Source organism: Pezoporus wallicus, unplaced genomic scaffold (genome assembly GCF_028554395.1).
Source record: "Pezoporus wallicus isolate ANWC-B61680 ecotype Strahan unplaced genomic scaffold, APGP_CSIRO_Pwel_v1 contig_5261, whole genome shotgun sequence".
NCBI lineage: Eukaryota > Metazoa > Chordata > Aves > Psittaciformes > Psittacidae > Pezoporus > Pezoporus wallicus.
This window is the reverse complement of record NW_026642423.1, coordinates 8,860,190-9,148,547: the sequence shown is the minus strand read 5'-3', so window position 1 is coordinate 9,148,547 and position 288,358 is coordinate 8,860,190. Positions and strand designations below refer to the sequence as shown.

At 39.6% G+C, this 288,358-nt stretch overlaps 1 protein-coding gene across 3 annotated transcripts; it reads left to right on the top strand.

Moving 5' to 3' along the window:
* The first annotated feature begins 22,076 nt into the window (after positions 1 to 22,076).
* INSIG2 (insulin induced gene 2) lies at positions 22,077 to 38,886 on the top strand. Of its 3 annotated transcripts, none has more exons than XM_057430170.1 (6): positions 22,077 to 22,140; positions 26,187 to 26,523; positions 31,668 to 31,792; positions 34,044 to 34,210; positions 34,635 to 34,734; positions 35,960 to 38,886. In XM_057430170.1, exons 2-6 carry the CDS (start codon positions 26,280 to 26,282, stop codon positions 35,999 to 36,001), a joined length of 678 nt encoding a protein of 225 aa, XP_057286153.1. In that variant the 5' UTR covers positions 22,077 to 22,140; positions 26,187 to 26,279; the 3' UTR covers positions 36,002 to 38,886. The 3 variants fall into 3 exon arrangements, with proteins under 3 accessions (XP_057286153.1, XP_057286154.1, XP_057286155.1); XM_057430171.1 differs by lacking the exon at positions 22,077 to 22,140 and adding an exon at positions 22,500 to 22,633; XM_057430172.1 differs by lacking the exon at positions 22,077 to 22,140 and having other exon boundaries at positions 26,226 to 26,363.
* The last annotated feature ends 249,472 nt before the right edge of the window (positions 38,887 to 288,358 follow it).

The window sequence follows — 288,358 nt, the reverse complement described above, 5'->3', positions numbered from 1 at the left end:
AAACAGAAGCATGTTTAATGAGGGGTATGGAGATTATTTCAATAACGACTGATATTGGAACAGTGGGCAGAACTAATCAATAATAATTAAGCCCTTAGCTTGGTTAAGATATGGTTCTATAAAGCAGGTTATAGACTTATTAGTGACATACTGGCTCAGGCCATGTTACACATAATGCCTTCATGGACTGCTGTTACTTCTTTATTTTTTTCCTACTGCAGAAGTATTGCATAGTTTCTAGATTTTAAGAAACCCAGTAATGTAGTTACAGCTCCCACCAGCTCTAAAAAAGAAGAAACTGATGTTGCCAACAGTTCTTTGGAAGTCCAAATGGAAACTCCTGTGATAATTATGCTCTGGGAAATTTCTTTATGAAAATGTTCTACCAAAAAAAAAAGCAAACCCAAACCATCCAACACAAATGAACTCCAACAACTCTAGAAGCATCATCTGCTAAGCAGAACGCTCTCTGATCTCTTGAAATATTATCTTTTTACTTTAAATGATTTTTTTTAATGAACTTGTAAAACATTTAAGAAAAAGCTACTAGTCTTTCATTTTAATAGCTGATATACATTTTAGGTAAGATTGTTATTTAATAATGTATCTTTTAATGAATTAAAAATTATGCAAAAATACAGATATGTTGAAGATTTAAAAGTTTGGGTTTGGGTTTTTAAGTATTAATTCTGTCTCCCCATGACAGCTTTTTTAAGACTAATTGCTCACTAAAACTCCAAGAATCCCTGTCAGAATGAAAAACCCAGTTTTGTACCTAGGCATTAATAAGGCACAACCAACAAGCTGGATGAACAAAGTAATATTACTGTAAATTAATAATTTTCCTGAAAAGTTGCTGTGTCTGAAGACAAGTTATGTGTGAAAAGGAAACCTAATTGCTAATATAAAACTGAAGGCAATTATGAAGTTAACACAGGGTGTGAACCTGTTATTCGCACTGCTAAACTGGGACAAGCCGTGTGAAATACTGCATGGTTTTGGCTGTAGAGGCGTACAGCCTGTATTCAGTGAATATTCTGATGGCAAGGAGAGATGAAGAAAGGCTCCCTGAGCTACCTTCCAGCTAACCAGCCACTGCAGGCACAATTCAGGGTTTCCTACTGACCAAAGTGGTATGATTCTTATATAAAGGAAAACAATTTTGACACAGAGAATCAGAATCCAAGAAATTGCCTTCTACCTGATGGCTGCTTGGTGACTGGATTTTAAGAGAGCCAACCCCTTCTCAGTATGCTACTTCTTAGCATTGAGGACACCTATTCCTTTGAAACTGGAATTGCTTATTTCACATAGGTTACACCAGGATTATGTTTTAAATGTGAATTTGAGCCCTTTCTTGAGCTTACATGCTCCTTAACATACCCACAAGTGTTCCTGTGTAGGCAGCTTGAAAGACTGGCCTGGATGAAAATTTGAGCAACCGCTACTGACTATATAGCCAGTTGAATGCCAGCCCACCACAGAGATGGACTGAACACAACAGATGGTGTGCTGCAAGTTTGTCAGTGCTTTGTAGGGACACTGCAGACTGGCATCGAGCAGAGAGACCAGACTACACTCTAGAAATGCTCAGCATTGCACACGGCTTAAAGTTCAGGTACTGGGAGAAAAAGAACTGAAATACCAGAGCCCAGCCACCCCAGCACTGGTCGTCTCAGCACGTGGATGACAGATCAGGGGCTGCTTTCTATCTGCCAGTATAGATGCAGACTCTCAAAACATATTTGAATCACTAGCTTGGGAAGTAAATATTCTAACTTCATGATAATGGCCCTTTTTGGCCTCCAGTCCCATGAGGGACTTTTTTTTTTTTTTTTTTATTTAACATTTGTCTTCAGTTCTTCAAAAGAAATTAAAGTCCTACTTAAATGAAAAAGAAAATATGAACCTTATGTGAAATAAAAATTCAAACATTTCTTTCTCTACATTCCGAGTTATTTCAGGGCTAATTGCCTTTGAATTTGTAAATGCAGATAATGAGAAGAATCACATGTATATGGAATTGAGAATAGATGCAGAATGAGTCAAATACTTAATATCCAATTAAACTTGGAGCTGGATATCAACTTTAAATAAGCAAAAAAGTCCTAAGTTTTTTTTCCATCATTATCCTTAGGGATTACACATCTGCTATCAACCTAATCAACTACAATACATCACTGATCCTCTCTGCCAGTGCTGACAAATGAACATTTATGTGGCAGAACAGAGACGGATCATCAGCACTGCAGGTCTTATGTGGCAACCAGATACTGCCTTACACATTTCTATCAATATTCAGTGGATACAAAAGTTTACATGTAAAATGCATTTCAGGTCTTTGGGATCATGAGACAGAAGCAATCATCAGTATAAATACATTATAATGGAAGTATAAAAGAAGTTTCTCATGTAAAATTACATTTCTGAGCAATTTTATATGTACTGCATGCAAACCTTCACCTACCAATGCTAACAGTATCTCACAAGTAGGTGAGCTAGACTGTGTCTGCACTGAAGTGGTGCACCAGTGGGCTGCACCAAAGCAATCATGTAACAGCCACAGCAGATTAGGCTGTACTGCAGTTTTCAGAAACACCCTTTCCAGCACAGCAAGTAGCAGTTCCCACCAGTACAATAGTCCCATTCAACACTGTGGCCCTGCTGCAAGTAGGATTATGTAGCTGCTCTGCTCTGGTGGTTGGAGTACATTGCAGCTCAACAGAAGCTACTATTGATTTTTTTTTCATGCTTTTTCTTTTTTTTTCTTTCCTTCTTTCTTCAAATAAAGAAATCTAGGCATGAAAATAGCTACCTGTCTTTCTAGAGCATATAGGAGTTAATGGACCAATTTCAAGGGAAATGCCAATGTGTAAGGCAATGGCACTCTTTGCTTAGGAAACGAAGTGAACTGAAAAGAATGTACCTCTAGTTAGAGAGAAGGCATGCAGTCATTTATCACATCTTCTTTATCAGAAACTTAGCATGGACATTTGGCAGTGGTAGTATCTAAATCCAGCCTTCTGGGAATGGCTAAAGTGGTCTATATTGACTAGCGCTACTTTGGCTAGCTGCTTGAGGTAGGAATTAGGAACACATGGTAGCCCTCATTGCTATCACTTAAAGCTATAGTTGATGGACCAAATTTTGTTCATACTGACACAAGAAAGAAAATATACCACCCTTAATAGAATTCCTCTGGTTTAACAGGCCCAAAGAGAATCAGATGCCAAGAATAGGTAGCGTTCTTGCCCTAGATCTCTTTTGCACAATGAATTAATCTTACCTCAAGCATCTGTTGCCCCCTCCACTTGAGTAAGAAGTGGGGTTATGTACTGCCATCTGACTTCCCCAGCAATAACACTCTATTCCATTGATCAGGTTCTGCAAACAATGCAATTATTTCAGAGGAAAGTGCAGTGAGCCCTACTTTTGCTACTTCCACTTATTACTGAGGAACATCAAATACCCAGTCATTTTCCTGCAGCCATCTTTAAAAAAGGAAATGATCTCAATGTGCTGCTAACTTAATGAGGGCTGTGTGTGACAGAGTCCTAGATACATTTTCTCAGTAGCCTAATGAGGAAAGTGACAGGCAGTGAAATAGTTCACACTTGAGTAGTTTTCTAGTCATCAGCAACTGCAGCATTCATGGTAGCAGAAGGCAGAGAAGGGGCAGAGAGATGCACAATAAATGCACTCTGGCTCCATTGGCCAGAATAAGTTATCACCGGGATAGAGATCTTGGGGCAAAGTCCCTTAGGAAATTCAAACAAAAAGAGTCAATTTATGGCAACTCTAGCAGTGCATTCAATTAAAATTAATTTTAAAAAACAGGATCAGCTGTTGGGCTGTTAGGCCACCTGCCCTAAGGAAGAAAAAAAATTAGAGATGTAACGAACCTTTACTCCCGATGTTTGCAAGCTGCTGGCATACGACTGAATAGCACTGGCTTGCCACAACCATCCGTTCACTACAAAGTCCAGTTATCCTTCTTTGCCTCCCACTTGAGCAAGAAGGAAACTAGCACCATATAGCTCATTATCTATATTGACCTCAAGTGTTTGCATGAAAAATGCTGTCCTTTTTACACTTTTAAGATACTGGCAACTTTTTCCAGTGAAATCATTATTCCACAAGGGAATGTTACTATGAGCCAAGCTGTGGAACATCCACTGACACAGCCTCCAGGATTCATACCCTGAGGAAATAGCAAAAGCTGTACAGTGCTATTCAGTTCTCCAGGCAGTACGTCTGTGTACCCAGCACCTACCACTGCCCTGACAGTCAAGTTTAGGAATGGAGAAGAGACACAGCCCCAGGTGCAATGGAAGGAGCCTGTCCCAAAGATGGGAAAACCAACTGGTCCAAGAAGTGTTTCACCTGCCAGTGCTGTGGTCCAGGTCTTGAAAGGAAGAAATGCACATCAGACCTTCTTATCCTTTCTTATTCCCTCTCACTGGGTATCGCAGTTTTTACCAGTGACAAAATATTGTGCCTGCTTCCCTTCCTTCTCTCAGACAGAGAAGATATGTGATGCTGCCGCACACAGCCCACTCACCTCACCCCAGAGCTTTTATCCCTGTGAACTGGCCTGACTCTGTAAGCAGAAAGGATATTAGGAAATTAATAGTCTTGTTGTTCCTCAACTGGATCCTTCTGCTGTGGTCCTTTCTGCTGTGTGTGGGAACCAACACATGGGCAGAAAGACAAGCCTTTTTAATTTTCTATACATGATCGAATCACTTTAAGCTGTGGACATGCTTCAGAGGTGCAGCAATTAGGTATGGCAGAGCTCATGCTGCCCTTTCAGATCTGGTGCTGCTCTATAGGCTGCTTCAGCACAGCTCCACATAGCTCCTTCTTTGAGCTGCTCTGTGAGAGCCAGATTCCCAGAATGCCTCTTGTTGCATATGGGGCTGCTGGGGCAAGTACACATGCTAGAGAGTGGATCAAAACACCTTCCAGTGATCACGGCAGCAACAGATGAGCCCTTGTGCCATTAAATCCTACCCTGCATGAGCAGTCTATAACATCTGGACAAATCACACATCACAGTCTCTTCCACTGAGGGAAGAGCAGCTCTCTTGGCAGAGGTTTTGCATAATGTTAATTAGCTAATTCTCACAGTCACTCCTTCAGTCATTTCTGCCCTGGCTTTGGAGGCTGGTGGGGAAATAAAGGACTTGCCAGGAGTCACCAGAGGCACAAAGGTAGTTAGCCAGGAACCAGACTCAAAACTTCCAGGGTCTGGTCCTCAGGTTTGGCTGCTCAACCAAAACCTGTTTATCAAACCTCACTATGAGCTTAGATGAACTGTTGTTTTCTCTGACGTTTCTCCTTGCATGTGTGAAAGGATTCCCTTTGGCCTGTAACAGCAGGCCTGTGGTTCAGGAGGTAACTGCACTCTGAGTCAGGCACCTCTCTTTCTACGTCTAGTACTCCTCTCTGTGACCTAAGGCAAGGCATTAAAACTCATTGCACCACATGTGTCGTGTTGAAAGAACTCAAAATTGCTTCTAAAATGTTGTGCCAGTGCAGCATATCATAGTGCAAGGCAGTACAGTTCGGGGCTGTGCTCATTTGTTCCTGTCCTTCTCCAGATCTGGATCACCTGGTCTGGGCTTTGTGCTCCACTGAGCTTTGTTCTACCTCTGGCCAGAGGTGGGCATCCCTTGACCACATCCCACATACGAAGCAGCCATGTACAACCTCCACATACTCTATTTTCTTCTTTTCAAATCCAGAAAAGTGTTCAGGCAGTATAAATCTGAACAACCCAGCATGCATCTTCCTTTGTGACACTTACTAGTGAGGGCTGCAGACTGCTGCTGTGGCACAACTGGTGCAGCATTTGGGCTTGAATTACAGCTGAGGGGAAGACAGTAAACATTGGAATTTTCTAAAAGACATAAGGGAAGTAGGTGCCTATTGCTCCCAGTGAAAACTTTCACTGGGGCTCGACATTCAGTTTCTTTAGGCTATTTTAAAGATCTCTGTCTAGAAAAAGAAACTGGCTTATATGGACACAGCACAAACATTAAACTACTTTGAACAACTCTCCATGTGTAACTTGTTCATGTGCAATAAAAATGGCAGCGTTTTCCTGTATATATAATCAATCATTTCTTGAAATCATAAATCACTCACTTCTTGAATTATTTGTGTGTCGGGGGACAAACCATTAAATCTATATTTAGTATCTAACTCAAAGTCCTGCCTCAGTTTCAGAAACACTGCATGCTCATCAGCTGGGAGATCTTGTGAATCAGATCCCTCAGATAAAAGTGCTTAAATTTAAACCTACATGCTTACATTTAAAAACTCCACCCAACAACTAAGGGTACTCTGCAAAGGGTACTGGAAATCAGTTAAAACTGTTCTGAGCATTTTCAAAAATTACTCAGTGGAAGCCATTCCAACTGGAAATACGTTTTAACTAATTCTTCATAAATGTCTTTCTTCTTGTAAAATTCTGTCTTGCTCATCACAGATATCCTGGAACACTACAGCTCTGGCCACAAGAGCCATGCGCTGGATCACCCAACAGAGCAAAGGGAGTGAAGAACCAGTCATGTGGGGGAAACCAGTTGGTTGTGTCAGGCAAACGGGGCATCAGGATAGGAGAGAGCCCATGGTGCAGTGATGTGAAGGAGAGATGTACTGTGGTGGGAGATGACAGCACACTCTGTGATCATCACCAGCAACATACGGGACTTGACAAGTCTGTATACCAGTAACTGCAGCTGAGGTGACTTTAATGCCTTGAACCACTCTGAGCATTTGTATAAAAGTCTGTCCCAGTCTAGGTATGGTGCCACACTTTTAGATGGATCTTAGTGAAACAGTTCCACTCCCTGTGTGGAGATGGACACAAAGAATCTGCCAAAAAAATGTTCAGACAACCAGGAAGCGTCAAGAGGACTTTATACAGGAAAAAAGATTTGAAGAAACTCAGTAGTTAAGTCTTCACTTTACTTTGTAGTTCACCTTAACCGATCCTGCATGTGAGCCAGAACCGCTGAGACAAGAAGTGTACGCAAAAGATATAAAACTGTGAAAATGATGGGACCAATAGTTTCTTCCCCTCTAGTAAAATGAAACAGCAGCTACTTGTGTAAAGAATCCACGTGCCAAATCTGTAAATACGCTCTACATCCTTTTGTGCTGCTGCTATAATTAATGTAAGAAACTTTAAAATTCCTATCTGATACTTACACTTGTTATAGCAACATATTTAATTCCAGAGCTACATCTTTTAGCAGATTCTTTCGCTTCATTCAAATTACTAATCGTTTAGATTCTCTCAGAAAGTCTTTCCTCCCTCGCTCCCCATGCATGCTTAACCTAATTAACTATAAATGAGAAAAAATGCTATTCACATAAAAAGAAAATGTTAACCTATAAATTATCCGGTGCTCCCTCCTGAGGCTGGCAATGCCTCTCACAGAAAAGCTCAAATATTGGTGCAGTATTTTTGGCTTCCTATCCAGTTTCTGCCACCCAAAATCATTTTATACAACACATTACTCTGCCATTTTGTACATCTGGCAACATTTACTGATGCTAAGTCCTCTCCCGTGTTTTCAAGATTACACGAAGGAGGATTTCTAGGATGATTAATTGGAGAGAGAAAATCATTCCTTTACATTTCAAGGAACATTTACAGAAGACTAATGGTCATTTGTGGAAATATGGCCTCTTTATACCCATTACTGTCTTTCAGCACTCCCTGTGGGTCACACAATTAACCACATTTGTGTTTCTTTGCTGCTGTCATCCCAAGTCTTCTCAGGTGTTATCATCAGTTGACAATCTTCTGCTTTGCCATAGCCAGATCAAAAGCCCACTCAGGTCTGTGGGACTGAGCTGTCTCAGGGGTAGGGTTCTTGCTCTATATGTTTCTCCTCAAAATCCACGTTTTTTTCCAGAGGTTCTCAACTCCATTTTGCCAAATCCTGCCCTGACAACCTTTTCCAAGTGTATTTGTAAATACAAATAAAAAGCAGAGATAGTATCCCTCATTTTCCCATTCTATTTCCACATTTTTGTGACTTTATTCATCTCACTCTCCAGTGGTGATGGAAAGAGCTTTAGTGTGCCCAGCACAATATTGTTATGATCCATAGCCAGAACTCCAGAGTACTCCAGTGTCTTACATTTGTACACTCTTTCTTGGAACTGGCATCTAACCAGCTCTTAGTTTAACTTACCACCAATCCCATCACAATGCTCATCCCATGCACTGTCTGTGAGCTCCAAAACAACTGTATGTTAAATTGCGAAGGTCTAGGTGCTTACAAATGAGCTAGGAAGTATGGGTTATCACATGTGAATAGAAATCTTTTCTTACCCTATCATTATCCTTTCTCATTTTGATTTAAGATAAAAAAATGTTAAATGAAAAGCATCGTGTTATCAAACTATGCACACATAAGTTGTATTACATTTGATAATACCATCTATGTAACAAGCCTGGGGTCAGGAAATGAGTTCTCAGCTGTTCCACATCCATATGACATGAAAATTTCTCTGTGGTGTCCTGAAAATGAGGAGGATGGTTCTACAAACTGAAGCAGACACCAACACTGTCATCTCTGCTCCCCACGAAAGGGCCGCAGCCACATCCCTTGATAACCCCATATCCAGAGTTCAGACACCACAAGGAAGCTGTTGTTTCAGAAGATGTTCAAGTCATTCACAGGACACCAGTCTTGAGCACATGTGATGGTGTCACCTTCTACTGGATATGGCTGATGCCTAGAACAACCTTTCTTTCTAGAGAGGTAGAAGAGTTATGGAAGTCAGCCAGCACCAGGGATGGGGATCTATTGATCTCTGGGGTTTATTGGGCTTGTTGCAGTTTCCTTTGCTAACCATGTAACTTGTTCCAAGTATTTTATGAAGTGCAAAATGTCAACAATAGGGGATTTTGCCCTTGATATCAAATTAGACATACCCAAGCATAAAAAAAAAATGAAAAGAGAAAAAGGAGAAATGAGGGCAACACTGACAAAACCAGGGAAGAATGCTATATCAAACCACAGTAAGTTAAAGAAGAGACAAACTGCTTATCTGTCCATTCCCAAATCCCTGAAGTTTTCCTCATTTCAATGGTGCTTGATCACAAGCTGAGGAGAGATGGGCCCTCCAGCTGTGAGGAGACAGCCTCATGCTGGAACAGGAAACAGAAGTATAACCTACTTGCCATTCCTAAAGACACTAGAAAGAAACTGAGAGAGAAAAACTCAGGAACTAACTGCTGGCATTATGCCTCAGCTTTCTACATAGCAAAATCATCAAGACATGGATATAACAGGTGTGTGTGCATTATATGGCTCAGGAAACACTGTACCCATTATATAAGTTAGTTGAAATTTTTATAAGAACACAAGTCTGCTAAAATACCCTTATTAAAGGTATCTATAAAGTTGAGAAGAGAACGTCATCCAGTCTTTTCTTATTTTAACATTGCTTCAGAATGGTTTACAGCATAGTAGAAAATGCAAAAGCCATGCCATGTACTTTTAGTCAGATTTGTACATTAATTTTCCTGTAGGAAGCCCCGTGCTCATTTCTGTGGTCACTCAAAACACTGAATGAGAACCACAGCACCTTGCAGATAGACCCCCCATCAAACCTATCTGCCCCATTCTCTCCTCACAAACTCCATCACAGTCAATGCATGCCTTTAATGCTCCCCAATTTCATCCACTGCCATACCCATTTTCTCTCACCTCCTTGTAGAGACTGAGCCCATTCCTCCAATCCCTCAACAGGGAAGCACCACCCAGACCTGCAATTTTCCATGAACCCCCCACTTCCGATGCCCACATAAATCCTAACTACTTACTTTCCTGTTTGCTGCTGTTAGCCCCTTTCATCAATGGGTTTTCAGGAATACAACTGCTAAGAATGTTAGTTAATTGCTACTAATTACAGTTAATGGTAATTAGGTACATTCACAGGGGGGAGGCAGGGCTGAAAGAGGAGAAATATAATTCACTATGCTTTCAACTCTGTACACACACTTAGCTGAGCAGGGTTAATAAGAGCATCAGCCTGGTTCCCAAGAACACAAGAAGTAAATAGAAGCCATTTTTCATGTTTTATTCTGCAGAGTATAGTTTTACCATGGCCCATTTTACAAGTGAGGTAAAGGAATCATAGAAAAAGCAAGCAATTTACCAAGGCTTTGCAGTAAGACATCAACAGCATGGAGCACCGGACTAGCTACTTTCAAGCCCACTTGATCCTCATGAGAACAAAATCTTGCATTATTTTTATTATTATTACTGTGAGATAGCTACCCTCATCTCCAGCACCAAAAATTTTAGGCACAGTTTCATAACTGAATTTGAATTAACCAGTCCCCTGTCCCTGATTATGGGAACACAGCAAGAAGAAAAAATCTGAGAGAAAATAAAACTTCCATCAGAAACAAAAATATTATTTGTGAGTCTAACATCCTGCATCAATTTACAATTGATAAGATTCAGCAAGCAGCAGTGGAAAATATTAGAAAGTCTATTAAGAGACACTTAAGTGAATATTGTGTTCCAACCTTTGAAATCCAAGCTGTGGCTTAAGATTGCAACTATCTTTTTACTCCAGAACAAAAAAACTGAAAGGCACGACTATTAAGCAAGGATAAAGGTTGAGTCATAAGCAAATGTCATGTTATAGATTTACCTACCAACAAGAAGCCAGTGGGGTTCAGGTCAGAGGTTAATGAAAGACATCCAAAGGTCATTCAGTGATTATGTGAGAGCATGAGTTTAATAGGGCACGGGGACGACAGACATTGACAGAAGATTTATACCAGAGGTGATGACACCGCCACGAATAGTGCTGATAAAAAGAGCCCCAATATCGGACTGAACAGAATGATGAATGGCGCACATGTCTACTCACACTTCTCATTATAAGCTCCTTCACTCATGGTGGCACTTAGCAGCATTTATTTACTATGGTTTGATGGTACTGAGCAGAAGCACAGTATATCTAATACTTTAAATGTAGACTTGCCATATAAAAATGAAACAAGAGATAAGATTAGACCATTGAATAATTGCCCAGCTTTCCTGCAGAGATTATATTCACTAGTGCTAACATTATTTTTTTCCTAATGTTCTAGTGCATGAACAGCTCAAGTGAATTAATTTTCTAAGGCAGAAGGTCAAAGGAAAATAACTGATAAGCATTGTGCCTGCTATAGAATATCACTTTACAATATTCTCACCTCCTATTTGTCAGATAGAGAATAAGAGATAATATAATAAAGGTACATAAACATATTTTTCATCATGCCATATTTAGTTTTAGTTGTTCCAAGTGCTATTTTTCCTTGTGGCTATTGGGTTGAAGAGGATCAGAGAAGTTAGCCAAAAATGTCAAATAAAAAAAAACCCAAACAAAACCCACGACCAAAAACCAATAAACCTTAGGACCAAAACCAAGGAAAACTGCGACCTGATGAATAACATACGCTCTACCAAGAAACTCCTTTAAAGACTGTTATATATTTATCAAACCACTGGAGTGTGAATTTATGAATAAGTCTTACCATGTTTCAGGCAGCAGGCACAATGAAAATTAGACCGACAGAAAATTGTGGGTATTACGAAAGGTTATTTATCAATGCATATGTATCTGTAGATGAGAATGTCACAGCAGAAAGTTCTGTATGTCTTTCCACTTGTACCTTCACCCAGAGATGGAACAGTACTGCATGACGTCATATTTAACACTCAGTTAGAGATGAAGCAATGTAAATAAATCCCTACTCAGTCAAGAGGTGTTGTAAATAGTATATCATTTAAAGAGGTGGAGAGATCTAATACCCTGGGCATACAGTATCATTACTTTCCAAGATCATTTAGTTACCTCATGTGTGCTGCCATTATTGCTACTTCCAAATACATCTACATTTTATACCGTATCCATCTTATAGTAACTGAATCTCTACCATCAAATGGAAAAGGAATGCAGCCACAGAAATGCATTGTTATTATTATTCCTGTCATTATTGTTTATTGTGGTCCATATTGAAAGCACCTGTTTCATAGAGGTCCTTTGGGTGAGGAAAGGTTTATTACCACATAGATTCACAGTCTGGTCCTAGAAATGTAGCAGTGGCTTCTAGATGTCACAATTATGCTACATCTTGCACTCAAATGTAATGAAAAGATGCTGCCTTTCCCAAAGCAGTTGCTGTTCCATAGATCTTACCACCACAGGGTAAAGGCTGGGGTCTGCATGGCTGCACACAAGGTAGGACATCACTTACTGCGTGCTTGCTGAAGCACTGTTTCTGTAATAATGCTGTATTAGGTCTTCCATCTTAAACACACTCATGGATACCCTCATAGCTGACTGCTTGTGACCAAGTTCTCAAATACCAGTTCTTGAAAGAAGGTCATTGCATCCAAGCTACGGCCTCTAGACACTGTCTAATTAAGCAACAAAATATAAGTATTCAAAACCAGGAGGAATGTTCCTTCCCCATAGAAGAAAAATATAACAAATGGGAAAAAAAAAAAAAAAATCCCAGACACCTACTTGCGTTTCAGAAAGAAATAAGTATTTCCTGGGTTACCTTGAAAATCATATATTGATATCAAATAGCCGAAGGTCCAGTTGATACCTTAGGATAAAGGACTTCTGATGGGCTCCATAAAACCAGAAGCATGTCAGGCAGAAGTTGAAGTGTCACATCTAGTTATTAGCGAGAAGAATCACAGTCATAGACACTTCTGCCTGACTAGGAGGACTTTAAAAAAAAAAGGTTACTATAACTGTAACTGTAAATGCAAACACCTCATCCCTGAGTAGCACATGAGACCTGCGAACAGTGTAAGCCAATCCGAATATACATAGTGCTGACTTTGTATCAGGCTTCTGCAACAGGGTAAACTCCAACCTGAGTGAAATAAATGTCTTTTGTTACCATACCAGATATTCTACCAATTCATACCCCTAATGAGTCATGAGCCATTTTTTGTATTGATTCTCAGCCACCTCTTCCATCCATGCCCAGAGCAAATGGGTATATGCATACTTTTGTTAAAGGTCCTCACCCAGTTTTCCAATGTTTTTCAAGCACTGCAGAATAATTTACCAAAAATAAAATTAACCAACATTTCCCAACAGCAGGGTGCTTACTAATCTTTGACATCTTGGTACTCACTTTCCCCTTTGGAAAAAATCATGTAATCAGTTTTATCCACCAAGGCTTTACACTGGGCTAATCACTAAAAATTAACAGAAATATATCAACAAGGCCATGCCTCCATTAAAATACAGTGAGGGAGGTACACTCAGATACAGGAAAACTGATGAAAAGGCAGGAGTCAGAATGGGTTTTCTTTAAAGCTCTATAGTCATCAGTGACACGCTGTCATTCAGCATGTTTTATTGTCCACTTGAATCAAATGAATAGAATGGTCTAATGGAAGCCACAGTGTTTCTGGATAGGCAGCATATTTGTTACTGAGGCAGACAATGAAGTGTTAGTAAAGCATTTGAAGAGTCTCTACACCAAATGAGATTTCTTATTTATGAATAGGAAAAATAAAACTCCTTATTTATTATGCAGCAAAAGAGAAAGCCAGGGCAACTGAAATTCTGCTTATAGAGCAAATAGAAAATGCATTGCTTTTCTAGCAATGAGACCAAGTTTCCTCTGAAGATGTAAGATGTGAGATCACTGCTGGTTATGAAGGTAAGTTCACTTTTTCTGAAGCAGCAGAAATTCACTGATGACAAAACATTACTCATTTTGGCCCATGTTCTGGTTACAAACATGTCAAACTACTTCTAAAGTCTCGAATAACACATAGCTAAAATTTCATAAATAGACTAAAACTACACAAGTGTTGGAAAATATTGAGCTTATAGGAGTCAAGAAACTGTATAAGCAGATTACTCTCAAAGACTGGTGCATGAAAACCCCTTATTTTTTTTTTAATATATTTGGCACCTGACACATGGCTTTGGATTTATTTGGAATGCAAGATCTTCATTTGACTCTCAGGAAGCACATTCGAGAAAATGACAGTGAACTGCTCAAAAACTGGTGTCCTTTCAGAAACTAATTACGGTATTTGGAGTCCAGTATCTACCCTGAAGATCCAGACTCAAAACAAAATAATTATCATCAGATGATCTAATCTGCTGGACTGCTAATTACAGGTATATGCAGGTATATACGTGTGTATTCGTATGGACAGTATTTTTACTTTAACACTCTCTCTGAATGTAATTAATTTAGTTATGAAAAAGCTTTCTTCTGAGAAAAAACAGAGAAGTACTGTGACAACAGCCATAAATCCACAGCAGAAGGTCTGCTGGGTAAGTAGCACAGGACACAAGTTATAATGTTTTTCTGTATTGAAAGCATTTGTGTTCACTTTGGGTACATGTGTTTATCTTTATGCAAGTCTTAGCCTGCTCAGAGTACTTCAATTCCTGGGTAATGGAAATACCATCAGAAGCCTGAATCTCATCATCTTTTTTCATAAATGAACCACTGGAGCAAAAAGAAGAGAGAGTTAAAAAACACCCAAACCTACAAAACCCCACTAGCAACAACCCAAACACAAACCAATACTGAGATTTTATTTGTTTCTCTGCAGTGGTAAAGGCCAAATTCTTCACTAGGGTAGATTTACAATGCCAGCAGAAATATGGGTCCAAAATGTGTAGCCTGGGAGTAAAGGGACAAGAAAAAATCCAGGAGATAGTTTAGGCTGGTCATAGTTCAGTGATCCACAACAGCAATGCAGCTGGGTACATATTTTTCAGTACATGTAAAGTCCTCTGTACTTTGGTTCAGCTCGTGTGCAATAATACTCTAAAAGAGACAAGAATTAAAAAAATGTTCCTCATTGAACTTCTTAAACCTTCCTCATTACACCTGAAAAAAAAAACATGTAGGAGATAACTAATTCTGTCAACAGATCCATTTGTTGTTGTATTAAAATGTAAGTTCAGAAGGCTCATATCCCATGTTCTGGTTGTAACACTGAATTTTACACAACATGGCTAAACCCCTGCTTTCATCAGAAAAGGACAAGTTGAGACAGTACCCCAGAAATCCAGGACTCTGCTGACACTATCTGGTAGGTCACTATAGGAGAGAATATTATTTATATATTTTTATATATAATCACAAAGATTACAGCCAAAACTGTAACATAATTATGAAGGAGGAAAAGGGTTTCCATTTCTGGGACCTGATAACTGAACAATAAAAATTCTATTAACAGTATTTTATATTACAATCTTCTGTCTTCTCTCCTTCTCCAGCACATGGCTCTCTACCGTTGCTCGTCATACTGAGACTGAAAAAAACCCACCAAACCCAAATCCAAACAAGCTGACTCAAGACAATTATTAATCCTTCTTGTCTTTTTATAGCTTCAGGGAGACTTAGGTGGAGTTGGTTGCTAGCTATCACTCATTTATCCCTGTGTTCCTTGCACATTCAGGTTGCCAAACACCAGGCTTCTTTCTCACCAAGCTTGCTGGGGCTGCATGCCATGTGCTAGGAGGGTTCCCAGGAACTTGGGAACTTCCCAGGTTCTTGTTGTGAGTACCTGGATTTGCAACCTGCCTCTTGCTCTAGGCCTCTTGACATTGCAGGTGGTGGGTGAGCCACCTACCCAGTGCTCAGCACTTGCTGGAGGTTACAGCATGAAGCTGCTATCACATGAATTTTTGGCTACTCTGATGTAAAACAGCCAGGAGGGGCCAAAAGAGTGGCATGAATATACAGTGAGACTCAAGAGCACTATGCTGCTGACCTTCCTCCTTTATCGGGCAGTGACAGCCCATTAATAACATCAGATGGGATGTTCTCTTGTCTGAAATTGTAGAGATTCAGAGACTAATTGCCTAGCCGAGAGTGTGCAATGCTATTCTAGATGCCCCAGGGCATCCCTCCCCAGCCTCAGCTGCAGCCTCTGGAAGGTAAGGGTCTCACAGGTGGCTGTCACATCCCCAGCTTCATGCAGGTGTCCTGGATGCCTGAAAGTGTTTCTAAGATAGACTATGAATCCTATGTTTGGGCACCTGAATCACTTACTGACTGTCAAAAGCAACTAAGGCTGATGGAATATATGTCATTAAAACTGCTTTTAATGGAAAATTGTGTTTCTAAGCAAGCTCTTGGTTCCTTTATTTTTGCATTTTGCACTGTGTGCTTTCTGAGGGAAAGGTCAAATTTGAGTAAGTTGAATGCCACAAAATGTAAATATTTGTTGGAAACAAGAACTTCTGGTATTTGAGTTGTCACTGTAAATTTTCAGATTTCCGTTGCTAAGAGAAACAGACATTTTCCAAACTGCTCTATAACACGTCCTTCCCAGTAATGTCAATGCCAGCTCTGACTGCTGGCCGACACAGCCATGCCTGAGTCTCACTGCAACATGCTCCTCAATGCTGACCCAGATAACCTGTGCTGTTGAATAAATTACACAGGATAACATCATTATCTCCTTATTTGAGGTCTAAAACTCAGATGTATATGAAGGTTGGCATCTTTTCATCTGCCACAGGTGAAGGAAAGAAGCAGCCTTCTCCAGAAGACAATTTTAAACAACTTAAAATAGATACATCAAATGAGCAGAAGGTTCACTCTCTGCTATTTCTCTCTACCACCTGCAGAGGAATCTGCTGCTCTCTCTAAACTCAGCAGGAACATACTGGTTTACACTCTGCATTTGTACAGTGAACAGCAAAACAAGGGGTGGGCTACTGCCCTATCTCAAAATATGCTAAAATGAGTTGCTGACATTTTTTTAGGCATAAATATAAGGTCTGTATCTCTATAAAAATAATGCCAATTGAAATAAGTTCAGTCAACAGTATTGCCAAATGCAGCTGGCAGCACAACTGCTTGCTAATGACTATACAGCAGGCCTTGTGATAATGGGTAGGAGTCTATCAAATACAGTTGCTAGAATCTGTTGCTTCCGTTTGGACCTGAGATGCCATAAATGGAATGAAGTAGAAAGTGGAGGAAAGGGAGATAGAGAGGTAGAGAGGAGAAAGAGAGAAAGGAGGGAAGGGAGAAAGGAGGGGAAATGGAGGAAGGGAGGGAGAGAGGAAGACAAAAAGGGAGGGAGGGAAGGAAGGGAGGCAGGCAGGCAGGCAGGAAGGCCTGAAATTTGAATTTCCTTTACATGTATTTAAAATATTTTCAGTCAAGTTCAGAAAATATTTTAACTTCTTGTGCAAGGCTCCTTTCCTTCTCACACACTGCAGGTTTTCTTCTCATTCATTCAGCCACCTGTTTTTAGCTTGATTTGACATGCATTTCCTTCCTGGCCTTTTCGCATATACTTATTCATCTGCACTGACCTTATTTTGACACTTAGCAAGTGACACACTTATGACACATGCACACACACCTAGGACTGAAATGGATTCATATACAACCTCTGTGTATCTTCAGGCTCCATACTGTCCTTGCTTCCTACCAGAATTTATCACAGCAAAAAATATGCCCCAATGAAGCTCTTTCGCCTGTTCATTGAATCTAGATGTTTTAGTAACATAAATATGTTAAATATTAAACTATAAAAATATGGAAGGAAGTCTTTAATTCCTAAATCCCATATTTGGCTGTATTCTAACATGATGATGATTACTTTGCATTTTCAGTATTTTACCTTTTATATTTCAGTATCTTATTTAAATATCATAGTCCTTCAGTACTACAGCTATTTGTGGCTCTTTGGCATGTGATGCAATGAGGTTATCTTGGCAAACTCTGACTGGGCTGGACTCCATATCTCAGAAACCACGGCTGCGACTGGCACTGTTTACTCCCTAGATAACTATTTGAGCAAGTATTGAATGAGTATGGAACCTAGATCAGGGCTGAGCCATACTGGCAGAGTGATAGAGGGAAACTCGTGCTGCATTTGTCCATGCAGCACCTTTCAGTAAATAAATCAAGGACTTTAGCCTCTGGAGCTGACAATCCAGCGTCTTTTGCAAGTGGCTAAATAAATAAATAAAAATGTCTTTATATCAGCCCTAGAACTGTGTATCCTGTTGCTAACCTGAGAGAAGCACAAGCCCTTTTCATATCTAAGAATGCATGTGATCCGATGGTTTCACACTTCTACTGTCTCTTTTTCCTTTTCTCTGTAAAATGCCAACCTACTGCAAAATCAGTATTATAGAACATACCCACTGCATGCCATGCTCTTGCCAAGACCCCACACTCATTCACAGGACACTGCCTCTTTGTGCCTAACAAGCAACCCCACCCCATAAGTTGCAGGACTTGACAGCCATGCTGATCTTTGCCTGTGACCCAGATGTGTGCTAACTAGGATGGCTACTATGCCTTCTGCAGATAATAAAAGAGTCAGGACTGTAGCCTCAGCTGATAAAAGGCATTTGTGGAAAACGTGCCCAGTTCTATAATTCTTCATTTCTGGCGGCCTTCCAGAAGCCTTCTGTATGCATGGAGAACTTCTAAGAAGGCTTTGAAAGAGCTTTGTATTTCTGAAGAATATTTTAATGAAGAAAAATCTATAATTTACTTTTTTTTTTTTTTTTTTTTTTTTACAATACTAGCTATAGGCCCCAAATAACAGCACAGCTGTTTGGAAAATGGAATGAGGAAGTGACAGGCATTCCTTGTTGTGAAACTCCTATTATTCATTGGCTGTCCTTCAGCAGAGTGCACAAACAGGCTTCTTCAGAACTCCTGCTAAAGAGATGCTATAGATATTCAGGATCTGTAGACTGTGCTTGGAGAGCTCTACTGATATTTAATCATACAAATAATAGAAAGCAAACTTTGCGAAATTCCTGAAAACGAGACTCCTACCCAGATGGTCGTTTTATACAGAATGCACTCTGTGGTTGTCCCACTACTCCACACGCTAAAAGCATGCTTAGGAAAAGAACAGTAATGTTGGGCCTGATGTTGTCCTTATCTATATAAACTCTGGAAGCCCTACCAGGAATCAGCTCCAGACTTCTACAGACAGCTTTCTCTTGTCATACATATAGGCTTTTCCCAAGTTACACATGCACATAATTCCAGAAGCACTTGGTCATTTTATCATGGAACACGACAGAAAGACAGGTTAGGTTTTCCTACCTGCTCTCTTACTGTGTTTTTCTCCTATCCATCCATCCACCACTCCCTCCCTCCTTCTCTCCCTCTTCTTCCCTCTCTCCAGCTATCCATCATCTTCTCACCCTTCCTTTACTGTCCTGCTATGGAAAAACCTTCAGCTAACCTGACTGGCCTTGGCTCATTGAATCAATGTATCAGGAAGCTTTTAAGACCTTAACAAAATACTTTAGAAAAGGAACTGTTATGGACACATGAAGAATTTCACTTTTTCTGTATGCATGCAGCTGCTCTAGGCTCCTCTGCTTTGTATGAACTTTGCTGAGTTTTTCATTGCCAGATTTACCATATCCAACAAATATTTATGTCCCAAAACTAAACCCAGAACATTCTGTATTGTCCTGTTCTGCAGTCAGTGCAATGGAACGACTCCACGTTGCTTTCCAAAAAAGATGCTTCTCCCATGATGTTTCATAGCAATTCCAGTCAGTTGGAGCAACTGACATTTCTCTGCAAGTCATATGTCTGTCTCCTTTGTCTGCAAAACTATTTGCTGATGTATTTATTTTGCAATTTCCAATTCAGATATGTTTTCAAATGCTTTTCCCTCATGCTTCTCCCATTTTTGTGCAACAGGTCATTGTACCCTGTAGGATAACCAGATGGGTGCAAGGACTGAGACTTCAGCCAGTGTAAATTGGCAGTGCCAATAAAGTCCTGGATTTGCACTTACACCAACACCTGTTATTTATTTTCTCACATATTAGCCTTAATACCCCTCTACTAATACAGCTAATATTTCTCCTATGGTCATTTTACTTTTTGTAGGAATTAAGCTCTTGTAATTTTATAGTACCAAACACAGCAGCAGACCCGACTGTAACTAATCCAAACGTATTTGTAGGCAAATACTTACTTCACCATATACACTCATGTCTAAAGAAAGACAGATCCAGCAATCATTTTCAGTCTCCATCTACTTATGTCACATTTTCTCTCATGCACACACTTTATGTTCACAAAATTTCTACTTTCAGACTGACTGTCCTGGTCTTGAAGGCATAAAGAGATAGGGCACTTTGCTCTGCCTTGGGCATGTGGCTGACCAAAGGCATTTATCTGACATTAGGGAAAGCTATTTTAATTTATTTGAAAAAACTCTTTTGTTCTTCTTGACCCAAAATTTGAGCTCAAGTACAGCAAAGTACCTATCTAAACCACAGACAAAGCAAGCAGCTCAGTAAGAATAAAAAGACTTTGCTCCTGTGTGATACAAAACAGTTGAATGATTATAAAATTTACTGCTCATCTAAACCACAATGGGTCTCTGCTGCTGTCTCTTCCTTTTACATTTTTGTCTATTACAGACCCATATACTCTCCTCTGAGAGTATACTTGTTTGGTGACACTGTTGTTCACAACATACCAGCACAAAGAAATCACAGTTATCACTAAAGACGCCACTGTAGTAAATACAGTTACACATTCCATACTATCCAATCATTATTCTGGGAACTATAATAGGACCTGCACTGAATCACTTCAGACTTTGTAATACGGAAAGCTCTATCAAAGTCTTTGCAATAAAATACTAAGCTTGGGGAAGTGCAGTGTGCAAATGTTTTTAATAAATTGTCTTCATTATTTCATTCAAAGGATTCATTATTCATTTTTATTATTCATTATTCATGCAAAGGAAAAAGTTCAGTAATAGAATAATAATATGTTGTAATTAATATATATGGTTTATAAAGGAAAATAACAGCACTATTCTCCTAAACCCCACCATATATACAATAAATGGTGTATTTTTATTGTGCTGCTTTACTACTCACTAAGACAAGCTAAAGCAAATTGTTTTCTGCTTCATATTGTATGTTCTCTGAGAGGCCACAGGGTGGTGAAGAAAATGTAGTTTCTGGAGTTTCTTTTTTGCCTCAATTGATAAAGCCAAGGACATGCAAAAGTCCTCAGAGCATCAGGTGCTTGGGAGGAGCCAGGTTAGCAGCTTAACTGGGAAACATTTTATAGATCATAGAATCACAGAATGGTTTGGGTTGGAATGGATCTTAAAGCTCATCCAGTTCCAACCCCTGCCATGGGCAGGTACACCTTCCACTAGGCCAGGTTGCTCAAAGCCCTGTCCAACCTGGCCTTGAACACTACCAGGGATGGGGCATCCACAACTTCTCTGGGCAACCTGTTCCAGTGCCTCACCACCCTCACAATGAAGAACTTGCTTCCTTATATCTACCCTAAATCCACCCTCTTCCGATTTAAAGCCATTCCCCCTTGTCCTACCCCTACATGCCCTTGTAAAAAGTCATTGTCCAGATTTCTTGCAGGCCTCTTTAGGCACTGGAAGCTGCTCTAAGATCTCCCTGGAGCCTTCTCTTCTCCGGGCTGAACCCCAGTTCTGCCAGCCTGTCTCCATAGGACAGTTGCTCCAGTCCTCTGATAATCTTTGTGGCCCTCCTCTGGACTTGTTCCAACAGGTCCATGTCCTTATCATGGGGGCCTCAGAGCTTGACTGCACAGTACTGCACATGAGGTTTGGCGTGGAGGTGGGCAATCACCTTCCTAGACCATGCTCTTTTCATCCGTTTCTGTGATCAAAACGTGTAGCAGGGATATTGCAAAACCCTACACAGCTAAACCATGCCCCGGTGGAAGCACAAGCCATGTACAAAACCTATCGCCATATACCTTTTTTCATGCCGGTAACAGCCCCTTTCCAAAGGATGCGCAGCGCTGCTCAGACTGAACAGGCGCACAACGAAGTTGCTGCCAGACTCTCCACCTACCCCTCGCCACGGTGCTCCTGACCAGCGCCTTCCGGCGCTACTCGCCCCACCGCGCGTTCCCGGTGAGCTCACGGAGCCACACCCGGCACTGGGGACGCAGCCGTCAGCACAAGAGCCCGAAGGGCCAGGCCTGGCCCCACACCCCCCGGCTGCCCCGTCAGCTGCTCGGCGGGGCCTGCGGAGGCTGCGCGGGGCGGGGATTGGCGCGGGGAGGGAGAAGATGGCGGAGGCCGAGTGAGTCTCTGGGTTGTGGTGGGTTCCGCGCGAAGGGAAAGGGTGGTTCGGCACCAGGGCCCCAGGGCTGGGTTGAGGTAAAGGGGATGAGCCGGGTCGGCAGCGGCTTCCCCCGGCCTCGTCCTCCCTGCGGGCGGCCGAGCCCCCGGCAGTGCCACAGCCGGAGACTTCTTCGGGGTGGGGATAACGCCGGGCCCCGCCGCGCCTGAGCTGCAGCGGGTGGTCCGGCTGCCGGTGCTGCAGAGGTGGCGGCGGCTGCCGCCCGTTGTGCGCAGCAGGAGGGAACGGTGGGAGACGTTTCCCCCGGGCAGTGGTTAAACCCCGGGCAGGCGGAGCCGGGACGGGTGCCCGCGGTCCCGCGCCGGGGTTGCTTAATGGGCCTGGCCTGGAGGTGCTAGCGCTGGCTTGAAGCTATCGGCTTGATGGCCGGACGGGTCGGACTTCTCAGACCGGGGGATCCGGAGCAGGCCGGCCGGGAGAACCGCAGTTTCTGGTACCTGGAGAAGGGGGGTATTTTGCTTTTGGCCTTTACTCGCTGAAGGCAGATGGTTTCTCGTAATTTTACCGTTTTGCCGTTTCCTGCGTGGTGTTGCTTGAATAAATCTTCTCTTTCTTGGCTCTCACTGCACTTTGTTATTCCTAATGTGTCTGTATTGTGTCAGAAGTTGTGAATCGCGCACAACAGACGGCTGTTCATGAGCATGGGGAGTGCTTGCAGGACGGATCTTTTAATTAGAAGACAGTTAAGTGACTAAGTGTTTTGAAAGTGTCTAGGGTCATAATTTAGTTGTTAACGTTTTGCGTAATGCCAGACATCGTGTGGTTGCCTTGTGAATGCTCTTGGTGGTATGTTAAAAAGCTTGGGTTGAAGCTGTGGGCCAGCGTGCAGGGGAAGTGCAGCTGAGGCTTTGTGACAGTGCCAACCATGTAGCTTTCAATGTGGTGTTACAGTTTTGAATATGCATTCCCAAGAGATGAAGGCTCAGAAGTAGTGTTGGTTCAATATGTGAACTATTCCCATCTGAGTGGAAACCCTCAATAAAATATAAGCTTAAAAACAGAGAGGGATATGGTCTCCATTGCCTGCAGGCATGCTAACCTTCCAGTCCGGAAGAAGGGTGTGATGTGATGCCTTTAAACTGAAAGACCCTTTACTGTAAGGATGGTGAGGCACTGGAACAGGTTGCCCAGAGAAGTGGCTGACCCATTCCTGGCTGTGTTCAAGGCCAGGTTGGACAGAGCCTTGAGCAACCTGGTCTAGTGGAAGGTATTCCTGTCCATTGCAGGGAGGATGGAACTACGTGATCTCTGAGGTCCATTCCAACCCAAACCATTTTATGTCTTCTTTAGAGATGTTAATTTCTGTTTTCAGGGGAGGTGACAGTAGTAAGTACCTTTGTTGTGTTGGGCATCATGAACACTGGCAGTCTGAGGCACTGAAGAATCTATGTGAGTGTCAGTCATCTTGCTCTGTTCCCCCATTGCTCTGTTCATGGTATGTGAGAAGGTCTCAGAGTGAATGAGTGAAGTAAATTTGGAAATTGTGATAAAACAGATAGGAACAATATGTCTAGGGTGAAAAACCAGGACAGAAACTATTGCATCATGCTAATTTGGGACCTTGCATTACTTGTTGGTGATTATTGTGTTTGAAGAATTACGAGAAGCAAAGTCTTGTTAGAGAGATCAAGAGATGCTGTAAAATGGTGAAATAATGGCTGTGTGGAAATTATTAATAGACTTCATCAGAGAGAGGGATTTTGGCTGATATCACTCAGTATTGTAATTGATGACCTTCATGCACAAAACAGGATGCAGTAGTGATGTTTGCTGATGACCCAAACTTGGGAACTGTTTGCAGGGCCAAAGAGGACTGAGATATCCTACAGGAAAAATGGAGTGATGTTGAGTGTCAAAATAAATAATACCTATGGGCTGAAATTTGGTGTGTGGGGCTGGGGCTGCTACCAAGGAGCAAGGAGTTTGGTAATAGGGAAGAAAAGAGATTTGAATGTAGTAATGGATCACAGGATGTGAGCCACTACTTTATGACAGTGGAAACATAAATTGCCCTTGGTACGCAACAGAAAAGCTTATTTAAAGAGGGACACAAAAATGTGAACTTCGTTGTACGAGTCAGAGCCAAACCTGGGATTGTATACAACAGCTCCTGTCATGCCTTAAAAAAAAAAAAAGGGGGGGGGGGGGGGGGGGGGGTGGTGTGCAGACTTCAGCAAGTGCCAAGAGCTGTTGGGATAGTTAATAAGTGAAGAGGTCAAGAGTTAGCATGTTTCCATAGGTGAGATAAAGCTAAGAACAGGTGTAACAGTAGCATTTTAAACCCCCATTATGTACGTTGTCCTGTAGATTTTGTAATTGGGACCTACAGTCTGCAATGCACCCAGTTGGAAAAAACTACTGTAAATTCTGGGAATTCCTGTGATCATCTGGTGGGAAAAGCTCCCAGGGACAGGGGAGTCTCTCAGCTGCAGTAGTGATGTATTTGTGACTCTGCTTTCTTTCCTGGAGGCTAAATGTATTATCCAAGCTCTGCTGCCATGCCATCCGGAGGAGGAAAAAAAAAAAAGACAAATCTGGAGCAGCACCTTTTTTGCTTGAGGGAAGTGTGGTGCAGTGCCAGCCTTGATGCAGACATCTGTTTGGGATGAGTCAGGAAGCTGACTAAGAACCCAGATACTGTGGTTGCTCTCATTCCCCTCAATACATGTTCATGATTACAAATAACACAGAGAATTGGCTGTGTAGAAGAGATCCTGTATTCTTAGAAGGACTCTGCTGACCCCGAACTGCTTGTGGAAAGTTATGTGTAATCAGAACTTATTTTTTGGTTTGTTTTGCCTCTTGAAACTTTTTCTGAATGATGAATGGCATCTTCTGTGCAGTTACCTGCAGTATCTTAACTAGCTTGCATGTATTTAACTTCCGTTTTGGTTTTCAATCAGCAGAAGTGAATGCTGCATCCTCTGCACTGCTGTTGCCCCTTCAGAGTGCTTCCTTGGGATCTGCTGAAGCCAGGGAGGAAGGGAGATGGATGTGCTGTTTTGGCTCCCCTTGTGCCTGTAGGGCCATAAATAAGAGTTAACAAAAGCCTCCACCAGTTGGCAGTTTCAAATTTGAAAACAATGTCAGGGCTTTTTTTCTTAAGTTCCAGGTGGCTAAGCTGTCGATCAGAACCGTTGTTATATACATGAGTATGGCACTGAATCCATGTATAACAAGGCTCAATGGACAGGTTTTCTTAGAAAGGAGTGATTGGGATGTGAACTCTTCCATTCCTGTGGTGCCGGCAGAGTTACTCATGTAGGATGCTACCTAGTGCACGGGCAGAGAGAGCTCCTTTTCCCTTCACTCTCAGGTTCTTTTGTCCCTGATTACAATTAGGGTTTGTGATAACATGTGGCAGTTTTCACCAAAAGTGTTTGGTAAACATTTTTCTGTATTGGGATAACTTCCCTGGCTTGCTGAGTTGTTTACTCTTATCTGGGCTTATGAAAATGGGTGTGCTGTGGGATTGCTGAAATTCTGACTTCATCCTGAAAAATATTTCTTGGATTTCACTTACCAGTTGAGAAGTACTTTGTGGCATCTCTTCAGGGGGAGATCTGTGAACCTCTGTGGCTGACTTGAAACTAAAGGCTTTGTTTACTTGCTTCTGAATTATATAATTTCCAGTTCTTCCTTAAAGAAGGGGAGAAAAACTGTTGTTACTGCAAGCTAGCATTTCCTCCATCTGATACTGGTTTCATTTCTTCCCCTCTTCTCTGCGGTTTCACATTCCTAACTGTCCCATCCCGTATGTTTCCTCCTCATCTGCCTGTCTCATACACAAAGCTATTCGTAAAACCTGTTCTCTTTGTAAGGCAGTTTAGCAGCTATGGTTGGTTCTGCTCTCAAAATGACTAATTGCCTCCTGAGAAAAATTCAGGAAAATATAATAGTAATTTTTTTAACCAAATCTCCAGTTTATTCAAGAGAAATACATTTAATGTTTCTTTTCTGCATTTTCACCTTTTATTATTTTTCAGGGTTTGGGTGTCTCCTAACTGACAAGAGTCAAAATACTGTTTGCAAGTGAACCCTCCTCAGCCTGTTGGATGTCTCTGAGAACATAAGAAGTCATGGCAGAAAATGGTGCAATGCCAGCCTTACCAAAAAAGTGTGGCCCATACATTTCATCTGTAACCAGTCGTGGCATGAATTTGGTAATTCGTGGTATAGTGCTGTTTTTTATTGGCGTATTTCTTGCATTAGTATTAAACTTGCTTCAGATCCAGAGAAATGTTACTCTCTTCCCTCCTGATGTGATCACAAGCATCTTCTCCTCAGCTTGGTGGGTACCACCTTGCTGTGGCACAGCATCAGGTAAGTTCAGTTGTCTGTGTATACCTGGCATGGAGAGGAAAGGGTGGAGAGCTAGTTATATAGTTAGAAAAAGCTATATGAAAGGTGTGGAAGATAAAAATTTCCATCATCGCTGCCCTTTTCAAGCTATTACTATCATAGAATCATAGAATTGTTAGGGTCGGAAAGGACCTTAAGATCATCTAGTTCCAACCCACCTGATGTGGACAGGGGTACCTCACACTAAACCTTGTCACCCAAGGCTTTGTCCAACCTGGCCTTGAATACCATCAGTGATGGAACATTCACAACTTTCTTGGGCAACCCATTCCAGTGCCTCACCACCCTTACAGTAACTTCTTCCTTATATCCAGTCTAAACTTTCCCTGTTTAAGTTTTAACCCGTTACCCCTTGTCCTATCACTACTGTCCCTAATGAAGAGTTCTTCTTCAGCATCCTTATAGCCCCCCTTCAGATACTGGAAGGCTGCTATGAGTTCTCTACACAGCCTTCTCTTCTCCAGGCTGAACAGCCCCAGCTTTCTCAGCCTGTCTTTATATGAGAGGTGCTCCAGTCCCCTGATCATCCTCGTGGCCCTTCTCTACACTTGTTCCAACAGTTCCATGTCCTTTTTATGTTGAGGACACCAGAACTGCACACAACACTCCAAGTGAGGTCTCACAAGAGTAGAGGAACAGGATCACCTCCTTTGACCTGCTGGTCACGTTATCCTTCTGATCTCCCCATGTATACACAAGTATGTATGCATGTGTCCAGAAATTGTTCTGCCAACTTGTTTTACTGTAGTAGTAGTATTAACAGAGTATAAACTTTGTTATTTCTGCCAGGCTAGAGTACAAGTTTAGCAGACTTTAGAAGGTGGTGCCATTTGTAACCTTGAGACTGGATTACAGGAGTGTGCTCTACATGCAGCCCTTGAAAATACCCTGGATGTCTCAGTTTGTGTGGCGTACTACCCTATTTTGAGTACAGCAAACCACTATGAGCAGTGTTCCCTTTTGTGGTTCAGCTTTCCTTTTGTTGCTTATTCCAGTTTGAAGTGTAGCTTTAGCTCAATAAAGCTGGAATACCTGACTGTGTCTCAGGGAGTTGAGGCCAGGTGCACAGTTTTTGGTTGTAGGGGCACGTTGCAGACCAGAACTCCTCATTTACATTCATGTACCAAGTCAGATGATGTGAACATGCTCCATTTTTCCCATGACCATGTGGGAAATTGAGGCCTTTCTGTGTTTAGCTAGTTTAAGTGAGATGTCTATAGTAGGTAGTAAGAAATACCTCTTCTTTCATCTTCAAGTATCAAGTATTCCATGTTGTAAGCCTGAGGGAATTTGGATTTCTACTTGGTCCTGAAGATCACTGATCCCATGGGAACAGTTTATCGCTTTACTAAGGGAGTATTCTTAGCAGGCAGTACTGGAGGACTCTGCTTTAGCAAACTTTTACAGTGAAGGTGGTATCTTTGTAGAGGTCAGTTTCAGTAAGATTGAGCAGCTCAGGTTTCTGGGTCAATATGAGTCAATAAACTAGCTTTGAGTGGCATCACTGTTTTGGTAATGATAATACTTAAGCCTATTTTTTTTCCTAGTCATCTGACAGCTTTCCTTCTGATATTTTGTTGAAACACTACACCCCAGATGTCACAGAGGAGCTTAACTTGAAAAGAAACCCTCCAAATACCTCTCTGAATATGTCAGTTTTGTTCTGTGTGTTTGGCATATTATGGTGGAAATTACATACCTGCTTTATCTACTAGTTGTCTTTGTCCTCTTTTGGTTGTCTTGCTGAGATTGTTGGTTAGGTTTTGGTCTGCACCCTGCATTTGCTGCATTTTTCTTTTATACTTTTAAACTGATTGCCTTGACAAACATGTCTGGTGAATATTTGATCTTTTATGTACAGAGTAACAGGGGTTGAAATGACAGAATTCTAAGTTGCAGGAGCAACACATAAGGTTTACAAAGTGCACTGTATTGTTTGCACTGTCAGCTCTTTGCAGCAGACTGCACCTTACTCTCTCTTGGGCTGAGAACACTCTGCAGCTGTGGTGTGGGGTAGTCCTGTTGGCCAGATCTTGCCATTGCCTCAGAAGAAACCTGTGGGCCTTTCTGGTTCTGATGGGTTGGTGGTTTTGGTAGAAGGAGTAGATATGGCCTATAGTTAGTCACCTGCTTAGGCATTTGCACTACTTGATTTTAAGCCACCTAATTAAAGATATTACTGCCTTAACTGGCTTTTCCCAGCAGGTGTGATCCCATCGAGGTCTTCAAGCTCGTTCTTTTTCATTATCAGTCTTTTCTTCTCTGTTTTCTGATCTTCTCTGCTAGCATACATACAGGGAACCTCTTTTTCTTGCCATTTTCTTACTGTTCACACCTGCATAGCCTTCCTGGAATTGACATGAACATATGGTTAATTATTATGAACAGAATAAAGGTATTTTTCTTATTTATAATCAGTGGTGACCAAGGCTATTTTTAGAGAAGTCCTTTCATCTGTCACTTAGTCATCAATTTGGTGCAATGCCCTTGGCAAGAAAGTTGCTCAGGGAGCTTTTTTCCTCCAGCTTTACTGGTGATTTATTTCTCAAATCCTGGAGATTAGTTTCCTCTCTAGCAGAATAAAGAGCATTTGCATTAACAAATTTCCAAAAGGATGCCAGGCTGAGGGTGCTGGAGTACATGTCAATAACTCAGTTTTTGCCCCACTCCTGCAGCACCAGTTTAACATTAAGTACCAGTGTTATTTCTTAGTGGTGTTGGTAACGGTTTTTTTAGCTGCAGTTGCAGTAGAGAACACATTTATGAAGAAATGCTTAAAGAGCATAGCAGTTCCCTGGGGTTGAAAGTCCTGTTTGCTGTCTGTATTCAACAGCTACTGTAGGCTCTGGGCTTTCTCTCTTCTTTGTGAGCCTTTGTAGTAGCACTGAAGAACAGAAAAACATTATGCAAACAAAACCTGCTAGTAATAACAGAAGAGACAAAATATTAATGTTATAAACCATATTCTGCCCTTATTGTGGTGTGTTTGTTTTGCAGTTATTTAAGTGGATGGGGCCTTCTAGACAGATAGGAGCAGGCTCACACTCACAGGCCCTGGTCCTCTTGGGGGACTTCAGCCACCCTGATGTTTGTGTGAGGGACAACACAGCAGAGCATAAGTAATCCAGGAGCTTTCTGGAATGTGTCGATAACTTTCTTCTCTAAGTGACAGAGGAGCCAAGGAGGAGATGTGTTATGTTGGACCTTGTTCTCACCAACAGGGAGAGGCAGGTAGGGAATGTGAATTCTGTGTGAAGCTCAAGAGCTGCCTTGGCTGCAGTGACCGTGACATTGTAGAGTTCAAGATCCTTAGGTCAGTGAGGAGGGCACACAGCAAGCTCACTACCCTGGGCTCAGGAAAGCAGACTTTGGCATCAGAGATATGCTTGGTAGAGTACCATGGGATAAAGTCCTGGAGGGAAGAAAAGCACAAGGAAGCTGGTTAATATTCAAGGATCACCTCCTCCAAGCTCTGACAAAAAGGAAGTTAAGCAAAAATACCAGGAGGCCTGTGTGGATGAACAAGGAGCTCCTGGATAAACTCCAGCACAAAAGGAAGCCTGCAGAGGGAGGCAGCAAGGACAAGTCACCTGGGAGGAACACACAGAAATTCTGAGTAGCCAGGGATCAAGTTAGGAAGGCTAATGCCCTGATAAAATTTAGTCTGGCCAGGGATGTCAAGGGCAGCAAGAAAAGCTTCTCTAGGTACACGAGATGAAAAGAAGACTAGGGAAAATGTGAGCCCTCTCTGGAGTGAAACAGGAGCCTTGTTTACCTGGGATATGGAGAGGCTGAGGTACTCCATAAGCATTTTGCCTCAGTCTTCATCGACAGTTGCTGCAGCCACGCTGCTGAAGTTGCAGAAGGTAAAGTCAGGGACTGGGAGAGTGAAGAACAACCACCCACTGTAGGGGAATTGCAGGTTTTGAGACCATGTAAGGACTCCATGTAAGGACCCTGAAAGTATACAATTCTATGGGACCTGATGAGTTGCATCCATGGGTCCTGAGGGAGCTGGTGGATGAAGTGACTAAGCCACTATCAATATTAGAGAAGTTGTGGGAGTCTACTGAAGTTCCCACTGACTGGAAAAGGAGAAAAATGACAGGGTTATGTTACAGGTGGTTAAGGGAAGAGCAGCTGACGTCATCCATCATCATGGACTTGTGCAAAATGTTTGGCATTGTCCCACACGACATCCTTGTCTCTAAGCTGCTCTTGTGGGGCCCCACCTTCAGTACTGTGTTCAGCTCTGGGGCCCCCAACATAAGGAGGACATGACCTTCTTTGAGCAAGTCCAGAGGATGGCTACAAAGATGATCAGAGGGCAGGAGTACCTGTCCTGTGGAGGCAGGCTGAGAGAGCTGGGTTTGTTCAGCCTGGAGAAGAGAAGGCTCCAGGGAGACCTTAGAGCAGCTTCCAGTACCTAAAGGGGCTTGGAAGAAATCTGGAGAATGACTTTTTACAAGGGCATGTAGGGGTAGGGCAAGGGGGGAAAAAAAGTGAAAGAGGGTGAATTTAGGGTAGATATAAGGAATCAAGTTCTTCACTGTGAGGGTGGTGAGGCACTGGAACAGGTTGCCCAGAGAAGTTGTGGATGCCCCATCCCTGGCAGTGTTAAAGACCAGGTTGGATGGGCCTTTGAGCAACCTGCTCTAGTGGAAGGTGTCCTTGCCCCATGGCAGGGGGGTTGGAAGTTGGAGCTGGATGAGCTTTAAGGTTGCTTCCAAACATAACCACTGTATGTTTGTTATGTGCCAGCCTGCAAGCTATTACTGCTGTTTTTGAACTACAGTGTGAGACAGCAGATTTTGGTAGGTTGCAGAGTTCTTTCATCCTCTGCCCCTAGTTCGAATTTTCTCTGTTTTGCTCCTTTTACCAGGTCACTGCTGCAGTGGTTAAAGATGCTGCTGAAGTTTTACAGGTCTTTTTCAAACAGTTAAATTGTAAAAGAAGGAAATTCAAACGATGTATGTTTTGTGCTGTGTATCCTTAAAAGATCTGTTTTGGTAGTGACAATATTTGTCAGTCTAAATAAAGATTATGTTAGTTAAATATTGCTAGTGCTTTAACTTCTGTCCCTTTTTTCTTTCCTGTCTCCACAGCTGTGATTGGGTTATTGTACCCCTGCATGGACAGACATCTGGGAGAGCCACATAAATTTAAGAGAGAATGGTCCAGTGTAATGCGATGTGTAGCAGTCTTTGTGGGAATAAATCATGCCAGTGCTGTATCCTATATTCTGGTGAAATCTGTGTTAACAAATGGGTTTCCACTAAAACAAAGCTCACATAGTCAGTCATGGTGAATTTTGTTAAGGGTATAATGTGCAGCATTTTTGCAAGGGAAATGCAGAATATATGTTAGTGTTAAACTGTCATAGCAGTGTTGTAGGTGGTTTCATGTTTTTTCATTCTGAAAAATCTTTTAATTAGAAATGTCTCAATATTTGGCTTTGTCTTACTTACAGTCTTTATTTATTATGGCAGGGGGGTTGGAACTAGGTAATCTTTAAGGTCCTTTCCAACCCAAACCATTCTATGAAATATTTATGTGGTAGGTATTACAGAAAAGTACTTCAAGAGATTCTAACGGTTGATGTCCTTTTAACGCCGAAGTAAAAGGTCGAAGCCCAGTATCGAGGTCATCAGTGAAGCATATGCACTTTGAAAGCATGAGGAAAACTCAGGATCAGGTGGTACTCAGGACTACACAAAGCAGCTAGGCTTTGTTACCCCATTCTACAAGTATTGCTTTGGTGCTGGGAGAGTAGTTACCATTCCTGTGGTCATTCAGGAAGAGCAATTAGAAGTCAGTCAGTGTGTTGCAGCACATTATACTCCTCCTACTTGTGTAGATATTCAGATACTTCTTGCAAAAATGTGTTCAAAACTGGCATCCCTTCTCTCTGAAGCAGCTAGGGGCATGTTGGGTGATGGGGTGCTTTTCATGTGGGCTGGCACACCGTACATGTGTGAGTCTTAGTGGTTTTGTGTAGTCATTCGTGCTGCCTCCTCTGTCAGGTAATACCAGGATCTATCTGAGAAAATTGGGTTCTTGTAAACTAATTAGAAGGAAAGTTAATCATCTCTGGAACAATAATCTCCTTCAGTGTCAGCTCCAGCATAGTTTGCAAAAATCATGCTAAGAAGTTCTTACTGCATGCTACTGAATTTTCTTATTTTCAGGAAGAGGGCAAGTGAAAGATATGGGAGCTGGCTGAATTCTTACAGAGGTGACTTGGCCCTTGAGATGGGTTTTGTTGTTTGGTTTTGTTCCCACCAGCCATCCTGTCCAGTTTGGTTGGGTGAGCTGAAGCTGCCAAGGTTCAGAGTCATACCCACTATCCCTCACTAAGCTTGGTCTCCTTTCCAAAGATACATTAATCTGGTCCTGTGGTCTCCCTGACCTGAACTGTACATGTTGCGTAAGACATGCGGTTTCACCACTTTTAAGAAATAAATGAGAATTGACACCATCTTGCTGCATGGGTCATATTATTAACAGCAAACCTTCTTGGAGGCTTCTAACAGCTGTTACGCATATTCCAGGACGTCATTTATATACAGTCTGTATTTACTATTTGACAGCTCTCCAGACTGCTTTCTTTTCATATTACCAGTTCTGTACATAGCTGTATTTGGTGTGGTTTTGGTTTTGTTTGACATTTTTTTCTGATGCTATTGATTTTTATCCCGCAATTATTGTTTCAGTTAGTTGAACTTTTCTCATTTCCTCTGGGTCTCTCTCCAGGTCTTTGTGAGAAATTTGGCCAGTGTTTTTATGTTGTCATCCCATAACTTTGCTTTTAGGCTTATGAAACTTGACAGCATACTTTTTAATAATCTGTTATTGACAGGAGAAGTGAGGATGAGTTAGTATTTCAAGAATACTTTGAAGAATGTGAAACACCACAGAGATACCTGGTGTGACTTGACACTTTTATCACAGGGTTGACAAAACTGATTTTCAGTGTTGTTATACTTGAATTTTGTTTTACATTTTGTTTTATAGAAAACATCAGTGTGTTTAGTGTTTAGCTGAATGTAAACTACCATATAGATTAAACAAAACTGCAATTAAGTAGGAGTCACACAAAGATTTCATGCTTTAAGATTTCATGCTTAGAGTAATAAAGGACCAGGTAAGGATGAGATGTCCTTACTCTGAACAGTAGCGTGCATTGTATGTCTGTGTAAAACATCTGCTTTGTCTGTAGGTGAGTAGTCATTTCTCTCTTGTACAGAGCTGAGACCCTAAAATGTGAAGAATTTTCATGAGTTTTTGGTTTCCTGATATATTGGCAACACTTACAAGGCTTATTTCCGTATATAGCTGTGAGGTAGCCAATAGAGCTAATGCTGTATTTTTTTAAATGGTATGTTTTTTTCTGTTGAGCCAAAATATGATAAGCAGAATAGACAAAACTGCTTTACAGTTGTATATGATATTTCTAAGCTTATCCTTAACAATCAACACAGAAAGTGGATTTTGCCAACAATATCCAGTTGTCTCTCACACTAGCAGCCCTGTCAATTGGACTGTGGTGGACGTTTGATAGATCACGAAGTGGCTTTGGTCTTGGAGTAGGAATTGCTTTCTTGGCCACATTGGTGTCCCAGTTTCTGGTCTACAATGGAGTTTATCAGTAAGTATTTACTCATTTAAGGTTAAATGATTATTTCCTGAAGTTATAATGTAAAATTAGAATAACTGAAGGGGGTAGAATTTGACATGATTTCCAAAGCTGCCAGTGGTTAATTTTGAGCATAGTGTAAATTAAACTGTTCATGAAAGCTTTGGTGTGCTTGTAAGTAAGACACGTGGTTGGAGCTTGCTTATTTTAATAAAATTGCTACCTTACCAACAATGTAACATGCTTTTCTTAGTAGAACAAATGGCATTATAATCAATAAGAAGCCTTCTTTGTTATTTGTTGTAAGTGATTTAATGTCTGTAATACATTTCTTTTAAAGCTGAAATGTCCTAATACTTAAAACTGTGAATTTGTATCATGTGATTTGAGGATTCTATGTATTACACAATGTTGAGCTCAGACTGTTCTTTTCCAGATACACATCTCCAGATTTCCTCTACGTTCGTTCCTGGTTGCCATGTATATTTTTTGCTGGTGGAATAACTATGGGCAATATTGGCAGGCAGCTAGCAATGGTAAGTTTGTAGGGGGGAATTGACTGTCTTCTAGTAAGTTTTAGTCTCCGTGTCATTCTGTGCTGGGTTGACTCTGGCTGGATGCCAGCTGCCCACGAAAACCGCTGTATCACTCCCCCTTCTTGATGGGGAGAAGATATAACAACAGGCTCATAGATTGAAATTAAAGGCAGGGAGAGATCACTCACCGGTTGCTGTCACTGGCAAAACAGACTTGACTTGGGGAAATTAGTTTAATTTGTTACCAATCAAATCAGAGTAGGATAATGAGAAGTAAAACTAAATCTTAAAAACACCTTCCCCCCAGGAGCCTGCTCCAGCACAGGCACACATGGTAGCACAGCTTCCTTTGGGCATTCCCCTGTTTTGGCATGGTGTCCTCCACAGGCTGCGTTTGGATATCTGCTTTACTGTGGACCTCCATGGGCTGCAGGGTGACAGCCTGCCTCACTTTGGTCTGCACCATGGGCTGCAGGGGAATCTCTGCTCCAGCACCTGGAGCACCTCCTCCCCTTCTTCTGCACTGATCCTGGTGTCTGCAGAGTTGTTGCTCTCACATAGCCCCATTCCTCTCTCTTGTCTGCAATTGCTGTTGCTCAGTTTTTTTCTCTTTAACTGTGTTATCCAGAGGTGCTACTGCGGTTCCTGATGAGCTCAGCCTTGGTCGGTGGTGGGTCCATCTTGGAGCCGGTGGCATTGCTCCATCAGACATGGAGGAAGCTTCTACAGCTTCTCACAGAACCCACCTCTGTAGCCACCCACTACCAAAACCTTGCCACGAAACCCAATGCACATTCCTTCCTTCATATATACCAACCAGCTATTTGACTTACGGATGTGGAGTAAGGTAGAAATAGTAATCATTGCTTTTGATCTAGTTAGTGAATCATTCATATTATTCAGAGCACAGCCCATGACTTTGCTCTGTACACTCTCAGTTGCATGCTACTAGGCCGTTCAGAACCAGGAGCTAAATAAGAGCTCCTGTGTTTAGGGAGAAGTGAGGCCATCCTATAATTCTGAACTGCTATTTCTGCTGCTCAGAGACAGAAATTGCAGCCAACAGTGTGTGCACATGACTTAGGGAGACCAAACTTACCTAGGTGAAATATAAGCTAAGCTATTTTGTAATACATTTTGTAGAAAAATCACCCTCATAGCAGTCTTTTTCATTAGTTATGTAAATTAATAAAATTGACTAATTTTGTCAATTTCTGTTTTGCAGTATGAATGTAAAGTCATTGCAGAGAAGTCTCATGAGGACTGAAGAGAAACAATGTGCACCTTTTAAGCAGGAAAAATGACAAATGACTGTTGGAGGAGCATAAGGAACAGTTGACTATGAAATTGCCAAAATGCAATTTTTTTCCCCTTGAGTGGTATACTTTACTGCAATCTGTGATTGCTGCTTCTATAGAAATCTTGATGTATGATTTTGATTACTGTGAAGTTACAATGGTATGCAATACATTTGACAACGTTGGTTCAATTATAGGGTTCTTTTTTCTAAATCCAGACAGTTTACCATAAATTCTTGTCTGTCCATACTGTTGCAGTGCCAAACTGAACCTTTGCGCTACATTTCTGTAGCTGAAACTTCTTGCTTCACCTTACCTTGAAAGTTTTGAGGAATTTATTCTTAATAGCTCAGTAAAATACGAAGTATTCAAATTTAGGAATGAAGATCATTTCTGTACATGATGATAGCCCATAATATCTTTGTGAAATTCATGGTTACAGGTGAGCTTTGATGCAGTAAGTAACTGATTTTTGCCTGTTAACACACTGTGTCGTTCTTGCTCACGGGTGAGGAATCATAATATGGATTGTATGGGTTACTGCTGTAACATTTCATTTCTCTGTGGTATGTGTCCAGGACCGCAGAATACAGAAATGGAAACTGAGACTGGAAATCATTTGCTATTTTTTCCCCTGGTACAACTAGTGTACATGTTTGTATATGAACTTATGTGGGACATCATCAGGTGTGGACAGGTTCTGAAACTATTGAGTAACAGAGTACAATTCAGGTCATTCTTTTACAATCCCTTAAGCTGACTTGTGTTGAGCCCTTATAAAAAAAAAAAAAAAAACAACTTAGGGAGTTTTTATTGCAAAACTTAATTCTGCTGAACTAAAGCAGCCACTACTATATGGTATCATAAAACCTTCCATTAGCAATGTTACTGTTGATAGTTCTTGTCTACTACCTGCTCTGTTTGCAGGAGTCAGCTTGAAGGAGGCAAAGCTATATTTTAGGTACTTGTGTAGTCTTTTTTGCTGTGACTGTGGTCCAGGCAACCATGAATGCATTTATTCTTATAGCAGTCAAGGTATTTCTGAGGTAGAGAAATACTGTTACCCCATTTTTACAGGTGCCCGTGTACGGAAAGTCTGACAGGACACAGCTGAAATAGGCTGCATGCTAATGCTCCCTTATTAAGAAGAAGGATTTTTAGTGTGTGACCCAGATTTGGGGGCATACATGGAATTTCCTCTTGGCTTTGCAGCATCCTTTTAAGACCATGAGATAAAGGAACCTGTGCAAGAAGGCAGAAAGTAGACTTGAAGAGGACACTGCTAACCTGTGCCAGCAGTGAATTTGGAATGGGTTATCCCTGCTTTGTTTTCCCCCTTCTGTATCTGTGTTGATGATGTTTAATATATTCATTTTCTTTTTTTTTTTAAGTACTATTTTTTTAAATCTTCCATGAAAGTTTTGTAAGACATACTACAGTCACCTATGGAGGCTGGAGTTGGTCCAAAGAACAAATAGATGTTGTTTTAATAGACAAGTTTTTATTAATAAATGTGTGTATGCATTGTACATGAAAGCTTGAAATAGGAAACTCTTTCAGTCTTACGTGCTCATCTCTAAATCCAAAAAGTATGCAGTAGAGTGCTTCGCAAAGCATTGTTATGAAAGAGGTGGTCACAGAAGGAGGATTTCTCAAATGGGGAAGCGTAAAATTAATAAATAAGCAAATGATGCATAAAGAACTTGGTTCTGCAGCTCCCCAAAGCTTCATCAGCTTGTCATAGTTCCATGACAGTTCAACTTCTGAAGCACACTTTTGTGGGGTATTTTTTCAGGAAAGCACTTACAGATGCACTTTGCTTTAAGCAGAGGTAGAACATGTTTAAGTAGATCCCTGACAAAAGATTTTCTTTTAATCAAACCATACTCCTAAAAGAAGGATTTTATTAATAAAACCAGGAAACTGTTAGGGCATGAACTAAGGGTAAGTTTCTTTAAGCAGGCTCTGGCATTGCATTGAAGAAGCTGTTGGGTCCCTCTCCATACAGTATTTTGCCTCATCTGTCTTTACTTCAACGAATGGCTTCAGCTTGGTGGGCTGCATGATGCCTCTTGAATTATCACAGCATGAACGGCATAAAAATTCAGATGTTTCTATCCTAACTATAGGAAATGTTACCTCAGTAGCCAGTGTGCTGACTTGGGTAAACAATTTAGTTTCATCACAACCAGTAAGTGTATGCAAGTGGTAGGTTTTATTATTCACTTGGTGGTAGAACTGCTTTTACCTGCCAGTCTAAATATTTACACAGAAGAAGCCTTGTGAACGTTAAAATGTGCAGTATGTGAGAGGTGGTTATTGTGTATCTGTGGCACCACTTTACAACACTTTGTACTTGGATTCATTGAAACTTGATTAGACTGTGCTCTCTGCTGACTTCTTTTAAATTTCATTTTAGAAATTTTGAGCATGTTGTGCAAAGGCAACAGTCGTCCAAAATAAATTTGGGTTGAGTCCTTTATTAGATGCATTTTAACATTTTTACTCTTATTTGACTGAAGTCAATACAGGATTCACTTCTGGGATGTCATTTTTTCGAGCCGTGTTGTAATTTTATGACTGATGTGTTCAAACCCCGAAAAATGTTCATGATGAGAATGCTGGCACTGCCTTAACTGCAGTGGGCTGAACACGCAGCTGCTGTATAGCATGTAATTATAACATTGGGCTGTTTAAAAATGTTGTTCAATAGAGAATGAATAAGGTATATTTTAAATACAACTTTATAAGCACTATAACCTCTTCACTAATTAAGCATTGTAAGGTCTATGCTGTTTAAACTGGCAAATTGCTGTTAAAAGCAAAATACGCATTAAATACAGTTACAACTTTGTTTGCTAGGCTGCTTCTTTCTTCAGGAAGTAATACTGCTTATTAAAATACACTGAGTTGCCTTCTATCAGCAATCTCGTAATAATTTTGGGCATTGAGCTAGCATATTGATTGCACCAGGTACCTGTCGAGGAATACTGAAAAAGAAGCGGGCAAGATCAAATCGGAGGTGATTCTGTCATAATTAGCATGCTGAGGAGTCTTTAAAAATTTGCCCTTTTGAATCTGCAATGGGAATATTTGAACTGGAGGAGAATATGCCAGATAACTTCCATCACAGTACAGAAAATAGAGATTTAGATATAAATAGCCACTGTGAATATGAAAAAACCCTATAAATGGCAGGGAATCCCTTCGTATATTTGTATTTATTAATGTTCTGGTCTGGATACGACCTGAATATTATTCTGGTATTCACAGACTGTCCATTCATAGTGCCTGTGACTGTTTCAAAAACAATGTAACAAATAAGAGGTTTAGAAATCTCCAATGAAAAAGCCTCCAGTATTTGAGATGCAGTGCCTGCAGCAGGACAGCACTATGAGTGAAAGTTGGAAAGAGGACGGGGTGAATGGAAAAGACCTGTGTTTGTGTTGGCAACCCATACCCAAAAATCCTAGCTCTGCTGTCAGAATGCAGTGTCCTGGGCATGCCAAGTGTCTGGCCAGGCAAATCACAGCCAAGGATAGAAATAACCATAATTTTAACTAGTCATGGCACTACGATCAGTCAAACGCATGCTGGCAAGGGTGCTTTGCTGGAATCTTAATCTCTTTCATCTATAGCCTCTCCATGAGAGCATCCCCCCAGGGAATGGAAACTCCAGGTCCTTCCTGCCCAAGTTCAGCCTGAGGGTGTCGAATGGAAACATGCCCATTTCAGAGAGAATATTCCAACTGCTGGTCTGCCAGGCTCTTGTGAAACACATTTTGTGCTTCCCTTCATAACACGGCTGCTGTAAGCAGCTAGAAGGAGAGCAAACAAAGAAACTTTTCTGCCGTAGCTTCTGTACTTGCCATCTGGCTGGGAGCTGCCGTGGGGACCTGTGGGCATACACCAGCCTTCTCTTTTTATCTCTCCCAGCATGGAAGGAAGGCACATAATTTTACCAGCTGTGTCACCCCGACATTTTACATATGCTTTTTACATTTTGGAGCCATGTTACCAATAATTCCTAATAGTAACGGGTGAATATAATCTGTGGAAGTGATGTTAAATATCAAATACAAGGCCTATAAAAGTACACACACAGCTGGGCAGAGGGAATGTGTGTCTTTCTGTGGGAATAGCTATCCAATGTGGTTAGTTTTGATGCCAGTACTAAATGCAAAGCATGAGTAATTTTGCAGCTTAATGTTCAGTACTAAACGGTAAATGAAAGGTCAGTCCAACATGTTAACTGTCATGGAATAGTAAACAGTACTTTAATTGCTTCGTGCAGCCAGCTTGGATTTTTGGTGTGACTGTTGTCATGTTTTGAGTAGCATGGTCCAGGGCTTTGTCCTGATTACTTCCCCCCAGTCAAATGACAAAGCCTCAAATTAAAGGATAAACTTCATGCCTGGGCTTTTCAGGCAACACACTGGGAGTCTGCGCTTTGAATGCTTGAAAGCTCTGCCGGGGGAAGAGGTAGGGGTCATTTCTTGATCTGATTGAAACCAAAATCCTGGTTGAAATGTAGTTTTGCATTTTCTTGATCTTTTCCTTTCTTACTCTTCATTTCTGAGTGCAGAAATTTAGCAGCTCCTGTTACACTTTCACGCTTGGTTGTTTTTTAGCCTCCTTAGCACTATATCAGATACAAAACAACTTGTGCAAATAAGAAAGAATATAAAGGGGAAGGGTTACTACAAAGCTTCCCCAGGCCAAGCCATTTGATAGGTCAGTGGTGTCCAGTGCCCCATGTACATCGGCATCAGACCCACAACCTGCAACATGCCCAGATTGAAGCTCATGGCATTTGCTTCCTGTACTGGCAGCAGTTCTGCCTTGACTTTTGCACTTAAAAACCTCAGTGCAGGGAGTGTACTGTAGTTATGTAGGGATATGTGCACATGTTGCAGAGTCCAAAGGTACAGCCATAAGGCTTGATTTATGCTGGTAGAAATCCTGAAACTTTACCTTTCAACCAAATATGGCAAGATACTTGTTGAAATCTATATTTATAAATATGTTGCTGTCTGAATTCACAGTATAATTCTGCTGTCTGTCCCCTGATTAGTTCACTGTATCCCTTGTGCTATGTGAGATAAACCAATACTTCAGATATTTAGTACTTCTTGGTAATCAAACTTCAAAGCAAAATTTGTTTCATGCTATTACTCAGGGAAAATGTGTAAACTAAAGCAAGCTGTAAGGAATAGGGTTGCAACTTGACTCACAGGATAGAAATTATGCAAGGAGAAGCTCCAACATTTTGCATAATGTTGCAAGACAGAAAAAGACAATATGTGATCATTCTGATTTCACCCTGAGTTTCAAAACGAGGAGAAAGGGAGCCCTACAGATGCAGTGCGTTTGTATTGACTTGTTCTGATCTTCTTCCCTGTTCTACAAAGGCATCACTTTCTTCGCCAGGATCACCAGAATATGTTTTGACTCGTGTTTTCCTCTAACCCAGCTGTGTCAAATGTTTTCTCAGTGACTAGGGATGCCCAGGGTAAGCCTGGCTATGCCACCATGGGAAAATGGCTTTAGCGAGTTCTTGCTGAGACTGACGCAGTTCTTTCGAACTTTGTGAGAAACTGATGGTCTGGCCCTGGGCACTGTGGTTGGTAATGGTGAGGAAAAGGTGGGGGAAGTGACTTCGTGGTGTTCAGGCAGGGGTGCAAGTCCCTGTAGGGACACCTAAATGCATGTCAGTTTCAGAGTCTTACAAAAAGCAGAGCTGCCCCCCTCTACACGGACCATCATTTCTTGTCTCAAGTGGTGAGATCTGCCAACAGTGTACCAAAGAGGGAAGAATATGTTTTTTTTCCTCCTCACTCTTCCTTTGCACAAATGCATAGGAGCCTGAGCTAAGGACAGTTAATCCCGTTCTTGGAACTGGGACTATGTATAGGCTGGGTTTGCACTCAAAGACTCCACTGTTTTCTTTTTAAAAACAAATGCTTGTTCTGTGCTGCATGTCAAGTGCAATCATTGCTGAATGAACTGATGTGCAAAGCCAAGTTCTCAGTTGAACTGGCGTAGCTCCATGTATTTCAGTGGATATGCAGCATTTCGTGCTGGTTGTGAATTTGGTCCACAGTGTTTGAAAGGGATGAAATTGTTTAGACCTCGCTTCTTTTCTAATGTGATACAGGTCACAAAAATCCAAATTTTACAACAAGTAAAAACTGCACACTGCAGAATCTGCCTTTCCCTCTTTCACCACTGATGAACACTGTCATCATTCTCTGTGATTTACAAGGTGTGTTTTTTTTATGGTGTATCAGCTCTTGAGGAGGACTGACTTACAAGAATCATTTCTGGCATATCAGATTAATAATGATGCAAATGCAAACCAGTGGCTGTTGATGAGCTTCTTGTCATAAATGCGTGCCACGATCTTGCTTTATTTTTTTGTTTGTTTGTTTTTTTTTGTCCAGTATTTTACTTGTAGGAAATTGAGCTGAGGGTTTGTGTTGGACTTTTGCCTGTTCTGATTAAACCAGGAAAAGAGAAATAATACTGCTTTGTGTGATTTCAGACTCCTCTCACCAACCAGTTTCCTCCAATCAGTTTAAAAAGGAAAAATACAGCTGGATAAGTGGCTTGAAGAGGTTGAATAGAAAGATCCTGAAGGCTGATGTTTCAAGGACATGCTTTGATGTATCGATGTATCTATTATGGTGATAAGTGGTATAAGAAATGATAGACATGCAGTATTATGTAAGTAATAAACGTGGGAATGCAGTGTTAAGAAATAATTAAGCTGATAGTGAGACACGTACAATTCCTGTGAACATTTTTTTCAGGTTTGTTCTGCAGATCTTGGTTGGTGCACTGGTTCGGGAATGAACTCTGGGACAGTGAAGTGCAGCAAGATAAGGGGTCACTTGATAAGCTGTCTAGATGCAAAAGGGAGTTCAGTTTAGATGTCAGGTCAAAATGCCCAGCATGAAAACCAATACCGATGATATTTGTATAGTACACACACACTGCCTTTTTGACTTTTTTTTAGATGTAGATTTATGAAGGAGAATCACCTTTAAGTGCCAAAGGACAGACTGGGATATCACAAGTTGTATTTGCATTCAAACCTTAACCTCCATGGGAGTGTACTTGAAGGTGAAAGGAAGAGTTGTTTTTTTCAGATGCATATGTACCACTTTAAGGTGCTTGTTCAAACTCCAAGACTTGGCATGATTCTTGGAACTTGAAAACCACAGGGTTTCACCATTCTGGATCAGCTCACTGATAGACGAGGATGGCTGCAGTTCTGCAGCCTGTAGCTTGACAAACGTGGTCCCTTATTCTGCTCCCAGGAAATAAAATAAGTTTAGTTGAATCTGGAGGAGTTCCCCAGTCCCCTCCTTTCCATCACAGCACCAACATACAGATCAGTGCAAAGGGAAGACATCTTCTTGACAGCAGTTTTGGCTCCTCCTGCCTTCCACTGGTCATAAAAGCAAAGCACCAGAGATACTGTGCAACAAGAAAGGGACCCAGTGGTTACCAGAAACCCCCAAACTATTCCATCAGGGAAGTTTCAAAGCTTAGGGGATAGTATGTGCTTTCTGGCACAACCTGAATCAGCTTTTCATGGAACGTTTTGGGCTTTGATGAACTGTCAGGCTTTGATAGTTTGTGATTTCTAAGGTCACGGTGACTGAGATCGCAGTAACTCACCAGAGAGATGTGGTAAGATTGGTGGTGTAGGTGCTACATGTCAGATTACTAAGGGATTCAACCTAGGAAAAGGAACCATGCAGCACATCTCGTGATATCTTTCTTGCACAGCTGCCGTGAGGCTCATGCCAATATTTTGCCGAGGAAGGACATAAACAGAAAACTGACACTTGTATAGGCAAATCTTAATGGGATTTGATACCCCACCTAACGCTGACTGATGTTAAAGGGACTTAATGGGTAGGAAAAGCTTCTAGAAAATTGTTCTACTTGAGCTCAGATGAATGCTGCAGAGTGTCCGGTGTGTGCAGTGAAGATGAATATGTTCATCAGTTTGGCATCTCTTAAATTATTAAGGCCTATTCATCTTGCTATCTAGAATTCTTGAAAACACTATCCTACTGCCTGTTGCACTGTTTCCCTGAGATGATTTTAGATACTATTTTTCCTGTACTTCTCCAATATCAGGCTTCTCTTCATCACAGTACTGGTTTTAATTGCCTGTGCTGACCCATTGTTATAAATTCTAATGTAAAAAAGGCTCATTAATGCTCAGGCACAATACCTACATTTTAAAAATACCTATATTTTAAAACTACCTGCATTTTATTCTGACAGCCAGTTAACATCTAGAACATACAACTCTAAACATTTACATATGTCCTTAGTTTTTGGGATGTCTTCATCAAGCTGATGTGCCTGAGGCCTGACATGAGTTGTTGGATGATGCTGTCTCCATTCCTGGGAGCAGAGCATGAGTTTGAAGCGGAGCATCTGTCCCATAGTCAGACCTTGAAGGCAACTGTGAGCAGAAGAGGGTGACCCACCTGCTCTCCTCCATCCCCAGCAGTTCAAAGGGTCCCTCCAAAGCCATACTCAGGATAATTGTGCAGTTTTGTTCTACAGTTAACTGAGTGTCGGATGGAAAAAAAAGTGGTTTCTTTTCCACGACATCTTGTCAAAATGCCAGACACCGCTTGTTTTTGACATTTTCAGCTACTGTTAAATAAGAGTCTTGCTTCTGTCACAGCTAATGTTGACTTGAAGGCACTTGTGCATTTCTCAACTCAAATGCTAAGCAGACAGGCTTGGGTCTTGACAAATATTTTCCAGGTTTGCCCAAGGCAAGTAAAAATGAGTTTCTAGTTAATCGTTTGTTTTAAAATTCAAATTGGTGAAATAGGCAATTAAAAAAATGACAATTTTCATCAAAATTTGCAAATTAAATGTCTATGCAGTCAGGGCGGGTTCAAGAAACTGCAGTAGATAATTGCTATTTGAAATCAGTGAAGTATCCAGCATTTTAGGGCTGTAGGATTGTGGCTGTTCTGCCTTAGTAAACCTTGATTGATTTGGTAAATAAGCATTTCAACTTCTCTCTTTAAAATAAATAAGCAATTTTACTGCTTTATTGCTTACCCCTGTATGGGAGGTAAACAAGCTCTTGAGCAGTAGCCCCGTAATATCATGAGCCCAAGTGCCATCTGTCACCGAGAATTTTGTCCCTTTATGCACAATAGCTTCTTATGGCATTAGGTCCGTTGTAGGTTAATTGATTAGCAGAGATCCTCCTTTCAGTTGTTCCTGCTTTTCTTCACTAAAGGGCCGTATCTCTCATCTCCATTTCCTTTTCTCTCTCCCGTATTAGCATACTAATCACACTGAACTCCCACAGCTAAAAAACTCCATCCATTTTATAGTGGGGGAGGGGAGGAGGAATAAAATGGCATTTCCTGAGAGATTTGCAGATGCTCTTCTGTGACGGTTGGAAGGGAGGAAGAGAAAAGAAGTGGTGGCAGTGGTGAATAGTGCACTGCACTGGCTCTAGTATGCCAGTGAAAGCTGAGACTGTAGCTGCATAAATATTAAACGCATTTGAGAAGCACTATTAAAATAAATATCAAAGACAAAGTAGCTCACACATCTGTTTCTCCTCAAATTTTGCCACAGCACTCTACATTTGTTTTCTCTCCAGCTGTTAACACCTGTCTTGCTGTCAGTGGTAATAATGCAGTTTTAGGTGGGCTATGGAGCTGACAGTAACATGAAAGAATTCTCTATTTTTGATGTAAGAAGCTCCTTTTTCAAAACTAAAAAGGGCTCTATGAATAAAGCTATATCCTGTGCTAATCCTTCAGAGCTGTGTATGGGGGCTTTGCTGTTTTAGGGTGTTCTTTTAAATCAAACTGCAGTGTTCAGCTTGTGTTGCACAGCTGAACTTGATGAGGCATCCTACAGTGGGCAGCTACTGCTTGCCTTTGTAGTTCTCATTTTATTGCTGACACACATTTAGAAGGTTGTGTGTGCATGGTACTCCTCTCTCCATGTGATGCTTGTTATCTAACCTCGTCAAAAGTATATGCTGTGCATTGATAGCTACCAGAGGACGCACATCCCACCATGAAGTCTTCTTTACTTTCCTCTTAAATGAGCACGGTATTCACACGGCTGCCTGAAGAAAGCATTTTCTGCCTTTGCTGTAGCCATTTCAACAGAAGGATTATAGGAAATTCTCAGCTATCTTGGCACTGAAGATGATGGGACAGATCCTCGAGTAATGTAAACTGGGAGAGTCCCTTTACTATGCTTGTTTACCTAATGCAAAAGAGAAAGCTATTTGTTCCTTTTGGCCTATGGAAACACATCCATAGACTCAGGGCAAAGCATTGATGAACCACACCAGGAACATTTAAGACAAAGAAGAAGCAATGATGTAAAAGTGTGTGTTAGCAGCAAATTAACACTCTTCACTGAGTATGAGCTTAGTTTTCTGGATGGGGTGCTATAGGCATAGGTGCAAGGTTCTTAAGCCCATATTTAGTTCTCCATGCCTTCTTCTGAGAAGAAGGAGCCCATGCAGTGAAGAAGCTCCAGGAATGTATGTTTCCATCTGCAATTCCTGCCTGTGTGTCCCACAAAGAAAAATGCGGCTAAACCTTGCAGGTCTGTCAGTGCAGGTTGTCTTTGATGCCTGAGTGAAGCTGAGCTGGCACTCTGATGTGATTTGTCAAGAACTTGCTGAGTGTGGCTGTGTGGCAGGTAGATGTACCTTTCACCCTAGTCTTAGCTCCAAGATTAGTTTGTCTTTGACTAATAAGTTTGGTTTTGTCAGCTATTTCTGACAAAATTCTTGTCAGAATTCTTCTGCTTCTGAAGGTCTTACATAATGATTTGTGGCCTTGATATTCTTTCATTAATTAAATGAGTTGATTTAAAAAAAAAATCATAGAATCATAGAATAGTTAAGGCTGGAAAGGACCTTAACATCATAAAGTTACAACCCCCCTGCCATGGGCAGGGGCACCTCACACTAAACCATGTCACCCAAAGCTCTTTCTAACCTGGCCTTGAACACCACCAGGGATGGAGCATTGACAACTTCCTTGGGCAACCCATTCCAGTGCCTCACCACCCTAACAGTAAAGAATTTCTTCCTTATTATCCAATCTAAACTTCCCCTGTATAAGTTTGAACCCGTTACCCCTTGTCCTATCACTACAGTCCCTGAGGAAGAGTCCCTCCCCAGCATCCCTATAGGCCCCCTTCAGATACTGGAAGGCTGCTGTGAGGTCTCCACACAGCCTTCTCTTCTCCAGGCTGAACAGACCCAACTTCCTCAGCCTGTCTTCATACAGGAGGTGCTCCAGTCCCCTGATCATCCTCGTGGCCCTCCTCTGGACTTGTTCCAACAGTTCCATGTCCTTTTTATGTTGAGGACACCAGAACTGCACACAATACTCCAGGTGAGGTCTCAAGAGAGCAGAGCAGAGGGGCAGGGTCACCTCCTGCGACCTGCTGGTCACGCTCCTTTTGATACAGCCCAGGATACGGTTGGCTTTCTGGGCTGCAAGCACACACTGAAGCCGGCTCATGTTCATTTTCTCATCAACCAACACCCCCAAGTCCTTCTGAGCAGGGCTGCTCTGAATCTCTTCTCTGCCCAACCTGTAGCTGTGCCTGGGATTGCTCCCACCCAGCTGTAGGACCTTGCACTTGGCATGGTTAAACTTCAAAAGGTTGGCATCAGCCCACCTCACAAGCATGTCGAGGTCCCTCTGGATGGCATTCCTTCCCTCCAGCGTATCAACCGAACCACACAGCTTGGTGTCATCAGCAAACTTGCTGATGGCGCACTCAATCCCACTGTCCATGTCAACGACAAAGATGTTGAACAAGACCGGACCCAACACCGATCCCTGAGGGACACCACTTGTTACTGGTCTCCAGCCTGACATTGAGCCATTGACCACAACTCTTTGTGTGCAGCCATCCAGCCAGTTCTTTATCGACCGAGTGGTCCATCCATCAAACTGATGTCTCTCCAATTTAGAGACAAGGATGTCATGTGGGACAGTATTGAATGCTTTGCCCAAGTGCACGTAGATGACATCAACTGCTCTACCCCTGTCCATCAGTTCTGTAGCCCCATCATAGAAGGCCACCAAATTGGTCTGGCAGGATTTCCCCTTAGTGAAGACATGCTGGCTGTCACCAAGCACCTTGTTGTTTTTCATGTGCCTTAGCATGCCTTCCAGGAGAATCTGCTCCAAGATTTTGCCAGGCACAGAGGTGAGACTGACTGCTCTGTAATTCCTCGGGTCATCCATTTTCCCCTTCTTGTAAATGGGGGTTATATTTCCCTTTTTCCAGTCATCGGGAACTTCACCTGACTGCCATGATTTTTCAAATATGATGGGCAGTGGCTTAGCAACTTCATTTGCCAGCTCCTTCGGGACCCGTGGATGGATTTCATCAGGTCCCATGGACTGGTGTATGTGCAGGTTCTTAAGATGGTCTCGAACCAGCTCCTCTCCTACAGTGGGCCCAAGGTCTTCATTCTCACAGTCCCTGCATCTGCCTTCGAAGACTTGGGTGGTTTGGTCAGAGCCTTTGGCAGTGAAGACCGAGTCAAAGAAGTCATTCAGAACCTCAGCCTTTGCCAAATCCTGTGTAACCAGTTCTCCTGATAGCTTCCAGAGAGGGCCCACATTTTCCCTAGTCTGTCTTTTATTTGCAATGTACCTATAGAATCCCTTCCTGTTCTCTTTCACATCCCGAGCCAAGTTTAATTCTAACTAGGTCTTAGCTTTCCTAACCTGGTCCCTAGCTTCCCAGACAACATCCCTGTACTCTTCCCATGCCACCTGTCCTTGCTTCCACCTTTTATAAGCCTCTTTTTTCCCTCTAAGTTTCCTCAGCAGCTCCTTATCCATCCAAGCAGGTTTCCTGGTCCTCCTGCTGCACTTGCTTCTAGTTGGGATGCAGCACTCCTGAGCTTGTAGCAGGTGATCCCTGAATATCAACCAACAGTCCTGGGCCCCTCTGCCCTCTAGGGCTGTATCCCATGGAACGTTACTAAGCAGGCTCCTGAAGAGGCCAAAATTTGCTCTTTTGAAGTCCAGGGCAGTGAGCTTGCTGCACGCTCTTCTCACTGTCCTGAGGATCTCAAACTCGACCATCTCATGATTGCATTATTAACTTACTTTAACTTGCATCAAAATTTGCAGCCAGGGAACCAAAACTGACCTTAAAATAAATAGCTATCCCCAGGAGAGTGCAGGGAATGCCAACTCTGTTATTTGTGGTCAGATGTGGAAATATGAAACACATCATGACCAACCTGGGCCCATCAGACACTGCTTGCAGAGTTTCATGGACGTCAGTCAAACCAGCAGCTAGGGGGATACAGGCTCCCCCAGGAGCATTCCTGGGAGCAGGCCCAGTCCGTGAGCTGTAGCAGTTAATGCAGAGTGGCTGCAGCAGCATTAATGCCTTCCCTTGGCACAGTGGCTTCGCATCCCCACCGTGATTCCTTGTGCAATGCCTGTTTATTAAAGCTTCACACAGGGATGGAACATTTGACCCATTGTGCAAGACTGGGCGCGTGAGGAAGGATTTCCTGAAGCGCTCTGTGCTGGCGGCGCTCTTCTGCCATTAAAGCAGTGAGGGGTTTGGGGGGCCCATTGTTTCCAACAGGAGAGGATTTAGGCCAAGGTTTAATGCTTAAAAAAAGAAATAAAAATCCCACTCCAAAGATCTGCAATAATAGAAAGTTGAACCCGACTGTAACTCAGGAAAGGGGAGATAATGTTATTGCATGAGACACTCCCTCGTGCTTTCTGTTTGCCATAGGGGCAGCATGTGCTTCAGGGAAATCTTTTACATGTTTAATTCATGCTGTAACATTTTCCAATGCCCAGGGAAAAATCCTGAGGTGCTAAAATCCACTGTCGCCCCCAAGTCAGCTCTCCCATGTTTTATGTGCTGTTAGAGCTGATGGTTATCCACACCGTATTAGAGCTCCCCGTATCTCTCAGAAACTCAAATATTGTGTAAATTACAGCCAGGATGTTCAGGGAGCAGAATGTCCCTCTCAGCAGATGGCTGCAGCCCACAATATCCTATAATCACAACATAAAATATTACCACTTTTGCATGCTGTGTTTGAGAATACATGCCAAACTGTAGTTAGGTTTCATAGGACGAGAAAAGTTTCTTCAGTAGGAAATAATTTGTTTGGAGAGTTTGGCTTTGGGTTTCTTTTTCTTTATGTTTTTCTTTGGCTTTTTCTTTCCCCCTTTTTTTTTCTTTTTCTTTTTCTTTTTCTTTTTCTTTCTGTTTTTCTTTCTCTTTTTTTTTTTCTTTCTCTTTTTCCTTGTCTTTCTCTTTTTCTTTTTCTTTTTTTTCTTTTTGTTGTTACTAAATAAATCTGTCTTCAATCTGCAAGTACAATAGGTCTCTGAATACAGCACTGCCACACAGGTAGCCTGGAAAAGGCCATATTTTGCCACAGCAGTGCCTGAGAGTTTTAAAAGTCTTCTAAACCTATTTGGGCTGACTGATTTAGCATTCCTTAGAGGCCTTTGCCCTGCGAAAGTCATAGGGTTTGGCTACTATCAGGAGAGGAGCCTCTAAGAAGGAAGTTGGCCTGCTGTAACTTTAGCATTGTTCTGCTGCTGCTGGATGATTCTCCCAGATGATAAATGATGCTGAACACAGTGTGCAGATAAAAGCATCCTTTCTCCTGCAGACAAATTGCTTTCTAGTTTTTGCAGACTGCATGGTGATGATTTTCCCCCGAATGTAATATGTGGTGGGTGTAACATTACATAATACACGATTAAAGACCAGTGACGACTAAGAAGGTAAGCAGTCAAATATTTTACCTGATGCGCGTGTACACATCATTTATCTCACTTTTGTCACAGACGAAATTAAACCAGTTTCCTTAGCTGTCAGTCCAAGGCAAATGAAATCCTGAATTCGATTAAGTGTTGATCCTTCTACCTTCTGTTCTCCAGGAGATGTTATTCACATTTTGGGATAACATCAGCCCCTTGAATGACTCTCAAGTCCCTGTCCATATGGTTTCTCTTGTGGAGTGAAGAAATCAAATCAGTTGGGTTATTCTAGACATTGTGATGTCATGGCAAAAAGCTTCTCATGCTTGATACATAGTTATATTAGCCTATGCATATATTCTCCTTAGACGTGAATGAGAAAATTCCTGGTTTATGCCATGGCAGCACCTGTAATTTTGTTCAAATCATGGTTCTGTTACACTTCCATTCTGAACAGTCTACTAATATAAATGATAAGCCATAAAAAATGGATAAAGCAAGAAAAATGTCAGGAGAGATGCCTTGGATGAGAGAAAACAAAACCTTTAGTATAAAAAATGTCTTTAGTATAAACTGGCTGCACAATCCAATCTGTCTGTGGGCAGGGATGAAAATACTCCAGACTAACCCCCATTCCTTGCCCTCTCCTCAGTTGGTACTACTGGTAGTACTATTTGTTGGTACTACTCAACTTTTCCTTGAGTTATTTGGGAAAGTGTAAATCTGCATAAAATCAACTTAATTCAACATCAACACCTTTGTCTGAAGATTTTCTCCTTAGTGGGACATTCCCAAGGTTGGCCAGATACCCTGAAGTTTCCTCCTCTCAATACTTTGCTAAATTCTTTGTAAGTTTAGCCTCAAATCCAGCAATTTTCTAAAATGATGACTGTGGCACAGCTGCAGTCCCAGCTCCTCCATGGTCTTGGGGCCATGCAGCAACTTCTTCACACAGATGTAGGAGAAATCTGTGCCAAGCAGTGGGACTTTTTAAATGAGTGTTCACATCTGATGTTGTTCAGGTTTTTTTATGTGCCATGAATTATAAGTTTCCAGCCAAATTCAGAGCATTCAGTTTGCTCATCACAAAAGCCACCAGTACAGTTGGCAACTGTCACCCTGTCTTGTATGATGGGGAAGACTAAATAATCCCGCAGTGTGAACAGTGTGTTGGATTGGTCTGCAATCCAACTGCAAAACACCACTATGCTAGGGAGAGAGCTCAATGTGGAAGACAGAACAGGACATTTAAAGTCTGTGCAGTAACAAACGTATTATAACTGGAGTCAGGCCAAGATACTGAATAGAAATTGAAAAGTTTCCAAAATTTGGGGATATTTCTATTAGACTGAGCTTTCAAAACTTTCCAAAACTTTAATGTCCAAATACTTTTGGATTTCTTTTGCATGTATTAGAGGAGGGTGTGTGATGAAATATTTATTCCAGGCTTTGCAACGCATCCCCTCACAAAACTGTCCTATAACTTTTCCCTTCACAACATTGACACTCGGACAGTGGGATGCCGGTGGTGTTCAGTGAGCAGATAGTACCTCAGGCGACAGAGGTGCTCAACCACCATGTTTTTGCTCTTCTAAAGTTTCATTTCACTTGGGCTGAAATATGAAGTGATAAAAACTGCCATTTCCGTCCTCCCCATTGCATTCCTGAGGGAAATTCTGGAAGGTGGCCAAAACCAATTGAACACAAAAGTCCCATAGCAGAGCAGTGCAGTGGAGCCAGCGGGAACGGGCTGTGCTGGGAATGCCTGGGACTGCCGGGGCACACACGGCGCTGGATGGCATGGGGCAAAGAGCAGCAGCACTATTTCCTCTGCCCTCATCACCCCCTCCTATGGTTCACTTTTTTTCTGTCACAAACAGTCAAATCATGGGGTCACAGCTCTCAGGCTCTTGGGGAGGAGGAGTCTACACTGGCCCACTGCTGGGGAATGGCAGGGAAGGGCAGCAGGAAGGAACAGGAGACAGGAAAGATTTGTCCTCTCCACCTTGACCACAGGCATCTGGAGCATCTGTTCTCCCTCTACACAGCATCCCCTCCCTTCTGCTAGAAAACATGACCATTAGTGCAGTTGTAGCACATTCTGTTTCAGGGCTTAAATACTCATGGAAGAGAGAAGCGCTGTTGTCTTTATGTATACTAAGAAATTGTGTTGGGGGGAGGGAATGCATAATTTAAAACAAACAAACAAACAAAAAAAAAAACAAACCCCAAAATACATATAAAAAGATGTGGAAGCAGCAAGGAGCAGCAGCAGAAGACTGAAATGCGCTAGCTTGGGTGTTCAGAGACAAAGGTACTCACAAAAATACACTTCAGTGGCTACATCTTTGACAAGCTTGAACTACATGTTAAACAACAACCAGAAAAGGTCAGAGAGACATTTGTGGAAAAGGTACTAGTCGAACAAGCATCCTTATGAGGAGGTGGCAGAGACTGCAGGGTGTCTGGGTCAGACAAGCAATGCTCATCCCTCCTGCAAAGGATGCTGGTTCTCATTCCTTGTTTAGAGGCTCTGTCAGTATCAAAGGTACTTTGGAGCAGATGAAGACCATGAGATGGGTCCATGTCCAGCTTCTGCTCTGGAAGGCTGCTGCAGAGCAGCCGCATGCTGTATAAATAGTTCTTATACTGGAGGAGAGCTCAGGCAAAATTTTAACCACTTTAAAGGGGATTCAGTTGCTGTAACACACAAGCCTCATGCTCCTTTAAACTCACTCAGCTGCCAGCCCTGGCCTCCACTACAGAAGGCGAGGTCTCATGTAGGCCATCTCTCCTACCTGCCAACCCCATAATAATGTCTCAGGTCCTCCAGAACATCCCACCTGCCACTTGAGATTTATGTTCCAGCTGCTGAGCTTCATCTTCTGGGCTTCAATTCCTCCATATCTGCATTGGCAAACTCTGCCTTGTTCGCAGAGCTCCTGCAAGCAGTAATTCAGTAACAGCGAGGAAAGGCTTTATGATCTCCAGTGCAAATTACCACCCTTAGAAGACAACATGCTCAGATACTTAAATAAGTGACTGTATTGTTAATCAGAAAATAGCAGTATGAAGTCCAGATGTAATTATGTTCCGTTAGTACTATCTGGAATAACGTGTAAAGTGACTACCTGGAAAGACATTGTTAGGTATGTGCCAGAAAAAGGCTTAGCACAGTTTTGGATGAAAGTTAGTCAAATATTTTAGGCTCAGGAGTCATGTTGCTCTTTTCTTTCTCATCCATGTTTTAATAGAGCTGTTTCTCCCTAGGACTTGGCCATCAGTTCTGTCTCCTGAAGCCATGCTGAGAGCCATGTTCTGCTTGAGGCACACTCAAAATGCCATGAAATACCCAGCTCTAGCCACTGCATTATGTGACGTGGAGACACATCACAGCACTGAGGAAAACTTCTTAGAAAGGTTCCACTTTTTTTTCCACATAGGAGCGTTTTCACTTTATAATCTCCGAGAAAGCTCTGCTCTGACTCTGTTTGGCTCTACCTTTCCTCACATTTGTGATACATCACCCTCTTTAGGGTGTCTTGTTCACAGAATATGCAGTTTTCTTTGTTTTTCCTGGCAGAAATGTCTGCTGGGATCTGATGAATATGGACAAGGTCTTTAGAGCTGAGCACTTTAATGCTGTATAGTCAATGTGTGCATGCTCTTGGAGGCAGAAAAGGCATGAACTATCCACGGGCAAAGTCAAATGAACTCAGGATGCTCATTATGCAAAAGGAGAGGGCATGTGTTTCTTGAGGGAAAAAAAGGACATCTGGTTGGCACCCTTCAACGGGGTCTCAGTGTTGAGGTGTGGTGTCCTAAGGGTTCTGAAATGGCTGGGAGCAAATAATGAATTTCTGAGGACTTAAACTTCCCAAACACGCTACAGGCAACACCTTGCATGGTTTTGTGGTAAGTCTCTACAGCCTGAGATCTTTTCAGAAGTTCAAGTTGTTTCCTTGGACTATATGTTAAAACCCAAGAATTATGGAACTTAAACCATTTTTATCTCATTGATGCAGTGTGTTAGTTTATGTATCTGAATTATTCCAATATAACAGTGAGCCAAGTTTTTACTGCTGCTTGTCGTAGTAACAAATGCAATTTTAAACAAGCTAATTTCTTTTAAAAAATGTTTTTAATTTGAATGAAAATTATCTTTACGATCCAATTGGAACAACTCATTCCTTTCCACTCTGGTTTAATCTGCTGTTGAAGTCTGTGGAATCCAACCGATTTCTAAAGCAAGAAGTCTAGGGATTAGTGGTTTTCATGACTAATAAATTTCAGCTTATTTCTAGTCCAAATGTGTTTAGCTCCAGTTTGCAGCTACCAGATACTTCTGTACTTCAGCCTATTGGCTTAAAGAGCCCTCTGCTGTCAGGAATTTCCTTCCTGTATATTGTATGTAGACAATATCTAACTATTGCTGAATTTTCATTTTACTAAATGATACGGACTGAAGTTGGCAGTACTGAATCATTTCCATGGCTCTTTTTCTTTGAATTGATTTCAGGCTGACCATGTGGGTTTGCTGTGTTTGGTGGGCAGGGAGCCCCAGCCCTTCTGGGAAGGCACAGCAGGAGAAGGAGGAGAGCAATGGTGGGATGGCAGCATCAAGCGGTCAAACCCCACCACTCTCAGCTCTGGGTTTAAGGTCAGCTTGAACAACACCTACCACCATCCTCGCACCCATTTTATGGAGCCTATGTGTGATCACCCATGTGTTGTGCAGCTAGAGCACCCCCAGACATTTGGCTGTACTAAAGGAACCTTCTTTGAAAACACATTATTCCTGAGCAAAATGGGCTGATTCAGCAGCATGATGTCCTGTATCCAATAAAAACGTGATCTCAAGTGGCTGGCACAGCTCAGCATGGCCCACAGTGCCGCTGGTGAGATGTTCCCAGCCTACCTGCCAAAGGCATCATTGTGTTCTGGGAAGATAAAAATGGAGAGGTTGATAATATCTGAGACCTGCTATTTCTTCATGTTATTTGTGCTTATATATTTACCATTCAAGCATTTTGCCTAAAGAAACAGTTAAAAAACTTTCAGATGTGCCAATTTCCTTGCAGCCTAAAATTTCCCCATCAGTCCCTCTTTGTGTAATCATAGTTGCTACATATGCTGTCCGAAGCACTGTCCAGCAGGACTGCATTTAATGAAACCTTTTAATGTGAAAATGAGTGATGGAGGGAAAAAGACATTCTGAAGCACCAGGTACTTTCTCAGATTAAAACCTCTGTTCTGCTTTTTAACAAAATAAGGAAATTCATGGCACATGAATTCATGGCATGTGTTTCCTATCATATCATCACTGGGAGAAGTATAAACTAAATGAAGAGGAAGTCATTGTGGGGCCTTAAAAAATTGGTCTGGAGCTCTTTTCATACCTCCTTCAGTAATTACACATGAAAACATTATGCACAGAGTACATAACCTGTCAAGCAATGAGATGCTTGGCTTTAACCCCCACCTGGCTTTGGGGGACTGCTGGAAGGCTGAAACCATGGGGGTTTGAGGTATAAACTGCAGGAATTGAGGGGGCCATGTGTATCAAGAGGGGTCTTAACTTTAGTGGTCTGAAACCAGCTCCTATAAGTACATGCTCCCCAGGAAGCTGCTTTGAGAGCCATACATACCATGTAGGTAACTTGTAGCGTGCAGATCATTTAGAATGAACTGTAATGGAGGTGAGAGTAGTTTCATCCTGTGTATGACATCTAACAATTAGGGTACCCTCTATACTCATATGAATCATTAACTTCCCAACCTGCTTGTTCAGCCTCTGACACAGAGCCATGTATCACCACTTGCCTCAACACAGGCACCTGAGCTGTTTGGGTAAAAGTTATAATTCATCTCACTCAGGCAGCCCATGCTTAAATCCAACCAGCGTGACATTAACAAACTCCAAAGATTAGAAAATGCTGGGAGAGAGCTGAAAGCTCAATAACTTTTGGAAAGATGTTTTTCCATAGGACTTTTTTAACACTATTGAAACTTTTGCATTCATGTTAGGGTTAGTCTAGGCATACCTGAACTGTAAAACTTTAATATTTTCATGTCAAAAATGATTTTGTGAAAGTTAACTTTCCTCATACTTTGACTTATCAGTTTCAGTTGTGGTGGTGTGCCTTTCAGTTGAAGTTTTATTACATTATGTTGGCAGCACATTATGTTTTTTACACATGGATTTGATTGAGAAATGAAACTGGAATAAGAATGAGGTAGCAGCAGCATCTGCTGGGAGACGCAGCTAGTGCTGGTGTCAATCAATCTGATTGATTAAATATGGTGGCACACATTTTATTAAAACAAAATGCTCTCCCTGAAGGAGACTATTATGCCAATATAATACACAGCTTTCCTAAAGAACATTACAAAAGAGGTGGTCTGTTTGTGAAATACAATACTTGTAAATAACTGGAAAGAACTGAAGAGTTCAAATTACATTTGGCGGCTCATGGAAACAGTGATCTTATTGCTTTTGCGTGCAGTAGCTGGTATTGTTACATTGGCAAGATCAGCAGCACTGATGGATGTTTAATTATTCTGCAGCACCACAAGAAAGAATTTACGCACTCGCTGACGTTATTAAACAGGTCTGAAACTTTAAAGTGGTCATTGGCTTGTGACCAGGGAATACAAGAGACTGGTGCAAGGCTTGTGACAGAGGCAGTGTCTGCCCACCCTGTGCCTCTGGCACACTGGAATTAATTTCCAGGCAGCCTCCTGTCTCCCTCTTTACAAGGATGGAGGATGGGTGTTCGTGGGGCCAGCCTGAGCCCAGGAAGCAAACTCCTGTGGGAATGGATAGTCATCACAGGTGCAATTACCCGCCCTTCCCAGTACAAGGCGCAGACATCTTTGACTTGCTTTCTCTCTCACAGAAACAAATAGGATGTGCAGCAACTCCACCTCAAAATGCAGCTGGTGGCAAAAGAAACCGTTTCATGGCGCATTCTCTGCTCTCCCCAGGGGAAGGTCAACAGAAACAATGAGTCATATTATTTGAGAAGTGCTTAGAGGCTACAGTGATGGAGAATTTAGGATGCAATAAATCTTTGCAGTGTTTCCTATCCACCTAAAATTTATGGCTTCTGCCGGGCATCTTAAGGAGCCTGTAGCAGTTTTGTATTGGCTTCACCAGGGCTGAGGTTTTACCCACTTCCATTTATTTTCTACACAAGATGAATTATGAAAATTCTTAACCATTGTCCATATTTTACTCACTTTCCTTCAAATGTAGACATTTATAATTTAACAAAGGTTTCTCATTGTTCCCTTCATCCTCACTAAATGTATCCAGATAACATTTGCTTCAGTAAATAATACAAATATAAATAAACTGCTGCACCACAGAAGAGTGCTTCATCTTACACCCAACTGAGTGTGAAGACTGGATCAACCAAGTGTTGGTTGGACATGGCACTGCAGGAACAGAGTTAAGAGGATGTTTCCGCCACTGAGGCTCCTACCTTGTCCAGGCACACAAATCACAGTAGAAAAGTGTCTAATATGCAAACTGTGTAATACAGAAATAGCCTACCAAACGTGCTAGTGGTGCCATTCCTGTTTTCCAGAGGAGAGTGCTCTTTATTGAGCTCTTTGCGTTCTTCAGATTCTGTGAGGTGAGAAGCAGCTCTCCAGGGAAGGGGAAGGGAGTAGCGGAGGCTTTTGATGGGATAGGCGGTGAAAAGGAAAAATAGCAAATAGAGCAAGACTAGATAAGGTGAGAACAAATTTGTATGGCCAATACCCAGTTTTCGGGGGGGGGGAAGATGAAAGTACATGGCAAAACATATAGTTTACTACATATGGTACATGGCAAAAACTATTAGTCTGATTTCAGAGAAGGGCAAAATGCAACAGTGCCAGTCACAGTATAACAACATATGTATCATAGCATAGGGGACTAAGCATAAAAACCCATCAGGTACCAGCCCACTTTTCACTTTTATTGCTGGAGTTTCTTATGGTAACTCCTCTGGGTTGCTGCTTCTGGTTTCAGAGCAATTCCTTGTCCTGTTTTAATTCATTAGGAGGACACAGCCCGTTGACTGCACTGTGCTGCCACAGCACCTCCAAACCCATGCAGCTGCTCCCTGAGCGTCATGCTACTCTTTGGCCACCTAATTTCATGAAATACTTAAGCAGGTGCTTAGAATTAGGCAGAAGCTTAGCAGAAAATCTCATCATGTTTAACATGATAGCATCAGAACAACATGAGTACAGATGGCGTAGACAATACTTGTGTTGAATTTTTAATGGCAGATTTGAAACTATTTTTAAGATCCTACTGCTGTTTCCCCTGAGAGATCTTTTCTTAGCAATCTAAGTAGAAAATAATAATGAGGAAAACAACCTTTGCTGGGCAACCTCTTCAGCATGCAGATGGTTTCTGCAGTGACACTTCTGCTGAGGCTAATCTTTCAGGATTGAGATATATTCAGAAACTTCCATTTGTGGTTTGGTTTTGTCTTTATTCACAAAGACACAGCTTTGCATACAAATCTTCATCTCTATCTACTTATTTGGTGGTTTGAGGCTGGCTAAGAATTTTTTGTATGAGCAGACATCTCTGTTGTTCTTTGCAGACCTCAGAAATGTAGCTAATGATGGTATTTGTACTGATGCATACTTCATCTGCCTCCAGCCTTCACTCCTTCATGGAGCCCACTGGCTTTCTCAAAGGTTCACCAGCATCTGCTTTATCTGAACTTGCAAACTTATCCCAGTGCAAAATTGATCTGAAGAGCATCAGAGCTCTGAACTTACTGTTTTACAGTGGGGGATGATGTATCTCCTAATAGCCTCTCAAAAAAAGAGTCCCTGAGGTCATTCTGAGCATGTCAGTCTTTGGCAGGTGACTCTCTTATTTTTTCTTTAAAATTTGTCTCCTTCATCCCCATTAATCTTCCCTACTTCCCCCCTTTGCAGGAACTTCTCCATTTAGTTTCCTTGATGCTTGGATACCCCTGAGCAGGGAGACTTTCTAGTTTGTTGTGCTTGTATTGTCACCCTTTCCTGATGGAGAAACCCAAAGGCAACATAATCTCTGGATTTATGGTTAATGTGCAAAGACAGAAAAGTGATGTGGGCTTGGGGAAAAAGCCTCATGTTTGTTGCACAACCAGAGCAAAGAATAGTCACTTCAGTAAGTTTCTGAATTAAAGCAAATGTGATAACACACCCCCTTTTGATATTCCGTGACAGTGCAAAACCTAAGATAGACATCAGAATGTGATTTCATGCTAAAATGTCAGACTGCACAGCAGTTCAGGAGTGCTGTGAGACCTGTGCAGGTTTACTTGCAGTAAGCTCCAAGAGTGGCCTGGGCAGGACAGATCGCTTCAGCAGTAATGGTTTAGTAGCTGGTAATCACGCATCAGTATTTAAGAAGCATAGAGTGAAATATAACGTCTCCTAAACCATTCAAGAAGAGATCAAACATTGCTGAAGGACTGAAAATAGCCTGACTGCAGCAGACATTTTCAAGCCTTTTCTTTAAATATTCATGAATCTACCAGTTCACCTACCAGAGATTTATGGTGATAAACGTTAACTCAAAATTCACAGTAATAACAACTGAAGTGCACAATAGTACTTTGATGCATATTTGACACATCTGCAATAGAAAGGCCTTTAACTTGCTGCTAGCTATGATTAGCCCAATGAGAAATATTTGGTATAATGTCTCCACAGGATTTTAAAATACTGATAGCTAATGAAGGTTAATAGGAGATATTAAAACATAACTAAAATCCAGTGCTTAGGCTTTCACACGGGACAAAGTGCTGACCTATGTTTACTGAAATATATAACATCTGCTGTGGGGATCTTGACCTGAAATGCAGCATGAAACTGGGATGTTCTGACTTCTGCATGGTCAGGATTTTGCATACTATGAACTGAATAAAACCCACGGTTGGATGTAAACATTTGTTTACACACACCCACCTGAGCAGGTGAATGCTTGATCACCACCACATCAGAAGTGCATTTGCTGGGCACAAGCGACATCAACTAATCTTTTTGCTTCTCGGGTCTCAGAAGCTATTTCTTGATAAGGAAAATGCCCTTTGAACAATGCACTAGGAGGTAAGACCAGCTCGAGCTTTGCTTTGTTGTTAGTTATATTTTGGAATCCTGAGTAGCTATTTGCTTATGTCTATATCCATTAGGCAGGGATTTAAAGTAAAAAGTACACCATTCATTACTGTTACTACAGCACAGACCTCTTCAGCTAGCCCTACCAAATAATGCAAACCAAGTGAACAACCAACCAACATAATTTATTGTCAACTTCTGTAAAAATGTGGAAAAAAGTCCCCGCAGTCCAAAATACTCTGGGTGGTTTTAACAACGTCGTCCACAGTGCATGAAATGCAATATTTTGGGTGTAGTAATTGTCATTATTTAAACCTCAGAAAGCTGCAGATTTATATTTGCTCTGTTTCCCTTTAAGCTGGGTAATAAATCTGTAGCGCTTCTTCTGGGCTTTTTTTGTGTGTGTGTATGTGTCTTTTTTTTAAGAAAGACTTCTGAGAAGATAATATCTGCCTAAACTGGTCTGGCTTTCAGCTTTTTAAAAGTCTTTTTAAAAAGCTTTTTAATTGCTGAGTTGTTCTATATGGAGCAAATTGTATCTTTAGACATACAGTAGTGTAAGTACTCAAGATAACACCACAGATATATATGCAGAAACCAGCAGTCAATTTTGACTCAGAAGATAATACACCAACTGTGTATTAAGTTTAATGTAGATTAATGTGAGTTGCTTTCCTTTGCATGTATGTACAGAGGTACAAATAATTAAGATTAATTCCACTCGATATAATGGCCTTCAATGTGCATGATGCCATAAAATTCTTCTTTAATAGATGTTAATTGGATGTATTTGCTTTGATGGTGAAGTCCTGATTAGTCTTGTTACCCTACCACCCCTTCCCCCTCCCTTTGCTCACTTTTGTGCTTATGGAAAGATTGATAATAAGGGAATCACAGCTATGCAGTTTATTAGCAAAAAAAAAAAAAAAAAAGAAAAAAGAATCAATACAGGTATCTGTTTACATATATTACAGGTTCAGCTAAACAGGGGGTGCTCTGCATAGTATTTGAAGAGTAAATATGATGCATGTTTCCATTTTTTCTTCTTTTTTCCTGCAGTGTTTTTCCAGGTAATAACTCAGATTTCTTGCTGGGTTTCTGTTTTAAAAATCTGTTTTTTCTCTTGCTTTCTGCATTGAACCTGCTGAGTTGCTCGGAGGTAACAGGAGAACCATGGTACCTTCAGCAAACTCCAGCCCCAGGACACATCAGGTATATGGCTGAATTTAGGAAATGCTTCCATACAGTGATTCAGTGTATTTCTCCTGGAAAACAGTCAGTAATTATTTTGCCATCTCTGTTCCCTGAAATACAGTAAGCCTAAACATAAGGGACAGGGGCTTCCATGTGTGCAAATCAGCGCATCTTCACTGAAACCTGAGTGAGTATTTGATTTGTGCTGAAGTTCTGGCTGTATTTTTTTAAGTAGCTCATTTTTAGCAATAATACTTTACATTTGTTATTTCCCAGGAGCCCAGCTCTTTTTATGGAATTAATGAATGATGAGTATATAAAGGAAGAAATTAAAGGTACAACTACAGCCTAAGCCAGTGTCTCAGAGCCTGGTTCCTGGCCACAACTCCGCTGCTCTCGCCTGCACACTGAGTATAAAACTGCAGGCAGGTTTTTTGAGACATCAGCCCAGCAGCATGTGGAGCTGGGACATTTTTTTCCTGCTTACAGCCATCTGAAGAACCTGAGCCCTGCCACCTGGGAGCTGTGACAAAGCCATGCCTAGCCCCAGGAATTCTTCACTATGGATTTCTGCTCCAGCAATTCAGACTTACTAACAGAAATCATCTGTACTGCTTTATCACTAATATACTGGCCCTGTGCCTTTTCTTCTATGAGTATTAACTCATCAGCTTTCTGGGTTTCCTGTTCCCCATGATCTCTATGCAGCCCATTGAAGAGGACAGGGCTCTTCCCTTCTCCACCTGCTTCTTTCCATCTGCCTGGAACTGCTGGACACTGCTGGGACACAGGCACATACAAAGAGGGGAACCCCTGTTTGAGGAGGTTTGTACTCCAGCAAACAGGTTCTCCCTCAGGGAGCTCTTGAATTAAATGTCTGTGTGGTCTGGTCTACTGCCATGAAGGCTTTGGTGGAATCTCATCCAGCTGAGGATGTGCTTCTGCCTTCCTCCTACTCTGCCACTGTGGTTAGTGAGTCAGTGCTCTGAGCAGCCAAATAGGATTCTTAAAAATGTATTGGTTATCAGTGATCAACCTGATTAAAAATTAGTGCATTGAACACTCCATGGAGGATAGGCTGGCACTGCTAGTTGCATGAATCACTGCTATTTATGTCCTTTAATTAAGAAAATTGCTGTACAGTGTGGGTTTTAGAAGGTGTCTTCTGACAGATCTTCCGTGTTCCCTCTGACTTTACCTCTGCATCCAAGTTTGCTGTTTGTATTATTTGGATGTCTTACTGCAGCCAGGGGAAGTTTAGACAGGGCCAATTCTTAAAACGTTTAAATCTGAGAAGCCCCATCACGATGCCCAATTACACCATTATCTGAGGATCTGATTGAATGGTCTGGGGACTGAAAGTGCAGGTATTTTATAAGATTAATAATCTATGGAACATTAATATGTAATTCTCCGTCCTCCTCCAAAAAGAAAGAAGTTTGCATGATAATGGCAATTATAAGATAGATTTTGTTTTACAAAAAAGCCATTTCTTTGTAACAATTTAAACATGTTTAGCAATTATATGTTTACTGTCAGCATAAAATGAACAATTCAGAGAAAGCTGGGTGAATATCAACAGAATTAATTAAGGAAGGTGTTTATTTTACTGGGGATTCTCCATTATCGTTTCAGAAGTAAAGCTCTGTCACTGAGTTTGCAGTTGTTTTATTCATGCTTTTAATTATAGTCCATTTCCAAACTGGAGTATATCTGCCTGAAGCAAGGCTGTTATTTCCATGCCCTTCTGCCTTTAAACCTTTCCAGCAAGGGAAAGGTTAAAACCAATGTTTGTAGATAAAGAGGTAAACATATTTACATTCAGTTTTTCACACTTTATGCATATGTCATGCAGTGAATAGTTTTAGAGGTATGTTTGTACTATCTCTCCAGCATTTTTACAGTCTGCAGGACACAAAATCTCTATAAAGTGACTTATTGAAATAGAAGCAGATTGGTAAAACCGTTTCTCTCTTATGAACTGTGAAGAATGATCCTCTAAATGAAATCAGGAAGGAACTGGACAGAATCTTGTTTAATGGTGTGACAAAATGAATCACAACTATTCCAAGCATCCATCACTGCTAAAAGGGGACCACAAATGATCTGTGAACTACTATATATTGATTACTCATGTACTACAAGTGTCGGATTTAATGTTCACACACCATGGAAAGGCGGCAGGGACAGATGGTGCCTTAACTCTTCTTTGATAGATTTTAATGGTGAAATATTGATTTCTATCTGGCCAAGGCCTGTTGTTAGGGGCCAAAGTCATTTGTTGGGCACAGCCGGACACCCAGTCTGCGAGGGGTAATCAATCATTTTTGGCAAGGCAGGTGAAATTCTGAAGAGAAGCACCTTGGGTTCCCAAACTGTATCGAGATGAGGTTGAGACCAACATTTGTGCGTGCACGCCCCCTCCCCCCCCCTTAAACGCATACAAAAAGACTCCATGAAATTGTGCTTGTAAAGAATTATTAATGATAAGACATGTTTACTGAGGAGAGTCACAGCGAATCACAGCTGACATGAAATAGTCTGGGAGCCTCAGAGAGAAAATGAGCTGCTCGCTAAAAGGGACTATATTTTATTTAAACATCCGTCTAGGGCTGAAAACTCAGGTAATCTGTTGTGTTACAAGCCACTGGCTGTTCTTGCCATCCAGAGAGATAACAGTGAGGAGCTAATAGGAACACATCAATCACAATCAGGCTGCAATTCCACCGGTGTCTCCTCTTCCCAGCTCCTTTTTAAGCTCTTTAATAACGATGATAACATAGTTCTGGGCTTGTGGGAGGGTTTCTTCCCTTTGAGGGTCATATTCATAAAGCGAATGGCTTGCAAAGTCAGCATCTCACTTCTACAGACAGTGGATTGGAGGGAAGGGTGTGCCAAGGGAAGGGGTGTGCAGGTGGGAGGGGTGGGGGGGGCAGGAGAGGGTGGATTTCCCCTAGCAATAAATCCATGGACACCCCTCTTTCTCCTGACAGTCTTCCCAGAAGAGGATTCCTGTTCGGAAGCAGGCAGGAAGGGGTAGCCTCTGCCCAGATGTGGGAAGCCAGTTGAGGCTGATTTTTCGTTTAGATTATCTTGCTTACCTAATGATTTTTGCTTCACTGCTCAGCTCGATTGTGTTCACTAGGATGGCAGGCTATTAAAATGTCAAGGCGCATTGAATTGTTGTTATCAAGGAAAGAGACCTTTCCAATCAACCTGTGTTCCCAGGGTTGCATAAAGATGAAGAAGGGATTGGAGGAGGAAGACCTTTATAGCAGGGAGGGGGAGAGGTGCAACTCTGTGTATGTGTGTGTGTGTGTGTGTGTGTGTTTATACGCCTGTGTGTGCATGCATGCAGATGTGTGTGTGCTGCCATAGTGCAGTGCAGTAATTAAAATGCCATCTTTTATAACAGGTATTAGACATTTCTCTCATTCAAATTTACAAGGGGAGATGAAACTTCTCCTCATTGTGCTTTGCACTGTAATCCTTATAAAGAAAACACGGGGAGGAGGAAACTTGTGTGGTTGAATCACTGGCCCCGCATACTAAGGAGCTGCTGGGCTGGGCTGAAGGAGAAAAACAAAGGCAAATGCCATCCTCATGTCTGCACCTGCCTTAAGGCTTGATAAGAAAATAAGTTCACTGACCTACTGGGAAAAACACTGGAGATTGTCTGGTATCACAATATTGAACAACTGGTGACAGGATGATACAAACCCAGCCCATTTGGAGACACAAAAATCCCCTACCTCTCGTCACCACCACCACCTTGTTCATATAATTGCAGAGAAGTTTATTACACAGAGGCACATCAGATATTGCCATGGATTGATTTTTTTCATTCTTGTCTTGTAAACTACACCGTACATCATATTGGTTGGGAAAAAATATATTCTTTGGATTTACTTCACTTTGTTTAAATCATTCCACAAATACTTTGCTTTTCCCCTGTCATGTCTCTTTCATTTTCATTTAAAAAAGATGGCTCTGGTTTTGCTTGTATACGGTTTTGCAGAATAATGACATCTATCCCGTCCACCATGCATCAAGCATCATTGATTGGCCAGAACATCATTGTCACTACTGGGTGTTCATCTTCACACTTGCTGCTGCCAGGTCCCTCTTCTACTTTCTCTCTCTGTCTCACATATGCTCCTTTCCAGAGCTGCACACTCACTCACAGCTGGCATGCCCACTTTCTCTTCTTGCCTAATATTAATTTTTCCTAGCATGCTTTTCCTCTGTGTCTCCTCCTCACATGCCCTCTCTTTCTCTCCCTCTGACCTTGTGCTGCTGTCCATGGGCACAAACTGCAGCCAAATGCTCAATGGTGCAGCAATCTCCAGCTTTGTCTGCATTGAGAAGCCAGGAGAAACAAATCTTTCCATCTTTTTCCACGTTGTCTTCACTGATTCATGAAAGTTTCTCTTACAAGATTTGATTCCCCAGCATATTCAGGCACAGGGAGGAGAGAACACTGAAAGGACTACGGGAGCCATTGCTAGTCCTGTGCATGATGGTGGAGAAGGGATATGCAACCCTCCTTCCCCACCACCTTGTTGCTCCTGTTGGCCTTAATTTTTACTCTGCCTTGCATTTCCACTCTCACATCTGTCTTGGGGCTTGTCTCTGTGGAAAAATTATTGCATACAGGGCTGGGATATGAATTAATAGCACATCCCTGCAGGGAACATTGCAGGTACAGTGAGGACTTGTGTGTACAAGGACATTACTGTGGAGTCAGAGGAGATGTAAATCTCCTGCACTGTGGCACCAGCTCCCTCACGCACACTGCTGGTGTACATGGGGTCTGCATGGACCCCCCAGGCCCAGCTGGGCTCTACACACCAACTGCCCCTATGCACTTACGGCACGTGTGCTTCTCAATCAAGAGAAACCCAGGTTCATTTGGTGGTTTGCATCATCCCATACCTGTGCTCCTGACAGACATTGACGTATTTATTCCTGCAAGTTGCTTGAGAGGTAAGAAAGGGGTATTTTTCCTTTACAGAAGGGAGGCTGAGGTGTGAAGGCTCATGAAGTACTCAGATGCTGGACTCCAAAGTGGGTGCAGACAGTAGGAGCTGGTACCCAGTCCCTCAATACTGTACTCTGGTTATTAGTAGTAATTATTACACCAGCTTTCATTTCTCCTATTAAAGTTTTTTCTCATATCACTGCTCCTCTCAATATCTATCAGTTTCCATGTTTTTCTCACAACCAACCTATAGATTCCTCAAGCAGTTGCGTTCGGCTCCACCACCCAGACATCCAGCTCCACTCGCTTGCTAAGTCACAGTGATATTCATTGTGGCCCAGGTGTGGGGCCGCTCATGTCACCACAAGGGTCTTCAGCCTGACTCTGCTCGCACCCATGGTGAATTGCCAGATGGGATGGGAAAAGAGACTACCAACCTTCAAGGCCAAAGCAAGCATGCAGAAGTAGATGCCTGTGACTTTTTTGCACTGACATCCAACTTGCATAATGCTCCCTGCCTAGATCTGTATCAAAGACCAGGCCCCATGGACCTGAACCATTCCCAGGTTACTTGGCCTCAGTTGTGCTGCTTTCCTTACCTTCCTTTGCCATTCTGGGTCCCTGTATGTCTTCTGACTAGAATACTCCTTCCTGTGTTAATTTTTTGAGTATATGCTTAGACACGTGTTTTTTCTTCCAACAGGCTACAAACTCCCTTTCAGCATCAGCACTTTTCTTCTGTAGGCTAAGCACCAGCACACATTTTTCCTTACCTAATAAACTTGACCAGCACCATGGCAGAGCCTTTGCCAAGGCACCTTCTTGCTGCCTGCTGTATTTCAGAATTTTTTTTGAAACCTGAATTAATTTCCTTGGTTCCTCAACACATTGTCAAGGAGATCTTGTTACTTATGTACTACGGGGGGTGGGGGGGGTGGTGGTGTTCTTCTCCTGGATTTGGGCATATGAGCACTTCTGCTGAGAGGGACAAGCAGAGCAGATTATAAAAACTACTCTTTCCTTATCAATCTAAGGACTGAGGGAAAAGAAAGCCTGTAGCATTGTAATCCACAGAGTCCTGAACAGTTAGCAGGATGATAAATTAATAGCAGAAAGCTAGCCTAACTTTTCTTTCAAGGATGGCCAAAGTCAAAAGGCTCAGCAAAGCTAAAATTCAACAGCAGAATATTTCACCATAAAGAGATCACCAGCGGAAAAAGTTTCAGATCAACAGGGATATTTACAGCACGAGACATCACTGTACTGCTTTGTGCCAAAGGTCACGATGCTCACACTGCCAGCTGGTACCAATGGTTTCCGAATACTTGTGCAATTTTAAACTGTGATCAGGCAAATGGTGGAGTTTTGTGCTTAGCACAGTGGGGTCTTGGTTTAGAGCTCTTCTGTCTAGGCACTAACATGTGGCAAAAATAAGAGCTACATAAAGGGGTGCAGAAAATGCCTTTCTCAGGAAAAGTGCAATACGTATTCCTCCATGACTCATATTGAAGTTTCTCTTGCTGAATTCTCCATACACTGAGCCTGCTTTGGTTAGTTATGTCAATACTGTACCTCAGCTGAACTCCAGTAGGAAATTCCTCATGCTTCAGCAGTATCTCAGAACATAAGACTTGAGTGATTTTTTTCATAGTTTAGTCTATACCCTGATCCTAACGCCACAGTGCAGCCTCCCAGGGCTGCCTGGGGTAAAAGGCTTGTTTTCCTTTCTGAGACACAAAGTCTTCCCTGTATATGGCAGGATAAAATGGATGGCAGCAGAGAAGGGATAAATTCACAGTATCTTTTGGAAGAAGTGACACTTGTGGATTTACCCACTACCTGCCTGCCCATAGACTGTCCAATGCAGCAGCCATTTTCTACTGCTGCTCCTCCCCCATCTCTCATCTTCAAATGAACTTCAGAGGCTTTGCAAAATGATCATCCTTCAAGAGGATCTAAGTCTCAGTGCCAAAGTCTAATTTCAGACATCTTAGACCTGTTTCTGCATCTGACCCTTTGTGTAAGAAAAATCCCCTTAGTACTGCTATTACATTTAAATGTAAATTAAGTGGGACCAAGAGATTTGGTTCCTGAACTGTGCCAAAACCCCTGCGTTAAAAAGTTGAGGGTGGTATATATATATCAATCACAGCAGCATAAAACACATCAAAGGGATGTAATTGTCCCTGAAGCAGGCCTTATAATTCACAGAAAATTCAGTTGAAGTTAGCTCAGTTAAAATGAGTCTGAAGAGAAGGACACTGGAATGTTCCTGATGCTCTCCTGTGTTGTCATGCAGTAACTTTATAATTCTGATTAAAGCTTTATTTCCTTTGGCTTCAGAACTTACGTTCTTCCCTGACTACATCTCTTACCTCCCCAGGTAACTTCCATGGGGCAGTAAAGAGTCACTGATGCCTGGGTTTGGAGAGGGTAAGCCCTTTCCAGTGTGCTTGGCATTGATGCACTCTCTCCAGCTCTTTCTCAGGGGACATCCAGAACCTTACAACAAATCCCTGGGCTGACATCTTCAAAGACATGAGGGACAGGGGAGAAACACAGGAGGCATGTTGAAATAGCTGGTTCAGCCAAACCATTTTTGAGGCAGATGTGACCCAAAGTAAGTCCTGTTCTGTCCGAGGCTAGGCAGACTCACTCCTGCAGCAGTGACAGGTTATAGGCACAGAGAGCTTCTGGATGCACCAGAGCTGTCCTTACTTGGCAGGTCCTGGCTCCTAGGCTGTAGAGGAAACTCAACATCAACCAGGGCTGAACATGTACGACAGGGTGAGGGTAAAGGTAAAGGTGAGCAGTCTCTGCTTGCAAACAGCTGGCTGCTTGCCCCCTTCTCTGGCCAGCCTTGGCTCTGTGGTTTTTCAAGGGTCCCTGCTAGTATTCCCAATCCATACCCTCTATCACCCTCAACCTGTCAAGGCAAAAATGCCCTGGGGAGCTTCTCAGGCATAATCCAAGCAATTATAGCTCTGGGATCCTGAAGGCAAATGCTGAAAGCAAGGCTGAGCCGCAGCTAAGCCATGTCACCACAGATTTATTTGTAGCAAAATAGCTGTGTGAAGAACAGGAGCAGAGGGCATGGCTGGTGTTTGCAATAGAACACCTTGAAGAAAATAAACTAGTGCTCAATGCAGAATAATTGGTGTAGCAGGAGGCTGTGCCCATGCTGATAGTTTTTACTGAGATGAAGCTTATTAACATGTGCACTGGTGCATCAGTATTGCCTCTGGGACACAAACTCAGCATGGTTCTCTGCCACGCTGCATGGAGGTTTTACCTTCCCCTGACCTTGCTCAGGCTCCTTTGTCCTGTTATTCTGCACTCTGAGTTAACCTCTTGTCTGCTTAGGCTTATAGCCTACATTTTAAATCCAGGCCAAACTTTCAAGGTTCTCCTGCACTAAGGGTTTTAGTTGTGCTAAAAGTATTTTGTGTCCCATTGTTATGATGCTTTCGGTTTGTGGAAACTTTATTGTACACTGCACACTTCAAATAATCAACCTATATCTAAACTGAAATCTTAAGCTATTACAAGTGATCAAAAAACCTCACTCTGTTCTTGCCCTGATGTTATGCTTTGGGGTAAGAGGTATGCATGAGTTCACAGACTGAATCCCTGTTTGAGACAGATAAAATAAAAATTTAATCTTGCTTGTCGTTTCCAGACTATTCACCTATTGGGGGAGAAGAAATTTAACTGCTGGGGACCAATATGAAATAGAACAGGAGAGAAAATGTGGTCTCTGCATCTGATCTCTGCTGTGAATTGCAAGGCAAACCAGACTTCTGCCTTTTGAGTTACTTCTGCTAGCACAGTTTAAGCAGAGTACGTGTTTGCCAGGGTGTTGCCTCTCATCACTGATTGTTAAGACCATAACAAAGTCCCAGTAAGGTATGCGACAAGCGTAAGTTATTGCTTGCAGAGCTCAACCCTAAACTATCAGATCCCCCAAAGACATTGACCTTTTGAACACGTATTACACAGAGGGATTCCAGAGGGGAGGAAAAAAATGAAGTTGATGTGCCAAGATGCTAGGCTACTACCCAAATTTGGCTACTGTGCCACATATAGGCTGTTTATAAGCACACCAGCACTATGTGCAAAACAGCACTCCACCTTGCTGCATAAACCACTTTACTTACATAGTTAAGGTTATTAGCCATCCAGCACTTCCTCCCTCCTTACAGACAGTTCAACCAGGGCAAGAACAAGCTCTAGCAAACATCAACAGTTAGGTTTTGGCAGTGCTTTGCTGACAGTGCCAACCACCCTGATCTGCAAGTTTTGTCTTGAAATGCCCTCTGCTTAGCTGTAGTTAGAGGTTGTCTCAGCCCAAGGGCTCTTTTCAATGTTCTGCACTAAAACTGAATACCCCCTAATTAAGTAGGTGCATTTTGGCCCTAGACAGACTCGTAGTTAGCCAGTTCCCACTCACTTTTGCACTGTTGAGATTATCTCAGTGCAACCCCGTAAAGTTTCCATGGACAGAGTCACTGTACTGAGAGCTAGTGGATTTTGCTAGTTCATTTCTTTTCTGGAATCCAGGTGTTTTGCACTGAATGAAGCACATCTCTGACATATGTGGTTCAGATCAGGCTATCATCCTACACAATGTAAATCAATGAGATGAAATGTAGCCATTGACAGCACTTACAATTTTGCCCATTACTATGAAATCCTCTTTCTTTAAATGGAAGCTGCTTTTATGAATCCATTCAGGCACAGCTGACAAAACCTTCAATACTATTGCCTAAATACTGCAAAACATAAGAGTTATGAAAGATACATGTTGTGCATATTTAAAAGGATTAGAATGAGCACTTTGTTGAATTGCTTTAGCACATTTGTCCCTTTTTCAGGATGCTTGGATATTTTCTTCTTCCCATGAGTCAAATAAACACTTGTCTGTGGGCTTACCAAATCTCTTTGCCTTTCCATGTGCTGACAGTGCAAAATATCTGCTTCTACAGCTGTGTTTAAAAAAAAAATCCATGCAGTGTAATTATTCTTTATGCTAATACAATAGAGCAGTAAATCTTCTTACATTTCTTGTAGGACTAATTACATTTCAGTAATGCGAATGATCCCTGGAGCTGCTAATGTTAAATATTTTTGGAGTGGTAGCAAGGGAGTTTGTTATTTGTACATACTAGAGAAGTGTGTATTTTTGAAACAGAAGAGCACAGCTCTAAGGCACTAATGCTCCTTCTGACATGACTGTACTAAGTCAAGGTAGATGCAACATGGGGAACCCATTAGCCAGAGGATTTGTTGCTTCCCGTCTGGTACATCAAGTCCTCACATTCAGAACCCAGCTTCTGCAGTGGCTGAAATAAGTTTCACTTCAGACATCAATTACAAGCAGCTCATTATGAACTGCTGAATAAATTGTAAATTTTATAGATTATTTACATCTAAAACAATGCAGGGGATTCAAAACCCACATCTTTCTAAATTAGCTAAAGAAATGTTTTACTATAGTATGTAGATAAGCAAATAAAACCAAAAAGGAGTTAAAGTGAGCAAACAGATAAAGCAGCCATTCCTTGTATTCTGTAAGTCTGGAAAAGGCAGCTTTGCCTGGCTATTGACTTCTGAAAAATATTTTGGTTTCAGATGATTTGCTGATGTGGGGATGGTCATGGCATTCATTGGTTGAAGCTGCCACCGAAGATCTAGCCTTGCTGCTGTAGCTACCTGATCATGTATGCTGGTGTGCTGGTGGTTAGATGAGGCTTGTCTTCACCCTCTCCTCTGCATGATAGCAATGATTACAGTACTCTACAACTCAAGCTGCTGCAAAGACTGCTATGTTTAATATGTTTAAGCGTTGTTCACTAAATGTGTCAGTCAACCTTTCTACTCCAGGGCTGGTTTTGCATGTTCTTGAATAAATTTTGTGCCAGTCATAGCTTCAGTTTTCGTAGACCATCTGGAGGAGCTGGGAATGAAAGCTTTATAGTGGCTCCATGAAGCTGAATGAAACTCAGCAACTGAAGGCTTACTGCCAGGCGTGTCCTCTTTCTACCCAGCGTTTTAGCTTGAACAGGGCTTGAGATTTCTTGCTGCTTTTCTGACCAGGCTGCTGAAATCTTGGACAGATAGAAGACACATGTGAAGTTACTCTGATGCATATGTGATATACCAGCCCTGCTGCATGGGTGCTAAGCAGATAGTCTGGAGGAGTGCATTAAGTCTGACATGAACAAAACAGCAAATATAGGCTTTCTCGGGATCCAAAAGAAAAAGAAAAAAATTTTTTTTTTTTTTTTGTGGTTTAGGTTGGATTTACAAAATCAGTCTGCATAGTTACAAGGTCAAATGACATGCTGTTATGGAAGGACATCCATGCATATGCAAAAGCTGTGACCTGGTGAAAAAAATGACTGCTGTATTACAACAAAATAATTAAATTAAAGCCATGATCATCCCAGCAAAAAAGCTTTTTTTCTCATTTTCCTTAAGCTTCTAGTTGTGATCCTGGGGGAAGATTCCCGTTCCCATTTGGGTAGATCAATCTGGTTTCCCTAGCCCCATTTGTGAGCAGCAGCTGGTGTAGCCAGCTTGAGCTGTTTTTTCTGATTTGGACCTCCACTGGAGCTGGGATGCTGAAAAACAGGTAGTTTGAGTTGGGTTAGGAACAGCAGTATAATAAAGCCTGCTGCTGCAAGAAGATAATGAAGGATTGAAATCAGAGTGAGGTCCATGCAGGAAGGGCCACTGAAGGAGCTGGGTTTAACAGAAGTAAGCTAAGGGAGCTGTGGAAAGGGAAGTCCTTTGCAGGAAAAGAGAGACTGAAAAGAAAGAAAAAGGGAAAAAAAAGAAAAAGACTAAAACAAAAGGAGGAACAGAGGTGAAATTTGAAGAGAGAAAGTACAGGAGGAAAATTTTGAAGAAATTAGTTGCTGCTAGAAGGAAATGAGCATTTGGGGGCAAACTCAGAATTCAGAATACCTGCCTTCCATCTATTCCTTTTCTCCACTATAATTTTTTTACCTTTAATGTGTTCATTGAAGATGCTTGAGAGAAGGATAAAGCCCTGTCTTCAGTAAGTTTGTGCTGGTCATGGCATCTCATCGAAATCTCTCTGATCTGCAAGCAAACCAGCTCTTTAGGTTTTGAGTTTCCCAGTGCAACACCAGATTGGAACTGTAGCCATTCAAACCACATACCATTACAAACCCTTTATCTTGCTTGTGGAAAAAGAACAAAAAGTCCTATCCAGAAACGAAACCTGGAAACCTGGGATGGAATTACTCTCTCATAGTCAGCAAGCCCTTCCCCGTAAGGGTTAATGCTTCTGATGTGGAAACAAGGAATAAATGATTGAAAAATCTTCCCAGTTGAGTGTTTGCCTATTTTCATGAGACAGAGTGTACCTCTCCAGAATATTTGCTAAATGACCACTCAACAGTCCACAACCAGGACATGTGAAGGCACAAGGACCATGGCAAAGAGAATCAGCAAGTGTCTCTGCAGTCCTGTGCAGAATCAGTCTGTAACGTTAGGAAATGAAATACAGATATTTGCTCAGGCTTTGTTTAAGCCAAAGAAGCTGCAAAATAGGTTTTGGAGCTGTGCTCAAGACCTCTCTTACAGAAGCTGCCAATGCATGCCTGGGATGGTATATTTTTCCAGTCTCCGCACCCCCTTTTCTCCTTGTGTTTCCTCTCTCCTCTTTAAATTCTTCTTCCTAATAGGAAGGGATCTGAGCCAAAAGTTCCCTAATTCTGGAAACTGCTTGGGTCTGAGGTTTTGGCTTAATTTACCTTTACCTGATGATGTGAGTGAACTACAACCCTGTTGACTTCTGCAGTGTTACCCAAGGCTAAATCAGGATATACCCAATCCACAAAGGAACCATTGTACAGCATGTTGGCATTTGATCATGCTGGAGAATGAAAGCCATATTTGAGTCAGGCCTACAAGTGCCTCATTACTGCACTGTAAAGAACTGGATATTACAGTAATGGACAAGGTTTTGAGTGCTACGAACGGCTTCACATTCACTTTATTGATTTGCAATGTGCACAGCGATGGTCTGCTGTAATAAATACAAATGCCATAGTGTAGAAATGTCAGAACAACTTATTAAAAATGTGTCTCTTCCTTGCTTGTGCAGTACAGCATGTACATCTGCACAGCTGCAGAATTGTGGTGAGGTGGGGATGAAGCTGTGGCTCAAAAGTCAGTGTTGCTAGAATATAAATTCAGCATATAAACAGAACCTGTACTGGCCAGCCCTTTCCTTTTGCTTTGCAATTCTGTGTAACAGACAAGGCTTCTCCTGTTCCTCTGAACATATTTCACAACATAGAAGCGAATATATTTTCTCACACTTCAGGAGGGTTGGGTTGGTACAAGGTCTCAGCCCACATACCACAGGTAATTCTCTGCCCACTTTCCACAACTTAGACAAGCAGAGTGTGCCACTGGAGCCAACATTTCTCTTAACAGTACTATTGTTTTATCTAAACATGGAAAACCTTCAGCCTTTAGCAGAGCTGTAGTACAACCAAGAGACTTGTGGCATATAACAAGTGTGCTCTCGCTGAGTGCACCTAAAGTAACTGTGTGTACCATTATGTACACACGTATCTACCTCTCAGGATATGCATATATAGATTAATACTCTTTGACTATGTAGTGGTTTAAACCCTAGCCAGACAGCTTGTTCACTCACTCCCAGTGAGTGGTGCCAGGCTGAGAGCAATCGAGGCCCCCCCCCCGGGGCTCTCCCCTTCCCCGCTCCTGTGAGGGATGGGGAGGAGGATCGAACAAGTGCAGCTCCTACGGGTTGAGACAGGAACAGTCCAGCAACCAATGTACAACACAAATCACCAACGCTACCGCCAATGACAACAATGATAACAGAAAATAACAAAAGGGAAGAGAATACGATACCACCGGCCAAGAAACGAGTCTGACCCAGCAGCCCGTGTCCTTCCGGGTAACTCCCAGTTACCCCCCACCCCAGGCATGATGTGCTGTGGTATGGAATACCTCTTTGGCTAGCCTGGGTCAGGTGCCCCGTCTCTGCTTCCTCACAGCTTCCCCTCCTCCCTGGCAGAGCATGAGCCTCACAAAGTCCTTGGTCAGGGTAAACATCACTTAGCAACAACCGAACACATCGGTTTCACCAACACTGTTCCCAGGCTGGAAGTCAAAACACAGCACTGCACCAGCTAACACAAAGGAGAAACATGACTGCTACTGCTGAAACCAGGACAGACCAGATGAACAGTTTGAATGACATCTGCTTGGTCTCTTGACCTATTAAAGGGTAAGAAACAACTTTCTTAAGAAAATGTCTTGTGTCCATCTCTATGTCTGTTGAGGTATGGCTTCCCAATCCATTCTTCTCTGTGACAACTGAATTGGTCTCCATCTCCTGGCTGGCCTTTTTAACTTCATCCACTGGCTGAAAGTTGCTTGCTAGGGTTTCCCCACATGTCCTGATTTAGGTCATTATGTAAAAAGATGTTGCAGTCCACATCTACCATCCACATCTACTACCTGTAGGTCGGAAGCCTCTCATCCCACCTGCCCAAAATGCTAACTAGTGCAGGAAACTGAGAATGAAACAGTGCAGATTTCTTTGCTATATAGGAGAAATGATAGGGTATTCATTGTAACAAAAGTAAATATAAGTTTATGAAGGAGTGTGGAGTGTGATGGGGGCTATGGAAAGGCTGGGAAGACAAGTGGATGGAAATCTCTTGCTGGAAAGTCCAGCCTGTTTCCACAATCATGAATATAAATATTGCCTATACTGCAAGAATGTACACTTAAACAGTCATATAGATATTTCCATTATATTCATCAGCCTTAGTACTTTGCAGATGACAACTGATTTAAACCCCATAATACATTATTTAAAGAAGAATTACTGTGCTCATCATGCAGACTGAGAAATTGAAAGGTTAGGTGACTTAGCCCAAATACAGGGCTTGTGGAGAAAGTGAATCCATAAGCTCTGGTTCCATGTGACTATTCTTTGTCCTTGTATTTATAGAAAAATCCTTTTGAGTTTAGTAACAGAAGAGACTATGGAATTTCACAGAAGTCTGTAGATATAACTACAGAAACAAGACTGCTTATTTTTCAGAGTTGTTCTCTTTGTTCTTTAGGTAGTCCTATGGATTTAGAGATTTCCTTTAATGTTCTGCTGTGGATGCCATAGGAAATGGATGCCATAGGAAATGGGAGAGTCTTGAACAAGATAAAAATGGTGCAGTGCTTCGCTCCCCGAAGTCCCCATTTGGTAGGCATGTCAGGAGAGGGGAGGAGAGCCTGCTGTTAACCTCATCTGATAGATAGTCCCTGAGGCACCACTGCCATCTGGTGAAAGCCAGAGCAGCCCATGGGGATGTGTTAGGGAGCCATAACTGACAGCCTTACCAGTGCGCTAAACTCAGCAGAAAGTGAGCACAGTCTGGCCCACATAATTTTATTATTTCTTTGGCATTTTTCTTTTTAAGTCTGTTTTAGATTTCTACAGCAAATCTATAATTCTTTATGCAGTCTTTGTGCACTCATAAAATATCACAGCTATTAAAACTCTGAGGACTATCTTATAAGGAAATTATGATGATGTCCACTCAGACTCGGGAAAGTTTTTGTAGATGTGTCAGTTTTGGAGGTGACAAAAGTGTGTCTTAGCAAGTGGTCTAAGTAGTGGATCTAAGCAAACCCACTTTCTCAAACATGTGAGAAGGACGTGTCCTGGTTGTGATGTGTAAATGATATAAAATGAGGGGTAGTCAGTAGTGATTGTTTCTGCAACATCAAACACACTTCATGGACAGATTTGTCAAAAAAGAAAGAAAAATGCTTAATTATGTGAGCAGCTATTGTCTGTTCATTCCTTGGGCTTTGGAAAATAATGTGGTTCTTATCAAGGATGCTCAAAACTTGTCTTGGCCTGAGTGACTATATGTCCTTGGAGGATGAGGGGAAGGGAGCTGCTGGCATGAGCAAGCTGCTATGGATATATATGCATCGTGTGGAGCCAATTTGAAGAGGTAGAAATTACTCCAAGAACCAGTGGGTGTTTTTCTGTTACTGACCTGATATCATACATGGAATAGAGGAAGCCAACAGGCATGGTGTCTCCTGGGAGTTGATCCAATTCAACCTGTAGGCTGAAATGAGTAGAAAGCTGCTGACTTAAATAGACCTTGGCTCAAGCACTAACCTTCCATTATCAGAGTTCAGTGTAAGTAAGTGATGCAAGGGTGAAGAAAATCTCTCCAGCAGAACTGTACTCTTAGTTCAAATGTCATAGCTGGTGATGGACATATACTAACATTTGCTTTCTGCTTCCACTCTTACTTCTAGAATCAAAGATATTTATATGAGCTTATATACCTTGGAAATCTATTATTGAAGTGCTTATGGTGTTGTGGGTTTTTTTACTTTAAATCTCAGATTCATATTTATAAATATTATCAATTAGCATTTCAGCAAGGAAAGATCGCATTACAATCAATATTACATATTATATCCTGGGGTCTGTTGTGAGCATATAGTATTAAGACATATAATTTATTAATCATCTCTGTAGGGGCCCAAAGTCTTTAGTGAGGATCAGGTCAAGTTTTGGTCAACTTTGGTCAAGCTTTTAACCACTCTGTGGCTGTTAGGTTAATGTCACTGCAGTGTAAACCCATTAACGTCAATCAAGTTAAACAGCCAACTTTTTAAGTAGCAAATGCAGGGACTTAACAACTAGCCAATAGGCTTTTCATCACAACAAAAACAAAGGAAAAATGAGATTTCTATTTTGGATAATCAATTTTGCAACCTGAACAGCATACTGGGTAAAGTACTGGAAGCTATGGGAAGCCAGTTCGTTATACTTCCAGCCAGAACCTAGCTAGAGGCCTGAATAAAGCATGTCATTATGATTAATTATGGGTAATGAGTGTTTTATGAACCTAAGAAAGAAAAGCATTTATTTTTCTGGTATTAATATGGTAGTGTCTTGTTTTGTTTTAAAGCTGGGAGTGCAAAGCCAAATGGATGATGAAACCCCTTTATTAGCTCTTTTGTTTTGCTTTAGACTGTTGCTAGACTTATGGGGCCAAATCCCCATCGCACAGTGGCTCTGTCAGTGCTAGAGACGAAGATTCTCCAGGAGCTCTGGAATTTTGTATTTTTTCCTTTTGTTCTGTTCAGTTCCTTTTCAGTAGCAGAAACCCCACAGACCTGTCTATGATGCTGTTCACCAAGCACAAGAAGAGGCAGGACTAGACTGTCCCAGGAAAGGTCTGCTGCTGAGAGTTTCTTAGCTCTGGGCCTGACTCAAAGTCTGCTGGAACCCCAGGAATATTTCTCTTAATTTTTTCAAGCCCTCATATCAGACCATTGGGGGCTTATCTAAAAACCCGGAGCTCAGGATGATGAAAACCTAAAAGCAGCTATGACTGAGGGCCAGGGCTGTGATAAAGGCCCTGATAAAAGGATTCTGCCTAGAATCGACACCTTGTGGCAATGCTGCCCAGCACTATCAATCTGGAGAGCACCTCCTGGTGCAAACTCGGAGATTATCCATTTCTCTGGGATCTCCATGCTTTCCAGACTGGGATCTGTGTTAAGTCAGCAACGTGCATACTGTTGGTTTTATCTGCAGAGGTATTCTTGCAGAGGGGCAGCGTGAGAGTGGATGTAAAGACCCGTTGCTTCACCGCTGTGTTTTAGGGAACTGGGTACACCAGGGCAGGTTAAGAGCTTTTGGTGCTATTGGGCTGTAAGTAATAAAGAGGGGTTAAAAAAACAAAGGGGTGAAAGTCGGGAAAAAAGAGAAAAACGAGAAAAGGGATCAGATTGCGAGACCCCTGGTCTCTGGCTGTTCTACAAAGCACCAGGAGGTGGTGCAAAGGCCCTTCTCAGCCTTCAGACATGAAACAAATTTAATTCTTTCAGAGATTGCTCTCCAACTTGTACTACCCAGGAAAAATATTAGAGGTTTAATACTCCCCAGCATACTTCTGGTAACTCTGGTATTTTGGTATGTATTTACGGCTGACAGTATTAACTGAAAGGAAGAAAATGCAGGGGAACTGCGAACTGCTACTATCTTGCTGCAATAATGGTAATAAAACAAAGGTTATGACCAAATGACTTCTCAAGTATTATATTTATAGGACAAACAATTCTTGCTGTGCAGAATACATACAAAAATGTGATCAGATTTTAGACTCTTTGTGGGTTTTTTCCCCCTACTTTGTACTATTGATTTCTTCTTTACTTTGAAAGCTTTTTCATAAAATAATACAAAAAAATAAATTAGAAGAGTAAAAATAAATAGATTTTCATAAAACATTGTTTCCATGTGTAGCAATTAAAAACAAAATAAAATTTATGCAATGAAAGTGTGTTGTCAGTTATCTCTTACTCAAAACAGAAACTGCTAAATGTTTTCCTTCTTACTGAAATACTGTGTATTAGTATCGAGTAGTTTGCAAATATATGGCACTTGGTGGTAATTCAACAAAACAACTAATTTATCTTTGTGACAAAACTGTGTAAAACATGTCCTGATTGCTGAATTACCTGAAAGATTAGCAAAATAAATATGTAAGTTTCAGGTAAACTGAAGTTTTAATTCGATTTTTACAATCTCAGTGTATGATTATAAAGCTGCCACTTTACTAGTTTTGCACTGTAACAAAAAAAAAAAGTATGAGTTCATCTAAGGCAGAAATGTAAAAAATATTCTCAAAATTCCTCAAAAAAATGAGGAGTTTATTACTTCTCATATTATGGAAGCTCTGGTTTTTAAAGAAAAACAAGTGTATAAAAAAGCAGTATTCATTTCAGCTTCTCGATTGCAATGATTAGTAATGCCTATTGTGGGACAGTTTAGACTTCCAATATACAAAAAGCAGTATATTTCAGCATACTCTTTATGGAACAAAATTAAGTATATTCTTCCTAGAATTTATTTTTTAAGACCATTAACTTTTTTCCTATCCTGGCTAACAAATATATTTTTGTGGAAATTTTACATCTGTTCCAGGTACAATAGCTTACATTGTTTTTATGAACGCAGATTTCTTCAGGCGATATGTACATATGTTGTAAAAAGTGTATCTCCATTCAACATATTATTAAACACTTTTTTTTGGGGGGGGGGGGGAAATTAAGTTTGACAAAGGTTGAAAGAAAATTGTTTTTTAAAAAATTCTTTTTATCCCTACCTTAATAATAACATAGAGACATATTAATTTTTCATTTTACTTTGGAGTTGAGTGTCACCTTGGAAGTGAGCAGTTAGGGAGGAATAATGGCGAAACGCTGTAAATGTGAATATCTACAGGATCATACAAAAGGCTCAATAATATATTATTCTAAATTTCAGGTTAAAAAAAACTTTTAGAAGGTTAAGATCTGAATCTCTGTTGCTTTAAATCAGTGTAATTTCACTGTCGGTGGAGATACATTGGCTTTTATCAGCTAAGAATCTGTGCTATTTTAAATGTTATTTTAAGTGCATGTGCTTTTCTAGAAACCTTTAAAAGTTCAGCTTTGCTTATTCAAGAAAATTAATATTTTGAACTATGATTTCAGGTATTAAAAAGCCATTTCAGAATATAGCCAGGTTTTCTGTTCTTGCTATTTTTTTTCCCTTATTATCTTTAGAGACTGTCATTTTTCAAGCATGCTAATGCAGCAAAAATTATATACCATCATTAAGGATCATGGTTTAGTGGATTTCATCTGACTACTCAAGCAAACATTTGTTTAGTGACAGTCTTAAACACAATATTTGACTGTAAATATCAGAAATGCTGTTTGAAAGTTTATGAGTAAAAACTTTGTTGCCTTTAAGAGAACCCAGAAAGGAATGAAAATAGAAGTTTTAAATTAACTTTCTTTGTGGTGCTATGAGAAAGCAACTTGGCTCTTGGGAGTTTTTCAAGATTCTTATATGATAGTAAAAAAAATTATAATTAAGTTTGGGAAAAACATGCATAGGGTATAGATATAGCTCAAACATCATGGATGCAGGTGTATCTATCACCCTTAAGCAATCATTTTCTTTGACAGCTCTTGATAGCAACAATTGAATGTACAATATTCTAACATCACAATGACTTTATCTGGATCTTCATGTTGTTAAGCTAATAGGAAGTTTCCTATTTTATTCCCTTTCTTCTGATCTATTTACTTTTGTTTAGCTTGTAAAAAAAAAATAATGTAGAGAAACTGCATTTTGCACTTTTTTATAAGAATTGCTGAAAATCTGTCACAGCCACCAAAGAAAGCTAAAGAAAACCAGAAACAGACTATTATTTATAGCTAGCAAGATACAGTATGGCACCATATGGTAAAATTTATCAAGTTCTTTCCTTTCTCATGCAGGGCGAACAGGGGCTGTAGACAGTTCCCTCTTGCAGTCCTTGCATTGCCAGCCACTCATTCATTTTCTCTGTGGGCTAAATCCTGCTTGATTAACTGTTTTACACCCAAAAACTTACTTCTGAGGGCATGGTGAGCTGGATTTGGTGCTTTGTGTTTATTCCTTCTGTCTGCAAATGCAGTTTTGCTTGGGATGCTTTTTGCATTTCAAACAACTAAAACAAGAGGATGGATAAATTAATACCCGACTTAGCTCTTTACATCTGATACTGAAATGTAACAGTCGTCTTCCAAAGGTTTAAGTTTGCAGGGTGACACTTACCAGGTGTAAGGTGCTGTAAGGTTAAGAAGCATCAAACCTATAATAAGAGTCTGACTTCCTCTTCATTTTGTCTCCTTTTGTGTTACATACTAGGGCAAGTAAGGTCTGCCAATCACTATCATTTCTTTTTCTTGTTCTGTAAAGACTAGGTTGTCACAGCAACAGGCCCATGACAGGCTGGTATCCATTTAGAGCTCCAGGGGGGTCCTAATAGGATTGAACCAAAAGATCAAGTGAATAGCTTCCTATTTTAGATTTGTAATAACTCTGAACTGCTTGCATATACATGGGCCTTACAGTGTTATGAGGAGACTTTTTACCAGAGAAAAGAGCTGTCTGTTTCTGAGAGCGCTGTACTTTCAGAAAGATGCCCTTTAGCTTTTTCCATCCTTGAAAAAAGGAAGAAAAAACAAACCAAAACAAAAAATTAAGCCTACTTCTCTTTCTCCTGCACATACAAAATTGGAAGGTGTCATTTCCTTTCATTAATTCATTTTACCAGATCAAAGAAAATAGTCTGTTTATAGAGAACAAAGAAGCCCCTTTTTGGTATTCTGTTGAAGTCACTATCAGATTCAGAAGTTTACTCATCTTTCTGAAATCTGGCAAGGCTGCATGCTGCCTAGATTACAGCCAAATAGCTCATGCAAAACAGGCAAGTAAATTCCATGCAAAACAAATTCTAACAGAGAAAGAATTAGAAGGGGGCATTTTGTTGATTTGGGAGACTCTCAAAAGGCTAGGGCTCTCATTCAGCTTGCAGAGGGGGCTCTTTGGTAAACCCACAACACTCAGCATGCAGAGGAAGAACCACTGTGGGGCAAGAAACCTGTATTTTGCTAAAGTTATTTTCACTGGTTACAAAATTAATTAGGAAAGAGGTGTTGCTTCATACATTTCATTCTCAGACAGATTCTTGTGACTCTTGTTTATTAGGAACAGTGCTTCATGTTTAACTTCTTGTAGGGTAAGATCCAAGGAGTTAACACGTCAAGATCTAGCTCCAGAAATTAGAAAACATATTTTTAAAAGGCTAAATTCTTTTAGCTAGGTTGCTTTTCTAAAGTAGGGCTTCTGAAGTGTCTCATTCAGAGAGGGATAGCAGGTGAGACTCTCGTATGAGCTGCATGTCAAAAAGTTTTGGTGTCTTCTGTTAAGGCAGAGAGCTAACTCCAACCCAGGTTATGAAGGCAATTGTGTGGAAGATTCCTAATGCTGTTTTCCAGGATGCCCTGCTCTAAGGTGTGTGCTTTGACATCTCAACTTTGACAACACTATGCCAAGTTATGACAGCTGAAGCCTTTTCTGGAAAGGCTGTCTTTTGAGTACTATTCTTGTGTTCAGTTTTTGCTACTTAGATGATAACCAATGCCAGCTAGTACAACCTGTCTGAGCCCATCTCTGCAGCATCTTTGAATCTCTCTTTCAGCAAGCAGAATTTTTAGTTTTTGCTTTCTCCGGCCTTCCTTAGAAAATATTTTGATTTTAAGCACAGTATGCCTTCATCATCTTAAAACCAATATTAGACTCTTTTAGGAGGGTCTTCCATTTTCAAATAAGCTACAGTTTCTATACTAAAGGTGCAGGATTCATACACATCAAGAAATACTCACAAGGACTGTGCCTGGATAAGTAAATTCTTGTATTTTCCATGCAGAATCCTGGCACACACATGCTTTCCTGGCACTTTTATCAGTACAAATTTTGAAAAGGATTTTGCATAGATTAGGGTCCCAAAGGCACTCAGTTAATTAGAATTAGGGGCATCCCTCTGTGAGAAAGGATTAGGCAGGTAAAAGACTAGGACTGTGATCCATCAGCCCATAGGGACAATGGTGAAACTGCAGTTCGTTGGTTTGGACCCTGTGTGCAGAGTCGACATACATGACAATGAGCACCAAGATGAAGGGAGCATTGGAGGAGGGACTATATAGCAAAAGCCAAGGGCCTCTGTAATGGGCGTTGAATGGACCTTTAAGGCACATTTGCCCTAAAACCAACTATCTTAAACTTTTCTTTTAAATTCAGCCAAATCAAAAGATAGGCATGCCAGTCAGATTTTTCTAAAGGTCTTTACAAGGGTTTGTGTTAGTTTTCACTCATATTTCCTAGTGAATACAGTGTAACATGGTCTGAAAATTGGAGCAGCTTTTGAATTTATCTACATTTTTTATTACGAATTTTAGTTTTCTTTTGTTGGCATGATTTCTATAATTAAAAAAAAAGTATTTTTTTCCTTGCTATAACTTTCCTTTGGAAAGCCTATGTCATGAGGACTTTCATTCTGGCAAACCAAGTCTTAAAAGATCTGCTTAACAGCATACAAAGAACATCCTCATTTACCAGTAAGGTCTGATGTTTCGATGACATTCTCTTAGAGGCTTTGAGGGTTGCCTTCCAATTGTGAAGCAGACAAAAAATCTTTATGGCAAAGAAGACAAAAAAATCAAGTTCCAATCCTACAGTTTGTTGCTAATAATTTTGAAACTCCACTATAATTTTGAACTTTAAAATCTGAAATTTGCATACACAGTAAAAAGGTCAAGCAAACTCTTTCAGATTTTCCCTGTTCCATCTCTTCTATTCAGCCAGGCCTATCAGCCTGAGGCTGGTGTCCCTCTCAAGTCCCTGAGCAGGCAGGTTTGATGTCCTGTTGTCATTTATTCCAGGTTAGTTCTCCATCCATCTCTGAAGCACTATGTAACAGTAATGTCCTTCCCATAAAAAATACTAATAATTCCTTTTTTGTTTCTCTTGTTTGCTCCTGTTTAAATTTAGATCTCACTTGTTCTGTGCTACTTTGCAGTCATTTCAGATCTCCTTACTTCCTGGTTGCTGCAGATGGTAGGGCCATAGTCACTGCTGTGAGGACACTTGATAAATTACTGTTTTGACTTAAAAAAAAAGCAGCTCTAAACCTAATATGTTGGTTAAGGATTCTTTTTTTCTTCACCCTATCTGTCTAGCTTCAGAAAAGACCTGCAAGTCTAATGCAGTGAAACCACTTTTCCTTAAAGGAGTCTTTAAAGGTCCACGGAGAAGCTACGTTAGGTCAGCACTCAGGCCTGAGTTAACATGCCAGTGCAGCCAGAACCTGGCTGGCTGTTGGGGACATGCTCTTTCATCTTCACCTGCAGAAGAAACAACTTTACTGGGCTTTTAAGACCTATTTATAATGTTTGCTTTTTCAGTGTATGATAGGCAGTGCTTTACATGTGTGTTTGTAGATTAAGTATTTATTCAGAGCAAAATGCAGGTGTTTAACTGTTCTTAGACTTGTGGCTACTTCTACCGCTTGCAGGACTAAACTTTTCACAACTGGTTTCTACGTTAGACTCTTCAGCAGTTTGATGTCTCTGATGAAATGTTTCAAAAAGGACCCTAAATAAATGTGGTGTGATAAAGGTGTCTCTTCACACCTTATCTTCTGACTTTCTCTGTTGTAATCCTGACTCCTGTTAGACAAAGACCTTTTCCTTGAGGAAAACAAGTATTTTATTTAACAGTGACATCTGATGCATGTTCTCTTTTGTCCTGATCTAGACTAAGCTGTCCAGGTCAGGAGTGGTCCCTTTGCTATTATTCTGTAACCTGTCCATAGAGGAGAATTACTTTTTGTTTTATGTTGTACAGCACCTGGCTCCTGGCGTGGTGCTAGTACAAATAATAATAATGTACAGTACCTGGCACAGCAACACCTTATGGTCTCCATATGCGGCACTGCCATAAATGTGATAGTGCAATACCTCCATTCAACACAGAGAATTACCTCTTACTGAAACTAAATGGATGTGGTTGCTCTTGATGATAAATCTGCCCACCCTGGCCTATGATTTTCTTTATGCAATTAGCTGGACTGAGGGATGGGATTTCTTTTTCTGACAAACTGCCTGGTTTTCAGCTGTGAGCACAAGAAGATACTGCCCAAGGATTTGTCTGTTCAAGACATGGCAGAGCTGCACTGTCACCTTGTTTGATGGATCTCCTGGGGCTTCCTTGACCCTGGGTCTGGCTGCAGCACTCTATGTCAGACAGGCTTGGAGTGCTCCACTCCATGCTCACCACCTGTTTTTACTTTGCCCCTCATGAAGTCTGCTTTTTCTGTCCTGTGATACCTCTTCTTCTGCAAGGTTTGAACAAGACAGTGGGCAGGCTCTGGCAGAAATTCAAAAGGTGTCTCCAGAGGGAAGCTGTAAGATGGAATGTGCTCTCTGTGAAATGGATAAAGACTATTAGGTTGTCAGCATGCAAGGAAAAGGGCACTCAAAAATCAGAATAAGCAGTTCTTCAGTTCAAATTGCACACAGCTTGGCCTGCCCTCAGTACCAGTAAGACTGGTGTGTGGGGACACCAGCACTGCCATGGTCCTGGAGCCCTCACATCCTTGACTGGCCCTGACACACCACTGCAGTCTCGCTGTTCATGGGCCAGGACCCTATCACAGCCCAGCCTGGGCCCTCCTCCCTGCCCCAGTGAGGCTGGGGGATGCTGGTTTGCAGTGCTGCTGATGTCCCAGCCTGGCCTCAGACTTGCTTCATCATGGTGAACCCTCCTGAGGGCCTGGACTTGCGCTGACACCAGCCACCATCCTAGAGCCTGCCTTGCTCCCTCACTCAATACAGGGGCGCTGTGCCCAGCAGGGCCCACTCAGTTCCCAGTTCTCCCCTTGTGTGAGGTGAACTGCTGCATAGGGATGTTAGTCTAAAAACAAGTGCTGAGGGAACAGGAACCATGCGGATGTCCATTTCTGAGAAACATCATGTACACCAGCCTCTTTGCACAGCTGAGAGAGCACTTGCCTGGACAGCAGGTACCAGTTCCCCTTCACTTTGCATGGCTCTGTTCTCTTTTCATCTTTTTTTGTTTGCTTTGACTGACTACAGAACATAGCACTAAGCCTCAGGTCTGCCAGACTTCTGAAAGGTCTAGAGCTTTTAGGGGAGCAAGGGAAGAGCAAGGAAGAGGAAGGCTGGATCTTATACACCTTTTTTTTTAATCTCTCTTAGCTAGTTTCATTGGAGCTTCTTTACACTTTCACCAGAGAAAGCCAGCCTGTGGCATGGGAGGCCATGAAGTTTACATAACTTCTCTGCACCAGTTTCCAACCATATAGTCTATCAGAGTGCCTCAAAAAAAAAACCAACCAAACCCCCAAGCTAACAATACTGGGTCCTAAAAGCATTCATTCAGAGCATTACTGCAGAAAAGCGTATCTGCTGAAAATCTGTGGCTTGGCTTACAGCACAACAAATTTTCCACATAGACAAGCCCTCTATCTGAGAGAAAGAGGACAATTAGGACATAAATCTTTTAAATGAGTAAAATGATCGCTCTCTTGGCAATGGCAGGTCTGATAAAGTGTATTCCACCTGTTGTGGAAAGGCAGCATATGGCCACAGTAATCTGCAGTTCAACCAGAAATGCAAGGACTTAAGTCCTAGCCTGGAAAGATTTCTCGTCATTGTCTCCTCAGCCCTGTCTACAGATGAGTCTGTTCACATGGCATGAGGCAAAGAAAGGGGACATTGTCCAGTGGTTGTGCTCAGTGTATGAGGAGTGCTGGGCTTTACAGACCTTCCATGCTGCGGGGAAACTTGTGCATGGTTTTCTATCTACAGCCCACCTCCAAGATCTCGGGCATCTTCAAGTGGGCGTGCAAAAGCTTCCCTTTCTAGAACCCACAACACTTATAACACTTTCAAGTGCTGTGAATTGCTTAAGATTGTAATGTTCTACATTGCTAAGTTCAAGAATAGATGTAAGATTTAAGTACAGGGAATATCTGTAAATGCCTCCTCTAGCCGTCCTCCTTCAGGAAGGAAGAGACCCTCATACTAAGAAGGATTCTACAGGAGTGTTACTCTCTATTTCATGTAGTTATAATCTTTTCCATTTCGGCTTTGTGTAATTTTCCTTTTGATTAGACAAGTATACTGAGCAATCCACAAGTTAGTATAAGACTGGAGAATTTGTACAGGCAATCAGAGAATTTCTCTTTTCATAACCGTATTGAAAGGGTCTACCTAAGCTTCCATGTAAATCATACATAGAGTGTGATTAAGTTCTGCTGAGCAAGATTGAATGTCCCTGCTGAGAACCTGAAAAGGTAATTTTAATGTAGCAAGGAAAATCTTTCTGAAATCAATACAGGAAAGAGAGGCTGACAGTTTTATTCATAATCTTGCAGTTAAAGAGCTGTTTAAGAGTATTTCTTGTACTTTCTAAAATTTGGGGGAGCTATTGATAAAGTTTATGCTTGATGGTTATGTTTAGTGAACCTTAAGACAGCGTTGTGGTTTAACCTCAGCTGGCAACAAAGTACCACACAACTGCTTGCTCAGTCCCCCTGTCCCCAGTGGAATGGGGAGGAGAATCAGAAAAAGGTAAAAATCATGGTTTGAGATAGGAACAGTTTAATAATTGAAATAAGGTAAAATATGACAACAACAACAAAACAACAACAACAATAATAATAATAATAATGATGAAAAGGGAGATATCAAAAAGAGTGTGAGAGAAAAAACTAAAAAAATCCCCAACCAAACAACAGTGATGCACAAGACCATGTGTTCATCACCCACTGATTGATGCCCACCCAGTCCCTGAGCATAAATCAGCCCCTTCTAGCTAACACCTCCCAGTTTATATAGAAGCATGGCATCATATTGTATGGAACATCCCTTTGGTCAGCTGGGGTCAGCTGTCCTGGCTGTGCTCCCTCCTGGCTTCTTGTGCTCCTCCAGCCTTCTCACCAGCAGGGCATGAGAAGCTGAAAAGTCTGTGACTTAGTATAAACACTACTTAACAACAACTAAAACTGTCAGTGTGTTATCAGAATTATTCTCATACTAAATTCAAAACACAGCATTATATCAGCTACTGGGAAGAAATTTAACCCTATCTCAGCTGAAACCAGGAGAGTTAGTTTTATTTTCATGTTTCTCAAAAGCGAGGTGACCTTCAACAAAGAGTTATGTGCAGGATGAATATGTGTGCACACTTTAGCCCAAGCCCCAGGTGCGGACACTTCAGAGCTCAAAGCTTGAACTCCTCTATGTCTCACTGTGCTTCCTCCTGGGACTGCTGTAAAGCTTAATGCACTGATTTTAGAGGGGTCTTGAGTGGACTGTAGGCATGTCTCCACATCTGCTGCTTTTAATTCACGGACGGTTTTACAAAGGTCCCATTGCTGCAGGAATCAGTGCTGAAGGACTGAGTTTTCTACGTCTTTACTAGAGCAAAAACCATGTCAACTCCAACACATCTGTGGCATGTGGATGCTTGAAGAGATCACTGCCAAGTCACTTTCCATTCTCTTGCAAGGAAGAAAAGAAATAAGCTGTTAACAGAAGTACTCTGGAGTAGCAGCCCAGTGCAGTCTTCTGTCTGCTGAAATGAGCTGTGGGAGAATCTGCCTTTCTCCCAAGTTGCTCCTTGCCCGGTGATGTGATGGGTGAATGTCTGTTATAAGGCTCAGAGTCTGGGGCACTTGTGCAGTTGAACAAGGAGGGTGTCAGTGCCAGTCCAGATGTGTCCATTTCTTTACTTATTGTAATCCCTTAGAGCACAGGGACCTATAGTACTGTGTGAAGAGAAATACCCCAACAAAAAATGGGTCTTATGGGAGTGGACAAATCCATGCACCTTCCCTAAATTAAGTAAAGCAAATTAACATCAATAATGGCCACTTCTGGCTGCAGTTTAAAGCCAACTGGAGCCATTCGCCATGAAATCAGCTTCTGCATTTTTAAAAAGTATTAGGACAAAGACAATCTTCTGTCATTACTACTTAACCTTAACCCTCCAAAGGTCATTCGGTGGTACTGCTAGGTTTTCGGCATACCATTAGAAACGGAGAAAAAATGTTCTTATATGGTGATAGTGTAATGAAACACAACCTTCTACTGGCCAATGGGACTCTCAAGGCAGAGATATGTGGGGGTTTTATAGTGTTTGTGAAGGATACTTTATGTTCTGTAACATATGGTATTGTTGTTACTCTTTTGATTTGTAGTTTTGGGCAGACACATTCTCATAACCTTTGTACGCTTTCAGCTTTGGAGGTCCTAAAGCTGCTATTGTTCAGCCAGTTTCCAAGCTCAAGAAGAATGTTTTCTTCATAAAGGCCATGTTAAATATTACTAGAATTTCAGCATCAGTTTTGTATTTCAGGCATATGATTTGGCATGTTCTGTAGATGACAAAACATAGCTTTTAAGTTATGATTTAATTTCAATTTTTTAAATTAAAAAAGCAGCTGTTTCTCTACATATGAAATGTGAGTCCACTGTAACTTTACTTGCATAAGCATTGCTTTCAAAGTATAATATATTGTATAACCCAAGAACAGAATAAGTGGGCTGGATTCAGTATAAGATCTGTCTAGTTGCTTCCTACCACTGAGTCAGTGCAAGGCTCAAGTAAGCTTGACAAATCATTGTCAGTGGCTTGGATAAAGTTTATTTCTCTCTCTTTTCAGTTTTCATTCTTTTGCCAGACATACCTACCTTCTTAGCTGAGTTGAGTCTGAACATTGGCAATTAGATTTAAGGGAATTATGGTAGTGGAACACATTTCAATAATGGGTAAACTGGAAGACTGTGAAGGGGAAGGCACATCCTTTGGATTATATGCCATACACACCTATGCTGGGTGAAATGCTCCTATGCAGAGAGACAATGCAAGATAATGTATCATTTAGGGTCTATTTTAAAAATGTAAAGAGTTGGTGTGTGGTATTGTCAAGAGGGTAAAATCCCCCTCATATTTAGACATGTTGCTGATAGCATGGTAAACCACACACAAATAGGCTGAAGGACGATATATGGAGATCTTTACTGGTGCTTTCATTTTTCAAATGGCATAAAGGTCTCCCTTCACACAGTATTTGGCATTAGATTTTTCCCTAAGATTTGTTGGGTTTTTTTTCCACACCTTTTTCATTTGTGCTTTCATGAAAAACAATGAATGATTTATATGGATAATATTCAGAGAAGATATCCAGACAAGACATCCAAATGAATGCTAATAACTATGTGTTGTGGACAGTACAGTGCCTTTGTAGGCATGAGAACTCACTCTTGTAACTTTGATAATAAACAGCCACTAAACATTGTTCTTATTCAACATCTTTTTTTGCTTACTGCTATGTAGTCAAGAGCAGTTGCGGTGCTGCCAGCAAGCCAGTACTTCAGGATTTCAGGAAGGGAAGCAGGTCCATTTTTCATGCACCTATCTGCTCTCAGAATTTTACTTGTGTCTCTTCTTGGGACATCCTATGAAGCAGTGCTAAAATGAATGTCCTTGACATTTCCTGCACTTCATTACAGGCATTGCACATCATTGACATGCAGTCTCACATTGCAATACTTTTTCAAGGTATATATCTGAAATATAAGAAACTACATATCTGAGGAAGAACCTTTAGTTTAAACGTTAATGCTGTGGGCCTTTTTTTAAAAAAAAAAATCAAATTATTTCCATGCGCACCAGTACTTATACTAGAGCTTCATGCACTTTTCCAAGCTCTGATAGATCATGGCCATTTTGCTGGGCCATTATGAATTACGGTGGTCGCCCATCCTTGCCTACATAGTACAAGGGGAGGCCTGCGGTAGTAACCAGAGCTGGGCAAAAACCCTACCCCAACCCCTACCTCCTATTAAGTCATCAAAACATTGAGGGGATTGTGATCCACAATGACTTGCTAAATCTTTCTAAAAATCTTTCTTTCGTGGAATTACTTAAGATGATTTTTTTGAAGAGCTTTAAAATAAACAATTTCAAAGTTTTGGTTTTACCCTTAAAATGTCTTTAAAATGTTTCTTTAAAAAAATAGATAAATTTAATGAAATAATGCAATAATTTGAAACCAGAAATTGAAATGATTCATTTAGCAAATATTTAGATGAAACGTTTAGGCATTAGTTGTCCATTCTGCTTTGGTATTTTCAAATTATTTGCTTATTTTGACCTGAATTTTCAAATATTCTACATATTGTCTCAGCATGACATTTCCTGATGAGTATATTATTTATCTGAAAAATTGTGCCCTGCTGTGTTTGAAGTACCTTGTGTGACAGTAAAACACTGTCCGAAAGTGGATTGAAAGATAAGGAATTTCCACCAAGAAATTCTGCAGAGAGTGGAGTTGTTAATGCAAAGTCTTTCACAAAGAAAAGCTCAGGATAGAATGAAAGTGATAAATCAGTGATTTAAATCAAAACTAGAAGTCCATAAATTCCTTTTTCAGCAGTAGGTTAAACTGTCAGGTTTAACAAAACCTCACAACGCTCGCCTGCTCTCTGGCTCTGATTCTGGAAGTGCTATTGCTACCAGGTGTCATGCTCACTTCTGAGACCTGCCACACCAAGGAATTAGGCCTATATGGGACTATTTAGACCTTATTTAGATGGGGCAATGAGTCAAATGTCATGCATATGTAGGTTTCCAGTGTTGCAGTGCAAGCCCTTTGATAAGAAACACTAAACCTGACAGATTTTCTATGATCGTGTGAGACAGGCTCATTAAGAGTCTTATTCTACAACTACCATTCATATTTCTTTTTCTGAATGATCTGACTAAAAAGTCACATAATTATAAATATATATATTAATATAAATTATATATATATTTCTCAGGGTGTTTTTATTTGTTTGATTGTTTTATTACTATTTTAAGCCAGCTCACTGAGATATACAGTGGTAAAATACTTTTTTCTTTTCCAGGTGAATTGTTTGTGTAAGTTTTATCACACCAGCTGCTGCTGTGCTGTCCTTGTTAAAAGTCTCTCAGAGTATCCCGTACGAATGCTTCTTTTCAGGTTTTATAGTTCAGTCATGGAATTAACTTTGAACTATAATTGCTTCTTGGGACAGAAGCCGCCCTGTAGAAGGCATGCTGACAAACCAGCTGCTCCTTAAAAAAGACAAGAAAGATCATAGGTATTGGCGGGGACTTGTGGACTTCATCAAAGTGTGTATGTGTGAGATTTAGGAGGTCCTAAAAAAGGACTGTTGCTGAGACATCAGAGAAGATCAGAATGGATTAACACAGTTCATAACTCTTCTGAGTTCATTTTTTTGGACTGCATCCACAGCCCCCCTTCCCCCCCCCCCGGTGTCAGTTTGCATGAGGGGGCTTGCACCCTGTTTTTAAAATGAGTCTCTATCTAAGCTGTTATCTGTTATTCTTCCTGATTGCAGCAGCTGTTGAGTATGGTGCATGTATTGAAACTCTACCATCAAGGGTAAGCAAGAGCCATAACTGAAATAACATTAGCAGCAGAACTGAAAGCTGGACTAAGTTTTATAGACTGCTTGGTCCCTCGAAAAGGAATGTTAATTTTAACTGTTGCAAATGCCTTTTGCGGGGCATCTGCTCAGCAGAAATTTCCTCTGCACTTCTCAAAGTCTGGTTTAGACAGGTTAATAAATCTCTGCCTCTCTTCAGCTGCAGAGGGTTGACATTTTTTAGCTGGAGAAGGTGAAGAAGAGAAAGTTACATCTTGTACGGAAAGATAATTCTAGGACAGCACCAAAGGAGTACACAGGCTTCTTCACTCTTAGTACTTGCTAAGTAGTTGAGTGTGTTGTTTTAATAGAAAGCAAAGACTCAGAGTGAGGAAAGAATGAGAATTGGTGGGAAGGCTGAGTGGACAAAAGGGAAAAAGATTTGTTTGCAGAGGAGACTGGGAAGATGTAAGGAAATCTGTATTCGTGTATGTGATTTGTGGTTATTACTGAAGCTACGAAGTGGTCTAAATCACTGTAATATATTCTATATCACTGATAAATGAATTAAAATAATATTGATTCAGGATATTTTCTTATTTGAATTGTTTTTCTGTACACCCAGTTTGAAATTCTCAACAAAGTTATAAAAATGTCCTATCAAGTTTATGTACTTCTCAACTGTGATTAATTTGATTTACAAAATACAAAGTTTTAAAAGAATGAGAACACTCATAACCCAGTGATTTAGTGTAAAACATAAAATTACTGGCAAAATAATAAAGTTATGTGTTTAAAAATGTGAGGAATAAGTTCCAGTGATGCCGTGAATTCCAGGAAAATATTTTAGGAACTACAACATAGAAATTTATTACAGCTTGGCTGGAATAATGATTTCTCCTTGGCCAACAAAACACTTTCTAGCTTTAAATCTACGGATGAATATGAAAGCTGGTTTTATCAAAGGGGCTTCTTTTAGATTTATATGTTATTTACTAAACCGAAAATCCTAAAATATCAGGTAAAGACAGGTAAATTGCTAATTATTTTATCCTTAAAATGACATAATTTAAATTAAAAATTAGAAGTTTTATACTGTGAATGATGCCCGCAAGGTATGTAGGCTCAGCAAGGAAGTTCTCTTTTTTCTCTTGTGGGATGGATGGTGTCAGAGTGCTGTTAACGGTGTTCTGTTTGATTCTCCGTGCCAAGCTGACAGACATTTGTATGGGTTTAGCAAACAGCATCTTGTCTGATAGTTTGGAGGCTCTCAATTCAACCTCTCATAAAAACCATACTCCTCTGAGCAATATAGCTACACACTCAAAATTAGTGCTATAACCAAATTCTGTCAGCTGGAGCAGAGGGAAGTTCTGTTGCATTGTGTTCTGGGCCCATTTTCCACCTGGCTCCCTTTCTCCTTATTCACAGCAGAGATGCTCCCCTTAACCCCTTCTTTTAAGCAGGGCAAAGACAAGGTTATGGAACATCTGATCAGTTTTACTGGTCTCTGTGTAATGCAGCTAGTCCTTTTTCTTTTAGTGATTCAGTCTTTTTGTTGGGATTTTTGTTTTGTTTTCTAGCAGATGGAACTGTGGTGCCTGGGGTCTATTAACACGGCCAGGTTTTGACTCTGGTGAACTTTAATTCAGCTGAGCCGTGGCCAGAGATAGCAATGTTCAAAAACAGAGTACTGTACTGCTGAGATCTTCACACTAATCATTTCTATAGTGCTTTTAAAGTGAAAGTGGATGGAGGTTTAAGTGACTGCCATGTTAATAAAAACCTGGTGCTCCTACCCTAAGGATTTTACTGTCCAAAGTTCAGTTGCACGTCACGACCCAGATTCAAGGACTTTGAAATTAATTAAAATACTTCCATTCATGTTGCAATTGCTGGAAAACATTTGAGCTGTGAATTTGCAGAGCCATGACCAAGAAGACTAGGCCAGGGAGATGCAGAAGTGTCATTGTCCCATTCATCCTCCAAATAGATGATCCCTGAATACACCCTTATTAGTCACCCTTACAGGCAGTTCTGAAGAGCTTTGTGGCTCAACCCCTTCCTGGTTGAAGCCTGACCTTCTGTACGAATTTGTGAAGCCATTCAGTGCAGAAAGAGGTTATCTCATGTCTGTCATAGGTCTGCCAAACTCTGCTTCTCTCTGCCTTATTTTGGTAACATGGAAAGTGTAGGCTGCAGCTCATGCAATGTGGAAGGCTCTGTCCATTGCTTCCTTCTCAAAGAAGTCATGGTAAATGAAATTGAAATTGAAATGCAGTATAGGTACATCCACACTGGCATTAAACCACTTGGTCTGTGTATGTGTTTCAGTTCCACTTAAGCAGCACAGGATTCAGGGCAAGAATCTGCTAAAGGAGAGGAATACAGGTTTGAGCCTTGACACTCCAGGTACAATGCTAACAGTACTCTGTCAAACTACTTCGAAATTAGGTATGCCTACACTGCGTATCTAAGGCACAGCAGTCACATGAAGATGTGTACAACTAATGCTAAGGACTATGCAGGTAGCTGTGGCTGTGCTGTAGTACACAGCCTGCAGGAGTTGCAAAATAAAGTGCATAGTGTCTAGTATGGCTGCCTTCTCATTTAATGTTTTATTTTTAATATAGGATAATTCAGATTGGAAGGGAACCCTAGGTTTAGGAATAAGATTTACTTCATTTGGTAGTGGAAGTGTTGATCTGGGACCTGCTTTTATCTGTCCAACATCTCTACTCTTCAAGAGGATTTGCTCATATGTGGCCAAGGAGCAAAGTGGTTTCTCTGTGGCTGTGTGAGAGAGGATAGATAAATCAAAGGACCTAATTCTGGTGGAAGCAGCCTATTCACATGTGAGAGGTCTTCCCTTTCATGTAGAGAATCATCCCAGAGTTCTGGCAAACTAAATGAGGTTTTTCTGGATTATTTGCTGGGGACAAGGCCAACAACGCAATTTAAAACTGCACACAGTCCAAATCTTATTTTTTCCTACATTTCCCAAATGTGGTTTTTTTTTTGCACTCATATCACTTAATAATTCAGTCCTGATCTTCCTGTCTTCATTTTCTGTCCCATTTTGGGGATTCAAATGCACTCCCTTTTCCCCAAACATCCTGTTACATACCAAAGGTGTAACCATATCCACCGTCTTCGCTCCAGGTGGCTGGAAGCTGATTCTGCATAAATTAGAGAGAAAAGCTACATTCTTCTCTTCCTTCCCAGAAAATTGCCCAAAATTAAGCTTATAGACCATAAATCTAGCCAGAATACAGTTGTGTCCACTTCTAGCTCCACAGTTCTCTGTACTTTGTATTCACACAAATAAAACTTGCTTCTAGCTACTGGTAAATTTTAAACCTTTACCTTCCTCCATAGTTTTCAAAGACTAGACTCTGGCATAACTCGTACATGCAAGCAAAGTGAACAACCCCTCACTCATTAATAATTTGGCTAAAAAAAGCAATGCAGTGGATTTCTATTATAGAAATAGAATCTAAGAAAAAGTCAGACTTTATTCCCACAATTTATTTTATTAACACAAAAAAGTTAACTTTGCATCACGTAACAAAAACAAATAAAGAAAATGTTCATTAAATCCAGCTTATGCTAATATGTACCTGAAGATGTCTGGAACTATTACAGCAGAGGCCACTGCTCCAGCAGCTGGATACTCCTGCACATGGGTAAAGGTAAGGTTGGTGAAGATGGAGACTGTATTGACATGAGAGCCCACTGAAACCTTTGAATTATAGTAGATGTGAGTCAGTATCATTTTATTAACACCAGTGAAACTTGTGTTCCAATTATTTCTTGCAAAGAGTACAGTTACAGAAAAGCCAAAACTTACAGAAATTTGGGCTGCAATGATTCTATAAAACCCCAACCGTTTATGGAGAAAAGCAGGATGTTTCCTAGATTCAGCTGACAGGAGCTGACATTCATTTTTTCTTACAACAGTTTTTCATTCTATATAGAAATATAGTGAGATCAGATCTCATAAATGACTGCTATCATTAATCTTGTGAGAATTTCCCCATTTCAGTACTGAAACATTTCAGAGTTGTTATTTAGAAATTTGTAGCTCTGAATCCTGAATGAAATTCTAAACCTTCTTCACCATCAAACATTTAGTCTGAAATCAATGTAGTCCAAACTCACACAAAGCAGCTATAAAAAAGGTCAGCCCATACAATTCTTCTTTTCTCTTCCCAGCCAGAAAAACTGGCTGCTTTCTATTCATGCTCAAATATTGTCCCTGTAGGACTGAAAACACTTGTTTGCAAGGAAAAGTAATGCTGGATGACTTCCAATATGCCTAATTCTGGGATACAGGAAATGAACAAACTGAAAAGGTCGACTGTGTTCACGACTCTAAGTAGTCACTTACTACCTTTTGGACAAACAGCATGATAGTTCACTTGAACTATGGGTTAATTTGAGAAAACTACAGCAGCCATCATTATTGTAGAATATTGTTGTTATTAAATATATCTACCCTCCAAATTTCTCATCTCATTCCTAAGTGTTTATTCTTTGCTATGAAATCTGCTAGATGAATTCAACACAATTCTCTAAAATCAAGTGACAACTTTCTGGGTTTCTATTTTTCTCAATTGCAAGTCCAGATAGTCTTTGATTTAGTCAGAGTATCCATCATTAGCCAAAAAGAAAAGGCCTGTAGGAGTGTTGTCTCGATACCTTATTATTTTCTAAAAATGCATTACAAGTTTGATATCTACTGTCAGGGATGAGATAACCAAAAAATGAGCTCAGTAGGTTTTTGCCCTGGGTGAGCTTGCTGCAATACTCTTCAATTATAAGACTTTTTCATGGCTCCTACACTCCTTTCTGAAATGTTAAAGGTCTCACTAATCTTATCAGGTCGTTGATTGCCACCTGCTGAGCACAACAAAAAGCCAAAGAATGTGCATTACCTTCAATACATATCAGCGGTTTAACTCTTTTCCTGACTCAAAAAATATTCTGTTTCTTTAAGTAATGCTAATATTGAAATTGCCTTGTTTGAAATGTATGTCATGTATGTGTGCTAGCCAGCATCTCTTGCAACGTCGTGCCACAGCACACTGTGGTACAATTGCAACAATGGGATTTTTAGTGCCAGGGATGCAACTTTCACCCACACTGACAACAATGACCAGCAAAAAGGAAGTTTCCATGGAGTCTTATCCCTTTCCCTTAGCTCTCCGCCTTCTGAAACAAAGCCATAAAGAGGGTGTCTGTTGCTGGGAAAGATGTGGAAAAGTTTTTCCTCTGCAGTGGAGTCAGTAGCAGCACAGATGATTCCCTCACTAATGTAATAAATGAGGTGAGAATTAGGAAATAAAAGATACTGGTTTTCAATGCTGAAAATTGAACCATGTGACACACTCCAGAATCTCCAAGTATAAATCTTCCTTATACAGACATCAAAGTGGCAAGACTTCAAGAAACCCCAGGGGGTTTGTGTAGCTGAGTTTTGACTAAAGATGGGTATAACTAATATGGGTCAAAGCTTGCACTCATTGGATAAGCATTCAAAGTTTGTCAGTTTATTCCTATTTACTGAACCACTAAAATTTGTCAGGAGATATCAAGAAGATAATCTTTATTATGACGTTTTTAAAATTTCCTCCTTTGGTTCAGCCTGGAAATGATCCAAGATCAGCTTTCTTGTGACATTTTGGCACTATTTTTGTTTCCATTTCTTGAGTATTTGTATTTTGGCATTCCTTTTTCACTATCTTAATCCTATACTAAAACCTCTGCAGAGGAGATAGCAAGATGAGTCTAGCTGAATTGGACACTGAAGTGAGAGAAGAGATCGAGGAGTGGAAGTTAGAGGAATTTACTGCTTTTATCAGAGTGGCATCAGCTGAGGAAATGGGACTGGGATAATTTCACAGCCAAAAGCAAGATCTGGGGAGAAAGCATAGCCTAGCCTTATGTTTTTGTATCCAAAACAGTGATGGAAATATAACTACATGTTGTTCAGTTAGGGACTGAGCATCTCTAAGCAAGAAGATTAGTATCTCTGTACTCAGACTCCTGGAGACAATCTGTTTCAGTGTGATATATGGTGCTTCTTAGGCAGCAGTTAAATGCCCACATATTTGTATCCCACTGCTCTGTGATGATATGCATGGATGTGCTTCTCTGCAGCTCCTGCCATCTGGAACAACCTTCCCATGTCTTCACCTCCCTGATGCTCCTTTTCTCTTTGAATATTTTGTGAAAACAATTTCTTTTCCCCCAGCCTGTGCCTCTGAAGTTGTCTTTTGTACTCCCTATGACTAGCATTGATAGATCTCTAAAATACCCCTTATGCAACCAGCTGTTCTTCTATTTTGGCCTGAACTAATACCTTGGCTGAGTCTATGCTGTATGCAGTAAAGCATTCTGGGGTTCATGGTCTGTATCTTATGCAATACAGACTAAAAGTTGGGTTGAATTCACAGAAGCTAAAGTATTGCTGTAAGGCATTTTTCCTCCAAGAATGGCCTATTGGTGCTGAGGATTCCAGCACTGTGTCTTGTTAGTGGAGTAAGTGAGCCAAACCGTCAGTGAAACAGATAACAAAAATAAACCCAATCAAGTTTCTTATAATTTTCCCATGTGGACATTCCTCAGTGTCCAAGTACCTTCTCCCGATAAAAACAAACAAGAAGACTAAAGTGACCTATATGGTGTGTTTCACCAGACATGCCTACATGCATGCATTTTCTCTCAGTGCTTCATACAAATGAAGGGTTGATTATTGGCTAACTGACAGATGACTGAAGATAATTCTTCCAGATGCTGCTAACTAGACAGTTTAAACTTTGTTTTAAGGGTGCGGTTAGTGAAAGAGGCATTTTTTATTGTTTTGCTTTGGTGAATCTATTCGTGCTTTATGGGCACTTAGAAAATGTAAATGTCATTCTCCAGATATGTCTATCCCACTGATTCCTGCTGATGGCTGTGAAAGTCCATCATGAATCTAGATGTTTTAAAATTACATACCCATTTACACCCTTGGCTTTCCACAGGATTTAGGATTCAGTCTCTGAATTCCACCAGGAAATTCCTACACCAATCCCACTTTTGGCACAGTTAGACTGTGAGCTGTTTACTGCATTGATTTAGCCAGAGGAGGAGTGGCTACAGGACTTAGCAGAAGCTGTTAACATAAGCAGTATTTTATGTATTTAAATTTAGTAAAAGATGTCAATCTTAGAACATCTTAGTGCAAAGTTTTGCTCTGCAACAGATTTTAAAAAATGTAGGTTTTAATGATATTGCCCAAGCACAGTTCTTAGGACTTGGTCCATTGCTCACTGAGGGTACTGGAAAGAATCTCACTGACTTTAATGGGCCAGTCCCAGAATGATGAGGGAAGTATTTGATGAGGATTAATTCTTCTACTTAAAGAACCTTCCCCTTAGCAAGAATTCCTTCTGAACAGAAAGGTAACGGACCATTTTTCTCATTCTATAGCTTTATGAAAGAAAACTAAAAGAAAATATAAATTTGGTAATACTTGTGGAACTATCTGAAATTCTAATGGATCAATGCAGAACTGCATCTTCACTTCGTATATCATAGAATCACAGAATCATGGAATGGTTAGGGTTAGAAGGGAACTTAAAGACAATCTAGTTCCAACCCCTCTGTTGTGGGCAGGGACACCTTCCACTAGGTGAGGTTGCTCAAAGCCCTGTCCAATCCTGCCTTCCTGCTTCTCATCTGTAAGTTTAATATATCCTGAAAACTGAAGATACTCATTTAAAAAGATTAGTAATTTGTGGTAGACAAAATGTTTGCTAATTTCAACACCTTTTTAAATATCGTTCATTAAGTGAACTATTTGCATCATTAAAGTTTTCCTGTCCTGTTTTTCTTCTTTCAATAAAATGACAGTGACATAACAACAAAACAACAGTCAAATCTTTGTGTTTTGTAATGAATAATAAAATGTTTTTAACTTTTGAGGGTTTTAACACCACATTAATCCCTTAATCCCCAGGGAAACCAATTTCGTTGACACAAAAAGGGGGTATTTAACTTCATTCAATTAATTTTCTACCTTGGAGATATCATGATTATGGAGATTAGATTGAATAGATTCATTAGAATAACTTTATTTTGTAGAAAGTGACAGTTTTGCCAGTAGATAAATCTATCAGAAAAGAAAAATTTATATTACAATTGTGCTTAATTTCCCTCAATATAAAAAGACAAATGCCATTCCTTTGAATCCCAGAAAACTCTACCACTTCTGTAATAGTCAGATATTACATACTGAATCTTCTTGTTAACCATATTTGACAATTAGAAATGGAAGAGAGTAGAACAGTCACTACTTTGCCTGTGTCTTTTCTCTATGACTGCAACTTTTGATAATCTTCAAAGTTTTACCTAAGCAATGAAGCGATAAAACAGCTATTCTGCTTTGATTTTCCAAATGTACATCATCTGTAAATTGAGACGGATTTTTCACTTTTTGCTTAAGCATTTGCAGAAAGGTCAGATTTTCAAACATGTTTTGTGGTACTTCAAAAGGATAAGGCTTTTTTGAAAAATCCTGCCTTATAGTTTGCTGTCTCTGGAATGAAAAGGATATGCATAAGAGTGAGGAAGGGTGGTTTTATGGTTAAGACATCAAAGTGAGATTTGGAAAATCCAGATTAAATTCCCCACTCAGTCATAGACTTGACATGCAATCTTGGTCAGGTCACTTGACCTTACATCTTCCACTGAAAGTAGTTAAATAATGCATCCTTTCTTCTAGCTTTTTTTAAACTTTCCTTTTCAAACTGAAAATAGTTTGAGGTACAGAGTGAGACCACAGTTCAAGGATATAATGCATTTGCTTTCTAGTACTGAATCAAAATATTTTCTGACTGAATGATGTGAAATACCAAGCCTGGGTAGACTTTCTCTGTTAGACCAAAGCTGTCACTTCTGATGACTCTGTACCAGTGATCTTTATGGTGGATGAGATATCACTCCTGGCACTGCTCAAAGAGTGTGTTTTATGAAGCAGATTAAGCCAAAGAAAGCCCTGGATCCTGCTGTGTGTTCCCTCTCCTTTGTGTTAGTATTAACAGGGGACAGCTGCGCAGTTGGCTGGATCAGTTAGCTGCTCAAAAGTAATGTTACCCCCCCAAATACGGTAATTTTTTGCTCACAGCCAAATGTGTGATCACTAATGCTGTCACAAGGGAGAAGATGGGAATGCAAGGCTTGGGGAGAGAAGGTGAGACCACACTTGCAGACACACAGATCTTCACCAGATTGGTTAAGGGCTATGTGTTGTGCAGTTCATGACCAGTATAACCATGCTGGTAAAATCTCCTGACAGAGGCACAGCTGCACTGGCAAAACAAAAGTACAGTATGGAGATAGCTGTCCTGAAAGATCTCCCAAAAGTGTGTACTTGGCCTTCTGTCTCAATACTGGCATTGTCAACAGAGAAGTGATGTTGAAGGTAAATATCTGCATCTGGGTCTCAATTACAGACACTCAACACACCAGGGTGTTGGTAACCAGCTACTCCTTATCTCATTTTGAGAAGTGCTGGGCATTTTAAGCTGCACTGTGCTTGCTCAGGAGCTTTGGGGATGAAGCACTTACATCTCAAACACTAGCAAACATCTAGCAGGAGCTGTTAAATTGAGATTATTTTTTACACGTTCCACATTTGATATGAACCTGATGCACACTTTCTTTTGGTTTTATTATTTTGTTTTCATTATGCAGGCAGATGAAACTGGACAAAGGATGAATTACTGTAGTCCATTGGTGGATATTTTGCTGCCAATTGCATTGATTTTGAAGTTACAGTACTGAATTTCTGCAGTATTTCTTAGTATTATCTACAGTACTTTTACTTTTCATTAAAGCATGGAATTGCACAGGGTATCACTTTGGGTAGGCAGGAAAACTTGCCTTGACACAATACAGCATAATGGTTTCCAAGGAGCCATTACTTTCTGTCATGTCAATAATTGGCAGATTAAAGCTCCTTAAATAAATACTAACAGCACTGAGTGTAACAACTCTAAGGGATCTGTTAGTGCTTGTGGTGTCAATAATCCATCAATTAAGAATCTCTACTAGTATGCATTGGCATAAAAGATTAGAATGGTCCTGAAGGAGCCAGCTGCAGACAGTTGTTTGATTTTGGTGGTTTGGGTTTTTTTCTACACTCTGATATTCGCATCTTTTACTTTCCCTTATTACTTTTCCTGAAAGTCTGGACAAGTGGTATATCTAAATAGGATAGAAATGTATTTTAATGTTATGTTTAGATTCAGAAGAATTCTAAGGTATTGAACCAATTTCTTTCCTTGCTTTCTCCCCACAAAAGTGTGCACATGCTCTCACACAATGAACACGTTGTTCAAAAATGTGCACATGAGAATGCTATTTGAATTAAGACTCCACTGAATCCAAAACATATCTTTAACTTAGCTTCTGAACAGAACTCCTCAATGAAAACAAAATTGGAGGCTCCAAGACAAACATAACAGCAAAACTCATGTGGTTGATATTTTATTAGAGACTGAGTTTTGGTGAGAGTACTGTTTTCATCCCTATAATTAAGATTTAATGAGTTATTTCTGATCTAAGAGTGAAAACATGACACTTAGGGTAAAAGAAGTTCTGAATGTTGTGACTTTTAGTCAGGCTGAGGGATACTTCAAGCTGTAGTTTGAGTACAGCACTGCTAGTCAGAAGTTTATTCATTGAAGCACATGAGCACATGCTAAGCACTGAGTTCAGTGAGTCTTAACAATATTCTAACCTATCTTCCTGATGGTCTCTACAGCAAGATTTCATTCTAGAAGGGCGTTGAAATGGACACCCGTTCTTCCATATTCTACTTTTTCTGCAGAGATCAGTGCTTGCCTTGGCGGACTGATGTCTATTCAATGTCTTTAGGAGGTTTCTTAAATCACCAGCGGCAAACAGCTCAAGGAAAATAGTGAAATATCTATTGTCCTAATCCTCCTGCTGACCTTGCATGGAGTCGACATGGTTTTGCATCATGGAAGAGTGGAGAAAGATGAAGAAGGAGATAATTTAATTTATTAATTTTGAATTCCATCCAGAAAGTATATATGTGTGTGTGTGTGCGTGTATATATATATATATATATATAAAAGGAATTAATATTGAAAATTCAAAGCTTTGGCATGTTCTGCTTATATGGTATTAATAAAGTTGTTTCACTCATCCACCCTCAAAATATTTCATACTAGGAGGTTTTCACCATCCTTCACCCGAACCCTGCTTTATTCAGTGTACAGAGCAGAGAGTGCTCCGGGATTGCATTAGTACTGTGCAATCAATGAAGTTCTTCTCTGTGCAGAGCCTCACCCCATTTTTCCCAGTGCTGGAAAGCACATGATGGAGGCAATGGGGCAACAGTTGTAGAAGCCACCTTCTACAGTCAAGGAAGCTGGATTCCTTCCCTGCTGCTCTTTCACACTCTCTGCCCTGTAAAATTGGACATATCCTCAGTCTTGGCATAGCTGGACCTTTAGGATGATTTTGTCATTTTCTGGTTACCCACTGCAGTTCATCAGTGGGCAAATTCTGGGAGATGTTGAGTTCTTAGAGCTGTAACAGAAGTCAAGTTGATCTGTGTGTTGAACATAAAAAGTGCTGTAAAAATGCTGATACTCAATAGCCAAAAATAAAAAACCCAAACAAACTGATTTCAGATCTCTGGGATTAGTGGACACTGTTTGACAGTTCTGGTGCTAGCTGCTCCGTGCCTTTGTTCTGCATCTGTAAAATAGGGGTAAAACCATCTGTTTTGCAGAGTCCTATAAAGTGCAATGGGCTGCACATTTCTGAAGCTGCTGGTTACTCTAGAGAGTAGCAACACAGAAAGAGAGTTGGAAAAAAAGAAATCCCCAATTCTTTACTGGATGGATAGACAATGCTAGTGTGGGGCTGCATCAAGTAAAGAAGTAAAAAGATTGATTGAATCAAAATTAAGCCAGACCCCATGTACTGATGCAGTTACATTTCATGTATGTGCACACACTGAATCAACTGACATTCCCAGTAGTTTTAGAGTATGATTTTGTCACCATGATGTCCTTTGAATTTTATTTCCTAATGGTTTCAGTGCATCTGTTTGTATGCAGCTTTGCTCTGATAATGCCTAGAGGCTTTTTCCACAGGTTGTTGTGAGAGACTAAACCCTGAGCCATAGCCAGGATCAAGAAGTTGTGGTGCAAGTGAAATCAATGAAACCTGCTTCCTTATGGACCTGTGCTCTGCAGTTGTACTTGCTGATGCGATTGCGTAAGATTCATCCCCTTAAGAAAAAAGGGGAAAAGAAGCATGTAAAAGGCAACATGCAAAAGGCAGACTCCCTCTCCACCCTGTCAAGACATTCAACAGAGGACATGTGATCTTAAAGCAGGAATGGATTTTACCATTACTCCTACACCAGTGTGGTTCCACAATTGCAACTTTTCCAACAGTGTGACCAAGGAAAAAAAATCAGCTCCACACACCCACGCTGATATACTTTACCCCAAAATGAAAATCCATAAATTCAAAACATTGGGCAGAAGTCTGTGTAAGTTTGGCAGACTGCCAAAACTGCTTCTCTGTGGGCATGTTGGTATAAGTTTTCCTTTTTAGAACTACTGCTGTGTAATAGCCTTTCCTCATTTCAATCTTCTAAACTTGTCTCAGGAGGCAGATAGGAAAAAAGTATTAAGAGGACTGTGAAATATTTGAAATTTCCTTCTTCCTATCTCCCCACCAGAAATTCACACTTATATTCTAGAAGAGAGAACTCTATTGCCCCAATTCATTCAAGTGGTGTAAGTGGTTCACACTTTAAAAATGAACACTATACACATTCAAAATTATATTTGCATCTAAACAGAAGAAATCTCCTGAGCTTTCTTTAATATTTAATGAGGAATGACCAAATTTTCTAAGTGAAAACCTGACCCCCAGGACTGCTTTAATGTGGAATGTATTGTTCATTAAGGTGCTGCATATGAAGAAACAGAACAGAAAGAGTATTCTCCATCTATTCATACTTTGAAGAGCTTTAAACAATTTCCAGAAATAGAAACAGCAGTAGTATAATTGTTTGCATGCCCTAAAACTTTGCTTTACTGCACCACTTTTCATCATGTTCTCAAAAGGATTAACAACTGAACACTGAAAATTAGAGTAGTACAAGGTTAGAAAAGAGATCAGAGTAGGCCAGGCAGATAAGAGTAGGACAAAGTGATTGTTTGCGACACAGTAATTTATAACTCTAATGGCCACTGAATTCTGTTACTAGCTTTGCTTGCATGGTAAATGGAAGTAGGTTGGAGCTTTCTTTAGTGCCCTTCTGATCTAATTGCAGCTTCTCTTTTGGAGCTAGACCATGGCATTGTACAGAACTGCACTGTGGACAAAAGAATGTAGGGCTACACCTACGGGCTGAGGGGTGTTAAGATCATGGGGCTAGCACCAAGTGATCAGTTCAGTCTCTGTTGCGGCACAGGGTACCTACTGTCTCTGATGCTGTTCCAATTAAAATTCTGAAGCAAAGAAATAGAGTGGGAAAGCACTTGAAGGCAATAGTTGACTTTGGTGACTTTGTCTTGACTATGTATATTCTTAATGTATACAGTCCAGAAAAGTAGAGCATTGTGGACTTAGAGACCTGATCTTGTCATCACAAGAGTGGGGTTTTAAGTAGTCTGAAAGTGGTGGGGGGCTGGAATAAACATCTGGAGAAGAAACAGGTCAGTAGAAATAGCTCACAGGATCCAAAGTTGGCCAAAGTTGGGGGGTGTTTTTGGTTGTTTTTTTTTTTGTGTGTTTTCTTTTGTTGGGGGGGGGGGGGGCATGTGTTTGTTTTTTTGTTGTTTTTGTTTTTTGGGTGGGTTTTTTTAAAGATAGAAAATAAAATTAGAACCAGAACCAGCATTTTCAAAAGTGTCTTTATATCACATATATAAGAGAACATAGTATTTTCTGTCATATGATAGTCAAACTCTTTAGGCAGTTTCAAGCTGGACATAAATCTGTTGACTATAGAGGACGGTCATTCAAATTTACAGCAGGAATGGATGGGAGCAGCTGAACTCATCTCTCCCTTCGCACATGCAGCACAGCCTTTCCCTGATTTACTTCCAGATTTCTGTGTCATGCTTCACAATTATTATAACTTAATAAGTAAAAAAAAAAAAAAAAGATCATAAGATTTAACTTGACTGTAATTACAGAACTGAAATGGAAATGTGGGTGCTGTCACAAAATACCCTGAGTACAGCCTGCAGAAATATATCCTTTCTGTCTACTTAAGGTCCTTTCCAACCCTAACTATTCTGTGATTCTATGATTCTAGGGGATGATCTGACCTCTAACAGTTTTTGGATAGAAGTAGATGTTTCAGTTATGTCTTAGCTTTGGGAAAACCAAAATGACTCTCTCAGTAGTTGAAAGTGAGCTCTTTAGCTCTTTGCGAAATGAAAGGAATGGTCTCAGCCCAAGTCATGGACATAATGCGGTTACTGTTGGGGCAGAGGACGGAACAGCCACCATCGGCTCATCCTCTACTGGTCCCACATGACTGCAGAGGTGGCATAAGGAGGCTAAGACTTCCAACTCCCCCCATGCCTATTTAGTGAATACTTACAAGGCTTCCTTTTTCTATGCTTTTAACTCAGCATCTTCCTATAGAATCATACAAATATATGCTGTTACTGTAATGGAAAGGTTACAACTTTAGCAGCTAAAAGGGAAAGAGAAAAGTAAAGAAAGTATCTCCCCTGACAGCATGATGCCAGATTATACCCTGCAAGGTTTGGTCAGAGGGATGTCCGTAGCTAGGTTCAGTTGTGTCCTTTGACATAAAAATGCTAGTAAATCGATTTTTATTATTTTTCTTTAAATAAGCTTCTTCAAAGGAAAAAAAAAATCTTTTCTCTACTTGTTTATTTCCTTTGCCTGTATGTTTTAATGGGAGGAATAATAAACCCACTACCCTGTAATTAATTGGATTATGGAATAATTACAGCCTTGTTTGCTTTCTGCAGATTCCATGGTAATTATATTTGGTATTACCATGAAAAACCAAGAATTTCTAACTATGTCATTACACGGTTATGTCTACAATACAATACAACTCTTTAATTATACATGCAGTTTCATTACTTCAATGGAAAAATGATTAAAATAATGCCAATGCCTCAAAGTTATGAACAAGTGCCAGCTTATTATATAAAATTTATAGTGTCACTAGGTATTGTATATTTGCAAGTAAGTATTCACATATACAGGATTCTTATTCATTCTTCCAGTCTCTCCTTTGTGCCAAAGATACACAATTCAAATTTTGCAAGAGATACTAATACTCCATTTGATACAGGGCATACCGATCTTCAGTATCCCCAGAAAAACTTGGTCCACAAGCCATGAGACTTTTCCCTATTCTAAAGTATATTTGGAAGTAACCATGACAAAGATGAAAAAAAGGCTGAGTGTAAGATAGATACTTCAAACTATGAGCTTAGTTTCTACAAGGTTTCTTTACTTGTCTGATTACTTATTGACATAAAATCCAGTTGCAGAAGGACTGAGTTCTTCAGAGATTCTTCCTGAATCTGCTGTTAAATAAGCTATTGAAGCGGTATGTAGTTAGAAACAGTGAGTTCGTCAATGCCACATGTTCATTGTAATGACAGGACAGAATCAACCAGATCGAATAAAGTTCAATGTCTATCTTGCCTAGCCATACAGAAAAAACAGGTACAGTAAAGACTAGTCATTTAATGTTTTGGTCTAGCATTCATAGTCCTGCTTTGTAAAAGAAGTGTAAGTGGTTGGCAAGTCTTTTCTCATCAGCATTTCATGTCTTACTGATATCTGATGAAAGAAGTAAAACAAAATCACGAAAAAAGTAGTGTGATGCAGTAAATTTATTTTTTTTTTCAAATGTGGTGACCTCTATATCAAAGTAGAAGTATGTGAACTTCCTGCAACCATAGTTTCAAACCCTTTTGTTACTGACTCAATCCTAGATCCTTCTAAAGAAGTAAGTTAATTACTGAATGAGCACATAGTGAGCTGTGGACCTGTGAGAACCACAGGTCTTTGGAAGAGGCATTATTGATGGAAGTTCTTCCTCTGCAGGAACAGCAGACAACCAAACAAAGCAACAACATCAAAGACCAGAACTTTTGCACTTTTTCCAAGATTGGCAAATTCTTGGAAAAATATCTCCTGGCTTATATTTCTCTACCCCACACTGCACCAGGCATGAGGAAAGCTTTTTTCATCAGCAAAGCCATACATCCACCAGCATAATGTTCATTTAGTTAATACAACTATATGGAGTAATATGGAATTTAGAAGCCTCAGAAGGACTACCAACATAATCATCTAAGTCCTAATAAAGTGCCACGTGTTGTTTTTCTGTACAGCTACAGAAGTTTTTACAATGTCTATTACCAAGGAATGAAATAAAAAGGAAGAAAAAAAAATAGGGTTCTGACATATTGTAAAAGTCAGTGTTAAATCTCCCAAAAGAATCAGCTAAGATAGGGCGAAGACAGATCTATTTTTATTTCTCAGACAGCCAAAACCCTTGATTTGAGAAGGGAGAATAATACTTTTTCTTTTCTATAGGTTTCTCTCTTATAAACCGTTTGCTTTAATTGACCATGGATTATTGCTTACAGACTACTGTCATTTTGGGCAAGTTCATGCAGAAAAAGATAACTAAGAGATACTTCTGATCTCTTCATAAGGTAACAAGATATCAGAGCAATACAGACATCTGAAAGAGACAGAAGTTGACATTTAGGCCGTGACTGGGAAACTATAGGTAAAATACAATAAGCTGGGAAGATCCTTGAAAATAAATACTTCTGTTAGGTACAGCTGTGACAGATGAAACAAAGGATGGCTGTACAGAGAGGGTCAGAGAGGCTTTTAGGATGATATTGGAATTACTGCTGTTCTCCATCTTCATCCATTCTGGATCTGGTCATGCGAATCATTTGTGCCTTTTAAATCAAGGGAAATCAATGGGAGTTCAGTCTCTGGGGGTCTTGCAAGAGTGTGCCCTGAGGAGAGGTATATTTTATACTCCATCCAAATTAGTTTGAACTTATTTTGTCTGGCAGTAGATAGCAACAGCTGCCAATGTAATCAGCGTCACTTGCTGCTGAAGATATAGCATGAAAACTCTGTCATTGGACAAGATATTTTGCATCTTGTTCCTATTTCAAAAGCTGATTTCAACACTAGCAGATTCAGCAAATCCATTTCCCCAGATTTAATTGCAAGGTCTCTCAGTGTGGACATAGAGCAAGCTAGCTTGATAACCTTATTCACAACCTTGAAGCCCAAAAGAATAGTTCAATGTTACCAAAGGCTACCTGTGCGCTGAAGCTGTATATTGAAGTGCTTACATTAAAATGCAGTTCTACCATTAGGTTTCCTTAGATGTTGTTCTGGGTTTAATACACGGGTAGTAAAACTCATAAAAGAAAGACGCACATCAAAAATGTGTAAGGTAAGATGAAGTAAATTATTAAATTCCTCTACATCACTTTTCTTTCCTGAGTTGCTGTCACAGAGGTTTCAGAACAGTGAGAGCTGCAAAAGCTTCCATCCCCAACTCAAATGCTGTTTTGTGTTAGGATCATTATGCCGTGTAGTTAAGAATTATGTTAACTTCAACATTTTTCAGGTAAGTACAACTAGTAAATACAGCACAGCCTTAAGACTGGGAAAATACAGCCATTAAGCTATCTTAATAGGGGGAAAAGAACTATTATTTGCTGTCATTATGCACTGCTTACTAATTATGCTCATCAGGTGATAAAAATGAAAAAGTTAATTTAGTTTTTTATTGTTCTGCCTGAAACCCTCAGAGAACTAATTCTCTCTTTTGTTCCTTCCCTCTCTCTACCTGCAGCATTGTACAATAAGAAACAAAATATGAAGCTGATAGCAAGTGCTAGTTGGTTTTAATGGATATGGGGTTGATTTCTGACCTTAGTAGAGGACGTGGCAGTGCTAGGTTAGCGGTTGGACTTGATGATCTCAAATGACTTTTCCAACCTAAACAGTTCTATGATTCTATTCTATGATTCCAATTTAGCAGACGCCAAGGCCATAGGTATTCCTGGGAATCAGGAAAGTCTTTGTGCAGCTGTGCTCTCCACACCTTAAGCGAAAGCTTCATGAACAACCCAACTTTATGCAGGAAACAGACACTGATGGTTTTGCTGCTGTTGCAGTTTATTAGTCACCATGTTAGATAGCATCTGGGGGTCCAGGCCACTGGCTCCCCATTGTTACTTTCTGAAGGTGGAGGCAAAGGTTTTGGATGCTGGATATTTTCTGTTTGTTCATGACTCAGTAAATAGAGGGCATTTAAAGTTCACTCTGTTCTCAGTTTTCCTATTTCTTCATCCATAAAGTACTTTTCCAGCTTCAGATGAAATGTGGTATATAATGGCAGCAGTTGCCAACTACATGGGAAGATACTGTTGCTAAAGGTGGGTCACGGTAACCTATGTGCCTTTGGTTTGATTCATAGACATGGCACCTGTGTGTTAACCTACATCTTTCTGCTTGAATTTCTCTGTGAATGAAAAAAGAAAATAGAATTACACGTTTGACTACCAGAAAGGAAGATATGAGAGTTCATTACTGTGTTGGTGTTGCTTTGAGCACCTCTAAGAAGGGAAGAAATTCAAGCCCAGTCTGTTATGGACTCCAAAGGCAGAAGGCCATCTCCTCAGGTGGTTTAAATCATTGTGCAGCAGAACTGTATCAGTAGTTTGCTGGCATCTTCTACCCCTTTTTTAGAGAAATGTGTTTTAAATACTCCACTATTACTGTGGTTTGATTAATGAAATTCCAATTGAAAATGAAACACACATTCATTTACAGGATATGGCCGGTGTACTACCAAGGAGCATATTACAGTTAGTAGTACAACTTCAAGAAAGCTACAAAAGTGTTTTCAGATCTTCTCATGTTTTGATTCAATCAACTGTAGAAGTACAAAGAATGTTTACAGACATGTAATAGAAAAAGCTATATACACTTGGATGAGTAGTAAATTCTGATGAGCATTTTTTTTTGTTGTTCTGTTATTTAAAGTATTTATAGAACCCATTTGCATTTAGCTGGTTGAATCCAGGAATTTTCATTGTGTATTGAAATGCCGTTCTATATCACAAATACATATTGGAGTAATAATATACAGTGCTTTTTTCTTAATGATTTTTCATTTTGTGGTTGAGCCAAGTATCTATATGGGTTAAAATCTATAATTCCCAGAACTGATAGACAATTCAAAAGGCTTAACAGACTTCATGCATCGCTTGCTATTGAAACTGTATATCTAGAGGAAAAATAATATATTGACCTTAGGAGGCCATTTGCTGTTATTTGAAATGAATCCATTGCTTATAAGCCTATGGAGTGTTTATTTTGTGTCTAAAAGGGAAACATGAATCCTGTGAGCATTTTAGGGTTTTGGGAAGCCCATATTCAGATCCCAGAATAGCCTTTTTTTTGATCTAGAGCTAAGCATTAGTTCCAATGGAAGGTGTGAAAAAAATACCTATTGTTCCTGTGGTTATATTTATTCCCTATAGGATGCCACGACCTACCTATTTCAGAGGTTTTCTTTTCTGTTGATCTGTGTGCATACCACAAATTTTGAAAGGAACAGTGGAAGTTCTTCATGTTTCCCACAGTTAAAAACATTTGTTCGAGACTGAATTTTCAATGCACTTAAATCCTTCAACAGTTGCCATTCACTTTGTCCAAAGTGACTGGGCACCTTGGGACAAAGAATAAGAAGGATATGATGCATTTTTATATCTCTAAGATACTTGTTATTATATAAAATAATCACTTTGCTTTCTGGTGAGATATTTAAACTCTATGTAACAGTTGCACATCACAAGGAGACTTTTAAATGCATTGAGAGCTCCAACAGCTACCATAAATGTTAAAGTACCAAAAAAATCTCAGACTTGGGAATCTTAAATGTGTTATGACTATTTTATCAAATATTGGGTTAGCTTTAACCATCAAAATAGATTAGCAGTTAGTGATCCTAGCTGCAATATAACTAGGGGTAATAGAATGAAAATAGGCACATGCAAATGATGGAAAATTCTTTCTAAGAATGAATTTTAATAGATGAGGAAATAGCATGCCTGTGGAAATTTTGGAATCTTTGTTCTTCGATACTTTAAAGTGCACTAAACAACAACATTAATAAATTTGATATCTTCCAAATGAGCAATGTCCTTTCCTTCATCTAGCTTGTCTGGATATATGAAAAGTTGTTTGGATTCTGAAAAATTAAACCTAATTAGAAGAATGTTTAACTTAAGGCAGCTAAGATTTGGATATGGCTTGTATTCAAAGATCTGCATTTAAAATCAGTATTCAACAGCAAGCAAAAATAGCAGGTAGAAGATAGAAGAGAAAGAAACCTAATTTCCCCAGATCTGTATGTGGTGGACTACAGCAGAGATGTCCAGTACCACCCTGGGACATTTCTGAGTAGTGGAATACAGGACTTTTCAAGGCAAAGCATGTTCTCCAAGAACCACCTCTAATAACGTGGCTGATGATGATCCTGAAAGGAGAGAATCTCAACCATTAGTAAGATATCAAAGGACAAGGTGACTGTTTACCTGATGGAATCTAGTGCTCTCCTCCTTTCCTTCAGTGAAATATGTGTAAAAAAACAGCAGATCTCTGAAAGATGGAGAGAAGAGAGAAGAATGATTTTAAGGGAAAAGAATTGGTTTTGGGTTTTGTTTTGTTTTTGTTGTTGTTGTTGTTGGGTTTTTGTTTGGTTTTTTTTTTAGGGTGGGGGTTTGGAGTTGTTTTTTTGTTTGTTTTTTTTGAGGGGGTTTTGCCCTGGTTTGATGTATTTTTACATGTAGTGGATTTATTTCTGTTGATATAGGGACTGTAGTGATAAGACAAGGGGTAATGGGTTAAAACTTAAACAGGGGAAGTTTAGATTAGATATAAGGAGGAAATTCTTTCCTGTTAGGGTGGTGAGGCACTGGAATAGATTGCCCAAGGAGGTTGTGAATGCTCCATCCCTGGCAGTGTTCAAGACCAGGTTGACAAGGCCTTGGGTGATATGGTTTAGTGTGAGGTGTCCCTGCCCATGGCAGGGGGGTTGGAACTTGCTGATCTTAAGGTCCTTTCCAACTCTAACTATTCTATGATTCTAGGATTCTATGATATTTACAATTATCCTCTTGGTGGGTAAAGAAAACTTTCAAGAATTAAAAACCCTGATGCTATGATACATGCTGTCTGCAGGTACTTCCTTAACTGCATTCATAAGAGTTAGGTGGTGGAAGTCAAGCTATTAGGAGAAGAATAAATAATCCAAAATATTGATCCCTATTTATCTTTCTGATATGCATGGTTAAATCACACAGGAAGGTAAACCTGCTCTGGGGCATCTTAATGGAGAGAACAAGCAATACATACAGAGGTAAAAGTGCAATACAGTTGTCTCAGGTCAGAGGATGAGTCAGTGGTGGCTTGAAGTCAAGCCTCTGCATACTCCTTTCCAAGGCCAGTTTGTCCCATGTGAGATGGTTGCATGGACTGCTTACAGTGGGTGAAACCTCATCCAGAGCAGTCTGACATTTTATCTGGAGAATTCAGATTTTGCCCTTCCTCAAAAAAGTCTAAAGAATTGTTTTTGAGAAAGTTTCTTTCTAGCCCATGTGCATTTGCTTAGAGGAGTTGTTGTGATGGTAAATAACAGCATAAGCTTACCTTTCAGTTTTGGGGGGGTTGTTTTGATTTTGTTTGTTTGTTTGAGTTTTTTTTGTTTGTTTGTTTTGTGAGACTTCTGGCTATTTAGTATAAGCAGCAAAAAGATATTTCCCAGAGTTCTTTAGAGTGTTAAATATGTATGACCCTAAGTCTCAATTGCCTTGCAATGTGCATATTTACAAAACACAAAAAATATTGGAACTGAAAAGAACAGTATTTCTCTATGTTTGACCTGAGGTGTCAAACCGTATAAAAACCTCTCAGATTGACACATCAGCTATGTATGATGCTGTGTGGGTTGGAGAGGTCAGCTGTATATAACAGTGCTGAAACACTTTTGAAAATGAGTTTTGACAGAGCTGATGTAAATGTACACACCGCTTGGCAAGTTGTTGGTGGAAAATTGCTTGCAAATGTAATTCTACTTTGTGTTTGGGAATTATCTGCAAGCAAGCTCCGAATTTTATATGTTTCCTTATTCATCAGCACCAGGATGCGATCTCCTTTTGCCAGTCTGTTTCAGAAACTGTCCTTGCATATGCAGAATTCATTAACTGTTAATTCTTAGAATGTAGTCAGCCATGGAGGTCATGGTGCGGAAAATGTTTATCTTCCCTTATTGGAGCACTAAGATTTTGCAAACCACAGTGGAGACATTTAAAGACATTTCAAGAAGACAGACATGAAAATACGAACCTTTGGCCTTTTGCAAAAAAATCTCATAACAGTTTCAGCATCGGGGTAGGCAAATACAACCTGTATGAATGTTATTTTGAGAAAAGTAGAAGGGACACCTGAAAAAGCATAACCAAATCAAGCTAAGAGTTTTTATTCAGTTCCCTGTGAATAGATTCCACTATTTTTTCTACCTTTGTTGTACAAGTTTTATCCTTTTTATCTTATAGAAGATGCAGGGAGTTCTAACAAATTTGTGTGAACTTGTGTTTTGGTAATGTTTTTATGTTTCTTATTCAGAAGAATGAAAACTGCAAGACTTATTTTTGACCCATTCTGCTAAATATAGTCATATTATGTTACAAGACTCAAAAGTGTTGCAATAATGTATTTTAGCGGCTGAAGAAAAATGTGAAGTTTATTATTTCCTGCAGAGTTTATTTTCAGTGTGTACTGAAGTGAAAAAAAATAAAAATATTAGGGATGCCAGAGCTGTGCTGAGTGTAAGAGGGTAAAATTTCGGACTCTGACTGATAGCCATACTCCCATTGGTTTTATAGCATTTCATTTGAGACTGGTTATATAAGCTGTGATAGAATTACGCTTTACATGCAACAATAAGTATGCTTTTGTAAGATTAGCATGTAATCTAAAAACTAAATTTAGGATAACATTATAAGAATGTTGGCCCATATTTTTTAAATTCTGTTTAACATAGAAAACTTCAGTGATCTAGGCCTGAATTCTGACTTACATTTAAATCCAGAACTCAAGTTTTGTGTTTCATTATCAAACTTATCTGATTTAGCCATAATAATTTATTTCTAAACCCAATTTCTTTTTAAAGAATCACAACAGTCAAGGTGCCCTAATAGAGTGCAACAATTAGGTTTTCTAAAATAAGCTGGTTTAGATTTGTTAGAAATGAAAATCTGTCTCAGGCTACTAACTTTTAATTTACTCGTATTTTTAGCAGTCAAAAATGATTGAAAAAGTCTTGGTTAGAGAAAAATGAGAAGGCAATTTGTTTTATCCTAAAATGTCTTTGAGGATATTTATCCTTTCATAGAGAAAATGCACAATCTTAAAAGAGAAGGATTTGTCATTGAAAAAAATGAACAATACATTTTATGATATAATTTGAAATTCAGTTATTTTATTTAGCCTATGGAATTACGAAACCCTAAAGAACACAGTGAAAGCTAGAAAGAGCATGTGGTTTTGTGTGTGTGCATGTGTAAGGGAGAAAAAACATGGAAGAGGGAGAGCAAGTCCAAGCAGAGTAGAAAACATTCTGATCTAATCTAATTTTATGTTGTGTTTTTATTTTGAAGTTCATTTACAAGTGCTGACACTTTGCTGTAAAAACCCGTGAATGTGGGATCTGCCACAAATAGGAAGAGCATTTTTTAACTAACTTTAGCTGTTGGATTATAATTTGTTAAACAAACAATAGCTTAACGCATTACAGTTGAATGCAAAGATATTACTGTACTCAGCTAAAATCAAATAATCTTTTAGTTTCTATTCTCTCCAAACTAAGCTAAACAGTGGTGTCATAAAATGACAAATTACACGATGAACGTAAGAACAGTGCCTTCAAAAATACAATAGTTATACAAGCCATCTATTGTTAATGAAGAATATAATGCAATTTGTCTGTCTATAATACAATTATGCAAATCAAAGATGGAACTATCCTGAAATCTCTCTACATTCCAAGCCATTAAAATGAGATAATTTATCAAAAAGAATATTACTGATCATGTTTATGTGTTGCACATTAATCCTATTACAATAATGTATCTTTCTACTAATGTAATGGATTTGTGCAATCTAACAGAAAATGACTTTTATACTACTCACAATTACAAAAATATTCAAGGCATATCCATTGCTGCATAACAGCATACGCCTAAGACTGTACAATAAACTTATTAAAACAAACAAAGCTTATGAATGTAACCTTCAAACCAATAAAGAAAATGCTAAATTCAATTTTATTGCCCTCATTATTTCAACAACTTCATATATAATAAACATGGTGAGTAGGTTACCTTAACCTTCTTTATAAAGAAGGAAAATCTTATAAAAAGCTTATACATAATTTGGGAATTGTTTAAATTTACGCCAGTCATGTAGAACACGTGATAAAATCTTAGAAACCAACATTTAAGTGGCAACCCATGCATTTTCAGTCCAAAGGTCTCTCTAACTCTCAACAATCTGGCAGATATAATTTTAATATATGACAAGTCAATCCTCAAAGTAACATCTGAAAGGGTTTCTATTATATGCAGCAAGGCATGTGGAAATGCCATGAGGTACATATGGATGTTCTTCCATTCACATGGAAATATAATATTAGGCCTAAAAATTCCCCAGACAGAATTATATTAAAAAAAAACCCATGGTTCTAGTTTAAAAAAATAAAAGATACAAAGGAAAAGGCAGCATATTCAACTATAAAAGTAATATTGCATATATGTATTATAATGCAGTCACTAAGTGAATGATCGCAGGCTCAAGAAAAATCATAATAGAACTTAAATCTGCATAAATGGATTATTGTATAATATTTATTCCTATTATTGTATACGTACACTAATTTCCTTTCTAAAGTTCAGCCCATCTTTATTGACCTAAGATTTCTGCACTCTTTTTTCATCCGTAAAATGCTCCATTAGTTTCCTCAGTACACAGCTGCAATGTGCTGTACTTTCTTCCTTCTGGCAGGTAAGCTTTTCTTAGATGCAGTTTAGAGTTTGAGCTATCTGTCTGCAGAACTAATGTAGCTGCACATACATCTCCTACTTCCCAACACTTACATCAGACTACGTTACCCAGTTCACACCTATTTATTCCTCTTTCTTTGAAAGAATACTTCTTATTCCTCTTCTCAGAACCAGTATATTCTGCATAGTAAACCAAGAATATGCGATGAAAGAAGGACAGAAGAGAAAAATGTGATGATACTCATGTTCACTTAGCCCAGCATTTTCTGGTTTTAGCCAGAAAGAAAAAAAATCACAGGTTAGGTATGGACGTCAGCCAAGCTGGAACTCAGCTTAGACTCAAATGTTACTATTAACACTTCTTATATATTCGAAGTTCAGCAGTTCATGGGGTAGCTGATTGCAGTTGCCTAAAATTAATTTTTGCCCTCCCTAATCCTTGCACTGCTTTTTAAAGGGTGTTCCCTTATGTTTTATATAGCTGCTCACTAGCTTCTTTAATTGACACCATCCTCAAAGGACAGCACATCCCAGATGAGCTCATGTTCACCCAGCATGTGATTTTTTTTCCATTCTGACATATCCATTTTCATTCAGTCTTGGAGGAGAAAGCTTTGCAGTTTGGAAGTGCCTGATTTCAACTCCGCAGTTGTCAGGAGCTGCTGCTAGCGCCAAATGATCTTCACTGCAATAGCTAAAATGGATTTTATGCTGCATTTTACTAACTGTGTGATAAAACCAGACTGTTGTATATGGGAGAACTTGACCTAACATACAAGACATAACGCTTTGGTAAATACAAAAGCGTATTAACCACTCGACAAATCTACAAGTCTGCCCCTCTTGCTGCAAATAGAGTATCACATTCAAAAGGATTTGAGTTCCCAAACTTTTCCTCTGTACTGTACTGTGAATGAGATAGCATGATCTCATGGGTAGAAATTCTCCTTTTGAGACTTGCTGGCACTGATCTCTGCTTTCAGCCTCTGAGAACCCTTGGGTTTGTATGGCATCGTAATATGCATGTTTCTTTATCATGTGTCTAGAAGGCTTAGAATATTTTTGAAAAACTGTTTGTCGAAGCTGTCTAATACAAACTTATCAAACATCCTGCACTTCAGAGAATAGAAACACAGTAAGGAAAGGCCTGGTTTTAGCTAAAGCTTGGTGGGAGTAGAACCTTCCCTGTGACACAATTTAACATTTGCCCATGTAGAGTTACTTGAAACCAAAATTGACATACTGATGCAGCTTTTTTGGATCAATCTCTGTCTTTGCTTCTGTTCCTTTTTAAAACACACATATACTCTAAGACAACTGATGGCTGAAAAATATACAGGCTTCTGATATCAGTAAGAGTGAAGCTGGCCTTTATCAGAGGAAAACTTATTCAGAAATATCCATATTTGGCACTTAGAGAACTTCACATTTCTGTATGTTCTGGCCAGGTATTAATCAAACCAGCCCTGTATGACATATGCACACAGAAATTTCAAGTACCTTCAAGTAAGTAGTCCAGCTGATCCTAAAGATCTCATGTGCACTGGTACAACCCCTTTGATTTTGTTCTTTAGTGTTCATCATGAGAATGCCAGCCCACTTGGACTCGTGCATGGCAAAGGCTTTTGACACATTTCTCCTTTTTAAAAAATAAATTGAAGTTTGCCAAGATTTTGGACTGAGCTTTTCTTCAAACAGAATATTCAATGGATTTTAGCCTTCCAGATCACTGCAGAAATGCTTCTTTCCTTGCTGAGCTAGTCACAGAGCTTCAGCTCAGCCTTATCAACAGTAACATAACACAGGCATGGAGGTTATTCTTTGGGTATAAGGGCTTCTGCTTGCTAATATCACTCAAAAACTGATTGAAAAAATATTTCAATACCAAAAGATATAAAACAGGTGTCCTCTGGCAGATTTACATCCCAGTCTAAGCAGGTCAGTTTAGTCCCAAGAAGATTAAGGGGATAAAGTCAATGAAGGAGGATTATTAACTTATACTTGTTACTATCTTCTCTGCGTTTTTATCATCCTGACTACCTTTAAACCTGCCTTTATCCCTTTCTGTGACTCATTTCCTAGAAAACGAAGGTTAATAACTGCTTTATTTCATAGATTTCTTGTAACACCAACTGCAATACTAGTGAGATGCTCAGATAGCACAGCAGAGGAAGATACCTAAGTAATTTTGACATACAGCCTAATTTCCCTGAAATAGCTTAGCTAACCTAGTAACTAGGGGCCAGCAGCCCAGCTGCTTTGACAAAGACACTGAAGCTATTTTGCTTTTTGTTTACTGCACACTTAGCTGTCTGTACACTATGTTAGTGTGCAAACACTCATTCTGGAGAAAAGCAGCACCAATTTTTCATACCAACTAAGGAATTCAATTGGCAGAACTGTGTGACAAATCAGGGCAGATTAAAGTCAAGCTGGTCAAATTCTGCCATACTGACATTTGCACAAAAAGAATGTGTCCTTGCTGGATCTAAAAAAAGGCAGAATTTGGATCATAGTCACAACACTCAGATTTAACAAGGAAGAACTCTTCAGTGGTAAAGACAAGGGAAGACTCATTTTTGAGCAGAAGGAGAGGCTCACTGGCTGTTGAGGCTTTTCTGCTCTGTTGAGGTTGTAATTACAGCCTCTCAAAGCTTGCGTGACATTCTAATTTGAGAGAAAATGGGACTGATATCTGTAAGAACACTCATGGTTGGGATTTTTGATTATAGACTCCGTATATCATCAAATCAAACCTGTGAATATTAAAAACCATTTAGTATCTTTATATAAGTAATTATAGAAATTGTTCACAACCAAAAATGGGAAGATGTAAATGTCAGCTAATAAGATAAATTCAAAGATGTTAGTCAGATTTAAGATACCTGAAAGTCAAATTGACCAACAAAGTGTGGCATGAAATTATGAAATCAGAATTATTTAATACTTTTCAAAGCACAACTGCTTTGCTGATTATCTCCTACCTAGAAAGAAATCTTTGTATTTTAAATTGTGATCTCTGCTTAAGATACAGATTCTGTGATTTGATACATCCCATCTTATTTGATATAGCTTTGTATCATGAAAAGACCTAGCTCTTTGCCTTACAGGTTTGTTTGTTGGGTGATTCCCCTAACTTTTGGAAGCTGTATGTGATGCACATTAGATAAAAGAGAGGCAAACATGCCGTAAACACCCATTGCAAATACTTATTTACTTATGATTTCTGTCAGCTTTATTACGTAGAAAATATCTTGCTTTTTGGCACAGAATAAGTGTCAAAGTACCTAGACACATCAGCCCAGAAGGGTGCTTTTCACCTTGTAGTACCACAGTTATATTTTCCAGTGAAATCAGAGAAGTGCCATGCATGACAGCTGCAGGAAAATAAAAAGACATGCCCTAAGCAAACCTGTCTGCATCTCTCCCTCACTCACAGCCAGCTCTCCAGGTGCCCTACTTCTTTGGGGTATCTGGGTTCATACAATGGATTTACTCCAGAAAGCTGCTGAGAATCATCTGTAAAGTGCTCTTTAATGACAGGGTCTTTGGATGTTCATTTGACTGAATTAGGTACCAAGTACTCTTATGGGAATGAAGATCACTTGCCTTAGCCTTTAGCTATGTCCTCCTCCCTCCTAGGAGATTAATCCCAGCTCTTTCTCAGCATCAGTGGGAGGCAAGTGTGCCTAGCACCTTGCCATACCAGACCTTAAGACTTCAGTTCGTTGTAATTCTGAGCTTTATCAATTGCTTAAAAGAGACTAACAGAGATTTCTTTCCCCTTGCATGTGATAATGCCCCACAGCAGGAATCACAGGAGAAAGCTAAGTACTTATAAATAATGTTACAAAAGGATCTCGAGTTTGTGAGGTTTCTAAAATCAGCTCTTGTTATGGATAAGCACTCCCTTGTTGACATGCCTAGCATCCCTTGACACCACCTGTGTTCTGGGTCTGTGGACAGAAATGAAGATGTTGGTGCTTATCTATCTATATCTAATTTACAGGAAGCTTGTTGTCAAACTTTCCATGCCCAAGAAATGTTATTGCAGGGATTTGGCGTCCAAGTGGGGGTGGAGAGAAGGAGAGAAGACAGGGGAATTAAAAAAGGTTTTATCTGATACGGATCAAAATCAAACAGATTTCCTTTATTTATTTCCATTTGAGACTCTCTTAGCAGCAAGGTGTAAGCATTAAAAATACAGAAGATAGCAAGCAGAGAAAAAAAGTAAAAGAGTTAAATGATAGCAGGGATCAGTACTTCAGTGTATTCCTTCTACAATCTAATAGATACAAGTAGAAAAGGCCAGGCACAACATAAATATTTCCTATTATGGATAAACTAAAGTCACAATGGAATCTGTCATGCTTGTGATTTGAGAGATGGACAATATTCCTGAGCTGCTGTCATGCTGGTACTTGAATGCAGCTTATACTTTGTTTATGGAGCTGAATCAGAAACCCTTTTTCCCCTCCCCTCTCCCTCTTTTCTTTTTTTTTCCTTTTTTTTTGGCCCAGCATGTGTAATTCTTCTTCATGGAAGCTCGAAATGGCTGTGGAGCAGCTCAATATTCCATTTATTTTATTTATAAAATAAATTCAAAGCCTGAAAAGATGAAGTAATTGACTTACTGGGATGACAGTTAAACCCACTAAATTTAATCTTATCCTCTCAAGTACAACATATCGCTCTTACAAATTATCACCCTGCACCAGACAGGCCTGCTCTCTTCACCTAATCCAAATGGAAATGAAGGCCTCTGTTATTGTATTATCTGACTTTACTATCAGCATTAATCCGGCTTAACTCACTTAATGATGCCACTTGTGGCACTATGAAGGCAGCAAAGAAGTCTATAAACTACTTCCATTAAAATGCAAATCTGGCCCACAGAGAAAATAAGTGACACAAAAGTAGGAGAATTCGGCCATACACTGTATTAGCCTCTTGCCGCACAGAACTGATACAAGTATAATAACTGATGCTGTGATTATTATTCTAGCTGTGGATTTCCAATGAAAGCAAGCCAGTCTACCACAGAACGTCACAAAAGTGCTTCAACAAGCCAGGGTATTTAATTTCTGAAGAGATTTATATTTTTTGTTGTCAGGAAATGAACAAATACTTATCAATGTAAAAATTGCTATCTTAAATCTTCCTGCCAGGTTTTTCATACTGATATTATTTGCACCCTATAACACAGGAAATGAAAATCTTCTGTGCCTTTCACATCTCCACTGTATCTTAAAATCCTTTAGTAACAGACGTGCTTCTTTTTTTTAACCCCCTTCTGTAAACATAATAGAAAACTTCTATGGATTAAGTATAGGGAGTTACTAATGCCAAAATCCCAATCCCAAATTCCTTCTTCTGAACATTTTTGTTCACTGTTAAATTAATTATTTTGTTTTAAAGGGAACCATACCTCTGTTTTATGGAAAGCCTGATTTAATTTTAGCATAAAGCTACCCACATTTACCTTTACCTCTCTCCTCCCTTACACATGCATAGGCACATTGGTGTATCCTGACTGGCTACCCCTTTCTGTGAAGAATCATCAATGTTAAAAGCCTTCATTACTATGAAAGAAATCCTAGTAAAAACACTAGGGTTTGAGCTTCTTCCAGTCTCTCGTGAGTTCAATAGCTTCCTCTGCCTCAATAAACCTAAGACTTCATTTCTGGCTTTGACACAGGGGCAACATGTATATCTACAGGGAGACATAGGCACAGAGCCCCTACTGCTTGAATTAATATTTTTCTGTAGGCTTCGATGACAAAATGTAAATGCAAGAATTTGGTCCAGCACGTTTTATGTACAGCGTGATAGATGTGTGATGCCCCTTCACTTTTCCTTGGAAAGCTTATTGATAATATTACAAATTAGAAATGGGGCCAAGTTATGCAACTGGGATTTGTGTTTCAGTCCTGCGCATGGGAATTTGATTTAGCAGAGTGTGCTGAGAGGAGCAGCAATGAGATTCAGGTTTGGTCGAAGTTTGGATAATGAATCCCCTCTGAGGCTGAAGAATGTTTTGATCTGGAGCCCTGGTGTGATCTCTGACAAAGACCTATTCTCTCCCATCCCCACCCACATGCTTACCCCACCCCAAGCATGACTTGTTGAGATGACAGTTCAGCAGCACATGATTTTTCTCTGATGTTACATACTAATATTATTACTGAACTACTGTTAAACTGGCTTTCCTCTCACCTTAGCCCAGAATGAGTGCGATCTGACTGCATAAGGCTTTGGACCATCTATAGCACTTCCATCTGGGATACTCATCACTGACCTTAATGTCACTACAGTTTCAGCAGTAGGCTGATCAATGCAAATGAAAACATCCAGTTTCAGCCTAAAGCCATGCTCTGTGAGTTTACAGCAAAGGGAGTTTCCACTTAAAAGAGGCCGACAGCTCTGCAGACTTCAGCAGTTTCTCTTTGTAGCCTTTCGTGGATGCTGGGAATTTTTGCTGCTTAGAGGGTGAAGTTAAACCCCAGGCACAGTGTACCTGGAAGTCATGTTATGACCAAATATACATGCAATGTTACATATATACTACTCGTCTGATGGGCTTTGGGTCATTCCTAATGCGTAGAGCATGAGTGGATGCCAGAAAAGAGCCCAGGAACTGCTGGCAGGGGCATTGCCCTCCTGCAATCCATCCTTGGCATCTATGGATTTGCATTCCCTGTACCAAATCCACAGTTGGTGTCAGTGTCAGCAAATGATTTACCGAGCTTTACTCAGGGCTTGTTAGGAGGAAATTAGTTGCCTGATTTACAGGAGAAGTGCCTTAGCTCTTGCTCAACTCTGGTTTGAGGCCTTTGCCTTCTGAGGTGTTCAAAGCTCTGTGTAAAAGCTAGGTATCAGCTAGGTATTTTTTCTTAACACTACGCAAGAAAACTTCAGTGGTTTAGCTTGAAACATCATTTTGAAAATATGAAACTACTGAACTACATCTCACCATGAATACTATTATTCAATTTAAATTGGTATTGTTTCAGTTTAGCTGAGTGTGCTATGGAGTGGTTTAACCTAAGCAAATGAACAGAAGCTTCCGAAGGCAGAGATTTTTAGTGATGTAGAGTACAGAACAATCTGTGAAACTTAACCTGCCAGGAATTGTCATTTCTCTATTTTAACACTGTGACACAGGACTTGATTTTCACATTCTGCATTTTGCTTTCCTTGTATCATGCCTGCATCTGATCTGTAACTCCTTGCATCATCCCTGCACCTGTAACACCTTTATGCAGACCTCCTGCAGTAACATACTACTTTCCTACAAAACGGTAGAATGTTGGACTGGATGACCTTCCAGCAAAGTTATTCTGTGGTTTTACCTGTTCTGGTGAATCAAATCAAATACTCAGTTATCTAATAAAATGTTGCCTTGTATCACGAATGACACTAAATGTTTAACATACAGTTTCCAAAGAATACTGTCTGCATACACTGAATTAGCAGCACACTGCAATATTTTCCATACATAGCATTGTGGTATCCAGTAAATCTTATTAAATGTTATATTCACAGGAAGCATGAATTTTAAGTATATATACAAAAAAATGCCAACACAGACTAAATCATACCTAATTTGTACATGCAATTATCAATCGAGTTTGCATGAGATTTATGTTAATTACAGATGAAGAATGATCAAAGAGATACTTTGCTTTTTTCTTTTATTGGCATTGATACAGGCATGATGATCTAGAAGTATGTATTTTATAGACTTGTAATACACCTGTAAGGAAAAATGGACACATTTCTGGTCTTCTTGAGGTCTGAAACTGAAACATTGAACTTCAGGTGATGATAACATTAATTTAAATATGCTAATCAATCAGATCATTGCAGATTATTTAATTTACACCTTTGGAACAATTAAGAACTAAGAAATAAGAGGACGAGTAATATACCCTAAAAGCAGCCTCTCTGGTGAGGCTGGTTTTTTGTATCTCTTAGCATTATGAATTTTAGTATCTGAGGTTGCAGTTTGAAGCTACTGGGTTTGATAATCAGGAACGAGAGGACCAAGTTAAAGCACCTATTTTAAAATCACTTCTGGGTGCTTCTGGTTTTTAGCAGTTCTTTAAGGCTATTCTATTACATTGCATTTGCTTGGTTTCATCCAGTGTGGGTGTGAGGTTTTTTTTGGTTTTGGTTGGTTTTGTGGTTTTTTTTTTGTGTGTGTTTTTATTTTGTTTTGTTTTGTTTAATTTTATTTCATTAGCTGAAGTAGATTATGGGTTTTGATTCATAAGGACACTCGTGCTTGCTCTCATAGGTATTTATTACTGAAGCATGAACAGCTTTTGTATTTGTATCTAGTATCAGGTCATCCAATCAGTCTTGGTTTGCCTGTGGGCAGTCTTCTCCTGGTGCTGAACGAGCTTAGTTCAAAGGCGGCAGTTTCCGAGTAGGGTTGCCTTCCTCTATAAGTAATAAATGCCTACTGATTTTCAGAGTACATTCCAATAGGGGAAGGTATTTGACAAGGAGATACATGCAGTAAGTGGAGGCTACCTCAACCTGGAAGATCTCAAATGGCTAATTAGAGCATGCCAGTTTGCTGAAGGAGTATCTTTACAAATAGAGGCTACCTCTGCGTTTGTGAGGTAGAGGATTGGGAAAAAAGAATAAGGTGGCTTTTTATTGCCAGAACTGCACGTACCATCATGCTGGTGTGTCTCTAACTCTGGCAGGTCTCTGCAGTGTGCTCTGAGAGCACTAACATACATACAGACAAGCCTTAACACGCTTGTGAGGTGGGCTGATGCCAACCTTATGAAGTTTAACCATGCCAAGTGCAACATCCTACCCCTAGGTCGGAGCAATCCCAGGCACAGCTACAGGTTGGGCAGAGAAGAGATTCAGAGCAGCCCTGTGAGAAAGGACTTGGGGGTGTTGGTAGATGAGAAAATGAATATGAGCCGGCTTCAGTGTGCGCTTGCAGCCCAGAAAGCCAACCATATCCTGGGCTGCATCAAAAGGAGCGTGACCAGCAGGTCCAAGGAGGTGATCTTGCCCCTCTACTCTGCTCTTGTGAGACCTCACCTGGAGTATTGTGTGCAGTTCTGGTGTCCTCAACATAACAAGGACTTGGAACAAGCCCAGAGGAGGGCCACGAGGATGATCAGGGGACTGGAGCACCTCCTGTATGAAGACAGGCTGAGGAAGTTGGGTCTGTTCAGCCTGGAGAAGAGAAGGCTGCGTGGAGACCTCATAGCAGCCTTCCGCTATCTGAAGGGGGGCTATAGGGATACTGGAGAGGGACTCTTCATTACGGACTGTGGTGATAGGACAAGGGGGGTAACGGGTTAAAACTTAAACAGGGGAAGTTTAGATTGGATATAAGGAGGAAATTCTTTACTGTAAGGGTGGTGAGGCACTGGAATAGGCTGCCCAGGGAGGCTGTGAATGCTCCATCCCTGGCAGTGTTCAAGGCCAGGTTGGACAGAGCCTTGGGTGATATGGTTTAGTGTGAGGTGTCCCTGCCCACAGCAGGGGGGTTGGAACTTTATGATCTTAAGGTCCTTTCCACGAGGGAATAAAAAACAAAAGGTAAAACTTGCAGCTAGACATCTCAGCTAGGTCAGCTCCTGCAGTCCTGACTCAGTTTTGACACTGTCCATACTTCCCTCCTAAAGTCTGTAGCTAGAAATGCTGCTCAGAATACTTTCAATGGGGAAAATAAAAAAAAAGGTAGTTTTAAACAAAATTAAATATCTTGCCTAACTTTCATTTTTGTATCATTATGACTTGCTTTCTATTTCACATCCTTAATTTAAAATCATATTCAGCTACTTTTGTGAAAGTGTGCATATATGTAGCTTATGATTTTCTAGTTTTATTACATTGTTCAGTATAAAAAGAAAATAAGTGCTATACACATTATTGGACTTTATCTCTCAAAGTTTTACTCCATAATGTTGGAGGTTTCTTCAAAGGATGGGAATTTCTATTTTTTTCCCAATCTATTTTCCACAAAAAGTACTGAGCAAGTCCAGCAGAAATTTTGATTCAGTGTAGGACCAGTAAAATATATTTCCACACAGAAGAGCAGGGCTGAATGTTGCTTGGTTCCTCAAATCTTCTTACCAGCATAATTCAAAAGCGTCAGGACAAAACCTATTTTCATGCTCATAAAGAAATTTTGGCTTTACTCTTATGTAGTTCTGTTTTTTTTTTATTTTTATTTTTTTTTGTTTTCCCTTCCTTTACTATCCCCTTTTGGTAGATAACTTTTGGGTAGACAACTGTTCTTTCTGTGTTTCTCATTCACTTTTTTCAGAGGCCACTGGACAAGAATCAGTGGGTAACAACTCACTGACCTGAAGACCTACCCATGCTCAGATAAATGAGCTGGGTGTGAAAGGCTAAAAATCTCATTACCAGACCTTGAGCCATCCTGTCCTTAAGCAGTTTTGTAATATTTCTAGGGAAGAAATAAATACAGGTTGTGGATTAAGGACAAATCAGACAAGCAAGCACTGAACCACTCTTCTGAAATAAAATTTTCCTGTGTTTTTGCTTAGCTGCATTCCTAAGGCTATGAAATGATAGCCTGAAAAGATGCATGGTCATTGTGTCCTAGAATGAAATCAAACCGCAGATTGAGGCCATAAACCTTGTTTTACTACCTTGGCAATAATGTCTATCCTAAAGTGCTTAAATGCTTTTAAAATTCTTCATACAGTAGATGGCAGGAGATCTTGTTCAGATGACTCCAACCAAACTTCTTTGAGAGATATGATCCCACCTACAGCAAGCCGGCACTTTGCTCAGCATTTCTAAAATTAGCCAAACTTTGTTTTCCAACAAGATCCAGAAGGTATCTGGGTATCTGTAACTTAATGTGACACACCTTTGGAAGTTCTGGACTTTGGCTGGATGTCACTTCTGAAAAATCTAACTCTTCTTCAGACCTTAATCATAGACCAGTTGTTAAGAGCATCAAAAGTGAGGCAAGACAATATATCCTTCTTTGTGCACCTAGGAGAATTAATCTTCAAAGTCTAGTTTGCTAGTTGCAAAAACATAGCTGGTTGGTGTTGGGAGTAACCTGTATTCCTGTCCTTTCCTGAGATCTGGTGTTCTGTGTACAAATCCTGAATTCACCTGAGCTCATTGGAATTCAGGCCACCTACAAACCATTTCTCCCTTGCGCAATTAGAGCCCTTCTGAAAAGGACCTGAAGCTGTTTTTTCAGCTGTCTGATGTTGCTCACGTGGTATCACTTGCATGAGTAGACGGGACAGATAAAGGCTGCCAGAGCAAGTGCTGAGAGTGCCTTTTCAATTAAGCTATGTGAACACGCAAGAAACCTGGCCATGAGATCAGCCTTAGAACCTCACACGGAAATGAGTCACGGGAGCACAGCTCTGGGGAAAAATCATCAGGTATATGTACAGTTGGGTGAAGTTCAGTTGAAAATAGATTTTCTGCAGCTTTCCCTGGTGAAAGAGGAAAAAGATATAATTTTATTTAGCTCAGATTGTTATCCTTCCAAAGGATTAACTTGAGCATTATTTAAGAAACAAACAAAAAAATAAACAAAAGTTTATTTTTGGAAATGGCAGTAATTAAATGTTTTCAGGTTTTTTGGTTAGCTGAAGTCCCTTGGAAGAATGGAACATAGGCTAATCCCGCTGATTAGCCTAAAATTTAATTAACTGAAGAAAAAAACCCAAACAAACCCGTCACCCTACTCTTTAAATATTTATTTCCCTCATTATATGACTAAGCATTTTTTAAATACTATTCTTTTTCAAAGCTCTCTTCTTGCAACCTGCAGAGCTAGGCTTTTAAAGGTATTCAGACCCCTAATTCAATCACACTGATTTCAACAGGCTTTAAATCTCTACAAATTTAGATCTCTACAAATTTACAAACCCCACTAGGCACTTACATATCTTGAAGCACCTGCCTACCTCCAAAACTCTGGCCTGTGATAATTTTAGAAAATGGTCCTTTCTATCATGCAGTTTCCTGCTAGCAAACTGGAAAGGTAATTAACATATAGATGCATCCCTCAGATGGTAGACTGGGTTAAACTGGATTTCTCTACCTTTTAATAACCGTTGGAAAACAACACGGAATTAATTGGTTTGGAAATGTGAACTGATGGGAAAAGTCAAACAACAAAAAAGTTATTAACCATGCAACACTGAAAGTCCTTAAAATCATCAATTAATGAAACAAAGAAAAGAATACATTGAGTGATTGATTTAGAAGTGAAGAAGACAGATGAAAAAGGAATTGCACTATAATATGATGAAGAAAAGGTTTCTCTTTTAGAGACTCAAATAGTCACCACTGTAGCTGTAGAAGATTAATAGTAGTGGTCCAGGGAGCATCTCTGAGATTGAAAAAGAGCCTGTGAAAAGTGGTGCTGTGATGCTCCAGCATGCCCTCTGCTCAGGGCAGCTTCACCAGGCTTTACCACAGCCCAGCCATCACAGTGCCATGTGCTTTGGCATACAATACGGAAAGGTCTCTTGTGGTACCTTCTCTTATCATCTCCAGCCATGCAACACATCCTCTCCTCCCATGCCGCTTCAGGCATTCAGGGGTGCCAGCAAGCAAGGAGAGAAAAACTTTTCCACATGATCATGGGTGCCCTAGCAGTGAGAGACAAGAAATATCTTTGAAATCTGTAGGTAAAAAAATGCGGTCTAAGAATGAGGATTTGGGTTTCTTTTATTATCCTCAAGGGCAGAATATGAAATAGCTCCTAGGAATTGTTGCCTATTCCTGGTTTACATGAGATATCTTTAATCATTATTCTAGCCAGAGAAAGGACTGCAAGAGGCACTATAAAATCTCTTCCTCACTTTCATCTTTGTTTTTCCACTCAGCCTCACATGAGAGAGAGAGAGAGAGGAATCTGCAGCCAGACTGATTCTGGACCCACTAGGATTGTTCTAACACAAGGGGATAATTCTGGAAGACACATTTCTACTGTGAATACCCCCAGGTTAAATTTTTGGAGCTCTGCTTTCACTGTGTAAAGTAAATATTTTTATATGTCGCATGCAGGGGGAAAAAGACCTTCGTTTTGGCTTAATTGTGAACATATTCTAATGATGTAATTGAAAAAAAAGACAGGCAGGAATAAGCTTTTGGTGAAAACACAATATTTTAAGTGCTGGAGCTTTACATTAAACTTCTGTGTAAACAGAAATCAAAATAATACTGAATAAAACATAATGCTTTGGTAATTGTGTTTTGTTTTTCAGAGTCCCTAAGTCTTTTGTGGAACCAAGGAGACAAACTTGGGGTGCATTACTCCACAAAGCCCAGCATGAGATCTTTTAGGGAGGTAAGATTATTTCTTACAGCAGCCTTTTAAAGAGTTTCAGTACAGCAAACAGACCCATGAAATAAAATTAAATAAATTTTAGTAGTATATAGCCAAAGTTTTCTTGAAAATCTATACTGCAGGCAGTATTTATGTGTATGTAACATGGGGAAGGAAATGTGAAGAAGAATTACACTTGCAAACAGAAATAAGAGTGAGTTTTCCTATGAGTGGGTGAGGAGAGGTTTGTATCACGGTTGCCTATTCCCTTGGCCTGTGAGTTGAACGTAGTCTTCATGCAGACATATTGCTGATCTCATCAGAAATCACATAAGTCAAATGGATGTTCCATCAGGACATGTGTGCCAAGATCACCTTTATGAACCTGACTGCAATGTTGTGTCACAAAGCCCAGAAAAATGTAGTCACGTGGGATTGAACATGGATCCCAGCCATTTGTGTGAAATGGCATTCCCCTACTGCAAGGTGAAAGAGCTGGAAAGAGAACTGAATGACACAGGGTTGAAAATCTAAATTCTCTCAAACCTGCAGGAAAGAGGAATGAAGCCTTCTGATCCTTAACTTCTCAGCTTATGGTGTTAAGAAAAAAGCTCAATTGGAATGATTTTCTTTGTGCTCTTCAGTATCACTATTCCTTCGGCTGCCAGGGGGAGAAAAGACCAGCCTATACCTGGTGCTACTGGGCAAGGTAACCTGGCTTCTTCCATTGCAGTGCATCTTGCCTGTTTCTGCAGGCTCGCTAAAGCATCTCCACTCCTGCTGTACCCTGTTGCAACAGAAGTATATTTCACTGATTTTCTTTGCATCATTCAGAAATAAGGTCAAATTTTTATTGTCCAGTAGAGAATTGATATTTGTGTGGAATAGCAACTATTTTAATTTGTAAGTTACAGCTTATTATTACAGCAGTGCAAAGTGAAGACCTATAAAGAGATACTGGTGGTGCTGAAGATGAAAGGTCCACCCTCTACATTTTGGAAGTTTTTCCTCTGGACTAAGTCTAGTCCCAGACCATGTCTGAAGCACATGAGCTGATCTTTGGAGCGCTTCTCCTACATAACCTTCATCCAGAAAGGAACCTATATGTACCCTCTAGGTTTGCTCTGTGTTGTGAACCAAGGTGTGATAAATCGGTATGATTAGGAAACTTCCTATTAAGGTTCCTAGTCCCAGCTATAATACCAGTATAGACACACCCATGGCCTGAGGGAAGCAATTTAATGAATGTGAGCTACTGCCCTTATGGAAATGTACCTAACTCCCTGTATGAATGCATCAGGTACAAGGTCATACCTGGTACATTCTGGCAGAGTAGCACAAGCTCCCATATTTCTCAGCTAAGAGAACTAGGAGGTAAACCCAAATGAGTTTGAAACTGATAAAAAATATTTGCTAGTAAGATCAGCTTTTACCTTAGTCTATACTCGTCTTCCAAATGGGACAGATATGCATTTCTCAAATCCTTAATGGAACATGAATGATCCCTTGTTCTTATACTGTGGGAAGAGTCAAAGGTTGTATTTTACTAGCACTGAGAAGCTTTGTTGTGCAAAGTTTCTCTTTCTGCCTACCTGCACTGAATATAATTTTTCAATGTGAGTTGAATTCTATTGACTTTCATTTACTTTAAAGAGTGATATTTTGGTTTTTATTTCTGAAATAGTTCCTCCTGGTTCACATTTAAAAACTTAGTGGTTAAATTTAAGGCTGTCAAACCTGCTGAAAGGAATGCTTACATAACATCTGCTGTTCTGGAAGCTGGTAAAAATAAACAGCATTGCTTGTGAACTAAAGAAAATATAGTCGGAGTGATAAACAACTTATAGGTAAATCTATTGGGAGAAAAATGTAACTGGATTCCTGTGTATCGCAGTGGTTGTGGCACTTCCCTTTCTGCCCCATGGTATAAAGATCCCAATCCAGTGAAGCACTTAGGGCTGAGTAGTGCTGCTACTTACACTGTGTAAAACTAGGCACACATCGAAGTGCTTTATTGAGTTAGAGCCAAACTGAGTAACACGTACTTAACACTATATTTGGATTCACTGTATTCAGTTCTGAGATCTGTATTGATCTAGATTTTGAAGCCTTTTCTGAAGAAACTTTTAAGTTTCTTTTTTTATAAACACAAAATAATTTTGATATAGTTTCACCTTTCACTCAGAGATTTGAAAATACTTTAAAAATATGAATGTATTGATCTTTCACTATGGGGAGAGTAAGTAGTAGCAGCCCATAAAACAGATGAGGAATCTGAAAGTAAAAGAGTGGAGAAAAAATCCACAACTGAATGGAATTGGAAAACAAATTTGTCTTGATTGAATTCCCATCTGCTTTGGGTTCAGTTTCATTAGCTGTCTTGAAAAGGAGCTTCTGTCAGGAAAGTTTATTAAAGCACAGGTTTTTTAGTAGACATTCAAGAATAGCTACAGAAATCTTGTTTTCATTTTGCAACCTGGCCTTTCATTCATGGTTTTATTCATGCCCGTTCTTCTTTTCATACTATGAAAATATCTTGAATTACCTATGTTGCTAAGACAGACTAAAAGCTTCGTAATAAAAAAAACTAGTACTGAACCAGTTTGAATTCAGAGAGACACTGTCTGAGACATAAGAAAAATCCCCAATAAGGATTAGTGCAGCATAGATGATTTTTTTGGTCATGAATGATATCAAAGAAAGGGCTTTTTGAAAATGGAAGAAAACCATTGAAATTACGTCTTTACATATGTTAACTTGTAAGACTCATTGCACATGGGCAACATTAGAATAACATAATAAAGACTGCAAGACTCACTGGTTACATGTGGAAAGAACAGCTGCAACCACTTTAAATAGAATGATAGCATATAGGAAGAAGAACAATAATGCTAACCATTAAGCATGGGGCTTAGGAAGAAGATTGTCTCATAAGCAAGTTATTGCATAATTCTCTGTTATGGGAGTTTCACACCTTCCTCTGAAACTTCCTGTGCTAGGAATGCAATAAAGCACTAAATGAATTTCTGACCTGATGTGGCACAACAATCAATAAAATTCCTTTATTAGCTAGCTGGAGTTTTCAGAACTCATAGTAACAACACAGAGCTTTGCAGAATGCTAACTTGTGATCAAACATTCAATTAATTTTTTAAAAACTAAACCTTTCCTCCTTATTGCACATTTCCTTGAGTTTGGGGAGAGTAGCCTGGAAGGCTGCATCATCTACATTCTAAAGAAAACATAGGTTCTTGTGGTTGATTATTTAACATCTGACGTACGCTGTGTAGGAAAACTGTAGTGGTACAAGCAGCTGAGATGCAACTAGAATTGCTTTAGACCAAGTAACCAACCTATGGTTCAGATACAGGATCATCAGCCTCTTTCCTTTAAATAATGTTCCACTGCAGTGCCATTTCTGCCACCCTACAGCCTCATGGTCCCTGCTAGCATTAGATGTCAAAATACAATAATTCCTGTTCTTCTGGTGGATAGTCCAGTAAAAACAGTCTGCGAATACAATGTACATCAGATCACAAAGTCAAACGCTACTACACATGCATCAACCAAGCACCCAATATCTGCTAGGCAACACTTAAATTTTTGGCATAGGACTTATTGCACAGTACAGAAGGTTTGCAGCTCCTTAAGCTGTTTTGTGTCTCCAGCCTTCCAGAAATATTGGAGTCCACGAGCGTGGCCAGGCTCAAGGAAGGTTGCCGTTGCTGGAGAAAACGCCAAGCACCCTGAAGTGACATTGTGGGTCTCAGGGGCAGTTCATGATGGGAATCCAAGGGCTCTTTAATAAGCGTCTTTCATTGTGTCACAAAGAAGTCACATTAAAGTCAAGCATAAGCTACCTGTTTGTTTCAGTGAGATTAAAATTATACCAATCCTGAGTGCTTGAAAATGCCTAACTCTGAAATGATGCCCCTGGTGAGAAACCCTGAGGAGTACAGCACTGTGAACAATTCCCACACTCCTTCAAAATGAAGCCATGCTGTAAAGCAATGCATTTTGATAGCATGGCTTACATTTCTCAGAGCAGCCTGAATGATTTTTCCTAAAGAGTGCAGCAAAGTGTTTATATGATAGCTCTGTGGTTTTGAATTACAGGCATGTTTTTTAAAGCCCATCAAGAGTATCAAATATAAATATCTATATGACTAAAGGAAACATGCTTATGCACCAAAAGGGTTTATTTTGTGCTGGGTAGAACAAAAAACATAACATGGTTTTAACAGCCATATTTTCATGCAAATGGACTGTAGCCAGTCTGATGATATTCCAAGAATCCCAAACTTCATGCACCTCCTCTGAAGTGGTCTTCATATGGAACACTATTTAATTTGTCATTAATTAGTAAATTGCTGTGTGAAAGACAGCAAACTATCATGGCTGAATTGACCAGCAGAAAGATTATTCTTCTGGAAATGAGCTCAAATTCTTACTGCTGGGCAATTTCCATGAAAATAGAACAGCCTTTTGTAGCTTTTATTTTAAAATAAGAATAAAATTATGTCAAAAGACAGCAAATAAAAAGGGTGAAAATCTTAGCTAAAAGACATAGGCAAGAAAATCCCAATTTGTCTGCCTATCCCAGCAAGTTAAAAAGATTTATTTCTTGCAAGGAACTGCTTTAAACTTGAATTTATTTGGGACTATTTAGAAGATACAACTAAGTGTAAATCCCTTCTCATTGCATCTCCTGGAAATCAGGGTAGATTTTGTTGTATGAAATCTTTTCCACTTTGAAAGTCAATGACGGGAAGGGGGCAATGGGGAGGGGAAGACTTGGCAGACTGCCACCAGCTTCTTTCATTATTTCATATGTTATGCGTACCATATAAATCTGCATTTTCTTGGTTTGCCACCCTGTATGTCAATGCAGGAATGATTGTTACTTTATTGTTATAAATAATATATGTGCATTCAGAGACATTTAAATATTTAGCTTTCTTGGATTCTCACTTTTGCATACTTTCCCCTCCCTATACTCACCCCCTGCCTTCATGTCTGCTACCAAGTCAAAATAAAAGTCTCCCCCCATCTCCATCCCATTGTTTTTTCCAGGGCTGATTTAATGGTGTGCTAGGTTCAGTGAACTTGGTCTTGGATAGTGCTCCATCCAGAAACAACCTTCCCTTCTATGCAAATTATCATATGAAAGCTGCTAATGTCGCTTAACTGCAGCTCTGTTTCATGTTTCAGAATTGTAAGTGGCATTGTGCAGTCCACATTTGCCCAGTTTCAGGGAATAACCCTTCTCCCTTTTCTCCTTTCCTTCTTTTTGCCTTATACTTCAACAGAAAATGTTGTCTTCTTCCTTTTGTTTGATAGATCAGTGCTTTCCCTTCAATAAATATTTGCTACTTGAATATGAAAACTTTCAGTCTGGGATTCTTACATTGCTAGAAGTACTGTTGCATCATGTGGGGCTTATCCTCTGAGGGTGAAATTAGTTATTGCAGGCTGATTTGCAGCAGTGGAGGGAGCTGGTCTCCTAACCTTCAGATTAGTGGGAGTCTCTTCAACCAGAGTTTAAAACAGAAAATTTTAAATTTCAGTTCAGTACAATAATAAAAGAGAGAGTCTAATGTGGTATAAATTTTAAATGATGTTGACCCGTGTGTCTAGCTAATTATCTGCCTCAAATCTAATGTGAAATGTTTTTATATATTGAACAGATGCATGAGGATATAAAAAATTGGCTGTTGTGATTCTGAGATATTAGTATAGAAAAAAAAAAAGAATTTGTTCTTTATAATAGTGTTTGAATGTCAAAAGAGATTCTTTGTTGTCATTACAAGTTTAATAGCCGCATAGCATAGGAACAAAATCTCACTCTCTGCCAGTACTAAATGCAATTTGCATGCATATTAAAGAGCAACCCACTTTTCTGATGTTGAAACAACATCTACATAAGAACAGATATAATTTTAATTAGGAAGAGCATTTGTCCACCCAGTCAGGTATGAGAGATTTTTCTTGGATTTAGTCAGGAAAGACAATGTATAGCAAAACTTTAAGGGTTCTTACTTTTTAGCACATTTATTCAAAAAGAAATCTTTACAAGAAACTACAAATGTTAACGGCTGGTATCATTCAGCTCAATAGCAGGAAATGCAACAGGACTGCTTTTACTAGGTCAGTGGGAGAGGACACTTTGTTTCCTAAAATAAATAGAATCATAGAATAGTTAGGGTTGGAAAGGACCTTAAGATCATCTAGTTCCAACCCCCCTGCCATGGGCAGGGACATCTCACACTAAACCATGCCACCCAAGGCTCTGTCCAACCTGGCCTTGAACACCGCCAGGGATGGAGCATTCACAACTAGTTTTTTATTATTTTTATGGGTTTTGTTCCTATAAAAATGGACCAAAGTGTTCGAAAAGTTCATAAATATGATTGAAATTTGGCATTGTGAGATGGCTGCAGCCCCTGCATGTATGTGTGTCTCTCTGTGCTTGTGTGTGGAATTCGGCCAATTTGAACTCTGAGCTGGTCACAAGCAGCCAAATGGCTTTCAGTTTTCTTTTGTTGCAGGTGCATTCCCTACAGGGTAAAACATTTCAGGCTCTACTTCAAGGTACAATATTCTCCTCTGACAAGATAAATTATTACAATACAGTGTCTCTTTATGAAAACTCAGTCTTTGCAAAGTTGTGTTCATTTAGTCTCCAAGAAATAACAGTTCCATTCTTCCAAGTTTCAGTTAAGCTGAGACACATGCTAATTTTATTTTAACTCTGGAGTTCTGATGCCCTGAAAGAAATATGTATTTAAGAGGAAAATGGAATCTGCTGCACTGTGAAGGAGTCGAAGTGCCTGGCGTGATTAATCTGGAAAGGTCATCTTCACTATCATTTGGAGTGATTAGGTGTGAGGGCACAGTGTAGTACTTGGGTTTATGCATCATCACAGCCTTTTTTAAATATTATTAGACAGCTGAAATAGGCAAACCATCTACTGTTATCACAGAACTGCATCTTTTATTACTTGGCTGCATAAATATCTGATATGGGATAAGCTCAGTCATCAGAGCAGTGTGCCATCTTCCATAGCAAACTGAGCACTGTCCATGCTTGTCAGGCAGAGTTGAGGTTACAAAGCCAAACAGATTCCTAAGACAGCAAACAACACTGTCAGACTATATTGAGATCCTGATGGAGCCCAAAGGCCAGTACAAACCGCAGGTTTATGTAAGCAGCTGCCTCTCCTGTTTTCCAAATCTTTAATAATGTGCTCTTTGACAGGTTATCTGGTTGTTCATCTTTCTGTTACATTCTAGGTTGTTTCACTTACTACAGAAAAAGTATATTACCACTTAGAATGAAATATATACACATACAGAATGAATATATGGAGTGAAATAGGTATATGTGTACACAGCACATACTGAAACAAACAAGCTAAAATGAATGTTTTGAGACATTTGACAGTGTTAATATTGATTACTAAATAGATTAAGAGACAGCCACAAGAGATTTTGTCAGGAGATCAAACTTTACCTGTGTGACAGCGTTAATAGTATGAGACATGAACATTCATCAACAAAACAGTTTCAGTGCTTGGCAAAAAACATTGCATCTCTGAAGTGCTTTGTCATACTGCTTCTTCCACCTAACAAATCATGGTGTTATACACTTAAACTTGCTCATGTCAAGGAGAAGAATGTTTCCACCAGGAGGCTGTATCAGTAAGGTTCTTGATTAAGGAATTCTTCAAAGATTTTTTATTTAGTTTGCATAATTATCATATTCTATGATTATTAATAGAAAGGTGACAACAGGAATGTTAGAACCAGTCTGGGATGGATTGATGGTGCATCTGGCCCATCTTTTCTCATGCAGTAAATGACTGTACCAGATTTTACATGGGAATATAAAACCTCAGCATAGGAGATTTCTTCTGATGCATATTCTTCCAACTGTAAGTGTTCAGTAACTTCTCCAGAAGTATGAATTTGAGGCCTGAAGAAAATCACTCTTTATGCAAAACAAAACCCCGTAAGACTAACATAAACAGAATAGCCATTCATCTGGAGTTGGTTTAGACGTATTTCAAAATCAGTGGTGGACATCTTTAGGTTTGATTAAGGTGAGGATTAGTTAAAGATTTTGCCCTAGCCTTCTGTCTTGGTCCAGAGCTCTGCTTTTCAGTCTACACTGAAAACTACTCTTGATTTTCCAGAAGACATGTTGATGATACTCTTGATTTTCCAGAAGTCATGTTGATGATACTCAATGGAGATTCCAGTGGGATAAACCAAAATTCAACATTTGCAAAATAATTAATATATGACCCTTAATAGGGGAGCACTTAGAAAATAGTACATTTGCATTCTGGCCCACATTCAAAAGGTCTCTTTCCAATTAAAAAAGAGCAGAAGGAACTTTCCTCTTACTGCTATCTCCTGATTCAAGGGTGAGAGGAAAACAGACTTGGATTTTGAGCTATCAAAATCATTGGCATTTAGAAATTATATTTTTGTTCTAATAAAAAGACCAGCATTTTGTGATACTAACATTGTCAAAGCTTTATTTTTAGAACTTTTTGGTAAAATCCTCAGAATTCTTCTTTCTGCCCAGAACTGGATTTCAAAATATTCTGAAATATTTTTGTTTTCTAGAAGATGGGTGTCCTCCTTTTGAGCAGTCCTGGCCTGTACGTTTTAGTTTACCATTTAACCGATCTGTATCCTACAGAAAGGCTCTTCACTGAAAATTAATGCCAGTCCATTGGTTATATAATAAACACCAACAGCTGTCAAAAGCAGAGTGAAGCAAAAGGGGGGGGAAAGACAGTAATTGTTTTATAAGAGCACGTCATGGTAATTCAAGAGACATTCTGCAAATTCCACCTCAGTGGGGTATGAAATAAAACCCACACTATGATTGATTGGGAAAACCTGGGGTGGCCCAAAGTTACTTTCTTTAGGATGATTTTATCCTCTTTATTTTTATTTTCTGATAGCTTCCCTAACTCTAACAAGAGTAGAAAAAAATTGAGACATGTAAATGTATGGCCATGGTAGAAGAAGAAAGCAGAGGAAAAAATCTTTTGCAATATCAGATAATCTTGAAATATAACAATATATCTTACAAACCTGTAAGATCTATAGCAGGCTTACAACTGATCAATTTTCCACCCAGGTTTACAAGAAAAATAAAGTACACTATAGTCCATAAATCAACACTTCTTAAGGTACTTCTATGTTTTCTCCCTCTTGAAGGTTAGTGATTTTAAAAGGAAGCTATGAAAATCAACACATTCAATGAAGCTGAGGCATACTAGCAAATGAGTATTTGCAGGGGCATGTATATTTAGTGTGCATAATTATCATAATACACATATATACATATCATAATATATATATAATATACATATACTGTATACTAGATAATAATAATTAGGTTGTGGAATTCATTATATAAGAAATGGCCATTGATGTCTATAAAAGCAGCAAAGTATTTTGATACCACATTTTTTGACAGTCTTATTGTTTTGCTTTTATAGAGGTCCAAACACACCTCAGCCTTAGAGAACAGATTTACTTTTCTGTTTTGAACTGGCCACCATGGAGAGTTCTCTATGACTTTACACTGAAGCCAGAATGTTAGAGGGACATAGATATCTATGAGGATTCCAGCAACAGTGACGTTGCAGTATTGGATGCATGTATTTCTGAATAAGGTGTTATAAATCTTTGGACAAAGTCAATAGTTTGTTCTTTCTTTGTGAGAACTGAACACCCCAGGTCTTTAAACACATAACAAGGAGTGTCCCCCAGCATTTCCCTGTCTTTTAATGGGGCAGCATGGATAATTAGGAGGCTCCACAGCTTTACTTGGGCAATATGAAACACAGTTCAATAACAGCTCTACCTGAAACCCCCACAGATATGCAGCTACCCCAGATATACTTCCTCACAGAAAAGAAACCTCCCTCCTTACAGAAGCCTGGGATTGTATGTATCAGTTATGGACTACTCTGCTACCAGGTGGGTCTCTTTGGGAGTCAAAGTTTAGTGAGAAATATACCATCCTCAGTTCAGGGCTGAATGTGAGATTGCACCATCTGTCTGTGTGGTTATTGCACAGTGCTCTTTGCTGAAGGTCAACACTGAAAAGCTCCTAGTTTGTGGTAGCTACAGCAGTGTCTGGTTTCACAGCAGGTCAGAAATTCCTGTTCGAGGTCCTCAAGGCTCACCACTCAGCTTAGCTGGGGATCTAAAGCAGCAGGAGCTTGATTTGTCATCATTCAGCAAGGCAGAGCCATGTGTAAACCCATATCCGTCAATCACCAATTCTTTTTCTAATTCACTTGCTCATATTGCCTCTTCCATTTGGCTTTGCAATTTTGTTCCCTTCATTGTACAGAAGTGCTAACAGTTGTAGAGACACCAGGCAGTCATGGTCATCTGCGTGTTGCATACAAAAAGGTGTTGTAAGAAAAAAAATTACCTGTAAAATGGGGTTGTGAGGTTGGGCTCCATACTACTGTGTGTAAAAATTCACGCAGCCTAAGGCAGTACAATGTCTGGTTTTTGAATGTTTTTGAATGTTTTTAATGTCTTTTCTGTATGACTTTAGACACTTAAGTAACACCTTTCAACCCCCAAAACAGTGCCCCCTCAGGATCAGCAGAGCCTCCTTCTTCCCTCCTTTCTTATAATCCTACTTCCTCTGTTTTTTTGATTTTGGGTTGGTTTGAGTGGTTTTTCCACACACTGTAAAAATTCCCCTGCATGTCTGTCCAGCTAATTTCTAAACTCATGAATTCCCTAGGAGCCCACCTCCCATTCATACTCAGCAAGCTCTGAGCCCCTAACTCCACTATACCTGCTATATTGACAGGAAAAAACAAAACAAGGCAAAAAGCCTACCTCTTCAGCTTTCTGACAATCTTCCATGAACACTATATGCGCTCTTTCCCTCCTGGTATTTTTGTGATGGTCCAGATGCCCCATACTGTCTCCCCTTTGAGCGCTAGAAGCCCCAGCAAGCTGCCAAAGCTTTAAGAGGGACAAATCTCTGGATTCCCAGCTCACTGCTTGGGTTCATTGCTCTCGATGTTGCATCTGAAGTTTGAAGAGGAAATTGTTTTCACATGAGAAGAGAATATGCCTGACAGTTCTGAATACTGGAACGTAGCTGCAGCTGAGCACTGCAATTGACATAACTTTGTAAAGTTGCTGCATCGTATTGACATCCCAACAGTCTAGTTGCTCAATCCAAATACTTTTACAGTAAGAATATGTTGCCAGAAAAAGGAAATCAGCTCTTGAGGTGCATCACCGCCTTTCAAGACTATCCTGGGGGCACTTACTCATTATCCTGGAATAAAACAAATGAAAGAGTTCTTTTAAAAAGTATCGTTCAATTCATTTAGAATCCCTGGAGCTTAGTATTTTACATTTCTGTGGCTTGATAAAATAAAACCAGCAATTAGTTTGCATGTATTTATTGGTTATGGTTCTTCCCTTCTCTTTGCAGCTCATCTTGAATACTATAATTCTGACAAACTTTCCTACTACAAAAAATATTATTTCCTGCAACTATGAATGAAAGAGGAGAATATGTGATCACTATGACTGATGGAGAGAAATCTTATTCTGCTAGATAGTATTTTAAGCTTATTCCTTCACAAAAAAACAAGAAAAACAAAAAAACAAACAAAAAAAACTTAAAAAAAAAAAAGGCAAAAGCCATAGACAAATATACTTCTGTGTATCTCCTTGGCTGTATATATCCCATGTCTTTACCAATAGTTTTGGAATATTACCCATTTTAACTAAATCTGAGAGAAATCTTCCATGAAGATGTAGCATGTTTTCACTAAAAACCTACCCCAGGAGAGAATGTCTGCTGGCAGGGAGTATGCCTGCAGGGGACTACAGCACACCAGAGAACTCAAAATGGGCAGAGACTTAAAACCTCATTCAGAGAGAACAAGTGCATCAGACCTCATGGCAAAAAAAAAATTTGCACCATTTCTTTTATTCATAGCTTATGGGACTCCTTGCTTTTAAGCATATAAGAGGCTGGTTAAATATCTGATTATGGTAGGCAATGCTGATTTTTGTTTTCTCATTTGAAAGTTTTGCTTAACCCTGCTCCTATCGGATGATTTCTGGCACTGCTAGTGACCGTCTGCATAGCCAGATACAACACAAAGAAACACTGAACAACACAAAGAACAAATGAAAAGCTGCTTTTTTCCCCAGAGGAAAGTCAGTGCTGTAAATTGGATCCAGTTTAGGAGGTCACCATGACACTGAATCTTCGGTATTTTGTCCTTTTCACAGAAATAATATTCATCTGAGACAAAAGACCAGCTACTTCCGGAAAACACTACAGCAGTGGAGGTGCCAGAGAACTCCCTGAATTATCTGCACAGGTTATGTGATCAGATAAATGGCACTCTCCTTTCTAACTCCAGTGGACAGTGACAGGTGACAGTAGGTTTGCAATTGTAACATTTTCCTCTAGTACTTGTCTACTCTCCTTACTTTGCTTTATATTGATTTTCAGGGGGGGAAGAGCACACACATGTTGGGTGAGCCAATACCTGGGGAGCATTCCAGTTCGCATGCGAAACAAACTGGAAGGATGTTTCTGTTAGCTGAATGGAAAGTCAGGTTGCACGGGTATGCAGCTGCAAATGAGCTGTGTGATGCGGGGGCCTGGGCAAATCATGTGGAGCTGTGCTTAGAGAGCTTCAGCCTCCCTCCTATGGTAAAACTGCAGCTGACGCAGGGCCAAGGTACAAACGCTGCTTGAGCTGATAGTGCTGGGCCTTTCTGAATAGCAGAATTTGCATTGCCTTCTTGGACAGCATAGAACATAACTTTCCTATTGAATATGCCTGGGATGTTTTCATTTTGTAACTGCCATCCTTACAAATTTACTACTTGCCATTTTGTTTGCACTAGCAAGTTTGAACATAAAATATCCAGAGCCTTTGTAGCTTGTTTTACAGAGGATTATTTCAGGCCTAGATATAATATTTGGGATCTGCAGCAAGAGATATGGCTTTCAGGAGACATCCTGACACTGACTTGGCACTCATGTCCCACCTGCTGAATGCCAGTGGGATCCTGTCCATTGCTTTCACAGGGTTTGGATCCCACCCAGCACATTCTCAAAGACGGGTAGGAACTGGGAGCACGGGCTGGATTAGGAAATTACAGTTTTGAGAGCTGTCCTTTCTCATCAAATTCGATTTTTGTCAACATTTTCAGAACAGTTCAAACAACTACTGCTCTGGAAATCAGAGAGTTTAGATCATCCTGTACAATAATTTGTGCTACATTCCCAAATTCAGTTTTCATACTGTAATATCTCCTAAGTAATTGTAAAGCTTCATCAAAAACCTTATGAATAATAAGAAAAATTAAGAGGAATTTTCTTTAAGAGTTTACTATGCATTACACTGTATTTCATTAAGATCTAGAATAGATGTTTCTAAGACCTTCATACTATTTCATAGCACTGTGATGGCTACTCTCAGTTGCGGTCTAATACTACTTTACTTTGATGATGAAGTTTTGCAGCAGTTTTCAATGGTTTTCTTTACGCAGAATCAAAACCTCAGTGCCTATTTTCCTTTGCCTGTGTAGTTTTTTGGTTTCCAAACTGTAGCAAAGCAGCTTTATCTTTTCCTTTTCATGCAGTTTGCATGTTCAAAGACTGTCATGTTTTTGGCTAAAAATTCCTAGCAAACTAGAACACAGGTATTTTTTCCCATTCATATTGTCAATCTGCTGCTGCTTATTTTCACTGATAGCACAGTCATTTTCTCTAACAAAGCATATATTCGTATGCATCCTACTTACTCTACTGATCACCTTGGGTGCTTACCAACACTCACTCCTGCTGTCATTTCCTTACTGACATAACCAGGAAGAAATCCCTCTGCCAGGTCCCTCGTGCCTCCGTGGGCTGCACACAGCTCTGCAAGGTGGACTTCCTAACTACTAGAAAGATCAAATTCAGCATCTGCTACTTAAAGTATCTTGTATTCCTGTTGTAGGTTTTACCCTGGTGAGTACTCCAAGTTAAACAATACTGTGGTTGTGAATTGTTGTCTGACTTGCAGCCTTATTTCTCATTCTTGGCTTGTGTCCTAGAATAGGATCCAGTGCAGTTACTGACTACAGCGATAGAAAACACACCACAAAAGAAACAGTTGCACAATCCACTTGCAAACACACTGCTCCTGTTGTGTATTTCTGATGAGCTGGCCCCCAAAATACAGGTAATTTAAATCCCCCAGGATTAAAAGTAAAAACAAGCAAGCAAATAGAAAGTTGAATGCCTTATAATCTCTTCCATTTGGGGGGAAGAGGAAACAGAATGGAAAAATCTTTTGGGTATTCACTTTAAGTGCTCTTGAGTTTAAGAACTGTGACTGAGAAGCACTTAAAAATCCTCATAACTCAACGTCTACTCAAACTGCAGTGTTAGTAAAACTGCCCAACACTCATCTTTCTTACCTCCTCTCAAGAAGACATCAGACTTTGGTGCAAGGGAGATTACTGCTTGCAAGCGAGGCAACCTTCTCCAAAATTTGTTTTTGAAATGACCTTGAGGATTTGGTGGTAAACCCCATTTCTGGTACACTTTAATGAATTTCAGTAATTACAGTAGTGATCCAGGCAGGACAGCTTTTCTAGGACTACTGATGGATGCCCTATAGTAGAAATGATACACTGGCTAAGTAAAATAAAGGAAACCTAACTGGGTTTCCTAGAAATCTGGATGGTTTCCCATGTAAGCACAGAAAGGTTTATCAGCTCCCCATACAAGGGAGAGTGTGGCCGCTTCTGTGCTACCGCTGCAGAAGGAAAGCAAGAAAGAAGCATATAGCCCCACCAAAGGTTAGAAATGTTCTTCAGGAGATGGCAAAGGGAAGTAATGGTGATATCTACTTATCAACAGAAAATGGAAGGGAGAGAAGAAGAATATATATATATTTATTATGCTATTTTAAGTAACTACAAAACCAGCTAGGAATGAGACTAACAACAATGCGCAGAGGAGATGGAAACAGAAGTTGAACAGAAAATTATTTTCTGGAGATAACTGAAATCTGTGAGAATTTACAACACAAGATGAAGGCGTATGTAGAGAGAAGAGAGAAGTTACAACAAAATTAAAAGATATATTAAGGAAAAGTATTCTAAGAAAAAACACAGACACTGAAATGTACCAAAGAGTAAAGGCAAACAGCAAAAATAGGGTAGAACAAAAAAACATGAAATAAAAGGAGATGAGATACAGACTGAATGATGGGCTATTCTCGCATTCAGTTTGATGCCACCTTTTTCGTCATTAGTGTAAATACACTGTCTGTCACATATACGACATATAGTAGCAGGTGGTATTTAACACTGGCAAGTTCAACGAGGATTTTCTGAATGGGGAAGAACCGGTATATCTCTCTGCTTACGTCATGTGTGGTGCGCAAGAATAGGGTTGGGGAAATACTATATTTCTGCAGTGTAATTATTTTCTCCTAGAAGTAGCGATACCACAGCACCACCAGCGCCTTGGTGGGCTCGCGACAGCCGTCGCTCGAGATTGACCCAGTAAATGACAGTCTTGTTCAGAATGTGTGGGCTAAGCCCCTGCCTGAATCTTCATTGGCGAAGACAGGCCTTCCTCATAGGAGAAGGAAAGTTCCTACCTTCAAACCCAGGCTGATGGAGCTCGTCTAGCCTTGTATGGTCTTCCATCTAAGAGAAGGACACTCTTACAAAACCTATGACCTGTGGACTTTGCTGTCACCATCCAAACTAGCTAGGCCATGGCAATTAAACCTCAGGGGTAAAAGGTGGGACCATTTCTGTGCAAGCTGTGCCTCACCTAAAAACTCCACTGTGCAGGCTGGAAGGGCTTACCCTCACTTGTCTGTATGGACAGACGAGGATCGAAACGGCAGGTGACAAGGTGCATGGGTAACTGCAGATCCAACCTTGCATGTGGGGCAGACCAGCGCACGGGTAGCTTGAAATCACTCAGGAGATAACAGTCCTGGTCAGACACTGCCTGATTGCCTAAGCTCCCTTTTCCAACCAGATTTGCATACCCACCTGCCCTCGGTCATCATGCTTGTAGTAAGCATGGTTAAAGCCCTTCCCAAATCTTCACTCGCATAGCCAAGCCATCAATTATTTTTGTTACTCCAAATAGGATAGATGATACAAATCTTAATCAAAATGTAAAAGAGAGATTATGGTAGTTTCAAGCTTTCTCCCTGACCCCCAAAATTCATGCAACAAACAGAGGCCAAAGTGGGACAGCTAGTATTAAAAATAGATATATTTTTTTAATAGGGTTCAGGAATGATGCTGTGTTTTTACTGTGCAGCTGATCACTTCTCTGCTATCAGCTTTTGCCTCATCACTAGGGTTTGGTGGATGAAAACAAGCCTGTTTTCTCTGTTTCCAACCCCAGTCCTGTGACTGGGGAGGACACTGTGTTGCTCAAAACATTTGCCTGAAGTCAGTAAAGATTCCCTGCTCTGCTGCCAACTGCCCATGCAACCACCGGTAAATGCCTTTGCCTCTCTGGTGCTCCGGTCTGAAGCAGCCCATCCAACTAGCTGCTATGGGAGCAAATGTGTTAAAGCTTCTCAAATACTGGGCTAAGGGGGAGTCAAGTCCATTTAACCTCACTCAGATAAAACCTCTCAGCTCCCAGTGGAACTTGAAGGTGTTGAGGCAAGTGGAAGCAAAACCTGTTTTTCAGCTACTGAAACATCAGGGGCAAGGACTCGGGCTAAAGGAGCCCGCTTGGATGCACAGCTGTGTAAACTGCTTCACTGACCTTAGCAATGTCCCTCACTGTGCACTCGTCTTTCCCTGTCTCAGCCACATCTCTGTTGTTCCAGCAACGCCTTACTTAATGCCAAGCTGGGCCAGCACTTTGTTAGGTCTCTCCCTGGCACCGGCACCAAAGGCACTTCGCTTCTCTTATCTGGTCTCCTTGCTTCACTTTTTCTCTATTGCCTGCATTATTACACCACAGATATATTACCTTGGGATCAAAACAGTCCCTCTCCACACATATGTAAATTCTAAATTACCGCATCGTTAATCTAGGAAACAGGCAGCTTTCCATTAGAAAGCAATCTGTTCCTCTACAGCGTGGTTGTTTCAAGAGAAGCCCATCGCCCTTGGTGATGCAGGGTTTACCAGCCCTGCCGGTCAGGGAGCCCTGTGCTATGCCAGATGCCCGGCTTCTGGTGGCTGTCCTGACCTCAGTGTACTGAGTGCTTGTCCTCACACACACTCACAAGTGACCAACACAGGCTACTGCCAGTTAGAAAGGTGCGATGGTGAAACTTTGTAGAATCACCCCCTCTGGGCACCAGGTTTTTACCTGGTTACCCTGATTATCTGTGTTCACATGACTTCTACCACTGGAAGTTTTAGTGCAACTAAACCAGGTGCTCTGCCGTGGTATGGTCATTAAGTTCATCCTATTTGTGTGCTCCTGTTACAGCAGACTGTCTATTAAATTGATTGGGCACATGCATTTTCATGTGCTGCATGCTTGTATATTAGTGTACCTAATGGGAGAACACGAGAAGCATGTGCTCAGTGACAACTGAAATGCAAGGGAATAAATTAGCATCTTCCTTTAAAACAAAGCTTGCTTTATTAACATGTGTTTGTTCCAAACTGAATGGAGAAATTCAGGCATCCATGTAAAATGTAAGCAACTGAATTATGTTCAATATTCCTTGATGGCAATTGAGAAACTGGAATTGTTTTATTGTATTTCACAACTGGTTGCTTTGAAAAACTGCTTACTGGTATATAATGTTTACCATTAACTGAGAAAATGATCTGGTGCCTGAATACGGAATTATCTAAAGAGTGTTTATTGTCCTCTTGCTGCCTTCCCTACGATTTAAAAAGGCGTGAACGAAACAGGCTGAGTAATGGCCTGTTAAGGTGCTGTTCTAATTTTCAGCCACTAGTGAGTGCTCTTGAATAGTTTTTCAAGGCCGAGAGACCTTGAACCCCTCTGAATTGCAAACGAATCTCTGGGTAAATTTGTTGGAAACAGTAAAAAGAATGCCATTTATGAGAGGCGAAATGCGGTGCTGCCGGTGTGGAGACAACTTCCCTGAACAGCATGAGAAACGCGGTCACAGCAGCTGGTGGAGCGGCAGGGACTTGGCTTTATTAAGCGCAGTAAAAGATAAAGTAACAGTGCTGACAATCTCTGCAGCTCACAGTCACTTTTATTTCTATCCACTGGTAATCCTGTATTAAAATGTCTGCAGCTTTGACAGTAGTTTTAATTTCAGATTACTTGTACATGGTATTACTTGTTTTGTCTTGTGTGCATGTGCATGCTAGCTTGCAGATTTAGACACACAGGCTAAGTAAACAGCAAAATGCTGCGTGTTAGCCTGGGCTGAAGTCTGAGCCTTGTAAAAATAAATGTAGTTATAGCTGGCTGAAAGGGTAATGATTTATCTAGATTCGGAAGTTGTAAATTATGGACACACACAACTGAAGTTTTTGATGTGCAACTTCTCCAAGGGAATATTTTTACATTGCGACCTGATCCTGTCCCTGTAACAAAATGAGGACTTTATATTTACATGCTTGGACAGAGGCTAAGATATTAATTAACTGAAGAGAGACAATGGAAACCTCTAGCATTACACGATAATATTTGTGCACCCAGCAGTGGCAGTTTAGAAGATGCATGAAGCATCTCTGGATGTGCTAAACTGTTCCTTCTCTTATGGGATGAAAAAGTCTGTAAAAGTGAGCGATTCAGGTCTCCAAGTTACTTTAAAAATTCTGCTGAAAAGAAACAAGCTCTATTTCTTTTGATTTTTAGTTAGTCATCACCAGTTAACTCCAGCACTCAATTTCCTCCACCCCCTCACCCTGCACAATTCATACTCATTGTAATTAATTTTATGGCCTTTTTAGCAAAGGGAGACCTCTACATTTTATGCTACATTGCACAAGCAATTGAAAGTTGCAGATGAAAAAACCCAAGCACCAAATGTTTAGCAGGTTTTTATTCCATTTTAAATGAGCAACCTATTTAAATCAATTATCGGCTTAAAATGAGCAGCCTGATCTAATTAGTCTTAGCCCCTGGTGGGTTAATGAATGAAAGGGAGGTGCTGGGCAGATGTGCTTTCCCCCAGGATATTCTTCTACTGACCACATTGACAAAGAATTTTTCTAGGTGGGAGAATTTTATCAAACAAAATTGCTGAAAACAAGAATTGTAAGATGTAGAATTATTAATTCTATTAGCAGGATAATGTGTTATATGGCTTTGGGGTCTTTGCTTTGGTTGTGTATGAGGTTTTGCCAGACTTTTTAAGATAGGATTTGTTAGTGTGAGATACAAATCCAACATAAATTACTTTCAGAATTAGCATATGAATTAATTTCTGTAAGACACAAGAATTAAACATACCCATGGAAAATGCCAACTAAAATCTTCAAAAAGCTTGGTCAATAAGCATAGATCAACTCATATCCATCCTTCCTGTTCCTCCCTCCCAAATCCGAGTTCCCCAGTTACTTAAACATAATGTCCTTTGAGCTTCATTATGTAGCCAATTAGTAAGTTTAAGATATTACATGCAAGTGTAAAATACGATGAGTATCATTAAGTGTGGCAAAGGGAGAAAAAGATGCTGTTAGTGAATGGCCTTGTTTTCTTATCACTTTAACGCATTTGCTGATTATTCCACTGTGAGACCACAGATGTTTACATTTTTGGAAGATGACATTTCTGAAACCAAATGCTAAGTTGCTGGTAAATATTACTATTTGTTACTGTGCAGGGCTTCTAGGTTTTTTATTCTGGATGTAACTTTTAAAGTGGGTCTCACTGCTTTCCTTTCTTCCCCTGTGTTTTCTCCTGTTTTGGTGGGTCCATAAAGATAAGTAGTCACACCATGAACTGTGAGGTATCCCAGGAGCCAATCTGCTGCTCTCTTCACCAGAGGTTGTATCCTCCTCCATGGAAACTGACTGGTAGATTACCTTTCAGGTTTACAGATGTAATACTGGTTTTCTGGATTCCCATCAGTCTGTTCAGAAATAATACATTTATTTCGACATAAGAGACTATAAGTGGCAACAAAAATATATGACATGTTGACACTTGTGTGTTATTCCTGGATCCTCAGCCTCTGCTAGATGAATAATCAAGGCTTCCTAAATTACTCCATTTAACTGGGACAAATAAACAGATTTTGATTAATTGTAACGCTGTTGAACAAACTCTGGAGTGCTTGATGGCAGACAGTCTGCTTTAAATGTAGAAAAACTCCCTCTTTGCTGTTCTGAAATGTTTTCAATATTTTGGAACAGTCCAGACACTGTATGAAGTGAAATGGTCTGATGATTATGGGCCACTGAGGCTTCAGCAAAAGTAACTGGTTTACTAGAGAACTTTTTTCATTGCTTTGCTCAGTGGTACACATGTCTCTCAGAAAAGGCCAAAAGGATTTTTAAAAGATGGGTGTGAAGATGTCCTTTTAAAATCTCCACATAAGTGCATCAGCAAATACATTGAAAAGTGACTATGTAGAAGCAACTGCTGACTCACTTGCTCTTCCCCGTTTTCTACTTCATTACTCTCATAGTACAGGCTTTTTCTGAAATTTAAAATCTTTTGCTTTTGTAATTATAAGGTGAATGTTTTTATTAGTACAGAACTGCTTGTAAACAGACTAAATACACATTATTTTATAATGTTTATCTGTATGTTTTAATGTGGAAGGTTTAAAACTTTTGCTAAGTGATATTGGCATGCTTTGAAAAAGCTAAATAAACCAGAGTGTGTCATTTGAAAAGTACATGAGAAGTATGTTTTGGGGTTTTAAAATCAAATGCTCAAGTTTTTTGAGGAGAATATCTACGGCCTTTTGGGGAGAGAAACCAAGAAAAGTAACTTCTGAGGGTTTTTTTTCTCCTTTTGAAAGTGAAATTAGAGCCCAATAGATAATCATAGTTTCACCATGAGTTATTACAATGATTTATTCAATTAACCTCATGAATATAAGCCATATCATTAAATAAGCTAAATTTGAGTGCAACAATTACAACTTTTGCTAACTGGAAGCAGTGTAAGTATTAAGTGTTTAAATATACCAATATTGGAGCATGATAATTTTTAAATATAATTACCTCTTTTATTATATTTTGATTAGATTAAAATTAATGCATTATTAAGCCATGATATGTTCTACCATCTAGACCTCTGTATAGACAAAGATAGGAGCTCCCCCCCTCACACACCCTTTTCTCAGGTCTAAATTAATTAAATTCCTTTTAATTATAATTTACTAAAAAGCTCCACTTTTACCACTATTATGCCTTTTGAACTCTGAAATTCAAAAAGAAAAAAAAAAAGAAACCAACCCCCTGAAAATGGTCTTTTGCGGGAGAACTGAACTGTCAGCGAATTCAGGCAAAATTAATTATTTCAGCTTGATAAACCTTTTCATCTATTTGACTCCTTATACAGAAAAGCCAATTAATAATGTCAAACATGCTTTGCCTCCAGGGACCAGCAGGTTGTAATGAGTGTGTTTACTGCAGAGTGGCTATAGCAGAAAGAGCCACGTGTAGCAGCGCTCTAATCGCGCCACACCTGTCAAGCTGAGTCTCATTATCTGTGTACCAAGGGCAAACCTCATTTTGTCAGGAGCGGTTTTCGAAGAACTAACAACTGCCTGGGGAAGCATACAGGACTGTCGGCCAGTAGACGAGTCACTTAATTACCAATCAGAGCAGCAGAAGTGAATTCCTAATGTTCTGTAGTACCGACCCAGCTAATCACCAGGACATGCAACTCACCTTATCAGGGTGCCCGGACCAACTATTCATTTTCAGCATGAAGCTAATTCACCACTTTCCTCTATGTTCTAGTAGACTAGAATGGATGATGTTGCTTGAAACACAGCTATTCATCAAATGCACATTATCACACTAGTGTAACTGATCTGATTGCCACTTCCCCTTCCGATTATTAGCTGATAACAAGGTGGCTCTTGGTGAGGAAATGGACACCTCTGGGGTGACATTGGAGCTGCCTCTGAAATGTGCATGCACGCATGCAAATGCAGCTCCATAAGATGAATAAAGGGCTGACCTTGGAGTGGATTATATTTCGAAAGCCATGTATACACATTACCTAAGCCCTCAGAACTCCCCCATGGGATAAATAGTATTATCCTTACTTTACATATTGGGAATGGAGACAGACTTCTGGCCTGTGACAAACAGCTCTCCATGGAGCAGTGGAAGAGTGCAGTGTCCTTGGGAGAACTCCTGAAGGACTCTGTTCTGCTGCAATGCCTCCCATAACTAACTCCAGAACTGTGGTGCCTTCACTCTTTCTGGACCCTCAGAGCATCTCTTCAGCACAGCAGTGTTGTAGCTAAAGCAAATGGGAATTGGGAAATGCAAAACGGCTATTTTTTTTTCTCCTCAAGAGCTGAGGGTGTTAGGCTCTCCCTGTGCATGCGCAGAGCAGTATCAGTTCAAATCACAACCTGGAGTGCAAGAAGGTGCCAATTCCCTGTTCAGGTGAGCCTCCTCACTGCTTTCTCTGGGTTCCTCAAATAGCCAAGAGTTGCAGGAAGGGGCTGGTAAAGGCAGCACTAAAATTAGAGACATCTCAGTTGAGATTACAGGACTATACTGCATTGCCTTATTGCCATGTATTTTTAGCAATACTGCTCCCTATACTGAACATACTGATGGCATTTAGAAAGTTAATCTTTCTTACTCTATTTGCAGATGACAAATGATAGGCAAAAAAAAAAAAAAAAATGTAATGGAGGAGAGTTTTGCTTAGCATATGCTAAACTAACTGGTGTGAGACTATTGTGAAACTCCAGAGTGCTAATAAGTATTGGAAAAAACAAAGTAAATGCCCGCCATGAAAGATTTTGCACTTCATTTATTGTAGAATAACTGCAGGAGTAAAAAGGTCGGTTTATCTGCTATGCAAAAAGAGCAAAAAGCTCCATAAAGACTAAAAAATCAAATAAGCAGAAGACAACCCCCCCCCCCAGCAAAGCTATCACCAAAACCTGATAGAACAGATTTATCAGACAGTTCTGTTAGATGACAACTCAGCTGCTTCATGCCTGATGGTTGGAGGTGTGGAGGGGTGTTTGACAGCAAATATTCACAGCGTATTACCTGGACTTCATGTATGGGAACATACCTTGGGTGATGCTGTGTGTTTTGGGGTTGGTTGGTTGGTTGTTTTTTTCAGTTGTGGTTTGTTGATTGGTGGTTTGGTTTTGTTCTATTTTGTACAGTAGGAGTGAGTGTCATGTTCTAAAATAACAGTTGCACTCAGCATCCACCAGTGTTAAACCACGTGTTCTGAGCGGTTAAGCAAAGTGAACTCTCTAATTCTAGCCAAATTAGTGCAAGGTTACAAAATAAGAGGGAGAAGAGAAGGGGAAGATGAAAGGTGGAGGGAATCCCAACTACTCAAACATCTGTGTCAGTGTCAGACAGCCATCTCCGGGAAAACTGCATTTCCCTTTTGCTGTAGCTTATCCACCTGGGAGGAGATTATGGCAATCAAATGAAATGAAGTACAGACAGACACTTTTACCGTCAGAGTAAAAATGTCCCCAGAGCAGGTTGTGAGCAGGAGAAGCTGGGACCAGGTCAGCAAGATTATATCCACGTGGGTTCCTATTCTCCACTGAACTACCACAGTTTCAACAAGCTATCACAGCACTGGAGACTCGCTGCCTGGCCAGGAGAGCTGTGCAGCCACATGGCTTCTCTTGGTATTCGGCTCTAAGGACACGTCACAGCAGGTGGATGCCTATTGGAGAAGCTAGTGTGGAATGGTGGATCCAGGAGCTACAGAACACTGTTAAAAATACTCCTGTTTTGCCCTGCATTTCATTTTTTAAAGTGCAGTCTAGCAAAGCAGTTAAACACGCTGAAGTTAAACTTACTACTAGTATATCTGTGCACAGAGCAAGATCTAGTATTTCACCTTAAGGCAACTTTTGCTAATCTGCTGATAGGACTTTGCACAATCTAAATTAGTGGAAAACAGCAGAAGGAAAAAAGCAATGAGCTAGGAAAAAGAGGACTTGGGATAAGCAGTAAATCAGAAATAAGCCTTGTGGCAGAGATAAAAACAGATGCTTTGTATTTATTGTTCATCTTCAGTCTTCTCATCAGGACTTTCAAGCTGTAACATTACTTCAGCTTTATTGGTTTTGTTTTCTTCTCCCAACTTTCCATGCAGATGGAAGTCTAGATTATCCTGATTGCTCTATTCTCAGGCCATGTACAGCCTGATCTCCCTTTAGTGCAGTAAGTGACATTCATCTTCCCCTTACCCAGGCAAAGGGTGAAGAAGAGGTCAGCAGCCCTAATAATCACATCTTGGACCTCTTTGTTGGTATGGTTATATGATCTTTTGTTTTCTGTTTTATGACTGACAAGTCTTCAAAAATCTTCTGGCACCACTCAGCGTCTGCAAAATTGATGATTCCAGCCTGGGGGAAACTTTGAGTGTTGCTAGTCTTTAAATTTTCTGTGGGGGGATGTCTTATCAAATGTATCATTTCTAGCCCAACTAACCCACATCTAAAACTCTAAATGCATTGAATTTAAATATTGAGTTGGAAGTAGTTTGATAGACTCAGTATCTGTGTGAGCCATAATTGTATTTGAGGCAGATGTGGTTTGGATGCTTCATGCCCCTGTGCTTTTTATGGGCCATTGCTACCAGTATTTTTCCTTTTGACCTAACACATGATAGGCACTGTGGGATCTCCCAGGAAAGAGGCTTACTGAAGAGACGTGGGAGGGACACTAAGCTGTAACACTTGGGAGGCCGTAGGCAGCTCTGGCTTGGATCATATTACAATGCTTTGTTGCAACAACATGCTCCCCAACACCTTTCCTTTTCCTTCCACTCTTTGCTCCAACAAAGAAATGTTTCAGGTGATTCAGAGGAAAAAAATCTCACTCTTTTTTTTAATTTGGACTGGAGGTAGACTTTGTGCCTCCATACCAGTAGCTGAAGGTAAACATGGTGGTTGAAATTTCCAGGTTGAACTCTGCCTCCATTTCAGTGCTGCATCTTATTAATGCCTCTTTTGACTTTTGAGGGCTTTGAGAATTGAAATATAGGGTATTTCTAAACCCTGCATCTTAAATTCTCTCACAATATGTGATGCCTGTGACTGATATGTTGAAAGTGCCCAGCACAAACTGTTGTTGAGGGGAACAACAAAGGAGCAGTAAGGAAAGACAAAAGAGTGGTAAAACAAAGAGGTAAGATTTGACCAAACTATCTTAAATTTCAAACATTTGGACTTATTTTTCTCATCCTCTCAAGACCTTGAGGGAAGTAGCTCTTGAGGTTTAACTGAAAGAAGTAGCTGATAATTTTCTCTTCTGTATCAAGCAGGCCTCAGGTCATATAGAATATCCTAAAAGTGGCTTCATCTATGTGTAAAAAAGGGAGCTGTTGCCTTTGACACGCAGCCAAGGATTCTGTTTGATTTTCTTTTTGGTTGCTGCATTTTGTATTAACCACACTCTTAATCTGATGTGCATTATCACTCCCTGATCTCATTACCTCCTTCCTTGAACTTTTGTGTTGTTCAAACTGTCTTACAGGGAAGAATGCCATTAAATGTCTCCATAATTCAATTTCAGCAATAACTTTGGTTTTGTCCAGGTTGTCTGAATGTTCTTAGAATCATAGAATAGTTAGAGGTTGGAAAGGACCTTAAGATCATCTAGTTCCAACCCCCCTGCCATGGGTAGGGACACCTCACACTAAATCATCTCACCCAAGGCTCTGTCCAGCCTGGCCTTGAACACCGCCAGGGATGGAGCATTCACAACTTCCTTGGGCAACCCATTCCAGTGCCTCACCACCCTTATAGTAAAGAATTTTTTCCTTATATCCAATCTGAACTTCCACTGTTTAAGTTTGAATCTGTTACCCCCTCTCCTATCACTACAGTCCCTAAGGAAGAGTCTCTCCAGTTTAGAGACAAGGATGCCGTGTGGGCAGTGTCGAATGCTTTGCACAAGTCCAGGTAGATGACATCAACTGCTCTACCCCTGTCCATCAGTTCTGTAGCCCCATCATAGAAGGCCACCAAATTGGTCAGGCAGGATTTCCCCTTAGTGAAGCCATGCTGGCTGTCACCAAGCACCTTGTTGTTTTTCATGTGCCTTAGCATGCCTTCCAGGAGAATCTGCTCCGGGATTTTGCCAGGCACAGAGGTGACACTGCTCTTCCCATCCCTGACCGCCGCGCCGCTCCGCGCGCTGTTCCCGCGCTCCCCGGGGCGGGTTTTCCCCTCTCAGGGCGGGGCCGTCCCTCCTGGCACCGCCCCTGTGAGTCCCTGCCCGCCTCAGCGGAGCCGCGGCTCCTGGGCAAGGCCTGGCGGGGGCTCGAGGCTCCCTGGGAGGTTCTCGCCGCTCAGAACTGAGGCTCCGGGGCTGGACGCTCCTCTCTGGAGCTGCTCACCTCGGCAAATGACCGGCAAGTGGTCTCTTAGGAGAGGTTAGAGAGTCTTGTGCTCATGTTAACTACTGAAGGTGATTTTTGTTTGGTTTGTGGGGTTTTTTTATTCACAAGAGCTCGTTTATAAATGAAATTCAAGCCAAGAGCTGTGCTGCCCTGAGCAGTGCTTTCAGAGAAGACCAGACTTCCCACCCATGTTGCTGCACCTATGGTCAGTAAACCTGAAAGCTCTTGAAAACCTTGTTTTTGCGGGTGCTGCCTGCTTGCTTTGCATATAGTCAGTTGGCCTGATGCTTTCCCAAAATACTGGGTCTACTGTGCCTAAACTGCCTGTGTTTGCACTATACCATATGTACAAAGTAGGGGTGCTGGAAAACATAGGTCTACTCTGACATGGCTGATTTTGAACACACTTCCAAATATGGAGAAAAATATGGTGGTTTTAAAAAATGCTGTGGTCTGTAATGCTAAATTTAGGCAAAATCATAGCAGAGAGAAGGTTCTCTAAATTTTGCCAAGCTTGCTGGCTTAAATAATTCTCTCATTTTATACTTAATGATTGCCAGGCATGTTTCATGACACAAAAAGTAATTTTGAAGAGAAGACTTTTAAGTACTCTTTTTTTTTTTTGATTCAGAAATCACCGGAGTATCAAAAGATCCACAGTGCCTTATTCTTCCAGACAGGTAACAGTCTTACTTTTTTAATTTATTTATTTTATTTCAGTGATGCTACTGTGTCATTCAGGTGCATTGTAGCTAAAAAAAAACCCAACATAAAACACAGCTTGAGTCCTTCTGAAGTGGTGGAATTAAGGATAGCCAGATTTATAAATAAACATCGACCCATTGGACTCCCATTGCTTGAAAACAGATCAACCTATTAAAATACATATGGAGGGAAGGGAAGTTGGCTCCTAGGCATAACAGTGCGCATGCCAAGTTCCAACACAAAGTGAATTTTCCTTATGAAGTTGTTTGTTAAATGACGCCAAGCCTAGGGGTGTGTAATGGAAACAATGCTGGATTTGGATAAGTTCAAAAGTGAGTGCCATCCTAGCAGAAAGACAGGTTTTTACTATAGCGTTTCATGTGCAGAGCATAAATCACTCCTTTTAAGAACCATGTGTCCTTTTGTCCCAGAGGAAAGTGTAGGGTGCTGTGTGAAAAATGGCTTGATTGCTCCTGAGGCAACATGGTGAAAGCATCTTGCTAGTGTTCCAGAGGTGTGTGCTTCAGCCTTGAGACAGCCCCTGGCATGGAGCCAGCTCTCCCTTTAAATGCGTCTCTGTCCAGTGTCCCAAGTCATCAGCAGGCAAACACTTAAGTAAGACACAATACTCTCTTTTGTGCCATCAGCTACAGAAGCTACTGTGCTTCATCCGCCCTTTGGGCCTCCTAGCCTTGCATCAACCACAGTTATGCTCTCCATTAAAGAATAAAAGTTTGTGAAGTCTCTCAATGGCATTGGGTTTCCAGAAGCACAAAAATACCCACAAGGCGTTTCCAGACATCCTTAAGTGTGGTTATAGCTCCAGATGGCTCCTCCAGTGGAACCTAAATCCTGCTTTTTATGTAGAAGAATGGTCAAAATGAGCTTTTGGTCTCACATAGCCTCTTTCTGTCTGTCCTGAAAACATTCAGTTGTGCAGTGAGCCACCTACTCCTTACTCAGTTTAATTCAACCAGCTTTTAGGAAGTTCACCTAGTAACCTCGTAGCATGAGCCATACTTGCTGACCTACAGGGCAAAAAGGCTATGTAGTTGTTTATTTAGCATAAAAGCCCCTCAACTTAAATCTGTAAGTTGAATCCTACTTTTCTGAAAAAGATTAAATAGCTTGGCTAGACATGAGATATTTGTGATGGAGAAACAGAAATTACTTTGTTTCAGGTGCATTTCCCTTGCCCCTTTTAGAAGCAGAAGTCCAAGCACATCAAAGTCTACCCAAATGTGTATGTCCAGTGAAGGGGTGGAAAGAAACACAAGATCCAGGATGCAGCTGGCATGAACTCTGTGCTGATAGCAAGATTAAATGTTTGTGAATGATGAAGATTGTTTCTGTTTACTATGTGTTCCACCATAAAGCTTTATGGAAAACATTCCTGGAGAGGAATAGGTGAACAAGATATTCCTAGCATGAGCAGTTCAGGTTCAAAAGTTCAGCTTTAATATGAACATTGCAGATTTTTTTTTTTTTCACACACAAAGAGCAAACAGATATTTCTTTCTTATTGCATGTAAAATGTGCTCAAAGCCTTTGTGTGGGGGTTCTTGGTCTGTCCGTACTTCTGGTCAGAGGACAAATGTTTGTTAATCTCCAAACACAGGAAAGGTGTTGAAATATAAATGTACTATCTCCTCTGCAGAGGCAAGGAGGAAGGAAAGGAGGAAGAAAGGAGGGTAAAGCTCATAGCCCACACAAGAAGAAAAACTCTGGGTTGCAGAATGGCTGTACTTAATCTGCCTCTGCTAACATTAAAGAGCTACATCAATAAAGTAGCAGAAAAACCCCATCCATTTCTCTTTTGGATTAATGAAAATATGGGACAGCACTGGTTTTGAAAGATGTTTGGGCAATTAACAATGGAGTCAGATTTTCTGTATTAGAAGTTGTATTAAATCCCCATGATCACCTATCTCTATTTCTAAGAGTTAACATTCCTTTATTAACCTGGTTCCAAGCATTAGCCAGTGCAATTCTCACAAAAGGCAGTACTTCTGATGTTTCATATTGATATTATATCTAGTTTATCTAAAGAGACATTTTCCACTTACTTGATATATGTGTCTGTTCAAGGACAGACTGAAGAAGTAATCTAAACAAGAGTTTTCAAGACGACTAGAAACTGTCTGCATACTATCACTTCTTCCAACCTGCCTTGAGGCTCATAGAAGTTGGATTTTTTGAGGAAGTACAAAATTTGTGTGGGCTTTCTTTTTCTCTCTGTTGGTGACCTGAGAACCTATGGATGGCATCAGGAGTCACAAGCCACTTGTGGAAATGCCAGACTGGTGCAGTAAAACAGCAACCACCTGCTTCAGTGTAATTTTCTCTCTCTTCTACGTGCTGAAGTCTTTCCTGGAGGTGGGTATGAGAAAGATGAGAGAGGAGCAAAAACATGTTCTGTTTTTGTTTGTTAGTTTTTGAAGGGTTCTTACGAAATGGAGGTAAAAATCTAGTTTTAAATTACAGGAAAAGCTGACATGCTTAAAAATTCTTCCAAGATGAGTAAATAAAAAAAAAAAAATATTAAAAAAATGTCTTATACTGCCCAGATATATGAGAGGAGAGCACTTAATGAATGACCGGGAATTGTACTTTTAAGTATCTTTTGCATGTTTCCTATTATGTAAGAAACATATGGGAGCAAGGCTGAAATTTCTTGTGAATCTAGCCCATAAAATCTAATCCTAGTAATCATTTATCAAGAGACATTTTTTATGAAACAGCATTGCAGACCTGGATGAACTGTCCTTCCAGTGCTTCATGCTATGTGCTTTCATGTTAACAAAGAAAAGGATTATGTTACAAAATAAACAAGTCTAATGAATGCAGACTATTCTCAACTGTGCTGATAACAAATAGACCAAGGCCAAAGAGCTAAATAAAGTAAGCTGCCCTGAAATGCCATAATGACAATTGTGACTTATCACAATCCGTTAAACAGAGCTGCTCTTTTCTCCTTGGGGAATTTGGGCAAAAAGATCAGTTTTGCAGTTGGAGAGCTGTACCACTGCTACAGTCACTACTGGTCTTGCTGGCATGATAAATTAGCTCACATAGGCAAGGGATCATTTTCAGCTTTCATTAAATCACTATTACAGCTCCAGGCCTTCTGCTTCTTGCTCTGGGGTATACCACCCACTTTTTCTGCTGAAGAAGCCCAAGAACCAGGTGCAATAGCTTTTTTGAAGAGTAATAGGAAAGAGGCATGCAAGAACAAAAGGTGTCTTCAAGGTTGTCATTATTTGATATATACTTTTGGGGGATGTTAGTCTTGAAGGACAGAGCCTTTTGTGTATGTATGTATGTACAGCATGCTTCCAGGATGCTTTAAAACCCATTTTTTATAGTGGAAAGAAATGAGTGGTCAGTTCCACCACAGACAATTCTGTTCAGGAACCATTAAAGACACACAGTCCTAGTCTGACATGAATTCTGACAGCATTTGCTACTGACTTCACTGTGACTTTGGGCAAGAAAAAAGCTGCCCAAGAAGACCTGCTACTCCTTACAGGCTTGGGAAGAATGGAAGGAGCAATAGTAATGTTAGCTGCAGTTACAAGTGATGTATTTTTTGTTAGTTAGTTAGTCTCTGAGCTGTGTGTATGGTCTCCTGGAGCAGCTAAAGGTATAGTGAGTATTTGTTATAGGAGGACCTGGATTATACAAACGAGGGATTTTTTTTTGCCTTGACTATGGCTTCATTCAGTGCTTTGGGCTTCGAAGATGGATTGTTTTCTCAGATCTGCTGCAGACTCACACTGTATAGTGGACAGAGATGGGTATCAATCACTACAGGGGCATCAGCACATGTGGTGCAGGGGCATGTGGCGTACAGGGGAGTTAAATACCCCTAGTCTTTCTCCAGTGATAAGCATAAGCCTGACTGCACATAATCTCTAGGTGCTTCAAATCCTTATCTATGACTGGATATGATAACTTTGCTCCTTTCCTACTGTCTGGTTGTCATGTCTATTTAGAATGAAAATTCCTTAGGACAGTTTGTGTCCCTTGAAGTATATGTATCTCATAGAGTTATCCCTGAGATTAGCAAAGGTGTTTGGGTGCTGTTAAAAGAAAATGACAGTAAAATTCTTTCTTCCTATAAATATCTCCTATCCATACTGGGCCTGAGGTAATCAAGCATTAATGCTAGACAGCCATGTCCTGACTATTTTGTGTTCATTTCTTTTACCCTGTTTCATGGGCAGCAGACATGAAACTAAATAGCTGGTTTTAGCAAGATGACCTGTTCCTTTTGCTGTTGTCATGAACTGACAGCTTGTTTGACTATACCTCTTTTTAATTTGCAAATCATTCTAGGATTAATCAGAGAAAATACACACTAGAAAGGGATATCATAATGATAATGATATGATTACAAAAATTTGGTTCTGTTAATTGTTGCTAACAAGTTACAGGACAAGAGGGAAATAATTTTGAAATTACATGAAATTTGAGAAAAGAAATTTTAGTTCTACTAAAAAGCTGTATTGTCCTGCAGTGTATTCTGTTCAATTAACTTTTAGAAGGAAGAAAAGTCATACTAACCTATTTCAGTTTCTGGATACAGTATATAATTTTAGATTAATACTTTTAACATTTCAAGGTGATATTCTGGAATACAATAATTTATCGTATTCATCAATTTCAACCTCTTTTGTTATAAATTAAGAATAGTATCCCCCAAAAGCTCTCAAATCAAATTTGTCATTTGAAATAATAAAAGTCAAGTGTGTCATTCTGACTGACCGTATTTTATGTCACCTTTTCTGATTCTTCCAGCTGTGATACTCCTGTCATTGTTATTAAAAGAGATGGCATGAAAACAAAAGAACAGAGAAATTGTAAGGGTTTGTACAAAAATAAAGCACTCAGGTATTTTCTACCTTGTCTGGAAGTTTCACCTGCAAAAAGTAATCAAGACTGGCACATTGCCCTGCAAATGTTTTCCAAATCTTTTGTACTGTTTGGTAACTTCAGGTGTCTCAGACTATGACTGCACTGCCTTTGCTGTGCTTAACTTGTGTGTATGTGCTTAACTCTGCTTGTCAAAATTTTTGCTCTGCTCCACCCTTTGCACTATGAGCTCTTTATAGCCTATTTCTGTTATATATTTCTACAGTCTTTCAGAGCCGTTTTCTTTTGAACTCTTAAGCAGAAGCAAGGAATAGCTTTCCATTGTGTTGTGGGAACCTGTCACAATTGATCTTGACCCAAGAGTAGTATTTTTGCTGTTTCTGACAATTTCAGTTTATGGTTGTGGATGTTCACCCTGGTGTGACTGCACTTTAACATTCTTCTGCACCAGGGTTTTTCACCCCTCATATTTGGTCACTGCTCACGGGGAGGTTAATCCACGAACACCCCACTAACATATGAACAAAGCTGGCTTGAGTCCTATACTTCCAGCTGAATAACACAACTTTTGGTAAATGAAGTAAAGGGCAGTGATGTACCAAAGAATATAATCTTTGGTAGATAATACCTGATCCTCTCCACTTGATATGCCATGTTCTAGAATGGGTTTGAAAACAGCTGGGAAGTAACTTTCTCCAGCAGTCACAGCATCTAACCCCAGAAGACTCAAGTCCAAGTTCAGCCATCCATATAGGAGAGCATTTCTCTCCCCTCTTGCTGTTCAGATTGGGACACACCAGGAACACAAATGTCTCTTTAACTTTCTGGAAAAGCTCTAGTTGTGATGCCATTTATATGTTCCCCCCCCCCCCCCCAAGAAAAAAAAAAAAAAGGCTATTGATTGCTTAAAACTGTGATAATCTGCATTCACTCTGTGTCTTCTGTGGTGTTTGGATAATTAGGGCTGAACTCTGAAATGTATTTCTTATTAGCCCTTTTATTTTAATGGAGTGTACAGGCAGAAAAGTAGCATAAGACTCCAGTTTTAACCCTGTAATTTAGAGAAAGTTGTGGTTTTTCTACCATCTTATTATTTTCTCAGTGATTGTCATGACGCTGGATTAATATTGTGCTGTTTCTGTTCTCATTTGGTATGTGAATGAGGTGTCACAATTTCATTGCTTTGTGTACTGTGTTTCCATATCCGCAGAAATATCTGCATTTCACACACATCTCAGAAAGTGTAAAGATACAGGGATGGAATTCAAAGTATCTTATACTCTGCCAGCTTTCTGAAGTCTGTACAGATGAAATTGTTGCCTCTGGCTTTTTGCTTAGCTCTTTCAGGTAATGCAACCTGAAAACTAGATCAGATTTGCAAAGAACCCACTTAGCATTCTCATATTGCCAAATTTAAATAAACAATTTAGTTCAATTGCTGGTAGAAAAAATCCAGTTCAACATAGTTATCTTTATTTTACATGAGACTGGCATATTATACCTTTATGCTTTTATTGTTTAATAGAGATACCTAAGTGTGCCTATGGCCCTCATCACCATCATATGGAAGTGCCTCTGAAGTACTTAACAGAAATTACAACAACAACCTCTTTTTCAGTGATGAACTGAAGCTCTGCAAATTATACTCTTTCCCTGGGTTCTTCTACAGGAAGGTCATCAACCTTCATTTCCTTCTTACGCCTCTCCTTGCCAGCCCTTGGGAGTAGCCATCTCCTTTTCGGCTTTCATTACTCTAGCCAAGGTAAATAATAGACAGACCTTGTTATTAATGTTCTCATTTAAAAATCTATTATGGTATTTAGAATGATGAGGTCTGACTCTTAGTCAAGGGAAGATTAATTACATGACACTAGTGAAAACGGGATGTGACACTCCTTGGACTGATATGACTAACCATGCCAATAAATCTGAGCTTGCACAATTGCTGTAGTGAAGAGTGTGCCATGTGCCAGCATTCAAAATCTTCCTCTCTACTCATAAGCAGTTACCAGGATGTCACTTAATTATCTCTTTGAGGCAGGCACTATAGCAAGAGTAAAAGTATTTCTTAATATACTTTCTCAAGGAGAGGGATGCAAGAAACATCTCCATGAAAAAAAAAAGAAAATACTGTTGACACAACCTTCGCTTTTTCAGTCTCCTTTTTTCTGGTACCGAGAGGACGATGTTGGAATTATACAGGCTTGCAATCATAATTGGCAAGCAAATTATGCCACTTACTAGACAGGTACTGGCCTTACTGTCCTGTCTCTTCATCTTTTAGCACCTGTTGTTCCAAGAGCTCTGTCCTAAGGGTCTGTGGTTTCTCACACTTGGTTTTGGCCTTTAAAGACCCATGTGGCCTAGGATCTGCCTTTGGAAAAAGTTGCCACTTCCTCCTTTAGCAGTCGTTGATGATCTGATTTAGGGTCACTGGAGTTTATGTGTATTTATGTAGCTGTAAATAAACTCTTTGTTTATGCAATCTGTGAAGAGCCATCAGCACATAGCACGTGGAGCAGCAACAAAAAATTTCATGCAGCTAATGCCAGGGGACATTACCTTCAAACTCCTCCAGAAATCTGCCTAAAATTGCCTGTTAAAAATTAGCTTCATCTAAACTTCTTGCCCTTATTTAGCTGCAACATAAGGCACAAACAACTTGTGGGGCTATGCAAGCAGATACAGTAGGCACAAAGGATGATGAGAAGGGAGGAAGAATGGTACTACTGCCCATGGATGGTAAGCTTTCTTCACAGCCATCAAGCCTGTTTGTATGTGCTTCCTAGCATGCTACTCACCAGCCACACCACATCCTCAGACACCTCACTCTGCAGATCATAAAATCATAGACTAGTTTGGATAGGAAGGGGCTTTAAAGATCATCTAGTTCCAACCCTCTGCCATGGGCAGGGACACCTTCCAGTAGACCAGGTTGCCCCATTCAACCTGGCCTTGAACACTGCCAGAGATGGAGCACCCACAACTTGCCGGGGTAACCTGTTCCAGTGCCTTACAACTCTCATAGTTAAGAATTTCTTCCTAATACCTATCTACCCTCTTTCAGTTTGAAGTCATTACCACTTGTCCTGTCATTGCATGCCCTTGTAAAAAATTGTTCTCCGGCTCACTTGTAGGCCCTCTTATGTACCGGAAGGCTACTACAAGGTCTTCCAAGGGCCTTCTCTTCTCCAGCCTGAACAAGTCCAGCTCTCTCAGCCCATCATCATAGGAGAGGTACTCCAGCCCTCTGATCATCTTTGTGGCCTCCTCCGAACTTGCTCCAACAAGTCCCTGTCCTTCTCATGTTGGGGGCCCCAGAGCTGAATGCAGTCCTGTAGGTGGGATGCTGACTTCTCTCAGTTGTGCAAGATTAATTTGTGCATGGTCACAGTCTGACTTCAGGTGCAGAAACCTTCACCACAGGGACAAAAGCAAGCAGTTTGCATGCATTTATTTCTCTCCAAGAGGATGGCATAAAGGTAAAACAAATCATCCCAAGCAGAAATGAAAATCAGCCTCAAGCAACTGTAGTACCAGAGCCACATCTTCAAGACCTGGCTCCAGCTTGCTCCCAGCTGCACTGTGGGGGCTGTCCAGGCCCCCAGGTTCTGCAGTGCCAGCATGACTTCAGTGTGGCCTCTGATCTGGTGCCCAGCACTAGCAGTTCACTGAGATGTGGAAAAGTCTTGACTTCCTTGCTTTACTAAATTTCCCTTATTGTGGCAAGGGGAAGCTAACATAAACAAGATGACTTGGAGGAAAATGTCTACCTTTTTAAAACCTGAAGTGTGTCACTGATCAGGACTGCGTGTGGTACATATAAACCTCAAGTAACAGTTTCTGCTGGAAGATGTTTGTTGAGCCAGATCATGAAAACTGTGAAAGATAAGGAGTTTCAGCAAATTACTTTTAAAATAATTTTTCATGCATGTTGTGCTGGTAAAGGAAAAATTCACTGAGTGAACAAAATCTTAATTTCTTCTAGAAGTATTCTGTTTATGAATAGTATACGCACAAAATTAAAACCAAACGAAAAATCTCAACTACATGCGAAACTTTGCCTTTGAATGACAGGGGTTTCGCTTCAGGTTTCACCTTTGAAGAATTGCCCATATCTCTGTGCCCAATTGGGATGCTGTGAGACCAGAAGGATATCAGCAACCAAAGGAAGAGAGGGAGGGAGGGAAATCATTGCCCTGCACAGTTTGAAAACTCATGTATTAAGTATCTGTTTTCTTGATTTATTAAGCTGCATTGACCTAAAAGCTTCACAGAATATTTATGTCTAGGAAGAAATGAACTTTCTGGTCATCAACAATGAATGAGGCAACATTAGATGAGCATGGTATTGCAGTGACTTATCACTTCCTGGCACAGCTGATGCTCCAGTGCAATTGGGAACCTAGACCAAACTTGGCAGTGTAATTAGAGCCAGTTTTCAGGTTCAGCTTCACTGACATCTGAACTGCACTCATATCTTGGTACAAATTGCAATGCAGAAGGGATTATTCTCCCTTCTACTGACCCCCAAGACCTGAAAATGTGACAGTATTCTTTAGCTCCATCTACTGGCACTTTGCACAAACTAACCTTTATGTATGTCCAAACAAAAGTATTCCTGTAGAAAAGCAACAAATAGCTTTCTACAAATTACCCATCTGGTAGATATGATTTTCTTACTTTTTTAGCTATAATGAAGAATCATTATTTTTGTAATCTCTGTAGGGCGGGGCCTGTAATGTCTCAGAGGATAAGACTAAACTAGATATGTTACTAGACTACAAATGAATAATTGTGTGTGTGTGGCAATATGCAGTTATCGTTCCATGCAAGTATAATTGAAGCATCATTAAAAAAAAAACATAATTAAGTCTTTAGCAATACCCAGGGGACACAAATTGTTTCTATTCCCATTTCAAAAATGAATGAACAAAATCTGACCAAAGAATCCTGCCTTCTATTTGCCTTCTCTGCTTGTTATACCTCTTTCCCTCTTTGTATGTGTAAAGAAACGACTGGGTTGCTCTTTCCTCTGTTAGATTTGGGAATAGTACTGGAAGGGACTTTCTTCTTGCTCTGCATTCCCGCTGCTATAATATTAAGTTTCTTTTAAAGTCTTTGCATAAAAATAGAGTAATACTATTAATTTTTTTGAGTAGCTAAAAGTGTAAGAAGATGCCTAAAGCTTAGATTTCTTAATTTTTAAATACAGGAAAGTGTATATTTCATGCATGAAGCATTTTAAGATATTCTTCTCAAGTATGCATTTTTCAAAGCCTAACATTCAAAAAGAAAACCAGTTTGCATTCATCACTTACAACAATTGTAGTTTTGTATCCAGACTCCTATGGAGATTTCTTTTTCTTCAACTGCTTCTGCTAGATTTCATTTTTCATACTGCTCATATATCACTGTTTAGTGTAATGGGAAAACTCTGAAGGAACAATCCTTAGTTTAAAATAAATAAATAAAGCATCCAAACCAAAATGGACTTGCCCCTATTCAGAAAGAATCCTTATTTGGGAATATATTCATTTGTGTAAATACACTTTTAATCAAACTTTTCCCATATTACTGCAGAAATTATTGCTTCCTCTAAAATAATACTGAAAAAGGAAACAAAACACAGCACCATAAGCAAACTCTTATTGTGGAGTGACCGCAAGAATCAGTTCTGGCACAACTGTCCATAGCCATTCTCCGATGGTTACAATTAATTTATTCCATTTTAAGTGAAGGTGTTTAGCATTTCTCAAATAAAACCAAAATACTTAGGAAATATTTGTTGGATAAGAAGTAAAAAAGATTTGAAGGTGTTCCACACATTTTCAGCTAATGTGATTTATACATGTTTCTGGTTTTAATGCTGAGGGAAGTTTGATTCAATAAACCATTTGTTTTCCATGGGGAAATCCTGGTTACAGCAGTAATCCTACTTTTTTTGTACAACAAATGCACAGGTTGCCTGTAGGAAGCTGAGCAGAATGGGGCTCTGGCCTCAGTAAATACAATGACAAAACATTTCACCGTCTTCACTGGGATCTTCATTTTACATGTAATGGTCAATATTTTAACTCATTTCCCACATGGGCAATGCACACTGGCCTTTTGAGTCTGTAAGATACTGATCAAACCACAATGGAGATCATAGTATACCTTTCATTGACTTCCGTAGGCTTTGGTCACAGTCTAATTGGAGGTCAGCTAACAAGGAGGCTCAGCAGTTAAAAGAAAAAAAAAAGTATTTCACTACCTCATGAACAAAAGTGACAGTGACAGGAGCATGGGATAAGAAGAACGCTTGGGAGGCTGGGGTAGATGGACACAAGGGGCTGCAAGGAGCACTGATGGAGACGAGGTGAACTTGAATCAGGAAAACAACTACATCGAGGTGAACTTGAATCAGGAAAACAACTACATCTGAAGGGCAAAAAGGCTGGTGAGTGAGGCATAAGTAGCTAGCTGACTGTGACTTTGGGGGTAGGGAGTCTGAAATGTCAATTCGAGTTTCCATGTGAATGTAGAGGGCTTTTTTTCCCCTCTTAGTCAATTTTGCATATGATTTGGCCAATGATGTGGTATACTACAAAGGTAAAATCCCTCTTGTTTGTGGAATCAAGTAAAAAAGGTCACATTGCTCCAAATGTGTCCTACTAGCCTACAGCAGCCAGGCAGGTGAGTAAAATCCTTCAGCAGCTATGTGGGGCTATGGAGATGACAGTCTCAAACACAAAGGATTTTTGTTTCAGTTATTTTATTTAAATACTGCAGGGAAATGAGAATTACATGTGTAGCATAAGCTCTCTGCTAGCTAATTCTAAGTCCAAATTGACCTTTTTATAGCTTTCCCTTACTGTTTATCCAGTTTTCTTTATCTTAGGTCTCCTGCGTACTAGCATTACTGACAGCTGCCAGGAAAGATACGCTGGCAAAGGCACATTCATACCACTGATTTCTGCCCATCAAGATTGCTCCAGGTCACCTGTGCAGGCTGATGACAGGAGCATGGGGTGACACACACCATTTTCCTCTTGCTCAAGGACAACCATTCTTCTTCTCTGAGTTTACCAACCCCCAACCCAGTACAATCAATATCAGGAAATGTGCTGTAATCTCTCCATGAATATAAGCACCCTTTGGGATGTGAGCTGGTCAATGCATTTTGATGTATTCCTAGAAGAGTTTAGAACCAGAGTGCATTGTCTGGTTCCCAGCTCGCAGGCAATTTCTGACATTTAAGGGGCGTTTTATACACGCTAATCTACTTGACTCTTGGACCTGTGAAAAAATTGAAGCTAGGTAAGTTTTAAAGAGATTTTTCTTTTTTTGCCCACAGATCCAAGAGCTGAATAGATTAGCTAAATCTAGTAAAGACGGTGAATTAAAGTAGGAAAATTGTGTCTTTGCTAGGAAGACCTGGGTTTTTTTTGAGTGAACATGATATTTGCTGTCACTTTTTCGTTTTAGTTTCCAAAATTAATAAAGACACAGCTAGAATTGTCCCATTTTTCTCCTGTAACATAATTTGAGGTAACTTCCATCTCTGCTTACAATGTTGTCCTAGAGGCGGCAGCAGAGTACGTAAGAAACAAGAAAGCTAATACACAAATGGGCAAAGTTCTGTTTGGTTAGTAGCTAATCTGTATAAAATCTCAGTGAAGGGCTTTACTGGAATATAGTGCTTGGGGTTTTGGAATAAAACACAAGAGGGAATATTGGCATGGCTCTGAAATAGGTAACGGTGAAAATATTACTAATGTTATTGCATGTTTTGGAGCTGAGTGAAACAATTTGACCTAAAAAATCTCTGCTCTTCAGCACTTGCTGAAGCAAACTGTTTTCTATATAACAAATTTGGAGTAAACCTAAACTACTTGCATAGAGCTAAACAGTCAGTTGGTTCAGCAAAATTTAAATGTGACACATTAATGGAAATGTACTTTGCAGTGCAACCATTTAGCAATTTATATAAATATCAAAGCTTTGAGGTTTTACTGTCAGTCTTTGTTTCTGAAGGAGAAATTTATAAAAAACATATGTTTCTAACTGACACTGAGTGCGTGTTCAGAAGGATGTGACCACTGAACTATATCAAACTTTCCTCAGTCAAATCATTTGATGAACCCACTAAGAAGATTCTTCTGTTAATAATGTCTCTTTTCAGTACTAAACAAAACAACTGGCAAAAGTGCTATTGTATTGAGATGGGAGGAGCAAAGCCTTAAAGCTTGGTCCCATTGAAGTCATGGGTGATTTGTCATTGGCTTCAGTGGGACCAGGATTTTGCCAGAAGTACCAAATGCTTTCTGAAGTCTTTCCATTAATTAGTCTGTAATTATAAATAAATCATCTTGTATAAGTAACTTGTGTACAGAAAGCACATTGCCATAAACTTCAGATCTGACTCCAGGTTCTCCAGCTCTGGGACTGCTCCGCTCCAGGATTTTGGTTTCTTTTCTCCTGATGCCTAGCTGAGGTGTTAACATGACAAAATTATCATGTCACTTCCAGTGTTTATATTCAAAGTCTGGGTGTAAGTCTCAGTTTATCTGACCATTTGTATTACAGCAGAACCCAGAAGCCTCCAGCCACAGAAAGAATGGCCTTACAAAAGGTATGCTGGTGCTGGAAAATAAGGTCTCTGGATCTATGCCAACCACCCCTAGGCCTGCTCATGGTGCATCTACTGCTGGGACATGCACTGGCTTGGAGGTCTGTGTTTGCAGAGTGGTGCCTGAAGCTGCACTGGCAACCAAGACCATACACTGTGTCACAGGCTGTCCTCAGCAGGGGATGTAGACACCACTGCTGCATTTCCAATGCAAGATAGCCACAAGGTCTGGTCCCAAGGGTTTATAAGGTAAGTAAATATGTGCACAAAGATTTGGGGAAAAGGTGAGGCTTAGGCTTACTCAGGTCTTGCTGACTCCGTGGCCCTGGCTTCTTGGGAGGGTGTCGCAGGCTTTGTCAGGGAGTTACCTTCCTAGCATCAGAGAGGACAATTAAGCCTTTCTCATCTAGTACAGAAGTTTTAGGAAACCTTCGTTTACTACTGTTCTTTATGTCTGGGAAAGTTTTACTGTTTAGTAAAATGACCAGTGATGAAGCCATGTACACTGAAATGTTCTCATTGAAATGCCTTGGCTTCTCCTACATCTGGTGCAGAAGGAAGCATCTAGCTGCATCACTAAATCCTGCAGGCTTTATTTTGGCCAGAGCTCTGACTTGGTAAGAAGTGAAGATAGGGGCAGCTGGTTCTGGTGCAATCCTTTGCTATTCTCTGTGCTAGGAAAAGCAATACTCCTCTGCATTCACCTAGACTGGCATAATAAGGGGTAATAGGTGCTTGTAAGGTGTCATGAACATGCTTGTTTGTATACAACAAAGTATGCTGCTGATGGTCCCTCCTTAGGAACAGAAGTTCCTGGGAATTTGTAAACACATCTCCATACATACGTGTTCTGAATGCAAACTTCATTTGGGGTAATAATGTCTATGAACAACTTACAGAAAAGGATAGTTTATATTCATTTAACACCTAATTTTTACCCACAGGTCCCTGGAAACCAAGCCTCTGCAATATACAAGAAAACCTGTCTAATAATTCAAATACAGCATTTTTCTTTGTTTTCAAGACTGCTTAGCTAACCTGTACAAAAATTTGCAGCCCCTCCTTTTCCAGAAAGCTCCAGCTGATGAGCCAAGCTCTCAACATTTCATTCCTGTGTAGATAGTTTGCTAAATTTTTTCCCAAGGCTTTATGGTTTTCAACAATATATCTTTCATCACTGTATTGCCAAAAATAAGTGACTGCCTTGAAGCCTCCCTTAGGATTTGGACTGGATATCGAGGATTAGTTTATAACTGGTAACTTATGAACTGCATAGTGTTCTACAAACAACTTATTTTTCTTAATGTAATGGTGAAACTATGAAACCCCATCCTCAGAACTTATTTCTGAAAGGATATTTGAATGAAGCTTTGAAGAATACTTTATATTTCTATATCAAAACTGATAATTTTTTAAAGAGAGCATTTTTGTCTTCATACAATAAGCATTAATTCACCACCGATCTTGAAAATATTCATCTCGCATTGAATTTGTACATATTTGGTTTGGATTGGGGGGGTATTTTTTAGGGTTTTTAAAATCTTTAAAAATGTCTGAGTTTTGAATTTGGCTTTTGCGCAGCTGGGATCTGACAATTTAACACAAGAAACCCATTATTTATAGGAATGGAATCACAGCAGGTATTGGCAGAATATAGCAACGGGAAACTTCTGAAGAATATTCCTTGCTTTTACCTGTATTAGTGCAAGTCATATGTGTTGGTAATAAGGGCAAAGAAAAAAATAACGAGTAAGCACAGATTTTTTTATTTGAGCACATCTGTTTTATTTCAGTTCAGTGTGATGGCTGGAGGGAGAAAGGGATTTCTTCAGAAGGCATGTGTTTATTTCCAATTCTTGGTAAACTTAAAACAGAAAAGGACATCTAATTTTTTTAACGGATTTCCTCCAAGTTGGTTTTAACAGAAGTATATCCATTTTTTTTTCTAGTGCCCTATTCCCATAGTACTCTCAGACCAGTAAAAATACTTCTACACAGAAGGTTTTCCTATAATTGCTTTATGTTGAATATATTTAGAATAATGATCCCTTTGTTTGCATTGCAATTGCATATGAAAACTCCTTTCAAGACCAGGGACCACACTGGGAAGCCTTGCAGGAACAATAATGGAAAGCCAGTCACCACCCCAAAGTCCTTACAGCTGTCTAAATGTAACTGGGAAAGAGGGAAAGAAAATGAATTCGCTGAGAAGATAAGTGATTTGCCCAAGAACACAATTTAAAGTAGTGGTACTGCAGGATATATCTGGAGTATATTACCTTCCCAATATTTTACCTGAAGTTCATATATGGCTGAAAAAGTGTAACTTATTTAGCAGGTTTGTGTTTAGCTATGTTATGAAAAACTCAATTTTTCCTACTAATATATATAGGAGCATGTGAACTAGATTACATTTTTGGCCTTAGACTGAATTATAATCAATTATTAGATAACATACTGGTAAACGTTTGGGGGATGGAGCATTCTTAACATGTTCCATTACTATGTTTGTGTCAGCTTCCTTGACTGGACAAAGCCAGGAGAAGAATAACAGTTAAGATGGACTTCTGTTCCTGTCCCATCATCCTAGAGGACTCAATCAGCTCAGTCTTTATTAGACCAGACTCTTTACATCCATGTGTAGGAGTGTCTTGCCACGCTGAAGAACTTCAGTTTTCAGGAACTTGATGGAGAAGAAGGATTAATACTATCAAGAAGGAAATGAAGAAGGAAAAGAGTTGTTTTTTTTCTCTCACACTTAGGTCTGACCTTTCTCCTTTGACATTAATGTAAATTTCTGTTTCCATTTAAATTTTAGGAAATTGAGTCAGGCCAAAGTTGAGTGCTTTTGAAAATCACTCCCTTAGCAACTTGCTGAAGGTCACTAGTGGGTGTTTGTGGCAGAAATGGGAGTAAATACTAGTCCCTTGTCTTAACCACAAGACCATGCTTCCTCTCCTAATCCCAGGTTGATTTTAGAGGGCTGTAGCTCATGAAAAATAATCCACATTTTAAAATATTAAACTTGGCACCAATGATAAAAAAATTACTAAGAGTCAACCAAGGAAAGGCACAGCCACACTGAGGCAGTCTTCAGAGTAGAACCACATTTTCATGTAAACAGTTTTTATTGCAGCTCTCCCAATGCATGTATTTGACTGAATTCTGCTTTTTTGTTTTGGCAAGCATCACAGAAGGCCTGATCTAATTCCTGAGGAAATCAATGGGAGTTTGATTGGAGCCAAAGAAAGCCATAGAAAGCCATGAAGGCAATTTCAAGAGATAAAAACGTGGAGCCAGACATTAAAAAAATAGCTTTTTTAATATGTGTCACTGACCTTTCTTATGGCTTGCAAATGCAGTCTGATTACCCTAAGTGAAGTTGCTTTACAGGGAAGGCATGAAATTTGGACCATATACGCTAATTCTCAGAAGAAAACTGTGAACTTGCTTGGGAGCGTGAGTGTGAGCTTGGCCATGATAAGGACCTTGGAATCAGCTCTCACCTGAGCCTGAATTTATCCCCATTCATGGGAGCAAACATGGAATGGGATAAGAAAAGAATCACACTGGGGAGGCAACCCACCATTTACCCCTCCCTACAAGGTGGTTTGTGAACTCAGTTGTTGAAAACAGTGACTCATATGTTGGGATGAGTGATCTGAGTGCAAGCTCTTACCACCGTGGTCATCTTAGCATGAGGTCTCTGAGCCAACGCGAAAGAAACCAGCTAACTGCCTAGTTTTCCATTCCTGTTCAAAGAAGAGAATTTCATGAGGTTTCACTGAAGTGACTGTCCACACAAGATTTTGGCTTAGAAGATATCTGTTGAAGTCTTGAAGACAGGGGTACAGTCATGTTGAGCAGATCTTGTGTTGTACCTGAGACTGTAGTAAAGCCCTTCTGTGAGAAAATCTTCAAAAAAAGAGGGAGTCATCAACTCTTTTGAACCTATACACAAGAATCTTGATAGGTTCCTGCAGCTGTCTCTGATCCATGGCTTCCTGATTTATAACCACTGCTGGTTTTGGCTGCTGTATTTGTAAACAGTGTTCAAGACTGTAATTCCACTGTAGGTATGACAAAAGTCCTCCTTGGAGGTTTAAAAATCCAAGCATTCTTATCTGGTGGTCACTCTGGTTCTTCATGGTATCCTCTGACTTTTCTCCAGAGTGAAAGTAAATGGATACCGTTCTGTGGTGCAACAGCTGCACAACAACTACCTGAAAAACTCTATCTAGTGACAAACCGAGAAATCTCCAGGGAACTCGGTTCACATCTCCTATGTTATGTGGAGATAGTTTTCTTTGTCTCTCAGATGTCAGAGCACTGAGTGGATGACAGATAATGAAAAAAGATTGTCCACATTTTTGGTTTTTTGTGGGTTCATCTCATTGCCTCACTTCAGAGAGAGGCAGAAATAAAACTTTTAAAAGCATGCTTGGTGCTGTGGATCATAAGTGTAGTCTTACTGGCTAAAGCCACAGCGATATGTCTGTAAACAGGATTCCGATATCATTTTCCTGCTGCTTCCACCTTATTCCCCTCCCCACCCCATCTGAATCTTCAGTGTCAATTTAGGCAGAAAACCTCCACATTTCTAAAATGTTAATGACATTTCTTTGAAAAGACCTCAGCTTTTGGCATTAACCTAGATGGTCTTGGTGGTCTCAAGCCTGCAATTCTACTGACATCAATGAAATTCCTTGCACAGATGAGGAAAGTGGGTGAACAGAAAAGCTGGCAGGAAACTCTTCATCATAACTTTTCCAACAGAGCAGGATATTTCAAAAACAACTTTGTTGTTGTTATTGTGGAAAATGCTTGCCTGAAATATTTCTTCTTTTCTCTTTTAAATAGAAGAACAAAAACCTTTCAGATAAATGCTGAAACTTTCTTGCCTTTAGCATATTTTGGTCCAAAAATTTACTGGATTTTTTTTTTTAACTAATTCCAGCCTACTTTGAAGATGTGATCTTAAGCATTGGATAAGGTGCATTGCATGCATATACATGATTGTATATGGATACTTGATTTTAAAAGCACTCCAGATTAGTGCTGTGATAATTACCAGCTGCTGCAAAAATCAAGTATGGTTAGCAAAATACAGTCATGTAGGAGAACTTCTCCTAAAACAAAGGGGAAAGTGTGCCGGGGAGATAAATACAACCTTGACTTTGTTCAGGGATATCCAGAGGTGTTGTATAGGTAGTTATTATAGGAGGTTCTGGGCCATGGCAGTAATTATGATTAAACACTTTCTGAATTTTAATTATGTACCAATTTCAGAATCTTTTCACATATTTTTTTAACATAATATTCCCTTTATTTTGAAGTCATAAGCTCTTAATAGTCGAAGTGTTGAGGGTGTTTTTACTTTTATCCTAAGCAGATGTTTTCTGTCCTCACTCTTCCTTCCTCTGCTCTTCACTCATTGGAAAGAATGATGAGTGCATGCCAAAAGAAAATTGAAAACCATGTGAAAAACACAGAAAAATTATTTTGTTAGAGAAAAATAAGTTAATGAAGAACTGCTCTGTTTTGAAAGTACTGGACCAAATTTAATTTCCAAATTTATTTAGAAGTATACTAGATTCTAACCAGTTACACTAGCTTCTGAACATTTTTGTGTGATTATTTTATGAGATAGGAATTCAAAATAGTTAGAAGGACAAATCTGAATTCTGTGAAGAAGACTGATCTCTTCCACAGCTGTCTCCAGATCTTGCCTTTCACTTCTGGAGGTAAATGCTTTTGCTCTGCCTCATGGCAGAGGGTGTGTAAAATGTAAGGAGAAGCTGTGGATACAGGTAGATAGTCATCTTTATGATATTTTTTGTGAAGCAATCTTTTAGTTGCCACCCTTGCTGAAAGATGATGGTTTGCTTACATCCGTAGCTCCAAACTTGTAGTTTCTGCCTACCTCATGTTTTCTCTGAACTCTTGGCTTAGCGAACACAGCCACTACCTCCAAGGAGACTGCAGGATTTAACCATATGATTTGATTAGAGCCTAAATGAATAGCAGTGAAAGAAAAGCAACACCCAATCAATAAACTGGGCTATGCAAACATTTATCAGAAATAACCCAGAATGCTTTGCGTTTATTCTTCCACTCACTGCTTCTGACAGTTACATCTGCATCCATTCATTTTCTTCAGTCCAAGTGAGAATCATTAGACATGTAAGACATTTATTTATGTCAAAAGGAAACCCCTATGGCTAGCCAGCTTAAGCTAAGTATTCAAATTATTTATCATTATTTGTCCTGGATCTAGATTAACGCTTTTCTTCCTTTTCCATAGTTTCAGTCGTTCTACCTTCCAGGCTAGTATGTACTTGCTCTTATTAAATAGCATGTCATATTTAGTTGTTACTTGTGTGTGTGACTATCTTCATGAAATGTACAGAGAGCACTAACTACTGAGATCTGGGGGACAAAAATAAGACAACATCTGAATTTTTGTTTGGATTTTGGTTTTTTTTTTGTTGTTTTTTTGTTGTTTGTTTTTCTTTCTTACAGATCCTGCTGTGGTTTCTATTTCAGCTGTTCGTTAAAGTTATATTGCTTTCTTTATCTCTTGTGCTTATGGAATACAAGCACTTCCATAATGAGCTTAAATTACCACAAGCTAAGAATAGAAAACTCGATTTCAGTTCTTGGGAGGCTAAAGCTGTGGTGGTGCATGGATAATCAAGCAATATTAGGTGTACAATGGTACTAGGATTCCAGGGCAGGGCTGATGGAATGTTTACTGCAAGGAAGCACAGCAAATATCTGTTTTCTGGTCTTTCTGGATTCATTTTGCCCCTCACCACTCCTGCCTGCTTATACATTTTTAAATACTGTTGCTCGCTCTGTATTACGATCCTATATATGTGGTTGGTCAGCCACATCTGTCTTTGGAGAGTAAAGCCTTCTGTATTCCCATTTTGTCATTTATATAGCTAAGCTACAGGGAAGTCTTGGTCACCTGAGTTATCAGTATCAGAAAAGCACAAGGTAAATTCTGTGAAAATGGCAGAAATTAGACTAAAAACTTTGTGTGCAAGAAAAACATCTATTTCTGGGTGTTTTGGGTGCTGTAGATTTTGTTCAATTAAATAACAAGTGGGAATAAAACTCTTTCTTGCACTCCTGATCATTAGCAAAACACAACTGGGGGTACTTTGTCCAGAGGGATCAAACTTACCCCCATGCTAATTTAAGTTTAACAGACATCTTAAGTGGTTTCTGCTCCAGGATGTGTGTCCCCTTGGGCACAAAACCCTGGAGGCTGATACTGCCAAAAGCAGACACAGGGAAGGTGGTATGTCCACATCTCCTCAGGTATTAACAAATTGCCATGGATTTTAGTTTACTGCAATGACCACACTGCGGACAGCACCGGCCCAGGGCATTGCCTGAAGGACTCTGCTGAGTTTAGCTGTGGTGGCTCCAGAGGTAATAAACTCCCATGCACCTTGCTCTGCTCCAAGAGCACCCATAGGCACAGGTTAAACCTACTGGAGGTGTAATGACTTAGGAGCCAAAAAACAGGATATTTAACAAGAGATATCCTGAAACTCACCTGGATTGGGAAGAAACACGCTTTATCATGGCAGTATCACAGAGCCTTTGGATAGTTTTCTTATTTGGATGTAATATGTAATTTTTCCACAAATTTCTACTCACTTTCTATCTCTATAAATTATATTTCTGATGATTAAAAAAAACAATCACCTCAGCTTGTAAGGGTTCTTTTTAACATACTAAATTCTAACAAAAACCTGATCCATGAGAAAAAGTCTCCACCTTCTTACAGATCCTATGTTTCCTTTGCTATATAAATATTTTGGTTCAGAGATTTATTATTGATTGTATCTCACATTCAGAAAATAACCTGTACTTTTTTCCAAAATATTATCCTTAGTTGCAGAATCTAAGTTGGTGCAAAGAAGGACATCTCATAACACATTTGTGCTAGAGCACAAGCCCAGCTGAGGCCTTTTATGCCCTGGTTTAATCAGAGGACTGGCTTTTCCTTCTGGGTGAAGGTACCTGTTGAAAACATCACAGGTGGGAAAAGTTAAGCCTCTGTTTAACCTTCAGGTGCCACTTCTGCCACCTTCTTATGTAAAGTGCTTTTCTTCTTCAAGTCATCCTGCTAATAACAAGGAGAGCAGATAGACTGAGGCTCTAAGGGCAGTAAAGTTAGTGGACTTTGGCCTTTAATGAGCAGAAGGTGCAGTTCAATTGCAGTTTATTAGCAGATATCATTAGCCCATCTCTCCAGGGGTCATTGGCAGATATCATTAGTAGGGGGTCATTAGCAGGTTTAGTTGATATAAGGAGAGCTAGAGCTACTTCTGCAGGGTGGAGAAGATGAGAGTAGGATGGTGCTTTATTAGTGCCTAATTCAGATGAGGCTGGGTTTCTGCCAGGGGCTGTCAGAGATGAGTTGTGATGATTCAGGAGGGAGTCCTGGTATCTCTGATGATGAAAGACCTGTGTAAATGAAAGGAGGCCTCCTTATGTTTAGCACTTCACACACATAACTTTAAAATGTAATTATGTGACCAGCTTGAGGACACTAAGGCAGTTAGTTGTCAGTCTGACCGGTGGATGGATGGGTCTAGCACCATACTGACCTTCATATGAAGTGAGAACTTCTTTGGGAGGTGGCACCTAGCATAAGCTGCTAGACTGGTATTTATTATTTGTGGCCTTTCCTCTCCCATGGACCATGTCTTCTATTACTGCTGTGGCCTGTTACCTGCATGAGCCTCAAAGGGATTCAGTGGTGCTGGTTGCACAGCTCTGGTCAGAGAGGGGATGATACAGGAGGTGCTGCTGAGGACTGCAGAGGTGAACATCTACATTTCTGTGAGGTGGCTTGTCAGGCTGCTAGGGCCTGTGCAGGGGCTAAGGGGTACAGGGAATTCTTTTAGGCTGATCTGGATCATATCTCTCTTGAAGAGCAAATGCTCCCTTGGGTTTGGGTCAGCATGGGTGATTCATTGTGTATAAAACACCTGCTCTTTCTAAGGAACCTCAATTTGCTAATGAACTGCCAAATAGCCAGGGTATCTAGGCACTCTTCTGGCAACCTTGAAGTTATTCACCTGCTTTCTTTTGCTTTTGCCTGGGACTGTCTTCTCCCAGCTCCCATGGGGCTTGAGTGCGCATGGGAGGGATATGTCCTGTTCTCATCATGTCCCACTGTGCCATGCTACTGTCTTCCTGTAAATCCTTAGCAATTGAATTAGGTTATTAACAGTTTTCCTTAGGGAATTAGTAACTTGTGTCCATGGAAATGAGCAGTTCGGTCAGTTCTGAAGAGCATCTGTGTTTTAGGCAGGCTGTTTTCCCATTGCAAGTTTCTAATTTACTGAAGGTTAAATTAATCTGTGGCTTCAAGATCTAAATTAAAAAAGAAATCATGAAACTGATCATTTCACTATGGATAAATGTTTTGCTACAGAAATGCTGCATTTTTCTGTATTAAAATGACCTTGGTATTTGATCACTAGTAAGAGTGAAAGGTATAGAAGAAAACTGCTAAACCTAAAAGAAATATTTGCCTATGATGTAATTTACTTCTGAAACTCAGCATTTATTCTGGTACTCTTTTGTTTTTCTCTCACCTCAAACCAGTAGAAATATCAAATTCACGTCCTCAAAATGAAAAATTGGTATGTCATCTTCCTTTGCTTAGCAACTTGTAGAAACACATAAATGGTCATTACACAAGTCTGCCATAATTTGTACATCTGACTGCAAATGTTTAATTGATTTGCTTCTACTTACATACAGCTAAAGCTCTGTTAACGCTTATCAGGAGGATTTACATTAGTGCAATAAGCCATTTATACATTCAGTAATATCTCCTGAACTTTTTGAAGGAAGAGGGACAATTTAATATTTATCATGGCTCAATCATAGAATAGGAGTAGTTTGGAAGATCGTCTAGTTCCAACCCCGCTAGGGCAGAGATACCTTCCACTAGACCAGGTTGCTCAGAGCCCCATCCAACCTGGCCTTGAACATTTCCAGGGATGGAGCATTCACAGCTTCTCTGAGCAACCTGTGCCAGTGCCTCACTACCCTCTCAGTGAAGAACTTCTCCCTAATATCTAATATAAACCTCCCCTCTTCCATTTTAAAGCCGTCACCACTTGTCCTATCACTACATGACCTTGTAAAAAGTTACTCTCCAGCTTTCTTGTAGGCCCCTCACATAATGGAAGGCCTCTCCCCAGAGCCTTCTCTTCTCCAGGCTGAACAAGCCCAGCTCTCTGAACCTATCCTCATGGGAGACGTGCTCTGGCCATCTGATCATCTTTGTGACCCTCCTCTGGACTGCTCCCACAGGTCCATGTCCTTATGTAGAGGGCCCCAGAGCTGAGCTCAGTATCGCAGGTGGGATCTCCTGAAAGCAGAGTAGAGGGGCAGAATCACCTCCCTCAACCTGCTGGTCACACTTCTTTCAGTGCAGCTCAAGATACGGTTGACTTTCTGTATTTGTGCTTGGGAAGATGGTGTAAGTTTAAATGTTATATCTAAATAAATACCAGTCACAGGATATTAATCCATATACAGCTCTGGGATATTTCTAGTTAAGCACAAGAATGCTTCCCACTTCTATAGCATGTGGATGTTTCACCTGTGTTTCAAATGAAGATGGATTTCCAGTGCTCTTCTCTTTCCCCAGCAAAATATGCTACTTTATTGAGTAAAATACTGATGTAATGATTAAATTTTGTTTATAAAAGTTTGCCAAAGGAAAACTTTGAAAAGGAAAGCAAATGTTCTTTCAGCATTTATGTTCATAATTTGGAAACAAACTGAAAGAGCATTTATAAAACAGAGAATCCTCAAGTCTTACCTTTATTTCATGGGAAAGTGCAACTTTCACTCTTCTTTTCAAATGTAGAGATTCCTCATAAAACTTAGTCTTCAGGCAGCTCCAGTGTTTAACATACAAAAAATATGGGTAGTTGGTGGGTAATATTTGATAGGTAACATTACTGGCTTCCTTTCCAAGGAAGTTGCCCAAGTTTATACACAGTATCTGCACCACTGAACTCTCTGAAATTAGTTGTGCACTTTTATTTCTTAAGACAGAGAAAACTTGAGACTCGCCTCACCTAGCTGAGTGACAAAAATACGAGCTTCCTGAGTCAGTATTTTTTAGATCAGTTTGCACAGACAACGCAGAAGTGGTGATCAGTTCCCTTTCAACACTGTTTTTTCTCTTATCTACAAATGGTATTTAGATGAAATGCCCAAACTTTAGGTTATTTCAAGTAGATTACATGAATAATTAATTAGAATAGAGGTGAAAGATTGTGATCTCAGACTGAGCCTGCCAATTGATTTCTAAAGCAAAGAAAACCATATGTGAAGGTTACTGAAGGCTCCTAGCCTCTAGGCCATTTATTTTTTCCAACAATTTCCTCAAACAATGCTTCACGCAAAACCAAAAGCTTTAAAAACTCTTATTATGTTATCTTTTGTGTCTGATAACTGCTTAAAGCAATGGAATTTAATTTGTTTCCTTCTGCTTTGATTTTTTTAACATTGTAAAATAATAGTATGTAGTTAGATCATACACAAAGTTCACTGGTTTTACTTCCTTCATTTAGAGTTCTCCCTTCTTAGGGTGGCAGAGAGAAATGAACGTGGTAGACCTTTTCAAATTATTTCTAAATTAAATGCAGTAAATTCCTCCATAATATGACTCATGAGACCTGAAGATCAAAGCTTTATGAGAGATTTATCAAATTCAAACAATTTTTACTTAGAATATATGATAACTTCAGGTAATGTCGCATTATTGTTCCACTTATCATGTGAAAGTGATGAAGAGTGGCGCTCCTTTATTTTCTGGATCCTTTACTAGTTTAAGAGGAAAAGATGGCATGAGGAATCAATTTGTTCTTTTTTTGAAGTTTGTCATACACTTTCAGTGTTCTTTCTCCTAAGAGCCCCATGTGGCCGGCTATTCCCTACTTATGAGAATACACACACTTCTCTTCTGAATGCCAAAATCCAAGTCCTCTGCAGTAGAAATCTGGGAAAGCTCAGTGAAGTGTGAGTCTGATCACCTGATTAATGCTGATTAGTTGCAAGCTGGAGTGTGAATGAGCAGTCTGACATGTTACAAGTGGCTAAAGAAATTGCATTTGCATGGTCATATCTGTGACTTCCTTCGTTCACATCTGGTCCATGGTTGCCCTCTCGGAATAGCAGGTGAGAGAATAGGAGGAAAATGTGAAATGGTTCAGCAGAAACAGAGGAACAAAGACAAGATATTTCCTGCAACCCCTAATCTGGATGACAAGGAGTTTGGTGGCCATAGGAACATGAGACCACAGTACCAAATACATATATGCTGCAAGTGAGTTTACATTTCAGTTTATTCTTTTCTGTGCCATAAAGCCATCACTATGATAGATTTTCAGGATCTGAAAGAGATGGTGAGTGGTTGCATCTTGCTACTCTTGATTTTTCTGCTGCTTTTCCTTTCCCTTGAATACTGTTAGATCAGATAAACTATTTAGGAAGAATTAGATGTAAAATAAGTTAGATGGAAAGCTGTAGACATAATTGGTACTTTTGTATTGAAATAATGCTTAGTGATGCTGGTGCACTATTAATTTCATAAAGAAATTTTCTGCTTGAAAATATATTTTCCATCAAACCTAATTTTTTTAAGCCCATATAACAGTCTAATCTTTGACTATTATCAATTAATAGGTATGAAAGTACTATAAGAACCAACTGTGGCCTAATATAGACGCTTACTGCATGTAGTCTGTGTTGTGGTTTAAGCCCAGCCGGTAACTCAGAACCACACAGTCACTCTCTCACTCCTCCCCCTTTCTCCCCCGGCTCCCAGAAGGATGGGGAGGAGAATCGAAAGAATGTAACTCCCATGGGTTGAGATAAGAACAGTCCAGTAACTAAGGTATAACACAAATCACTACTGCTACCACCAATAATAATAATGATAAAGGAAATAACAAGGGAAGAGAATACAACCGCTCACCACCCACCGGCCAATACCCAGACCAACCGGGTAACTGCCCCCAGTTTATATAGTGGGCATGACATGCTGTGGTATGGAATACCTCTTTGGTCAGTTTGGGTCAGGTGTCCTGTCTCTGCTTCCTCCTGGCTTCCCCTCCTCCCTGGCAGAGCATGAGACTCAGGAAGTTCTTGGTCAGAGTAAACATTACTGAGCAGCAAACTAAAAACATCGGTGTTACCACCGCCTATTCCCAGGCCGAAAGTCAAAAACACAGCACTGCACCAGGTACTAAGAAGGAGAAAAATGGCTGCTACTGCTGAACCCAGGACGGTCTGCCTGGAGGAGTGAGTCATATGTGCATATATAAATATAAGTACTTTCTTATTTTTAGTCTGGTTTTGTATTTTGGTGTAGCCTCTACTCAGGACAGAGATGCTCTAAGGTAAAAAATAAGCCCTTCCGAAGACCACCTCTGGGTATCTGCAAAGTAGGCAGATGTTTGGGGTAGCAGACAGCTAGAGAATTTGTGGGGAGGGAGAGAAACGAAATGGGTCTTCCTACTGCATCTCTTGGGAGGATGGGAGGTACAACGATAGAGCTGGAGAGAAGGGGAGGGGTGCAGCAAGGGGCTGCTGTTTCACAGCAGGATCCCTCACTCCTGCTTTCCTGGAGCTCTGACTCAAGGGCTAGCAGGAGTTTGCTGATTCTCCTTCCCTCCACACCTCAACCCTAAGCCAACCTCTGCTCTTTAAAAACCTGTTTTTCCTGGTGCATGACCAGTGTAGCTGCCATGACCTCAGGTGTGAACTCATTATGTCCTTTGTGGTGTGGTGACATGCTGAGAAACCAGGGTGGACATTTGTCATTTTTTAAGGAAGGAACTTCAGATATGGTCTGCACAGCTAAATAAAGTTTATGGTTGGAGGTGGATTTAGTTTCTTAATTTGTACAGGGTCATTGTCCCTGTGTTTAACTTGTGTTTAACTTCTAATTTAAACTGTATCACAAAGCACTGATATCTGCCTTGAAAGGAAGAGATGAGGGTAAAGAACAGTAAATTAATTTCAGCATCTGTATATCTCAGTAAACAGTGGCTTACTGTAAGGTTTACTGAAGGCTTAGTGACAGGTTTAGCTATCCCTAAACTCAGCTTGTCCTAGTTGTCTTTTCTTTTTAATTAATTTATTTTGCCAAAGCTTAGCTATGTTCCATATCCCGTTCTTATTTGTAAACAACCCTCACATATTTGGTCTCCCTTGTGATATGAGATTCAGTATTTCAGATTTCTAGTCAAGACTTATAAAATTAAACACAATGTTGAGATAGTCATGCTATGTAGTTCAGTGGTGTAGATCAGTGAAGGAAGCACACAGGTCACAGGAATTATTGGAGCATGCAGAAGTGGCCACTGTTATTGGGGTGGAAAAATTATCACTCAGATTTGCTCTACTATGTACTTGTGTTGTGATCATTTGTAGGCAAGGGAAGTTTGCTAGGCTGATCTCTTTCCCACATTGACTACCATATGCTCCAGCTACTGAAGCAGAGGGCTTTAGATCCTGCTGAACAATTTTTTTCTTCACTGAAAACATCTTAACTAGCTATAAACTTGCTTTTATACAATTCCCAACTTTTTGGTATGGACAAAAAGACCAGTGATGAGGAGGGATGATAAAGCTCAGTTGTTAGCTATAAGGGACCTAGTATCTTGGTGCTTGACTTCAGTTAATTATGGTTTTTATTACCCTGTTTTATTTTAAGAGACAACCTTGTTGTACACCAGAACTAATAGCCATGTAACTTATAAGTAGGTAAGAGACAAATCTAACTCAGATCAATATTATTGCTGTTATTTCTTTGTTCTACAGAAGGACAACAAACACAAAGCATGCTCCATTTTCTGTTCTGAAAGGATATAACTTAAATGGTGGTCATAAAAAAGGGGGGGGGGGAAGGGATGGGATGTAAATGCAAAAAGTGATAATGTAATGAAATCAACTCTGAAAGTCTGCTTGTGTTTGGGACTGCCAGGTGTGCAGGATGAGAACTTTAGAAATATTTTACTTTTCTAGGACAAATTGTTATGTTGTGTCCAACTATAAGTTGATCAAGACCTGAGGCAAAGCATTAGCATTTATTCACTCTTCCATTGGTAATATTTTTTTATAAAATTATTGGGCTGGGGGGTAGGTGGGAGGTTTCCTTTTCTTTTACTGGGAAATGCTAGTTTGTTAGAACTTTTCTGCAGAAAACTTCTAAGGTCACAAAAGGAATTTTTTGCTCACAGGGTATTTATTTGCCTCTCATTTCCACTACAAAATAATTGGTGGCCAGGTGATTCAGATGAGACAGAACTGTGCCTGACTCAAATTTCTGTTCTGAATAGGGCAAACCAGGACTTAAATTCTGAGTTGTGCAAATATCCAAAGCCCGTTTGGACTAATTACAGAATCATAGAATCATAGAACAGTTAGGGTTGGAAAGGACCTTAAGATCATCTAGTTCCAACCCCCCTGCCGTGGGCAGGGACACCTTACCCTAAATCATATCACCCAAGGCCTCATCCAACCTGGTCTTGAACACTGCCAGGGATGGAGCATTCACAACCTCCCTGGGCAACCCATTCCAGTGCCTCACCACCCTTACAGGGAAGAATTTCCTCCTTATATCCAACCTAAACTTCCCCTGTTTAAGTTTTAACCCGTTACCCCTTGTCCTGTCACTACAGTCCCTAATGAAGAGTCCCTCTCCAGCATTCCTATAGGCCCCCTTAAGATGCCAGAAGGCTGCTATGAGGTCTCCATGCAGCCTTCTCTTCTCCAGGCTCAACAGCCCCAACTTCCTCAGCCTGTCTTCATACGGGAGGTGCTCCAGTCCCCTGATCATCCTTGTGGTCCCTAATTGATATTGAATTATGTATGCAAACCAGATCTCCTACCAGATGTTCTAAGGTGTTGGTTTTAGGAACCCTCATCACTCTCAGCAAATTGGACTTCTGGGTTTCCAGCAGCCTGTTCTTTCTATTCTGTGTCTGCAAATTCAGTAGTTCATTGCCACTGGGTAAGATTTCTCATACAGGTTCAGTTCAGAGTCAGTAGTAAAGTCAAGCTCCTAAGAGGTCCTTCCTTGAAAGTTACTTTTAGATACTCATTGTGTCATTATTAGAAATTATATATAATATTTGTTCTGTTCTGCTTTCTGATACTGATATCTTAACCTTGCAAAATCCAGCTTCTTGGTCACATGACATGAATTATCAGATTACACAACTCATTAAACAATGTCTTATCTTTCAGTGCCTCTTTCCCCATTGTTCTTAGTACATGTCTTAATTCATATGCACTGTATTCTTTATATGGCTTGAAACATTCCCATTAGAATTATTCCCAAAGAAGTCAACTGAAACATGCAGGAATCTGCCTATTCTCTGACAATAAGGTCAATATTTGTTTCCTTTCCTGGTGTAAATTGGTTGGTCTTCAGAAAAACAACAAAACTTTTTTGATGATTTGTAAAAAAGAAACACAAGTATATGAACAATACTATTCTCTGGACGTTGCTACAAAAATACCTCTTATTTTCAGCTTTCTCCCTGTTTACAGGATGCATTGGTGAGCTCTTGCAGCTGATCTGGCTCTCGCCCCTGAGAAAGCTTAATGAATATCCACTGGGAGTTACCAGACACGGCTGCAGTGCCACATTAATGCCTGTGTCTGCTGTGAGCTTTGAAAGAAACCCCATTCATATAGACGGGGAAAAAAATAAAATGTTTGTAATGTGGTTCTGCTCAATTTATTTTTTTTTAATCTGAAAATTTAATTGAATCAGCATGTTCACCATTTATAATTTGTTTTGTAACTGTATTTGCAATCTGCTTTAATAACTATTTAAAATATAAACCATGACATGATCAAAAAGAAAAAACAAAGAATTTGCTGAACAAACGATTCATTATAACATTAAAATGCAAGACACCTGGTGAAGCCAATAAACATATAACTGATTAATTAAGTTACAGAAGATCAATAATAAAAATAAAACGTACCTACATGGAAACCATACCAATGCTTTCTACTCCCAAAAGACATTGTCTGGAGAAAGCAGTTTGCTTTATCATTGTTCCACAGTATATGAAACTGTCCACTAAGGATAAAAAATTATTTTGTTGGGTCTTACAGATTAATACTTCAAAGCTTTTAAAGAAATAACAAGTTACTGAAACACTCGTAGTATTTCAAGTAATGGAAGACAGCACAACTCCCACATGCAACCGGCACACAAAGAGCAAAATAATTAAACTGAGCAATCTGTGTTACCACAGATACTAAACTGAGCAACCAGTTACAACTTGAATGAAGTTTTTGGTTAAGCAGCACACACATCAAGACTTGCAGTTGCTTAGCGTGAAAGCTTCCAGGTATTTACTCTGTTTTCTCTGCTGCTCATGATGCAGTGGCCAGTTGATGGGGTCTGATCAGCACTTGAATACAGTGGTATGAGGAGGGAGACTTAAAAGCAGAAGATATATTAACAGATGTGAGAATAGGAAGTTAGAGCCCTGCAAAAGAGAAAAGATTGTCTAAAGACAGTAAGTATGCTTCTGTTCTGTAATACATCTCTTGAGCAAGTAGGGTCACTCTCTGGAAGTCACTTGCCTCAGCAAAAGATTGGCCTAAAATTTGTTGTCTTTGTCTGATATAGAGAGTGAAATATAGATTAGGGTTCTGAACCCACTTTTGTGCATTGGGACTGTATCCAGGGCTGGAAAACACGTGCAGCAGCTGACCTTCCTTTTGCTTTTATGAAGATTGTTGCTGGTGGACTCCTGCCACAGGAAAATAGAGAAGTGGGTTATAAAAGAGCTTGCTTAGACTTGACAAGTTTGCTGAGCATTTCTTCCCCAAATTAGAATGAAAGGAGTCAAAGGTAGACTTCAGCTTTCTCAGCTGACACATCTTTGGCTTCAGAGTTGAAAATGTTTCAACATCTCTGTGAATTTCGGTAGATATTTGGGTTCACTTTTAATGTGCCTGATGTCAGCACAGTGTAGCTGAAAGCCAAAACTCCCTGCCAAGAAAGAAATGTGTCCAATATCAATCATCATGTACTTAGCAGCCTGAGTCCTGTCTGGACCAATGACTTTACTAACTTTATTCCCATATCTGGGTTACTTCTTTTTGATCCCGTAAATAGGATGATTGCATGACATAGCCTAAAATATCTAAAATGATCAAAAATAGAACTGCATGGAAACTATCCTTTTAGATGGGTGTATTTTTCTTTAGCTTTACAAGAATGTTCATATTTCTCCCTAGCAAAATTCCAACCTGGAACAAATTATGAAAAGGACAGCTCTCAGTGGGCATAAATCAGCATAGCAATGTCAATTTATGAGGACCAGAACTCTCAAGTTTTGGGGATTTTTTTGCTCCACCTGAAAATTTACCACTTTCATGTAAAAATACCCTTCTTGCTAGGATCAGCAGGTTAGGGGTTTTGTTGTTTGGTTCATTTTGTTTCCCCTTTTCTTTCATTGTTACCATTAAAAAAAGCTGATCATGTAAATAGGTGTTTGCAGTTCTAATGAAAAATGACCTGGTCTCTGCAAGGATACATGTGAAGCTTTGTTGTTCTATGGTTCCATTGAGCATGACATGTCTGGAATGCTTTATGATGACTGCATCATCAAAGTACAAGGGGGTAAAAAACCTGGAGAAGTCTCCAAGCCTGCGTATTGACTTGCTTTACCATTTTATTGGATTAGTCATTGTTATAAATCAAATTCTCTCACAGTTTGATGATGTTGTTAAATTAGCTAGGTGCCACCTCTGAGTACTGCCAATGCTTCATATCTTGGGTGCTTTGTAATAAAGCAAAGGGGATGTTTTAGTTATAAGGCAAAGTTGGCCATAGAGCAAGACAAGGATTTCCTGAGGTTTTGCTGCTTTATCTCATTGATTCAGCCGTGTGTTCGCAAACCGACTTCACGCTGCCTCCTCCAAGACCTCCTAGGCAACATCTCTACATGTTGTGGCATCCCATCCAGGGAATAAGGAAAAAGAGCTAATCTGCCAATGATTAGCACAAAACTGCTCGGCTACCTTTACAAAACTAAGATTGTTTTCCTCTAGTTTGAGGGAGGTGAAAATGCTGCAAAGGCTCCAGTACTGATGGTAAACTATTTGACATAGCCAGGGCTGCTCATTCATGTGTCATGAAGTCTGTGTTGCCTAAAGGAAAGTATCCTTCAGTTTAAATAATAGATAAGCCATCTTTTCGGAACAGGTCCTTCTGAATACTTTCCAGATAATCACTAATGCATTACGGCATAGGAACGGTGCCTTTTTCAGAAAAGTTGTATTTTTATAAGCACAATGTGCTCAACAGTGTGTGTATAGTACCGTATACTTCTGTAGTTGATCCATTTTTAAGTTTGTCTGTCAAGACTGAAGAAAACTCACCAATGGTCCTTAAGTATTTTAACCTGAATCAGATGTGGGGAAATAAATGGGCTATCTCTTGGTACTGAATTTTTTATAACTCATTATTTAGCACTGAACTTAGTCCTTTGCCGTAACACTAGGTTTGATGTAATGAAAGGTGCTGGCCAGGTGAGATTTGGTTAAAGTTAACAGCAAATCTGTCCATGACAAACAAGCTTCAAAGAATGATGCCATTAAGAGATTTCTATCACTGATGAAGGTTTCAATATAAGTGTTAGAAGAAAGGCAACATCCTCCCTACCCCCGAGTGAGAGGTATCAACAGGGAAAAACCTGCTGGCACTGTCATAGCAGCTATGACCTGCATGCAGTGAAACAGGGCAACATCTGTGACCTTGGAGATGAAGTTCCGCAAAGGGAAAGTTATCCTGAAAGTGTCAAGCACTTGGTTTAAAGCAGAAGCAGCCCCTGAAGTTTTTAGGCTCAAAACCCTCTCTGCAGACAATGCCAAGACTTGCTAGAGAGTTCAGGAACTGGGAAGATCCTTTTTTTTTCATTCAAACAGACTCAGCTTTTATGCTGTCTGTGGAAAAAGAAGAAAAAGACCATGATTACTGCAGACTGCTAATGAATTTTTTGAATTAAAATTTCCAGTAGTTGTTGTTCTCATAAATCTTACCTGTAAGAAACATTGCTTGAAGCCAAATTGTTTCAAAGTTTCTAATTCAATCTTTTTATTAGGAAGCCTAGACTTTTGGTTAGGTCCCATGTTAGTGTGACTCAGTGTAACTCTATTCAAGCTAAAGGTACTGTATAAATTTAGGCATGCTGAGAAGCTACTTTACAGTTTAGAAGTCATGAAACAATTTCTCTGTCACCTCTTTTTGAAACACTTCCTACTCCATCCATACAAGACAGTGTGCCAGTGTGTTTGGGGAAAGAGAAGAAAATGCAGAAATCTCTGTTGACTTGAATAGTGCATCTTCTATTTTTAGACCTACAAAGGTGCATGTTTTGTGAACAGAGAATTTTGTTAGATGTAATTAAATTAATTTGCAAGGAAGTTACTAATTTCATTGAAAGCTAGAGATCCTCCCAATGCATGATTCATCATAACTCCACCTCAGCCCTGTCCCCCAGGGATAACTAACTCCTTTAGTGAGAAGATAATTTTATTTTAATTCTCATGCAATCATTGGACAACTTCAAGACAAATGCAAGCTATCAATCTTTATGAGTAAATTATTGTTCTCACTATTAGGGTGTGGTGAAGTAAAGGATGTCATACTTTAGTACCTATAAAACTTTTTGGATATAATTTTGTCTGTAAGCCATAATAAACATAAAAATTGTACTTTATGACTTATATGAAAAATACATTAAGACAACAAAAATTAAAGACTTTGAATAACATAGGAGATTCTTTTGATAAATGACATAAAGATGTATTTTTCCCAATGATTCTATTGAAATAAATAACAGGGTGCTTTTTTTTCTGTAACTATTTTCTTGTATTAGCAACTTACTGGTTTTGGTCCCTCCACTCCTATATGCCTAGACGCAATAATGAAAAAAAGATCAGTTTTCATTATTTGCATCTAGAGTTGTATCAAACAGAGATATCTGAGCTTCAGAGATAGTGGAGAAATCAGGGGGAGTGTTGACTGCGAAAAGACATCAAGGACCAGACTTTGAAGGCACCTTCAGACTCACTACATCTTGCATTGCAAAGTCCTCACATTACTGTCAGCATACTTGGTGGATTTTGCTAGCATATAAAATGTACTAGACACTCCTAATAATGATAATTATAGCTCTAATCTAGCCAGTGATTTACCTAGGCAGACATGTACACCCATATGGAGCTCCATAAATTTTAATAGGGCTCCATGGGGCTTTGGAGGAAGAAGTGAGAGGTTGGCATAGGTAACTTGTGTGACCCTCAGTCTGAGAGGAGTTTGGGTGCTCAGATATGTACTGTTGAGTGTACTAACAGCATGTATGCATGCATTGTGGCAGAGTTCATTACTTTTAATGGTGTTATTACATTTGGAAAAAGTATTTGGGAATAAATTAATTCTGTTGTAATACTACTTGGCTGAGATTTAGCTTCTCTCTTTGCCTCTTCAAAAACAGAGGATGAGAGGCAGCACATTTTTCTTGGTTAATTTTGGGTAACTAAGATGCTGGTTATTTGTATTTGGTTTCCAATTACTTTTAATTTTGTTTGGGTTTTTTGGAAGCGTGACAATAACATTTTTTCTAGCGACTGTATTTGTGTTTTTTAACAAAGTATTTGGCATGTGAAATATATTCTCATCCCTTCTGTTCTGGATTCCAAGAATTAGCTTTTGCTTGTGTAAATGGTAGTGCAGAAGTCAAACAATATATCAGTATGAGAATTGTTTGAGTGAATTACCCTCACCACTTTCCTAATTTTTCTGAGATTTTTGCTGTCTTTCAGAATCCTAAAGCTCTGTTTACTTTGTTTCTGAACTATAGGCTAGTTTTGGACTGTGACATTTCTGAATTTCAATGTAGAAATATTTTGGAGTGTGATCTTTCATGATCTCTATTCTTAATTAATGTAAACCGGTAAACCAGTATATTGGTTTCTTGATTCGCACTGATCATTAAGTATTTCAAATGGAGAATTATTGTTTGAATTGCATATATCGTGAGACAAATCACATAAAAATAACAGAATCATTTCCAGGTATATGCTTTGGTTCTCTTCTGAACTATTAGTTATGAATAAAAGAACTTACTTACTACTAGAAAATCATGTAACACTGTTTTTATTCAAAATTTAGACTTATTTTCTTCTGGAACATATAAACGACAGTGTTAAGCGTGAACTGATGCTGAAATTCACGTCACTATTAATGATATGTGGAATTTGCTATTCAGGAAAGAGTGTTGCCTGCTATTGTTACATTACATTACTAACAAATGCCAGACCTTCTTGAGTTAGGATAAATTAAAGAGAAATAAGGAAGACACAGCTGAAACTAAGTTCCTTTGATGAATATGTGTAAAGTTCTTGTTCTCACAACTTGCTTTGGATAACTTATAAACATAAAACTAGTGAGTTTTTACATGCCTGGTTCTAGTATGAAAGTAGTACTGAGTGCTTCTTGATTCACAGCTTGTTAAAGCATGGAGACTCTCCAGAATTACTTATTGGTCTGCTGGGCTCTGATTTAATTTATTGCGCATCTTGACTAACTTATTTTTTATTTCTTTTAACAAAGAAGAATCAGGTCAAAGGGATTCAAATTGTTTGCCTCAGAGCTTACAGACTGTGAACTAAATATTTCTGAAAATAGTCGTCTTATACTTCATTTCCCATTCATGTTAAATGTGCTGAAGTATCAAGCAAGAGGATGGTTTTGTGATTTAAACTCTGTAACTGGGAGGCATTAGTACCTTGCAGCCTATGTAAGGATCCAGGCCATGAAAGTTGTGGCTCTAAGTCCCATTTGTTAGTTTGCTCATCTTTTTTCTAACTCTCACATTAGTGGTATTTTGAAGCCCAGACTTCAGCACTCAGGGGTACTAGGATTTATTCTAAGCAATCATAAAGACTTTTAGAGATGCCAGGTAGTACATGCTGGTAATTCTGCCATAATAAAGCTGCCCTGAAATTACTCTGTTTTGGTTTGGTTTGGTTTGTTTTTTTTCCCACAGTCTGTTTTATTCAGAAGAATTAACAATATTCTTTCAATTTCCCCAAATCACCTTTTTTTATGAAATACCTCATAGTATATAAATAGTTTTCTGCAATCACATCTTTGAAACAGAATCTTTGAAACCACCTGTTATCACTCACCTTGAAAACTAACAGACACCTACAAATAGCCAATGATTTTTGATGCCTGTAATAAGTGTGTTTTAGCTATCGTTTTGTGGCTCTGCACTATGCACTACTACTACTGAATATGTATGTATGTTGATGGGCCAGAAAGCAATAGTATCTCAGAAAACAAAACAGTTTTATGAGCTTCAGAACTAAGGAATCGTACTTTCTTATGACTTTATGGTGGCCACCTCTCTTTTGAATTTTTTCTCACAATTCAGGTTTTCCAGAGGTTTCTCCCTATTGAGAACTCTCAAAAGCACTTGATTCAACTTTTCCACGAGTTTGGTAATTTAAGCATTTCTGCTGTCTACAGAGTTATTTATGCTAATAAAATTTGCTGGAACCTGATTAGGAAGATTGGGATTACTGTGCGTTTGTCAAATCCAGAAGTGGCCATTGGGTTAAAAATTACAAGAAGGGGTAAAGGTAGATAGATTATTTGGTTGCATAAACCTCACTTCTTTGGGAAATCAAGCTAAAAATATCCAGGGAGATAGAATGACCGCTATTTTGACCCTCTTATTTGCATTAAAGTATATTTTCTTCCACATTTAGTCCCCCTGATAACAGAAGAGCTGTTTCAGCTCTCTGCTGGTGATTTGAGCATGCATATTGGTTGGAAAGTAGCCCCAAATAACCCAAACATCCATTTTAATTTACAAAAGGTTATTTTGTTGTTTTTATTTTTGCTTAATTAAGAAATTATTTTGATAAAATGGAACTATAAAGGTAGGGATAAATAATGTGAAAACTTTGAGGCCAATCTCTCAGGTATGCAACTAAGAGCTTCTCATAACTCACGTTAAACACTCTGCAATTTTTAAAAAAGAAAAGTAATATTTCAGAAGTACTAAGCATTATGCTTAAACCACAGATTCTGTAAAAAATGAACTGCATAAGCTATTAGCAACTATATGCGTCATAAACACCTTAGGCAAGAAAATCAGATCCTAATGCCAAATGCAGCTCAGCTCCATCCATCTACATGGAGCTACACTTCTGCAATTTTGTAAGATAAGTGTCTGTGCTGTTTTATATGATGAAACTACAGCTTTGGTGAATCCTCTTATTTTTCATCAGTGATTTAATAAAGGCAAGCTCAATATAAATATTGAAAGGTTGCTAGTTTTGAAAATACTCTTTTCCCTAGTAGCAGAAATATGCGAGAGCTTTGTCTTTTCATATTGATCGTTTAAAAAAAAAAAAAAAGTTAAAATTTGTCTATGCAAGAAGTGTCTAAACATTTCCTATAACGTGCTATACTTTATATTGCATTTGCAGAGAAAAGCTTTGTCGACTATGTCTCATCCCAGCTGCTGGGAACTTCAAAACCCATATTCATCTTAGCTGAAAAAGCTAGTGAATGCTTGCCTCTTACCACTTGGTAGAGATTAAAGAGAAGAGATGTTGAAAACTGTATTCCCCTGCACCTGTATCTTTAACACACGTCACTGTGGTAGCACAATAAAAGAACTGCATTTATTCATTTTTCCAGAATGCCTAATTTAAAAGGAGATAAGGTATTTATGAGCCCCATTTGTGCTGCCTAATCCAGAAGATACCAAAAGATACAGAACATAAACCAGTGGCTATCAGAAATGACCCATTATGCCTCTGAAAATGTTTGTCTTGTTCTGCATCTCTTTCCGAATAAAATACTGAGCATTAATTTAATCATTAAAAAATAATGAAAATAAGGAGCAATGAGAATGTAATCAAGATAGACAATTAATAGTCACAGCAGTATCATTTTAAAACAGTTTAAAATATCTCCTGTACAGCTCTCCTGTGTTCATGGAATAAACCTACTTTAATTATTTCCTGTTCAGGCTTTCCTCTGTTTCCTTAGTTTTAGGAGGAGTTTACCTAGCAAAAACCGATGCTGCTCATTTCCTCAGTGGATTAACTGGGCAATGATGAAACAGAAGCTTCTGTCTGCTTCATTCTTTACACAACCTGGTGTTAAAGAGTGACCTTTCACCCTCAGAGATTTTAAGGATTAAGGATGCTTTTAAGTCTCGGTCTGGTTACTAATCCACCACTTTCACTTGATGTTAAATAAGCACTTCCTGATTTACCCTTTAAATCCTGTAAACATAATAAAACAGAGTTTAACCTTTACCTTAGGATTTTACCACTATCTTATGCTCTGTCAAATAAACCTTTATAAGAAACAGGGAAGGGAAAACTAATAAGCCATAGCCTGATCTTTTTTTTTTCTTTTTTTTTCTTTTTTTTTTTTTTTACCTTGGGATATGTAACAAAACATTACAGTATTTTTAATATATTCAGGTCAAACAGTTGTTAGGGTGCATTGGGGTCCTTACACTGTGCAAATAATGGAATTTTTAAAAAGCATTTATGACCCATTTGAGATAATGAAATAGATGTTTCTTCTGCATTCAAACTGCTGTGAGCAAATGATACAAGAAGGAGCTGAAATGGAAATATATTGAGAGAGATTTCATAATCCAAGGCTTTGCAACTTGCAAGAATATCATTTAGCCTCCAGCCACTGCTTTGTAAAGTCAGGCTCCCATGTGTTGTAAATTGCATGTAAACTCCATTTGTGGTCCAGGGAGTAGCTTGACTTGCACCAGCCATTGATTTGACCCCACAGAATTGTTTTTTTACTGAGTTTTTCTCTTTAGGAAAATGGCATCTGTGCAGGGGAAATATCCATTCACAGCTATTTCCAGTGGCTGTATTTAATAGTCAAAGTTATCACTGTTCTCTGCCAGGATATTCCTGTCCATTTCACAGCTGTAAAGTTTCCTTATCATTTATTTATATAAATAACTTCACACCTATATGAGTAACTTCAACACAGTGCTCCCATTCTGAAGCCTGGTCTGGGGACCAAGTTGGTGGTGGGACCAGCTGGGGAGCCCTACCTGCATGACAGCTCCAAGGGCTGAAAACTGGGGACAAAAGTACCCAGAAAAACAATGTTCATAGAATCATAGAATCATAGAATTGTTAGGGCTGGAAAGGACCATAAGATAATCTAGTTCCAACCCCCCTGCCGTGGGCAGGGACACCTTACGCTAAATCATATCACCCAAGGCCTCGTCCAACCTCATCTTGAACACTGCCAGGGATGGAGCATTCACAACCTCCCTGGGCAACCCATTCCAGTGCCTCACCACCCTTACAGGAAAGAATTTCCTTATATCCAACCTAAGCTTCCCCTGTTTAAGTTTGAACCCGTTACCCCTTGTCCTATCACTACTGTCCCTAATGAAGAGTCCCTCCCCAGCATCCCTATAGGCCCCCTTAAGATGCCAGAAGGCTGCTATGAGGTCTCCATGCAGCCTTCTCTTCTCCAGGCTCAACAGCCCCAACTTCCTCAGCCTGTCTTCATATGGGAGGTGCTCCAGTCCCCTGATCATCCTCGTGGCCCTCCTCTGGACTTGTTCCAACAGTTCCATGTCCTTTTTATGTTGAGGACACCAGAACTGCACACAATACTCCAGGTGAGGTCTCACAAGAGCAGAGTAGAGGGGCAGGATCACCTCCTTGGACCTGCTGGTCACGCTCCTTTTGATGCAGCCCAGGATACGGTTGGCTTTCTGGGCTGCGAGCGCACACTGAAGCCAGCTCATGTTCATTTTCTCATCAACCGGCACCCCCAAGTCCTTCTGAGCAGGGCTGCTCTGAATCTCTTCTCTGCCCAACCTGTAGCTGTGCCTGGGATTGCTCCCACCCAGCTATAGGACCTTGCACTTAGCATGGTTAAACCTCATGAGGTTGGCATCAGCCCACCTCACAAGCGTGTCAAGGTCCCTCTGGATGGCATTCCTTCCCTCCAGGGTATCAACTGAACCACACAGCTTGTTGTCATTGGCAAATCTGCTGAGGGCGCACTCAATCCCACTGTCCATGTCAGCGACAAAAATGTTGAACAAGACTGGTCCCAACACCGATCCCTGAGGGACACCACTCATTACTGGTCTCCAGCTGGACCTTGAGCCATTGACCACAACTCTTTGTGTGCAGCCATCCAGCCAGTTCTTTATCCACCGAGTGGTCCATCCATCAAATTGATGCCTCTCCAATTTAGAGGCAAGGATGTCGTGTGGGACAGTGTGGAATGCTTTGCACAAATCCAGGTAGATGACATCAACTGCTCTACCCCTGTCCATCAGTTCTGTAGCCCCATCATAGAAGGCCACCAAATTGGTCTGGCAGGATTTCCCCTTAGTGAAGCCATGCTGGCTGTCACCAAGCACCTTGTTTTTTTTCATGTGCCTTAGCATGCCTTCCAGGAGAATCTGCTCCAAGATTCTGCGAGGCACAGAGGTGAGACTGACTGCTCTGTAATTCCCTGGGTCATCCATTTTCCCCTTCTTGAAAATGGGGGTTGTATTTCCCTTTTTCCAGTCATCGCGAACTTCACCAGACTGCCATGATTTCTCAAAAATGGCCAGCAGATTAGGAACTTCATTCGTCAGTTCCTTCAGGACCCACGGATGGATCTCATCCGGACCCATGGACTTGTGCATGTTCAGATTTTTAAGATGGTCTCGAACCAGTTCCTCTCCTACAGTGGGTGCAAGGTCTTCATTCTCACAGTCCCTGCATCTGCCTTCCAAGACTTGGGTGGTTTTGTCAGAGCCTTTGCCAGTGAAGACCGAGGCAAAGAAGTCATTCAGAACCTCAGCCTTCTCCAAATCCTGTGTAGCCAGTTCTCCTGAGAGCTTCCTGAGGGGGCCTACATTCTCCCTAGTCTGTTTTTTATTTGCTATGTACCTGTAGAATCCCTTCCTGTTATCTTTAATGCCTCTAGCTAAGTTTAATTCTAACTGGGCCTTAGCTTTCCTAACCTGGTCCCTTGCTTCCTGGACAACATCCCTGTACTCTTCCCATGCCACCTGTCCTTGCTTCCACTTATTATAAGCCTCTTTTTTCATTTGAATTTTCCTCAGCAGCTCCTTATCCATCCAAGCAGGTCTCCTGGCCCTCCTGCTGCACTTTCTTCTGGTTGGGATGCAACACTCCTGAGCTTGCAGCAGGTGATCCTTGAATACCAACCAAGAGTCTTGGGCCCCTCTGCCCTCTAGGGCTGTATCCCATGGAACCTTACTAAGCAGGTTCCTGAAGAGGCCAAAGTCTGCTCTTTTGAAGTCCAGGGCAGTGAGCTTGCTGCACGCTCTTCTCACTGTCCTGAGGATCTCAAATTTGAGCATCTCGTGATTGCTGCATCCAAGGCTGCCCTGGAGCATCACATTTCCAACGAGCCCTTCCCTGTTGGTGAGCACAAGGTCAAGCATGGCACCTCTCCTTGTCGGCTCCTCTATTACTCGCAGAAGGAAGTTGTCTTCTACACAGTCGAGGAACCTCCTGGATTGCTTGTGCCGGGCCGTACCATCCTTCCAACAGATGTCAGGGTGGTTGAAATCACCCATGAGAACAAGGGCCTGCGAGCGTGAGGCTTTTCCTATCTGTCTATAGAGCGCTTCATCCGCAGGTTCTCCTTGATCAGGCGGTCTGTAACAGATCCCCACAGTCATGTCTCCCATAGCTATATTCCCTTTAACCCTGACCCACAAACTCTCTGTTGACTGCTCACCTGACCCCAGACAGAGTTCCATACTCTCCAGCCTATCCCTAACATAAAGGGCAACTCCCCCTCCCCGCCTGCCGGGCCTGTCTTTTCTAAAGAGCCTGTAACTTTCCATTCCAACACTCCAGTCATAGGAGCCATCCCACCATGTTTCTGTGATGCCTATTATATCATACCCCCGTAGACATGCACACATCTCTAATTCCTCTTGTTTGTTCCCCATGCTACAGGCATTTGTACAGAGGCATCTGAGCCGAGCTCCAAATGAAGCCAGCCCATTGGCTGGAGCGGCTGGGATATCTCTACATTGCTCCGAGCATTTATTATAGGTGCTGGCAACTGACTGGGTGTGTTGGGATGGAATGATGCCCCCTCCCCCAACACATCTAGTTTAAAGCCTCCGTTGGAAATGCCTTCTCTAAATCATTACAGCTACTGCCCACTGAGTATTTTTAATAACGCTTGTTTTCAGCAAACATCCAAAATACCTCATTTCAAAAACTCTGAATTCTGTCACCTTTGAGAGTTTCTGGTTTTATATGTCATAGTTGATAGCAGTAAGTAGAGAAAAATTATTCTACAATAAGAAGTTAATTCCCTCTTCTGAAGCCTTAAATCATGGACCTTATTAACAAAGGAATACAGTTATCTGTCTGAATAGGGACCTTGCTTGGCTTTTGATACCTTTTTGGGAATATTTATTTTAATTAAACTGAATATCTGCCTTGTATCTTGCAAATATCTGATTGTCTCTGCATCAGCTATTGCCTAAGAGGAAATATAGACAAAGTAATCATTTACACATGCATGATTTTCTTACTATGATCAAAAATCCCATTGTCTTCTGCCTTAATAATGCAAAATACCCTGTTTCCTCCATGTTTGCTGATGCTGCTCACAGTGGTGTGAATGATTAAAGTGCAACCTCTCCTCATTGAATTTGAGGGACCTGTTACCTGAGCTGGAAAGGAGCTCTTGTCCAAACAAATTCTGATGCTTTAAAGCCTCTGAATAATTTTAGGATTTAATGCTGGAGCAGCCAACTTCCCTGGTGTCAGCTGTGGATAAGCAGATGATAGCTGGAGTTCACAAATGTTTTGAATTCATGGTGCAAAGATTACTTGCAACCTCCTTGAAAAATTATTAAGTCTACTTGGTAGGGCTGCTTTTGAGAATTTTATGGTTCTCAGAATAGCCTGCTGTCTTAAGAGACATTTATAATATTGGACTTTTTTCTACAGCCTGTTTAGAGATAAAATTCTTGTTAGAGACAATAGGAACTGTGGCAGCATATGCAAACAGTAAATAGGACAAAGGAGACAGTTTTAAACTGAGATTTAGAAAAGAAAATGTACAGGAGAAAATGCTTTTGTTTTACAGGTTTTTCATCCACCACAGACACTGGCAATGCCTCATGTGTCATGTTTCAAAGTGGTTCTGTAAGGCACTGCCAGTGGGAATAAAACCAGTATGAAAACAAGACTGAGAATATCTTAGAACCAGAACACCCTTGCCTTTGAAATAGCCTCCCACAGACACTGAAGACTTGAGTGGTTCATAGCAATGTGAATAAAATTCCTTCCCATGAATCAGAATTTGACCAAATTGAGCAAGTGCAAAGCAGCCCTTGGCATAACCCCCAAGAGATTCATGGGTGAAGAATTTGGTCCATTTGTGAAATGAAGGTGGCTGCCTTTCCACATGGCAGAAGTAAGTGTAAGAGATCATCCACATTTCTTCATCTGTAAGAGCCAGACTTTAATGAGGGATCCTACATGCAGAGATCAAACAGAACTGGAAAAGAAAGGCTAAAGTAGGCTCTTCTGAAGTCAGTGACAATAAGCTTACAACTAGATTGAGAGCTGGCCAAATTGTTAGCATCAGGCATGATTAATCTGGTGGCAGAATACAGTTTGGAGTGCCATTGCCCTTTATGGCATGCATGTCTAAGAACAGACTCTGAAGCACTGGAAGGCTGTTTATGGGATCTTCCTCCTACATGTCAAGGCAACTCTTTGCTCAGGCTCTGCCTGTCTGAGACAACACTGCCTCATGGTTATAGTCACTGTCTGTGGGCATGTTGGTGGAAGTAGGGTATCTTTCTTTGTTAATTAATTGCCTAGATAAGCAGTGCATGTATCTTTCATTTTGTTTTTAAATCCAAACTCCTTCCCAGGAGGAAGGCTTTGGAAATCCTGACAAGGTGGTATTGCTCCCCCTAGCATGAAAAGAAGCCACTGCATCTTTGTTGAAAGTGATCTCTTCCTCGCTCACTTAGTATCTATCACCTAAAGCCTTTTCTTTACTTAAAAATATCTGACAACATGTATCTTAGTTGCGGTCTCTGTTCTATGAGGAAAGGAACCACCTCCACATCAAACTGTAATTACTGATGGTAGTTTTCTGCATTAATGCTAATTTGGGCTTCTGGTCCTATATGAAAATAAATTTGAATTATTTCTGCTCTTCTACAGAGCTGGGATTTCCTTTCCAAGTCCATATGATTTCAAAAAGTCTTTATTCAGGACATCAATAAGCTTTGTGAGGCTATTGGCATATATTCTGTAGCATCTTCAAGTGAAGGAAATGTATAACAGTGAAAAGAGGGAATGGATTTAGGGTGTTGAACAGAAGAGGTGGTTTGGCGGGATGTTTTCTTCTTTGTTCTGTTACTGCATCTTTCTTCTGCTATTGCTTTTGCGCTTCATAATATCTTGAGAATGGCTTATATGTGACTTGCACAGTAATTTATTACTTTGGTATGTTTCATTATTGTCACTGCTTACTCAAAAATCCTGAATGAAAATAATTTTAAAATAATTTCTTATGGATTCTGGAATAAGACAGGAGAACTCACTTTATCTTTAATCCATTATTTGCTAAAGCTTTTTACAACACTTAAAGTTCCCTACCTCTTGGGTTCCTGCTATAATTAATGATATCTAGAGCCTTTCATTATAACTTTTAGTGAATTATACAGGAGGTGATGCAATTCTTGTCTTCATACTGATAAGCTAGACCACCGGAAGGTGAGGTGATTTGCCTGAAATCAGCCAGTACACCAGTGATGGATAGGGATGAAACACTGACTCCTCTGTCCAGTTCTCTGTCCATGAAGACACATTGCCTCAATTTACTGGTGATAACCAAATCTGATTTCTCTATTCATCTGATTAACTGCTGCTTTAGAACCTACAGTTCCTATTTTGTTGATGAGGTTGCCTGCAAGAGAAAGCAAAGAAGAGGCAGGAGAGCAAGATCTGAAGCATTATTCAAAGGGGACACTAAAGGCAAGACTGAAGAATCTAGAGAAGAATGGGGAAGCGTAGTCATAATGGCTGATTCAGCCAGTTGTCTGTGGCCACCTTCTGAGCCTGATCTGACCAGCTAATGGAGAAAGGGACAAGGATGGAGGGATAGGATCTTGCTTCTGGGCTCAGGAAGATAATACAAAGCTAACTCAGGGTCAGGCAGGCTGGGTTCATCTGGGAGAGAGAAGGTTATACAGAAGCACAGATTGCCCAAGCTATGATCCGCTCTGTGCTATAGACATCAACCATTTTCAGCATATTTAGTGAGTTTACAAATGAAAGGAAGATGAAGTGGTGGCTGAAAAAGCAAGTTTTGCATTATTCTGCAACTCTGCAGTAGAGTAACATGGAGCCAAACACTTTTCTAATGTACGTATGTAAAGTATGTGACTGGGCCAGATACATGCCAGAAAAGTTCTTAATCAAACAAGTTACACAGATTTCATGTAGTTACCATTGTTTTGGTATTCAAACAGGTCACTATATTGTCATTAAAATTGGCAAGAGGCCTAGTGGTCCTCTCACATCACAATTTCCAGATAGTTATGCTTAATTTACATCCAGATAAACAGTAGAGAAAGCTCAGAGTTTGGAGAAAATCAGTGAAAGGTTTTACTTTCAAATGGAATTGATCTTCTCAGCCAACAACAACAGAAATAAAGAAATAAGTGAATATATTTATTGCATTTAAGAATGCAATATATTTAGTATAAGAAGTGAATATATAGATTATGTTTAAATTTTGTAATATATTGGCCTGAAACAGGTAGTACTGCACTTCACTACTTAGCATCTCTTAAATAAAACAGAACCTTTTATTGAGCAGTTACTATTCAGACAGGTTACGGCATTTGTAGACTAATTAGCAACTGTAAAATATGACTAACCAAATCATTATTTTTAACTAAAAAAATAGGCGCCTACATTCTTATGTATAAAACATTTTTTACAAGCTGTACATGACCAGGGAATATTTTACAACAGAGCTTAAGACAGAAAATACTAATCAGGATTTTAAATGTCTGTAGTTACAGTCCTGTAAATGTTCTTGAAAATGAAATTAATAGCTTCCAGAGAGGTGTATAACCAGAGAGGTTATGCAATGGGGCCAGTGGGAAGGAATGGGCTGACGGGACTGCTACTGGGAGGCCTCAGGTGCTGTGCAAGTCATCCAGCATGCAGGATGGAAACTGTCCCATTGCTAAGGTCCTCTTTGGTCTGATATTGCTTTGGGCCAAGGGCAATAGCTTCAAGTGCTGGAAAAAGGAGGGGAAGTGACATTCAACTTTACACTGATCTAAAATAAGTACCAGTTAAATAAGAATAAGCTTTTTTAATAGAATAAATGATTCTTCTCAATAAGAGTGTACTGATTTTGCTAGCAGCTTATCAACTTCAAGACTGTGGTGATTTCAATATATAGGAGGAGGATTTTCCTGAAAATCCCTCACTGTGCTTCTTAACAAAGCACTCTGGATTGTTCACCTGGCTTCCCTTTAAATTTACACATCTTAAAAATGACTTCAGCGCCAACCCACTGGAGTTGATCTAGGTTCCCTCAAGTCTCATGGAACTTAGCTTATGTTCATCAAGAGCTTCTCTGAGTTGCAAGTCAGTGAGGTGTGAAATGCTTGTGGTTTGATGATTCACAGAACTCTCACCGTGAGCCTTAATTAATCAATCTATCTTTGCAAGGAATTTAAAATCCTTAGATGAAAGGCTCTGTAACTGCAAAACACTGTTATTACAATGGCCACCGTTGGTGTTCACTGGGACGTCTTTTTTGTACCATTGCAATAGTGGTTCCTTTTTTATGTTGAAAGGAGAAGAACTGTATAAACATGTTCACCAGCAAATATTTATCATTCTGGTGCTTTAAAAGAAACTATTTGAAAAGCAACATAACTTTCCTTACAGCCATATTTCTCCAAGCTGTGATCTTGACAGGCTGCAGACATTAAGTGAGGCTGGGCTGGGAACTAGAGCACTAGAATAGGAAAAGAAGCAATGGTGCTAATGATTAAGAAAATAAAGCATTTAAATCCAGATTCCTCCACTGTGGTGCCCTTGCAGATCACCAGGATCCCATGAACTGTTCTCCCGTACCACTGCAGCCTGAAATGGCAAAAGACTCTTCACTGTCAGTAAACAATCTCTCAGTTCTTTGCACAGTAAAATTACTGATTTAGCATACCACCAAAGCACATGTTGCATCTTCATTTAAGGCAAAGAAATTCCCAAATAGTGTAAAATGTGAATCCTAAGCAGGGGTCTGTCAGTGAATGTGGCTAACAGACAGAGGGAAAAGGAAGGATATGAATGATGATGTTACAGTTATGTTGTGTTTGTGTCAGACGTGGTTTTCATTTTCCCTTACATAAGGTGCTTTCCTTGGCTTGCATGTTCACAGTTCTCAATTTTAAAGATAAATCCATTTCTGCTGGTACTTGGACCAAAGTGGTTTTCAATCACCATACACATTCCTATCTGAGAGGGAATAATTTAGTGAAAATAACTTGCATAAAGTACTTAGAATTATGCACTGGAATTTGAGTCTCTGCATTTGTCTTTGTTTTTTCAGTATAGAAATTTTGCATTCATGTTACAGATTAGATATTAAAGAGATTGAGAGATAATTGACTCATCCACCGATTAGATTATCATATCTAGTATGTGAAGTCTCTGAGGTGGAGAAATTTTTTTACTCTGTTTGCAGAACTGTGTAGGACAATTAGGGGTGGAACATAAAGCTGTTAATGTATTGATAGTGTTACATAACATTGTTAATGTATTGATAGTGTTACATAAATGTGTTTTCTGCCAAGATAGTCAGTGTGCAAAGGCAGTAACAGAACAAAGAATAGAAGTTATGCTGAACTGCTGAATTCCCAAACCTGTTGGGATTTTGGAGTTGATACCAAAGCCCAGTATATAAGACTTGTCCTTTACAGTCTGTGTTTAAAAGTAGTAGGTGAACATCATAAGAAATTACAGTAGGTCTGGCTCCTGTAGGTGGCAAATGGAGACTACTGATCGTGCTAAAAAGACATGTAAAATGACATGAGTAAGATGGTGCTTACTGCTACTGAATGTGTACCAGTTGAAGTACTAGTTCAAGGATATGGTATTGCACTCAGCATTCAAAACCAATATTCTGAAATCTATTGCAAATTACCACAAAGAAAGGTCACTACATTGATCTCAGCGTATGTGCGAACCTCCGTCTTCAGCATTATACCCATATAAAGGAAATCTTGTCTATGCGGCACTCGAACATAATCTTACTTTCCCACTGATGCTATCTTCTGATCTTTCCAATTTGGCTTCTTTCCCATCTAGGTTTATGACTCACTTCTGATGATGTCTAGAAGGTTTTTGTAAACGTAATCTTTGCATATCATACATGATCTGAGATCAGCTTAGTTTAGTTGAAGTGATAATTTGATATTTACGATACGTGCGTAGCTGACTATGCAAAACTGCCCATCTAATCTGGTATGTGCCTAAAACCTCAGATATAATAGGAGGAGTGCTTCTTGGCTGATCCCAGTGCTCCTAGTAGAGCAGAAGAGGGAGGACCACCTATGTAACTTCCATATTGAGGCACTGAAGAGCTTAGAAATTCTCAAGCCAGCGTTGCTCCGATTTCAGTGTTCTTTATACTAGCTTTAAATGATCACGTCATATCCTAGCTTCTTCAAAGCTCACACTTGTGTTAGCAGAGAAGAAAACTGGAGGAAAAATCAATTTGTACTTAGGGAACCTTCACCATATGGAAACTATTGTCCATTGTTTCTATGCATTTGAGTTCCTTTCACCAGTTTAAGGAACTTCAGTGCCTTGAAAAAAGAAGAGAAAAATAAATCTTTGTCTATGAGGCAGCATCCAGGATGAAGGTGGTTTGGGGAGGAACAAGTCTGAATGTGAAGCTGCAGCAGCCTCACCCCTGTTGGACTGCTGAATTCAACAACCCCTAACATAACCAGTTGTACCTAGGCTTTCTTACACAAGCTTTTCATGAAGAAAGTAATAGAACTTAACTTCAAAAAAATATGCATATCCACAAAGCTGTCTGCATTTTCATGGTAGTGCAAGATAAAACTGTAGATGTAAAGTTCAGGATAGAAAAGTATAGTTTTGAAATGAAGGAAAAATAGATTTAAAATGTCCAGTGTACAAATGAAAATTTTTATTTGCTTTAATAATACTTTATTCTGATGAATAGCCAGCCATAAGGTCACTACCAATACCTTGCACAGATCCAAGACTTGCTTCATGTCATATTCATGTCATATTCAAATTACTTTAGTCTTTTACTTGCTTCTTGTGTAGTTAACCTCCATTCTAAATTGACTGGATTCTTATTGATAATTAGACTGGTAGTATTTATTTTAACACTCAGTGTTTCCTTTCTGAACTAAGTAGTTTTACTTATTTTTATATAGAATTACAATGGCATTGTGGTGTCTGAACAGTGCACTTGACTAAGACTTCCTAGATGTGACAGAAAAGACATTAGGTTTGTACCTCTCATAACCCTTCCTTCTGTCTGGTGCATTTGTGAATTATTACCTTAGTTTCTCAAAGTTCAGTAAAAAATTAAAGTTGATTAATTTAATTAAACAACATCGTCCCAAGGCCAAATAGCTCAAATGTTCATTTTTTTTTTTATTTAACAGTAGTTTCTTTCACACTTTCAAGTTATATTTTGAACAAAGATCTCATGAAAAGTAATCTTTTTAATTTTTTTCCTTGTCCTTCTAAAATAAATGTTGAGAGGATTCAGCCTGCAAAGAGCTTACAGAAATAATCCAAAAGGATTTCCACTGTGATAGGAGTATGGTCCAGGCTATGCTTTAAGGAAATGGCATAAAAGCGAATTTTAGAGAAACTAGATTAATAAGTAATCATTTTCACTGACAATAAAATCAAGTGGAATAGGCTAGACATGAATGGGATGCATAAGTCATTGCTTTAAAAATAGGCTGGGGCAAGCAGCATTTGGTCAAGTCTGTACAGGATCTACACTTGAATTTTGGGTCAGCCTCTTAATAAAATCAGCTTAATTATTATTTGGAAAAAGAAAAGAGTGTATTACTTTGTTTGGAAATGGAGGCTCTGCAGCAAAGACACTGAACAGATGCAAATGGTTAAGAGGTGGAAAGTAAGACCACAAAGCTTCTATGATGAAACAAAAATAGTGGGGTTTGTTACTGGTATTGAGTTTTGTTTTGTTGTATGAATTGACAACAGAAATATTTTTATGACTGCATTTATTCTCCTTAACCGTATGAATGAGCCACTGAGTAATAACAAAGACCCTGGTGACTGCAGAAGAAGGGTGATTAAATTATAATCACATTGGATTAATTAATCTATAATATTTGTTCTTTATATGAAAGAGGAAAATCAGCCTTCAACATAAAGGTTATGTACTCATGAGGTCTGTGTCTTAATAAAGAAAAGGCTTTGGGAAAAAGCTTGACAAGCCCCCCAGATATGATATGTTGTAAATGTAGACAGAAGGTTAATACTGATATAAAATACATTCAATGTAATTATCAGCCACAACAAATAATCAGAAAGATGATAATGAATAATTAACATTTTTATTTTTCTGTAGTAATGTGTCTAATAGATAAGTGCACAACATTGAATTAATTTATTATGCTATAGCATTTTAGTAATGAAAACTGTATCATCAAAATATCTCTTCAGTGGTAGTGCAAGATATCAGCTTAAATAACTGATAAGGCTTATTCCTTTGTTTTCCCCACCCAATAGTTCTGAAGATGCCCTGAAAGCAAGCAACTAGCAAAAGGAACTATAATAATCTTGAAAGGAAACCATAATAAAAATATAAAACTTATGACCTGATCCTCTAGTCCCAGTAAATTAAAAAATGCAGGTTATTTGCAAAGAGGATCCTTACTGTATTGCATTAAATATATGCACATTCTGTTTTAATTTCATTTTTGCTGGGTTTATTAACAAGTGCTGTCTTTAATCCTTTCCACATAAAATATCAATTGCAACTTAAAAGAAGTCAATTAGTCTGTCAAAATCATCTGTGTTCTGAATGAGAGAGAAAATTTATGCCAGAAAGATAATGCACATGTAGATTTTAATTACTTAAACCCAACCATTTATGTTTTGGAAGGATACACTTAAAGTGTTAAAGGCTGACCATATATCTAATTTTATGCAGAGTATTTTTATACGTATTACATTTAAATAACAATAAATACTGCTTATTTTTAAATTGTTCTCTTTTTTCACCTGGGGGTAAAAATCCCTTAATTTTATCATATTATGTAGAATGGAGTAATCTGCACAGATGTCATTTCTGAAAGCCAGGAGCTCTGGGCCTGCAGACCCTGTGTTTTTGAAGCCAAAAGTGTAATTTTTTTTTTTTTTTTTAACTTTCTAGTAAAGTCTGAACTTTAATCAGCTGCCAAAAAGCCCTTGGACCTCAACTTAGTTCAGTCTCATAGTCTGCAGTTCAGGCTTATCTCTAGCTAATACTGGTGATTAATTATAGTGTGTTTTACAGAGTGTTGCACATGCTGATAATATTGTGTGAAGTAGAGCTTTGTGTTTCTAAAGTAATGTTTTTCTTCTGCAGTACTTGGGGACCACAGGGAGAGAGGAGCAGTCTGTGACCTGAGAGTAGCAAGTATAAATCACAAGTGAAACTTCAGGTGTTAAAAATGAGTGCTTAGGCTTCTATTGTTTAATCAACAAGAAGACACAAAACAGCACAAAATACCTTTTAGGACAGGTACTAACACTTGAGGTTGTGGCAAAATTTTGAGCAGTGTTGTCCTGTCCTCATCAGCCAGCTAAGATCCTGGGTAGGAAAAGCAACTCTTGCGCTATGTTGGTATGTCAAATCTGAAGTGTCTATCACACCATCGTGTATCTTGTTTTCAAGTGCTTCCTCTTTTAACTGCTGCAATGGAGTCCTAAGGAAGTTTGTGCTGATGAAAGGAAGCTGCATGAACAAATAAAGTAATGGAGATGCATATTTCAGGTGAAAACAGAAGATGATGGGGAGAATATCTGGTGATTGGAAATCCTTGTACTGATATGGGTTGTAGGCTTGGAGATGCAACAATCTGGTTAATCCTGCATGTCATAAATTACACTAATAGTCCTCACCAAGACTAGGAGTTGCACTTTTTCAGAATACTAGGCAAAATACACTGCAAATGTTCTGCTGGAGAGTCAGTCACCAACACATGGACCTACTTCTGGGATTGCAGAGGACATGCTGGTTTAAATGTGTCTGTACACCAGTACATCAGTGATCATGTTCTTGCTCTAAAAAAAGTAATTAATGATAAGTGCAGAAAGATTTCTTGCCATATGTTTAAGCAAAAGTCTCCATCAGAGGTGGATTCCAGCTGCAATGCTGACTTCCTTTGGTGTGACATCAGAATGATTATAGGGATTCATGACCCAAGTATTTACTTTGATGCACACCGTTGGGCAAGCTGTTGGTGTTAACACCCACTTTGAGGAGAGAGAGAGAGGCTGAGGAGTCTGTGGGTTGAAAAAACTACTTCCCTTATCTGGGTAAATTTAAGGACCCCTATTTTGGGGGTTATAAGTAAGGAGTCTGCTCAGGTATTCAGAAGTTCTATTGTCTTTGGTCTGTATCATTCCTCAGAGCTCCCAGGCTGATTTTTTTTTTATAGACAGTTCCATCAGTTTCTCTTTCTGAGCAGTATTTTAGAGTTTCTCTTTCTTCTTTTTTTCTTGTTCTCCAAGGTCTGCTTATTAAATTATTATGCAACTGTGATACTAAATCTTATCTTTTGACTATAGTGCACAGAAGAGGCAGATAAGACTCGAGGGGAGGGACAAACCATTTGTCTATCAGTAGACTATGAAAAGCAAGAGAAAGTGAAGAGAGGAAGATGACGTTTTTGATGAATATTTGTAGCTGAGCAAGACAATGCATTAAATGGCTTTTCTATTTGCAGTATGGGAGCATACTTGTGTTTCTAAAATCAAAAGACTTTTACAAGACTCTAAATCAAATCTGAAGTTAAAAAAAAAAAAAAAATTATAATTTTGCCTCCAGCAACTTACTTTTCCCTGCTAGCCAAAAAGTATCTCTTGAGTTAGGTATAGCCCTCAGTTAAAAAAATTTTGGCCATTTTATAAGGTATATCATCAACAATAGCCTGTAGTTTGCAGGAAGAGGTTTTGGGGTCTGACTGTCCACCCTATTTGTATGCCTGTATCTGAGAGAAGCATCTTCAAAGCACTGTGCCTCAGGTACAAAGAGTGTGAAAATAGACAGCAGAGATTAAAAATAAAAATAAAAAGCCAACTTTAAAACGGGAAGATAAATCAATAAAGTTTCAAGCTTATTTTTAATACCACCTCAGCAGTGGCTAGTGTTTTCCTGATTTGCTAATTGATTTGGTCATTGAAAAGTCTAACAATGTAGTTTACATTGGAAAGCAAAGCAATTACTAATTCAAAAGGCCACGGGTTCCATGTGGGCACTTTCCCCCAGGCAAAAAACCTCCCTATTTCCATCCCTGTGGGCGCAAAAGTGCCCTGGACTGAGATGTCATCACTGGGGCATGTAGAGCATGAGCTTTGCTACTGCTGTCAGTGCTCATGGCAGATGCAAGTCCCCTCTGTGCTTAAGGGGATCCTCCTGGGGGCACAAAGTAAAATCTAGTTTTTGCTTTTACTGGCAATATAATTTTCTCCCTTCTTTTTATAATTCATATTCAGGTAGAGCAAGGATTTAAAAATAAAAGTTAACATTTAGTTCTTGTTAAAAAGTGGTTGTTTAAGCCAGTTTGATGCTGAGGAATTATTCAATTCCCTGCTTAAAAAAGGTCTTTAACAAAAATATGCAGATTTATGTTTTCAAAAATCTATCTTTTCTGAAAGGCAAATTAAAAAAAAAACAAGCAAAACTAAACAGCTCCTGTCATCAGGATAATGGCAGAGTGTCCCGTACCTCCTCTAAATCTAGTTATTATTGATCAGCTAATGCAATATTTAATTATACTCACAGGGCAGAGGGACTTCTTCACTGTGTGATTCATTATCCCTTATGAATGGAAACTTCTCAATCTTGGTAGATAACCAATAAGCAAATGTTATTGATTGTTCTCCAACATCAAATGAGGATAATAAATTTCACAATTTGGGGCTTGAATGTCACATTCAAGAGAAGCCTCATAACCATCCATTAATGAGTTTCTAATCTTTGACCCCCTTGCTAATGCCAGCTGTGGTCTCTTCTTGATCATTACAACTTCCCTGTCATCACAAAATGACTCTGCCTTGGATTATCTACATTAATACAGGCTAATTACAGGAAAATCTTAACAGTATTGAATAAACTGTTAAAAATTGATAAAGCCACTTATCTAAAAAAGACGAATTTCTTTAAAAGAAAATTTTAGTGGAAATTAAAGAAATGGAAAGAATAAAGAGTGGCAAAATGATAAACAGGTATAAGAAAGGCTTCTGTGAGAATACAAAAGAGGATTTGTCCTATTACTGAACAAACTTGGTGGCTCACTCCAAATAAGACTTGACCTTCTCATGAGAGACTTTAGGAAGTCACCTTCCAGAGTGCTCAGACATAACACACAATAATCAATAACAGTGCACTGGCTCCTATGTGATAACTACCCACATATGCACTTGTATCTCATGACAGCTGTGGACACTGAGTTAGCAGAGCATTCTTCATCATCTTCAAAAAAGGTCAAGCTCACTTGATTGCATTTGCATTTACAGTGGGCTAAGAAGCTGGCTGTGTAAAACAGCTCCTGATACTCAAAATCTTGTTTTAGTTCTCTGCCTGTGTCTGAATACACCTGAGCCCTAAATCCAAAACTGTAATCCTGAATCCTCCTGGATTCTCAACTGGACAAGGGAGTGAAAATATAATGAAAGTATCATGGGTCAAGACAAGGGCAGGGAGAGATCACTCACCAGTTACTGCCACAGGTAAAACAGACTTGACTTGGGGAAATTAGTTTAATTTATTACCAACCATATCAGAGTAGAATAATGAGAATTAAATCCAAATCTTAAAAACGCCTTCCTCCCACCCCTCCCTTCTTCCAGGGCTTAATGTTGCTCCCCATTTTCTCTCATTACCTCCACCCCACCAGCAGCGCAGGGGGATGGGAAATAGGGGTTGTGGTCACACATTGTCTCTCCTGCTCCTTCCTCCTCAGGGGAGGACTCCTCACACTCATCCCCTGCTCCAGCATGGGGTCCCTCCCACAGGAGAGAGTCCTCACAGACTTCTCCAATGTGAGTCCTTCCCAGAGGCTGCAGTTCATCAACTACTCCAGCGTGGGTCCCTTCCGTGCGGTGCAGCTCTTCAGGAACAGACTGCTTCAGCGTAGGTCGCTTCCATGGGGTGCAGCTCTTCAGGAACAGACTGCTCCACGGTGGGTCCCTTCCATGGGTGCAGCTCTTCAGGAACAGACTGCTTCAGCATGGGTCCCCTGCCAGGTCTCAAGTCCTGGAGCAAACGCTCCAGTGGGCTCCTCTCCCCATTGGGTCACAGGTTCTGCCAGGAGCCTGCTCCAGCGCAGGCTTCCCACGGGGTCACAGCCTCCTTTGGGCATTCCCTTGCTCTAGTGTGGGGTCCTCCACAGGCTGCAGGTGCATCTGCTCCAGCATGGACCTTCATGGGCTGCAGGGCACAGCTGTGTCACCATGATCTGCACCACAGGATGCAGCAGAATCTGCTCTGGTACCTGGAGCACCTCCTCTCCTCCTTCTGCACTCATCTTGGGGTCTGTAGTGCTGTTTTTCTCACATATTCTCACTCCTCTCTCCAGCTGAATTTGCCATTGCACAGGTTTTATCCTCCTTCTTAACTATGTTTTCCCGGAGGTGCTACCACTGTTGCTGATGGGCTTGGCCTTGGCCAGTGGCAGGTCTCTCTTGGAGCCTGTGGCATTGGCTCTATTGGAAATGGGGGAAGCTTCTAGCAGCTTCTCACAGAACCAATCCCTGGAGCCCCCCGGTACCAAACCTTGCCAATCAAACCCTATACACTGATGGAGGTATATGCCTTAAAGCAGATTTTCAGAAGCTAATCTGTTTTCACCGAAGTCTTTGATTATGTCTGGTGCTTTTCAGGTAAGTCTAGAACTTACCCAGCTACGTAAAGAATATAAAATTAATGTGCTCAGCTTAAACCAAGAAAAAATAGAAAAGGAGTCAGCTATTGATCTGTAAGTCTGCATTTACACAGAATATGATTTTTGGACAAGTAGTGGGAAGTCAAATGTTCACAGTCAAGATGCCAACATCTTTACTCTTAGACTATCTCTACCTGTTTAATTTGCTTTACAGCAAATAAGATGTATTGCAGCTATTAGGCCAAGGAAGTCTTGGTTCGAAATAAAACCAGATGACCTCTTGAAGAGGAAAATTGCCATTAGTTGTCTAAATAATAGAATTCCTACAATTCCCTGCAGCCCAAAGCAGTCCAAACCCATTCCCAAAACAGCTTTCACCAAACTGTATTCTGCATGTTTTCATTCTGAGAATGAATAGATTTGTCTGCAGCATTACTTCTTGGATGAATGATGTATTTTCTAGCTCAAGCACTGAATCTAGTTTCTTTAGTGAACTCGATGTGTTATACTTTCATTAAAAGTCTGGAGCAAGTAGATTGTGTAGATTTACACCCTCATCCTTTTATTGCTTGAAATCTATTTTTAAAAGCTGTCTCGGGACTCTGCTGAAGTGTTTGTGGAGTTAGATCCTTGGCAGGCTTTTTTGACTGTGTCATAGAAAACCATCACACTATCTGGCACAAACAACAGATGATGCCCAAGGGATTCTCAGAGATGGCGGAGCAGAACTACAGCAGGGCAGGGCTGGCAGAGACACCAGGACATCAGGCATCAGTTGTTCACCATATGCCTGGGGCTAACTCATGCCACTTACTCTCTATCTTCACTGAAAAGTACAAAAATGTAACTGTCCTTTTCCACCCATAATCCTTCCTCAATTACATCTTGCTTTCATATCTGTTTCAATCTGGATTTCACCCTGCGCCCACCATTATGGTATCTGAGCTCTCAGTCCCTTGGTGCTTGGTGACAGCCAGCATGGCTTCACTAAGGGGAAATCTTGCCTGACCAATTTGGTGGCCTTCTATGATGGACATACAGAACTGATGGACAGAGGTAGAGCAGTTGATGTCATCTACCTGGACTTGGGCAAAGCGTTTGACACTGTCCCACACGACATCCTTGCCTCTAAATTGGAGAGACATCAATTTGATGGATGGACCACTCGGTGGATAAAGAACTGGCTGGATGGCTGCATGCAAAGAGTTGTGGTCAATGGCTCAAGGTCCAGCTGGAGACCAGTAACGAGTGGTGTCCCTCAGGGATCGGTGTTGGGACCAGTCTTGTTCAACATCTTTGTCACTGACATGGACAGTGGGATTGAGTGCGCCCTCAGCAAGTTTGCTGATGACACCAAGCTGTGTGGTTCAGTTGATACCCTGGAGGGTAGGAATGCCATCCAGAGGGATCTTGACATGCTTGTGAAGTGGGCTGATGCCAACCTTATGAAGTTTAACCATGACAAATGCAAGGTCCTACACCTGAGTTGGAGCAATCCCAGGCACAGCTACAGGTTGGGCAGAGAAGAGATTCAGAGCACCCCTGCAGAGAAGGACTTGGGGGTGTTGGTTGGTGAGAAAATGAACATGGGCCAACTTCAGTGTGCGCTTGCAGCCCAGAAAGCCAACCGTATCCTGGGCTGCATCAAAAGGAGCGTGACCAGCAGGTCCAAGGAGGTGATCCTGCCCCTCTACTCTGCTCTCGTGAGACCTCACCTGGAGTATTGTGTGCAGTTCTGGTGTCCTCAACATATGGAACTGTTGGAACAAATCCAGAGGAGGGCCACGAGGATGATCAGGGGACTGGAGCACCTCCCATATGAAGACAGGCTGAGGAAGTTGGGGCTGTTCAGCCTGGAGAAGAGAAGGCTGCGTGGAGACCTCATAGCAGCCTTCCAGTATCTGAAGGGGGCCTATAGGGATGCTGGGGAGGGACTCTTCATTAGGGACTGTAGTGATAGGAGAAGGGGTAACGGGTTAAAACTTAAACAGGGGAAATTTAGATTGGATATAAGGAGGAAATGCTTTACTGTAAGGGTGTAAGGCTCTGGAATGGGTTGCCCAGGGAGATTGTAAATGCTCCATCCCTGGTGGTGTTCAAGGCCAGGTTGGACAGAGCCTTGGGTGACATGGTTTAGTGGGAGGTGTCCCTGCCCACGGCAGGGGGGTTGGAACTAGATGATCTTAAGGTCCTTTCCAGCCCTAACTATTCTATGATTCTATGATTCTAAGTGACTCTGCTGCTCTAGGACTTTCTCTGTGTTGACTCCAAAATCTTGAGCGGGAAGGGAAGCCCTGTGACAGCTATCTCTGCTGTGTTGGAAACTGTAAGATACTAGAACGTGGGTGTACATTCGCAGTGATACACACAGGGAGAAGACAGATCAATACACAGTTCTAGCCTCTCTGCCAGTGGAGCACACTGAGATCAGAGGTGAGGTATAGCATGGAGCCTAGCCTGATTGTGTCTGCAGAGAAGGGAAGAGGTGAAGGCAATAATGTTTGAAGGGAGAAGGTAATGGCAGTGATATCCCTAAAGTTAATGTATGGTCCCCCTTCAGTGTGAACCATGCTATATGTTGGGGCATATAAAACTAGTGATTTTGTGCCACAAAATGTTGAAGCATAAAGCCTGGTCTGTAAGGCACTGAACAAAGCCTTACATAAATGTAGACTCTACAGTACTTTGTTATAAATCATTTCTCTGCAGAAGTTACATTAAGCAAACATTTCATTCACTCTCATATCCTTTCCCATAAAGCACTAGCATTAAAAACTTGTGCTTTTCAGTGGTGAGATGATTCTGTTATTTAACTGTATTTGGGTACCTAAAGGACCAAGTGAGATCCGGGACTCATCACCTAGGTGCTATGCAAACATTCATTTATTTATTTTACTTTTAAATATTAGTCATGTTCACTCATTGGGCCAATGATTTAAAGTAGCAAAAATATATTCTTCTGTGCCATGTGCTTTCTGACCTTTTCAAAATTTTAACAAATATTCCTATGGATTAATATTATCAGAGTGTCTAAAGACCTTTTTGCCTTGAGGATGCACGAGTGCAAAAGTAAAAAGCAGACACTCTCCAAAGATCTTATGATACAGCTATGCAGTAAGAGACAGCAAGTGGATGCAGTCAAAAAGGGAAAAAGAAGAAGCTGTTAAACGCTTTTTGTACAAATGACCGATTTGTCTGACCACTGTCAATTTATTTTTCCCAGCAAAAATAAGTTTTATGAGGATAATGATATATCTCTGTGCATATTTATGGTGAGCACTTTCGAATTATGCAAAAGATCAAAAAAGTTTTGATGAAGAGTTCACAAAGGGACTGAGATGTAAGCTAATGTTTCAATAGTGAGGAAGAGACAGTAGGTGCCCTGACAGGAGTCTCAAGGGCCTGGAAAATGAAGAAGTGTGGATTCAGGAAAGTAAAAGTATAGTCAATAAAGAGGCTAGAAACACATTCTTTTTAGCAGCATTCTTGCTGGATATGAACGGAGTAAGTTTGCACTCTTTCAGGGCCTGAAATAATGGTATTGCATTGAGAGATAAGATGATAACTTGAGTCACTTGGAGGGATTCTGTATTTCAGAGATGATAGATCAGCCAGGTTTAGGCAAACCAGGCATCCAAAGATCCAGGGATTCACATGAGTCAAAATTAACAGCACAAATACGGTTTGTAGCAGATATGATGGTGATATTGCTGATAACAAAGAAAGAGGGAGAGAAAGCTTGTAAGGAGAGATTAAGAATTATGGTTTTGTTATGTGGAGTTTTAGATGATAGTGAAATACCAGAGGATGTTAAAGAGGCAGACCAAGACCTTAATTTGGACACAGAGATAGGTCTAGAGAGATGTAGCTCAGTGAATTATTAACATAGAAATGGCAGTTGATGGTAATTGAGAAAGTCATCTTTGAACAGACTATGCAGGGAAGGATAAGATTGGTATCATTAATAGCAGAAGAAACAAAGATAAGAGTATTTCAGCAAGGATGAAACATTTAGAGGGCTGGGGTTGTAAATGGATTTAATTAAAGTCATGGTGCAAAGTCCATTCATTTAAATTCATGCTGACTCTAATGAGCTTTGGGTCAGGTCCAAATTAAAAAAAAAAAGGCAACAAACCAAACACATGAACTTCAAAACAGGGAGCAAATAGCAGAATTCAAAGCAGGATGAGAGCAGGTACAAGTGATATTGAAGCTTCAACTATATGTGATGTTACCCGTTTAGGATTCATGGTACCTAGTAGACACGGGCGTTTGATAAGTTCGTGCTATGTTAAATGATGCCTGTGCAGCACTAATTCTTATGTCTTTGAGGACCCATACCAAAAAAAAAAAGAAGTCAGATTAGACCCAAGATTGTGACCGGGAATCCTTTCAGAATATATTTCCGTATTCATTGATGGGAGGCAATCCTGGCACTAAGATAAACAGAGTCAGATTATTGCCCTTCTTTTCATACTGCACAGTAGATAGTAGATAGTCTGGCAGCTCCTCAGACTATTTTCTGATAAAATAAACTTAAAGAAGTTAAGGTAAAAGACATGACTCCAGTGAAATCAATGGGAATTTTGTCACTAAATGTATCAAGGGTATCACTGTAGGGCTTAAATAAAGTCTTTGATATAAATCATAAGATTTTATTTCCCTACAGCATGTGAGCATAAGACAACTTGTCAATTTTTGGACACTCAGAAAAAATAAGGCAAATAAAAAAAGCATATGATGTCAATGTGTGTAGGCTAAAGTGCTTAATATGGGTTTGAAGGCTTCATCTGATATAAAGCCCCTTTAGCTGAGAGCGTTTACATGGGGATTTGACATACTTTAATTTATGTTGTATTGATTTGACACCATTAATGAATTTGCTTTATTTTTCCCAGGTGCCTCAACTAGGCAAGCCTTTGGTTATAATTGACAGAATGGGATAGTTAGATCCATGGAAGTAGGCTAGCAGATACCATGTTGATCCAAACAATAAAATGTACAGATACCACTAAATTTATTTAAACATCTCTTACATTTGCTGTTTGATCAGTGTTATAAGGAATTAGCTCTGTGACCTAAAATAATGCAGTCATTAAGTGTGGTTAGGTTTATTTTGTAAATGGCAGCCTTGCTGTATCTGCGCAAAGTTTAATTCAATTTTATTTCTGTCAGTGAGGTAGCATGTCAAGCTGTGATAATATTTTTCTCCTCCACTTGTTAGCTTGCTGAAAGGACATATTTAACAACACGCTGAAGTGCAGGTTCCTTGTTACAGCTTCTGCCTGTACAGCGATTGGATTAATCATGAGGAAGGATGATCCTAAACATTGGACTGAGTGTCAAGGAACATGACTTTTTTCCCAAGATGCATAAGAAATTTTCCATTTGGGATTTTGGGTAAATAGCTGGGGTCAAGGTGTTTATGCTTTTGTGCCTAGCTAGGGAGCCTGTGTCCATACTCAGCTGTGTAAATCAGTGTGCTGATTCTTTCAAGAGAGCTGATGGAATAAGGCCTAGGACACTGGCCAGCATGCTAGTTCTGGGACTTGACTGCAGAAACCCAATGTATGGTTCCTAAAATCAGTTCAGTTTGCAAGCATCTCGCCTTTAAAAAAGTATTTTAATCAGGTTTCCAGCTTTCATTGTTTTGGAGGAAAGCTTTACAAAGGAGAGCTGACCACATTCCAATACAGGCTCAGGTGTGTTTTCCAAGTTGGGCATACATGTTGCATGATTAGCAGTGGGGCTACAAGCATTGCTGAGTAATCACAGTCAGCACTTGTGGGAAGACGGAAATGGGGAGTAACCTCTGGGGCTAGGGGATCTTGCACCAGACTGGTACCCAGCCAGGCTCCGCCTGCAGTGAAGTTCTCACTCATGAACTTGCTTCCAGACCTCCACTGCTACCATTCCTTTCAGCTTGACTGAGCTTGTCTTAAGTGTTTTTTTATTCCACACTTACATGTAGGGTTTGATGCACTCCTCCAGTAGTAAGAAAGAAGATTTAATAGGCAACATAATAAGATAAAAAAACAAATATAAAAGACTTTCCCTGTATATTTACCAGTCTCAGCTCTGTATGACCTGACTCATAAGTCTGCATTCTCTGAGGAAAGAACATAGGAAAGTTTTTAGTTTGGATTTGAGCTGTTCTGGCAGGTCAAATCCAGAGTGCAGGTGGTAATTACATTCCCAATAAATATGTTGTCATCAGGTGGGAAGAAGTCATCATTATAAGAAAATAAAGTTTAGTAGTTCACCTTAAAAGACAAAAATACACATCATGAAGTTGAGATATGTATTCTGATGCTTTTCATGGAACTTCAAGAGCATTTTGTAATACAATTCAACAGATTTTTGTGACTCATTACTGACTGCTACCATGTCTAGAAGTTAGTGTGGCTTGAAATTCAATGCCAAAACACCAGCATAATTTTTGGTTTTGCTGGTAATATTTCATAACTTCTGGGTTTTGGTTCACTAGGAAAGATAAATGACAAAGCATTTATTTATATATAATACGTGTTGTTGTTTATAGATCTAAAAGACTTGGCTGAAAATAGAAGACAAAATGCTTCCTGATTAAGAGTATTTGAAAAACTATTATCTAGTAACTTGTGTGCCCAAACTTTGTCTTCATTTATATAGGTGGTTAAAAAATATACAAATGAAAGTGCAAGGATAATTTATAAGAACAAGAATTTACATCCTTGAAAAAGTTAATATCAAGAAATAATTTCACCAGTTTTATTCATCCTAACAGAATGTTCTTCGATGAAGAAGATTCTTCACAATCTATAAACTGGAATTAAAAAAGGAAATTCAATATGACCCCATATTGTGTTCTGCCAAAACACTGTTATATTCATATAACGTATGCTTAATCTAAGTAAGGGTGGTGCTTGTTGGTCCTCTAAGGCTACAGCATAATTTGAAGCATAATTTTAGATATGAGTTCTTGTATTCAGTTGTAGCATTAAAGTGTTGCTAGAATAATTTGTATGGGTACGAGTGTTTCCAGTATTTTCCTCTTTGATTTAATTTTCGTGTCTGAGGAAGAAATTAACTGAGAGGTCTAGGCTTATTTGAATTATTTGAATTAAAATTCCTGTGAATGAAGTTCCTTCTTCCCTTCCTCTGGGATAGTATCTGTATGTTCAAAGAGATGTCAGTTCACATCCATTCAAAAACAGAAAAAGAAGGAAGCAAAAAAAATGCAAAGTTACAGGCATCAGATGACAGTGTGACATCCACTGGAGATTTAGCAGGAGTTAAGTGAGGCAGAACCAGACACTTTGCCTTTTACTCTGTTCAAGATCCAGATCCCACCACTCACTGCAGTGAGACTGTTGATTTGCACTGATGAACAGCACGAGGCACAGAACATCACCTGCATCTTTCTAATCCCACTTTCTGTTAACCAAAACAAAAGCCTCTAGATGGTGTATATGTCTCTTCCCACCCAGTCACAACCTCATTCATGACTTGACAAGTTGTTATGGTCCTGGAAAGAGGTGCATCTTTATTTTGACTTCTGTTCTTTATTGCAGAAAGTAAAATCAGTCATAACAAGTGGCAGTTCTTTCCCGTACCAACCTGAAAGCAGTTGACTAAGGCAGTATGAGAAAAAGATGAGGCTAGACATCCCATTTCTTTTAAAATAAGTGGTGGGTTTTAATTACTGTGCCCACACATCTTGTCCAACACCAGTCTAGGCTCTACTAATAGGAAACACCCTAAGGAATAGCTGGATTGGGTGCACTGCCAAACAGCCATTGTCCTTAGTGGTGCCAGCTCTCTTCAGAAAGGATGAATAAAACACACAAGCCCCGGCTCATACCATGTTAGATGTTAATAAAACAGTAATAGTTGTCTCCTTTTAGAGGTATCTGGATAATACCTTTAGAGTTTAATGTCAGCATTTGTTAGGAACTGCTGCTATTAACTGAGTATTTGTTATTCAAAGACTGCATAAAAAAATTTGTGTTTCAGAAACTCTTATTCAAGTTTGATGGTAATAACTACATAGCAAGCATGGAATGTCTTCCAGCAAAAATATTAGCAACATGTTTTCATTTTATTTTAACAGGCTGGGCTTTGAGATATTAATGACTACTTTATGATATTATGTTTTAGAAACAAATGTATGTTAAATATTATATATAAGTTTTTAAACTTTAGGAAATCAATTTGGTTTGGTGATATTGAGTTTGCTATATTTATATGTAAATACATATATACACAAAAAAGAGGCAAAGAGACACCAGGTGAGAGAGGGATACATTTGTAATTGTATATGCATTTTTCAGTGCAATACTAATAGTATCAGGTTATTTCTATTTTCCTCTCCTATGTTATAAGAGTTCTTGAAAACTAAAGCAACAGGATAAAATCTTTTTTGTTTTTACAGAGGCCTTCCTAAACTAATTCATAAACCTTTACAATTAATGAAAATAACACACTGGCACATATCCTTAGTCCCTGAAATACTGATACTAAGAAGTTCATACCCATTAAGAATGTGTGGGTTTGTTTCCACTTTGCAAAGCAAACTGAAGTTTCTGAGGATCTCACTTTCACTTTCTGTTCCACCCATTTTCCTCCCCCATCCTGCCTTTCATTTGCCAGAAAGCCCTGTCCAGCTTATTTACATGTGAAAAAAACTTGGAGCATCATGTGGTGAGGTTCCAGGGCAACATTGAATCCCATTCAATTCTCATTTCCTCCCTGACAGTCACCATTGAATCAATCATGTTTTCCATGCCCTCTTCATGACCACCTAGGAGATCCCAAATAACTTTTCATCTGCTGTGTCAATCACACTCAGACCATGTCCACTTTTCATTACTAACACACTGTCATGTGACCAGCTAATCTGTCACTTTCTGACATCGGTTAGTGTGCCAATTGATTTAATTAGCAATCAATTAGCTTGTTACTATTGGAAGTAATTACCTTTTATAGAGAAAAGAGTGCAGCTGGTCATAGCAATAAAACTGCACTAATAAAACTGCATTTGCCTTCCCTTCTCTACATTCAAAGTCATCAGCACTCAAGGGTTAGCAGAATTATTGGTGACATACACACAGTCCTGGGGGATTTCTTTGCTCTCCTTATTATGCTGGCAGACTCTTTCATTAGTACAGTATTTTACTTAGGAAATAGGTCTGATTAAGTTCGATGTTAACATTTACATTGTTTACTTCAGCAAAGGTTTCGGTATCAAGTGTTTGGTACTGCTAATGAAAGAATTCTTAAAGATGGTTATATATTAATGCTTCTGCATTTGCAGCAGAAAACTTCTTTTAGAAATACTCAACACCTTTAAAAAGCATGTGTGTCTTACTTAACTGTGCTGGTAATGTTATTTTTTTGCCCCTCTATAAAACATACACAGAAATTTAACTTGTTGGGGAATTAAGTGCTCTCATAAACCTTGGAAATCCTGCAGTATAACCCAAGAGAAGTACTTCTAGTTGTTTTGCAATTTTTAAAATCATTTAAAATCATTTAAAAAAAAGATGTAAAGTTATTTTCTGTTTGATACATAAACTATCCAACATGCGTATATTTCTCATCGATGATTGTGCCATTTCCAACACCAGGACTGAAGTACATATCACGCACTTGTGCCATTAAATTCAACCTGCAAAATACTCCCAAGGCAGACAATGACTCGCTACATTAGCTCTGTGGTGAACAGAAGAGTCAGTAATGAAATGAGTAAGTAGACTTGTACTCCATTCATCATCCTGTTTGCTTCAATATAAGTGTTCTTTTATCAGCAGTATTGGTACTGATGTCATCACACAAGGCATAAATCACAGCTCAAGTGACAGTGTCCTATTAAGGGTCATGGTCTAAAATCATTATTGACAAATTAAAGACCACAGTTAGCCATTTTCCCGGTATACCCTCATTTGTGATATAGTTTGAACCTTTTTAGCTGGCTGCAGGATAAATAGTCATTTATAGTTCTGAACAGCTGTGTGTATTAACTCACCAACCACACTATATTAAAACAAAATAAATTAAAAAAAAAATTTAAAAATGGCACGAAACCCAGCAAAGACAAGGATGTTAAATCTTAAGCTGATCCTTGTCATCAACTCACATTTCATGGGACCTAGCTGTGAGGATTAGAGAAGACACCATTACATACCAATCTGTAATAAACACTCTTTAGTAATGTCTACAGCAGATAGGACAGATTCATCACAGGTGTAATTAGGTAGAGATTCTGCTACAGTCGATGAAATGAAAAGCAATACAGACTAACACCAGGCACAGCCTTTCCAGTGACTTTATTCCTCTCATAGGTCAGACTAGGGGAAACTCAGCCCTGCTGTGCTCAACCCATTTAAAAGCATCTCTCCAATCACATGTTGTTGCTTTTGAGAGAAAGCTACAGTTCTTTTGTACATTGTCCAGTGTAGCTCATTGTAGAAATGCTGAACATAGGGGTGCTGACCCAGAAGAAGTGTTTTACTGTCCTTTTTCAGGGAAGGGTAGCAGGAACTCCAGATTCCCAAAAGCCCTGTTGCTTCACCCCTTAGGTAAGATGATGGCTGTAGTTCCTTCTTTCTGAGGAAGCTATTTATGATACCTACTGCAGTGATTAGTTACACTGGTATTTATGGCTTCTTGGTTTCTTGAATTGCTCTTGTGCCCTTGTTTTGTAGTACAGACATCCCTTCCCCTCATCATTTTATGGAGGCCACTGGAAGAGTCAATGGATGAACCAAATAAATTCACCAAATATTGGGCTTTATGTACACTGGTGGCAAAAGGCATTGGGAGATTGCAGACGTTCACTTCCAGCTTCTGTTAGTGCAGTTCAGGGGAACTGTTAATGTGTCTTCTTACTACAACACCTACCAATTTTCATATTGCAAATCCATAATAACCTCGGATGGGTTCTAGTGATTGTATTTGGGCATTTTCAGGAATGGTTTTGAGAACCCCTTCTAGTGTCATTTCTTTCAAGAAGGCATCTCTTAGCATGGGATGTGAGTTTACCACCTCCAATATACAGAAATATCAAGGACACCATCTTGTCTTGGTTTAAATAAGGTCAAGCTGATATTTTAACTGGAGTTACACTCAGCTCTGTCAGGTGTGGATCCTGCCTCTCTTCTTGCAGCTGTGAGGATGGAGGCTTGTGAAGAGAGAGCAGTCACTGCCTGGGTGCAGGCTGTCCTGCCGTGGTGCAACACCCGTCCTGGTGGGTGCGGCAGGAAAGGGAGGCAACTGGTAATGACAGGGTCTGCATTATTTGATCTATTAGGCCACTCTTGGCTTCCAAATCCATGCAGCTCTATAATCTCACTCATTATACAGTATGATTCTTTATAGTGCTTAAAATATTGCCAAGTACAGTGTTATAGCACAGACTGAATGAACACTGTTATTAACATACACGAATTGAAACAAAGCTTACTCATATGGCTGCTGTTACTGTAGTATCTGAGCACCTCATTATCTGTAATGCATTTATCCTCACGACATCCCTCTGAGCTAGTGCAGGGCTATTATCTCCATTTTACAGATGGGCAGAGCAATAATAAGGGTATGTCTAGGAGCACAGTCAGGGATTTCAGGGCAGCCTTCTGTAAGAAAAAAGTGTGCTTTGGTGCAATGTTGTGGCTGGAGCTGGTGAGTGATCCATGCTGCAGTGGCATGCAGTTCTGTCCAAAATTATTTTGAGCTATGCTGTAAGCCTGCAGCAGAAGAGTGGGCTTCAGTTCCCAGACTGAGGTTGGGTCTAAGTAACTCTGAACTGTGTCTGTCCAGTGCTTCTGGTCTGGTTTGGTTTTCTACTTTAAAAAATGCCTGTTCTACCTTTGTCTCCTGTAAGCCTATATGATGACTGGCTGCTTTTTTCCAAGCTGTAATAAAGCAGTTAAGAGACTGGATTTTCAGACCAGCTAATAGTTCTTTTTGACAGATAAGTAAGTTTGCTAAATGTCTACAAAGTTTATTAGGGTGTTTATCCATCAGTGAAGAATACATACAGGTTATATCTTATACAAAAAGGGACTAAACCCACCCCAAGTGTACCAAAAGCCTCATTTTTTGTTACTCAGTGCTAAAGGAACACCAGTATAAGTTGTAAATATTTTGAATCCAAGATCCAAACAGTCTTGCTCTTATATCTTGTTCTCAAGTATTGCAATTCTTTGAAGACCAGCTAATTTCAGGAGACTTCCATCATTCTGGGACCAATGAATGGGTCCTCCTTGTGAGACACCTCCCTGCATCAGCTAAGCAATTATAGACTTTTGCTCCAGAGTTCAGACCTGAACATTAACAACGTTGAGATGTGGGAATCTTGGCTGTAGATCCTCACAAAAATAAAATTGAGATATTTCAGGACAAAGTTCCAATTTTCTCTCATTTCCAAAATACATATCAGGGTTTTGTTGTTCTAAATTTGAATTCTTTCTGTAAAAATGACTGTGAATGTCAAGCACAAACTCCATTCTACAGTGCAATGATTAGCCTCAAATGACCCCAGACTCTGTTTTTTTTTAAGGATATGACATTCTTAATACAGAAATATTTTAGGTAGGAACCTTCTAATATGAAGTGTAAAAAATGTAAATTCATATCCCAGGCAATTTTTATACATCCATTTATGCAAAAAGCTGGTAGTGATTGTTTTTTTACTACAGATTTTATAGGGTTTGGCTGAAAAACATTTTACTATAATTACAACTTACATGGGGTTATGGCAGTTTAAATAACATTTTTATAAGGTGCATCACGTCCCAAAAAGCATCTGAGGTTAAAAATGGTAGCATGTAAGGTATTATCGAAGAGCAGCTCATGATTTAGGACATTTACAAGAACTATTTAAGCCCATGTTCAAGGACCTGAGTTGTTTGCTTCATGTCCTAGGTGAGTTTCTTAACTATAAAAATGTTGAATTTCCAGTTCTAAGTATATATTCAAAGAGAGACTAACAAGGAAGTCCAATAGCTAAATTTCATAACTGGTTTGTGGAAAGCTTGGGCTAAGGGTAGAGTTTTGCCCTGACATGAAACAGAGACCTTTTCCAAAATAGTCATCGTTTTCACAGGTTCGAGAAATTGTTTGGTGTTTGCTCCACTTATTATTGTACCTCTATATTTCTTTTTTCACACTTCTACTACATTCTGTGGGAATTTATTCAAACACAGGATACTTTGAACTTTGAGCAATTCATAAGGCTCTCTGATTTTGAAGCTATGCGTGTAATATTTTGCATTAAAAGTGCTTTAAAAAAAATTCTTTTGTTTGTTTAATGCTTTCTATAGATAATTTTAATTTTTTTCAAAGTATATTACAGCAATCAAGAGTTCGACACTAAAAGTAATTGGTAGAGAACTCAAAAAAGGAAGTATACAGGGTTACTAATATACACCAGGGCTTAAGCTGACATGAATTTTTATCTTAATTATCGGACAAATTTGTACTCCCACTATTTAATTCAATTTGCATGCATCAGTAGACACTTATTAAAGGTAATATTACATCTGTCATTTTAAGACTGGTGAGAATTTTATCATAGGAGCTGTTCGAAACAGCCACTCTATTATGTAAAGAACTCTTTTGTAAAGCTTAAAATAACCAGTATAGCATCCCAATTAACTATTTGGAGGAAAAAGTCTTCTTTGTGGTACAATTATACATAACACATAATAATATGTAGGTCTTTTTCTATACTAGGCTGTATATGGACATAATGAGTTCTTTCAGACACCTCCTGTCCTTTATATCAGACCAAGAAAAAAAACAACCAAAAAATTGTAAGCTGATCTCAAATCAAGGTATTGAAGAAGGATGCGTGTGTGCTATGTCAGGTTTTGCAGACCTTTTCTACATGAACTGGACTTACTGTATTGACAAAACATAGCTGTCAATTCTGCAGGAGCTAACAGCTCCTACTTCATTGTTTTTCCTTGGTGTATTGTAGAAAACAAGGAAGTAAGTAGCTATTCTCACTGCTGAAAGTCAGCTGTTCAATTAAAAAAACAACGCAGTAGTTACCATGGCACCAGCCCTATTATGCTGTGTCAGTACAGAGGCTAATATACTTCATACAAACAAACACATTTATTTTTTTATATAAAAGCCTTTTAAGTAAGTCTTTTTATAATTCTAATAAATTCATTGTCAGGAAATTTTTTTTTTGATAGGCAGTTTATTAGGAATGTGATGTGTGGAATATTCTTGGGAAAAAATTCACTTTAAAAGCAGATGTATAAAAAGAATTTTTAATTACTCTAGTAGGAAAAGAAATATTAAGAACAGGAACAGCTGAACTCTGCACTATTTCCCTCCTGTACCTCTGCTTTTCAGCTGGTTTTAGACTAAAATAACATTGTCTTACGAACTCAATTACTTTAGTTGTGACTTGCAGCCATTGACCTTCTGATCAGTTGTCATTAAAAAGTCAGCTTTCCCATCAATGTTTACTGTGGGACACCCTAACAAGATAATATAAGCAATGGCTTTTAATGGAAAGTGTAATTTCTCAGCTGTGAAGAACAATGGTTTCCCAAAGTATTCACAAATCAAGACATATTGTCAGATATAAATGAGTATAATTGCCTTGGATTTTTGAAGACTGCAGAATTCGCTTAATAAAGTTGAGATATTTTTAGTATTAGATTATTTTCTATTGCAGAATTAATCAGAGCATTACATATTACTTTGGGAACAGAATAAAAATATGAGCTCAGCCTCAAAAATGCACTTTATTGCTGAGCTGAGCCCTGTGCTTTCATCAGTACACCACCACTGTGGGTGACACTGGGAAGATGATCATCGACTAGAGTGCTTGGTCTGCTTGTGTCCTCAACTTCACTGTGTTTTCACTAATATGTCTCACAGGACACAGCTGTGACCAGATACGGCTATTGATGCATATCCTAGTGTTGATTTTTTTTTAAATTGGATTAAGCAGTCTGATATTAAGAACTATTGTTATCTTCTTTGCTTTTTTGATAGGAGTTTCACAAAATGTTACTTTGTGTTTTGCACTGATTATTTTCTAAAAGGCAGGCATTTGGATTCATTTGGTGTTTTGTAAGCAGTAGGGTACTCATGCTGCTCCATCCAAACTTCTATTTTATTTTGCTGGAGAAAGAGAAGAAAAGACCAAGTAATTTGCCTCTGCTAACACAAAGTTCTCTGTGACTTTCTATTGTTGCTATTCTTGAACGAGTCCAAACAGTGAGAAACAATCTGGGAATTGAAATTGTCACTGGATGCTGTGTCAAAGAACAGCCCATCAATCTCAGAAGAAATTTTAAGGGAACAGGTTTTTCATGCCCGTGTGCTGGTAGGAAGCCAAGTGTGTGTTGCCATTTGATGGTAAAATCAGTGTACACCTGTTCCAACCAGCTGGCGACATAACCTATGTCAGAGGGATATGTCACTGCTGCACCAGCCCAAACTGCTGGCGGTGGCTGCATGACAGTCAGGGAAGACAGAAAAAGGAACTTGGGGACCAAAAGAGGAGGAGTTTACAGTGCCATTTCAGGGACACAGATGTGTGAAGAGTGTGATAAAAGAAGGAAACATCGGAGGGAATAAGCTCAAACAAAAAAGCAAATGTCATTTGCATGATGTAATTATGGATAACCATTGACTGCTTCGTAATAACACTCAGTGGGGCAATGTTAAACCTACTGTGAGTGCTAAAAAGGCCTCAGCTTGAAAAAAGGTCAGTGTGAATTAGTATATATTTGCAGATTAATTCTCAATGTTATATCATAAATTTTATAGCCTACCCCTTACTGCTGTATAGTGAAGATGACACTAATGCGATTCAGACAGGATTAATTCAGAAAGGACTAACATCTAGCTTGTCACTTTAATTTGTGGGGTATGAAGAAAATGGAGATACGTTAAAATGTGTGTGTATTGTGTGTATGTAACGTGCATGTGTGTGTTAGACATAACTGTTATATCTCCTTCCGTGTTGCATCAAATTCAGAACCAAAATTACAATCCGCTTTAAAAGCAGAAACGCTATCAAGCCTGCTGTTTTTAAACTAACTGGATTATGAGTTCAGCTGCAGTTTCTTTCTTAGAAAAAAACAAATCCTGCTAACCGTTCACTGGTGTAAATGGTTATGCCAGTGTACACCAGCTGAGGATGGTGTTGCTTAATCTATTGAAGAGATGTGTTACAGTCTTTCTGCTCCTCTTGTACACCTATATAAGTATCTAAGTTATTGGATTCTGGACATCCTATCTCAAGTTTTGAGACCCAAAGCTAAATTCTGATGATGCACCTGCAGTGTGTCCCCAGTAAGAGAAGAAGGAGGCAGTGCAGGATCATGAGTGAAGAGCTGAGGTGTTTGCAATGGACTCTCTGAGTGCTTGTGAAATTATCACTGAGGATTGTTTTGTTTTTCCCTGGGGAACTTGATGCGGAATCTGGTCTAGATCTTTAAGGCAGCATTTTGGTGTAATCTGGAGGATATATACAGTTATAAGCCTGAAAACCCTTTCCCAACCTCCTCCTAGCTCTGTCAACACACAGTTGTCATGCAGACTTTATTCTAAGCCAAGTGCCTTCATCACAGACGCGCTGTAAAGTAAGGTCTTTTTCAATACAGCATTATTTAGCAATGGACAAAACCAAGCCTAAACCTCTCTTTTCTTGAGGAAGAAGTCCAACCAATGCCTGAAAGATAAGGAGGTGAGGTGCTTCAGCTGTCCAGGGATTTTAATCCCCTCTCAAATGCTGGCACAATGGCCACACATCTGTATATCAAGAAGAAATCCCATCTTAAGGCCGAGGGGACAAAGCCCCTTGCAATGGGTTCGAGTGAGTTTCTACATTTAGGACAGCAACTCAGCATGCTCTATGTCTCTTGGCTTTCCAAAGAACCAGCTGCTCAACACATCTTGTCTCTAGACAATGTAGAGCCACATTTTCTTCAAATATTTCACATGGGGTCAAGCTGTTTTTTCCTGCATCTGAAATTCTAACACCTAGTTTCATCCTTCATTAAATAGAGTGTTAGTCTGATCCCCAATTCCCATTTGGTAAAATGGACAAATTCTATAAAACTTTATAAATGTATACACATAGAATACAATTATATGCAAATGTCATTTCTTCTTTCTTACTCACTGGATCCAGGAATCCCTTACTTTATTATAGTATCCACCCTAGTATACTTTTAATGACATAGCAGTTATTCTTAATTTCCTGTGCATCTTTTCCCTTTATAATTTTGTTAGACAGACACAAGTTCTGAACTACGGATTCCTAAAGTAATTACAGAGATTTCTTTATGGATTTTTTTCTACCCATGAATATATGCTGTCTTCTGTGTTTAACAGGCTGGGGAAAGTCTGAGATATCAACTACATAGCAAAGATGCCTAGTCCAGATTGTTATAGAGAGCAAACAAAAAATGTCCTTATGCTTGGGACTAGTGATAATGTTTTTGATTCAAATGTTTTTTTCAATTGTGTTTTTCTTTTTTTTTACTTATTATTTACCTGAGATTGGATGAGAAATTATGCTTTCATTAAAATAGGAATTTTCATTCATCCACATTTCTTTGGTTTTCATCCAAAAAAATGGTGAAACTAAAATTCAATCTCTTACAACTAAAACCCGTCAATTCAGCCTGCTATAAAGCAGCAAAACAAAACAAGAAGGAGGAGTTTTCTACTGACCTCTTCCCAGGACCCATATACGTCCTACTCAAGGGTCTCAGCATAGAGCTGGTGCACCTTCATCAGAAGGTTGTCATAAAAGGAAAGACCAGCAAATGAGAGACTGTGAGAAACAAGACCTTCAGCCTATGTGTTGTTTTCTGCCAGACCAGCGACCCTACACAGGTTATAAGATAAATTTAAAAGTCATCCTTGATCAGCAAGATCCTTCCAGGTACCCCCTGCCTTAATCTTTTGTGCCTGAGCAGTTATCCTGGGAAGAGGACCATGTAATCACCTGGTACACTAGGTCCATCAATGACAGACTGAAAAATGGCCTTAGTGTTAGACCACAGTCTGGACTTGCTTGGAAGACCCTGTTGCCAGTATTCTGCAGCTTAGTCTTTAAGAGGAAAATGTAACAGAAGGTATTTTGATTAGTTGGTGCACCAATAGGAACAAAAGAAATCCCAATTACTATGGACAAGCTGCATCTCTACCTTACAATGCATCAGTACAGCAGCAAATAGTGTCCATTTTGGGTAGTTGGTGATAACAGAAATTCATGCCTTGAACTGGGGAGAGGAGAGAAAATTCATTACTGTCATACCTAAGCTGCAGTTGCTGTTGGGTCTACAGGGAAGTATAGATATCTGTCTCATGTAACAGAAACTTGTTTGAGGTTGTAGAATGGAGACACAAGGATACGTCTTTAAAACAAAGATTTATAAAGGACTCAAAGCATTTTCTGAGAAGACTTAGTCCCACACTCTGACTGGTGACAGACCTCTGCTTGCACAGAGGACCTCAATGCTCCAGGCAGCAGCAGAGTGAGCCATGACTCCTACTTCCAACATTAGGTAGATTCTAACTGAAGGTGTTTGGTTTGTTTTTTTCTCCTAGAAAAAAAGCAATGCTTTTTAACCTGGGAATTCCTGATCTGCTTGTATAAATTAATACAAGATGTTAGCTGATACAGTGTGCTCTTAACTTGTGTTAAAGGGGTTTGGATTGATGTCTCAGAGTCATGTATCTGTATGTTGCTGAATAAGAACAGTTATATTTTCTTTTATTTATGCATTCCTAGACATATATCAGTAGCTACCTTGTGCTGTTCTATGTGTCCTGTTACAAAAAAGGGTGCTTATCATATTTCCTTTTTCTATAATTATATAAAATGAGCTTTTTTGACGTGCAAGCTCCTTTTTTCTTTTGTTCCAGGACAGGTAACAATTCCCTGATGCCCAGTCAGCTGTCTGCCTTACATTATTTTCTCACCTGAATGTTCTAGTCACCAACTCAAACTTCTTTTTTTTTCATTCAGTATTAAAGGTGCAAGTAACATGTTTTGGTCTAAATATTGCATTATTTATCCCACAGGCAGCAGAATTTTCTAAGAAATTATTAAAAACTCCAAAGATATGAATAGAAAATAAAAACACTACTTTAAATGAGAAGTTAAAAAATACAGTTTCTGTAAAGTTGCTCAGGTATCACAATGTGTCTGATACTAGCCAGAACCAGTGAGGAAACTGGAGCACTCTGAATGTGAAATATTTAAAAATAGTTTCATGACTATATAAATACCTTTGGAGTCAGAATTTAATTGAAACTTAAATTCTTTGAGAGTTATTAGTCATTAAAAAGAATGACCCTCTATTTAATTTTTAGATATTAATCTCGTATTCTTTTCTCTCCCATTAGCTCAGAAACCAGCTTGTTATTGCCCCTTAAGGCTTTCTATATAATTAAATATTCCTGAAACTCCAAATGCCAGCTATACTGGAAGAATCTGAATCAGAGCGAGGTTATTTACAGAATTTTTCTGTTGAGGATTTAGCAGTTGACTCTGCTTTTACTCATGTCAGATATGGGTCATACTTGTCTTGCATAGAAATGGAAATTTTTGTCATCAACCTTAGTGCAATCATGAGTAAGTGCCATGTGTCCATGAAGGTACATGGTACTTACTCATGCTTAGGAAGACAATGAAGATACTTCTGCAGGGAACTGTTAACAACAACCAAGAGGTAAAACCCTCCAGGTCTGGAAACAAGGGCCCAGAATTTACACTGGGTAAAATGTGTGGCCATGTGCATGTGTATTGTTTTATGGGCAATGTAAGATTTACGAAGTTCTTTGCTATAAAAATCCTTACTTTTTTAAGTGCTGTATATTTTTTGAAAATGAGGTGTTAGATAAGTAGACCATGTGGTGAATATGGAGTAAATATTTAATAATCTAGCAATATAGAGCATAATTTAACCCACAGTGCATGTGATTCATGGTGAAGCATCGTTCCAACATATCAATATCCATTTTACATTCTTGTATGTCTAGTTATTCGAGAAACCAACAGGAGAGGAAAACAATGACTATATAAATAAAGGCAAAATCAAGGTCCGCTTTCAGGGCTCAAGGCAAGACTATACAACTTTTTTGCAGAACTGAGTATTTAAAAGATCTGAGAGAAATTAGACATTGAAAAAAAAAGAGTTTCTGGAGAGAAAAGAAAGCTGTGAGAAAGCAATTCATACTCAGACCAGGTGGAAGAGACTCAAGTCCTCAAGGCTATCTGAAGTAACCTTCCTGACTTCTAAGGAAAGGTAAACCCAAGGAATGGCCAATCAAACATGACCATATGACTGCTGTAGCACTGGATTTTCTCTGGAAAGCTGGGGTTGCTCCAGCAGGACCCTCCCAGCCTCGACATCATACACCGCTCCAGAGGGGAGCAGGAGTTGATTGCACTGCTGTATGTGTGGCATAAGATGGCCTTTGGGAGCAATGTGTTTACAGACTGGGAACTGAAGAGAAGGAATTAAATGACATGCCCAAGACTGCAGCCAGGCAGACTTGGAAATAAACCTTCCAGCTCCCAGAGAAGCACTAACATCAGGTAGCAGGACTCCCTTGCCTCTTCTTGTAATACTACATTATCTGACTGCTCTTAGCCCTTTTTTTACAATCCTCCAAGCAGGGAAACAATATCAGAGCTCCTCTACCTCAGTGCCAAGGAAATTTAAGCATATACCTAAGTGTAAGTAGTAACAAGTAGGTTTTAGGTGTGGGATTTTCTCATCTCATTAAGTCTGTGCTGTAGAGGACTACATCTGAGTTGATTATCTTGTTAACTCTTCAGTCCAGAAAAAGATGTTTCAAGGGTCCTTTTTGTCTAAGGTAGGCAAGGTAAATCATGCTTCTGAAATACCTCTTTCATGCCATAAAAGGTGTATGGATGCCTAGCTCATTGCAGAAGTTAAGTAGAAGGAATACCAACTAATTTTGATTGTTGTTTCCAAGTCAGCACACAAGCTTGCTCTAACATTCTTACCCATCTGTGTGCACACTATTAGCACTCTCAGACTCTTTAAAAGGACAAAGATGCTGCAGGAAGACATGGAAGACATGACTTAATGATCATGTAGCATCGGGCAGACTGCTTATACTCTAGCCATTGCTCAGTTCTCTAACAGTTTACATCATAGCAAAGGTTTTAGTACATGATAGCTGGACATGAAAATACAATGAATAGATCACTAAGGGAGGTGGGCCAGAGTTTAGCCAACAACACAGACTGCTGTTTCTATCAGGTGGACAGTGCTATGGTTCATAGCAGATCAACAGAGGAAGAATCAGCATATTCTAGTTTTTATTCAACTTCTGTAGCTTGTTTTGCCACATCTTACAGCTAAAAAAAAAAGTGTCGACATCCCAAATTGTGGTGCCACGGTGATTTTCATTTACAAACAATAACAATTGATCTAAACTTTTGATGAGTTATTTTAATTTCCCTCCATCTTGTTTCCTTTTTTGTAACATGTGTGAGTTAATGCATTTATTTTTTGGGAAGGTGGGTCTTAGACTTTCTTCCAGTGCATCATGAACTAAATACTTCTACTGATCACTGATTAAGGAAGGATAGCTTAATGAATTAAACATTGACTTGAGGCCATGGCTTTCAAAGAGGACTTTCTGTGTAAGGTTGCCATGCTGCTGTCCACGATTTCCCAGGCAGAAATATGCATGCATACATTATGGAGATGGATTCCCAGTGTGTAGTAAGCCAGGCATATCAGGTTTATTGTGCATGTCATCAGTTTTTGGCACATTCATGAGCCCATCTAACTCATTTTGCCTGCACTATGCAATTGATATGTAGAAGATGTTCCTCTGTCCTCAAGTCCTCAAGACTTGCTGATGTCCACAGACCAAAACCAGGTAGTGTTACTATTGCCAAGCTGCAAGATATCCTGGAATGGCTACAGTCCTCAAGTTCCATAAGAACAAGATTTACAGTAAGAGGAAAGAGGACATGTTTGAGTTTCCTGGACAAGTAGCTATTCCATGATCTTAGATAAATTATTTTATTCATCCATTTTAAGGTGAGGCAATTGTAATGCTAAGTTACACTAAGTGATACGAGATGAACAGTGTTAGTAATGACCTAAATTCTTCTAGATGTAAATTTTCAGGAGCCGTAATCCCTGAAAATACATTTCATATCCTTGCAGCCCTCTCTAAATTTCAATAAAAGTTGATGGGCTCTGAGAAATCCCCGAAGGAGATGCACAAGGCATACTTTTCATTCTTTGTAGATAACCGGTAATTTCCATCTTGTACTGCGCTAAGGACTAGCTGGGCTTTTGTCTCTCCCTTTTCAAAAATCTGAAGAGAATCTTCAATATATTGATGCAAACAGGAGTAGGTCAAATTGGTAGAAAAGGGATCGAGGCAGCTGATTTAGAAGAATAAATGTTGGCCACAGAGGCAGCAGCTGCGCTTCTCTTAGTTCTTCAAAGCAAGCACAGTAACTTGCTCTGATTTCTCATCTGTTCTTATACCTCTTTGTTTAATGTCATCCTGGTTTTCTGCCTGGTGGAGGGCACCTCCTCATCTTCCCAACCTCCAGTTATTCTTTCCTAACAAAAACACTTGAGCATGAAGCAAAGAAAGCCACTGCCCCTGAGAATGTTTGCTGCTAGGCTGCATTTGGCCCTCCACTGCATCATGAAAATCTGCCTTCATCTGAAGCTTCAGTTATATGTACAATTACATGAAGGGATGTGGCACTGAAGGAAAATTGTGTGCATTTTGTTTTATGTGATTTGTTTATAGCTTAACATGGCACCTACTTAATAAAAAAGCTGTATAAATCAACCAATACAAACAATCATTCCTTTATCAGGAAATTACATGTGCAATGTATTGGTTAGTGGAATGAGTCTTAATGAAATTCAGTCAAAAGCTGCTGATCTGAGAATGACCAGGGGCCTCTTAATAGAAGAAGGTTCTATTTTTCCTATAAGCTTCAGAGATTCAGACAATAAAATAGTGATTTAATAGACTTTAAGTCAATCAAGATGATACAATAGTGTTAATTAGCCTTTTGTGCCTAATTCACAACTAATTCTGTTGTCTACTTATTTATGTTCTAAAGTAGCCCTGATGAAATTTTTAATATTTCACCTAAGCTGAAGATTCATTTTTACACTGGCTCGTAATTTTCTCACATATAGCTTGAAATTGTACTCTGGATAATTTTGCATAGTAGTATATCTACATGTCAGGACCATTGGCTGCTGTGTTGAATGGCTCTTCAGAGCTGACAACTGGATAATAGCTTTACTTTCAGCCAGCAGAGGAAGTCAAGAGCAAAAGTGTAGAGATAATGTGAATATAATTCATTATTCAAATATGCAAGTGATGAACTGAAAACAAAGAAGGAAGAGTAATAATGGTGTCATTATTTTTATTACTCTTGTTTTGCAAACGTAGCGTGAAACATTAAAGTAGATCTTTGAGATTCTCAACTGTACAGTGACAAATTTACTTTTTTGGCAATATTGATAAAAGGAAAGCAAAGCAGACAGGTTTCTGCAGAAGGTAGCTGTGCTGTTAGTTCTACTATTAAATATTTTCTTGTTGTCTTTTGCTCTTTACAATTCACATTATTAGTTACTCTTTAGAAGCCTGATCACTGACTGGAAGAAAGTGCTTTGTTGTTCTTGTGGCTCTATTTATTTAAGATAATCTTTGAAGCTTTTAAGTCTTTGTAGCATGACTAACAAAGGCTAAATAGGCAGGTTATGTACAGCTTTCCTTGAGAAACAAGGAATTTCCATGCGACAGCAAAACATCCTCTGTGAAAGCAGCACAGTTACAGGTTTTAATAGAACAAGGACCTAAAGAGCATCCATTTGGTAACTGGAGTGTTTTCCCCTTACTATGCTATTTAACACTCTTTCGTGTCACCTGTTTTACTTTCCCAGTGTTTAGGTGAAGGCTTATTAGAAAAAAATCTTTGGTGCTTTGAATTTTTAAGTGTATGTGCAGTAATATACAGAGACTTTTGGAAAGAAAAATGAAAGATATTTTCTTCTAAACTTACAGCAGGGGTAATGAAAGACCCTTGCAAAGATTACGTCCCTCTTGTGTGAGGCAGTGTGCAAACATCCTTTTCTCCAGGCAGCTTATGCACCAGAGAAAGAGAAATAAAGCATAGAGGAGGCATGGAAGTCTCACCTCTGCATACATGAGTAACGGAGAGCAAGGCAGCACATCTGGAAGGGCCCAGGTACAAGCTATAACATTCCCTATCTCCATTTAAAATCTCTTTGTAGCTGCATAGGAAGGCTTTGTGGATTATTTTTATAGTACCTGCAATATGTGCATTAGCTGTTTATCATACTGCAAGAGACTGTATAGCATGCTTTTATGAAAAATGTCCAGAATTTACTGGCAGATTTGACTTGCAGCTGTTACGAGGTTACAGCTCTGCATAATGCTTTGTGGGAGAGCTTGAATAGGTGCGTTCTGCAAGGAGTTAATTTGAGATAAGGAGGAAGGGGACTGTGGTAGTTAAAAACAGTACTACCTTCATTGAAGTAGGCAAAGCAGGCAAAACCTGGAAAGAAAAGAGGATTGTCTTCCTGAATACACAAACAGGAGACTGAGGCCAGGGGAATTAAAGGTCTTGATCAAGGTCAAAGCAGCAGCTTGTGGAAGACCTCTCCCTGCTTTTAGTTCACTGTGGTTCCTCCAGCACTGTCTTTCTCAGCTTCACAAGCAATAGTTTGCCTCCTAAGGCAATGATATATTGGGAACTGTAGAGATTTAGTATTCAACTCTGAACATTTTATCATTTTCATGGTAAACTAATAAAGGTATGAAATACTAAAATCAATAGAAGTGCCTCAAAGGTTTGCACCATATTGCATCTGGTGATGGATCTGATTCTCTTCTGATTTACATTATAAACACAGGTAAATCCCATTGTTCTCTTATTTGCAGCACCTTAAACTGTAGGAAACTTGAAATTTTATTCCATTGATTGCTATTTCTATTTTTCTCACCTTTACCTGATTTTACATCTGCAACTTCTACCCAAACTTGAAGTTACTTTTTTGTCTAAACAATTGACACAGAGATTTGCTTGCCTGCCTCCAGCTGGAGAGCTTAAGAGGTTATCAGAGCTATGGTTTTGGAAATAAACTGTGAAGAAATGACCAAGGCTTCAATGTGAACTGGGAGTTTCTTCAGGGCAAAGCAGTTCCTCTGTTTTATGACCCTGAAAGAGGCACTTAGATCCTGAGTCAGAAAACTATTTAAGCGCGTGCCCAGCTTCAGTGGGACAGAAGCCTGTGCTTGCAGAAGCATGTGTTTAAGCACTGTCTTGAAAAAATACTGTTTCCTGTATCAGGGCTTTTAATCTCTCCATTCTCCAGTTCTCCATCTGTTAAAAAGAATTAACAGGTGGCAGAAAGGAAATGTTGTTATCTGTCTTCTGTTAGCTCTTTAAAGCCTCTGAGTGCATGAAGCCACTATCTCAGTGAGCCCTCGTTCTCTCTTGAAGCACCCGACATACTACAATGAAAAGGAATAATTTAAACAGTTACTTAACAAGTATATTATGCAACACTGAGCTGCCTAGAAGATTCTGAGGAATGGGAAGGGACTGTTGACCTTCCTAGAAGAAGCTGTGACTGTGCAGAGAACCCCGTGCATTGCCCTTCAGCACCAGAAGAACTGGCTGTGGCTTCACTGTTCTCTTGGACTCCAAATATCTGTTGGTGACTTTGAGATCAGACAAACCTTTTCTTGGGCAGCCTCAGAAAGGGAAGAAATGGTCCTCCTTAAGTTAGTAGCTCATGCTGCTTAATGCAGCACGTTCCTTCCAGCAAATGCCAAAGAGGATTAACCTACAGAGAATAGTTGCTTTGAGGTGGTGATCTTAGGTGATCATGAGCTGAGGAAGCTGGCCAGGCACAGGAAGAAATAACCAAGTCTGCAAAGTGCTGAGCTCTGTTCCCCTATCATGGATAAAGCCAAGCCTAGAAACCAGTTATACTTGGATGCTGCACCCATGCTAGGCTCCCCAGCTTGGAAAAACTCACAGTGCAACAGAAAGTGCTTCGCTAATTATTATTAGCAGTATTTATTTGTATTGTATTATGAAGACCTCACACACAGTATAGAGTAGAATATAATTCCTGTTGTAAATAGTCATAATCTAATTAGATGAGACAATTAAAAATGAAGAAAAGATACAAAAGAGTGAGCAAAATTATAATTAACCATTTCATTAGCACAAGTATCTTTCCTTTTGTCTCTGAAGTATCTTCCTTGCTTGTTTTTTAAATAATTTATTTTTAAATTAGCAAAATAATTTCAATTTTCACTTTGCCTCAATGTAAACTGCAGAAACAGCTTCTCATTAGAAATGTATTAATTAACATGATAATAAGCATGATTCTGTCTCATGGATAAAGGCAGCTCTTTCCTATTAAAGGAGTGAGAAGGACATTATACACTAGCTGCTTCGGATGCTGGAAAACAGTGTAACTGATCAAAGCCAACCCCAGTCCGTCACGGGGACATGCTGGGAAGTTGCCCACATTACCAAACCCAGAGGGGTAGTTTTTCTTTCAGTGCAGTCTCTCACTGCTCAGTTATCAGCTGTGTAATTCTGGTGGATGTGATGGGTAGATTTATTTCTTATTTTATTCTGGTGAGGGAGGGGGGCTGACCCAAGCACAGCAGCAGAGAGCTCAGCGTTGCCCATTCAGAGGGAGACTGCAACATGTGCTGAGCTCTGTGCTGCAGCAGCCGTTTCCTTCCAGTCTACAAACCAGGCAATTAAAGTGGACCTGGGTATGTCTGCAAAAGCTAAGGTCAAAACTTTGACTGAAGGTTCACATACTTAGCCTAGCCTGTGCTTAACACTGTGTTATTTATTCCAATAGCTTTCACGGTCAGCTTGGTTGTTTATCTGGTTGTTCTGCTCACTGTATTCCTGGGAAATGACTGCTCCTCTGAAGGTCAGTGAGGGTTTTGACAGGGGCCACAGCACAGGTGTGGTTTCAGACCCCTTCCAGCCCAGTTTAACCATGCGCTGTGTGATTGAGAGCAGCTTCCCCTTAAATGAAGGGCAAGAAATGACAAAGCACAGAGGGAGAGGTAGAGGGTGGCCTTTCACTGGCTGGTGTTTCCATGAGTCCCACAAGCTTGACAGAGTTGCCTTAGGACTGATTGCTAAATGGTCACTCTGTCTCCTGGATCCTTCACCAGCCCCCCACCCCCCAATGCTTTTGCACCAGCTCCACAGCCAAGACTAGTAAGAAGCATAGACACAGGGAGAGTGTGATATGTGAGTTATTTTCACAAGTCAGAGATGACCCCATAACTCATAAGTGGTGGAGCAGAGCCTGCAGAAAGGAATTTCTGTCCACCACTAACTGTGCTCACTTAATTTATTGCTTAGCATGTACCTCTTATCATCAGCAATGAGAAAACTGGTTTTCTGTGTGAAGCTAATGTTTTCACTTGCTTGATCCTGGGGCAGAGGCTGTCTCCTTCCCCCTCATGCCTTTGAGTGGAAGATATTTATTTGGGCAGCACATTTTCAGGTGGATTCTAAGTATGCTGGGTAGTCAGCTCCATGCAACATCATAGACAAACTTTTAGTGATAAAACAAATTGACAAGTATGTGCATGACATGGCATCTGACTATCAGATGTTAGAGGAATGCAAAAGACATACCATAGAGAGGCATATAATTCAGCGTGTGTGTGTGTGTGTCTGTATATATAGAATGAACAATTTATATTCTAATCATCACAAAGCAATCATACTGTGAGTGCATTTTTGTTATTAATACTTACTCTTTGATGCATAAACAATCCCATTTGAAATTCCTGGTACCAACTGTGCTAATCTTTCACTGGAAAAAACTTATTTGCACGGGAGGAAGAATGAAGGGTAGGTAAGCGAAATGTATTTCATCTGTTTGAAATAACTGCAAAACTATCAGCATTAACGGTAAAAATGTTTAATGAGTATTGCACTAGCCAGCACCAAAAGTAGTGAGATACAGAATTGCATTTGTTCTGTCACAGACATGACTGACATTTAATTATTGTCTATTTTTGTGCTGATAATCTCATTCTTATCATTCATTGTTAAATCCTTTAGAACCCCAAGAAAAATGAGATCAACTGACAAAAATAAGATAATGAACTCATATGAAATAGAATAGAATTATATCTTGTAGGTAAGAGGTGATTTTTGAGACTAGGTTATTTTATAGGATTGTATAAGCTCTATAAGTGATTGTGAATTAAGTGTGTTGAGCTCCCAGAAAAGCATTGGAAAAGAATGGCTGTTTGCAAGCTAAGCTGACTTCTTGGTTGCCATTGTGCAGCTCATGCCATATGCAATGATATAAGATCATTGTAAACCTCAAAAGATGGTGAATTTAAGTCTTGTTGGGAAAAAATATATATCTTTCCAGCTCACTTCCCTTTTGCCAGTTTGTTCCCTTTGTGCTGTTGTGAAGCTTTTGGAAGCCAGTTTGTCACAGTGGCTGTAAAATCAAGATCTATTTTTATCATTCTTAGCTTTCAGCCAGAAAAAGGCTTCCCAGTCTTTTGCCAAAAACTATATCGATTACACAACCCAATCCAAGCTTTTGAGTCACTGTGTATGTCTGTTTGCAATATGTAACAGGAAAAGGCTTCTAGCTGAAGTTTCAAATGAGGTAGGAAATCTGTTGCAAAAATTAGATGAACAGTGCTAAGGGGGAGTCAAAGGCAACACTCACCGTTTATTAGTCTTTTCCAAGATAACCTGTTAAATTCATTGAAAAAATGACTTTGCAAGTTATGTGGTAGTGAAAACACTTAGGGTTTAATTTTGTTTCCTGTTAACCTCTGAATGATGTAGTGGAAATCTGGTCTATGTATGCTAAGAAAAAATGCTGACAAAAGTATATAACTCATGAATGTGATAATTTACTGAATATGAATATTACTTATCTGAGTGTACTGGGTAATGACCACGCCAGTGTTTTTATTTCTGCCAACTTTCATGTAAGTTGGCTTTGTAACTATTTGATGACAAAAAGTGTAGCCAGTGCAGAAACACAGGAATTTCTTTTTCCTCCCTTCAGAGGGACCTTATGAAAAAACCCTAAAATGGGAGATGGGGTTTATTCCTAATTCTGATGTTGACTGTCTGTACAACTACAGGCATAGGTTCTGAATATTCTGTCCATTAGTTTCTGCCTTGTAAAATAATATAAGTCACAATGATAAAGTATTTTGTAAACCCTGCACGAACAGGACTATGTGAATTCAAAAAACTCTTGCTATAAGAACTTGTTTGCAAAGTATTTTTACAGGCACCCCTATCTGTACCAAAGTGGGTTATTTAAGATGGAAGAGGATGTGTGTCATCAATTTGCACCCAACTTCTTTTTCCAAAAGTAGAACTGTGCATTTTATGGACATCATCTCTACAAATATCTTACTGCCTAAGCTTTGCTTCTTGTGGCAATAGCAAGGGAAGTGGATCTAGTACCTGCTTTTCAGATGTTGAAGATGCAACATTTCAGATGTCCTCTCTGCTCCATGCTCTAGCTCACCTAACCTTCCCCATATGGGAATTCCTTACGATAATGGTGGGTCTCTGTTATGCTCCTTCACAGTGGAAATTCAAAATGGAAACCTGTCAGGGTGTCTAAACTCAAATGCTACAATGAGGGTGACTGTCTTTCACATTTTTGTACTCAAGTTCAGGCCAAGCCCAGACTCTTACATTTAGACTCCCACATTCTGGCAGCCTGAAAACACAAGAAGGCTGTTGTTCACCTGTTGGAACAGCTTTTGCAACCAGTCTTCTACCCAAGTAATGGACTGTGATTGCTCCCTTATGTTCACACTCTCCATTTCCAGCTTATTAACTTGGCCTAAAATACACAGGTACTGTCTGTAAATGAGTAGTCATAATGAATGCAGAGAAACAATGGAACTTGTAGGACTCTCTATATTGCTCAGTCTCTCAAGAGAAAACAGGAGCCAGTAACAGCACTGAGGCTTTTCCAGGCCTCAGTTCCATTCATACTATTGGTGAGAACAAGTTATTCCTCAGCTTCTTTCAGTGACAGAGAAGAAATTCTCAGAAACCCATAACAGAACTCAGCTAATATTTCAAAACTTTGCTGGTTTAGCAAATAAATCTGTCAAAGATTGAAATTTATTAGGCTCTTTTGGGAATCAACAGACATTTGTATTTAATAGACCTATGCTATTTCTTTTCTCATTTGTTCTAAAGCAGAAACATTTAGACTTAATTTAAGTTCTACTTTAAACTTTTAGAAAATTTAGCCAGTCACAGGCTGGTGACTCAGCAGAACAGTGTACCCCACATCAGCGGCTGTGTAGATGTACACATAATCTTTTCTTCAGTCTTTCAGAGAGCTGGCAAACTAGGTTTTACCTTGAGTTTTATGTTGAATCAGCTTTGCTTCATAGCAGTGGCATTGAATGGTTTGGAACAGACCAAGGAACAAGGGAATGGAATGATCCCATTTCACCAGGCTGTTCCTGGTGCTCCTCGCAGACTTGCCCACTTGTCTCAGCCCAGAACTTAAACTCCGAAGACCTCAGTGCAGCTGCCCTTCCTGGATGTGAAGGCAGAAATTACACTTCTCTACATTTCTTTCTTATTCCCCATACTCACAAGCATGACAGGAACAGCAGACACACCATGACAACTCCAGTAAAGCACATACAGAGGCTCAGTGCCTCGGAGTGGTCAATGAACTCCGCAAATCAGGCAAAGACAGCAACGGTTGAAGGGGGCTCTCAGACCATGTGCTGTCTTTGTCCTACTCTGGTAGAAGTAAACCATTTATTCGACAAAAGTATGCACAGTGTCAAATATATATATATATGATTTGTGTGTATACACATATATATTTACTTCAGGATACTGTAAGCCTATGTCACTAATATACTATCCTCAGGCAGAATTTAGGGATTTGGGAACCTGTTGACATTTACATGTCCATAGGTGCTAACGACCTATATCAGCTGCATATTTTGACAGAGGCTTCCTCTGCTTTTCCCCATTTCATGCAAAAAGACCTAAATATGTGTAAAGGATTTCTAACCTTCTAAATTGGAAAATATCATAGAAGGAGCATTTGAACAGTGGCTTGATCTTGTATATCTTTTGGTTGAGTTTCCTTGTAGTCATTCTATAAGCTTCACTGCTGGCAACAGAAGTAAATCTGCCATCTTGCTGCCTGGCAAATCTAAATGAACAGATGTAGCTGGGCCTGTTAGTATCTTCTGCTAAACTAGTCATGCATTGTACCGGCATATCACTCACTGTAAGAGAGACGGAAAGCAAGCTTGTTAGCTTGTTTACACTTACTAGTAGGAGATATTCCTGAATAATAGAGTTCAGGAGTTTTAAAATAATAAAATTCCAACTACAGTATTCCTAATCTTTGTTGTGGTGCTAGACTGAATTAATAATGTCCTTTTCAAAATGCAACGCAAACAGAGGCTCCAAAACTTTCTGAGTTGGGAACCTTTAAACATCTGGGTGCAGGCTCCACAGTTGCTGACTTAATTTTGAAGACGTGAACACTACTTGGTGAAAAAAAAGCTGCCCCTTTGTTATATACTGGAAAATTAGTAATGTGCAAACTCTGTCAACCTAAATTCATTGCATAAAAATTCATGCTAATTTAGATCATGACTCAGATTGAGAATATTCACCTCGTGTGATGCTCATACCAGCGCACTTTGAAGCAGTTGTCTGACCAGTGTCCAAGCAAGCATTATCATAATATTTATAGTTATATTATCAGTTGTGAATTTTAATCCATAAAGGCCATGTATATATACTCTATCCTTAGTTATAGGATAATGGATGTACTTCACAGATGCAGTCAAAACAATTTACCAAGGATGAAATGCTCATTTTGAAAAGCCAAGTCTATCACACACCATCTGCAGACAGTAAAGTGTCATGAAGACAGATTGGTGGTTGTTGTCAGGGAGTTCCTTCTGCACTGAAAATGGTAACATGAGAAAAAGTGCTAAGATAATTGCTGGAAGACTGAAAAAATATCATTTGTATCACTATCTGAGAGGTGGGAGAAGCAGATGTTTTGAAGTAGACGAGGTGATGACTAGGCTGTGGAGAACTTGGACAGTGAAAAGGGCACGTTGCTCAGCAGTCATCAGAGCCCAGGAGACTAGATTTGCTTTACTAGACACTGGTGCGAAAAATAAACCACAGTGACGGGTTACAGCTTTCTCTTGTGAGAACCTTTTACACAGGCAGTTCCCTACAACAAGCGATTTCTATTTTCTGTAACATAGAAGTGGGGAAAGATTAATATAAGAGAGCAGTATAAATAGTTCCCAAAGTCTAGATGAAGGCTGCAGAGAACTCTCTACCATGCCTTTACACATCTTCAGCCTCACGGATGGTGAGACAAAGGCTTAACAAATAATACTCAGCCTGCAGTTCAACTTCAGATATGCTGGAAAACACCCATCACCTGGGCCCAAAACTGGTCCTAAGGTCTAATTATGGTGATGGGTATCTATGTAGGCACTCATTTCACTTGGGTTTCTCATCTTCTTACTCCTTGCCCTCTGCAGTTGATAGCTCAGTGATGCTGCTGGTTTTCTCAGCTTGTCTTGCTGAATGTTCCTGGATTATTAGTCTTTCTTTGATTATCACAGTCTGCTAAGCAATAACAAGTGCCCTGAACTGTACTATAGATAAGTCACAACTCAGGGAAGAGCCAAGGCAAGTAGCAAATTCAAAAAGAAAATTAGTCTTACACATTATATGGATACCTTTTTTTTAACAGAGTTCCCCTCTTTTTATTTCTCATATGTTTTATTAAAATAATTAATTTTTGTGGTTAGCATAAAGAAAGAGTCTCTGGAATTTAGCTAGATTACACACACAAGGAAAGAAAAAATTAAATGCATGCTATTTGCTAACTACTTGTACACTAGCTATCACAAAAAGAATATATACAGCTTTGCACTGCCAGGCAACTAAGTTCAGCCTCAGTGGGGGCAGCAACAGCATCATAAGTCCAGGTGGAAATAGGTCTGTTTAGTAGAACTGTTATGTGTCTGCAAGATATTTGTTCCAAGGAACATGGTATTTCTACATATGTTACATATTAAAGAAAAGGTTTCCAAGCTGGAGGCTCTGAAGCATTAATGTCTTAGACTGTAGTCCAAAGAGCATCTAATCTGACCTAAGAAATGTTGAGGGGAGTCTTCAAGAGTAGGTGTAGAATGACCCCTGAAAGCAGGAATGGACAGACACGGTTGTGGGGAGGTCAGCACTGCCTTCGCTGGAGTGATGATCTAAACTGAAATCAGAGCTTTTGGGTCAGCCCAGGAAGGAGCTGATATTTTAGTGTGTGTTTGGGAAAGTAGGAGAGAGGGTAAATGTACAAGGAAGTTCAAAGTTTGAATGACTTTCCTATCTATTCTTATAAATAAGGGACAGATTTTTCTCATTCAGTCAGGGCTTATGAGAATATCACCCACACTAAAAGAGACAGGCATATTATTTTCACTCTCTATTCCACCGAATATGCAAAATGAAAAACAGGTGATTGCAGTGCATCTGTGTGCTTTTTTTTTTTTTTCCTTTTGGGGGGCAAAGAAACTTTTGATCTTCAGTCTGTACAGAAGCATCCCAACTTTAAAAAAAGAGCACTGGTAGATTTATTATAGCACTGATATGTACAGATATTATGCTTGCCATTACTCAATGACCTCTTTTGGTTTGCCATCATGCCATCATGGTCCAAGATTTATTGCCTTTTGTGTTTAAAATGCAAAAAGATATGTCCTGTTAATATTTCTGGTTTTGCTGTGAACCAATGACTTCCTGTTTGCCAGCTCCACAGGTAAGGAAGACACAAACCACAAATGCCAACACTATGTAATTTTTTTGGTCCTGACTCCCTAATTTCTCAGTCATCCAATGTGTTCTGTCAAAATGCAGCCTGAAAGTCTAGACCAAGAGATCTCTATGATAGAAAGTGTACATCAGTATTTCAAGCCCTCTAAATTTATTCTAGCCATTTGACAGTTGCTTGGAGATACAATCTCAATTTTTTTGCAGTAGCCCCTTCAAGTGGATATTTATGGCAGATACAACTGTAATTATTTACCTGTAACACAGTCCAGGTCTGCCTGCTCCAGGTGATGCAGACAACAGAAGGACACGGAGAAAATATTAATCTTCTTTCTGTCTAGATTTTGACCTTTTGCACCCAGCTTCTTAGCTCCTTATGGGAATGAGGCTGTGTATATTTTTTTTGTTTACAGTTTTTGTTTCCTTACTCTGTGAGTCTATCAGTAATCAGTCTCAGTGACTAAATGACAGTGGAGGGTCTGACTCTGCTTCCCTCATTCACATTTAGTGTTCTTACTTACTTGCATTAAAAATGCTGAAGTGAGATGGGACTATTTACGCTAGTTAAGTTGACTCCTGAGTGAGAAAGTTGCACATTTTGGGACACAGTTTTTATTAGCATAACTCTTCTTTTACATTGAAATAATTTATTTGAATAAAAAGAAATGAAAGAAAAGAATGACAGAGAAAATAACTGAACCACAAAAAATGGGAATCAGTATCTCATCTTGCTAAAGATACTAAACCTGTGCCTGCTTTTAAAAGGATAAATAATCCTGTTGATTCTGTTGGAACTATTTATGCCATCAGGCTTGTGCTGAAGAAGGTGAAAAATTTAGAGCTACAGCAACTACAACTAATAGTATTTGGATATATTTTAAATGCAACAACAATAAAACAGAGTACTTTGTCCACTGCGTAGTGTAGAGCAATGAGAAAGAATAATAGGAGTGACAGATTCACATTTTCCTTTATTCCTTCCAGCAGTAATACAGCGTGTTTGTATTGGCCACATTCCTATCATGTTCATGTTGCTTGGTACACAGAAAAACCTTAGCTGGGCTTGGTGCCATTTTGATGTGCCTCCATTTGGCTCAGCAGAACCAGTCTCTTAACACTGCTCTTGAAAGTGCTCTTCCCATGGTTTCTAGGACTGCTTGTTGAATGCACCACACAAAATTTCTTGTATAAATTATTTCAGAATATGGAAACTATATAAAATGTTGGGTTTTTTTTTAGCAAAACATTAGTAAGAAGAGGGTTTAACTGTGTGTGCTATTTTTCCTGAATGCATGTCAACTGAAAATGTATTTCTTTTTGCTGGTGTCTTGGTTTGATTTGGGTTTTTATGTGAAATTATTTCATCTTTGGCTTGTGTATTGTTAATTTAATTTTTAATGTGTTTTTCCACATTATCTGTAATTTGAGCAGCCCACTTTACATAAGTTCTAATAATTTGCATTCTCTTATTTTGTATAAAAGCTCACAGGTATTCAGAATCAGAGTAAATCATATGAGAGCAAATATCACTGGAACAGGCCTATTATCACCAGCAGCACTAATGTCTGTAATACAAGTACTGTTAAATGCTCAAGTTACATTTGAAACACGGAAATATTCATGTGAGCAATAAGTAATAATACAGTTCTAAATCACTGTTCAGCCTCATCTTTAGATTTTTATCTCTGTGTGGCTACTGTGTCTTGCTTTAGTTGTGTTTTTCAAATATATTCCACTTATACAGATATTCTTGCATCTAGTTATTTTGTGAGGCAAGAAAACAAACTGAATTCTGTTATTCTTCATTCTTCCAATTAAGGCAACTCAGTTGCAGGATAGATGAATTAAGTCTATACACCACGTCCTTTCAAAGCAATCAACACTAATTTGTTTGTAGTGTATTTTTTCAAAGTTGTTGAAAATCCATCTAATTTATTAAACACTTGCCATCCATTAGATCGTATGCAAGATTTCTAAAAGCTGATTCCTCCACTTCTCAGTTCACTGAAACTGTCATTTAAAACAAAATGTTATTGTCTTAAACACTTTTTCAATACACAATAGTCCCAGTTATAAGGAATATTTCCCATATAGCATTTTTATTTTCCAGTGAAATGTCCTACTCCCTAAAACTCCAGTAACTTGCCCATGAGTGGAGAGGAGCAGGATTTTTGCGGCAGGCTGGATGTAGAATTTGCAGAAATAACTGATACTGTCTTGCAATCAAATCACCAAACTGAGCTGCTTTGCAGAAGTCATCCTAGTCTCCAAAGAGGTTTTAGGAAACATCACTGCCTTGCCTGTCATTCTCACAAGCAGCTAGTCTGCATCCTTCCCAAAGTCTGTATGATACAGACTTTTTAGTGCACCCCTAAGAATAAACATGCTCATATTTATTTCTAGTGCCTCAGACATCAAAGACAATCACTCTCCTGAGTGCAGAGGATCTGGATCCAGCATAGGCAATGTTTCCACACTGTTATAGCCCCTTCTTTACCAGCTGCAAAGCAGTATGGAATTTCATTCCATTTATGGTATGCAGCTTCAATTCCTGAAAGCTATGATGAGATCTTTACCGAACTTATTTCAGTGATGTGTCCACTGCTCTCAACAATTTGACAAAAAAAATGTTTTTTACAAGTTGATTTTTGTTGCTTTCTTTATGTTGACATGATTCACTTGTCAGGCTATGTACTTGGGTTTTCATCACCTCTTCCCAAGTGGAGATTGCATACCTTCATTTTGGCAGTTTCTGGATTCCATCTTGAAATGTAACTACTGTACTTTGTTGTCTTCAGGGCTGGAATCTCTAGAGATGATTTTTTATTGCTGTGTTGGAGGGGGAGGATGATAGTGATTTGGCAACAGCCTCGCAGCTGTGACCCAAAGCTTCCCATTTTGCTCTTTATTTATATAATGGTGTGTATTATTATAATATCCAGAAGCCCAGTTTCCAGCCCTAAGCCAGGATGACAGCAAATACAATTAGAAGCAGCACTTTGAAAACTGCACATACTACAACTTGACAGGATCAAGTTTGTTTGCAAACTTACATAAAGCTTATTGAAATTGCCTGAAATAAATAATAATGATAATAATTATGATGATGATAATAATAATAATAATTAAGAAAATGAGCTGTTTCAAAACTGAGTCTACAGGTTTTGGATGGCATTGGGAAACCAGGAGAAACTTAGTGATTCAACTGAGCTCAGATTTTTTAACTTAGTGCACAAGAAATATGTGAACATAGCTCAAAGGTAAAGCAAAAGCAGAGTTTGACTCTGCTTTTTCATGATCCTGACTTATATGAATATTCACAGAGTTGTGGGCAGAAGTGTCATTAGATGATCTGTTTTATTCTCCTGAGTATCACATTCAACTGAATTTCATCCAGTTACTCTTCCATTGAGACCAATCACTTGGGCCTGATGAAAACATTTCTTTTTTTGGCAAAGCATAATTTTTCCAGGGTGGAATGTAGTTTTAATTTGCAGATGTCAAGAAATGAAGACTCACTCAGTTCTCATGGCTCTCATTGAAAGAAGGTTGGTCTCTTTGTTTATTTGTTTTTAATTATTATTTGCTTTCTTTGATATGCTTTATTAATCATCAGTCTTTCATACTTCCTTTTACAGTAAATTAAATATCCTGAGTTTCCCAAAAAAGTTATTTTAGATATTATTATCAAGTGATAATTTAATCAAACTAAATATCAGTTCTGTCACTCTCAGCATTTTCTCTAGGCTTTGATCAGATGTTTACCCTCCTCTTTCTATAATCAGTTTATTTTTTAACATCCTTGGAAAAATATGGACACCAGAGCTATAGGCTCTAAGGCATGAAGCAATATTTCGTAGGTGATATAGCAATGTCTTTCTAGTAAAAAGATTTTAGAGCTGCATTTAAGAAGTATCATTACTGCAAAAAAAGCACACCCTTCTCGCTTTTTCACCCCAGGACTGCACTAGCCCTCTGCCACAGGATTGAGTTGGAAGCTCAGTTTAAGCCATCCAGAGGGACCTTGACACGCTTGTGAGGTGGGCTGATGCCAACCTCATGAAGTTCAGCCTTGCCAAGTGCAAGGTCCTACACCTGGGTTGGAGCAATCCCAGGCACAGCTACAAGTTGGACAGAGAAGAGATTCAGAGCAGCCCTGTGGAGAAGGACTTGGGGGTGTTGGTTGATGAGAAAATGAACATGAGCCAGCTTCAGTGTGCGCTTGCAGCCCAGAAAGCCAACCGTATCCTGGGCTCATCAAAAGGAGCGTGACCAGCAGGTCCAAGGAGGTGATCCTGCCCCTTTACTCTGCTCTCGTGTGACCTCACCTGGAGTATTGTGTGCAGTTCTGGTGTCCTCAACATAAAAAGGACATGGAACTGTTGGAACAAGTCCAGAGGAGGGCCACGAGGATGATCAGGGGACTGGAGCACCTCCCGTATGAAGACAGGCTGAGGAAGTTGGGGCTGTTCAGCCTGGAGAAGAGAAGGCTGCGTGGAGACTTCCAGTATCTGAAGGGGGCCTATAGGGATGCTGGAGAGGGACCCTTCATTAGGGACTGTAGTGATAGGACAAGGGGTAACAGGTTAAAACTTAAACAGGCGAAGTTTAGATTGGATATAAGGAGGAAATTCTTTCCTGTTAGGGTGGTGAGGCACTGGAATAGGTTGCCCAGGGAGGTTGTGAATGCTCCATCCCTGGCAGTGTTCAAGACCAGGCTGGATGAGGCCTTGGGTGACATGGTTTAGTGTGCGGTGTCCCTGCCCATGGCAGGGGGGTTGGAACTAGATGATCTTAAGGTCCTTTCCGACCCTAACCATTCTATGATTCTATGATTCTATATGTTATTATGCAAGAAGCTTCTCAGATTCACCACTTCCTAGTGAAGTGTCCTTATTCCTAAAAAGTATGAGCTCCATTTCTGGTCCCTAAACGTCTGCCTTTGCACTTGGATCTGTTGATGTGCACTTTTTTTGGATTTGCCTAGTCTACCTGCTTTCTCCTAGTGACTTTTTTCCTTACAAGTGTTTACTTTTTCACCCACCTTCACGTAATCTATGCACTTTATCACCAAAGTTTTTTTTCTTTTTCTTCATAACCTCAATGAAAATAAAATGTAATTATTGGTAGAGTCGATTCCCATGAAACCCTTATAAAATGCTCTTGCTTGGTAGTGGCTAAGCTTTATTTTTTAATTAGCTTTGAATATGTTTCTTATTATGTCAGAGCACACTTGTGATCTACCATACTCAGCCTTCAATAATTCCAGCTGATGCCACTGAGATGCCCATCTCTGTAATTTAAGCCAACCTAGCATAAAAGCGTGCAATATATTATCGTTGCCTGTTAAATGTTTATTCTGTGATTTCAGACTCAGTCATCCCTAGGTGTGTTGGGTTCACTGGAATGATTATACATCGTACCAGAAGGTATTTCCCTGTATAAGTCATATATTTCTTCTAGACTGAATGGGCACACTAAGCTCTGGTGTTCAGAGGATGAGCAAGTTTTACAGCTGTAGTTTTGGTCTTTAAAACTCAGACTGGGTGTAATGAACTGACTTGAATATATCCCGGTGGTCTGTATTATATATAATCAGCTTATAACAGCAGTTACCCTAAATAAAATATCTCATTTTCTATACCAGTCAACTGCTCCTGTGATTAAGGTAGATCTTGCAAGAGGTTATAATGGAGTGTTTCAATTACAGAAGGTGTCTCTACCAAATGAATCATAGCACCAAACTTCAGAGTCATGACAAATGCATCTTCAGGTCTGGAAAGTGTCAGGCAGGATGCCAAAGTACAGTTTCATGTTCAGGACTTTCCCACCATCCTCCACAAATGCTGGGATGTTAAAGACCTAGAGATTTGGTGAAGACCTATCTCTAATGTTCATCTTACAGAGGGGCCAATTACCTATATATCACAAGGGGTTTATGTTACTTCTTATTAGTACTGTGTATGCCCAGTGTCTGCTTAATAATCCATACCAACAAAAAGTCTCTTGTAGTCTTCGTGAAATCTCATTAATTTAAAAATCTACTTTAAGACTTTATTTGATTATTATTTTTATTACCATACTCATTTGGGAATTTGTTTCTTTGGGGATATTTGCTGGCTCATTTCCTTCAACTCTTTTGTGGGCAGTTAGGTAGAGTTAAAAACAGAGGTCTTGGATTTTGGACTGTAGAAACCCATCCTGTGGAAATAGTTAGGCTATTGTCAAACAGAAAATCATACTCATGAAGCTGGGAGAAAATTTCAGTGAAAAAGTGTCATCTTAGGTCCTGGAGCCATTTTGAGAAAGACTCACTACAGCTTGAGTTAGCAGACATGGATTGTTGTTTTTTTCTCTGCAAGATTCCCAAGTATTTTATCCAAACAGCTGATTTGTAGCTGGCCACAGAATCGTATCATTTGAAGCACTTATGCCAGATAGATATGTAAAGTGTGGCGAGTCACAGGCATAAAATATAAGTGGGTAGCAACAAATAATATTTACATAGAGATTTGCCTCCTGGAGAAGGGTACAATCCAACCTGATAAAAAACGCAAACTCTTGTCTCTGTTTCAGTAGCTACAGATTATTAATAATCAAAAACTGAAGGAAATTAGAGACTTAGGCAAATGAGCCAAAAATGGACAGGTAATTCATTAACTATATTAAGAGAAGCTCAGTCTTTGATTTTTAACCACATAAAATGCTATAGAAAGGCCTTTTGGATTTCTCATATTTTAACTGTAAGAGTATTAAATAGTTACGCCTAGTTTACTTATATATTACCACTTTTCATGTTTAACACTTATGGTGCGCTTGTTTTCAGAGACATGTGATATTTCCCTGTTAAAAATCAGCTGCTATCCACAGCTATGCTGTGATGTGCAGATTCATATCCAAAATCAGAATGAAGCCTGAAATTGGTCTTCAGAAAATAATAAAATAACTGAGTCAAGATTAAGATAGTTTCAGTTGTTTTATGTTCCCATGAAGTTCATTCTTCTTTGTTATGCTAACAATATGAAAGAGTTTGAGGCTGAACTTTTCTAGCTTTAATTACTTAGACTAGTGAGAAACAAAATCAGCTCAAGGCCCATACGTTAGTCTAGATTTGAAGGTTTAAATATGATTCTAAAGAATATTTAAATCCTTTGGCTTAAAGCCCCTGGCTAAACCACACTGGAATCAAGCACATTCCCTTCAGAAAAACTTAGGTGCTCAACATCTTTTCTGAATTTTAGTCCTTGAAGTGCCGAGTACTTTCCAGCAAGACACATAGGCACGTAATTAAATTGGAGCATGGAAGTAGTGGTGATCCTACAAGCACATTTTATATCATATAGCCCTTACAAAGCAGGCAAAAAGAATTGTTCATATGCTAACAATTAAACACAATTTTGATTTTTTTTTTCTGAACCCAGATCTGATGCCATCTTTTTGCAGAACTGATATCAGAATTTGCCCCACTATGTTCAGATCTTTCTCAAAACAGCTTCTTTCTATTTTCTATTCTCTTTTCCAACTCAATGAGGTACATTCCTTGAGGTTAAATAAAAGGAATCCTCTTTTTATTGTTCAGATTTACATTGAACATTTAACGCATGCAAATCAACAGCTACTGGTCTCTGTTGAGGAATGGTTTTAGGTTTTTTGGCCTGGATGGCTAGAAGAGAAGAAAGAAAAAAAGTAAGTATAATTGTCCTAAATTATCAACAAACTGGGCAAAAAAGGTATAACAGACCAGTCTCTGTTGTTATATATCAAACAGAGTAACGGATTTGCTCTCCATTAACAACTAGGAAATGGGCTCGAGTCTACTTCTGTGTTAAAAGGCCACTCTGTGAAGAATGGCATTGTAGGGTGCTCCTTTGACTCCAGATCAAATTCGTTCATTTTAATGGTGAAAAGATTATTTTTCTACCCAGCAGTACTGCCAGCTAATCCTGCAAGTGAAAGTTGAGCTGCTCTCTGTCTGGTTCACACTTCATCACCTGTAGTAAGGATTGGGCAGCTGGAGAAGGCTTTTATTGATGATGGAAGAGAGTTTTGTTCCCTTTCCATTAGCTGGGCTGAACTGTGTAATGCTAAGTACAGTAGTAAAAAAAATGTTTTTATCAGGAAATTCAGTAGCTATGGTATAATTTAAATGAGTCCCCACACTGAATGGATCTGTCGAGTCAGTATTTTTACCTACAGCTGCACATTCATGCAAAGGTAAAGAGTAATGCCAGCAAACAGGTTCAGCTCTGTGAATTTGAAGGGTCTAGGCAACACCTCTCTTCTAAACTCTGATAGATGGAGAGCAAAAGGTTGTAGAAGCACTGAGAACCATCCTGTGTTCTCATTCATGAATTAGAGATGTGGTAACATCCAGTCACTCCTGAAATCAGTGAAGTCCAGAATTAATTTCCATTGGAAAGCGTCCCATTGACATCACTCAACCTGGATCAGACCCAGAGTGGAAGCAATTTATCTTCCAACTGTGGGTCAGCTTTACAGCTATGCAACACTTCACTTGTTCTCTACTATTCAGGTTTTCCAGTGTTTACTTTGTGCAGAACTGGCAGCAAAGTACTGGGTCTCGCACAGGCTCAAGCACATTTCTTTCATCATTTAAGCACAAGCCCCTTTCAGCACTGGAGCACAAATTCTACAGCAACAGGAGCCTGATAAAGGAGACAGAATAAGCTACTCAGTGCCCAGTCTGGTGGTCCCAAAATTATACATACACAACCCATGCAGATTTGGGTTAAAGAAAATGAAGTTGAAATTGATGAAAACATTTCTGAAGACAGGCTAAACTCTGTAAGTTTGAGCTGGTAAGAAGAGGAAGTGGATGTGATTGAGGACTTCACATATAGGCATAGTTAAGGATCAAAACATAGATGATGGATAACTGTTATTTAATATAAAGCTCAGATGTTTAGACTGATCTCAGTTTAGACTTTGTTTCATAGCTTACTTTTTAGAGACCCTAAAGAGTTGTTACGGGCTTCAACTTTGTTTTAATTTGTTCTCAAGTATGTACTTTGCGTTTCTGCTTTTTAAATGCTCCCAAGCTTCACAGAAACAAAAGCCCAAACCAAAACAAAAATACACCAAACCTAGAAATGGATGTTTTACATTTTAATTGAAAGACAAGTCAATTTTGTAACATTTTACAATAACACATATGGACACTAGCCACAGGTGGAGACCCCTTGTGCTAGAAGCTGTATGAATATCCTATGGGCTTTAGGTTCTTAATGACTTTCTAAATTTCTGTGAGGATCCCGTCAATTTTCAACAACTTCCACAGCCTTATTCACATAAACCCATATACTGCTAGAACAATGCAATTTACGTGTGTGAAGTTGCAGAGTGATTTAAGAGTTTGTAGGACAAAGTCTTCACTTTATAAAGAGGTAAAACAAATGACAAAAAAATGAGGTGGAGGAAGACTATGCACTTCTTACTTATAGTTAGTAGCTGAGATATATCTTTACGTTGTGGCTCTAGAGAATCCTCCTGCTGAAGAAAGAAGGCCCCAGCTTGGTGGGTCTATTTTAGCAACACATTTAACGCACATCTCATTTAAGTACGAGAGTTCATCATTTCGGCCTTTCTTTCTGTTTGTTTAAACATTTTCCTGTTCCAGTGTTTGGATGAATTAGTTTTTCTATAGGCTGGACACTACATCACATTTTAAGTAAACAAAGCAAAAAGTATGCTTGTTGAAAAGTAGACCTGATTCACAGAACAATGTTAGTTTGTATTACTTAATGTGTTCTTAAAAGACCAGGTCGAAGAATTTTTCTTTTCAAAATGTATAAGATTTTTATCTCAGCTGTGTCCCTTATAATCAAAGCCCTTGATTAGAGGTTCTTTTCATGAAAGACCAGAAGCTGCTGCAATTAAATGTGTAATACTTCTGCTTAGGCTTTCTTTTTTCCTTAGGAGACATCCTTATCTGATACGGAGCTTGAAGGACAGTAACTTATCTTTCTTCTTCCCTCCCTCCTTTCCCGGGCAAAACATTTCCTTGGTCTCACTGTCCATTCATTGAAGGGATTTTGATAATACTTTATACTAGTCACTGGCCAACTATTTAGAAAATAATGCTAAAACATGTCAGTGCTTGTTTTACAATTAAAGGCACAAAAAGATAATGCTCAAGAGGAAATGTCAAAGAATCACTGACTTTGAACTACTACGTAAAAAATATGAGTAAAGATGGTCTGGGGAGCAAAGTGAGCCCTTTCAGCATGGTTCAGTGGGCAGGTGATATTGTATGGATCTGTATTATCTGTGCAAGCATATCTCAGCACATATGGCATTATAGATGAGGTTGAATTTAGGCTGTATATAAATGCTTTACAAACTCCAGATCTGGTAAGTATTATGCACTTAGCAACACCCTTACAAGCAGCTGGGATATAATGCATGTACAGCCCATCAGAGTTGGTTGGGATGGAAAACGGACCCAGCAGCAGCAGCTTCCTAACAAGTAGGACATATTTGCTTGATAATCTATCAGCAAACCCCAAAGTTTAGCTACTGTCATGTTAGATGTCCAGCTTAGGTTCATCTCTACTTGAAATAATGAGCCGACATTTATTTAACTTGGTTTGTCTGAGATGTGAAGGAAGACACCTATTCCTAGACTTTTTGAGTGAGTTAAATATGTCTAATCCAACAGTATTTTTATTTTATTTGATGAGGAGGGAGGGGAAGTGAAAGGAAACATAGAGTCCTTTTCCTTAAGTTTTTTTTTTTCTTGCTGCAGGGCATAAAATGAAAGTTCTGACATTGTGGCAGTAAAAGCTGGCTATTATCCTGGCACAGGAGAGCACATTTTCATTGATGTCTGAGTTACTGGCATAAAGAATTTGAGGAATGACTCTTTTGATTATTTTACTCATAAAAAAGCAACAATCACTGTAAAGTGAAGAGAAAAACACGTTATTCCTTTGAAATACTCACATCTGTCTGCTAGAGTCTCACACTCTCAGACTTACAGGTAACCCCAGTTCCAGCCCACATCCCACATGCGATTTGAGATGAAAAACATACTCTGTAGAGGTGGCATATCTGCTAAAAGAGAGAAAAAGGATTTTCATTTGAGTTCAGACCATAAGGAATGAAAGAAATGTAGAGAAAAGGAGAATGAAAAGGAAATTGAAAAGGAGAATGAAAAGAAGAATGAAGAGGAGAATGAAAAGGAGATGGAAAAGGAGAACGAAAAGGAGAACAAAGAGGAGAAGGAGAGGAGAGGAGAGGAGAGGAGAGGAGAGGAGAGGAGAGGAGAGGAGAGGAGAGGAGAGGAGAGGAGAGGAGAGGAGAGGAGAGGAGAGGAGAGGAGAGGAGAGGAGAGGAGAGGAGAGGAGAGGAGAGGAGAGGAGAGGAGAGGAGAGGAGAGGAGAGGAGAGGAGAGGAGAGGAGAGGAGAGGAGAGGAGAGGAGAGGAGAGGAGAGGAGAGGAGAGGAGAGGAAACTCAGGGGTTTCAATAGTAATCTATAAAGTTTAGCTCTTAGGTGTCAGAGAATCCATCTTTGCCTTTGCCCCACAGTGATCAGGGCTGGTTAAGGTACCTGGAGCCCCAGTTTATATGACTGACAAGTACTAAAACACGTTGTCAGCAAACCCTCTTGGTGCTATATCTTGCTTTTTGTCATGGTTTCTTAGTGAGGCTCACAGTGAGCATCTCACCGTGTTGCAAGTGTGCTAATGGGTGAGGCATTCAGACACAATGCTAATGCAAAGCAAAGCTGAATTGTGTGGGTAGCCGGACTGATAGAAGAGGTGGACCCATGGATTCATTGAATTCAGCAGCCACATTTTCATTGACTCAATGGAGCCAGACTTACACCGCAATGCAAGGTTGGCCCTTTAATTATGTTGATTACTGTAAACTAGATTTTCACTTGCACACAGATCCCAGCAGCCACACAAAGACTTTTGTTTGCAGTGAGACTGCAGAGGGATCTGGCTGTGCAGTGTTCACAGCAGGATCTGGCCTTAAATTTATGTGCATGTGTTTAATACAAGGTAACCAGCCTCAGGACCACTGATCACATGTGGGCTGCGGGATGTGTCTGCCAGGCCCAGTGCTTTGCATTTGTCTAGCTGCTGCAGCTATAGGCACTAGTGGAGGTAAAAGAGCTGTGCTCATGACCAGGCAGGTGGAGCTGCTCTTTCTGCTCCCACATGGCCCAGGAACGCAGATTCAAAACATGCCTCAAACTTCAGGCATGATAATCATTCCCATCACTCTGATTTAAAATATCAGGTGATAATTTCCACACAGAACAATAAAGGAATATGTCTATGTTTATGAAATGATAGTATGGTAGTCTGTATCCAAAACCCAGACTTCTGTATGAGAGAGAGGAAATGACAGCAGATACAAAAGAAAATCTGTTTTGATTATCACACCTGATAAGCCTCATTGGTTCATCATGTCCAGCATCTGCACCATGAAAACCTAATGATCATGAGTGAAACCTTTCTTCCTGACCCATAATAAATTGTACTTGAAGGGTGATGAATTACTTTCTGCCTTTTACATCTTGGACAAAAGGATTGTATCACCCTTTTATTGCAGAAGTCCTACAAAGGAAATAGTCCATTTTGTATTTTAAAGAAAGAAATTAAAAAAAAAAAAAACAACAGAAAACAAAAAAACCCTACTGGCCAGTCTGTTTCATGCTGTTTGGGGAAAAATAAGCCTACAGAGATACAGTAAATTTCTGCCAGTTAAAGTGAGGGGAAATTCTTAAGAGCAGTCATTGCTAATCTCCATTTGATCAGTTTCCCTTTACATATTTTGCAAAATATTACCTCTATTTTCCACACTGTTATTCCAGTGACTTTTCAACAGCCAGCCTGGCTACCTCTTTCTTACACCAGTAACTTGCTAATCACAGGAGTAGTTTTATCGAAGGCAGATGAGTACCTGCCTATCATGGCAGTTTGGGACTCATGATCAGTCCCAGGACAGTGAGTAGTCCATCCAGGAACAAATGAGGGAATTTAGCAAAATGTATAAGTCCTTCCCATGCTACCTACTGAAACAAGTAGATCTATAGTCAATTTATTGAGCATAAATTACTGCCAACCTTCGCTAGAATAATTTATACTCCTGAGCCACTTCAGACAGGAAGGCAATAGGGAACTGTCAGGATACATGAGGTTTTATATAGAGATGAACGAATAGCTCATTATTCAAAGTCAAATGATATTCATATTTAGGGGTCAGAGAATTTGGGAAATGTTTAGACCCTCACCTGAGATTGCAGTGTGAATCCTATTTCCCCATAAGGTCTTCTCAAAATAAGTGCTAGATTTTCCAATCCTACTGCATAACCAGAATAGTTAACCCAGGCAACAGTTGGGTGGGGAGAATTAATAAGAGCAAAGGAGCAAGAAAATGAACAGAGGGATTCAGTGGGCATAGGATTAAGGAAATTAGTGAAAAGACAGACAAAAAGGAATGAAAAGATATGGAAATGAGATGAAAAACATGGTGGGAAGAAAGAAGGATAAACAGCCGCTCAAAAGGAAATTTATAGCACAGTGTAAGTTTTCATAAAAGCATTGTCCATTTTCTAGTTGTGTTTGATTCTTGGAAAATCTTTGACCAATATGGTACAAAAGGCAGAATATTTTTCCTCTTTGTGTATTAGCATAGAAAGCTGAGGCTTTATCAAGTAGAATGACATCTTTACTATCTCTTTTTCAGTTTATCAGAAGATCATAAAGATTAGCATCTCAGCCAGCTACAAATAATCTTCCTTTTTGGCTAAGTAAGTCCAGCTTCACTTTAACTCGATTAAATCCCTGTTCTCTGGAGCTGAGGACTAACAGTAAAGGAACTTGTTCTTGTATTTCAGGCTCTGGCTTTCCAAACTGCCACAGGTTTTGTTGTGCATTATATACCCTGTGCCAACCCTCTAATGCTGACTGAATTTCAATAGATAAAGAGCCTGGCTTTTTTATCTGGCTTTTCCCACAGCTGCATATGGTCACTGTGCAAACACTCTACCAGCAAAACTCATAGTTCACCCAAAGCCAGGGTGTAGCAAGAGGGAAGGAGCTTTGCAAATGATGCAAAAAAAGAAGCAAAAATGCAACAGATCATTTACGGTATCTCCATTAATTCTAAAGAAATATTCATGTTCAGCAAACTCTAGTGGCATAGTCACAGAGAAAGTTCAAGATATGTTTCACTCCAAATTTCCCCAGTGCCGCTAATTCCCCAATCAGCCATTAACTTAGTTTACTAAGTCATCTGTACTCACCTACAGATCCTTCACTTCATTACTCCCCAGCCAAAATCTCTTCCGAAGGCTCCTCTGACAGATTTATATTCTGAGCATCAGACAGGAATGTGGTTCTCTGTTTTTCCTTTACCTATACTACATAAACATGTCCAGGTTACTATTCGTAGGGCTCATCCGAAACAGCAACAGAGGATATCAGGGGGAGCAACACAACTACCTACAGAAATATTCCTGTGCTCCCGAGCTCCCTGTGACTATTGCAGCAGATCTGACTTCTCAAGGTTTCAGTTGAAGTCTCGCCTCCATTTCTAGACCCATTTCTTGACTGCAAGGGCTGTGGCCAAGGGAAGCAGCAACAGAGAAATATTTCATAGAGATATCATGGTCAATATGACTTTAAAATTCTAGTACAATGCATAATTTTTTTTCAATTAGGTGGAGGTTTTACAGCTGTTTGGGTAATTTTGTTTTGTTTTACAAATCAATAGGAATTTTATGGGTACACATTTTGCAAACTAATTTCTTATATCACTCAGGAATGACAGTACAAAACCCAACCCTCCAACTATGTTTTGGCAATACTGGCTTTTCACAACCTACCTCTTACCCCTTTTCCCCCAAGAAAAATACAAAAGTATTGCGAAGGATAAGAACTTTTTCCTTTCATAGATCAGTCGTTCTGTCTCTTGAGAACTTCAGCCATGAGAATTTATATTAAATGAAACTAATTAGCTAAAGGTTGCATCAAAACTCTCACAAAGACCCACTGAGATCAGATTCCTTTCCTGCTAGTTATCTCCCCTGCAGATCCCCAAACAACAGAAGGCATTGTAGAGACAATTGTACAGATGCAGGTATGAGACCTGCTCCAGCAATGAGGGCTATTTCAGTGATACAAGTATTAGAAGAAAAAGAGAGGAAAAAAGGCATTCTCCTTAGCCATTTTCTGAAAATACCTTTAACATCCCTTTGCAAAACTCTATTAATAACTTATTGAGGATCCACCATCTTGCAAAGGACTGGAAATGGTACAATCGTCACCTTGAGCTTTATTCAGTCACATTGCTCTAACCTTTAATACATCATTTCCCTGGAAGCATTATTATGATCTAAAAGTACCTTTAAGTGGATGTAAAATTCAGGCAGAGAAAAGCAGCCTTTTCTGGTGGTTTCACTCTTCCAGATACTCCCAGAGTAGGGACATAAGCACTTGCCTTTGGTCTTCTGCACAGGGGGAAATGAGTTGCCCACAAAGGCATACTGATGGGATGGGTGCCAAGCATAGTGCCAGGCTCTGGTTTGGACAGTAAAGCCTGATAAGGGCTCTATAAAATGTTGCCTGTCTGGCACACCGAATCCTGGCAGTAGTCTGTTGAAAGCAAAGAGCAAAAAACAAGCTGTCTGACTCAAAGAAGGCTAGGAGACACAGGATATGACTATCTGGCTCATTGGTAGTGAATTGAGATTATTGAATTTCATATCACTCACTAAAAAGCCACTAGATGGAAACAACTCTTTCTATCCAGCTTCATTGCATGTATAAATACGTATGTGTGATGCTGTTGAATGTCAGATTATGCTTGCTGAATTTGACTCATCTCAAACTAGCTGTGAGTCAGAGAACAAGGAGTGATACTGTGTTAACCCAGCTGGTCTCTGTGATGTACATAAATCAAGCTGGTAGGCTCCTGAAGTATTTAGTCAGGAAAATGAACCTGTAATACACTCATACAGACCTGAAAAAATCTTCTTTCAGGTATTCCACTATAGTATTTTTCTTCTTTCATTTACATTCCCTCAAGGAGTAAAGCACCTTAGAAACCTTAAACATTCTTTAATGCCAAGACCAATAATTTGAAGGTAATATACTCTAGAGGAAATATTTTGTTTTCTAAGCTGAAAGATGGATCATTTTTGGTTTCAATTCCTTAAAGAAAATTGGGCTGGGAGGGGGAAAGAACAGGAAAAGGGGAGGATTTTTGTGTATTAAACATTACAACTAGGTTTGTTAGCTTGCTATTTTGAAGAAATATAGGTGAGCAAGGCAAGATAAATCACAACAATTTGAGGTGTCATTTTGCTCTCCTATGGAGCTTGAATTTCTTCCATATTACAGTAGATCTTTTCTCCTTGTGCCAGCAAAATTGAATTCTCTTTTGGGGCTGTTTCTTTGAAGAGCTTTGGATAAAATGTATCATACGGTTCAGTCTGGAAGCTTCCCAAATCAAAACCCCAAACCTAACAATTTCTTTCAGTTGTGGGGAATGGGAATTCAAATTGTCTTTTACCTGTTCATAAGACATCTGCTTTCACTATTTGGCATAGCGTGGGGCTGAGGTTAGTGGGGGAAGGAGGGCTGATTAGCCTCAGAGGATTTATTACATTTGATACATTGAATGTCTGAATTTGCCTCCCTTGTTCTCATTCGTTCACAACCTGTATGTCAAGATATGCTGCAAATTTTTATAAAAAAAAATTTAGATTTAATTTTTGTCCCTAATTTAGCATTGAAAGATCCGTAATAAGTCATTGGTATCTAATGTTTTTGGAAGTTTTGCCTGGACTAAGCTTCTGGACTCAGCAATGGAAGCCGCAGAACAGGAAGTTGATTTACAAACTGCTTTTAAATCCACTGACATAGGCTAAAGTGCATTGAATATTCACAAGCTCTATATTAGCAGCCTCTACTATTCTGTGCTCCCCATGGTGCTGTTTCAGCTGAGGAACACCCAAAGTGATCCCAGATTTTAAAGTCCAGCTGATCCTGAAAAGAACAAATTTCAAATTAAACCAGAATGCTTTTATATGTCTCCTATATGCAATTAGCACTTGATCACATATAATAAAATTTGTGCTATTTTCAATATATATTTTACACAAATTTGAGTGAAAATTAAACCACAGGTAGGGAATCATATTTTGTTGGAAATAGCACTGAGCAAAGTATATTTGAAGATGACACCATATCTTTTTGTATGGGCAAAGAATCCTAAAATGTCCTGTGAAAAACATCTAAAAAGATTATGAGATCTGAAGTTTGGCTGTAAGAAAGGCTGGTCAGACCTTCTGATAACAGTTTCAGAAGTTTCAACAGAAATTGTGAAATTTAATGGGAACAGTGCCTGTTAGGCCGGAGAAATAGTGCTCAAATCAAGGCAGAATTCAGCTCAGAGTTCCGGGACCCAAGAAATGATGAGATTTTCACCTGGAATCAGATTTTCTTCCAGCTGTGCTGCAGAACAGGATTCAGCTCTGGTCTTGAGTAGTGTCCAGGCTCAGTGAGCAGTGAGGCTGGATCCTGATCTTGCTTTGTCCAAGTGACTTTAGTGCCAGTTATGCTGAACATCTGAAGAGCTGGGCTGTTTAAAAGTATGGCAATTTGAGCTTCTGAAATGGAATTTTAGCAGCTCTTTTCAGTAGGGAATTTTTGCTTTGCTTTAATTTAGCATACATCCAAATTACAGAATAAAATAATGAACCCTTTGCTGAATTCACAGTTCTCTTTAGTGCCCAGTAGTGCTTAATATGCTCATTGTAAAGGTTTTCCTGTAAATAAACACACATGTGCACACTTAGACACATATACACACCAAAATGTTATTCCTGAGTTGCATTTTAACATCAGCTGATTATTTGGTCACTTACCCTTCTGGGTGGCCAGGAAAATATTAAACAGCAGTTCAAGAAGGCAACAGATAATTACCCATAAGCAAGTACACTGAACTTTCTGAAAGCTGAGCCCAGGATAAGCAGGCAGATTTATACCCTTTAATTTGAGGCAAAAGTGAAATAAAAACAACCAATAACCAGGCAGGATTTTTTTCTGAGCAATAGTTGCACAGAATTTACCTGAGGTATGCAATAGCCATCTTGATTTTTAAAGGAGGACTTGGATTGTCACCTAGTGAATATCAGCCCAGCTCCATCACTGAGAGCACAGATTACTAAATCATGAATATTATGCCTCAAGTAGAAGGCACTTGGCCAGCTCCTTCCCCGTGCTAATGATTTTTGTACATCGTGCAGATTTACATTAGCCAAAGATCTGGCTGGATGCCTCTTATTTTTGCTGAGATTGTAATTGTAGCCTTGGTCTGTGTATTATTCAGATATTATTTTCTCAACTCTAGTCCTCAAAACTTTGCCTTGCCTTGTTCTTTCTCCTTGCTTTCAGTCTCATTCCCTCCTTTTACAGAACAGATACAAGATTTATGATTGCTAATTCCTCTGTGGTTAAGCTGAAATATTGGTGGTGTATGCAGAAGACGAACAGACTACTAGAATGCCTCATCAATACATTTTTATTCCTGTGAAGGCAGTGATGGAAGAATAATTAAAAGGTGCCATTACTTGAAAGTAGGAGTGCTCTACCAGGTTATGCATCTTACTACACTTATAGATGATTATTAGTTCAATAATACTCAAATATAGAACAAAGAAGGAGATAGAGATGAAGACATGCTCTACCTAGAAAAAGAAATACTGCCATGCAGTAAATGAAAAGAAAAAGCACATTATGACGAAAAAGAGTAGGAGACCAGGGCTTACAAAACTGCTGATAATGTTAGACTGAGAGAGGAGGAGAGGGAAAGGGGGCTTTGAATAAATAGTGAAGGTTTTAGTTAGCAAAAGTATATCTTACTCTGGCCTCAGACTTTGAAGATTCAAAATCTGGATTTAAACCTGAAGTTTTAAATTTAACTCAGTTCTTGAAAATAAACAGAAAAAAAAAAATGTAAGTTTGTTTCATGTAGCAGGAAAAAGCAGTTATAAAAGATGCAAGATCCCAGTGAGGATAATTTTCATGCAGATTTTCAGGTCAAGATAAATCCTAAATTCTCATATTGTCTTTATTTGGACCTGCTGACAGTTGTGCCTGGAAAATGGCTTATCTTTATTAGGGCTTTTTATATTAGGGCTAGTAAGAAACACACCTTTTATCCTCTGAACTGAGAATCCATTTTTCATTAAAGGAATTAAAACTCTGTGAATAAAGCAGTTTTGTGGTTTGTCAACAGTTTTGCAGAATCAGAAAGTGTTTCACATTCAACAAATGCTTCCAAATATAAGATTTTTTAAGCAGCTTTACTTTTAAAGTGTATTAAAGGAAGTTTCAGAACAAAAAGTAATTTAGATTTCAAGCATTCTGGTTTTTAAATGATGAAATAAAACATTACAGCTTTTTCAACATTGGGTTTCTGTCCCAGACAATTTGGCAAAGCTACAATGAATTTAGAAAGCACTTCAGTATTGCTAAATCTGCATTTTTTTCAGAGAAAACAAAAAATGGTCAGAGTTAATGTGAACCCTTTGTTATGAATTAAACGAATCTGTGTTATGTTTTGAGCAAGCTCACTTTTACCATATTAATCTGGGTAGAGATTCAGTTTCATTTCAAACCACCTAACACAATACAGTTTTGTAAGCAAAACTTGTTTGCATGTTCATTAACATTTTAGACACTAGGGGTTTAAGCCAATGTGAACTAAAGCCTTCTTTCTCTCAGCTCCAAAAAGAAAGAGCATAATAAATCACAAATTCATTGCAGAACAATATGGCAATAATTTCATATGCTTTCATGTATTTAACTGAGACAGAATTTGCATTTCCAATTCTTTCGGAGCTAAAGCTTGATTTAATCCAATGTTGAAATCATCAGACCTTCAGTCAGATTTTGTTTTAACAGTATGCCTCTCACAAATAAACTTCCAGAATGAACACCCCTATCTAACATGGGCTGATATTTGTAATGTGTTAAACAGTGGCAAAAATGTTTGATTCAGGGAAATGGAACCATGTAATGACAAAGGACAAAATTCTGGATCTCATCAAAGAATAAAAAAGATGTTAGTTTATGGTTTATCTTTAAATATGCATAAAATCCCTATGTGATACATATGTAGTTGCATATCATCTCTGTTTAGACATACCTCAAAATGCCTTATCAATATTGAGCCAATTTTTTAATCATTCTTTAAGTATGGTTCCAAATTTTTTCAGTGAGGACCTAGGATCTTATTTTGTGTATTTCTTTGTCTGATTTCAGAGCTATCAATGTTGTCTTACTTTTTCCTATTCATTTTCACTGGATTATTTTTTTCACTTGAAGCCAGGCATTCCATTGTGCTAGGTGCTATGCAGTCATCAAAACGTAAGAAAAGAAATTCCTATTCCAGAGAGATTAAAAATTGAAGCAGTATTCTCTAACCAGCAGTCTCAGAATCATGGAGACAAATTTGAAAGATGTTTTATGAAAATGCTCATAGAAAAAGCAGAGATTGTTCTTTTATTCAAAAAATCATGTAACTAGCATATGCTCTAACTAGCCCTTTCCCAGTACAGAAGCTGTTGTCCTCACCGTTTTCTCCATGCCTAGGAAAGCACATAGGGAAGAGGGAGGAATAATTCCTTCTCACTTAGGGTACAGATTCATGAGAGACAGGCAGGTGCTCCAAACCTCAACGAAAGCTTAATCAGACTGGCTTGTCAAATTTCCTGCTGTTTGCTCATCCTGTCATTTTTCCACACCTACAACTCCAACTGCAGTCAGTGGGGAGGTCTGTATTAACTAAAAACAACAACAACAAAAAAAAAGAGCCTTAAGGAATTGTACAACACGACTCACAGAAAAATGACATCTGCACTATGTGTTATCTGCAACTTTCTCTTCCCTGACATGAAAAACTCAAATGCCATGTTTTGCTTTCTGCTGAACCTTGGTGTATTTTCTAGCTGCTCAAGGGGGAAAGTAGTAGCTTCCTTTTCTGTGCCACATGTACCATATATTAAGTGCATTTTAGCAGCCCACTGAAAAGAGCTTGAAACCTCCCATTCCATAAAGACAAGGGAAAAAAATAGCTCAGAGGGTCTGACAGCAAAATGCAGAAATAATTTCTTCAGATGATGGTTTTGCTGAGTAGAAATAAAATTGTTGATTGGAATATGTTTAGGACATTCAGTGCCCCACTCCTGCAACCACATTTCTGGGGACAAACACTTGCACTTTAGCATGTATGGACACTGATAGGTCCTCTGTAGCACAAGGATGGTACCAGACATCCTTGAAGGTTCGTTTAGTCCCTCTGGATATGGGGGGAGTAGCTGTGCATATGTACCCTTGAGTCTGGAAACACCATTGCAGAAGCCTCCAGGCCTCAACCTTGCAAAGCAGAGTGCTGGATGATTTCCTCCTACCAACACACTTTGAGGCTGTCCACTCCATATTCACATTTTGTTCTCTGAGTAGTCAAAATTAATTTGGCCACAGGATCTTCACAGTGTGTAGGGTTAAATGCAAACCTGCCTTGGGCTGCCAGGAAGGGGGAAAAAACCCATAGTTCTGGTGCCTGTTTGAAACAGATATTCCCCTGTATTCCTTCACCACTGAATGACAGCAGTCGGAATTTATGAAGCATGCTTGTGCTTTGCAAGTTCCCTGTTTTTACATTCAGGACAGAGAGAAAATGTCTTTTCTTTGTTCATTTTGTCAGGCTGCTTCCTCCTTTGTGCCCAAATATGCATCATGTCATGCAAAAAGTCTCTTCTTAAATTGCATCCCAAAAGGTGAACTGGATATGTGCAAAAGTAATTTCTCCTTCAAACATTACACCACACCTGTATGGGATGTGTGACCTTCTGATGGAGAAAAATGTAAAGGTGCCTGTGCAATTCCCACCTGAGTTCCTGCACTCAGGAATATAAGACAGCTGCTTATTGCACATGTAATGGTCTGAGCTCTTTCACACACCTGAGTTGACAGAAAATTCCATTTTGATGGCTATTGCAGTGGGCAATACAACTGAAACTGAAACTAAGACGAAAAATATGTATATTCTGGTTTCATTACATATCTGTCTGGACCCATGGGAAATGTGTCTGATACTTTCTTATTCCCTCCTTGATGTCATTCCTCATTTCTAAGCACATGCACGCGTGCACACGTGTGCACATAAGCACATATTTCTACAACTGCAAATGACTGAAAGCCATCAGGCTTTCATGATGGGAAGGAAGGAGAGAAGGGAATCCATAGCTCAGCAGTATTATTTCCCTTACTTCCTTGCAAAACCTCTCTCACTGGAGTTTCATAGGCTCTCTCCTCCAAATTATTTATGGGAGAGGGGCAACTCACCAGGCGCTGTATGTTTCATTATCCCCAGCTATTATCCAACAAGTAGTTAATGTTGTTTGAAGCAAGCATGATTCCTTCTGAGATCCTCTGTGGCTGCTACTGCATGCCTAGGGCCTGGTTGTACTCCCTTAAAGTCGATGCTAAAACTTCCCAGCCCCACAAGGTGGTTGTGAGGATAAGTTCATTAACGTTTGCAAGGCCCCCAGATATCATAGTGCTGGGAGTAATATAAGTATCTAGATAGCTAGTTCTCAAAGACAGCATCTCTGAGGGTCATATTCTGCACTAGAAATTCCCTTATGCCCATCAATTAACATTTGCTCTTGAATATGTATGTAACATGATGTTTTCCTATTATACATATTTAATTATGACTTATTCTGTAATAGCTATGTAGGCTATGGAAAGAAACATCACAGAAGCTAGAATTTTACTGATTCCCTCAAGAAAAATAGGTTCTGTGAATCTGGAAGAGTCTTGGGTTTTTATTTTTGTCTGAATAGCTCCATCTGAGTTGCCATTTTTCCAAAGTGAAGTGTGGCTTGTCCCCATTGTGGATGTAAATGTTTAAATATTCCTTATTCCCTTATGGTTTCCATTATTATTTATTTCTGCCGCAAGCAGAAAGATGTCTGGGTCACCCTTTCAGCCAGGATGAAAGATGAAAAACAGGACAAAGAACAGTAGTATTCAAGAGAAGTTTGCTTAAGGCCATATATTGGGCAATCTTTTGACTGTGCTGGAAAGCCTTGACTCTTCTTGAATTCTTAAAAGCTTTTCTCACCTTTTTTCAATGCAGTGGGTCAAATTTTTTGCTGACAAAATTCCATTGGCCCAGTTGGCAGTACTAAAATCATAGAGTGTTATAATGTATAAGCATTTCCTTATTTTGAAACATAGAAATGGAAGTCAATAGAAGCAATTGCATGCATAAAATTAGATACACACTGAAATATATTTCACTGGATTGATGTTTTAATCTGGTTTTATGACATTAGTAGCTAAACAGAATAATTTTGCTAAATTAAAATTAAATAGAATTGTTGAGAATACAAATTATTGCCAGATACAGTATCTGTAACTGACATGAGGAACACACATACAATGCAGTTGACTGTAAAGACCCAACTTCTTAATTAATTTTCCTGAGGCTTAGCCTTTCATTTAAAATACAGCTGTCCCAGTTCCAGAGGAGAAAAAAAATTAAACCCACCCTTGGAGACATGGCGCAAATGCAACCAGCTTAGCAACGTTGGTTTGTGTTTGCAGAGAGCCTGAAACCACATCCATGACACATGAATTTCTCTACCAAGTTCTGTGTATCCTGAAGCCAATAAGAAGCATGCTGTTTCAGAGACATAGCTAACTAATTTGTCATCCATTACGATGTGTAAGAAATGTAATCGTATTTTGAAGGTCTTATTGATAAGGCATCTGCTGGTGGGCAGTGCATGAAGAGTGGAATCAAAAGCAGAAGCTGAATCTGGAGGCATTAAGTTGAACATGTTGAGAAGCTCATTATTTCTTTGCAGTTAGCTGTATCTCCCTGCTTTATGCCTTTTACTTGGGCTCTAAGTTCTTTCTGAGAGGCACTTTTTGTTCTGAGCTCGTACAACACATGGCAAAATATTCCTTACTCTGCTTAGAAGACCCAAATCTAATACAAACAATAAATAAAAGTAAAGGCGCTATTTTCCCAAGAGAATGGGCTTAGCTTTCAAAAGCTCAAAAACCACCCCATTTCAGCAAATTCATAAATCTCTGTTGTAAAAACATTATGCCCATTTATATTTTTTAAATTAATTCATTCCATTTGATCACTTTCCTTTCAAATAGTTTGGCGGTTAATTGGATGCAGGCAGGACACACAGAGCCCTCAAACTTCCCTTTTGGCTCTGCATTTCCATGTGGATATTTTGAGAAACAGGCATTGTCTGTTAAATGTGAGTTGTGAAACACTACTACACTGGTCAGTTTTAAAACTTTTCAGTTGCCTTAGGTAACTAGATAATGTTCCGTCAGCTTTCTGCAATATTCCCTAGGTATTTGCTGCACTGTATGCCAGGGAAGAAAGCCCTGGAGGGAATATTAACATCAGGACAAGATGGAACTAACAATATACAGAATATTTCTGCTGCACATAGCCATCAGTGCAATGTTTGCCCTCTATTTCCCTGGTGTGCCTTAGTTACCATTGCTTCAGTATCTCTTGTGTTATGAAAGTCCCCTCTCTGCTGTGGGGAGGGGAAGAGTAGAATAGAAAATAGAATAACAATGGAAGGAGAACAAAAACTGGACTGTTATTCAAGAAACTCTGTTTATAAATCAGGAAAATGGTTCCCTGAACACTGTACAGTTTGTGCTTTAGTGATCATGCAACATATATGGCCACAGGATCCCCAGCACTCACCCACACCATAACTTTGTGTAGTTGCAGGACTGACCTGGAAAGATTCATTTCAAATTGTGTTTTGTGTGACCAGCTGTGCAATGTAAGCTGTCCCATCTTTCCACTGATCAGGCTGTTGTTAGGTGGACTTCGTGCAGGTCATAGTTTCAATGTGCTCTTTATTTAATGCCTTATAGTTTTCACATGGTATAAATGGTTTTGCATCATTTGAAGAGAACTGTAAATGCTGTTGTCAGTTTGGTACAAAGGTTTGTGTCTGACTGTAGTAACTCTGCTTCTTATTTCAAGAACCCATCACAGAAAGGACAACATTCTGCCATTACACAATAAAAAGCTTTTCCAGGCAGGACTGACACACTCTGAACAGCAGAACAGATAGTGCAGTCTCATCCTGATGAAATTAGCAGGGGAGAAATATGAAATCTCCACCTTCCATTACACATGGGCATTTGGAATCTGATCTGAGTATAATCTGAATTATTTTTTTCTCTCCTCTCATCTTAAAGCATGGATATTTACTACATAAAGCACAGTACTTTGTAAGATGAAACAAGCATTGTATTAGGAAACAAAGAATGCAATAAACATTTTACTCCCAGGTCAGTAATCATATAACAAAAAAAAAACTTGATGAAGTGCCCTCTACTCCTTTTCTTTCATATGTCAGCAGGAATAAAAACTGCTTTACTTTTTACCTCAGCTTCACTACTTTAACCCAAGCTGATGGCAAGAAGCCTAGAGAATATTACTAGCAGCCTGTTCTCTTATGACACCCACCCTTCATCTGGATATAATATCTCAATATTGCTCCAGAAGATTGGATTTTATTTAGTCTTTTAGCATGATATGAAAAAGTGAACCAAATTCTTAGATGGCAGGGGCTTTGTCAATTAAAGGAGTCTAGTTTACTGGGAGCCAGCTCAACATCTGACTTTATCATATGCTATAGATTAATGAATGCTACTGCTAGTCAAGAGAAACAAGAAGTCATCCAAAGACTACTTTGTTTGCTCTTTTGGTACTTCTAAAAGATGTTTTTATAAATACTTTTAGCACAGGCCTATTCGGTGCTATAAGGAACTCACCTGCCTGTTAAACTGTGATAAACACCAGCATCAAGGATCTCCCTTAGTTGTCAGGTTTTTATCTGAAGAAGCTTTTGTGACACCCTATCTGGCCAGAGCTGTAATTTTTTAAACACATTCCTGTTAGGAGAGCACAAAAAGAGAGATGGTTTCTGCTCCTTTCCACTGCCCTTCCGTTGCTAGACATCCAACAGTTTTGTGGTTTGGCACCTGCCTTTATACAGAAGAAGCTTCAAATTAAGCCCTTAGAGCAAGGTTTTGAACAAGGGTCACTCACTGTACTAAATAGTGTGAAAACCATCTGCTTCGGTTTTCCCCTAGTGGAAATTTCTAGAAGTCTCAGGTTCGTTCTGCATGAGGTGGAACTTCAAATATTTCAGCAAATTGGAAATGCATTCATTTTTTCTGGGCAGCCTTCAGCTTGAGGAATGATAGTACCATGCTAGCACAGTGCCCACCACTCAGCAGTCCTACACTGCCAATGGTCTCTGGGATTTGGGAGCAAATAATGCCTCCCAGGATGAGCACTTTGGAAATCTCCAAGTACTTTAATTCCCTAATCCTTCTTATGGGAACAGTGCTGTTTTTTAAACTCCTATCTCTTGTTCTGTGGAGGACAAATTCCTGATCCTCCCAGAGCAGGAGGAGCTTCTCCTCACTTTCTGGCTGAAATTCCTCCTTGAAGTCTCATGGGCTCCCAGCAAAGTACTGTGAAGACATCATTGCAGCTATGAGGCAGCAATGGAAACAGTGTGAAACCAAACCTGGGTATAAAAAACAGAGGTTCTGCAGCTCAGACTGAGGTGGTGCAAAGAGGATCCCAAAGTTGCTCATCTCTGAAGGTTGCTGGGCTCCTTTCAGCTGTTTTCTTCATTTTCTTTGTGCTCAGCAGAGCAGAATCCCATAGGCCTGGCTCCCTCAGGTCTGCCTCCCTCTGTCACCCCATCTTCATTTTAAAAGAATAAAAAGGCTTAGCTCTTTGTAGCCAAAATTTGTTCAGAATCCACTATGCTTCTCACAGCCAGCAATAGATGCTTAGCTAGAAAGACACTCTGATTATAAAGATGAAAGGGTTTCCTTTAATTTTCCAAATACAAAAACAAATCTTGGCTGCAGTGGAACATTTATTTTCCCACTGGATGCATGAGAAGTAAGAGACAAGATTCTTTGCACTTCCAAATGAGAATTTACCTCTTAGCTGGCCAGATATTTCTGGTAACAGCCTGCAAAAAGAGAAGGACAGTAGGGCTGTTTTGCTCCATTCCCACTATTAATAAAGGAATAGCTAAGACAAAAAAATCCATATTTTATCTTTATTTTTACTTCTCAGTGTACAGTATTAAAAGGGGTTTTATGCAGCCCTCTTAATTGGCACAGCCCCTGCTGGAAATAGAAACATGCTGAAGAATTGTTATTCAGATTAGGCTCCCAGGAATATATTGTGCTGAGAGACATTCACTTTTATTTCCTGAATTGCTTTAATGATGAGCACTGAGCAACACTTCCTCTGCTCCCTCCCTCCCAAGTACCCTGAGATGCAAGGCACAGTAGCAGAGAGAAGCTAACAGCGGGACCCAAAGCAAAAATCATCTTTGCGGAGATACCAAAACATACCTCTGAGCTGTGAGCGGATGTGCAGATATCATGTTTTCCACCTAAACACATAATTCTCAATTAAGTGAACAATTACCCACTATTGTTTAGCCCTTGAAATGCATCGTGCTGAATCTATTCCTTGGTAACAACCCAGGTGAAAAAGCAAGTCATATCTTTAGGGTACAGATTTATATTTTCTGTTAGTAAGGTCACTAATATCACTTTGAAACAGGATTCACAGGCAAACTCTGAAGACTTCAGAAGGTTCTGAGCACTTTCAGCATCCATGGCAGAGAGACTATGCTTCCAGAAATCATGGTTTTCCTTTTCTTCTAGCTACCTACTCATGCAAAAGTGTCTTCTACAAGTAATATGGCTACTTTTGTTATTATGAAAAGTGGGATAATATAAAATTTAGTATGTTTAGGCTCTAGAACAGGGTAAAAAATATGTGCCTCTGGGAAACAGCTTCCTGAACAGTTACAGTGAAAATTAGCATAATAACCAAGGAAATGGGGACAAGTTCATCTTACAAAGCGCTTGTTCAACAGACTTTAAAATTGCAGGACAGATAAGGACTTGTTTTCTTAAAAGAAATGCAGTAATGGAGATTTTAGTTGAAGGTTAAAGGTCCTTGTTTGATAACCCTAGGTAAAGATTTTCTGGCTTTCAGAAAATGAAAATAATTTTTTTTTTATCAGCTGAAAACCAAAATTTTGGTGTCAGACCTGGGTAAGTTCAACATAACTGAGGTGATTCTTTCTTGTGCTGTGTGGACATTTCCTAAAATATCAAGGAGAAGAAGATCCAGAAGAACTTGAATCAAGTTTAAATCCCAATTTTCTACCAAAAAAAACTATTGACAGATTTTCAAGTAGTCTCAGCTGCAATGCAGACCTATGAGTGTTTATATGCAGACCACAGCTATTTAAAGCTCATACGTGGGATAGATGAAAGGTTGACTTCAACCTGATGGTATTTTAACCTGTAGTTTCTGGAAACCAGATTATTTGGGTTGGCAGGTTGCTTCTCTTCTTATAACAAAGTGAATTTCTTAGCTTTTTAGCCCCTCTGTCCTGCAGAAGAGAGGAAGAGGGAAGTGCCCTGTGCACAGGTGAGCTGAGGACAGGGTTGCTTGTTGGGCTTTGGAAACATTTTGAGACAGGATTGGGAAAATCTCATATTTCAAAACCTGGAAATACATAGAGAAAGCATTTTAAGCTTTTCTTGAAGTTAACTTACATGTTGGGTTAAATTTTATTCAGTTCTAGCTTCAGCAGCACCCAACTTGGGCAATACAAATCTGATGCCACTTGTGATGGATTGCACATAGGACCAATTGGAGCCCCACTGGCTTTAAAATTGATGGTACATAGACCAACGGCAGTGGTGCAGTTTTTCATTAAATGAAATGGAAAAGTGATTTAATAATTCTTTCTGTCTTAAATTGCTTAAAAGAATTTTAGACAGTTAAAAATTGCATGGATTTTAAACCATATGTGTGAGAGTGGGGAAAAGAAAAAAAAAGGTTTTGTTTTTCCTACTTTTAATATGAGCCAGATGAAACAAAAAGATTGTTTCCTTGCAAACTATAGGTCAAGTACCTATGTAGGCTTTGAGATGGCTCTGTAAGTTATCATGTTATCTTTCTTTCTTGACAGTATACCATTATGTGGTGTATCATTTCAGCATTTACTATCTTTCATGTCCTTTTATCTTCACACTAAGATTTCTTTCTAAATTCCAAGCCATGCATTTGGTTTCATTATATAACACTGGCTTTTACAAAACATTGGCTCTTCATATTCTTTGGTTTCATATTTGTCGGCATCAGGCTGAAACAGTAAACCCAGTATGTCTATTTTATCTTGTTAAAGATAAAAACAATATCGCAAATGAACTATTTGGGGAACGCTACTTTCAAATTAAAGTAGATGAAAAAGTATTAAGTGTCACCACTGAGTTGAACTATATGGAAATCTTGAACTGAAGTGATTTTTTATTATTTTTTTTTTAAATTGAATAAAAAGGTGACCCAAAATGTTACAACTGTCATGCAGGACTGTGTTATCTTAAATTATTTATTTAACATCTGGTAAATATTACCCAAGCTATAGTACAGATAAATTGAATAAAAGAATACCAATGCCAGGGGAAAAGAAGAATTGCTTAATACTGTAAGTATATAGAACTGTTCCACAAAGCAGTTCATTCTCTCTCTGCAAGAGGAGATGAGAAGCATGGTATTGGGGTAAAATGCATCTGCTTCTTTTCACCCTAAGTATGAAGTTATCAAAGCAGTTTTAGAGATTTAATTTAATCTCAAACACAAATTCTATGAAAACAGTCTGACAGCAACATGAAATTCTACATAACTCTGTTTGCCCCTCCTCCTTTATAATACAGCTTCCCAGCTGATTCATTTTATTTTATCCTATGCATACTGGGGATCAGATTGAATTTTCTTTGAGAAAAGAATATAATTAAGCCATCTGTAAAGCTTTGGCTGGGCATGAACATAGCAGCACAGGATAGAGTTACTTGGAGGGGGGAATGAGGTCAAAGAGAAGTACTGCAGGAAAAAAAAAAGCATCAAGTTCTGTAACTTGGAGAGCAAAACAAAAAGAGGATGGAGTCTGAGAAGGGGGAAGGGACCTAGATTCCTTGTCAGTTTGTGGGTTACAAATGGAACAAAAGGCTTATCTTAAGTATATGCAGGTTCTGACATATTTTTCTGGAAGCTATTGAGAGCTAATTAAATTACAGTCAAGTACTGAGCATTTCTCCGGTACGTCTATGGTCAGTTTCTGCTGAGCTCTTCTTGGTTACTTGATACTGCTTATGAAATAAAGAAGATTGATTCTTAAATATTTGTTACTATTCCCTCTTTGTGGATTACATTATACCACTTTTCATTCTTACAGTCTTTGTGTAAGCTGCAGTATATAAGGGCCCTGTACAGACTGCCAACTATAGCATCCAAGATATACTATCACGCCTAAGTTCAAGAGGCTAATGAGCAATTCAGAACACCTAGTGTCTACAGCTGCCATATCTTGGCTCCTGCACTCTCCAGGGTGAAAGGGATCATGACACCCTGACAAGCACTATGCATATTTCTCCCCACCCCACTGCTCTCTCGCTATATTGAGAAACAAAATTTGGTACCCTGTACCAGGCACCTGGCTTGCATAGCACTGCCTTCCTCCACAGACAGCCATGATAGCTGCCCAAAAGGTATCAGATCCCACTCTAAAGGATACTGAAGTCAATGGTCAAACTGTGATTCACTATACTGGTGTGATGTTCAGGCTATTATCCTCTGGAAAAGACTTACAGATTCATAATGGCTTTTAACCCTGGTTCTTAGAGGACCAAACATTTTGTAATAGCAGCCTACCTTCTTCTAGTCAGCCCCACTTCCACCCTCAGCTTCTGTTCCTGCAAACCATCCTCCACCTCCTCTGACACAGGCAGAGAGGACTCAAAGATGTTATCTACTCAAGACCTGAAGGAGAAAGGGTAGATAAACAGGAGAGAGAGACACACAAAAGAGTGCTCCCAGAGGGACATCTTGCAGCACAGGCATGACAGCATTATTAGACACCAGAGAAGGCATGCAGAAGGACCCACATGTAACCAGGCTCCAAAAACCCTTCTGCTCACATGACTACTTGCATCTGAAGCCATGCTCCAGTCCCCAACTCCAGCCATGGCATATGCACTCAGCACTCCAGACTGGGGTTTAGATACGAGGGGTAGTCAGTCTCTTCCTAATGGTCTTCCTGCTTAGTGCATTGATGGAACTGCCTGACCACATGGTGGTTTAGACACATGGAACTCGTGACACTTTCACTCTCTTAAGTGAGCAACTGCCGCAGGTCTGGTTTGGGCTGGATGGTGTCTTGGCCTCCCTATGTACAATGCAGCTTTCTCCTGCAGTTACACTTATACCTGGGAAAGGGCAGGATTCAGGCATCTTAAAGGAGAAATGAACTTCATGTATGTGTAAACTGCAGATATAAGACTGCTTTTTATCTCCCTAAAGATCCTGCTAGCACTAGTTTCAGTATCTCCCAATCTACCACTTTTTTTATAGACTATTTATGGAATATTGTGTGGTTTGCACCAGAATTGGTTGAACAGTTGCCCAGGCACTTGATAACAACTCAGGCTGGTGACTTTTGTTTCAACACCCCAGACTGTGATCACCACATTGTTTTTTCAGAGCCTGCTCTCTAAGGGTCTGCCACCATCACTGAACAGGCAACAACCACCGACCTTGGAAAACTATCTGGACAAGTAAGAAGAAGCTGGGCCTAATTGATACATGAAAACATATAAAGGAAAACTGAAGGACAAAACACAAACCGTGAGAAATTCCTCTGGTTAGCTTATGGGCAGCGTGGAAAGTTTAAACACACTCACAGTTTATGAAAATGAATAATCATAGAATCATAGAATAGTTAGGGTTGGAAAGGACCTTAAGATCATCTAGTTCCAAGCCCCCTGCCATGGGCAGGGACACCTTACGCTAAATCATATCACCCAAGGCCTCATCCAACCTGGTCTTGAACACTGCCAGGGATGGAGCATTCACAGCTTCCCTGGGCAACCCATTCCAGTGCCTCACCACCCTAACAGGAAAGAATTTCCTCCTTATATCCAATCGTTTTTAAGTTTAAGCCCGTTACCCCTTGTCCTATCACTACAGTCTCTAATGAAGAGTCCCTCCCCAGCATCCCTATAGACTAAGTGAAATGCCACTACAATCTGTAACTCACAGAGCCAAAAGCCTTTCTTTCTTTTTTCCAAAGTAAAGCATTTCTGCTATACCTGGATATTTCTTGAAAACATGGTTAGTAGCAAATCTGAATCTGTCAGCACAGTAGTATAATTTAAATAGTACAATTCACAGCTGACAGGGGATTTCCACCGACTTCACTTGGAAAATATGTCATTTGCTAAGTCTTGTTAACAAGTAGTAAGGAATCTGTTGCTTGCCCAGGGTCACATGAACCAGTAAGAGACATTACTGAGGAAAAAAAAGAAGACAGGGGCTGGCAGCACCACCCCAGATGCAGAAATAACGCTTAAAAATTAGTGTGAAACTCAGAGGAAAGGCCTGGTAGTAAGCTGCTGACACCACAGTTTATCTGAACTGGCTATTGCGAAGTCTGTATTGGAGATTCTTATTCCAAATGCTGGTCAAGAAAAAAAAAAAAAAAAGAGAAGATTTTGAGATGACTGTCAGGCTCTTCTGACTTGCATTAGAATGAAATCTGCAAAAGGCTCCTAGGAAAACTCAACCTGGACAAGTGCAGACATGATGGTTTGGCACCTAAATCATTACACCAACCCTCTTATCTGTTGTATTGCAGCCATCAAAATAGTATGGAATGGCACATGCTGCCTCTGCAGTTCTCAGATTAGCTTTCCATGACCTGGCATCAATGCAACCAGATAACAGGATTCCTTGCTTCTTTATGTTCTCAGTGACAAAAATGATGGCTTATGAAAAAGTGCATGGCAGGCTCTCTGTAACATCTTCCTCCCCATGGATTTCTACTGAAATGAATAACCAGGATTCTTCCCTTGCAACAATGAAGGAAAAAGCTCCTTTCTTCCATTCAGTCTCCTTTTTTTTACAGAAATAGTATCAAAATCCTGTTTTCTTAAATACAAAAGAACCATCACCAGAAGGTAATTTGCTTGATCAGAAACTTGCATGCCTTTCTGATGAATTCAGTGTCCAAGGAGCCCTGTCTCCCTGCTCCTTCCACAGAATATCCTTGAACATACTTCTCTTGCTGATTATTTCTCACTCTCTTTCCCCATGTACTCAGATAATTGCAGCTAAAAAGAATGAATTCACCAGTCTCCTCATCAGTCCTTCAGAATTTTTTCAGGGGATTAGGTATGTGTCTTTACCATGCAGCCCAACACCTTAAGTTTTGTTCAAATTATCAATATATGAGAGAGCATGCAGTTGTTTCTTCAGCTGAGTTTGAAAGAAGAGTGTTTTTCACGATTTTTTTAGTGATCCTGTAATTGTTTATAGATCAAAGTCCCATTTAGTAACAACTATAAGTATCTTTCAGTATAACATTCTCAATATACTAACATTTGTGTGTTTTTTTTTCCAGGGAATTTACTCCAAATTTACCATAAATCTAATCAAAACATTTCCCTTTAGTCCAGGAACTTGTCATGATAAACTTTTTCATCAATGTTTTTGATATGTGATGCCTAATGTGTCCAAACTCGTGCAACATCAGTGCTGACAAAGAACCCTTAATAACTTTCCTAGACCTTTGCACAATCTAAGATCTAGAAGAGTTTTTTTTCACTGATTATCACCCCTTGTGCCGCTTCTTTCACTTTCATTTGTAAATGGCCTTATGGTGACAAATAATGAGACTGGGAAGGTCTATTTACTATGTACTCTGTCATGGAAAGGTCTATATATAATTTACTGGGAAGGTGGGGATGCATCCAAAAACTTAAATGGGTTTCAGAGACTAATTTCAAAAGATGATGTTTTTTATTTTGAGTCGGTTTTCTTTGTTGCTGGGGAACTACAATGTGAAAAAAAAAGACACTGTAAGGTCTGGTTTGGAAAGTTAGAAATGTGGTCTGGATTTAAGACTACTCACCAATTTATCCCTCTTTATATTGAAATTGAGTATCTTTCTGAAAAAATACACAATTCGTAAAATGCAGTTACGAAGTCGAATGAGGGAGTAAGTGTCGTTATTTAGTATTTTGCTCAAAACCATAGGAAATTATTACTAGAATCCCTTCTGACCTTAAAGTTATTTGGCCAAGATAAGGAGTTTTTGTGGTTTTAGGAATGCTGCAATACCTGAACGGTAAGGTTTTCTAAAAGGTCTAGGTGAATGGAGTCATACACAAAATATGTTTTACTGGTTACATAAGCCAATTTTCAGTTGTGTTGGGGTTTTTTTTCCATTTTTATTTTTAATTAAAGAAACAAATATAGAGAAGTTGCAGCTGGACTCTAGGCAACTGTGATATAAATCATCATAAGATAATTTCTCCCCATATTTAGTCTTGAATAGTAATATTAGGGACTTTTCAATGTTGCTCATAACTCTTTAAATCAAAACCCCCACAATTCTAACTTGTTCCATCTTCACTCACAGGCACCATATTTTTCCTCCAAAATCAATATTATTAAGAAAACAGAGGTCTCCATAGATGCTCGTGAAGTTCATTGAATGACTATTACAAACTGCAGGTCGGTTGTGTCAAGTAAATCACATAGGTCAATTTGCCAGAACTGCTGCAATGCATAAGGTTAAAAAACAAGTATACAAAATACCTCAGGACTAACCAAGGTCACTGATGGGTGATTATGGAAGAAAAATGCAGATTTTGCCAGTCTCATCGGCATAGACTTTATCTTACCGAAGCTGTTTGGTGGTGTTGTCCAGTGTTTAGTATTTTCACAGACAGTTTTCATTCCTTGAATCTATTCACAAGTTTGTGTATCTTTATTTGACTTCAGGTGAAATATTTAATCTGTTTACCCGTTCTTATTAGAGGACACACTTCTTTGAAAGAGGATGCCATGAGATTTAAATCACAGAGTGTTTTATTATTAGGTAAGTTTAGAAGAAAGTAGGAAAAGTGCACAGGAAGAACAGACCTTATAAATAAGTCTGTCAAACATATTTGAGTCTGAAATCAGTTAGAATTCTCTCCTGTTCTCCCCAGTAATTTACACCCCTAAGTGGATTATCATAAGTTATTACAGAAAAATGATCTTGCAATGGGAGTTGGAAAGATTTTTCAAATGCTATATAAGAGAAAAGACACAAATAGATGAAATCTTACAATGGTGATTGGATTATGAATATTACCAAAGAAATATACTTTATTTCACATCTTTAAAAAATATTCCTCATTTAGCACCTCTTAATTGTCAAGAATTTTGCTTTCATGGTAATTTCATATCTCTTTCTTTTCCTCCTCTGTGGAGAGCTGTGTTGTGGTAGTATCGCTCTACATCTTATGGAAAAGCTCTTATACAAAACCTGAAAACATTCATAAATATGTCTCCAGGTGCTGAAAGAGAGTCCAAAATAGTTTTTCAAACTTCCTAAGCAAAACTTTATTATCTGTACCCCAAGTAAGAATATATTTACCTTACCGAGGTGACAGTTACACATTAAAAGATCGTGAAGCAGGAATATCCTTTTAAAGCATATACATTAAGTAAGGAGGAACATTGCCATAACTGCAAGTTTATTTTTCTTGCTCAAAAATCCAGTAGTCACTTATGCATGTTTGAATTTGTACAAGCATATTCATGGTGACATTAGCCAAACACCTGTGCTTTCAGCCTTGGTGACATGAATTTTAACAATGGGCTAGCAAATTTAGAAGTCAAAATACCCATTAATATAAACATGTAAAATAGGAAATAAAAACAGGGATTTCAGCTTTGGCAAAGGCAGGTAAAACAATGATTTTGCTGAATTATTTTTCTGTTCAACCAACAAAATCTTGTGAGAAAGAGAAAAGGACTTTATTTAAAAATTGTGTCCTCTTTTGGCAGATCCCCATGGGAAGAAGGCATGTAACAGGTTGGATCTGCAAGAGGTGGGTGCCAGTAGTGATGCCAGAGTAAGTGTGCTGTTCTTGACAGTATGGTTCCTTATCTTCCCTGTGAGAATGCCATGGAAAACACAGTGCAAATGTCTTACTATAAGCAAAATATAAAACAAAACAGCTTCTCACCTGATGATAGCCCCTCATCCCTAAAAAAAATAGCAGCAAGGGCATTATAGACCACCGAATTACTAGAATTGTTGGAATAATTCTAGAATAAATTGTCAAACAAAATCCTCTTCCAAGCATATTTCCCAGGTAAGCACTTGGAATATAGCAAAGAGATGAATAATATATAGCATATAGCCTAAGTTGTATGACATATCACAAGCATGCCAACCTAAAATAACTTCTTTCTGTGATGGGGTAACAGCCTTTGTGGGTAGGGAAAAGGTTGTTATTGTCATCTAGTTTATGTCTAGTGAGAGTTTTTAACATGGCTCATCTGAAAATCTCATAAGAAAGCAAAATAAGAGTGGTATTTACATAATTTTTAATGAGGTGCAAAAAAGCATAGTCTAGAAAGAGCTAAAGTGGTTTAGCCTGAAAGGAGGACTGAAAAAGTGAACAGAAGTACAGTCTTCAGGTTTCTGTTGTTAATAATCTGTTCTCCATGTCCATGATGGACAAGACAAAACCTACATTTTAGTTATATAGTTAGGTGTCAGCAAAAGTTCTGAAATGCTAAGGATAATGAAGTACAAGAAGACTGGATTTTCCCTTGTGGGAGGTCTCTAAAACCATCATCAAGAATTGCAAAAAGGTCAATAATCTTGCCTTGAGGTGGGAGAGATTCAGGAAATCACTTGGTGTCCCTTCTGTCCTATGATAAAACAATGTTCTTCCTTCCCAAAGCAAAACCTGTTTGCTCGCTGGAGCTCACAGGGCAGGCTACCTCTCCTCTTTCTATTCAGATGACTGCTGGCATTTGCACACCAATTAATCAATTATGGTCTGAAAAGTGAGCATATTGCCAGGAAATGACTCCTAGGAAAGTGACACTAATAGAGTATCTGAAACACACACTCAGAAACACACAGAAATACAAGTTAGAGCCCCATCCAGGTACTCTTTTGAAGCATCAGCAGTTTTGTCTGCAGTCCTGAGTAGCACCAAGAAAGTTTCCTGTAGGATTTCTCACTGTTACCATGCTTAAAGGCTCAACAAATAACCCTGCATCTGCAGCCTGTCTACTTTGTATACCTCAGTGGACCGTAGCTAATATCATCTGTGCAGTCCATGTGTGAAACATGTGTTCTTTCCCAAGACTATGGGAGCTGCATAAATTACATATATGAAGTACGTCAAGCACATGTAAATATGCCCTGAATCTTCATGCATTTTTGGTACAAAATAACTCCAAGAGTGTTTATTTCAACTACTTCTTTATGAGGAGAGAGTGCAGGGGAATCTGTGTAATATTCAATTTGCAGAAAATAGAAGATATTATTTATCACTGTGCTGTCCAAGTTGTAAAGTTGTATGCCAATATTTCCTTCCCTTCTGTGAATTTTACTCCTGCACATTTATTACTGTAGAATTGGAAACTCTTGCTGCAAAATGTAAATTAAGACACCATGATGGGAGCTTCTGGTAATAATGCAATCCTCTAGTCATCTG

What these genes read in the sequence shown, in the direction of transcription:
- INSIG2 (XM_057430170.1), top strand. Translation starts at nt 26,280, where the DNA reads ATGGCAGAAAATGGTGCAATGCCAGCCTTACCAAAAAAGTGTGGCCCA. An exon ending in TTGCTGTGGCACAGCATCAG is followed by an intron (nt 26,524 to 31,667) that starts GTAAGTTCAGTT and finishes CTGTCTCCACAG; the next exon opens with CTGTGATTGGGTTATTGTAC. An exon ending in GTCTACAATGGAGTTTATCA is followed by an intron (nt 34,211 to 34,634) that starts GTAAGTATTTAC and finishes GTTCTTTTCCAG; the next exon opens with ATACACATCTCCAGATTTCC.